At 41.9% G+C, this 288,358-nt stretch overlaps 1 protein-coding gene across 1 annotated transcript; it reads left to right on the top strand.

The window, feature by feature from the left end:
- Nucleotides 1-75,537: 75,537 nt before the first annotated feature.
- On the top strand, nucleotides 75,538-267,667 carry LOC124709004 (O-acyltransferase like protein-like). The gene is made up of 17 exons (XM_047240637.1): nucleotides 75,538-75,620; nucleotides 78,538-78,683; nucleotides 144,240-144,383; nucleotides 152,194-152,408; nucleotides 162,590-162,786; nucleotides 163,964-164,058; nucleotides 171,728-171,927; nucleotides 177,688-177,794; nucleotides 182,609-182,629; nucleotides 187,028-187,040; nucleotides 189,324-189,515; nucleotides 204,272-204,465; nucleotides 223,902-224,034; nucleotides 249,163-249,370; nucleotides 253,341-253,486; nucleotides 261,331-261,442; nucleotides 267,364-267,667. Exons 1-17 carry the CDS (start codon nucleotides 75,538-75,540, stop codon nucleotides 267,510-267,512), a joined length of 2,355 nt encoding a protein of 784 aa, XP_047096593.1. The 3' UTR covers nucleotides 267,513-267,667.
- The last annotated feature ends 20,691 nt before the right edge of the window (nucleotides 267,668-288,358 follow it).

Below are 288,358 nucleotides of genomic sequence, written 5' to 3'. Positions count from 1 at the left end.
ATTCATGTCACACAGTCTCATACGGAACCTACATTCACTTTCTTTTATATATTGTATATGATAAGATACTGTCATCCCCCTTCCCGCCTGTGTGAGAGGATGAATGAGCAAATGTATTTCTAGTTGCATGCTCGAGGGTAGCAGACAAGCCTGTCTGCTAGAGAACAGTAGGACCAACGTCGGAACAGGTAGCTACACTTTCTAAAAGCAGAGAGGTTTCTATTCTTAGTATGGTCCTGTCCGTCCCTTGTCATGTTGGTATAGGAAGCTGCCTCTCTGGTCACTTCCGTTTGTATTTGTGAGCCACCCCTCAGGAAGGGCGCACGGCAGTGTGTCCGCGGCGAGCGTCTGAAGTGGTAAGATCTCCGGCTAAGCACGTGTCTGCTAAGTCCATAGGACAATGGATTTCTTAATTTCAGCCTAACTGAAAATTTTATCACCTTTATTTCAGGTTTAGCTCTAAAATATCTAATGTTATCTTAAATTGCAACGCAGTGTAATTCGAGTGTGAAGTTCAGAATATATTCCGGTAGTTGCTTTGTCACTACTTTGTGAGTAAAGTGGAACCACGTGTTGATCAGTAACTCTAACTAGCATCATCAATCTTCAATGCAAATGTGCGTGAGATTATAACGTCTCGTCTTGACAATATTTTTCAATATAGCAACTTTTCTTTATGTTCAACCCACGTGGGGTGTACTTTGTGAGACCAGTATCACGTGCTTATACAATTGTTTGACCCATCAGGTTAATAGTAAGACGATAGTAACCAGTTCGAGGTTTTTCTTTTGTAAATTGGTTTTCGATCTAATTTATTTTAATTATCAAAATTATTGTGGAGTTACACTCTTTGTGTAAACCAAGCTGACCACGTGAAGCATGTGGTGTAATCATCAAAGTAGCCCTCAGCTATTCTTTTTGGGAAGATTTCACAGAGAGTTAGTATCAATTTAGTATACCAGTGTGTGGTAATTACATGACGGACAGGATTGCACTACGAATGTAACTTCTTTGGGTGAAAATTGAATCGGTTGGTTGTGGTTAATTTCCTCTTGCATATGTTTCAACGTTCTTCATGTGTTATTTTATGAATGCAGCGTTGTATGCAGTCTCCCAATCTTGGCTCCATATTTGATGTGTTCTGTAAGATTACAAACTCACATTTTCACAGTCCTAAATAAGGCACCAGCTTAGTTATGACTCACGTTTAATATGCTGAAATTTCGATGATCAATGTTAAAAAAAATTTCCAAATATAAACTGATTTATTTCTTTTTATTTAAATTCTCTTATATATATATATACCGGTTGTTGTATAACTATTAAAAGATTATAATTAATGTTATTCTGGTTGGGAATTTGGTAAGCTAGACTGGATACCTGGTAAAACAGTTGCTCAGTAATGCAAGGTTAACTTCCCCAGACATCTCACAGCTTTTAACCCGCTTTTATTGTCTATCAGTACCGCTTTCATAGCAAATTAAAGCAACAACGTTACACCACTTCAATGAAAAGTTGCCCCATCACTGAATACCACATGGTCAATAAAGTCATCTTCCCGCTGCAACAGTTCACTGGCAAAGTTGGAATGTAAATCGTAGACATCTAGCCTTAAAGCACGTACCAACTGTAACTTGCATGGATGCATGAGAAAATGTTATCTTAAAACCTTCCATCGTCTTTGGCAACCGAAGTTCAAGACTTGCTTTCCGGACAGGCTTCTTAGAACTACGAAGGTAAGATGTTCTGATGCAGTCGACCATCCTTTTCAGACGCTTTCGGTCATTTCCTGCTTTTTCCTTTACACATAACATCCGGTTGTTTCCAGTCGACTATACCATCGGCGGATGTTTTTGCACATGGGGGTCACAGTTACACTTTAAACCAAACGCACATTGAACTGAAATTACAGTTCCGCTCTTAGCAAGCTGCAAATTACAAAACGCTTTACGCTCATGATTCACAATTGTGCGTATGTGGCGCTAATAACGGAAAAACAACAATGCAATATTTTGCCGGCCTCTGTGGCCGAGCAGTTCTAGGCGCTTCAGTCCGGAAAGGCGCTGCTGCTACGGTCGCAGGTTCGAATCCTGCCTCAGGCGTGGATGTGTCTGATGTCCATAGGTTAGTTAGGTTTAAGTAGTTCTAAGTCTAGGGGACTGGTGACCTCAGATGTTAACTCCCATAGTGCTTAGAGCCATTTGAACCAGTTTTTTGAATGCAATAATTGCGCATGCGTTTATCTAAAACTGTTTCAATTACTGTTTTATTGCAGCATTACAACACTTACATTTGATACTATTAAAATTTATAACATGTTTACTGTATAGTACTGATTGATTGTGTGGGAGAGTTAACATGGAGTGTAGAGTTGACATGGGAAAAGGAGTTGCGACATATGTAAAAGTTGGACACAAAGTCAAAAATATCGAAACAAACAGTTTTTGTGTTGATTAGAACCTAGAAGCATGTCCTTGCGGGTTGTTATTGTGGAATATTTCTCTGATCATTGAAAAAGTTTACAGATTCTCTCTAGAAAACTTTCAGCTGTTTATGGGAAATCTAGATTTCAAAATATATTTCTTAAAGATATGGACAGGAAAAACGAACTATAATTATTATTTGGGTGTTTCAATCTAATTTCAGTAGTCAGTTTTCCAACTAATGTGCAGCAAAATAGTAGATAACTGACTGAAACAGATGCTAATGTCAAATTCAATTTATTCCATAGTAAATTTGTGTTAGCATTTGAAAGTCGCTTTCCTAAACAGTTATGCAGAAGAACCATTAAAAAGAAGTAATCAATGGATAACTAAGGAAACTGAAATCTCATGTAATAGGGAGAGGGAAACTTACGCAAAAGCTAGAGTAAGTCATGATCTGACATTACTTGCACACCACAAAAAATACTGCAGTACTTTAACGAAAATCATCAAAATGTCCAGAACTATACAGGTTCAAATGGTTCAAATGGCTCTGAGCACTATGCGACTTAACTTCTAAGGTCATCAGTCGCCTAGAACTTAGAACTAATTAAACCTAACTAACCTAAGGACATCACACACATCCATGCCCAAGGCAGGATTCGAACCTGCGACCGTAGCGGTCGGTCGGCTCCAGACTGTAGCGCCTAGAACCGCACGGCCACTTCAGCCGGCAACTATACATGTCCCGATATAAATAAATAATGCAGATAATAAAACAATATGGGACATGTCAAATGGGAGAGGAGAGCCAGTCATTGTACAAGGTTCCATAATAAACCAAATGACAATGCTCTGACTAACAATTCACAAGGTGCAATTAGTTTTAACAATCACTTTCTAAACGTAGCAGCAAATACGAGGTCTGTTCAAAAACTGTGTATCTGCCAGAACTTACATTGTCGCATGTCTATTATATATTATTCAGCACTATATTGAGTAGAACGTTGTGTCGCACAGTTTGCTAGTTTCAAGGTGACAGAGCTGACGGAAGTTAAAGGTGACCATCGTTCAGGACGCCCTTCGATGTCCAACGACGACGCTCAAGTCAGGAATGTCAATGATGTTGTGCGAGAGATTGCAGAAGAATGTAATATTTCAGTTGGATCATGTCATGAAATCCTGACTCTGCCTCTTGGAATGCATGGTGTAGCCGCCAAGACCGTCCCACAGCTCAGGTATCAAGACAAGAAAGACCTTCGCGCGCGCTTGCGTGCGTGCGTGCGTGTGTGTGTGTGTGTGTGTGTGTGTGTGTGTGTGTGTTGGGGCTTACGGGTGCTCAACGTTGAGGTCATCAGCGCTCTGACACACATTAAAATAAACGAATGTGGACAAATTTAGTAAAATGGAAGCATAAACGCAAAGAAATCGGGAAAATTTGAAAAATGCTGTATAAGAAAATAAAACGTAAGGAAAACGAGAAAGGAGCGTCAAGGATGTCACAGGAAATTTTCACTGGCTGGCCACTTACGTAAAATATGGGCTGCCTAGTCACCCTGTGAACAAATTAAAACCCTCTCCCTAAAATCTTGGTAAAAACATTGGACAAGTCAAGAACTTTAAAACTTTAACCACATTCGTTTGAGTATTTCCTAAAAGAGATGGCAGATCCGCCGGCAAGTCAGCCACGGCCAGCTGGTCAGAAAATAAAACGCAATCCAACAAAGCGTGGCGCACAGTGACCTGGACGCCACAAGTATCTCACATTGGAGGGTCCCCTCGCCGGAGCAGGAATCCATACGTCATAGGACTGTGGCCTATCTGAAGCCGAGTGGTTGGAAGGAAGTACACCACACACGCGTTGTGGGCTTGACTAAACGGAGTTATTGTCAGCCATTTCGAGCCGCTCATGCTCCCACCGACGCATGATTCGTGAGCTCAACAGCGAGGTGAGTGCGTGCAGGGGGATAGCACACCGAAATACTTGCCGATCGAGACACCCCTCCTTGGCTGCGAGATCTGCCCTTTCGTTCCCAGCAATGCGGACGTGCCCTGGAACCCAGCAGAAAGCCACCTCCTTCCCCAGTCGTTGTAGTTGGAGGAGGACATCCTGTATGGTCTGGACTATTTTATCTGCTGGATACAAATGTTGCAATGAGTGAAGGGCACTTAGTGAATCGGAACAGACAAGAAATTTAGGACGGGAAGAGCGTCTCATCTGCTCCAGTGCCCGCAAGATCGCAGACAATTCCACATCAAAGACAGTAAACGCTTGAGGCAGTCGGACCTTGAGGACACGATCCGGAAAAACAACAGAGCAACCAACGGAATCCCGCTGTTTCTACCCATCCTTAAAAACAGCTACATAGTCGTGGTGCTTAGATAAAATGGCAGAAAATGTTGCATCAAAAACGGAAGCGGGAGTGACATGTCTCTTGCACTACACCAAATCTAAAATCACTGTGGGCCTCTCCAGTAACCAGGGTGGCAGGCAGTTAAGACCCTGGATTTGGGGCCATACGGGCTCCATACTGAGAGACTCCATCACACATTTCACACGGATCCCAGACTGCATGGTGGCTCGGGGACGATGGGAAAAAAGACGATCCAGAGGCGGATGAGCGGGTGAGGTTGGAGCTGCAAGAAATTTACACACCTGGCGCACCAGGAGGAGCTGCCACCGGATGGTAAGTGGCGGTACCCTGGCCTCAGCACAGAGGCTGTGTATGGAACTGGGCCAATAAGCACCTGTGGCCAGTCGAATCCCCGCAGGGTGGACAGCGTCAAGGATCCGCAAATAAGAGGGCCTCGCTGACCCATACACCGTGCACCTGTAGTCCAGCCGCGAACGCACAAAAGCTTGATAAAACTGGAGGAGACGCGCCCTGTCCACTCCCCAAGATCTGTGGCTGAGGCACTTGAGGATGTTCAGTGCTTTCAGGGCCTTCGCCTCGCAATCTGACAAGAGCTTTTGGATCGCGCAAATGAGAAAGAGGTGTTTCTGAAAAGAATCATAACTGGTCATAAAACATGGATCTTCGATTATGAGGTTGAGACCAAGGTTCAATCTTCACAGTGAGTCGGGAAAGATTCTCCAAGACCATAAATATCTCGTCAGTTCAGGTCAAATGTCAAAGCCATACTGATAGTTTTCTTTGACGGATTAGTTCATCGTGAATTCGTGCCCCAGGGATAAACTGTTAATCGATGGTACTATCAGGAAGGGTGAGAACGCTTGCGAGAAAGTGAGAAGTAAAAGGCCTGAAATGTGGCGAGACAATTCAAGGCTCCTGCACCACGATAACGCACCCGCACATTCATCCCTGTTGGCGCGTGACCATTACACGAAAAACGAGATCACTGAGCTGTCTCATCCTCCGTACTCTCAATACCTGGCCCATGCTGACTTCTTTTATTTCCAAAGTTGAAAACTGCATTGAAAGGACGAAGATTTGCAAGGACAGGCCAGATAAAACAAAATTCGCAGACGGCGCTTCGCGGTGATCGAGCAAGAGGAGTACTAAGACTGCTTCTTGAAGTGGAAACGACATTGGAAGCGGTGTATCAGTTGAAGAGGAAAGTATTTCGAAGGAGACCACTGATAATAAGTAAAAGGTAAGTGTAGAAAAAATTTTTGGGCAAAGTTCCGAAGGTTTTTGAACAGACCTCGTATAGGATTAAATGGTTCAGTTGAAGGAGCAAGCGAATATATTAAAATTGTCATTCCACAGAACTTTAAGCAACTAGAAGCAGCACCAGCCTTCTTCGCTGCAATTAATACAATTATAAAAATTCTAAAAAACAAAGTCTCATGTGGGGTTGATGGAATTTCAGACAGAATTCTGAAAAGGTGTATCAACTTAAAGAGCAATGTCGTTAGTGATATATGCAATGCGTAACTGGGACAGGCAATTTTTCTAGACAGGTTAAAATATACAATTGTTAATCCACTTCATAAGAAAGGTGACAAGACGAACTCAAACAATTATCGTCCAGTTTCCTTACTGACATATTTTCCCGAAATATTTGGAAAAGTAATGTACTCAGGAGTAGTATCACAGCTTGGCTCAGTAGTGTTACTAGATTGAGAATACTATATACAGTCACTCATCAAACAGTACAAGCCTTACATAATAAAATATCGCCAGTTGGTATCTTTTGTGATCTTTTCGAGGCGTTTCATTGTGTTGCTCATGTTACCCTCTTAGGAAAACTCAACTTTTATGGAACTGACGGCTTTACACAAAGCTGGTTTGAAACATACTTAACAAACAATGCAGACAATGTCGGAAAGGTAGAAAATTTTAGTGACTTGGGAGAAAAGAAAATGACAAGATTCAATTTTAAGTAACTCCTATCTCATACATATGTGGATAACCTTCCACTTACCATTCAGTAAGCAAAATTGGTTCTTTTTGTAGACGATACTAGTGGTATAATATAAGGGGCCTTCAAAAAGAAAAGAGCAGGAGGCATAAATACAGAAATCAGTACCTGTATGTTAGAAGTATTGACCCTGGCTGTTTGGCCACTTGTCCCACTGTGACACAGGGCGGTGAATGGCCGTCTCATAAAATTCCCAGGGCTGCAATGTTAACCAGTTCCACAAGTATAGCTGAAAGTCGTCGTCCGTGGTGAATCGTTTGCCCCTCAGAGCCTTTTTAAGGGGGCCAAAAATAGCGTAATCACAGGGAGAGAGGTCCGGACTGTATGGAGGGTGGCCGTGAACCTCCCATTTGAATTTCTGCAGGAGTGCCATGACTGTGCTGGCCGTATGAGGTTTTGCATTGTCATGGAACAGAATGACCCCATGGGTGAGCGTGCCTGGTCATTTCGATTTGATCGCTTGGCGAAGGGTGGTAAAGGTTTGCGAGTAATGCTGGGCATTCCCTTGTTGTCCCATGCTGCAGGAAGTGAATCAGAAGGGGGCCATCTTGGTCAAAGAAGAACGTCAGCATAACCTTTCCCACACTCGTGTGGAGGGCCTTGGCTTTTTTTTTTGTTGGTGGTGACCCTGGATGCTTCCACTGGAGACTTTGTCGTTTTCAATCTGGTTCGACGTGATGTCACTATGACTCATCTCCAGCCACCACTCGTGCCAGGACGCATTCCCTTCCCGAGTATAGCACTGCAGATGAGCAAGACTGTGTGCCATTCGACATACTTCCTGGTGTGGTTGAAGACTGTGGGGCACCCGCTAGGCACCCACTTTACGCAAGTGCGGTCGTTCCTTCATGATGGTGTGAACACTTTTGATGCTCAATACGACCACGGTGGCTATGGCTTTCACTGTCACTCGGCGGTCCTGGGTAATGAGTGCATCCACCAGCTGGACGACGTCATCGGTAATGCAGTGTGGGGCTCCATACTGTGCATCATCAGCTAACAACACCCGTCCTTCCCTAAAGCACTTGTGTCACCCCTTGGCCCTTGCAAGGGACCTGCAGTGTTCGCTGTACACTTGTGACATTCGTCGATGAATGTCCGTTCCTCCTACTCCTTCCGCTATCAGAAAACGAACAACAACTCTTTGCTGTTTTGTTGTCACCTCCATGTCGCCGTTTGGAATGCGAGTGGCACCGTTGGACGATTGATGCATGCTGCTGCTAGCTCTGTGTAGTCACGTGACGTGCACGCGTGCCCTCTAGCGACGGGCTGTGAACTTCCACGCTCTGGTCCGAACCACACCTCGTTGCATACGCAACGATATTAACCTCCTGTCACCGGTTTGCTCATTCCAGACTCCGGCTCGTTTCTTTCTGAACGCCCCTTATAAATCCCATTAGAGAGAAAGTAGCAGAAGAGTTGCTAAATGATGTTTTCCAAAGATTTGTTAAGAGGTTCTCTGAAAATGGACTCACCCTAAATTCTGAAAAAACACAGTACCGGTACGTTCAGTTCTGTACAATTGCCATACAAACAATTTATGTTGCACATTAGCAGGAGTCAGTAAAAAAAGACAGAATACTCCAAATTTTTGAGTGTACAGGCTGATGAAAACTTGAACTGGAAGAAGCATATTTCTGAGCTTCTCAAACAATAAGGTTCAGCCACTTCTGCTCTTCGTATAATTCCTAAGCTTGGAAACAAATGTATCAACCTCCTGACATATTATGTATATTTCCACTCGATATTGTCTTACGAAATAATTTTTGAGGTAACTCATCACTTAGAAATAAAATATTGATTACACAAAAGCAAGCAGTAAGAATAATATGTAGTGTCCATCCACGGACGTCGTAGGTACTTCTTCAAGGAGCTAGGCATTTTATATCCGCCGTCACAATGCATATATTCGCTAATGAAATTCGTCCTATATAAAACATCACAATTTGAGAACACTGATGTCCATATCTACAACACTAGGAGGAAAGAACTGTTATTACTCATTGATAAGGTTATCAGTGGCTCAGAAAGGATTTCAATATGTAATATGCATCTTTGATCGTTGGCCCAATAACATAAAATGTCTGACATGTATCGAAGCAAGTTTTAAATCTAATTTAAAATCATTTCTCCTGGACGAATCCTTCTATTCCACTGACGAATTTCTGCTTAAAACTGGTAGCTACTAAAAAAGAAATAACAATGTAAATAAAAACTGTGTTGTTGTATGAGTAGGACTAAAAATAATAATAGGACTAAAAATATTAATGTGTTCATTAATGTGTCAAGACTACTCTTGTGTACATATTCAGCAAACTGACTCGTTCCACATCTTTTCGATAAAAGAATCGTTCAAATGATCTATGGAAGATGAAGCTGACTAATTGAAAAGGAAACTCCCGGGTTTGCCGCAAAGTATGCATATAATGGACGACGAAGAAGACTATTACTTGCTCCAGACGGTTAGCAGTATGTTTTTGACACTAAGTCAATGAACAGTTCGTCTCCATCGACTCTGAAACCCACTTGTAACGTTCTAGTTTAGTTTCTAGCCATTTTGCACGTGACTTTACCTGCCTTGCAGCAATATCTTCACTATAACGCAGCGTATTTAACGCTTCGCGTTGGGTTCGTCCAGAACCAACTGGCCTGTCATGACTCACGTAAAGCGCCGGAGCGCTACATCACTCTCTTTCGAAAAACACCATCACTGTTTGTCTCTGACGAAGGGACGGCGCACTACGCCAGGCGCGTCACGTACTTCGCGGCGCAAAATTCATGCTCCCAGGAAAAACCCGGCTTGACAGTGATATACACCACTATGGACAGATTTACCGCGTATACACTGATCAAATAGAACATTCTGAGCACTGACCTACTATCGATATAAACCCGTCCAGGCGACAGCAGCGTCACCTGGCGAGGAATGGCTGCTAGTCAGACGTAGGCACGGTGCATGTAGTATCAATGAGTGTGTTGTCCCTGTGTAGAATGGGAAAGGCACGCGATCTGCGACGGTCATTTAATAATTAAAGAGACAAATTGGTACGGAGAAAAAAGCGTTTATTTTTACTAAACAATACTTTTACTACTTTTGAACATAATCCCCCTTGAACATTTATGCACTTGTTCCAGCGGGCTACAAGCTTTTTTATTGCGGCTGCAAAGAACTCTTTATCTTGATGTTTAAAACAATTTCCCACAAACTCTTGACGCCCTCGTTGTCCTGGAACCTCTTTCCACGTAATGCCTCCTTCAGTGCACAAAACAAATGGAAATTATTAGGTGCTGAATCAGGACTGTAAGGGGATGAGGCAGTACTTCTCAGCCCATTTTGTCGATGGATCCACAGGTTAGTAGAGCAGTATGAGCACATGCGCTGCCTTGCTGGAGAATCACACCTCTCCTCTGAGGTCCAAGACGTCTCTCTCTCATGGTTGGCTTCACTTTGTTTAAAAGCAAATCCGAGTAGTGTTGGCTGTTCATTGTACACTGCTCTTCGAGATAATCACAAATAACTGGACCTTCAGCATCCCTAACACCGTCAACAGGACTTTTCCTGCTGATGCTTGCGTTTTGAATTTTTTCTTGACAGGTGAGTTGGTGTGCTTCCACTCCAAGCTAACTCTTTTTGATTCGGGCTCATAATAGTGAACCCAAGTTTCATTACAAGTTAAAATTTTGTTGAGAAAGTGCTCACCTTCTCTTTCATAACGTTCCCTTACCTCTGTGCACACTCTCAGCCTTGTTTCCCTGTGTAGCCGCGTCAACTCCTTTAGGACCCATCTTGCACATGTTTTGCGGTACTTCAGCTTGTTGCAGATAATGTTATGAACTGTACCAGTTCTAACTTGAACCTTATCAACTATCATTCCCACAGTCAGATCAATTCGACTTTCAAGTGAGAAAATTGGAACTGTAACTGGTCGGCCAGAACGGTGTTCGTCAGTAACAGAGTCGCGACCATTTCTGAACTGCTCTACCCATTTGTAAACATTTGCACGATTCATACATGCTTAAACATCAACGCTAGACATTCTACACTATATATTCACTGATTTCTCGCCTTCAGCAAGTAAATAACGAACAACAGAACGTTGTTCATCTAATGTGGACGCTTCAAGCGGACTCGCCATCTTGATATGTATTTTTGAGAACAAAACAATGATGATACATCAGCTGATCGCGGCCCATCCCAGTGATGCCAACTTAAAGCCATAAAAGTACAAAACTTGCCCTACTAACAGATTTTTCCCCAGACCAATTTGTCTCTTTAATTATTGAATGACTCTCGTATTTGAGTTTCTCAGAGGACAGGTTCGGCAAGAGCATTTCGGAAACTGCGCGACTTGCCGGCTGTTCGAGGAGTGCTGTGTGACTGCCTTAGAAGAAACAACGTCCAGACGTCGTAGGGTTGGGCGACCACCCCTCATTACAGGTGTCGGACATCGCAGGCTGGGCAGACTGATGTCAAAGTTAGCGTAAGGAGGGCTATGCGTGAAGCGTTCAGTGAATTCGAAAGTAAAATTCTATGTACCGACTTGACAGAAAATCCTAAGAAGCTCTGGTCTTACGTTAAATCAGTAAGTGGCTCGAAACAGCATATCCAGACACTCCGGGATGATGATGGCATTGAAACAGAGGATGACACGCGTAAAGCTGAAATACTAAACACCTTTTTCCAAAGCTGTTTCACAGAGGAAGACCGCACTGCAGTTCCTTCTCTAAATCCTAGCACAAACGAAAAAATGGCTGACATCGAAATAAGTGTCCAAGGAATAGAAAAGCAACTGGAATCACTCAACAGAGGAAAGTCCACTGGACCTGACGGAATACCAATTCGATTCTACACAGAGTACGCGAAAGAACTTGCCCCCCTTCTAACAGCCGTGTACCGCAAGTCTCTAGAGGAACGGAAGGTTCCAAATGATTAGAAAAGAGCACAGGTAGTCCCAGTCTTCAAGAAGGGTCGTCGAGCAGATGCGCAAAACTATAGACCTATATCTCTGACGTCGATCTGTTGTAGAATTTTAGAACATGTTTTTTGCTCGAGTATCATGTCGTTTTTGGAAACCCAGAATCTACTATGTAGGAATCAACATGGATTCCGGAAACAGCGATCGTGTGAGACCCAACTCGCTTTATTTGTTCATGAGACCCAGAAAATATTAGAAACAGGCTCCCAGGTAGATGCTATTTTTCTTGACTTCCGGAAGGCGTTCGATACAGTTCCGCACTGTCGCCTGATAAACAAAGTAAGAGCCTACGGAATATCAGACCAGCTGTGTGGCTGGATTGAAGAGTTTTTAGCAAACAGAACACAGCATGTTGTTATCAATGGAGAGACGTCTACAGACGCTAAAGTAACCTCTGGCGTGCCACAGGGGAGTGTTATGGGACCATTGCTTTTCACAATATATATAAATGACCTAGTAGATAGTGTCGGAAGTCCCATGCGGCTTTTCGCGGATGATGCTATAGTATACAGAGAAGTTGCAGCATTAGAAAATTGTAGCGAAATGCAGGAAGATCTGCAGCGGATAGGCACTTGGTGCAGGGAGTGGCAACTGACCCTTAACATAGACAAATGTAATGCATTGCGAATACATAGAAAGAAGGATCCTTTATTGTATGATTATATGATAGCGGAACAAACAATGGTAGCAGTTACTTCTGTAAAAGATCTGGGAGTATGCGTGCGGAACGATTTGAAGTGGAATGATCATATAAAGTTAATTGTTGGTAAGGCGGGTACCAGGTTGAGATTAATTGGGAGAGTCCTTAGAAAATGTAGTCCATCAACAAAGAAGGTGACTTACAAAACACTCGTTCGACCTATACTTCAGTATTGCTCATCAGTGTGGGATCCGTATCAGATCGGGTTGACGGAGGAGATAGAGAAGATCCAAAGAAGAGCGGCGCGTTTCGCCACAGGGTTATTTGGTAACCGTGATAGCGTTACGGAGATGTTTAGCAAACTCAAGTGGCAGACTCTGCAAGAGAGGCGCTCTGCATCGCGGTGTAGCTTGCTCGCCAGGTTTCGAGAGGGTGCGTTTCTGGATTAGGTATCGAATGTATTGCTTCCCCCTACTTATACCTCCCGAGGAGATCACGAATGTAAAATTAGAGAGATTCGAGCGCGCACGGAGGCTTTGAGATAGGCGTTCTTCCCGCGAACCATACGCGACTGGAACAGAAAAGGGAAGTAATGACAGTGGCACGTAAAGTGCCCTCCGCCACACACCGTTGGGTGGCTTGCGGAGTATAAATGTAGATGTAGGTAAAACATGATAGGTGGCGAACTGAGGCGGAACTAACATCAACCTTTAATGCTGGGTAGAGTACAAGTGTGTCTGAACACACAGTGTACTGTACACTCCCAACGATGGGCCTCCACAGCCGACGACCCATGCGTGTGCCAATGATAACTCCACGACATCGGCGACTATGACGGAAATGGACACCTCATCATCGGCTCTGGACGTGGGTGCAGTGGCAGAGTGATGCATGGTCTAATGAATCCCGATTCTTTCTTCATCATGCCAATGGAAGAGCGCGAATCCTTCGTCTTCCAGGGGAACGGCTCATTGACACCTGTACTGAGGGACGGAGATAAGCTGCTCTGGGCAACATTCACGTGGGCATCCACGGGACCAGTGGAGCTCGTGCAAGGCACCATGACAGTCAAGGAGAATCGTACACTGGTTGCAGACCACGTACACCCCTTCATGAAGAAAGTGTTTCCCGACGACAGTTGTATTTTTCGGCAAGATACTCATAATTTGCCTTGTCACCAGGCCAGGAGTGTGATTGCGTGGTTCGAGGAACACAGTGACGGGATCCAATTGATGCGCTGCCCCCCTCCCTGCACCCCCCCCCCCCCCCCCCCCCCCCCACACACACACACACACTCGCCAGATTTGAATCCGATCGAACACCTCTGGGATGTGATTGAACGTGGCGTCAGAGTTCATCGCCCCTCTCCTCAGATTTTACGGGAATAAGGTGACTTTTGTGTGCAGATGTGTTGCCAACTGCCTCCAGCGTCCTACCAAGGCCCCATTGCCTTCATGCCACGACGCGTCGCCGCTGTTATCCACGCCAAAGGTGGACATTCTGGCTATTAGGTAAGCGGTCATAATGTTCACTGCCATGTATAAGACAAAATAATGAAGAAAAAAGATCTGTCGGCAAAAAAAAGATGGACGGAGCAAAATACTCGAGGCAGAACAAACCAGAGAAGGTTTAATCCTCTATGTTGATAATGATAATAATAATGATGATGATGATGATGATGACGATGGGGACGTTAGCAGTACTATTACGCTCTCTTGCAGCACTCCCGATTTTTTCTCTTTTCTGACGAGCATTCGTCGTGCATTACAAGGTTCTAAGCACTACAAAAAAAAAAAAAATCTGCAAGACAGATATATACTTATGAAGGTGCAGAGGCTGCTTACGTGTATAGCACACGTAATGCTGCGGGAAACACGATGTCTTGAGGCCTCGCAGCCAAAAGTTTCCTTTTATCAAGGGAAAATTAACAGTTAGCAATTTTGAATTGGAACCTGCTGAGGACTCAATGCATATGGTTGTACAGCAGTGCAAAGAACAAGGACTGACATCAAAGTACGTAAATTTTAGACCGGTTGAAGAATATATTCGTCGTGATTCCACTTAATCAAATTACAATTCAAGTGATGGTTGAAAAAGTGACAAAACTGAAAAATTAAAATTGCATTTTACAAATTAGATATTGATATAAGATTTATATATTCTGTTCCACTATGATCTGCTTCACTATGCCACAGAACTGCGCTACGGTACCGCTGACAGAATTTGTTGGCCTTAGACTGTTAAAAGTATGGCCAAAACTCATCTACTGATATTTATAAGTGATAAAACAACTTTAAATATCCACTGTAGACTGTCAAAATTTTTATACAGATGAACTTTATTGCATCATGTATTATTTTACTGGCCAGTTTCGGCCTGTGGCCTTTTTCATGTGTCTGCAGTTCCAATATCATGAAGATAAAAAAGTAAAACACATTTTTAAACATCGTTACGCTTTGCATGTTTCAGTTCCTCTTACATTAACTAGAGTTGTGTTGCTATCAGTGAAATTCTGAAGGTGGCTGGGAAATAACATAGGGAGGGAAAGACTATTTACAACTTTTACGGGCACCAGACGGCAGTTATAAGAGTCGAGGGTCATCAAAGGGCAGCAGAGGTTGAGAAGGGAGTGAGTCAGGGCTGTAGCCTATCAAATACGTAGCCTCTATCAAATATGACCCACCTGGTCATCCGAGCGCGTTAATGTGATGCTTCAAGGACATGGGGAGGCGAATCTGATCTTCAGATTAACGACGAGGGCTTGTGAACCGACAAGCCCGCATGTGGTTTTTTAGGCTGTTTCCACATCCTGCTAGGTGAATACTGGGCTGTTACCCATGTCCCGCCTCAGATACACGCCACTCAGACGTTTGTAAAGCGTTCTCACACTTGTACATGGGTTTTAGTTTAAACGCAGACAGATGTACACCGATTCCGTCTAGTGGGACGAATATGTGACTGACACCAATAGAAGTCTAGTCTCCTAACACCAATAATCAGCAGCAGCAGCTTTCATGTCCTTCTGCTCTTGTAGCTACAGTCTGCCTTCTAGATAAGTTCTACATCTACACCTATTCTCCTAGAGCCACATTTCGGTGAGTGGCGGAAGGTATTTTTGTTGCAGTGTCACTTTCCCCCTTCCTGTTCCAAACACGTATCGTTCACGGGAAGAAAGATCGCTGGTAAGCTTCCCTGTAGTCTCGAATCTCTTTCATTTTTATTAAACTGAATTTGAATAAACCGCAAACAGCTGTTAAGTAATGGTTTATTACCGACCGGTTTCGCTGCGTTAAGGCAGCATCTTCAGGTTGTTGGTACCGTCACATAGATAAGAACGTGGAGACGCCCCACATAATCCAATCCCATGAGAAAGGAGAAGTTGTATGCGACACTTTAATTCTGTCTTCATGATCGTTTCATGAGATATATGTTAGAGGAAGCAACATATTTATTAACTTTCCTACGAGGAGATTTCAATAAGTAATAAAGCACATTTTTTTACTGAAAGATTAATTTTATTCTTTGTATGTCCATCCTTTTGGCAGGAGGTCTTTGGGAAGACGGCCGTTTACTATTGTGACAAAATAAAACACCTACAGCCGTCCTTATGATTTTATTTAATTTTGTTGCAACCAGTTTCAACGCTTCAGTGCGTCATCTTCCGGCCTGTGTGCATAAAACATTAACGATAGCATTATCAACGTAGCAATCAATTACACAGAAACAGATTAAAAACCGAATGAGAAACAATAGCAAGACTCTACAAGTGAATTTACATCGAACATTTCATAGAACGATCAGATACATCCATTGTCACGTATTTAAAATATACCATAACGAATTTCCACTCAATACATTATACAGTTATACTTTCTATTAAAAACTTCTTTAAATAACTATTAATGATTTTTAGTGGCCAGTGGGACATACGTTATCTGCACAACCTTGAGATAACCTACTGTAAGACAAAATAACTGTAGAAGGTGATAAATGGAAGGAAACAATACCTCACAACAAGTAAAGAGAAGGAACATGACCTACCTAAGTGTCGTGTCAAAGTATAAAATGCTTAGTTGTACACAGATGAGGGGCATACACTATGTCATATCTATAAAATGAATGTCCAAGACTTGTTATAAAAGCAAATGTAAGACCCACCTCAGATCATAACATATGTAGAACGAATGAAAGACGCGTACAAGAAAAATGTTCATGATGAAACCATTCATGTGCGAATGCATCTATATATCATGTATTGCCATGAAACAATCACACACAGGGATACTAAGTAGCCCGCAAGGATGCAGTGTATCATAAAGGATGACTCAACAATATATATACATGAAAAACCAGAAAAGCTTACTGAGTAGCACACCACTCAAAAAGTCCTCGTGTATTAAACGTAAGTGATCATGAAGAAATAATTGTGATCTGAAATAATATATAGTTATGAATAAATGCACCGCAACCAGTACAAACTTAAGGATTTCGATAACATTGAAACCAAAATCCATTACATGCAAATACCAGTAATACAAATCGTGTCAAAGTCAAGCCACATTATTAATTGACCAATGAGGAGGCCAAACACCATGGCCGTAATTAAAACGTAAGTAATTGTAATTTTTCCGTCAGATGTAAACTGTGAACGTGTGACAGCAATCTATAAGTTGGCAATACATACACTATTATAACAAAAATACTGGCAATGCCACAAGTTGTATGTAGGGGAACTTAATTTAAGGTAACGTAATGCAAATTCACGCAAAATTGAAGACTGGTACATAATCACTAAGTGTGTCACATACGACTAAAGTAGTTGCATGTTAAAGAACGCGGCATTTAAAGATATCTAGATACAATTCTAGGGATAACATATACAGTTCTACCAACAGAAGCCTAATTAGAGGCCAATGGCAGCAACGTTCACGTCAGCTTCCTGACCAGCAACCCACTCGAAAAGTACTCAAATGTATTAAACCCATGTAAACCCATGTAAACTCGCAAAAATACAATAAAATTTAAATTGCATATACCGGGTGATCAAAATGTCAGTATAAATTTGAAAACTAATAAACCACGGAATAATGTAGACAGAGAGGTAAAAATTGACACATATGCTTGGAATGACATGGGGTTTTATTGGAACCACCCCATATTGCTTGACGCGTGAAAGATCTCTTGCGCGCGTCGTTTGGTGATGATCGTGTACTCAGCCGCCACTTTCGTCATGCTTGGCCTGCCAGGCCCCCAGACCTCAGTCCGTGCGATTATTGGTTTTGGGGTTACCTGAAGTCGCAAGTGTATCGTGATCGACCGACATCTCTAAGGATGCTGAAAGACAACATCCGACGCCAATGCCTCACCGTAACTCAGGACATGCTTTACAGTGCTGTTCACAACAGTATTCCTCGACTGCAGCTATTGTTGAGGAATGATGATGGACATATTGAGCATTTCCTGTAAAGAACATCATCTTTGCTTTGTCTTACTTTGTTATGCTGATTATTGCTATTCTGATCAGATGAAGCGCCATCTGTCGGACATTTTTTGAACTTTTGTAATTTTTTGGTTCTAATAAAACCCCATGTCATTCCAAGCATGTGTCTACATTATTCCGTGATTTATTCAGTTTTCAAATTTATACTGACTTTTTCATCACTCGGTATGTGTGTGTGTGTGTGTGTGTGTGTGTGTGTGTGTGTGTGTGTGTGTGTGTGTGTGTTGTGTGTACGTATAATGAAAAGTAACGCTCCTATAACATTGCCTTTGGGCTCGGCTGAAGCTACTTTTACTTCCGAAAACCTCTCTCCGTTCAGAACGACGTGCCGTTTCCCTTTGCTAGAAACTCTTCGATCTAATCACACTGGTGGTTCGCACTTCGTACGCTCGTGTTGTAGACATTGTATTGTGGATACCCTTTCACTTACATCTTCACATTTTAGTCAGAATTTTTTTTATAAAATTTGAGTACAATAACCGCAGTTAATCAGTGCTACTGGGTCTGCGCGTGCTTAAAGCGGCCCCGGATGTATACTGAGTATTCAGAAGCCAAGGCAGATGCTTTGAGTGAAATGCATAACGGGTGTGAGACTGGTGAGCATCTATTATTATCAGAGTAACAGTCAGCCCTTTCGCAGCACATGCCTGTGGGAGAGGGGTGCGATTGTTTGCCTGGCCGGAGTTTCGCCATTGGCTGGCGTCCCCCGGCACGATTCGCCATTGGCCCAGAGTAGCGGCCGTCGTGGCTCGAGAAAGTGCGGCGTGAGCACTGCCGACGGCGTAGCAGACAGTGCGATGCCGCCCGCCGCCGCTGCTGCCGCTTCCTGCGCCTCGGCGCTCGCGTTGCTCCTGCTGGCCGCCGTCCCAGCCGACTGCGGGTGAGTCCTAGTGCTGGCTAAGGTGCGGCGTGCTACTCGGAAACACCACAGGCCAAGGGATGACAATGAGGCGTCTCTCAGGGGTCTGACGCGGCACCACTCCAGCGCCTAATGATGGAGCCACGCTCGTAGGGATCATCATCATCATCATCATCATCTGAACAGTTTCCAGCTCCGACTGGATCTGTTTGGAGCATAACCCTCGTCACCTAGTCCCATTTTCCCACATCTTCCTGTGTCCACTCTGGTCCTGTCCTCGGCTCTTTTTTCAACACACTGCTGCTCACATTTCAGCCGTCTAGCTACTTTTACTTCTTGACTTCTTAAGTAATAGAACCCAGTACCTTGTCCTCGATGGTGAGTGTTCATCGGAGATGAGGGTATCATCTGGAGTTCCCCAGGGAAGTGTGGTAGGTCCGCTGTTGTTTTCTCTCTACATAGGGTGGATAGCAATGTGCGGCTGTTTGCTGATGATGCTGTGGTGTACGGGAAGGTGTCGTCGTTGTGTGACTGTAGGAGGATACAAGATGACTTGGACAGGATATGTGATTGGTGTAAAGAATAGCAGCTAACTCTAAATATAGATAAATGTAAATTAATGCAGATGAATAGGAAAAGGAATCCTGTAATGTTTGAATACTCCATTAGTAGTGTAGCTCTTGACACAGTCACGTCGATTAAATATTTGGGCGTAACACTGCAGAGCGATATGAAGTGGGACAAGCATGTAATGGCAGTTGTGGGGAAGGCGGGTGGTCGTCTTCGGTTCATTGGTAGAATTTTGGGAAGATGTGGTTCATCTGTAAAGGAGATCGTTTATAAACACTAATACGACCTATTCTTGAGTATTGTTCGAACGTTTGGGATCCCTATTAGGTTGGATTGAGGGTGGACATAGAAGCAATTCAGAGGCGGGCTGCTAGATTTGTTACTGGTAGGTTTGATCATCATGCGAATGTTACGGAAATGCTTCAGCAACTCGGGTGGGAATCTCGAAAGGAAAGGAGGCGTTCTTTTCGTGAATCGCCACTGAGGAAATTTAGAGAACCAGCATTTGAGGCTGACTGCAGTATAATTTTACTGCCGCCAACTTACATTTCGCGAAAAGACCACAAAGATAAGAGATATTAGGGCTCGTACAGAGGCATATAGGCAGTCATTTTTCCCTCGTTCTGTTTGGGACTGGAACAGGAAGAGAAGATGCTAGTTGTGGTACGAGGTACCCACCGCCACGCACCGTATGGTGCATTGCGGAGTATGTATGTAGATGTAGATGTCTATCCCTCGATCTTCCTCTTGGTCGTTTACTTCGCATCTATATTTCATGAATCTTATTAGGAGGCCTCTTGTTTTTCCACTATCTTTAAGTGCCCATACGATCTTATCCTGGAGGGTTCCTCTGTCACCGTTTCCCTTACCTTTCCATTCCTCTTCCTGGCTCTCCATGTTACCCATATCCTACTTCTGCGGAACTCCAGTTAACATGCCTGTAACGGGCTTACGTCTCTTTTTCATCACCCATGTTTCAGATGTATAGGTCATGGGGCTATAAAACAAAATTTATGCCTGAATGGAGGATTTATTGGTGGAGAGGACGCATTATGTTATCTTACATAGTCACCGACAGATATGGAAGTAACTTCAGGCATACTGTCACCTTGCTGTTCATGTTTTATCATGATGGCCCGACAGACAACACTATTAGTAGCTGCATCCCGCAGGTGTTCCGCAGATTTTGCAGTCATCTACAGGGTGATTCCGTGATGATGTGACAAACCTTCAGTCAAGATGGAGAGGGCTGAATGTGGTAAGGGACCATGGTTCGCAGATGACTGAGTCGAAATCTATAAGCGAAAATCGTTCTTATATCTGTGACAGTGGACCTTTTCTCCTGCAAGCCCGTTGCTTTCAATATTTTTCGAGAAAATAGTGTGGATCAAAAGAAGAAAGAAATATTCAGTTAATATTGGCTCTAAATTGTGTACCTTAAGTGATATATGCCACTGTCAACCACATCTCTTCTTTTGAAAAAAGTGCTCACAGCTCTTAAGAAATTTTTCCTTGCTTTGGATCGTACCACCTTCTCGCAAAATATGGAACGCAGAGACCTTACAGTAGAAGAGTTCCACTATCAGAGATATCACAACGATTTTCGCTTCTAACTCGGTCGTTTTCGGTCAGGGTCCCTTACCTCACACTGATACATTTTCTAAAAGTTTGTAGTATCACCACCTCCCTGTATAATGAACTACAGTCTGAAAAAAAGCTGACAGCTGCTGAGTCATATGGTGCAAAGGTTGGCAACCAGCTTTAAATGTTCAGAAACGTAAAACTGTGCACTTAATAAAACCAAAAATTGTTGTATCCTACTACCGCAATATCAGTGACGCACAAGTGAAATCAGTCAATTCGTGTCAATGCCTGGGCGTAAAAATTTGGTAGGAATATGAAATGGGAAGATCACATAGGCTTGGTAGTAAATAAAGCAGGTGGGAGACTTCGGTTCATTGGTAGGACACTCAAAAATGCAGTCAATCTATAAAGGACATTGCTTGCAAAACACTAACGCGACCGCATCCTGGAATATTGCTGTTGCATGGGGCGCGTACAGAACAGGACTCGCAAGCATTGTTGAACGAATACAAAGAAGGGCAGCAGGAAAGGTCACAGGTTAGTTTGCCCACACCAGAGCGTCACAGAGACGCCGAGGAACCTGATCTGTCTAAAGCTTGAAGATACGAGTAGGAGCAAACTTAAAATGTTTCAAGAAGCAGTAATAAGTGAGGAATCTAGAAATATTCTACGACCCACTTCGTATCACTCCCGTACAGACCGCCAAACAAGATAGGGTAATTACAGCGTGCACAAAGGCACTTCAACAATCATTCTTCCCGCACTGCATAGTCGAATGCTACCTGAAGTAGCCCTAATAATTGGTACAACGCCAAGTATCCTCGACCATACACTTCACAATTGTTTGGAATGTTCATGCAGACTGCTCCAGGAGCATATGGATGTGCTTAAATAGGGATCATTTTGTCCCCGTTTCTAAACAGTTTCCAAGACTGTGCAGTCCGAAGCTGCCAGGAATGGGAACGCTATAGGTAATAGGACAAAGAGTATCCTTATGTTTCGATGTTTTATTGCCAATATTCCCTTCAACCTTGCATTAAAAATGCCATGTAGGCATTGATAACCTATCGAAGACTCGTTGGTTCAATCATAGGCACCCACTGATATTTAACCAATAAGATTGTGTGTGTGTGTGTAGGGGGGGGGGGGCGGGGGGGGGGGTTAGCACACGTCCTAAAATTACCATTTTGGTCTTACTAGTTCAATTAATTTAAAGACATATCATGCCTCAAGAACTAAATATGACAGAACTTACATGAGACTGACTGTGAATCAACAGAGTGATAATTATACACTAAATATTTTTCAGGGTGTATTATCTTGATACCCGAAATGTAAGTCTGCTTCATTAGTATCAGCTATGCAAACTACGTGCCACCTTCATGAGTTAATAATTTGAAACTGAATCGTCATATGATGACATACAGCTTACGCAAATTAGGAAATGACGCTAGAGAATATAAAAAGATATTTTTATTCATATACAAATAACCTTAGTTTTGACATTCAAAATTCAAAATCTATAAGAGAAAAAAATGTGAGACAATTTTCTTTGATATCATCAAATATGGCACTGATTTATGTTCTTCAGACTGAAGAAGCGAGATAACCTTCAAAACAGTTTACTTTAGTGTCATCAAACATTTTTTTTTTCGCAAACGCCACATCTGAACAAGCTTTTATTTTTTAATTCAAATGGCGCTATTTAAATTGAACAAATGTGTATTGAAAGCCAGTTTTTTGTGTTCTCTGTGTAAGATGTAGCCCAGACTAGAGGAACGTGAGAAACATTCCAAAACGTCACTAAAATTGGCCAGTAGCACTGTTCGTAACTGCCCAGGACTGAATCCAGACGGTCGTCGTTTTCTCACTTTTACACGTTATTATACAATCATGACAAATGAATTGCAGAATTTCTAACTCCACGCCTGCATGTAATGCTGCTTTGTGCCCTCTCTCTGCAGGCGACTGTGTGTCCAATTGCTACAATTACTAAAGGCAATTGGGTTATGTACCACGCCATCTTAAATTTCTCCAGAATTTGTTGTCGCAGTATTTACAGGATGTTTCTTTAGCAGCAAGGGTTGGATAAGACTCGCAACAGGATGGAATATATTAACCACCAGTAGTGCAGTGCCCCAAAGAAAACTGTCGTGGGTGTTGAACTGATCTCATTGCTGAACCACTGTACCATTCGCCTTATTGTTTGTGCGTTCATTGAAAAACGAAATCTACAGGCAAAAAGGTGGTAACTTGGGAGACTATTTGCTCGCATTTGAAGTTGTAGTGCGCTCACGTAGGGGGAAGTTAATTGCTCATCAATTTGCGTGCAGGGGCTGCGGAAAACAATCTCAGAGTCAGAGGCGGCGCATTTACAAGACCAGGACGCGCATTCGCGACAGGTGCAAGCGAAATCAGGATTCAGTTACAGGGTATGGCGGGGTGTCAAGAGTGTTACTGTTCTCCTCCCCCTGCCCCAAAAAGAACTCGCCGTCACTAATAACGTGCCACATATGTGTAGAAAATTATTATTAACGATAACAAAAATAATAAACCATCAACCTTGTCGGGATGGGGTGGGATGCGTGCCTCAACAGTACAAATAGCCGTACCATGGGTGCGACCATAACGGAAGGATATCTGTGGAGAGGAACCTGTAGATCGCGACATAGTCAGCAGCCTTTGCAGAAGTACGGATGCACCAGTATGGGTGGCTGGCTGATTTGGCTTTCTAACAGTAACCACCATGGACGTAAACTGACAACATATACGTTGTGCCTAAACCAATGTAACGTATGCCCATCCTTTATTAACTACCATTCCGAAGCGCCGTGCAGGAAATGCAAGATTGTCAAGCGTAAGCTATAAGCTTCGCACTGAGACACGCTAGGGTAACGGTCGAAAGTGGAATCCGCTTCCAGTGCCGTTTCGGCGCATATTTTCTCTTCCAGTTAGTTCTACGTTACTCACAACATACGCTATTTGAAATCTACTGAGCGCCAAATTTACAGTACACCGCTGTGCAAAAAAGGCAGAGCAAGCCCCGTGTGCACGCGCTCCCGTGTGTGTGTGTGTGTGTGTGTGTGTGTGTGTGTGTGTGATGTGTGGTGTGTGGTGTGTGCGTGGCTGGTCAGCTTTGCCGGCCTCTCTGTGCTGCTGTACTTGGAATTTCGTCTCCGCATTGCAGCACGCGAACTCTTCAAAATGTTAACTGACAAGACCTGTCCACTACTTTCACGGGCAGGTATTCACCCAAGCAATCGGAGGCTGAGGGGAAAATGATATACACAATAAGTAATCCACTTTCGTGACGTTCTTCTCGAAATAGAGTAATATTGCCATGTTCTAAAAACAATGTGACTTCCTGTTAACGGTAATCTACCGAACGATGTGGTGCCGTGCCACGTAGGATACTGACATGGCATTCGAAAGGACGGCATCCAGATTACGTAGTTTACCTAAATCGCTTACGATAGCCGCCAGCGCGCACTTCCGTTACCAACACATGCCAAAGAGACAGATTACTTTAGACGCAAGGACAATGTCATTGACGTTGGGGTGGTTGTTTAGTTATACCTATAGGACATTCAACGCCGAGGTCATCAGCGCCTTTATTAAACTAGTTTGAGACTAACGTGGGTAAAATGTTTAAAATACTGCCTCCACAGCAGCTTTGAATTCCTTAATGGAAGTCTTTTCCGTCCTTAGGCTGATTTCACATTTGAAGTAAGTACGTCATTTCATGATTTAGCTTATAGTTAATTTCGACCCCTAGGGCATTTTCAAGCTACCTCTGTTACTTGTATTACAAAAATGGTTCAGATGGCTCTGAGCACTATCGGTCTGAGGTAATCAGTCCCCTAGAACTTAGAACTACTTAAACATAACTAACCTAAGGACATCACACACATCCATGCCCGAGGCAGGATTCGAACCTGCGACCGTAGCGGTCGCGCGGTACTTGTATTACAGTAAAGAAATGTAATCACATGACATCTTATATTCCATTCATCTGTGCGGAGGAAGCAACATCTGATGACGTCTTTAATAAAGGCTTCTTAAGATCGCGCTAGTTACGGGCACAACTGTCTCAGACTTGGATTCTGTATATAAAGTGAGAAAAATGGAACATTTACGTGGTTTTCCAGTATATCAGCACATTAAAATACATTAGTCTAACATTTACAACAATGATCCAGCCACCCTGAAATCACATTAAAATCTTCTATCAAAGAACCAATGTAGGTCAAACGCTACATAGTATCTTAAAAAAAAAAAAACGAACCACATTCATTTCATCGCCTCCTAAAACAGAGGGCGGATCAGCTGGTAAGCCGGTTTCAGCCCCCGTATCGTGATACAGAAAACATTTTTTTAAAAGTGGTCTAGTGACATCAGACACCACAAGCACTGCACACAGGTGAATTCTGTCGCCAGAGAAGGAATCCATGCGTCATAGGACAGTGCCCTGTCCCGAAGCGCATTAAAAGGACTTCCTCCTGCCACAGTGGCCGGAAGGAGGAACGCCGTAGCAGCGACGTTCGTTTCATCGACCGCAGCGTGTTGTTCCTTAACCCTAGCCACTCTTCCACCCGCATATGGAGATCTTGTGTGTCAACAGCGAGCTAACAGCATGTGTAAAGAACGGAAATAAGAGGAAATCTTTCGAAGTAAGGGAAAAGATCACGTGGTCTGATGACAGATAAGATGCTGATAGCATGGTATGTGAAAGCCACATGACACGATAAATCTCGCTTGATGATCTGATAACGTTTAGGCGGGTAGTGGATGTATTCTTACGCTTGGGGGATAAGGAGATGGTTACATAGATTGAAACGGAGCCCTTGATACATCCCACTGGCGAACGAGACAGGGGCCAATTGCCGGATCATGAATTCCCGTTTATTCGAATGCTCGATCTCCTGCGGGAATCTCGAAGTAGCGAGCATGGATGGCATGGACGGGGACTGCAGATAGGTGGCGCTCGGTGGGAATGTGGGCCTGCCGACAGGCGTGCCGAGGTAGTCTGCGCTATCATCATAAACGCTATCCGGATGGTGCATTGGTTAAAGCAATTGCCTAGTAATCCGATGATCCCGGGTTCAAATCCCGGTCTGGCACACATTTTCATCCGTCGCCGCTGATTCCGCATAAAATCCTAATGCAGCTGACAATAGTTTTTTCCCTACCTTTCCTTTCGCACCTCCCCTCACCTTCAGTTTATATAACAGATTGAAATGAAAAGGCATTGTTGGCCGGGAGAGGAAGTTCGACCGCCAAGTGCAAGTATTATTTCAGTCGACTCCACATTGTGCGACTTGCGGGTGATGAGGATGAAATTATGATGAGAACAACACCAGTCCACGAGCGGCCAGGAATCGAACCCGGGCCCGCTGCCTGGAGGCAAGCACGTTACCACTTAGCTAAGCAGGCGGATTACATATACAACAGAAAATTCGTTTGTATAGCTTGCGCGGACAGTGGTCTCGGATCTTGTTACCTAATCTCAGTATGAGGTGTTTCACAAAGACTCATCCGCTTTCACAAGACTGTATTGTTTACTCGACTGACGGTAGAAAATTGGCATTAATTTTAACTTACTCAAAGGTCTACAAAGGTTTTATTTTTCGAAAGAACTATCCGGTGTTACAAAGGTATACCTTTTACGTACATGCGCATACTGCCTTGCAGTATGTTTTACAATTATGTTCAGGATCAGATTTGATTTGTCTTTCACAGATGTTAAATGTTCCCTCCACCGGACGCTAGTCAAGCGACCTACACTTTTGCGATCATGTCCTATACATTCACTACTGTTGCTGTGTGGCATCGCAGATCATACAGACTTGTAGGAAAGGCAGGCATATACATACGAGTATACCGTTAGATCGGGCGGCCTGGTCATCGGGTCTCAGCTCGAAGCGGGACTCATCACTGAAGACAATTCTACTCCAGTCAATCAGACTCCAGGCCGAAGACGTGACTGGAGATGACTCGAGCAGTGGTGGGATGCCAACCTCACTGTCGTCCTCCGTACGGCTCGACATCTAGGAGTGATGGACAGGGGAGCCTTTTCTTTTCATAGCAGTATCCCTTTGGTTGTCATCCGCTGCACTCTTACAGCACAGTGCCCTTATTGACGTCCTACGCCCCGTTTTATTGCCCTTCATGGCACGCCATCCCAGTGTTAAATTTCAGTAAGATAATGCCCACCCACAAACGACGACAATTTCGACTGCTTGTCTTTGTGCTTGCCAAACCCTACCCTGCCCAACAAGGTCACCGGATCTCTCCCCAACAGAGAACGTTTGGAGCATTATAGGCTGGACCCTCCAACTACGTCGGTATTTTAACGATCTAACGCTCCAGATGACGAGAATTTGGCACGATATCCCTCAGGAAGACATTTCTTGAATGGAAATGGAAATGAGCGTTTAGCGTCATTGGCCAGGAGACCCCGTGCGGGGCAGGTCCGGCCGCCTTGGTGCAGCTCTTATTACAGTCGACGCCACATTGGGCGACCTGCGCGCCGGATGGGGATGAAATGATGATGAAGACAACACAACACCCAGTCCCTGAGCGGAGAAAATCTCTGACCCAGCCGGGAATCGAACCCGGGCCCGTAGGACGGCAATCCGTCACGCTGACTGCTCAGCTATCGGGGCGGACATTTCTTCAATAATGCCACGATATGTTCCTTTCCATTTTCTTCTTTCTCTGAATTACAGAGTAATAGATTCATCTCTAACTCGCACCATGACGCAAACACTTACACGCAACACAGTAATATTTAAAACATTATTTACATGATCTCTACCGTGATATTATACGTCTTAGGAAACAGTTTTCTCTTTGTCAAGGTTTAGAGAGTAGCCTAGACAATCCGGTGACCCTGTTGTCGTCGTCTCGTGGTTCCACGCGCCTCCTCCCAACGCGTCTTGCAGTTCGCTGAATCAGCCAGCTTTGCCAAGGCTGCCCTCATCAGTTTACAGCGCTTAGGCACGCACGTGTGCGCTGCGACAATGGTCGCGTGTTGTCCCACGCAGTTCACTCGTATTCCAAACTGTTACTGAGCAGTTAAACCATCCGCATCATTTCAGCAGACAATTGTGGTCGTTTGACAATCCACTCATAAAACGACACCCTCCTGAAACTCGTGATAATTTCAAATGAAATCCTCTTTGAAAACCAGATTTCGCTATTAGCTGTTCTTCATTTGTAATGTTTGTCAGGAATGAGCTAAACAAGTGAAACTTGTGCACAAAAAGAAAAGCAAACGTATACGCTCAGCGGTCGCGCAGGAACTAAAAGAGGAACCGTAGTGGCTGGAAATAATTTGCAGCATAACACGAGATTGCCGGTGCATGCTGCAAATAAAATGCAATCCAGGCATGCGTTGCAAAATCATCTCCTAGCCTAAGCTCAAGAAAAGAAATTTGAGCAATTAGCTAAACGCATTGTATATCTTTTTCGTTGCTACACGTTTTCTCATAACCGAGGAGATATCTAGGAATCAATTAATTATTCAGTACTACTGTTCGCAGTTGATGAGAACAAGATCTTCTTCCTCCACTAATATACAGCATCATCCTGTAAGGTTTTGCTTGCGCGGAAAATTTTATCGCAGAGAAAGTTTAACGTGTTTAAGAACTTCATAGTTCTGTCTTAGTAAGGAATTTACGAATATTAGAGTATACTGTCCCGTCATTAGAGACGGAGTTGAAACTCTGATCGTGGCAAGATGGGGAAGAGATCGGCCGTCACCTTTTGAATGGGACCATCGAGGCATTTGACTTAAACTATTTCAACCGCCGTCATATGGAATGAGAGTCCAGTGTCTTCCTAGTGAATCACCTCCCTTGATTCTTTCTTGGTTGTGTGTTCCCAAAGGAACGTGAAAGGAGCCATATCCGAGAACTGACACATTTAAAGGAAAACAAAATATCTCCTGATACACCACATTAATTTAAAATGCGATAAAGAATTAAAACCGCAGACAAAGAAATACGTTACAGTTTAGACAGTTCTTATAGTCCTCAGTTGGCCAAGATACCGAAACAAGTTTTTCAGCTAGAGATACTTACAATTTTTATACACTGTAATAGAATGGTTTCCTACATTTAAACTGTAGCAAAACATACTGCTCTGCAAAACTTAAGGAGGAGATGGATAAAGTAACATAACACTTAAACTACTCCATTATACTGAAAATAAGACACAATTGCATTTCTTTTGTTAAAAAATAACGAGTTTCGCCGTGGTTAGACATCATCAGATTATATGAAACTGTCAAATGAAGTTCGTTGCGCCGACTACCAAATATCTCTGTCAACCAGTTTCCTCTCCAGTCACATTTGCAAAGTTATTTTTATTGAAAAATAACGCGTTTCTGCGTGGTTAAGCATCATCACATTATGTAAAGCTATCAAATGAAGTTCATTGCGCCGGCTACCAAAGCTAAATGTCAACAATAAAATTCAAATGGCTCTGAGCACTATGGGACTTAACTTCTGAGGTCATCAGTCCCCTAGGACTTAGAACTACTTAAATCTAACTAACCTAAGGACATCACACACATCCATTTCCGAGGCAGGATTCGAACCTGCGACCGTAGCGGTCGCGCGGTTCCAGACTGAAGCGCCTAGAACCGCTCGGCCACTCCGGCCGGCTGTCAACAATATTCACATAAAACCGTCTGGATGAAAATCCGGTCGTCAGAATAACTAAAGGAAACTGTGGTTGACACAGAGCTTTGGTAGTCGGCGCAATGAACTAAATTCTTTAGGATGTGAAGCCGGGTCATGATTTAAATGGAAGTATAAACGTTTCGACTAAAACTGCGGGCAGTTTTCGTAAGGGTGAGACATAAAAACACTCCACCCTTGACGAGCTATCAGTTTCCTTGCGCAAACAAAAATTTTCTGCGTTTTTACACAGACATTTTCGCCGAAATTACAGCGTTTTTATTTGCTTTCTATCAAGCAACAGGAAAAATTGCTTTTTGCTGTGTGTACATATCGTATGTCAGTTTTTCGGTAAGGTATTCACAAATTTAAAAGAGAAATTTTTTATACTTTATTATCATATACTTGTTAGCATCTGCTGTAGCTTTCTATACTTCAGAGGACTGTTATTCTGAAACTGCGAAGTACAGAAAGCGTCAACATAAATAAAGAAGGGATAAGAAATGTACTGTTTTCCGTTTCTGGTTCAAATGGCTCTGAGCACTATGGGACTCAACTTCTCAGGTCATTAGTCCCCTAGAACTTAGAACTAGTTAAACCTAACTAAGCTAAGGACATCACACACATCCATGCCCGAGGCAGGATTCGAACCTGCGACCGTAGCGGCCTCGCTGTTCCAGACTGCAGCGCCTAGAACCGCACGGCCACTTCGGCCGGCTTTCCGTTTCTGAATACTTCACTTAAAAACTGAATTTCTGTATGTGCAGGGAGTAAAAAGGAATTTTTCCTCTTATTTGATAGAAAGCCAATTTAAAAACCCACTGGAGATGCTTTAACTGCAGAGAAACATGTCTCGGTAAATAAGAAAAAAAATCTTTGCTCAATGCTGGGCGTATGCAAAAACAAATTTATTCGTAACAGTGTATAGACAACCGACAAATCCGGGAAAATGCGGGAATTTTTCCATCGTGGAGAAACTCTGAAATTTCTTAGAATTCCGGGACTGTACATTGTTTTAGTTTTCAGTTCGATTTTTGTAATTTTGACTGTCTGAATGATACTCTAACAATGAAATATAACTTAGCCCGCTACTGCAGGATAGTAATGCAGCAATAAAACGTAAACGGGAGAATAACACCAAAATAAAACTTTAGTTGCAAAAAGAGTGTCACGTACAACAACAAAACACAGTGCACACATAAGCGTCTGCCGACAGCAAAATGGGTCACAGGCTTTACACAGGCTTTACGACGAAGACAATTCAGTACTTCGTTACAACAAAATGGTTTCGATAAGCGTGACGTCACAATTGTTACCTTTAACAGATCGAGGGAAAATACTGCGAATGGTGGTTCGAGATCCGTTACTTTCAAAGTAAATTTCCTTTTAGGCAAAGTGAATTACGTTACGTGTGATGCTGTGCCATGAATTTCTTAAATCACGGAGCGTTTTGCTCTGATCCAAAATCAACACTTTGAGGACAAGCCACTTAGAAAATTTCGGACCCAGAAGACCAGCCATTTACGCCATTATTTGAAATTTTACTGGCACATTTGTGTTGGATGTACCTTAAAGGGTAACAGACACTAAAGAGACCGATATTATACACTTATGTGAAAACCTAGCTTTTCTTGTAGCTATACTGCACACATACCCACATAAAAAAAAAATTGCGTCACCCCAGTTCCCAGAACTCCTGAAGACAGACGTTGATTGTGGATATTGTATCACAGAAACAGTCCCTTTGACTGATCAGAGATGTCACTAAACCCACCTAAAGATTTAACAATGTTGCATAAACAGCGCCTATTAGACGGAGGGGGTTCGACAGCCTATAAGTTCCAGTCAATCCACCAGAAAGGAGCTACACGGCTCGTGTTGTCTGTAGTTCAACCATACCTAGAGGGTCAATACCGCGATTCGATCGCGTCCGCATTGTTACTTACTGCCAGGAAGGGCTCTCAACAAGGGAAGTGTCCAGGCGTTTCGGAGTGAACCAAAGCGATGTTGTTCGGACATGGAAGAGATACAGAGAGACACTAACTGTCGATGACATGCCTCGCTCAGGCCGCCCAAGGGCTACTACTGCAGTGGATGACCTTTACCTACGGATTATGGCTCGGAGGAACCTTGACAGCAACGCCATCATATTGAATAATGCTTTCCGTGCAGCCACAGGACGTCGTGTTACGACTCAAACTGTGCGCAATAGGCTTCATGATGCGCAATTTCACTCCTTACGTCCATAGCGAGGTCCATCTTTGCAATCACGACACCATGCAGCGCGGTACAGGTGGGCCCAACAACATGCCGAATGGACCGCTCAGGATTGGCATCACGTTCTCTTCGGCATATGCCTTCAACCAGACAATCGTCGGAGACATGTTTGGAGGCAACCCGGGCAGGCTGAACACCTTAGACACACTGTCCAGAGAGTGCAGCAAGGTGGAGGGTTCCCTGCAGTTTTAGGGTGGCATTATGTGGGGCCGACGTACGCCGCTGGTGGTCATGGAGGGCGCCGTAACGGCTGTACGATACGCCATCCTCCGACCGCTAGTGCAACCATATCGGCAGCATATTGGCAAGGCATTCGTCTTCATGGACGACAATTCTCGCTCCCATCATGCACATCTTGTGAATGACTTCTTTCAGGCTAACGACATCGATCGACTAGAGTGGCCAGCATGTTCTCCAGACATAAACCTTATCGAACGTACCTGGGATAGATTGAAAAGGGCTGTTCATGGACGATGTGACCCACCAAGCACTCTGAGGGATCTACGCTGAATCGCCGTTGACGAGTGGGAAAATCTGGACAAACAGTGCCTTGATGAACTTGTGGATAGTATGGGAAGACGAATAGAGGCATGCATCAGCGCAAGAGGACTTGCTACTGGGTATTACAGGTACGGTGTGTACAGCAATATGGACCGCCACTTCTGAAGGTCCCGCTGTATGATGGTACTACATGCAATGTGTGGTTTTCATGAGCAATAAAAAGGGCAGAAATAATGTTTATGTTGATCTGTATTCCAATTTTCTGTACAGGTTCCGGAACTCTCGAAAAGGAGGCGAAGCAAAACTTTTTTTGACGAATGTATTAATTTAAACAATTAAATTTTCCTATTTCTGTGTTCGCGTTGCCTAAGTCATGTTGCTATTGGCTGGCTACATCACATGTCCTACGCTCTGAGCCGGCCGAAGTGACCGTGCGGTTAAAGGCGCTGCAGTCTGGAACCGCAAGACCGCTACGGTCGCGGGTTCGAATCCTGCCTCGGGCATGGATGTTTGTGATGTCCTTAGGTTAGTTAGGTTTAACTAGTTCTAAGTTCTAGGGGACTAATGACCTCAGCAGTTGAGTCCCATAGTGCTCAGAGCCATTTGAACCTACGCTCTGAATATCTGCTGTCATTGGACTGCGAGATCATGTGACGCGAGTTATAATTGTTGACTGACAAATGCGTTTCAGTGCTTCGGAAACTACCGTGCTGTATATGGAGGAATTCGTATTTATACTTCCGTAATACGACAACATGCAGTGTACATGTTGCCGCGCGTGAAAAATATCTGCAAAACGGATTGTTTTTTTTTTCTGCTGAGTTTCGTTTATTAAAGTGCCGACATCATTAACGCCGGTGTATAATATATTTACCATTCAAAGGTTTCCTAAGTTTTACAGCTCCGGAGGAAAGTATATTGTCACTTAACACGGGAAAAAATGTACTTTGACTCGGGTCATAGAGTATTTTCACCAGGGGAAAAAGGGTATTTGTAATCGGAAAATCCGGAAATAATTTTTCTGTCCGTGAATACACCCTGTGTAAGCAAATAAGAAAACAAGAAACAGCTTTAAACTTGAAGATGAATATTTATGGGGATTTCGCAATTACTTGGCTTGCTCTTCTGGGTCGAGCGGAAGGCGAGGAAGTGACTGAAGTCGTGCCCGCTGGTGTCTCAGGAATTTCAAATGGTTCAAATGGTTCTGAGCACTGTGGGACCCAACATCTGAGGTCATCAGTCCCCTAGAACTTAGAACTACTTAAACCTAACTAACCTAAGGACATTACACACATCCATGCCCGAGGCAGGATTCGAACCTGCGACCGTAGCGGTAGCGCGGTTCCAGACTGTAGTGCCTAGAACCCCTTGGCCACCCCGGCTGGCCTGAGGAATTTCATTTATTGCAATTCATACACACCTCACTGATGAAAGAGATTTTAAAGATACGATGTCGTTACCTGTACTTGCCTCTATTTTACATGGTAATGTTTTGGCTTACTGACTGGAGAGGCGGCGCGGGATTAGCCGAGCGGTCTAGGGCCCTACAGTCATGGATTGTGCGGCTGGTCACGGCGCAGGTTCGAGTCCTCCCTCGGGCATGGGTGTGTGTGTGTTTGTCCTTAGGATAATTTAGGTTAAGTAGTGTGTAAGCTTAGGGAATGATGACCTTAGCAGTTACGTCACATAAGATTTCACACATATTTGAATATTTTTTGACTGGCGAGGATGACAAGACAGTGAGTGAAGTACGCGACGGCCGGCGTGTTGGTGTTGGTGTTTGCGACGGCGCGCGATGTCCGTTTGCGGCGTCGGGCGCGGCCTTCCGCAACATTCCTGCACGTGGTTGCAACAGACGCTGAGCTGTGGAAATTTGTGGCACCCAACGACGCCGCTACTTTCACGAGCTACGTAGGTGGCCCGGGCAGCATTTTACATTTTCTCTGTTTCAGTTATCCTGATGCAGACTGGTGTTAACTAGAAAGAAAGGAGACTTCAGACATCTACACTGACAGAACAAAAACGCAACACCAAAAAATATTTAATGCAGAGTCATGATATTTCGGGAATACATTTGTCTAGGTAACATGTTTAAGTTAATAACAATGCAAAACTACAGGTTAATGTAAGAGCGAGATAAGCCATTGCAAATGTGAAATGCTGGTACTTTAATAACCGACGTAACCTCCAGAATGTTGAATGCAAGCATGCAAACGTGCATGTATGGGTACAGGCACCGGATGTCAGTTTACGGGACGGAGTTCCATGCCTGTTGCACTTGGTCGGTTAACACAGTGGCAGTTAACGATGCTTGTGGGTGCCGCTGAAGTGTCGACCGACGATGTCCCACATGTGCTCGATTGGGGACAGATCTCGTGATCAGTCAGGCCAACGGACAAGTAGACACTTTCGTAGAGCATGTTGGATTACAGTATTTGGACGTGCGGTGTCGTGTTGGAAATCACCCCATATAATGCCATTCATGAATGGCAGCATAGCACGTCGGATCGAATGCCGGACATTTGCCACGCCGGACATTTGCCACACTTGCCCCTCCGCCAGGTAGCGATCCCTCAGGTAAGGGACGCCCTTCCTCGTACTTCTGTCCGCTTTCAAACCACCGTCTCCACATCTTACTCGATACAACCAGTACGTAAGGGACCTTCTTCTTCGACATCTTGGCGAAATACAGAGCTTCTTTTCCGAAATCGAAATATTTATAACTTTTGGGAAACGAAAGCAATACCGACGATTATGTCAGTATTTAATTAGTTCTGCCAAGTATAAATATAGATTCCTCAGTCTGTACAGTAGCTTCCTTTCACGCTTACTGATTGCGATAGAAACAGTCCATCGCCATGGGAGCAACAAGAAAGGAACGATGTAAAGATAATGAGAATGTACGCTAATTATTTATTTTTGATCACTGCATTTGTGCCTACTTTAATTACTACAACTGCATGCCCAAAACACAACAAGGAAAGAAGAAATGTGTATGTGAATGTTTGAAAAGAAGAACTACATACTCTATATTAATTTACTCTCTAAAATGCGATATCCCTTGTGGTGAAACATTAGTTAATGAAGTATCCTAGGTTTTGGAGCGTAAAGCCGTAATTGTAATTATCTGCACTACAACAGAAACAAGAAGCACAACTTAAGGAAAAATAATGTAATGTGTATTCTAGCTCACAAGCGACATTGAAGCAGATAGTTCCTGTGACTTAGTATGGGCAGAGGTTACATTCGACAACCGGAATAAATTAATAACTGGCTCCCTTTACTGACCCCCAGTCTCAGAAGAAACAGTTGCTGAACAGATCAAAGAAAACTTGAGCCTCATCACAAATAGGAACCCTATTCTACAATTATAGTTGGCAGTGACTTCAATCTACCTTCCGAATGTTGACAAAAATACATTATCAGACCCTATTGTAGATAGAAAACAACTTCTGTAATTGTTCTAAATACTTTTAAAAAAAATTATTTTGAACAATTAGTTCAGAAGGCCATTCAAATTGTAAATTGTTACGAAAACACACTTGACCTCTTAGCCACAAATAATCCTGAGCATCACGACGGATACAGGGATTAGTGAACACAGTCGTAACGAGGCTCAACTCCGTAACAAAGAAATTCACCAAAAATAAACGCAAAATATACCTATTTATGAAAACAGCTAAAAATTCGGTTGATTTCTTTCTAAGAGACAGTCTCCAATCCTTCCAAACTATGTAAGTGAAGACCATATGTGGCTTAAGTTCAAATAAATAGTATCAACAGCACTCGAGAGATTCACACCGAATAAATTAATAAGAGACGGAACTGATTCCTCATGGTGCATAAAACACGACAGAAAGCTGCTGCAGGAACAACGAAAAAGGCACGTATAATTTAGACGAACGCAAAATCTCCAATATTGGCGAAGTTTTACCGAGGCTCGAAATTTGATGGGCATTTCAATGTGAGCTGCATTTAATAGTTTCCACAACGAAACTCTCTCTAGAAATGTGGCGGAAAATCCAAAGAGATTCTGGTCCTATGTTAAGTAAACCAGCGGAAAGGCTCAGTAAGTACCTTTACTGCGCGACAGTGACGGTAATGTTACTTATGAAGTGGCGTTACTAAATGCAGTTTTCCGAAATTCCTTCACCGAAGAAGACGAAGTAAATATTCCAGAATTCGAAATGAGAACAGCTGCAAACATAATATAGAAGTAGATATGCCTGGTGTTGCGAAGCAAATCAAATTACACTATCAAATAACTGATGTTACAGAGGTGCCTGAACTGTCAGTGACAGAGGAAATCATCAGATATCTTTTCAAAAAGTCCCTAATATATACGAAAAGTAGGTCTCATACGTTTCTGATGTTCTTCAATAACAATTAATTTTCAGTAGTAGCTCCTTGCCTAGTTTCAGTTGCTTTTACTGGCCTGTTTAAAGATAATCAACAATTCAGCAAGGAATTTTAATTTTTAAAGGACTATATCTAAATGTACTTCAATAGATTTACATCTGCTATAAATGTTTAAAGCTAAACTTAAATAAAAATTTTTTTGAGATGCCAAAATTGTCAACCTGAGGATCAGATCAGTTTTGGGATGTCAATTTTAGGTTCAATTCAAAGGTTCAGTTCCCATTTTCTTTTACAAAACCTTATACTATCAGTTTAACAAAGCATGATATTTTAGGTGATAGTTGCTACTCTGAAGCTTAAGAAAATAATTTTATAACTCACAATTATGTAATAGTATGGCCATAATATTAGAAGGTAGAAAAAAATTATCTTAACGTGACAACAATAGGAGTTCTTACTTAAAAAGGAAATTGCTATTGAAAAAAATTAGATGTAACTGTAAATTCTGGTTACAGGAGGATCATTTGAGTGATGTTTAATGTTGGCTTCGTTAATTCACTGTTTCTTGATTACGCGCTAGTAAACCTAGCTGGGACCAGCTAGTTACATCGTTAAGTTATTTAGGGATACTTTTGTGAGGCTTGAAACACTCTTTAATTTTTACAATAAAGGCTGATTCCCATCACACTTTGCACAGGCTTTGGACTGTCAAAATGATAAATGACCATTTACCAATTTGGCGTGTTTAAAATCAGCCTAAACAGGCTGAAATAATGTACACTCTATTTACAATTACAACTTAATATTAGCGCCGGTAGTGCTGCTTCAATGTTTTAGTAATTTTAACTCAGTAATCTGCAAGGTCTCAGTGGTATTCATAGTTTTAATGCATTATTTTTAACGTATTTTAGTCCAGTTTATGAATATGGGCAATGGCTTTCAAGCAAAGCCTAATGTTGCCAGTCTCTTCATAATTCTTTACGATTCTCTCTATCCTGTCGTCCAGCTTCAAGTACTTCTTCTTCCTCTTCTTACCTTCAAGATTCATTTCCAATTTCATGTACATGCAGTTTGTGAGCTCTGCTTCCTTTTTCAAGCACCCCACCAAATAGGTCATTCTAGGGTGAGGGTTTCCAATAATACTATTTATTTTGTTGTGCCACCCTTCAACAGCATTCGTCGTTCGGTGCCTTTTGCCATAGCAGTTACACATTTCTATTGGGATATCTTCACTGTCTAGCCAGTTGTCCACAAAGTAGTCAAAAAATTGAGAGAGCCTTCCGTTATCAGGAGCTTCTGCATGAATCTCAATCCATCCATTGCTTACGTCCTCCAGTTTTACAAATGCCAGCGCTGCACACATGCTGACGTGAAGTCTTAAATCCTTGTTCTGGCGGTGCTCCTCAGTTAGACTGAGAACTTGAATTCTCCTCCATAAACTCTTCTTCATGTGGAAATAGCATCCATTTATTTCAATTGTGGGAAAAACTTGACGAATGGCCGATATCGCAGTTCCCTCAAAATCGACATTCACTTCTTTAGGACACCACTCAGGGACTGCTTGTTTTATCAGACGAAACAGACGAACGTATGTGTCTTTCTTCTTATTTGGGAGCAGTGCAAATACAATAGGAAGAATGTTTGTTTCTTCAATCGGGCCTCCTAAGTCTACGTGTATGGTGTAGATTTGTGCGAACTGCTTGCTGCAGCTCTTAAAAGTTCCATCCATAAAAAAATGGGAACATATTTTTAAACTTTCTTTTCCCTTACTTCCACTAAAAATCATTACTCTCTCCTCTAATCTATCATCTCCCAGTTTTAATAGATCTTCATGAAGATCAATTTCATAAGAGTTCGCAGGCTCTTGTTGGTTCCCCCGCGCTTGACTCCGTCGACGACGCGTGGTTCTCTTCATAGATTCTGAATTAGGCATCACTGTAACAAAGTCATAACCTTTATTATGAAGATTTCCCATTTCATCCGCGTATATCTCCGATAACTGTGTAGTTTCTTCTTGAGACCTTCTCTTCGCCCTTTCCACTTGCTTTCTCACTTCAAGAGCCACAGTGTCAGGTGCTCCACAGAGATGTTCTGATACGTTCAAAACTTCTCCATTCTTCGAAAGCAGCTTTCCCTTGCAATGATCCGCTTTTCGGCGTAAGCACATCCACTTAACAACACCTTCTTTAGATTCCCTGTGTTTAAGATACGCGTGACCATTGTAATGAGCAGAAGGCGTGCCCTTATTCGCTGTAATAACTTCCATACTGATGGTCACGTTAGGAACTTCGAAAGCAAACTGAGTGTAAGGACTTTTGTTGCGACTAGTGTGCGGGTTCGGTGACCGTCCACGGGCATTCCAGGGGTTGGGCGCCGGGTGAGGAGGAGGAGGAGGAGGAGGAGGGGAAGGCAAGGGACCCGACCCTTCGGAGCAGGTAAAATCGTGGCAAATGTCCGGTGTGGCAAATGTCCGGACACCCGTCGGATCACCGGACTGACGTACAAATTTGTAGTCATGGTGCGTGGGATAACCACGAGAGTCCTTCTTTTTTATTTAAAAGAGATGAGGCCCCTCCACGCCCGCACCAACGTGGTGACCAAACCAAAAGTCAACATGTTAGTTATCTAATAGGTGGATCACAGGATGCTGGGCTGTGATGTTATCCGTGCGTCTGGGTAAGACTACCCATTAACACGGTCCATCAGGTGATAGACAGTGAACGAAACGCGAATGAGAGTAGCAATTAGAAGAGCAGAGGGAAAAAAGTGCCAAGGCTCGTGCAGTGCGAAAGAAACCTCTGCGACAGCGGGATGGGTAGTGGCTTACAAGTTGTGATAGTTCATGAAATGTTGGGTTTGTTATTGTGGGTATCATGCATCATTACCGTGGCAGGCGATGGCGATGTATTCCGGTTTGCTGCAGCCGCTGCATTCCTGGAACAATCAGGATCGTGATATATTAGTGGGAGATCGGCCATAGATCATCTCATTGTGTGTGTGCGTGGGGAGGGGGAAGGGGGGGGGGAGTATCTTGTCTGTATGTAATGTACGATACGGCTTCCCTATGTGGTGCCAGTTATTCGACAAGTGTGTTCCAACTGGATATCTAGTAGTGGTGGCTGATTAACAGGGGCTCACCTGTACCGTTGTGTTTGCGTATACTTGGCCATAGATGTGTTAGGTCCTTGCAGATATGTCTTTTGGTCTTTTATGTTTCCATCTATGGTTGTGGTCGTAGTTCCCCAGATTCAGAATGAACGGGTTCTGCGAATGTCTGGAGTTAGTTCTCCTGCTGTCATACGACATCACAGCCCAGACCATAACCCCCTGTGTAGGTGCTGTGTGTCTAGCAGGCAGACAGGTTGGCTGCAGGCTCTCAACTGGGCATCTTCTAACCGACACATGGCCACCACTGGCAGCGAAGTAGAACCTGTTTTCATCAGAAAACACAACAGGCCGCCGCACTGTCCTCCAATGGGCTGTCGCTTTGACACGTCGTAAAAGGCGGTGGTCTGGGGTCACTGGAATGCACGCCAGTGTTTCTGTCTCGGGGCTGTCCGTGAAGTAATCGATCTGTAACAGTTCGTTGTGTCACTGTGGTGCCGACTGCTTCTCAAATTGCTGCTGCAGATGCAGTACGATGCGCCAGAACTATGCGCCAAACACAATGGTCTTCTCTCTCGGTAGTACCAAGTGGCCGTACATTCTCGTGACCACCATAGCCAGCAATCAAGTACGTTGGCTACATTCTTGCCCAGGTTTACTGCAACTTCGCAGAAGAATCATCCAGCTTCTCGTAGCAATACTACACGACCTCGTACAAACTCAGGGAGGTGTCGATAATGGCCTGTTTGTCGGCTTAACGGCATTTTTGACTAAGATCAACTCACTACATCCAATCTCAAAGGTAACTAATGCTCACGCCCACTACAGCGTGTATTTGAAGCAAACCTGACTTGCATCCTTGTAATGGCGCTACTAGCGCCACTCCTACGCGAAAAAAATTTCATCTGTGTGTGAATTCCTAAGGGGCCAAACTGCTTAGGTCGTCAGTCCCTAGACTTACACACTACTTAAACTAACTTATGCTAAGAACAACACACACGCCGATGCCCGAGGGAGGACTCGAACCTACGGCGGCAGGGGCCGCACAGTCCGTGACATGGCGCCTCAAACCACGTGGCTCTTATGCGACTGGTGCGAAATTTTAATAGAGGTCATCTTTCAGATGTAGAAACAAGCCTACCAGCTTTGGTTTATGTTGCACATCTCCTTCTTAGTTTTGCGATTTTTTTCCCGTTCACTGTATATACGGCGCAACAAGTAAAATTAAGAATAGGAGATCAAGTGACTCAACGATTTAAAACTGGGATAATGGTTAGGTAAGTCTGTTGTATTTCGCTTACTCTTTCATGTCTAATTGGATGATTTAGTCAAAAACAACTTCTCAGAAACGGCTGTTGTGTTAATACTACGGAGGATAATCAGTTGTATAAGATTAACTGGTGACACGGTATTACTAAATGAAAATGAAAAGGTAATTAACGATGTGTCAGATGAATTGCACATCAGCTGCGAATAATATGGAATGAAGACAAATGTAAGAAGGACTAAGCCAACCGTTTTTACAAGGTGATAAATTGAGACAGACGTGTATATTCATGATGAGTTTTTGGAACAAATTAACAACTTCAGGTACCTCAGAAGCAAAACAACTTCTAACATGACATAATCAAGAAGTAAAAACAGACAGATGTTGCAAATAATGTCGCACAAGGAGTATTTTCTGTCCATCAAATAAGTAACTTAGAAAAATATTAGGAAAGTTCTATCTATGAAGTCTTGCCCTGTATGATTTCGAAACATGGACTCTGTGACAGAACGAGGAGGAACGCTTAGAGGATTTTGAGATGTGGAGCTGGAGAATAATATGGTTCAAATGGCTCTGAGCACTATGGGACTTGACATCTATGGTCATCAGTCCCGTAGAACTTAGAACAACTTAAACCTAACTAACCTAAGGACATCACACAACACCCAGCCATCACGAGGCAGAGAAAATCCCTGACCCCGCCGGGAATCGAACCCGGGAACCCGGGTGGGAAGCGAGAACGCTACTGCACGACCACGAGCTGCGGGCGGAGAATAATAGAACTGCACAAATCAAATAAGGAATGAGGTTGTGTTACACGGGATGAATCAGGAAAGAAAAATACTGATAACAATTAAGAGGCGGAAAAGAAATTCTTTAGACACAGGGTGAGAATAGTTTACATAATAAAGGATGTTTTAGAAGAAATGGTAATTAGGGAGAGTCACAGGTAGGAAATGTTAACAGACAATTGGCGAGGTCAAGATAATTGTATCATTCGCAGCTAAGAAAATGATGGTGAAAAAACCGGAAGGACTGGAGGATTCTGAACTTGCAGTGATAGACCTGTGTATTGAGCAGAACAGGTCATCATTACATCAGTGGTTCCTAGCAATTGAAAGACGCCTGAGTCGCTATTACATAATATCTTTCAATAAAAGTCATTCAGATAATACCTTAAAGTACAACCATTGAGAAAAACAAAGGAACTCTACTCTTTAATGTGCTGGTTGAAGGTGGTAACCGTCGTCATCGACCCAAATTAGTGTTTCGGAAATGTTTTAAAATGTTGTAGTTGTGGTCTGCAGGTCGAAGGCTAGTATGAAGCAGCTCTCCATGCTGCTCTATCCTGTGCAAACCTCTTCATCTCCGAATAACTACTGCAGTTCACATCCTTCTCAGTCTGCTTATTGTTTTTATCTCTTAGTCTCCCTCTACGATTTTTAGCTCCCCCCCCTCCCCCGCACACACACACACAACACACGTAAACAAACACCTCCATCCGATACTAAATGGTGACCCCTTGAAGTCTCAGGACGTGTCCTATCAACCGATCCCTTCTTCTAGTCGGTTTGCTCCACATATTTCTTTTCTCCCCAGTTCCGTTCAGTACCTCGTCATTATTTACATAATCTACTCGTCTAATCTTCAGCATTTCTCTGTAGCACCACATTTCAGAAGCCTCTGTTCTCTTGCATAAACTGCTTATCGTCCATGTTTCACTTCCATACGTGGCTGCACTCCATACAAATACTTTCAGAAAAGACTTCCTAGCACTTAAGTCTACATTCATAGTTAACAAAAATTTCTCCTTCAGAAATGCCTTTTTTTTACCATTGCCGATCTACATTTTATATTCTCTCTACTTCGGCCATCGTCAGGAATTTTGCTGCCGAAATAGCAAAAATAATCTACTGTTTTTAGTGTTTCGTTTCCTAATCTAATTCCTTCAGTATTGCCTGATTTAATTCACTACATTCCATTGTCTTTCGTTTGCTCTTGTTAATGTTCATCTTATATCCTCCTTTCAAGAGGCTGCCCATTACATTCAATTGCTCTTGCAAGTCCTAGCGGTACATGCTTTTAAATCGTTACATTTGTCCTCTAGCCATCCCTGCTTAGTCATTTTGCGCTTTATGTCAGTCTCAGTTTTAAGACGTTTATATTACCTTTCGCTTGCTTCATTTGCTGCATTTTTATATCTGCCCCCTTCATCAACTTATTGCAGTATCTCCTTGCTTTAAAAATCGGTTTTAATTCCCACGAAGGTAAATGTTTACGAGAGGGAATTAAAGAACTTAATTTGAAGCGTATGTTGGAAATGTCTGCTGTGAGCAATCGTGAGACTTAAGAAGGTACAGTAGCGGCTGATTCTGAGCAGCCAGTGACGTATGTGCGAGATCAGCTGTGTTTACGCCCACCGCCCACGGGGCTGCCGTCGCATCGTTCCAGTCACCCTGTTATAGGGTAAGTCGAAGCTGGCCGCCAGGGGCGCTTCGCTCACCTCGGAATCTCCGTCACTCGCTGCTGGACCGACTGGTGGCGTTACACATGCAGATAGTGGTCGTCGTAAATTTCCACGTCCTCACGGAGCAAAGTGACTTCTACTCATCTCCTGTTCCTTGTAAGTCGCCGCGCGCAGAGATCCGGGAGAGAAGACACGACGAACCTTGGACGCCTGCCTTCGATGGATGGGCTACAAACATCAGTTACTAGATGCGACTCGTCAGTGATCCAGGAACTGTATTCATTCAGATGCAATTGCCTTTGCCAACTTGGCTACGTGTAAATACTGTAAATGCAACTATACGTCTTTGTAGTATGAAGATACACTACTGGCCATTCAAATTGCTACACCAAGAAGAAATGCAGATGATAAACGGGTATTGATTGGACAAATATATTAGACTAGAACTGACATGTGATTACAATTTCACGCAATGTGGGTGCATAGATCCTGAGAAATCAGGATAACGGCCCTGATACTCCTGGACATTGAGTCAAACAGAGCTTGGATGGCATGTACTGGTACAGTTGCCCATGCAGCTTCAACACGATACCACAGTTCATCAAGAGTAGTGATTGGCGTATTGTGACGAGCCAGTTGCTCGGACTCCATTGACCGGACGTTTTCAAATGGTGAGAGATCTGGAGAATGTGCTGGCCCGGGCAGCAGTCGAACATTTTCTGTACCCAGAAAGGCCCGTACAGGACCTGCAACATGCGGTCGTGCATTATCATGCTGAAAAGTAGTGTTTCGCAGGGATCGAATGAAGGGTAGAGTCACGTGTCGTAACACATCTGAAATGTAACGTCCACTGTTCAAAGTGCCGTCAATGCGAACAAGAGGTCACCGACACGTGTAACCAGTGGCACCCCATACCATCACGCCGGTTGCTACGCCAGTATGGCGATGACGAATACACGCTTCCAATGTGCGTTCACCGCGATGTCGCCAAACACGGATGCGACCATCATGATGCTGTAAACAGAGCCTGGATTCATCCGAAAAAATGACGTTTCGCCATTCGCGCACCCAGGTTCGTCGTTGAGTACACCATCGCAGGCGCTCCTGTCTGTGATGCAGCGTCAAGGGTAACCGCAGCCATGGTCTCCTAACTGATAGTCCATACTGCTGCAAACGTCGTCGAACTGTTCGTGCAGATGGTTATTGTCTGGCAAACGTCCCCATCTGTTGACTCAGGGATCGAGACGTGGCTGCACGATCCGTTACAGCCGTGTGGATAAGGTGCGTATCATCTCGACTGCTAGTGATACGAGGCTGTTGGGATCCAGCACGGCGTTCCGTATTACCCTCCTGAACCCACCGATTCCATATTCTACTAACAGTCATTGGATCTCGACCAACGCGAGCAGCAAGTCGCGATACGATAAACCACAATCGCGATAGGCTACAGTCTGACCTTTATCAAAGTTGGAAAGGTGATGCTACGCATTTCTCCTCCTTACACGAGGCATCACAACAACGTTTCACCAGGCAACGCCGGTCAACTGCTGTTTGTGTTTGAGAAATCGGTTGGAATCTTTCCTCCTGTCAGCACGTTGTAGGTGTCGCCGCCTTAGCCAACCTTGTTTGAATGCTCTGAAAAGCTAATCATTTGCATATCACAGCATCTTCTTCCTGTCGGTTAAATTTCGCGTCTGTGTAGCAATTTTAATGGCCAGTAGTGTATAATCAACATGCAGCTCCCACAACTGTAGGTACAGCAGTATGAATGATTTTCTTACGATAGCGGGGAAAAAAAAAGTGTCTGGCGTGACTGCTACCTCCAATTGCTATCAGAGTGTAAGTAAATTGTATTGTCGAGAAAAATACACATACATAAAGTAGCAAATATTATAGCATTCTGCACTTCCAGCTTGTTCATACCGCTCCCATCCCCTGCAGTATGTAGGCTAAATTATCACTTCCCAACCTAACATAGACCTAAAGATCAACCAAGATCTCATATTCACATAATATATCGTGTACGTATTTCCTGGGTCGCAGTTATCCGGAAGTAAGAATATTAATATCAGCAATCTCTGCTTTCTCTCTGCTTCGCATCACAGATCTCTACAAAGTTTAACTTTAGCCTTATTCCCTAGTTTCCCTACAGCATCAAGACTTCTAAAATCTGCCGACGGAAATTAACTGTCTGACTGCAGAAGAGTTTTCAGATGAAGATTAAGGTTGTTTCTCCAGAATACTTCCTTCTATACAGTCGAGGAATTCTGGAGTTTCTGCAATCTTTCGCTAAATTGACACGTTCTGCATCATTCCGTTTATGAATATGATGCGTGAAACTAACTACTAGCGTGCTAAGCTCTGATTATGGAATGTTAGTTTAATTCTGCGACTTACTTATAACAGATTAATGAGCAGTTCCCACTTAGAGTTCCGAACCGGGGACTAGTTGTCTCCGAATTTTATTGTTATCATTATTATTATTATTATTATTATTATTATTATTATTGTTGTTGTTGTTGTTTTGAGAAAGTCTTCATTACGAGATTGCTATAGATGAATATGTGACCTACTTTGTATGTCTTCAGTGTAGTAGCAGTAGTTTCCATTGCCTTATTCATCCTCACGTCGTCGATCATTGCTGATTTTTCAGTCTTTAAGATGAGTTTCCCATTCCAAAGGTAAGGGTGTTTCCGGAACTTTTTTCCGCACCTGCGAGATCTTTTGACAACGCCATTGGCCGTATCAAGGTGATTCCATACACTGTAAGTCTTCCGCCCCCAAGGCTGATGATTTTTTATTTCTAAAATACGAACAGTGGCTGAGGTACAATCCTTTGGGATAGTAGTAAAAGATGCTAGGTTATGGTGAGCCACAGTAATATACGGAAGAATCGAAAGACACGTTGAAGGCGTAGAGAACGAAGATGTTTGGTTTCACGAAGTAAAAATGTAATATTTCTGGCTGTGGCCGCCAATATTTTATCTTGCTAGAAGCTCGCCTTGATGCAGCATGTTACACGTGAAGTAGCTTATGGTACAGAAGTGGAGTGCGGTACAAGCGACAGATGGTACAGTATGTACCAGTACCGTGGGACTGATCGGTCGGCACATTCGGGTGTTAGGCGCCAAAACGTCGAAGAAGATCCCACGACCGACGACCTGTCTTCTGCGCTTGGGGAGGGGAGGGACAACTTTAAAAGACGACAGGTTGGTGGAAAGAACGGTGAGGGACTCTTATTCAATCTCTCCAGATCTCTCCAGCTTCCATATCTGACATGCATATCAAAGGACATGCATAATTTATAAAAAAAAATCCAATGAAGCAATTCTGACGTTGCTCATTGCAGGGGAAGACAGATTGAAGAAATATGAAAAATTTTCCATCATTTGTGGATCTAGAGAAGACTTCGACAATAAAAGGGGAATTTACACCTCTTAGAAGATTCGGGATGATGTAGAGAGATTAATAATACACGTAAGCTACAGAACCAGATTGGGAGTCGCAAGTGGAAGATCAAGAAAGAACGTGTTAAGTGTTTAAAGAAAGGTAGCAGGTTACCACATTACTGCTCAGTTTGTAAATCGTAGAAACAGTAAATGAAATGAAAGAATGTTTTTTTTTAAATGCAAAGGGAGCATATTCGACCGCTGAGATTCGCAGACTTGTTCCTTCTGGCCGCATATAAGACTTGGAAGACCTGTTGCAAGGGATGGACAGCATATCATCGAACAAGGCTCAAGTACAAACAAAACAAAGACCGTGTCGATGTAATCGAAATGAGAATAATGACTTGCGTAACCTCAAAACTGGGAAGGCTTTAGAAGTGGAAGAAGCAAAATTATTCTCCTACCTACGACTAAGATTACCACGGATGACACCCAACTCGCAAGACATACGAGTATAAGCGTGAAGTTGCCCGACTCTTCTTCCAAAGCATGCTCTTGGAAACTCAGCAATAACCCTCTCTATGATACACAACGCCTCTCCGACACGAATTATATACCCTCCGTTGTTAGTGCTTCCACCTGCCGTCTAAAATTGGTTTTGCACGTTGACGTTGAACTTAGGGGGTGATATTTTCTTTGTGTTTTTCAGAGAAGTAAGAAGTGTCGGTAAGATCCACGGTTATTTTCCGTAACACTTCTTTATTGTCTAGTCTTGTGGAAATGTAGGGAAACATGTGTTATCGAAGAATAGAAAGAAAACAGCAACAAGAATTTACAGACCAGTACATATTTTGTAAAGAACTTGACTCGTGGTTAGCTTATATTGAACGATATAATTTTTTAATAATCCAATAAATACATCACTTTATGATTGTCAAAGTCAATTTCGTTCCGCAAAATACAAGGCATTGTTCTACGACAGCAATTTCGGAGTAGGAAAGCCATTATTGGGCAGTACAATGCAAATAGCCTGGGAAAGTGCTTACTACGAGGCTCGTTAAAAGGAATAGACTTGTAAATCGTTTCAAGAGCCACAATAGTTCCACGCTTCTGCAAGTGCAGTAACAGCTCGAAGCCAGCATGAAGAACCGGAGTTGAATAGCCCCATTTCTCAGGATCTTCAATTTTTGCACGAAGGTTATCAAACTTTGGAGGGCACAACGAATTTCGAACGATGGCTCTTGCAAAACGTTATAGCCGCTTCCCTGGCAATCATCTCACAATATTTGCTGTTGTGTAGTTCACAGAAACCAAGGGAATTTGCGTGCAGGTAAACGGTAGCTCCCTTATTTGCTGCGAAGCTACACCGCGAAAAAGATGCACGGCAAAGTACTCTTACTTCCAGTTCTTTTCAATGTGTAGACCGAGAGGGCGAGGAAATATCAGCTGGCACTCATTTGCACTTTTTACTTGTACGGCGATCAAAGTTCTCTCCTCCGTGCATTCTAAATTTAGTACGTTCTTAAGATGCAGTGAAACGTAATTGCTGTACATTTAAATCGCAAGTGACTAATTGTTTTTACATTTGCATATGTTGTTCTTTCACATATACAGTGAGTCTGGCCTTAGTGCTTGTATCCAGCTGCAATCAGTCTACACTCCCAGATTAACAGCTACATAATCTACATGTTTCCAAAAGATATTATCAAATATCAGTTTGATGCACTTTGTAGACATTCCGCTATTTTTTTCATTACTACAGGTAATTTTTTAGGAAATGCGTAGGTCGCCTTAAGAAAAAATAGGGAGGGGTCAGCTTAAAATCCGGCCACGTCCTGTGTTAAATAAAAAATAATCAACTAGCATGTAACTTATCTCAGGAAAGTTCCTGCAATAAACCAAACCTCATGAAGTTGTGAACAGAGTACAGGGTTTCCATCTGGGACAGAATATTTCTTCTTCCAGATACACGCCGAAAGATGATGGAATATAACTCCAACTCAGCTTAGAAGTAACTGATTTAAATTAATACATGAAGTGAAAGTATACTAACAAGGGGAAGGCCTCAGACACGGCCAACCGATTCGGCTCAGATTTGGCAGCTCGCTTGTGTACAACCTAAAACGAAGGAATCTAAGATATTTTTGGTCAACACCCCCGCAATTTTGAGAAAATCTCCCTTAACGGTTATGACGAGCAATCGACTCGAAATTGGCGGGATCGATAGATAACTGTAAATAGAGCACGTTTCATCATCAGGTATGGGTCCAAAAACGCATACTTTTCCAGAAATCGAGGTAAGAAACCTTTACAACTGGCGCTTCTGTACCCACATGGTAAACGCTTTTTTGCCGACAGCATCGATAGCGCAACGGCGAAGGTAACTGACTGGGAATTCTAGAACCCGAGTTCGAATGTCGAAGAAACCTATCGTATGTTTTTCTTTTCGTTTGTGTTTTTCCATATCTCAATTGATAGGGATAGGAGGGTTAATAAGGTAAGTAAATCAATAAGGAATGATAATAATAAGGTAGACAAATAAATTTCTCAAGCCTCTTGGGATAGTAAACAACTAAAATGATACTCCAGGTCACTTTACAATGGCTCTTCCAGTCACTGTTACGTGTCCTCACTATTCTTCGAACAACTAGATGGATGGTACTTGTCATATAAACATTCGAAACAAATATACTCATGGCACCAAGAACATCTAAAGAATGCAATCTTTAGACAGCTACACCGTTCCTTCCGAAGAGTCGACGGAAAACAAACTTGCCTTAGAATAACATCCGCTAAGTTTCTACGAGATTCGAACCCGGGTTTTCCGATTCACAACCAGTTACCTTGGCCGTTGCGCTATCGCCGCTGTCGGCGAAAAGCGTTTACCATGTGGTTACAAAAGCGGCAGTTGTAAAAGTTTCTTTCCTCGATTTCTGGAAAAGTTTGTGTTTGCGGACCCCATACCTGATGAAGAAAAATGCTCTATTTACAATTATCCATCGATCCCTCCAATTTCGAGTCGACTGCTCGTCATAACCTTTAGGGGTGATTTTCTCAAAATTGCGGGGGTGTTGACCCAAAATATCTTAGAGTCCTTCGTTTTAGGTTGTACACAAGCGACCATCAAAATTTGAACCGAATCGGTTGGCCGTGTCTGAGGCCTTCCCCTTGTAAGTGCATTGATAATTTCGATCACAGATATGCTGTGTCTACTCCTGGTCTCAACCATTCAGCTAAACAGCTTCTAACATTTTCTCCTGAGAAACACACTGCTGTAATTAGCACAGTCAGAATGTTGCCAATTTGGACATCAATAAATCGTATTTCTCGACAGATAGAAGCTTCTGGTCGCTTGAAGAAACATCGATAGTTCGACAAAATCATATGTGTACACTCGAGGTATCGAAGTGTTAGTCATGCCATAATACACTGAGGTGACATGTCATGGGATAGCGATAAGCACATATACCGATGGCGGTAGTATCGCGTACATACGATATGAAAAGGGCAGTGCTTTGGCGGAGCTACAGATGTACTCAGGTGATTCATGTGAAAAGGTTTCCAGCATGATTCTGGACGGACGACTAGAATTAAGACTTTGAACGCGGAATGGCAGTTTGAGGTACACACGTGGGACATTCCATTTTGGAAACCGTTAGGGAATTCAATATTACAAGATCCACAGCGTCAAGAGTGTGGTGAGAATACCAACTTCAGGGATTATCTCTCACCACAGACAACACATTTGCCGACAGCCTTTATTTAACAACCGAGAGCATTGGCTATTGAGCAGAGTTTTCGATGCTAACAGGCAACCAACGCTGTGTGAAATAACGGCAGAGATCAGTGTGGGACGAAGACGAACTTATCTGTTAGGAGAGTGCGGCGCATTTTGGCGTTAATGGGCTATGGCAGCAGATGTGAATGCCCTTGTTAACAGCACGACATCGCCTGCAGTGCCTCTCATGGGCCTGTGACCATATCGGTTGAATCTTAGACACTGGAAAACTGTGGCCTGGTCAGATGAGTCCCGATTTCAGTTGCTAAGTGCCGATGTTAGGGTTCGATACTGGCGCAGATTCCACGAAGCCATGGACCCAAGTTGTTAACGAAGTACTGAGCGAGATGGTGGTGGCTCTTAATGGTGTGCGCTGTGTTTATGGAATGAAATGGCTTGCCTGGTCCAATTGTAACGATCTCTGGCTGGAAATGGTTATGTCCGGTTACTTGGCGACCATTTTGCAGCCATTTATGGACTTCATGTTTCCAAACAATGATGGAATTTTTATGGATGGCAAAGCGCCATGTCGCCGGGTCACAGTTGTTCGCGATTAGTTTGAAGAACATTCTGGACAGCTCGAGAGAATGGTTTGGCCACCCAGATCGCCCAATTGGACGTAATCGACAGGTCAATGTGTGCACAAAATCCTGCAAACACTTTAGCAATTATGGACCGTTGTAGAGGCAGCAGGACTAAATATTTCTGCATCCTCTTGATGCCATCCAATGTGTGAGCCGAGTTCCCGCGACCACAAAGTTTCAACTATTCCCAAGCATGTTCAATATGTTTTACGTCGGAAAATACCGTAGGCCATTTCTGCTTCCTAAAGGAAGGTATTTACTTGGTGATGCGAAGCGGGCTCGTGTGTCATCCTCATTAAAGACGAACTCATCGGAGAAATCTTTGTTGTACGGCTGGACAATAGATTGGAGGATTCTGTCCCGATATTGCACAACAGGTTTGCTTTTACCCCTCTTTTCACAGGTTGTTGCAAGCAGCGATTTCCTATGGTCAAAAGAGTATTGCGGAAGAGATTTCCGATGAGCAAATAAAAAAAAAAAAAAAACTGAAATTGATCAAGTCATGAGGCTGTTAAGAAACGTTTATTGAGCAGTTTATATTTCGCCACTTCCTCTCACTCTTCAGAACTGAGTAGATCTGGGGCCATCCTGGACGAATTCGTGCGAAGAAAAATCACCGTCGTATACGGAATTAAATCCAGGACCTACAGAGCCGGAATCTAGTGATCTACCCACTAGAGCGCCATGCTCATACGCGTCATATAAAATAATACTAGAGAAAGACGCCATTAGCAAATAAAAAGTCACTGAGTTTGTAATAATATAGGAATACCTTATAATCTCTGTCTACTCCTTTTAGACGAGAATACACGAAGAGGGCATGTCAAGCGTCTCGTGACTTCTGGACGTTATCGTGACCTCCTTGTACAGCACGTGATTCCTGGTTTGGAAGAGCGCAACTGTGTGGAAAGCACTATTTTCATGCAAGATGGGGCAATACCTCATGTCGCTCGCCCAGTGAAAGATCTGCTTAATGCAGCCTTCCACGAATGTGTTATATTCAGAAGTTTTCGAGTTGCATGGCCTGCAAGATCACCAATCTGAATCCATGTGGCTTTCGGCTCTGGCGATATCTAAAAGAACTTTTTTACAAGGGACACGTTCGGCCTCTACCTGATGTGGAGGCTAGTATACAGGAAAATGTTGCTCTGCGAGCAACTGTTGATCACGTCGTTTTACGGATGCAGCATCTCGCCGACGTCTCAGGTGCTCATAATGAACAAATTGAGTAAGCAGCGATTAATAATAAAATCAACATTATGATTTTCGCACTTGTTTGGCTTTTTCTGCCACGTCCCGCTCGCTACCCATTACATATGGAAATATTCCTGTACGTCTTTCTTGAATTCACAGTGCCAGATTAGCAGCTGGTGGTCAAAATTGGAACGAATTCCTTGCATCGTAAGTTCCGCATTAACGCATTAGATTAAGTATCAAGTTTCGCTGCCGTACGATAATTGCAGACCACACTGGACCTCTGTGAGCAGCTGCACTTTAAGTATAACCAACCGGAACATCGCGACTCAGGTGTCAAATATAAACAATTTTACAGCAACAGGAGTAAGTTTTTGAACTGGTTCATCGCTTAGTAGTTACAGAGTAACCACTCTGTCATGTGAATAATAAAATATTAATAAAATATATCTCGTGCAACGTAGCGAACGTTTGCAGTATCTGAGATACTGGAATAAACGATAGGTCCCCTCAGAGCCAAATCTGTTGACGTCAAGACACATGATGTCTGGGTGAGTCGGCGGATTATTCAAGCAAAGTATTTTTATCAACGACCTCCGATATCAAGAAACAAGATACTGCAGAAGAAGATTACTTGCGCCATCGTCTTGCTGATAACGAATCTGAAACAAGTTAGGTTTCGTTCACTCAAATTGTGTAATCGAAAACAACGCTCGGCATTCGCTTTCAGAAATTCTCAACTATTTTTTCTTTTGCAAACTTACATTCGGCATCACATAAAAAAGTAAGTTTTGACGAATTGCTGCAACCCCCTACGTATTACACCCGTAGGGGTCGTGAGGGCAGGATTAGATTAATTACAACGAGGACGGAGGTATTGAAAGTCATGCTTCCAGCTTTCTATACCTGAATGGAATGGAGGAAAATCCTGCTGATTGATTCAGCGAGGCGTACTCTCTGCCATGCACTTCCTAGTGGTTACAGAGTACAGATATAGATGGAAAATAGTATGTATATGAGTTGACTATTGAAGTTGCATTTACTGACAGTAATGCATGGTAACCTCAACCCAGATCGAAAGCATGAAACATCTATTTGATCAAGGACGTTATAGTAAACTTAAATACTTTCTCCCTTTTAATCAATCAACAGTAAACGTCATGTCAGAGACTACTGAAAAACGGCACGTAACATGGTCGCACAACGCTAGATGTTGCAGAAGACGAGTATTTATTATTCTTACCTACAAGGTAAAAATAATTCAATTGAAACTCTACAAAAACTGCCGAAGATATCAACAATATGAAAGTTCTATAGTTTCTGTCGCAAAATATTTTGTAAGAGATGTCGAAGGTTCTGAAATGAAAAGTCTCACGGTGCCGCTTATGCATTAACGACCTAAGGGGATATCATTCAGCCTGTGGATAATCTATCAAACTGAGTCTCATGAAGTAAACGTACCATAAACAATTGATTACGAATGGCGCTAGTAGCACCACTATGATGATGCAAATCAGGTTTGCTTTAAATACAAGCTGTAACGGTCGTGAGCGTTAGTTATCTTCGAGATTGGACGTTCTGTGTTGATGTTAACCAAGAATTTCTTGGACGCAACAAAGAGGCCTTTATCAGCACTTCAATGAGTGAACGGGCTCGAGAAACTGAGCGGGCCTTCTGCGATAGTGTAGAAAGACTTGGCAGGAATGTAGCCACTGTACATGACTGCTGGCAGCGGTGCTTACAGGAATGTACTGCGGCGAGAAGACCGGGCTGCCGACGGCCACGTGGCTCTGCACAGAGGAAAGACCACCGTGTTCGGCGTATGGCTGTGCGCATCGTACTGTATCTGCAGCAGCAATGTTAGCAGCAGTTAGCACCACAGTAACACAACGAACTGTTACATATCAGTAACTTCAAGTACAGTTCCGACCCAGGCATTGCACTAACCCCAAACCACTGCCATTTTCGACTTCAGCGATGTCTGTTGCGTTTTCTGACGAAAGCTGGTTCTGCCCCCGGTGCCAGTAATGGCCGTGTGTTTGTTAGAAAGAGGCCGGTTGAGGCCCTACAACCAACCATTCTGTGTGCTAGACACACTAGACCTGGTCTGAGGCGCGATTTCCTATTATAGCAGGAGCACTCTCGTGTTTATTCCACGTACCCTGACTGCAAAATTGTTCGCCAGTCTGGTGGTTCGGCCTGTTGTGCTGCCATTCATGAACGGCATTCAAATGGTTCAAATGGCTCTGAGTACTATGGGACTTAACATGTGAGGTCATCAGTCCCCTATAACTTAGAACTATTTAAACCTAACTAACCTAAGGACAGCCGGCCGGTGTGGCCGTGCGGTTCTAGGCGCTTCAGTTTGGAACCGCGTGACCGCTACGGTCGCAGGTTCGAATCCTGCCTCGGGCATGGATGTGTGTGATGTCCTTAGGTTAGTTAGGTTTAATTAGCTCTAAGTTCTAGGCGACTGATGACCTCAGAAGTTAAGTCGCATAGTGCTCAGAGCCATTTGAACCACTTGAATCTAAGGACATCATACACATCCATGCCGGAGGCAGGTTACGAAGCTGCGACCGTAACGGTCGCGCGGTTCCAGATTGAAGCCTGAACGGTATTCCAGGGGGTCTTTTCCAACAGGATAACGCTTGCCCACATACCGTTGATGTTACCCGACATGCTGTACGGCATGTCGATATGTCACTTGGCTTGCTTGATCACCAGATCCGTCTCCAATCGAGCGCATATGGGACATCATCGGACGATAACGCCAGCGTCATCCACAAACAGCATTAATCGTCCCTGTAATGACTGGCCAAGTGCAACAGGCATGGAACTCCGTTCCACAAACTAACATCCGGCACCTGTAAATAACAATGCTTGCACGTTTGCATGGGCCGGCCGGAGTGGTCGAGCGGGTCTAGGCGCTACAGTCTGGAACCGAGCGACCTCTACGGTCGCAGGTTCGAATCCTGCCTCGGACATGGATGTGTGTGATGTCCTTAGGTTAGTTAGGTTTAAGTAGTTCTAAGTTCTAGGGGACTGATGACCTCAGAAATTAAGTCCCATAGTGCTGAGAGCCATTTGAACGATTGCATGCTTGCATTCAACATTCTGGCGGTTATTAAAGTAGCAGCATTTCACAGTATCAATGGGTATCTCGCGCTTGCATTAACCTGTGTCTTGCAATGTTAATCACGTACATACAGGGTAACACAGAAAAACGGGAAGATCTCCACAATTCAATAAAACTAGAAGTGATGAAGGAAAAAAATTGCATTCGTAGCACAACTTTTCCATTTACGAGACATTGATGGCATTTATCATTTTTTTAAAATTACGTCTTTTGATGGGGTCCTCCTGTACGAATACATTCGTGAAATCTGCTGCTGAGATTCCCCGTTGACCGCTGTAACATCTCAGTTGGGATACTGTCAATTGCATCCAGAATTCTCTGTTTTAACTCATCCAGGGTTCTTCGTCGAGTCGTGTGGACTTTGCTGTTGAGGTAGCCCCGCAGGAAAAAATCACAAACGGATAAATCTGGCGATCTAGGGGGCCAGGTAATGTCACCGAATCCTGAGATCACACGGTTGCCAAACAATTTTCGCACATATGTCACTGATTGCAGTGCAGTGTGTGATGTCGCTCCATCCTGTTGAAACCAGGCGTCTGGAACGTTTGGAAAGTTGTTCAATGCAGGTGTTCGTAGCATCTCCACGTAAAGATCGGCATTGACAGTTATTGTGTGTTCCCTGTTCATCTGCGAGAAAATGCGGTCCGAAAATTCCATGTGATGAAATACCACACCATATTGTCACTTTACTAGAGTGTAAAGGGCGCTCGTGAATGTCAGGATTTGTGTTTGCCCAGTAACGGTTGTTCTGTTTATTCACATAACCTGTGAGATGAAAATATGCCTCATCTGACATACACAACTCGTTTGGAAATTCATCGTCACTGTTTATTTTTGTTATCATTTGTTGACAGAATCCTAATCGTAACCTGTAACCGTTGTCCTTCAATTGTTGCACCATCTGTAGTTTGTACGCATGAAATTTTAAATCAAGATGAAGAATTCTGCGAACACTCTCCCGGGACATTCCAACCACTGCTGCTTGCTTACGAACTGAACGCCGTGGACTCCGTAAGACAGACTCGCGTACAACATCAATGTCCGCTGTAGAACGCACACTTCTTGGTCGTCCTGTTGATTTCTTCTTGAAGGCAGATCCGGTCTCTTCAATGTTATTAATGCAACGTTTTATAGCGTGTTTCGACGAAACGGCATCATGACGTCCTAAATTATAAAAACGTCGAAACTCCCTCTGCGCCGCTACCAAACAATATTTTGATGAATGTTTCTGGGGTCTCCAGCCGGGTGGTAGCGTTGATATCTCGCGACGTTTCTGGAAGTGCCATACTACCCATCTTCTGCCACTTCGCCAGAAGATGGGTAGTATGACACTTCCCGAAACGTCGCGAGATGTCAAAGCTACCACCCGGCTAGAGACCCGAGAAACCTTCATCAATAGTTTACGCTGGGAAAGCCTACAGTCCCATATTAATGTTTTTATGAAACATTTTTACGGCTAACGCACGCTGTAGTCCGTTCCATGATTACTGAACTGGCGGACTGTTTACTCGCTAACTGCCACGAACCCGCAGAGCTGCCACCTGCCCGTGGCTGCTACTACTCATTTCAAACCTTCCCGTTATTCTGTGTCACCCTGTATTTTACCTAGACAAAGGTATTCCCGGAATTTCATTACTCTACATTAATTATTTGTAGATACTGCAATTTTTTCTGTCAGTGTAGTTCATCATCGTAGTAGTATATAATAATAAATTCAGATGAAATGAAACATACATGCTACAGTAAATGGTGCCCAAATAGCCCCATCAACACACAGTGTAACCCCTCCTATCTTGGGCAGTAGCGCAGGTGTGTACTCCCACATGCAAACCATCATAAAGATGCCGAATGGCATCCTGCGATAGATTGTCGCAAGTACGTTGCATCCTTTGTTGCAATTCAGCAATGGTTCTTACAGGCTCTGGAGAACGAGTAAGTTCCTGCTTCGCCATGTCTCATACGTATTGGCAACTGATCTGTTGCTCTTGCTGGTCAGGGCACTTGTACACCACGAAGAGCATGTTGCGTAACAGCCGTATGTGGCCTGCAATGTCCTGCTCAAAAAGCACATCGCTCTCCTGCCGAAGAAATGGCACTATCACGGGAGTAGCAACCTATGCAGTATAGCGGGGACTGGCTACTTTTCCCAGCAGAGACAACAAATGTGCCCGCGAGTTGTAACTGATGCCGCCCCCCCCCCCCCCCCCCCACCCCGGACGATGAAGTCTGGCGACGGACCTGTTTGTCGTGGGCGAATCCACTCCGGAACAGGCCGCTGACCAGGTCTACGCTGTACACTGTTACGTCCGTCACTGGCGTGCATACAGAACCTGGTCTCATCACTGAAGGCGACAGAGAACAATTCCACTCTCCATTAGACTCTCACATAACCAAAGAAGTCGTGGTGTTGGTGGCTGCCTACCCAGAGGCGCATGTGATCTTACTACTGCCGCAAGCAGACGGTTCCCAACGGTCCTCGCTGACACAGCAAGTGCACGACGTGCCCAAATTTCATCCCTGGATGATGATCCGTCGGCCACGGCTGATGGAACAGTGCTCGATCTTGACGTGTGTCAGAACTATGGGTACGTCCAAAATCTGGTCTACAGGTGCGGCATTGTTCCGCAGAACACTGGTGAAAGCAGCGACACACCACCGATACAGTGTCCTCAATATGTCGATGTGTCCTTTCCCCTTCCTGGACGCCTGCCATGCGACCTCGTTTAAATTGCTACAGTTGTTCAGCAGGAGTACGTAATTGTCGGTGGGGATTTGTTGTACACTAGAATCACTGCAAACCTTTAAACTCAACGCAGTTACTGACTGCAGAGAAAAAACAATAGGGTGCGCAGACAAGCCTCATGAGTGCTGTGTGACGCCGGTAACCGTGACAAATGACCTCCACCACACCCCCTCAGCATCTACATATTGTACCCTGGCGTCACTGAGGGTGTTGTATTTCTTTTTGCGGCAGCGTATGTTATTATGCACAAGATAACTTGGACCGTAGCTGCGCAGTCTGCTTGACAGAGTAGGAGGCTCTGTTGTATCGACCACCGAGTGGTGAGGGAGGTGTAGGTCGACAACTGAAGCCTGTGCACAAAAGTATACCTCGCATAGTTAGAAAGCTACAGCTAGCGAGTCAGCAAACGGTCGTATTAACAAGGTATGTCAGTACGAGCAATTATTCGACAAGTATAGACGTTCAGATCAGATTCAGTAGTCTATTACAAGAGCACTGTAAAAGAAATATTTTTTAAAGGACATCATATTCGCCGTTGACTGCAGAAATTACTTATTTGACAATCGCATCTTCGGCATTTCGTGTGGTACTGCAAAAGATTTTGCCACAGCATATGTCAGACTTTAAAATCCTCCGGCATCTATAGATGTCATCGTCATAAATAACAGTGTCAACATCCTTCGTATAAATCGCTACAAATCAATGTCCGAAATGTTCACATGTGAACAGTATGTTAGGACATCGATTTGTAGCGATTTATGTGAACGATGTTAACATTGTGACATCCATACATGTCGGAGGATTTTAAAGTCTGACATGCGCTGAAGCAAAATCTTTTGCAGTACCATTTAAAAATGGTTCAAAGGCCGAAAAGGCAACTGTGAAACAAATAATTTCTACAGTCAACGGCGAATGTGATGTTCTTTAAAAAATTCTAGATGACTGTGAATCCCGAGCATGAGAAATTAACAAGAAAACGAAATAGTCGCCCAAACAAAGGATCAATCTTAGCAAAACAAGATCGATGATGTGCTGGCAAAGGAACTCTCATAAAAAGGGGTAAAAGTAGTGTGTAACTGACAACGTCGCTTACTGACAGTGTAAAATAACATGTCACTTGGAAATTATATGTCAGTTTCCTGATAAGCTGTTTTACAATATTACCAAAAAATAAATTTTCTTCTCCTTCTTCTGCGTCTTTTTGAGACAGTGAAGCCTTAGGAAGTACTTGTATGGCTATGTTTTCCTCTTCTTCCTTTAGTCTCGTTATTGAAGGAGTGGAATAGCTAACAGTTCCTGCAACCCTCACAAGCACAATTCTTAATGAGGTTCTTACTTCCTCATTTGCCTGATCCAACAAAAATGTAATGGCAGTGGACATATTCACAAGCGCCCGATTATGAAGACTTTTCTCTGCACCTGTTGTGCGCAAGACTGCGCTGTCATGCCATGTAATACCGAGATATTAACGAGAGTGCTTGAAATGTGCAGATGTCAGTAACTGAGACCAATGCCCCAACGGGAAACGTTCTCCCAGGGCTCACAACCGTTTCCGCGACGATACCACGTCATTTTACACATGCTGTGCACTGAAAAGTTCCCTCTTGTGACCACCTGAGTAATCTGCAGAGTACCCGTGTAAATGCATGAATGTAAATTGTAAATAACCTCCCCCTCCTCTCCCCTCCCCTCCCCGACTCGAGTGGCGAGTTTTTGGAACGTAGAACGACTCATTTCTGCATCTAGTTCTACGTCTAAACTCTGCGAACCACTCTGAAGTACATAGCGGAGGGTACGTCCCAATGTAACAAATAAAAGGGTATGGGTCGCCAAGAGTGATAGCTCAAATGCCTCTGTGCATGCTGTAATTTAGTCTTATCTTGCCTTTGCGATCTCCGTGGGAGCGATACGTCGCGGGATGTAATAATTCCTAGATTCATGACATATTTGGATACTTTCTAAGTATGTTTTGACGAGATAGCTTGCGTTGTCTACATGCGTCTGCCAGTTCAGTGCTTTCATCTTCGTGACACTCCCCCACGGGTCGAACAAACCTGTGACCGATCGAGCTGCCATTCTTCGTATCCGTTCAATAGCCCTTATTACAGTTGAGTAGTGTCCCTTAAACTAAACTACTTAAAAAACTCGACTAGAAGAGATTAGTACTGTACTATCTGCTCCGTTCATCTTATATACGCAGTGGTTAGCACACTGGACTCGCATTCGGGAGGACGACGGTTCAATCCCGTCTCCGGCCATCCTGATTTAGGTTTTCCGTGATTTCCCTAAATCGTTTCAGGCAAATGCCGGGATGATTCCTTTGAAAGGGCACGGCCGATTTCCTTCCCAATCCTTCCCTAACCCGAGCTTGCGCTCCGTCTCTAATGACCTCGTTGTCGACGGGACGTTAAACACTAACCACCACCACCATCCTATATAGCCGGCTGCTGTGACCGAGCGGTTCTAGCTGCTTTAGTCCGGAACCGCGCTGCTGCTACGGTCGCAGGATCGAATCCTGTATCGGGCATGGATATGTGTGATGTCCTTAGATTAATTAGGTTTAAGCAGTTCTAAGTCTAGGGGACTGATTGACCTCAGATGTTAAGTCCTATAGTGCTTAGAGCCATTTTGAACCATCCTATCCAAAAAATATGTACTGCAAACAGCATTTACTCGGTTACAAGTTGGTGATTCCCGTGGAAAAAGTTTGAGAACCGGATTTCAACAAAGATCTGTTCGCAGGAGGTATAAAAATATTGTTAACATAACGCTGTTCGATCATCAACAAAACAGGAACTTTGGAAGTTTTGAACCGGTAATATAAGCTCCGCTTTTCCCACAAACTTACCTCTACGCCATACATGTGCATTCTCTCACGCTATTGTGAAGCTTCCACGCTATGATACACTGGGAAGCTTTTCCTAGAAATGCTTTGTAGTGAGATGCAATCGGCTTTAGTAATCTCAGAAGGATCGCTCACAGACGGTTTGTTTCAGTTTTAGGGAGAGAAAACAAATCATATGAGACTAATTTTACGGTGTAAAATGGATATGGGAGTAGAGTCCGGATTTAGAATTCTTGAGGGAGTGCATGAACTTTGGCCCTTGAAATGATGTATGGCCCTAACGGAACTAGACCCTTCACTGATCCGCAAAACACTGCTTCTCTCGTGTTATTCTAAAAGTATAAAGAGAACATGAATTAAAAGACTTTCATCTAGTACTTTTTACGCGAATGTCGAGTTTACAGGGGAGTGTCAAATCTTCTCGCGGCCATTAGCCCCAACATCACTCGCAGTATAAATTTTCATGTCGTCATAGGTATTTGAGGTTACGAGTGGTAGGGCACCGAAAACATTTCCATTGGAGAAGGACGATGCGTGCCTTGGGGCAAGGTCGGTTGTCTTGTTTTGGTAGAGAGCTAACTCAGAGAGCCATTGTCGTATTGCCATTAAGGGTAGTGTGCTCGTGACGGCGACCTCTCAATACGAAGCAGGGGCCAAAGGATCCAGTGCTAGCAGCGAGGGCAGAAAACATGCTATGGGACTAACAGTACTAGTGACAATAGAGAACTGCATCCTTGCTGTCTACTCGAAAACTTATTAACGCCTGCCAAAATACTTATAAGTCTTCTTTCCTTCATCTCTGCTTTGTTAAAATATCCCGCTATTGTAGTAATGGTTCAAATGACTCTAAGCACTATGGGACTTAACATCTGAGGGCATCAGTCCACTAGACTTAGAACTGCTTAAACCTAACTTAACCTAAGGACATCACACACATCCATGCCCGAGGGCCGGCCGGAGTGACCGAGCGGTTCTAGGCGCTACAGTCTGGAACCGCGCGACAGCTACGGTCGCAGGTTCGAATCCTGCCTCGGGCGTGAATGTGTGTGATGTCCTTAGGTTAGCTAGATTTAAGTAGTTCAAAGTTTTAGGGGACTGATGACCTCAGAAGTTAAGTCCCATAGTGCTCAGAGCCATTTGAACGATTTGAACCATGCCCGAGGCAGGATTCGAACCTGCGACCGTAGCAACAGAGCGGTTCCGGACTGAAGCGCCGAGAACGGCTCAGCCACAGTGACCGGCTTATTGTAGTTAATATAAGATATAAATCCAAAATAAGCATTTGAACTGTTGGACATGAGGAACAACAGCCGAAAGACAGGACTCAGTTTTATCCCTGTGAATACGTCTGTATGAGTGGCTGTTTTTGCAGCTGAGAGAATTACGAGAAGATGATAATAAGAAATCGACGTAACAGAATTATTCCTGTCTGTAACTCAGCTGTATTAAAAATGGTTCCAATGGCTCTGAGCACTATGGGATTTAACATCTTAGGTCATCAGTCCCCTAGAACTTAGAACTACTTAAACCTAACTAACCTAAGGACATCACACACATTCACGCCCGAGGCATGATTCGAACCTGCGACCGTAGCATTCGCGCGGTTCCTGACTGAAGCGCATAGAACCACTCGACCACAGCGGCCGGCTGTATTAAAACAATGAGCCCTGGTGCCAAAAACGTCTTATTGCGGGGAAACACCTTACGCTAGTTAATTGTTTAATGGAAGCAGGAATAAATCTTCAGGCGAGCCTGTTAATTAGCGTTATACAGGGCCACTTTCAAATGGACTCTAACAAAAATAATAAAAAATACCACAAATTAAGACAGACTATTCACGTTAGATTTTGTAACATGATTAATACATATTTTATTTGTTGAAATTGCAGAGCAATGTAAAATTGTGAATTAAACAGGCATAAAAGGAACGTTACACTAGAGAATTCATGAAATGCAACTGCTTGCTTTCATACAAATACTCTACAATAACAACACACGAGAAAAGTGATTTTCTTTTTCATTTAAGCAAGAAATAATCAAATGTTAGTAAGATCTGTACACAAATATCTCCCTAGTGTGTTAAATCTGTAAGACGAATATTATGTGTGCACTGCTCAGAAACTTTCCAAAATTGATTTTCGGCGAGAATAGTGAAACTATCTATTCCTTCGCTGTGGCTACAGGAACAAGTTCACTTGTGAGCCAAAACATCATGATCTCTGCCCCATCGCGAACTGAAAGCTGCCTGGTGTCTTTGCGTTCACGCGGCGTACGGTGAACGTTTATACTAGATCAGATACGAAGGGAGAATCATTCTGGCGACTGCAGAGCCGCAGGTGGGGAAATGGAGTGACATAAGCGACTTTAGGAAGGGCAGACTTACGGCCCGGCACCCGGGAACGAGTATATCGGAAACAGCGAAGCTGAACGATTGTTCGCTTGCTATTATACACTGATACGACAAAAGTCATGGGACTGCGACATGCACATCTACAGATGGCGTAGTATCGCTTACACGTGGTATAAAAAGGCAGTGCATTGCCGGAACTGTCATTTTTATTCAGGAGATTCATGTGAAAAGTTTTCCGACGTGAATATGGCCGCACGACAGGAATTAACAGACTTTGAACGCGGAATGGTTGTCGGAGCCAGACTCATGGGACATCCATTTCGGAAATCGTTAGAGAATTCAACATTTCGAGATCCACAGTGTCAAGAGTGTGCTGAAAACACCAAATTTCTGGCATTATCTCTCACCGCGGAGAACGCCGTGGCGGACTGCCTTCACTTAACGACCGAGAACAGCGGCGTTTGCGTAGAGCTGCCAGTGCTAACAAGCAAACAGCACTGCATGAAATAACCTCCCAGAAATCTGTGTGAGACGTACGTCGAATGTATCAGTTAGGGAGTGCGTTACTGGGCTATGGCAGCCGACGACCAAAGTGAGGGCCTTTGCTAACAGCACGACATCGCCTGCAGCGCCTCTCTTGGGCTGTTGACCATATCGATTAGACCCTAGACGACTGGAAAACCGTGGCTCGGTCAGATGAGTCCCGATTTCAGTTTGTAAGAGCTGACGGTAGCGTTCGAGGGCGGTGCAGGCCCCATGAAGCCATGGACCCAACAAGGCACTGTGCAAGCTGTTGGTGGTTGCATAATGGTGTGTGCTGTGTTTACATGTAATGGATTTGGACCTCTGGTCCAACTGAACAGGTCATTGACTGGAAATAGTTACGTTCAGCCTCTTGGAGACCATTTGCAGCCATATATGAGTGGCATGTTCCCAGACAACGGTATAATGTTACTGGGCCACAGTCGTTCATGACTGGTTTGAAGAACGTTCTGGGACAACGTTCGATCAAATGATTTGGCTACCCAGATCTCTACACGAATCCCCCGAACATTTATGGGACATAAACGACAGGCCAGTTCAAGCACAAAATCCCATACCGGTGTCACTTTCGCAGTTATGGACGGCTACAGAGACAGCATGGGTCAATACTTCTGCAGGGGAGTTCCAACGACTTGTTAAGTCACGCCACGTCGATTTGCTGCACTACGTCGAGCAAAGGAATGTCCGACAAGGTTGTAGTAGGTACCACTTGACTTTTGTAACCTCAGTGAAGTAAACATCTATGGAAATTGGTTGAAGAACTGTAAAATCGCCAGTGGGCGTTCACGCCTCATCGTACAACGTGGAAGCCAGAAGCTTGCCCTCTATGTAAAACAGGAAAGGTGGCTATTTGCTACAGGCGTAAGTGTTTCGAAGCACGCCGCTCAGCCCACACTGAAGAACACGGAGCTCCACATCACACGAACACAGCAGCGACATCATCAGTTGCGATTGCCAGTGGGTGCAGTCTTATGCTACGGGTGACATTCACTTGGGCTTCCATGGGACCTGTGGTCATAATCGACGGCCTACGTGGGCATTATTGGTGGACTGCCTGCATCTCTTCATGGTTGATGCCACCGATGGCATCTTCCAGCAGTGCTGCAACGCCAGACTCGTGCTGCAGTGGTCTGAGGAGCATGATAGTGCACTCCTCGATGTCTCGGGTACGAAGTTCTGAATTCGAGGGAACGCGTCTAGGACACTATCGGGCGCCGTCTACGAGCCCACAAACTACCGGCCCATAATTTACGGAAATTGAGTGCCCTATAACTAAATGTCTGGTGCCACATACCTCTGGAAACCTATCAAGGACTTGTCGGGATCATGCTTCGCAGAATCACTGCCGTATTGTTTTCCGAAAGTGGACCAACTCCCTGTTAATTAAGAGTAATGGTCATATTGCTTTGGCTCAGCTGTGTATTTACTTTTTGAAACAATCTTTTCGTTCCTGTTTTATCTCGTAATACTGTGTTATATATTATTTCACGTGTTGTGATAATATTTTCTCTTGTAAATAATTAATGTACCTTCTGTACTGTGCAGTGTTACATGGAATGACGTAGTGGCGAACAGCTGTTTCGCTTTTGGTATCGCTCTGCTCGTCTGTGTCGGCCCTCCAGTGTAAACCTTTCACAATTGAGCATATCTGGGCGATTTGTCACTGAAGAGATAGAGCATCCGCTGTCTGTTTTCCGACAAACAATGAGCAGGTGTGTCTCAAGGCTTCCGCTGTGGCACATCACATGTTCTGTAATTGCTAGCATTGAGAGGGACTGATATTGAATCCTCAATTGACCATCCAAATTAAAAGTTTTCTTTGGTTTGTGTAAATATATTGAGGGGAAAATCCACATTGAAACTTTAATTTCTTTCAAAAAAAATTTATGGCTGTTTCACATCTTTCGAGTGACTACTCTCAGGTTAGAAAACGATTTGGCTATTTCCAATTACAAGTACGTTTAAGAAATATTTGAAATATGGGCTATGAAATATTTGAAATATGGGCTACGGAAAGGGCAGTGACACACTGACAGCTGCCAAAATTGTCAAGATAGTACCCGTCTGTCAGAGACTTGCACCAGATGCCTACTAGCAAGATGCGCTGACGGCAAAAATGCAAATGAAAGTTTGCGTAGTATTATTTGGTCCCAGCGTCCCAAAGAAAAAAAATGTTACATTTTGGTCATGTACACTGAGATGACGAAAGTCATACGGTAACTTCTACTATCGCGTTGGTCCTCCTAAGCCCGGCGTACACTGAGGAGCAAGTGACTGTTGTTAACAATCGATTGGACAGTCGATTGTTTCTATTCAGTCGAATGAAACTAGTCTCAGCGGCCATGTGAGGCATATGAATGTTTTCACCACCGCGTTTGAGGGATTTCTCTCAATGCGAGACAACCGACTGAAACATGTCTCCGTCGGTTTCTGCCGTTATATGATGTTTTCACTCACTCATCGGGTTTGAGTTATTTTATCTGCATACTTATTCAGCCTTTTCGGTTGTACATGAAACATGACTAGGGTTGCCAACAGTTTTAGAGACAAATAAAATGTCTTATTTTAAGGAAAGGTGAATAAAAAGTATATCTAAAAATACATTCTAGATGTATGTATTTACTTACTGAAATACGATTTTTCGTACCTGTGGCATTAAAAATAAATTTATGGTTTTTTTAAAAGTTTAATATTGGTGTTGCACCGTAAATTTGTCTATATATAAATGAACAATCACTTTTTAACACGTTTTTATTAGATCGGTTTCCTGTGTGTGTGTTTTTCGTTACAAATTTTGCGACTGATTTTTAACTGGTTTCCCAATACGCTAGACTTTCAACATAGCTCAGGACTGGATGATACTGTAATCTTACCTCGCTTTCGAGTCTGGTCTGTGGCGAAGGGTACTTTGTTTTTCGGTTTGTCTGTCTCAGTTCGGCATAAATATTGCAATTGATTTTTAACTTAACTTCCCGATAAGCTAAAGGCTTGAAACTTTCACTTTAACTCAGAACTGGGTGGCAATGTAATATTAACTATCTCTATTTTCTGTTGTGCGGCGGAGAGTAGGTACTTTGTGTAAGAAGTAGATGACACTGCAATATTAATCGGCTTTCAAGTCTGGTGTGTGTCGGAGGGTACTTTATTGTTCGGTCGGTCTGTCTGTTCGGTACAAATTTTGCAACTGATTTTAAACTAACTTCGCGATAAGCTATTGACTTCGAGCATTCAACTTAGCTCAGAACTGGATGGCCATGCAATATTAACTCGCCTTTTTTCTGATGTGTGATAGAGAGTAGGTACTTGATGTGCCACTGTTATTTCCCTGTTTTCTTGTTCCAATCGCGAATGTTTCGCGCTTAAGAACGATTGCTGCTAAGCTTCCTTGTCAGCTCGATTCCCTCTAGTTTTTACATTCGCGGTCTTCTCGCAACATACGCCTATGACGAAGCAATATATTGGCAGACTCACTTAAAGAGAAACTGAAATAAACCTGAAGTTTACCACATGGCTCATCACAATGTTTGAAATCACTAAAATTTCACACACACAAGACTAAAAAGCAGAAAATAGCCGTTTAAATAGAAGAACTTTGTAGCGTAACACGCTTTTAAAACTGACAAATAAATACTAAATAATCTCTCCTAGCTCTATGCAGATTCCTAAAGCCATACAGATAGTCCTGAAAATTTATGCTTGTGAATTTTTAGTAGCTATGACACTACCTGTAAAACTGAAAATGTGGGGCATACGTATGTAGTTGGTGACGTAGTTTTCTGTACAAAATATTTACCTTCCACATAAATAAATGGCATTTGTGGACGTCATCACAGATTGCCAATGAAACGGAATTCAAACTGTCGCTAAAACGAGGCAAGATTCCTTTCTTCTTCATATATCCTTAAGGCACGCATTCCACTCACCTTTGTACCTCCAACTAGGGCTGCAATACATCTGCATTTCCCTGGATTGGCCCTAGATTTGATGGCGTACAGAGGGAATTTTATACAATTATCTGGGATAAACATGGACCTTCTTTCGTTCCTGAAGAAATTCGAGTGATTGGAAATAGATTAAACCATAGTTAAAATTCATTAAAGGAGGACCTAACTATAGATAGTTTCTTCGTTTTAGTCTATTAAAAACGCAGCGGCAAGCACGCTAAGCCATATTCTATGCGCGTGCAGTAGGTTCCAAAATTGTCTTTACAGTGTTGATCCCGTATATTTTAGAAATGAGGATAGTTAGGAAGATCCGGTTCGGGACCACTTAAAGCTGGTTTTTTTCTTATTTTCCCATATTAGTTGTTGACTGACCACCCTCCAGCAGTTGGCACAGTGTGTGATATGGTTTGTACAGACCAGATCTAACACCCAGATCCTACGGAGCCCCATTACATTTCATTCTTCGGGCAGGACTTGCACGAACTGTGAGCTGGCATCAGAGCCGCAATAGACACTTTAACGAGGACATCCTAGGCCGGATATGTAACTGGAATATCGCTTAGATAACCTCTATGCTACAGACGATACACGTATTTAAGATGACCATCCGTTACACCGTCCCCACTTTTTTCGTAACAGTCACGGTTTTTCTAGCTCTGTCCTGAATTTTTTCAAAAGTAGTTCGTGACATCTTATTGTGCCGGATTTAAGAATTATGAAACAATTTATCCCGAATTGTATGTTTATTTCACTTGTATCGGTATGCCGTTACTGAAAGGGTATTTTCCCAAATGAGTAACGTTTGGAGCAGTGACAGAACATAGTTTATTGCAGAAAGTACAAAAACAATGTTAGTGGAAAATTTTGGAAATTTGTCGGAAAGTCTCATGGGGCCAAAGTGCTGAGGTCATCGGTCCCTAAGCTTAAGCACTGCTTAATCTAACTTAAACTAATTTACACTAAGGACAACACACACACACCCATGCCCGAGGGAGGACTCGAACCTCCGACGAGGGAAGCCGCGCAGACCGTGACAAGGCGCCCAAGACCACTCGGCTAACCCGCGCGGCAATGTTAGTGGCTGGGGCGATTGTTATGAAACATGAGTTGAATGTTTCGATGAAGCTAGTGAAGAATACAGACATGCTGAAGAGAATCTACAGCGCTGTTAAATAGCGCGTGCCTGCTCGCACTCCTTCATCTTCGAAGGTACGAAATGCATGTAACAAATTAAAGTTTATTACGTTCAATTCAGACTTTTTTGTAATATCAAATTTTTTAATGAGTCCCGAATTTTTCTCTAGAAAATATGGTCACCTTAACACACTGAACATTGTTGACTGGCTACTAGAACCTTTAAGTGTATATGAACATGATGCCGCAAACCGCGCTTTTCTACCTCTCTCTGTTTCTGTTATATATGCGATCGAAGTTGTACAGACAATTTTGGAACACTCTGTATTTTCCATACTTCTTTATTGAGACAATGAGAAGCCGCCGACAACGGACGATCGCATACACCGAACGCTGCCCCGTCCACTAGACAACTGAATATCTTAAATGTTATTTGCCTTCTAGTCAATGAGCTGTATAAAACGGATTTCATTTACGTTCACCGAGCGAGGTGGCGCAGTGGTTAACACACTGGACTCGCATTCGGGAGGGCGACGGTTCAAACCCGTCTCCAGCCATCTTGATTTAGGTTTTCCGTGGTTTCCCTAAATCGTTTCAGGCAAATGCCGGGATGGTTCCTTTGAAAGGGCACGGCCGGTTTCCTTCCCTAATCTGAGCTTGCGCTCCGTCTCTAATGACCTCGTTGTCGACGGGACGTTAAACACTAATCTTTTCCTCCTCCTCCTCCTCATTTACGTTCGTATTACTTACTGCAAGTTAATACTAAGTCTGAACATGAACGTCTCTATAATGCGCTTTCACGAATACTAGTTACTCTCATGTGTAATTTGTATCTGCTGATCAGTAGGAGGCGTGCGCTCGTTGCCATTGTTAGCACTGAAACGCAAGCGAGGAAACATTCCATTCCCCCTCCCATGTCCCCGCTCTCCGCGGAACACCGTGGCCATCGGATAGCTTATCGTCTACAGGCTTTTGTGACAGGGAAAATAATCCGATTTGACCCACTTGTCTGGGGTTTTCGAACTTTTTCTTTGGGGTTGGCAACTTAAGTGATGGCTGGCCTACCCCAGTGATACGTCAGGTTAATTAGTTACGCTTTAATGCTACCTGCGACAGTTAAATCCGCGACAGTATATGAACTAGTACTAAATGATGAAAAGAAAAATTATTCCATTCAGTTCATAATTTAATGAACATGTATACTGCTTATTTTAACTTTGGCAAACCCCTGGGATACGTCTTAACTTACGACCAGCCTCTGTCCGTATATGGTAATGTAGCACTGTTTCAGTTCAGCTAATGAAAGTATTGCAGGCTGGTTTCACTCAGAAGAATGAATGGATAGCTAAAACGCTACAGAGCGGCTTCAGTCGAAAGGACTGAGTATATGGTTCAACCGACAGAAAAACTACTGATTGTTTTCTCTTGAAAAGAAACAATGAATAATTCAGTCAATATGTAAAGGTACAATGGTATCGGATCTTTTTATTAGATTGCGTCCACTGACTGCTTTCTCTCGAAAAAAATAAATGATTAATAATCCAACCGACAGGTAAAACTACAACCGACTGAATGCATATTCCGACCAACTGAACGATGGTTTTCATTCGGTTGCTCCCACCGACTAGTTTCCCTCAAGAATGAATGAATAATTCAACCGAAACGTATAACTACGAGGTGCATTCAAGTTCTAAGGCCTCCGATTTTTTTTCTAATTAACTACTCACCCGAAATCGATGAAACTGGCGTTACTTCTCGACGTAATCGCCCTGCAGACGTACACATTTTTCACAACGCTGACGCCATGATTCCATGGCAGCGGCGAAGGCTTCTTTAGGAGTCTGTTTTGACCGCTGGAAAATCGCTGAGGCAATAGCAGCACGGCTGGTGAATGTGCGGCCACGGAGAGTGTCTTTCATTGTTGGAAAAAGCCAAAAGTCACTAGGAGCCAGGTCACGTGAGTAGGGAGCATGAGGAATCACTTCAAAGTTGTTTCCACGAAGAAACTGTTGCGTAACGTTAGCTCGATGGGCGGGTGCGTTGTCTTGGTGAAACAGTACACGCGCAGCCCTTCCCGCACGTTTTTGTTGCAGTGCAGGAAGGAATTTGTTCTTCAAAACATGTTCGTAGGATGCACCTGTTACCGTAGTGCCCTTTGGAACGCAATGGGTAAGGATTACGCCCTCGCTGTCCCAGAACATGGACACCATCATTTTTTCAGTACTGGCGGTTACCCGAAATTTTTTGGGCGGCGGTGAATCTGTGTGCTTCCATTGAGCTGACTGGCGCTTTGTTTCTGGATTGAAAAATGGCATCCACGTCTCATCCATTGTCACAACTGACGAAAAGAAAGTCCCATTCCTGCTGTCTATGCGCGTCAACATTGCTTGGCAACATGCCACACGGGCAGCCATGTGGTGGTCCGTCAGCATTTGTGGCACCCACCTGGATGACACTTTTCGCATTTTCAGGTCGTCATGCAGGATTGTGTGCACAGAACCCACAGAAATGCCAACTCTGGAGGCGATCTGTTCAACAGTCATTCGGCGATCCCCCAAAACAATTCTCTCCACTTTCTCGATCATGTCGTCAGACCGGCTTGTGCGAGCCCGAGGTTGTTTCGGTTTGTTGTCACATGATGTTCTGCCTTCATTAAACTGTCGCACCCACGAACGCACTTTCGACACATCCATAACTCCATCACCACATGTCTCCTTCAACTGTCGATGAATTTCAATTGGTTTCACACCACGCAAATTCAGAAAACGAATGATTGCACGCTGTTCAAGTAAGGAAAACGTCGCCATTTTAAGTATTTAAAACAATTCTCATCCTCGCCGCTGGAGGTAAAATTCCATCTGCCGTACGGTGCTGCCATCTCTGGGACGTATTGACAATGAACGCGGCCTCATTTTAAAACAATGCGCATGTTTCTGTCTCTTTCCAGTCTGGAGAAAAAAAATCGGAGGCCTTAGAACTTGAATGCACCTCGTACAAGTGAATGTATCGATTGTTTTCATTCGGTTGTTCGCATCACTGTCGGTGTAGAGTAGCAACTGACATGGGATGGACTCTACAAGTTGTTGGGAGTCCCCCTGCAGAAATATTGTGCCATGTTGGCTCTATAGCCGTCCATAATCGAGAGAGTGCTGCCGATGCAGGAATTTGTGCATAAAATAGCTCGCTCGAATTGAGCAGATTCTTCAAACCAATGGCGAACAGTTGTGACCCAGTGACATTGCGCTTTGTCATCCATAAAAATTCCATCGTCGTTCGGTACAATGGCCAGCCGCTGTGGCAGAGCAGTTCTGGGCGCTTCAGTCCAGCTATTACGGTCGCAGGTTCGAGTTCTGCCTCGGGCAAGGATGTGTATGATGTCCTTAGGTTAGTTAGGTGTAAGTAGTTCTAAGTCTAGGGGACTGATGACCTCAGATGTTATGTCCCATAGTGCTTGGAGCCATTGGTACAATGAAGTCCATGAATGGCTGCAAATGGTCACCAAGTACGCGAACTTAACTATTTTCAGTCAGTGATCGGTTCAGTAGGACCAGAGGTCCCAGCTCACACAGCCTGTACCATTATGGAGCCACCACCAGCTTGCACAGTGCCTTGTTGATACCTTGAGTCCATGGTTTCGTGAGGTCTGCACCCCACTCGAACCCCACCGTCGTCAGCTCTTGCTAACCGAAATCGGCACTCATCCGATCAGGACACGGTTTCCAGTCATCTAGGGTCCAACTGATAAAGTCATGGGCCCAGGAGAGGCGCCGCAAGCTCTGTCGTACTGTCAGTAAAGGCACTCGCGTCGGCTGCTGCCATAGCCCAGTAACGCCAAATTTCGCCACACTGTCCTGACGGATACGTACGTCGTAGGTCCTACACTGATTTCTGCGCAGTGTTGCTTCTTATTAGCGCTGACAACTATATGCAAACGCCGCAGCTGTCGGTCGTGGCGCTGTGGGTATCACACTGGACACTCATTCGGGAGAACGACGGTTAAAACCCGCGTCCGGCCATACAGATTTAGGTTTTCCGTGATTTCCCTAAAACCGCCCAGGCAAATTCCGAGATGATTCATTTGAAAGAGCACGGCCGATTTCCTTCCTCAGCCTTGACACAGTGCGAGCTTGTGCTCCGTCTCTAACGACATCAATGTGGACGAGACATCAAATCCAATCTTCCTTCCTTCCAAGGTTGACGTCCGCAGCTCGTGGTCGTGCGGTAGCGTTCTCGCTTCCCGCGCCCGGGTTCGATTCCCGGCGGGGTCAGGGATTTTCTCTGCCTCGTGATGACTGGGTGTTGTGTGATGTCCTTAGGTTAGTTAGGTTTAAGTAGTTCTACGTTCTAGGGGACTGATGACCATAGCTGTTAAGTCCCATAGTGCTCAGAGCCATTTGAACCATTTGAACCAAGGTTGACGAAGCGTGGCAAATGTTTTCGTACACCCGTTCTGTCTCTCGCACGCACACGGCTCTCTCAGTAGTTGTTCTATTGGAGATCGTCCGTTCAACTGGTGACAGTGATAGCAAATAGAGATAGAAGTACTCGATTGTCGAGATGAAAGTGGTCGGTATGTTTCCGTGTCTCTAGTAGCTCGCTCGACAAGTCCGCAGCTCGTGGTCTAATGGCTAGCGTTGCTGCCTCTGGTTCACGGGGTCCTGGGTTCGATTCCCGGTAGGCTTGGGGATTTTCTCTGCCCGGGGACTGGGGGTTTGTGTTTTCATCATAATTTCATCATCATCATTCGTGACTGTAGCTAGATTTGATTGTGCAAAAAATTAGATTGTGTAAAAATTGGGGCTTTGTACGTGCGCTGATGACAGAGCAGTTGAGCGCCCCAAAACCAAACATCAATGGCAAACATCATCGCTCGACAAGCTAGACGACGGCTACATTGAGCCAGAGGCGAAGTTGTGCGTCTTTTTTGAAACGACGCATTAAGTTCAGTGTAAAGCAAATCGCTTCAGTTCACTACATATGGATGCACATCTCCCATGTGAAGAGGCCCTAAAGTCTAGTTTACACGACGACATTGGGTCGCGCCACTCGTTGCGAGGCATGAGTTGCTAGCAAGTGGTTTCGTATATGATTGTAGACAAGGAGACACCAGTATACACTTCAGTTTCAACGTTTTGTGAGTCCCTGAGTCGTGTCTGAAATGAAAATTTTTGCAGCTGCACGTCGCACGAGTTGTGATGGAGTTAAAGCTTGTTGCGTGGAATCGCTGCATAAGAAAAAAATAAGAAACGTGTTTCGATTCGTGACTGGATGAAGAAAAGACGTCAGCTCGGTTGCTCAGCATCCTTGCTGAAATCATTTATAACGGAAGATCCAAGAAGTTCTTTTAATTATCTTAGAATGTAACCAGAACTGTTAAAGTTTCTTCTAAATAGAGTTAATTATGCGATATGGAATAAAGGTACTGTAATGCATGAAGCACTATCGCCAGAACTGACATTACGTATCTTATTACATGCATTACAGTCGAGAACACTAGGCATGCTATAAGATTCGGTTTTAGATGGTGATGACACTATTTCATTAACACCAATTGTTATTAACATTAACAGTAATAATTATTAACATTAATAGCAATAATTATTCGAAGCAGGCCGCATTAAGAAGAGAATGGTCTGCATACTACTCTCTTGAAGATAGATCTGTACAGCGGCAATATTTCAAAATTCTAGTTAGACGTTTTAAATAGATAATACTGAATAAAGAATGCAGCTTCTTGAATTTGTATAGCCTTCCCTCCTGTCAACAATATTCCTTAACAAAGAGTTTGCCAACTTGGCAGTCTTGTAGACGAGGGCATTGCCACAGTTAGAATTACACATGGTTGTATTTTTCTTAGTTCAGTTGTATATGTGCTGCTAACTCAATAAATTTTGCCCTGCAGCTCAGATATTGTCAAAGCATCTTAGGTTATGATCGCATATGACGGTCTCAGTGGCAGCAATATGTTGCTTATTTTTGTAATCGGCATCACTGAAATCCCACAAACACCTATGCAAAGCATTGACATCCAAAAAGCGAACATTATTCTCAGTTCCCCACTTCATATTTCAGTTTGGCTACACTCTACACACACACATAACCTCAAAACTCATACAACTAGTGTCACCAAAGTTGGAGCACCCCGAAAGTTCAGTTTCACCAACGAGTTGCGCAAATACATGGCGCGCATGCGCAGTGGCCGGTTACGCAGTTGCCTGAAACCTAGTGTCGTCGTGTAAACTAGGTTTAAACACATGCAGTGACTCCTCCAACCCCCTCTCCGTTTCCTCATAGCGATGGCGCCGTTTATATGTCAACAACGCCCAGCACCTTCGTCGGACAGTGGTAATGTAAATTTCTGTACTTGTATGACATGCAAGTAACACGGTATTGTGCGTGTGGGTCGGTATCAGTTACATAGCAGGCATGGTATTCGCCTCTTTTAGTACTAACGTGTCACTGTTGACTGCCTTCGTTTATCCTTGCTTTTATCTATCAGCCAGCGTTCTCCACCGCCAGGTGGTATTTAAGCGACGAAAAGCTTACCCTTAAAAATGGACGGACTCTCCAATTGTGGGAGCGAAATTATGCACCGACTGCAAAGCTTGTACCTGAATTTAGCGTCCACCGGGAATCAACTCTCTTCGTTAATATCCGCACAGTGATTACCAAGTCGAAATGGAGAACGCACGTGGCTGTAGATCTTGATTGGTCAGATATGCCCACTAGCGCAGGTTCCCTCGGGTTCAGCAAGCTTAACCCACATATAACCAAGTTGTTCAAAATTCTTTGGCATTGCTCCCATGTATCGGCACACATGCGACAACATGCGCTTCCTAATACGTTCCAAAACGCGTCGCGTAACAATGGTTTTTTCTTCCGGTGTTCATACTTCGGCTGTTATTGGCAATGGAAAGGTAGCATCAAGTGTTTTGGACAGCCCTTGGGCTAGGGACCATTTGTATACCCAATAGAACGATCGTCTTGCTGTAATTATCCTACAGCACAAGGTCCAAGTCTGAATATTACACACTTCCTCCAGCTTAGGTAAATGGAGCAAATCGGTTGGTTCTTTCGCATTACATGTGACACCCCACTTTGTAGTGCTGAAGCACATGCAAACTTTTTGTGCGCGTAAAATCGGATCTGATGTATATATTAGTTATGCTTTATTTCAATTTCTTATAAGTAAACTATCAAAATTTTACTGACCCATAGGGTTCTTTTCATATGAGTCACATGGTCTGCAGAAGCAGGAAAAAAGGGAACGAGCGGAGAAATACTTCTATCGAAGCACAAAGACTCTGACTGAAAAGTGGGGTAGCAGCGGTCTCACTCTACTTTCCTCAGCACACATAAAAATTTTCCCAAAATTTTTGGCATGCGAACATATTCGCTGTTTTTATGCTACGGGAAATGGCGACAGTTGCATTGGGAAAGGACCGAAAAATAATAAATACTGGAAGGTAGTAGACACTGGTTGTAGTATAGAAAGAGCGTAGGAGACAATGGCAGGGTCAGAGAAACAGAGGGACACAATGACAATGACAAAAAATGGTTCAAATGGCTCTATGGGCCTTAACTTCTGAGGTCACCAGTCTCCTAGAACTCAGAACTACTTAAACCTAACTAACCTAAGGACATCACACACATCCATGCCCGAGGCAGGATTCGAACCTGCGACCGTAGCGGTCGCGCGGTTCCAGACTGTAGCGCCTAGAACCGCTCGGCCATTCCGGCCGACTTGGCAACGACATAACAGTGCTAGGAGAAGAGTGAAGGAGACAGTGCCAGTGGAAGAGGAATAAAGAGAAGGAAAGATGAAATTGGATGACTTTTCTTTTAAAAAAAAGAGGTGGAGCCTCCACGCCCACACCAGCATGATGGCCAACTCAAAACGTTGACTGCCATCTCTGCATAAGGGTTAGTTTTCACTTAAGTGAGGTGTCGCAGGATGTGGGTACTGCGATGTTTGCGTACGTCTGGTTAAGGTTAACCATTAATACGCGCTCATCTGGAGATAGATTGGGTCGAAAGTCTAAAGAAGGGTAGCGGTTTGATGGGAAGAGGGGAGGGGGGGGGGGGTGGGAGCGTCAAGGCAAGAGTCAAGGGAAAAAAACCTCTGCGATAGTTAAGTCGGGTGGTAAGAGCAGTAGCGGATGTCTTGCTGCCTGCGATAGGTGATGTAAGGGTAGGCTTTGTTAGTAGCGGGTATCATGCACGTCGATACCTTTGACGTTGTACGGTGCTGTTGCCCGGCAGCTGCCGCTGGGTGACGGTATTGATCTCTCGGTCAACGTTAGCAACCTGCAACAATTAGGTTTATCATCGTTTTGTGTGCGATAGGTCATATATGAGATGCACAGTGTAGGGTGATGTGGGCGATTTGTTTGTGCATCAGTGGGCGAGCTCGTCTGTTTCCCTGCAATAGTCTGTTGGTCGGCTTTAATAGCAGCTGATATTTCCAGTCAACGTTGCTAATATGCAGGGGCTTGCCGACGTTTGTCGTTTGCTGGTGTATGTTAGCTTACCGTAGGTGGTTAAACCCTAGCTAGTAGTGTCTTTGGCCGCTTATGCTTCCACCTATGGTTGTGATCGTAGTTTCCCAGAGTAAGGATGAAAGGATTGTTCGAGTGTCTCGAGTTCCATTATAGTCGTGTGCGTGTTTTTTTGAATACTTCCTTGTGTGAGATCCAGTGATAGTGGAAGATGGAATCAGTGAAACGAGGAAGAGAGGGCTAATGACAGGGAGAAGAGAGAACAGTATTGGGAAGGAATGAATGAGATAGTAGGAGTACGTGAGAGAGCAAGTGGGAGACAGTGGCAGTGAGAGGAGACAGTAGTAGTAGGACAGGACGAAGAGGACTGTGGCTGTGAGACAGGAGACAATGCCAGACACAAAGAGGTAATGAGTTGGGCTGAATGACTGAAAGGGAATGGGCAAGTAGAAGTGGATGGGTATGAGCGACTTACAGCGATGGACTAGTGGGTGTGAGCGAGTTAGTGGGAGTGAGGTGTGAGTTGCACGTTAAAAAGAGCGCGAATATGTTCGCATGCCAAAAATTTTGGGAAAATTTTTAAAGGTGCTGAGGAAGGTAAAATGAGGCAGCTGGTACACCACTTCTCAGACAGTCTTTTAAAACGGGAGCATATTATTCTTTTCTTGCTCCGACAGGAAAATTATGTTTTACCACTAATGCAAATCTCTTACTGTTTGACAACGGCCGTTGCCTTAGGACGCTAAAATAGCGGTAGGATATATGCCTGCCCTAATCAGAAACAAATAAATGTTGCAGACGCACTGGTCTGTCTGCCCTGGTGAGCCTCGAGGTGTCACGCGCAGTCGATGCCGCTGTCGAGGCCCTGCCAGAGGGATCCTGCCGCTGGGACGCCACCAACCTCCTGGAAGCTCTGCGCAATGGCTCGGAAGACGCTCTGCGCGGTGAGTACACGCCATTTATACCAATTCTACTGTCACCTGTAAAAGGACGTCTGAGTCCAAGCACAAACCTTAGTTTCGATTGTTTTGTCCGATACGAATGACCATGAACTTATAGTGAATCAACGTAACTTACTCGATTATCTTGCATTCTGTTTTATGCGGCCACCACTTCCCCTGTTTTGATGTCTGTTTCACATTTCTGTGATTTTTTGTGATTCTAACTTGAATAACACGAAGTTACTCACTAAACAAGTGTACTAACGCAAAAAAGTCGCAACACCAATAAATAATTAATGGAGAGTAATGAAATTTCGGGAATACATTTGGCTAGGTAGCATATTTAGGTGATCAATATTGCAAGATCGTAGGTTAATGAAAGCGCGAGATAAAACACTGGATATGTGAAATGCTGCCACATTAATAACCGGTGTAACCGCCAGAATGAAGCAGCCATGCAAACGTGTCTCCACTGTGTTGCACAGGTGCTGCATGTCATTTTGTGGAATGGAGTCCATACTTGGCCAGTCAGTACAGTTAATGCTGACCTGGATGAAGCTGGAGTTGTCGTCCGATGATGACCCATAAGTGCTCAGTTGGAGACATTTGGTGATCAAGCAGGCCATGGCAACATGTCGACACTCTGTAGAGCATCTTGGTTACAACACCCCCTGGAATACTGTTCATGAATAGCAGCACAACAGGTCTAATCGCCAGATTGACCTACAAATTTGCAATCAAGGTTCGTGAGATAACCACGAGAGCGCTCCTGCCATCATGCAAAACTGCACCCGAGACCTTAACTCTAGGTGTAGATCCAGTGTGTCTGGCACACGGACAGTTTGGTTGCCGGCCCCGAACTGGATTCCTCCTAACCAACACACGGCTATCACTCGCACCGAGGCAGAACAGGCTATCATCAGAAAAGACAACAGAGCTCCACCCTCGTCTCCAGCGAGCTCTCGCTTGACACCACTGAAATCGCAAATGGCAATGGTTCGGGGTCAGTGGAACACAAGCTACACGGCGTCTGGCTCGGAGCTGTCCTTGACGTAACCGACGTATAATATTTCGTTGTGTCAGTGTGGTGCCAACTATACCTCAGATTGCTGCTCCAAATGCAGTACGAAGCGCCACAGCCATAAGCAGAATACGATGGTTTTCGTTCTCGGTAGTGGTCTCCGGAGTTCGGTCTTCTTGCGACCTTTCATTCTCGTGACCATCGCTGCCAGCGATCGTGTACGGTGGCTACACATTCCTGCAAAGTCTTTCTGCAATACTGCAAAAGGAACATCCAGTTTCTCGTAGCCCTATTACACGACCTCGTTGAAACTCACTGAGGAGTAAATTAAGGCATTCTTGACTAACATGAACTCATCACGTCCAGTCTCCAAGGTATCAAACGCTCACGATCGTTACAGTACGTATTTAAAGCAAATCTGAATTGCATCCTCATATTGGCGTTACTAGCGCCACTTTTTCCTGACTGGCGCAAAATCTGAATAGACATCCTCCTTCAGATGTAGAGACATGCTTACCAACTTTCGTTTACGTCACAGAACTAATTCTTGATGTTGCGATTTTTTTTTCCATCAGTGCGTTGTAGCAATGACTCACATTTTTCGTTTCTTTATTTGGCATTTGATATTTAGAACAACATGCTGCCATCCTTGCTACACAATACATCGTTAAACTCTCTGTCTCTGTCTCTCTCTCTCTCTCTCTCTCTCTCTCTCTCTCTCTCTCTCTTTCTTTCTTTCTCTCTCTCTCTCTCTCAACCATCCCCCCCAGCCTCCCACACACACACACACACACACACACACACACACACACACATACACCAAAACAAAACAAAAAACAAAAAACAGAAAAGGGGAGAGGAGCCACACAAAACAGACTGCAAGACAGCTGATCAAGTTACATTGATTCAATGTAAATTAATTGACTGTCATACACTCTGGACGGTACACAGTACAATAATTAATACCGAAAACTGACAAGAGGTAAAACATGCGACAGTAGAAGCAAAAATGTTCCAGTAAATAAGCATGGGTTAGCAGACTACAAACGACGTTCATACCTCGAAAACTGCTATCAGTATCTGTTAAATCCCAAGAGTTTCTAGAACCCAGGAGACTCGCAAATATTTTCAACATTTCTCATTCTCCCACAATTAGTGGTATTATGATACCTACCATCCATAAAGCAGCCTTAAAATCGTCGTCCACCAGCTCTCTTCTCTCAAGACCTTCCCACTCTAATGACTTTAAGCTGCATTCCTTTTCCTCTTGCAGCTACTTAAAGTGTGGACTGCCGGCAGGACACCAGATGCTTTGTACACCCATAGTTCAGCCGAGATGACATGATAAACATTGAGATGCGTGAAAAATTACCTTTTGCTTAAAACTGAGTCAAATTACTCAGACTATACTCCCATTGTTCGATAATTAGAACACTTAGCGGCTTCCAACAAACTTTAAACATAATTTCAAACGTTTTCTATACTTTTTCTAGTGTAAAATATTCAACACATTAACTAATTTGTAAAGTAATCGAAGTCTGAAGCTGTTTTATACGTGAGAGCTCGATTCATTAATAGCTCGAGGGAAAAGTGTAATGTAGTTTCCACAACTACAATTTCGACTAAGTCTTTTTCATGTGGTTATTTGCTGAAAACACAGCAACTGTGCATGGTATTGAAATGATTAGAAAATGATACGAGTTCATGTCAGCATTCGTCACATATACCATCGTTATGTGAGAGATAAAAGTAAACCTCGTGAAACCAGATTTATGGTTTTCACACATCTCAGTAACACACACACTGTAGTGATGAAAAAGAAACAGGCAGAAAGGAGGCTGAACGTGTTTACACTGTTCCTTTGGAAATACGTCCGAATTTCTATGTTATTTCTGGTCTCAAAATCTTCCTGTGCTGCTCGTCTATTACACATTTGCAGAGCGGCAAGTTACCAGTTTGTCTTTTCCTATGTTTCCCTGGCAGTATATTTCTTACATTTCATGTGTGTTTTTCTGTTGGGGTTCAATCTCGCGTTTTTGTAAGGATAAATTCGTTCAGTTTGTAGCGCAATAGTTGCACTGAAGAACCAGCTACATAGCTCATTAACACACCAGCGTCCATTGGTGACTCATCAGGAGGGTAGTAAGTTGCATATCTAGGAGCCGTCTGTTTTTATAGTTTACTTCTTCGGTTAGTCTTGCTAGGATGGTTAGGACGTGTGCATGCTGTGTGCGAATACACGAGGAGGTGGTCGCAGTTCGCGAACAGCTGAATCCACTTTTTACTTCGGTCAGTCACCTTCAGGCTGCTGCCTCGGGGTGTAGCGGTGGCAGGGAGTCCGGCGTGTTACGTGGGAAATGTCAGGTGTCGCTTGCTTTGCCCATGGACTCTGCTTTGGGAGCACTTCCTAGTTCACCCGACGCAGTGGATCCACCTCAGAGCAGGATGAGTGGCGCGTGGTAACGCGTTCGCGTCGCTCGAGGCGGAGGGCCACTTTGGAGACTGGCCGTCTGGCCCGTCCATTCACCCTGTGAGAGGACAGGTGGCCGCTCCTTCAGCAAGGTCCGAGCAGGCACACGGGGGTGGGGTTCCTAGTTATCGGGAGCTACAACGTTAGGCGTGTTTGGAGCCCATTAGGCAAATAGCGTTCAGGGCTGGAAAGAAAGCCAATGTGCACTCGGCATGTCTGCTGGGGGGCCTCATCCGAGACGTGGAGGCGGTCCTGCTGCGGCTATCGAGCATGGAGGATGTAGTGAGTCGCGCGGCTCACGTTGGCAACAAGACTTCTTAAGTACACTACCTGGCCATTAAAATTGCTACACCAAGAAGAAATGCAGATGACAAACGGGTATTCATTGGAGAAGTATATTATACTAGAACTGACATGTGATTACATTTTCACGCAATTTGGATGCATAGATCCTGAGAAATCAGTACCCAGAACAACCACCTCTGCCCGTAATAACGGCCTTGATACGCCTGGGCATTGAGTCAAACAGAGCTTGGATGGCGTGTACAGGTACAGCTGTCCATGCAGCTTCAACACGATACCACAGTTCATCAAGAGTACTGACTGGCGTATTGTGACGATCCAGTTGCTCGGCCACCATTGAGCAGACGTTTCCAATTGGTGAGAGATCTGGATAACGTGCTGGCCAGGGCAGCAGTCGAACATTTTCTGTATACAGAAAGGCCCGTACAGGACCTGCAACATGCGGTCGTGCATTATCCTGCTGAAATGGAGGGTTTCGCAGGGATCGAATGAATGGTAGAGCCACGGGTCGTAACACATCTGAAATGTAACGTCCACTGTTCAAAGTGCCGTCAATGCGAAAAAGAGGTGTCCGGGACGTGTAACCAATGGCACCCCATACCATCACGCCGGGTGATACGCCAGTATGGCGATGACGAATACACGCTTCCAATGTGCGTTAACCGCGATGTCGCCAAACACGGATGCGACCATCATGATGCTGTAAACAGAACCTGGATTCATCCGAAAAAATGACGTTTTGCCATTCGTGCACCCACGTTCGTCATTGAGTACACCATCGCGGGCGCTCCTGTCTGTGATGCAGCGTCAAGGGTAACCACAGCCATGGTCTCCGAACTGGTAGTCCATGCTGCAGCAAATGTCGTCGAACTGTTCGTGCAGATGGTTGTTATATTGCAAACGTGCCCATCTGTTGACTCAGGGATCGAGACGTGGCTGCACGATCCGTTACAACCATGCAGATAAGATGCCTGTCTTCTCGACTGCTAGTGAAACGAGGCCGTTGGGATCCGTATTACCCTCCTGAACCCACCGATTCCATATTCTGCTAACAGTCATTGGATCTCGACCAACGCGAGCAGTAATGTCGCTATACGATAAACCGCAATCGCGATAGGTACAATCCGACTTTCATCAAAGTCGGAAACGTGATGGTACGTATTTCTCCTCCTTACTCGAGGCATCACAACAAAGTTTCACCAGGTAACGCCGATCAACTACTGTTTGTGTATGTGAAATCGGTGGGAAACTTTCCTCATGACAGCACGTTGTAGGTGTCGCCATCGGCGCCAACCTTGTGTGAATGCTGTGGAAAGCTAATCATTTGCATATCACAGCATCTTCTTCCTGTCCGTTAAATTTCGCGTCTGTAGCACGTCATCTTCGTGGTGCAGCAATTTTAATGGCCACATAGAACCAAGTATGTTGACCTCGACGGTGAGTGATGATCAAAGAGTGCCCCAGGGAAGTGTGATAGAGTTTGTTGTTCTCCGTAAACATAAATGACTTGGCGGACATGGTGGGCAGCAATCTGCAGTTGTTTGCCGATTATGCTGTGGTGTACGGTAAGGTGTCGAAGACGAGTGACCGTAGGAAGATACAAGATGACTTACACCAAATTTCTAATTGGTCTGATGAATCGCTGCTAGCACTGAATATGGAAAAATGTAACTTAATGCAGATGAGTAAGAATAAGAAACCTGTAATGTTCGGATACAGCATTAGTAGTGTCCTGCTTGACACAGGCAAGTCGTTTAAATGTCTGGGTTTAACGTTGTAACATATGAGAACTGTGGTAGAGAAGTCGATGGGTCGACTTCGGTTTACTGGGAGAATTTTAGGTAAGTCTGGTTCACCTGTAAAACAGACCGCACGTAGGGCGCTCTGTCGACCTATTGAGTACTACTCGCGTGTTTGGGATCGTACCAGGTCTGACTGAAGGAAGACATCGACGCAATTCAGAAGCGGGCTTTTAGGTATGTTACCGATAGGCTCGAACAACAGGCAAGTGTTATGGAGGTGCTTCGGGAACTCAAATGGTAATCCCTGGAGGGAAGACGTCGTGCTTTCGAAAAACACTACTGAGAAAATTTAGAGAACCGGTATTTGAAGCTGACTACCGAATTAGTGTACTGCCGCCAACATACATTGCACGTAAGGACCACGAAGATAAAGTACGAGAAATTACGGCTCATACGGAGGCATATAGAATGTCGTTTTCCCCTCGCTCTATTTACCAGTGAAACAGGAAAGGAAATGATTAGCAGTGGTATAGGGTTCCCACCGCCACGCACCGTAAGGTGGTTTGCGGAGTATCTACGCAGATGTAGACGTAGAATCACCCTAAGTGTATTGATTAAATTCCACCACCTCTACAGAGTGTTACATCAAAAATACATAATTTGTCAAGCAGTGGTGAACTAGCAAAGTAAGCTCTGCAATAATTACCGTGCTGTTCCGCTAAAATAAACTACGAAGCAGCTTTTCGATCGTTTTTATAGCGGTTCTCTTCAGAGTAATTAATTACGACCATGGCTGCAAATATAGTTGAAACATCAGCGTCATAGTTATTTTTGTGTTTCCTAATGACGCGGCCTAACTCACAAACTGATTTTGTTCTAATTGACACTGCCTGTGGAAATAATTCTGCTAGTTTCTTTTGTATGACGTTTTCTCCAGCTGTAATCGTTTTCACTGAAACGCCATCATCTCGTGGGCGCTGTCAAGTATTTATTGCTCTGTTGGGGACACAACATGTCGCAAAATTGCTGACAGTGCCAATAATTCTACGATGCGGTGTACATAGAGCACTACCAATTCTAAAATGGCTGAACTACTTTAGATGATACATTAAACAGGTAGCCGGCTGGTGTGGCCGAGCGGTTCTAGGCGCTTCAGTCTGGAACCGCACGACCTCTACGGTCACAGGTTCGAATCCTGCCTCGGCCATGGATGTGTGTGATGTCCCTATATTAGTTAGGTTTAAGTAGTTCTAAGTTCTAGGGGACTGATGACCTCAGATGTTAAGTCCCATAGTGCTCAGAGCCATAAAACTGGTGTCAAGTGTCATTACGAAACACACTTCTCGTGCAGTTTTCGAGCTTGTTATAATAGCTACACCATGGACTCAAAAATCAGTTACGTCAGACGCGCGAAGTAGAGTCCGTCCACGCCACAGAGTACGGGCAGCCATCAAGTAATTTCAGCTCCGTGTTTCGCAGCAGTTGTTGATGACAGTGGTCGTACTGCTTTACTTTGTCTCGCCGCAGGTGTCTCTTTCAGTCTGCCAACGTAATAACGATGAACTTGCGGAAATGAGGCCAAGAAAGCGAGTAACTGTTCTCACAAAGTGTGAAGATTGCCTCACAACTCAGAACCGGAAGAATAAGTGAAAGGTCGGCAGACGAAATGAAATGCGAAAATCAGAGTACGTCCAAAGGTATGCCGTGTAGATGAAAAACATACTTGGATAAATGATCAGTAAAATACCTTCGTAGAAACTTAGCTAGTTTAAAACTACTTTAATCACATATATATTTCGGATATCTCTTATGGTGTCTGGGGGAGGGTACTTCGAGTGCCACTGACGTTCCCTCCGCCTCCCTCCTCACCCACTTCCCTTCCCGGCCTCTTTGATGTTCTGTCCACGAGTGGTTCGTGGGAAGAAAGACTCTCACAGAATCTCTGTAAAAGGTCGAATACCTCTGATGTTACAGTTAACGTCAGTTTACGAAATGTGTTTGGGAGGAGGTAATATCTGCCTGAATCTTCCTGGAAAAAGCATTCCCGGGATGTAAATACGAGGGGCGTTTGAAAAGTCCGTGCAAAGTCCAAGAGATTGCACCACCGGCACGTATCGAGGTCATGTTTAGTTAGTAGCATTTTTAGAAATAACGCAAACCAAGTTACAGCCATATTGCTCTATTTCTTTGTGTTTGGCATTCGTGTGAATCAAGGAAGTCGAGTGGTTGTCAAAAAATGGACGGAAAAGAATTTCGTGTGGCGATTAAACATTACTTTACGAAAGGCAAAACGCCCCAGGAAAGTAAAGAGAAGCTTGATAAACACTACGGTGACTCTGTATCTTCGATTAGAACAGTTTATAAGGGGTTTCAAAATTTTCTGAATGGCTCAAGTGATACTGAACGTTCTGGACGCTCTGTGGAGGTTACGACTCCAGAAATCATTGATAAAATCCATGATATGGTGATGGATGACAGAAGAGTTAAAGTGCATGAGATTGCTAGTGCTATGGGTATCTAGAATGAACGGGTACATAATATTTTGCATAAACAGTTGGACATGAGAAAGCTATCCGCAAGATGGGTTCCGCGATTGCTCACGCTTGACCAAAAACGGAATCGTGTGAAGCGTTGCAAGGATGGTTTGCAGCTGTTCAGGAAGAATCCACAGGACTTTAAGCGTCGTTTCGTCACTGTGAACGAAACATGGATACATTACTATACTCCTGAGACCAAACAACAATCTAAACAATGGGTTACCAAGGGAGAATCTGTACCAAAAAAGGCGAAGACCAGTCCTTCGGTCGGAAAGGTTATGGCGACTGTCTTTTGGGATTCGCAAGGGATAATCCTCATTGACTATCTGGAAAAGGGTAAAACTGTTACAGGTGCATATTATTCATCGTTACTGGACCGTTTGAAAACCGAGTTGCAAGAAAAACGCCGGCGATTGGACCGCAAAAAAGCCCATTTCCATCGCCACAATGTACCAGCACACACCTCAGCAGTCGTGGACGCAAAATTAATGGAAATAGGATTCCAACTCGTTCCACATCCCCCCTATTCTCCAGACTTGGCTCCCTCGGACTACTATTTGTTCCCCAATTTAAAGAAATGGCTGGCGGCACAAAGATTTTATTCAAACGAGGAGGTGATTGCAGCAACTAATAGCTATTTTGAAGACTTGGACAATTCCTATTATTCAGAAGGGATCAACAAATTAGAACAGCGTTGGACGAAGTGTATCAGTCTAAAAGGAGACTATGTCGAAAAATAAAAAAGGTTTACCCGAAACACGTAAGTAGTTTTTTATTTTTGCACGGACTTTTTAAACGCCCCTCGTAGTAGGCTAGTGGTCTCTGTGATGCACAATACGTTCCGTAGCGATTGGTACTGGAGTTGGATGAACATCTTGGTAACCTTCTCGTGCTTACTAGATGAACGCGTGATGCAGTGTGCTGCTCTTCTTTGGAACCTGAGTATCTCCACTATTACCCTTACCTGGCAAGGGCGCTAGACTGGAGAGCAATATCCAAGAAGAAGATCTCGGTCGAACAAGGTTTTCTCCCACACCGAACCACTGTTACTTTTGACAAGGATGTGGCAACCATTAAAAAACTTCAAGCTCGTATGTGTGGCGTTCGACAACATCGGCAGAAATACGATGTTTTGCTGTGGCATGACAACATGAGGCCACATGTCAGTGTGAAAATCCTCACTGAGCTCACAAAGTTTGGAGGACAATATTGAAACATCCAGCCTAGAGGCCTGATCTGTCACCATATGATTACCACCTCTTCGGTAAAATGAACGAACCCCTTCGCAGAATGAGATGACTCCCTTGCTAATCAGTGGCTTAAATGTGCAGTTATACATACCATAGCTCCGCGGTAGCGTAGCGCAGTTAAAAGAAGTGACGATCATGTGAAAAATGACATTGTATTTCTCAATCATGTATCAACATTCTGTAAAAGTATCAAAATATGGGAAACAAACTGGATATTTAAAAAAAATTGTGCATTATTTTTGGAGTGCTCCTCGTATAGGTTCGGGATCGGCTCTGGCGCCCTAAATACAATTACCCTTCTTGATCGAGGTATGCTAGCATGAAATAATTTGGTTTTGTTCGTCATATAACAACATTTGCAGCCGACTGTAGCGATTACTTTATTTATTGCACGCACGACGCGTTTCAGGTAATAATCCCCAATGTGAAATGCGTTTTTTGTACACTACGCATCTCCAACGCGATATTTGCGTTGTGCGAGCTGCTGAATCATTCTGGTGATATAACTACAACCTAAACACGCCCATTTTTGTATTTACCGATGTGACTTACCCTATACGTGTAGATAATGGCGAATTTCTTTATAACTTTCGCTTACTATTGTTCCAGCTCTGACTTAATGACATTTGGCGTGTCTCACGCTAAAATGTTCTGTCTTATTTATCAGAGAAATAAAGTTATTTAGGTCGCTGGCGTTTGTAGAGACTGCAAACGATGGTTGATGCAAACAAACGTTTTGAAGTGTGATTCGAAAGCTTATTCATCGTTGATTTTGAGGAGACTTCTAGATATGTGTTTTTGTGTTTGTTTCAGCACTTGAAATGTAAGATAGAATTGTCATGTTACATGTCATACTGCTTAGGATTTTTGTTTCTCGGGAAAGAGCAATTACCACAACCCCGAAAATGAGAAGAGCACATTCGATCTTGCATTGGTAATCGTCGTTGTTTAGCTCCTTTTTCAAAGTAATTCTGCATAAAAAATAAAGACTAGCTTAATTTGAGTTTATATACATATCCATAGCGCCTATCGTAATTATTGCCTAACACCTAATTCGAAGCTTCGAGTCCTCCCTCGGTCATGGGTGTGTGTGTTGTCCTTAACATAAGTTAGTTTAAATTAGATTAAGTAGTGGGTAAGCTTAGGGACCGATGACCTCAGCAATTTGGCCCCATAAGACCTTACCACAAATTTCCAAAACAATTTCCAAGCAAATTTATTGTCGATTTACTTAAATACGTTAAATACAGTAGAGAGGTGTGCTTCCAATAATGTCGCTTGCCAGACGTTACAGATGATCATGAGGACCCAGAAAATGCGATGTAGAAATTTGGCAAATACGACAGTTAGTACAAGAAATATTAGAAGTGAAAACATACTAAAGTACGACATTCCAACTGTTTCATTACTATCATTAATACTGCTGTACACTGAACGTACGCTGGACATTATATATAACAAACAAAAATATTTTTAAACTATATTTCGAAAACATCAAGCATCACTTGCATCTGCGCAACTTAAATGTTTGGCGTACCTGACGTTTCAAAATATGGCGGCCAGTGTTCTGTGTTGAGGCCACCCAGAGCGCTGTAACGCAGAGATAGTTTCTCTATGTTGCGCGTATATCATAAATGCAGAAGTGTATGAGAGTGTGTTTGTTACTCCTTCACGCCGAAGCGACTGGCCGAATTTGAAAGAAATATATTATGGAATTACCTTACATCCTGAATTAACTCATAGACTACTTTTAGGAGTGTATACTACAAGATGCTTACTGATTTGAAGAATATGACTCGAAATCTGGAACGTTAATTACTCTTAGAAAAAGCTGTTTACTCTCCGGCTTTTGAACTGTATCATATTTGAGGGAACGCTTTTATTGTCTAAAAATTATGTCATACATACGTAATACGATTCAACGCATTGAATGTAATGCTTATACAATCCTCAAAATTTCAGATCGATTCCGTATTTCTAGATTTCCAGAAGGCTTTTGACACTGTACCACACGAGCGGCTCGTAGTGAAATTGCGTGCTTATGGAATATCGTCTCAGTTATGTGACTGGATCTGTGATTTCCTGTCAGAGAGGTCGCAGTTCGTTGTAATTGACGGAAAGTCATCGAGTAAAACAGAAGTGATTTCTGGCGTTCCCCAAGGTAGTGTTATAGGCCCTTTGCTGTTCCTTGTCTATAAAAACGATTTGGGAGACAATCTGATCCACCATCTTCGGTTGTTTGCAGATGACGTTGTCGTTTATCGACTAATAAAGTCATCAGAAGATCAAAACAAACTGCAAAACGATTTATAAGAAATATCGGAATGGTGCGAAAAGTGGCAGTTGACCTTAAATAACGAAAAGTGTGAGGTCATCCAGATGAGTGCTAAAAGGAACTCGTTAAACTTCGGTTACACGATAAATCAGTCTAATCTAAAAGCCGTAAATTCAACTAAATACCTAGATATTACAATTACGAACAATTTAAATTGGAAGGAACACACAGAAAATGTTGTGGGGAAGGCTAACCAAAGACTGCGTTTTATTGGCAGGACACTTAGAAAATGTAACAGACCTGCTAAGGAGACTGCCTACACTACGCTTGTCCGTACTCTATTAGAATACTGTTGCGCGATGTGGGATCCTTACCAGATAGGGCTGACTGAGTACATCGAAAAAGTTCAAAGAAAGACAGCACGTTCTGTATTGTCGCGAAATATGAGAGAGAGTGTCACAGAACTGATACAGGATTTGGGATGGACATCATTAAAAGAAAGGCGTTTTTCGTTGCGACAGAATCTTCTCACGAAATTCCAATCACCAACTTTCTCCTCTGAATGCGAAAATATTTTGTTGACACCGACTTACATATGGAGGAACGATCACCAAGATAAAATAAGTGAAATCAGAGCTCGTACGGGAAGATATAGGTGTTCATTCTCCCCGCGCGCTATACGAGATTGGAATATTAGAGAATTGTGAAGGTGGTTCGATGAACCCCCTGCCAGGCACTTAAATGTGATTTGCAGAGTATCCATGTACAAAGTGTTTCATCCATACTTCGGCAATAGCCCGTTGAATTTTAGTCGCTGAGCTTCAGAAGTGTCTTACGGCATCTGCGGTGCTTGAAGATTCACAACGATGGTGTCATTTAAATTCTGTACGACGGTTATGTCGAGCCTTTACGTGCAGAACGTGGTACGCTTTTAGTGCGGCTGGATTTGATTGTGATATGCGAACGTATCCGCTGGTAACAGGCACACTCGTGAGTGGAGATGACGTTGCACGTTCAGGTACAGTGATGTCCAAAATTAAAAGCAACGAACCGCTATTTCCCCGACCTGTGTCTAATTCACTGTATAATCACCAGACTGTCAACAGATGCCCGTACAATCGTATTCTGCACGAAAATTGCATTCCGGTCAAGGGACAACCACATGGATGATGATGTCAGGGCACCTATCAAACTGGGTAGTGTTTGCCCGGCAGTGCCACATCCATAATTGCTGTCTATACAGTCACCGACGGTGCTGTATGGCACAAAGAAGACGCCTACCAGACACTCTGTAAATGGAAATGCCGTGTGGCTATGACCTCCCGTCGGGCAGACCGTTCGCCTGGTGCAAGTCTTTCGAGTTGACGCTACTTCGGCGACCTGCGTGTCGATGGGGATGAAATGATGATGATTAGGACAACACAGCACCCAGTCCCTGAGCGGAGAAAATCTCCGACTCAGCCGGAAATCGAACCCGGGCGGACATTCCGTCGCGTTGACCACTCAGCTACCAGGGGCGGACAGACACTCTGTGGTGGAGGGCTAAAAGAAGAATGGAAGCAGGTCAGTAGCAAACTGATGAGGCACGGCGGCTTAATGTGAATCGTTCTGTTGTTTCTCGGATGCGGCAACAATTTATAGAGACAGAAATAGTACCCCAAAGACCAGGGCAGGACCGACCACGTGTGCTGTCAGAAAGAGAGGACCGTTGCTACTGCACAGCACCTGGCATCAGACCTCGCAGCAGCCACTGGACGTGTTGTATCGAGATAAACGGTGTACAGAAGGCTTCGGGAGAGTGGCCTTCATTGTTGGAGACTTTCTGTATATGTACGTCTGATGCGTCTTCACAGAAGGGAACGTCTAGAGTGGAGTCGCCAACATGCCACCTGGGCGGTCGAGCAGGAGGCCAGTTCTCTTTTCACAGATGAGTCCCAGTTTGGTTTGAATAGTGATTCTCGACGCATTCGCATCTGGAGGAAACGTGGAACACGATTTCGGAACCCAAACATTATGGAAAGAGACCGATACTGTAGAGGATCCCTAATATTGTGGGCAAGAGTTATGTTGACCACATAAACACCTCCTCATAAAACTATGCGGGTGAATCGGCAAGGTTTAACTGCTATCAGGAACCTTGATGAGACCTTGGGACCTCATGTGCGGTTGCTGCGAGGTGGTGCGTGCCCAGACTTCGTACTGAGGGACAATAATAATCGACCTCACAGAGCAAGAGCGGTTGATGTTTTCTTGGAAACGGAAGATATTGCACGCATGGCGTGGTCTGCTCGCTCTCCCGATTTGAATTCTATACAGCATGTCTGGGCTGCACTGGGGAGAGAGGTTAGGGAGAGAGGTTATCATGTCAGCATCCACAAACCACTCTCCAAGACTTGCGAGCAGCTGGCCAGGAAGAATGGGCGTTATTGCCTCAACATGAGACTGCTGCCATCATTCCACAGCGTGCCCCGTCGTTGACAGGTCTGTATTGCTGCCAGAGGTGGTCACACCCCACACTGAGCATGTTAACCAATTGTAGAAATGTGTGTCCAAATCCGTTAAGCTGGAAAAATCGACACTTTTGTCGGCCGTTATGCATATTGCAGTTTACGTTCTGTATTCTTTACAATGTTTCTACTTTACTATCATCTGTTTATATTGTTTTGTGGCAAAATAAACAGAACCTTGTAAAATTTCCGTTTGTTGCTTTAATTTTGGACACCAGTGTATTATAAAATTTGCGCTGCAGCGAAATAGAAATTGCTTATTTTGATTTTTCGTCGAGTTAGTACGTTTTTACTCCTTCATGCTGAAGCGCCTGTACAGATGTGGATTATCTTTGGAATGGAGATCACATTAACACATAAAAAATAAACACCGTCCGAAAAGGCATTGAAGGCCCAACGGTACCGACCGGCCGCCGTGTCATCCTTAGCCTTTAGGCGTCACCGGGTATGGATACAGAGGAGCATGTGGTCAGCACACAGCTCTACCGGCCGTTGTCAGTTTCCGTGACCAGTACCGGTACGTCCCAGTCAAGTAGCTCCTCAATTTGCCTCACAAGGGCGAGTGCGCCCTGCTTGTCGACATCACTCGGCATAAATGGTTCAAATGGCTCTGAGCACTATGGGACTTAAAAACTGAGGCCTTCAGTCCCCTAGGACTTAGAACTACTTAAACCTAACTAACCTAAGGACCACACACACATCCACGCCCGAGGCAGGATTCGAACTTGTGACCGTAGCGGTCGCGCGGTTCCGGACTGAAGCGCCTAGAACCGATCGGCCACCGCGGCCGGCGCGTCAATAATATGCTGTTCAGATTTGACCTACAGCGTTTGTAAACTGGCACATTAATTATGGATACCATGTACCGGGTGATCAAAAAGTCAGTATAAATTTGAAAACTGAATAAATCACGGAATAATGTAGATAGAGAGGTACAAATTGACACACATGCTTGGAATGACATGGTGTTTTACTAGAACAAAAAAAAAAGTTCACAAAATGTCCTACAGATGTCGCTGGACAGCAAAACGTCAGTGACTGCGCATGACAATCGTGTATAAAAGGAGCTGTAATGAGAGAGAGAATCAGATGCGCCAGCAGTCGCAGCATGTTGACGTTACTTGAAAAGGCGCTTTTAGTGAAGTTGTATTATCAGAATGGGGAATGTGCTAGTTCAGCGTTACGATCCTATCGCCATAGGAAGGGGATTCGAACGGGTAAAGGTCCGTTGACAAATGCAGCTGTGGCGAGAATAATTTCGAAGTTCGAAGCCACGGGTTGTTTAGACGATAGACCCCGTAGTGGCCTACCGAGCACAAGGCATAATGCTGCTGAGACAGGTCAGGAAGGAATGGAGACTGTAGCGGGTTCGTCTGTGAACGGGGAAGTCAGCGCTAGTGCAGTCGCACGTCGTAACGGCATTCCATACACTATTGTTTGGTTGGCACTGAGGCGTACTCTCCGATGCTATCCGTACAAAATCCATCGACATCATGAACTGTTACCTGGCGATTGAGTGAATCGGAGGACATTTGCGGTGTGGGCGTTTCAAAAGATGGCGGAAGATGACGATTGGTTGAGTAACGTGTTGTGGACCGACTAAGCTCATTTCACGCTCCGAGGGTCTGTCAACGGCCACAACTGCAGACGTTGGGCTACCGAAAATCCTAGAACTGTCTTGGAAACTCCAAAAATGGTTCAAATGGTTCTGAGCACTATGGGACTTAACATCTGATGTCATCAGTCCCCTAGACCTCAGAACTACTTAAACCTAACTAACCTAAGCACATCACACACATCCATGCCCGAGGCAGGATTCGAACCTGCGACCGTAGCAGTCACGCGGTTCCGGACTGAAGCGCCTAAACAACACGGCCACCGCGGCCGGCTCTTGGAAACTTCATTGCACGACGAGAAAGTCACGGTATGGGTTGGATTTACCACATCTACCGTTATCGGGCCTTTTTTCTTCGAGGAAATGCGTGATTCTGGTTTTGTAACTGCTACCGTGACGGGTGAGAGGTACGCTGATATGTTACAGAACCGCATCATCCCCAGCCTGGCTGATAAACACCTGCCGGAACGTACAATGTTTATGCAGGATGGCGCTCCACCCCATATTGCTAGACGCGTGTAAGATCTCTTGCGCGCGTCGTTTGGTGATGATCGTGTGCTCAGCCGCCACTTTCGTCATGCTTGGCCTCCCAGGTCCCCAGACCTCAGTCCGCACGATTATTGGCTTTGGGGCTACCTGAAGTCGCAAGTGTGTCGTGATCGACCGACATCTCTAGGGATGCTGAAAGACAACATCCGACGCCAATGCCTCACCATAACTCCCGACATGTTTTACAGTGCTGTTCACAACATTATTCTTCGACTACAGCTACTGTTGAGGAATGATGGTGGACATATTGAGCATTTCCTGTAAAGAACATCATCTTTGCTTTGTCTTACTTTGTTATGCTAATTATTGCTATTCTGATAAGATGAAGCGCCATCTGTCGGACATTTTTTGAACTTTCGTGGTTTTTTTTTTTTTTTTTTTTTTTTTTTTGGTTCTAATAAAACCCCATGTCATTCCAAGCATGTGTGTCAATTTACACCTCTCTATCTACATTATTCCGTGATTTATTCAGTTTTCAAATTTATACCGCCTTTTTGATCACCCGGTACTTCCGTGCGGTCCCCATGACTGTGCTTACGCCCTAATGCCGATAGTCAAGAAACGTGTCCCCCTCGGCAGTGTGGCCTTCCACATAATGCAGTCAGTCGGTCAGTGGCGGTCACGCTGGGAGCTCCTCGCCGTGCACGTGGGCGCTTCGGCCGTCTCGTAAGCACGCGACGCAGCGAAAGTGGTCTGCAAGGCAAGGCCGGAAAAGGCGCTGCGGCCGCCCGGGGACAACTTGTTAGCACAGTATCCTGCCGCGCGAGACACGTGCAGCCTGTTACGAAACTGAAGCCGCTCTCTCCGCCTCCTCCCTCCTACCCCCCACCACCTACACACGCGTAACACTTTACACATCTGCTCCCGCATACTAGGCAATGATGAAATAGTTGTTAAGTCCTGGACCGATTCTCTGAAGAGGACAACGTCTACTTTCTCTCTGAAGGTGGTGGTCTGGTCTAGAATTTCGTGCGACGTTGCACTATAAGACGAATAGAGGTCCACGCGGATAAGACATCGGCACCCGCAAGCTTTTAGTCAGCATCCATGGTTGTTAAAATACAGGGTGCCCATGAAGTGCCGCTATCATTTCAAACCATCGTAACTTGGAGGTAAAGAATTTTTGTACAATATTCAGCAACTCTCAGAGCGTTTTTCCCTAGCCCTTTGTTGATTTAACTTGGAGTGTATCAGAATGTCGACAGACCAAGAGAAGACGCAAAGCGTAATCTGGTAAGCAGAATCCAAATCTGTGACAAACGTTACTGTGAAACTATCGATGCCAGTACCGGAAAGCGCCACCGGTAAAAACAAGCACAATGACTTGGTTCAGAAATTTTAAAAGGAAAGACGGTTTCAGAGACTTTCCTCGAATGGACGTTCCACTGAGTCTCAGCCTTTGTTTGACAGAGTGCAAGCTGGATTTCGACGCGAATTATAGGAAGCAAGAACAACTGTCTATAAAGGGTGACACATGCGAATACGTCCAACCACTGCAGCCAAACGATCGTCCATAGCGATATGCATTCGCGTTTTCCATGCTGGCCTCCATAGATGCAAAATGGTTCAAATGGTTCTGAGCACTATGAGACTTCACTTCTTAGGTCATCAGTCCCCTAGAACTTAGAACTACTTAAACCTAACTAACCTAAGGACATCACACACATCCAAGCCCGAGGCAGGATTCGAACCTGCGACCGTAGCGGTAGCGCGATTCCAGACTGTAGCGCCTAGAGCCGGCCGGAGTGGCCGTGCGGTTCTAGGCGCTACATTCTGGTTCAAATGGCTCTGAGCACTATGGGACTCAATTGCTGAGGTCATTAGTCCCCTAGAACTTAGAACTAATTAAACCTAACTAACCTAAGGACATCACAAACATCCATGCCCGAGGCAGGATTTGAACCTGCGACCGTAGCGGTCTTGCGGTTCCAGACTGCAGCGCCTTTAACCGCACGGCCACTTCGGCCGGCGCTACATTCTGGAACCGAGCGACCGCTACGGTCGCAGTTTCGAATCCTGCCTCGTGCTTGGATGTGTGTGATGTCCTTAGGTTAGTTAGGTTTAAGTAGTTCTGATTTCTAGGCGACTGATGACCTCAGAAGTTAAGCCGCATAGTGCTCAGAACCATTTGAACCTTTTTTTGTAGCGCCTAGAACCACTCGGCCACCCCGGCCGGCCCCCTAGATACAGACACGGGGTAGCTGTTTTCGGATGAAGCAACGTTCCACATTTCTGGACATTTGAATCGCCACAACATTAGGATTTGCGGCTCCGAAAACCACAAAGCACACCTGACGACATCCGTGACAGCTCGTAGCTTCAATTTGGTGTTGTCTAAGGCGCGATCGGGTGACAGACCTAATGTTTTGCTAGACTTTATGACATTTCGCGCGGCTTGGCTGAATTATTTTATACACTGTCGTCGCAAGTTTCAAGAGCCGGCGTATTGCTGTTTGCGGTTGGGCCAGGGAATTGGTGCGTGTTGTGGCGAAGGTGGGGCTGCTACGAGGTGGCAAACGACCGGCGCCTTAGCGGCCACGGGATTTCCCTAGGTACCGACTTGGCCCGAAGAGCCCGCGTGAGCTAGGAAAAGAAGCCGTTATGCATTAACGACCGAAAAATTAGGCTGAAAATACTATATACTCACATAAACTGTTGAAGTTACTTCCAGATGTGCTATAGAGAACCCAAAGGCAGTTTCAAAATGGGCTGAAATTTTAGACTGCAACAAAATTTCTCCAAAGTCATACGACTTATTGCTTAAGAACTATTATTGTTTAAATATTTATTATTTATTACTGGATTCCTATAGTTTACAGGCGGTTTAAGGACATGTATTGCACCCCAATGAAAAAGTACTGACGTCATTACTTGGTGAGACAGTTTGGTGATGCAGTTATTGCACATATAAATTATTAAATAAATTATTATATATGAAGACAGTAACTGTTCTCGAAAGAACAGGTACCACTGATGACCGTGCAGCTTCTCTAGAATAAATGATAATTAATTGAAACCGGGTTCGAGTCCCGGTCGGGGCACACATTTTCAGCTGTCCCCATCGAGGTATGTCAACAACACCTGTCGGCAGCTGAGGGTTTCAATTAATTATCAAATAAATTATTATTTATTGTTGTTCAAGCATTGGCTGAAACAAGAGTTCTCCTTAGGCACACAAATTATTAACAGTAACTTGTTCAATTTGCAATTAATACCGTGCAGTAATTATAAGTGCAAACAGATTTTATTGTAGTTACTAATGATAAAGTGTACAACAGCCACGTTTCTCAACATGTCGACTTTCGACAAAATAGCGTTAAGCTTACCTAGCCAGGTAATGAGAATGTTACATGCGTTCAAAAAATGTAAATGTGAATCTGGGCCATGTTTTGTAAACGTTATTCGTGTGTGCTGCGTGTGTAAATAAGATGATGAGGTTGAAAGTGACGTCCATTGACTGGAATAGCACTCACATAGTGCATATTGAAAAGTGTATTAAGCTTGCGTTCGAAAACATAAACACACGAATATTTCGTCAGGCAGAACTACACAGCTCTGCAGCAAGCAAATAACACAAACAAAACTAGGCCCAACTAAGAATGCTTGTAATCTGCCATCTGAAGATGGATTTGTAAAGAAAAATCCGAAACCGGTTATGGTCTGAAGATAATAAACCTTTTTAAGCCATACATGTGGCTGTTTTTTTTTTTTTTGTATAAATTATAAACCATAAAGTGTTTTGTTTGACCGTGCCAACTGCCTTGCCAGAGCTGCTGGATGGATGATCGTCCAGGTCTGCCGAGCGCTGTTGGCAGCAGGGTGCGCTCTGCCCTAGTGGATGGAGAAGTAGCACCTCCGGTCACAGCCGGGAGAGAGGTGTGCAGCCCACATTCCTCTCTGTATCCTCATCCAGTGACGCCTAACGGCTGGAAATAACACGGCGGTCGATCGGTACCGTTTAGCCTTCCGAGGACTGTTCGGACGGATTGATTTGACCAATGCGTTTCTACGACAGTGCGCAGAAGGCAGGCGTGCATTTGACTTGAGATGGGTCATCAGCTCAGTACAAATGTAATTTATAGAATTTTTGTCGAAAATTTACAACCACTCTGAGCGCCAAAGAAGCTGGTATACGCATGCGTATTCAAATACAGAGACATGTAAACAGGCAGAACACGGCGCTGCGGTCGGCAACGCCCATATAAGACAAAAAGTGTCTGACGCAGTTGTTAGATCGCTTACTGCTGCTACAATAGCATGTTATCAAGATTTAAGCGAGTTCGAACGTAGTGTTATGGTCGGCGCACGAGCGATGTGAAACGGCACTTTCGAGGTAGCGAGGAAGTGGGGATTTTCCCGTACAACCATTTTGCGAGTGTACCGTGAATATCAAGAGTCCGGTAAAACATCAAATCTCTGACATCGCTGCGGCCGGAAAAAGATGCTGCAAGACCGGGACCAACGACGATTGAAGAGAATTGTTCAGCGTGACAGAAGCGCAACCCTTCCGCAAATTGCTGCATATTTCAATGCTGGGCCATTAACGTGAGGGCGCGAATCATTCAACGAAACATCATCGATGTGGGCTTTCGGAACCAAAAGCCCACTTGTGTACCCTTGATAACTGCACGACACAAAGCTTTACGCCTCGCCTGGGCCCGTCAACACCGACATTGGACTGTTGATGACTGGAAACATGTAACCTGGTCGGATGAGACTCGTTTCAAGTTGTATCGACCGGATGGACTTGCACAAGTATGGAGGCAAACTTATGAATCCATCAAACCTGTATGTCAGCAGGGGACTGTCCAAGCTGGTAGAGGGAGGCTCTGTAATGGTGTGGGGCGTGTGCAGTTGGACTGATATTGGACCCCTAATACGTCTGGTGTGGGGCGTGTGCAGTTGGACTGATATTGGACCCCTAATACGTCTAGATACGACTCTGACAGGTGACATGTACGTAAGTATCCTGTCTGATCACCTGCATTAATTCGTGTCCATTTTGCATTCCGACAGACTTGGGCAATTTCGGCAGGATAATGCGAAACCTCACACTTCCAGAATTACTACAAAGTGGCTCCAGGAACAATCTTCGGAGTTTAAACACTTCCGCGGGCCACCAAATTCCCCAGAAATGGCCGAGCGGTTGTAGGTGCTACAGTCTGGAACCGCGCGACCGCTACGGTCGCAGGTTCGAATCCTGCCTCAGGCATGGATGTGTGTGATGTCCTTAGTTTAGTTAGGTGTAAGTAGTTCTAAGTTCTAGGGGACTGATGACCTCAGATGTTAAGTTCCATAGTGCTCAGAGCCATTTCAAATAAAATCACTTAATCTTATCTTTGGTTCCACGACAACATTGGTGCGCTGAACCGATTTCGATTAAATTTAGTAAGGAGATAGCTTGAACCCCGAGGAAGAACATATGCTACGTTAGAAAGTGTGTAGTACAAGATTCTTATTGATTTGAAGAATATTACGGGAATTAGGAGAAAATATTTTCTCTTTGAGAAAGCTATTTACTGCTTCGCTTCCGATCTTTACCATATCTGTGAAAATGCTTTTAATGGTTATGTGACATGTGATTCGATTCAAAGCAATGAATACAATGCTCACACCATCTTTAATGTTTTTAATCCATACTTCCTCACTATTTATTGCATAATGTACATCTTCAGCTGCATGATTACTATGTAATTCACAATTAGTAGAGATTTGAAAGTGTGTGAGAAGATCTATGCGCGAAGCACACAACAGTTGTCACTTCATACCTTGGCTGATCTGTCGGAGAACCCGAAAATATTCTAGTCCAACGTAAAATCTCTAAGCGGGTCTATGGCTTCCATCGAGTAACTCGTTGACCAGTCTGGTTTGGCAGTAGAACGTAGCAAAAGGGAAGCCGAAGTTTTAAATTCCACTTTTGAGAAATAGTACAGGCAGGTGAGTCGTACCAACGTACCGTCGTTTGACCAACGCACGGAGTCCCGTATGAATGATACAGAAATAAGCATCTCTGGCGTAGAGAAGCAGCTGAAAGAGCTGAAAACAAATAAGTCGCCAGGTCCGGGTTGAATACCAATTCGGTTTTACAAAGACTGCTCTACGTCATTGGCCTCTTGCTTAGTTTGCATTTATCGTGAATCTCTCGACCAGTGCAAAGTGCCACGCGACTGGAAGAAAGCGCAGGTGACTCCTATGTACACTCCTGGAAATTGAAATAAGAACACCGTGAATTCATTGTCCCAGGAAGGGGAAACTTTATTGACACATTCCTGGGGCCAGATACATCACATGATCACACTGACAGAACCACAGGCACATGGACACAGGCAACAGAGCATGCACAATGTCGGCACTAGTACAGTGTATATCCACCTTTCGCAGCAATGCAGGCTGCTATTCTCCCATGGAGACGATCGTAGAGATGCTGGATGTAGTCCTGTGGAACGGCTTGCCATGCCATTTCCACCTGGCGCCTCAGTTGGACCAGCGTTCGTGCTGGACGTGCAGACCGCGTGAGACGACGCTTCATCCAGTCCCAAACATGCTCAATGGGGGACAGATCCGGAGATCTTGCTGGCCAGGGTAGTTGACATACACCATCTAGAGCACGTTGGGTGGCACGGGATACATGCGGACGTGCATTGTCCTGTTGGAACAGCAAGTTCCCTTGCCGGTCTAGGAATGGTAGAACGATGGGTTCGATGACGGTTTGGATGTACCGTGCACTATTCAGTGTCCCCTCGACGATCACCAGTGGTGTACGGCCAGTGTACGAGATCGCTCCCCACACCATGATGCCGGGTGTTGGCCCTGTGTGCCTCGGTCGTTTGCAGTCCTGATTGTGGCGCTCACCTGCACGGCGCCAAACACGCATACGACCATCATTGGCACCAAGGCAGAAGCGACTCTCATCGCTGAAGACGACACGTCTCCATTCGTCCCTCCATTCACGCCTGTCGCGACACCACTGGAGGCGGGCTGCACGATGTTGGGGCGTGAGCGGAAGACGGTCTAACGGTGTGCGGGACCGTAGCCCAGCTTCAAGGAGACGGTTGCGAATGGTCCTCGCCGATACCCCAGGAGCAACAGTGTCCCTAATTTGCTGGGAAGTGGCGGTGCGGTCCCCTACGGCACTGCGTAGGATCCTACGGTCTTGGCGTGCATCCGTGCGTCGCTGCGGTCAGGTCCCAGGTCGACGGGCACGTGCACCTTCCGCCGACCACTGGCGACAACATCGATGTACTGTGGAGACCTCACGCCCCACGTGTTGAGCAATTCGGCGGTACGTCCACCCGGCCTCCCGTATGCCCACTATACGCCCTCGCTCAAAGTCCGTCAACTGCACATACGGTTCACGTCCACGCTGTTGCGGCATGCTACCAGTGTTAAAGACTGCGATGGAGCTCCGTATGCCACGGCAAACTGGTTGACACTGACGGCGGCGGTGCACAAATGCTGCGCAGCTAGCGCCATTCGACGGCCAACACCGCGGTTCCTGGTGTGTCCGCTGTGCCGTGCGTGTGATCATTGCTTGTACAGCCCTCTCGCAGTGTCCGGAGCAAGTATGGTGGGTCTGACACACCGGTGTCAATTTCCAGGAGTGTATAAGGAACAGACCCGCAAAATTACGGACCAATATCCCTAACATCCGCTTGCTACAGAATTCTAGAGTATATTCTGAGTTCGAGTAAAATTAATTTCCTAGAGACCGTGAAGCTCATGTCCACGAATGAGGATGGCTTTAGAAACTATCGCTCGTGCAAAACCCAGCCTCTTTTCTCACATGATATACTGCGAACTAAGGATGAAGGGCAACAGGCAGATTCCATATTTCTACATTTCCGAAAAGCATTCGATACACTGCTACTGTTAACTAAAACGTCCCCTTTTTAAAAATTATACAGGACTGTGCTTATCCTGACACACAATACTTTTAGCGCAACGCAATCTGACTTTCAAAAACCCTACAAATGAATGGCCCTGACTAACATTAAACTATACGTTTCACAAATCACTTACCTCACAAAAATCTTCGTTACTCAAGCTACTGCAATACAGCGAGCGCCACTGCTGCCATCTAAATAAAAGATTCAAACTACTGAAGGCACTAACTACTGATCGGCATAGTTAGCAAATGAAAGATTTTAATAGAGAACAAACAATGTATTTACCTTAATAGTCATAATATATATATCAGTTCATGACAAATTTCTAAACTCCGCCATCTCTCTCCCCACATCCACCACTGCTGGCGGCTCACCTCCAACTGCGCAACGCTACGCGCTGTTCACATCCAGCTGCCGCTGCCCAACACTACAATGGCAGACAACAATAAAAACTAGCCACAGACTGCACACAGCACAGCCAGAGCGCTACGTGGCGTTACCAATAAGAAAACGTAAACAGCCTACTTACACATTCGATACACTGCATACTGTTAACGGAGGTACGTGCATACAAGGAATAGGCACCCAGATATGTGACTGGCTCGAAGACTTCTTAAATAATAGAACTCAGTATGTTGTCCTCGACGGCGAGTGTTCATCGGAGACAGCGGTAACGTCAGGAGTGCTCAAGGGAAGTGTGGTAGAAGCGTTGCTATTTTCTGTATGCATAAATGATATGGCAGACAGTGTGGGCAGCAAGTGGTCACTTTGTGGCAACATTTGATGATTACGAAAATGACTTATGTTAATGTAGGCCTAAATGAAACCTGGATGGGTCAGTTGTAGCTACTGGTACGACAGAATTGGGATGGACGTGTAGTTGTGAGCCGGCCGCTGTGGCCGAGAGGTTCTAGGCGCTTCAGTATGGAAGCGCGTGACCGCTACGGTCGCAGGTTCGAATCCTGCCTCGGGCAGTGTTCAGAGCCATTTGAACCATTTTTTGTAATTTTGAGGAAAGTTATGAAGGTCACCGTGTAGTCATTTTAAGCCGTTGCTAACGTCAGCAGCGCATCTACCTTCTCCAGGATACAGCGCTCCATTCAAAATAGTCACTAATAGTGATTTTAAACAACAGGAATATTTATTATACATATCTAATTGAAGTGGACAAAAATCTTAATATTGACATTCCGCATCCGCACAGACTTTTAAACATGGGACTCGGCACTCAATATTCTTAACTTGAAGTATCTTCTGCCGATTTTCTGTGACAGCCCTGCAAGCAGTTCTTTCAGACGTTCGAATGGCAGTTGCTAGGTTTTTGAAAGACTAAACTGCCATTTGACTGTGTATTACTATATTTAGCTTCCGTAGTATCTAAATTTCGGCTTTCATGTCATTATGAAGTACAGTGCTAAAAGTTGTAAACAAGGTCTTGTTTACTTGCTTTGAACTGCCATAACAAATGGTTCAAATGGCTCTGAGCACTATGGGACTTAACATCTGAGGTCATCAGTTCCCTAGAACTTAGAACTACTTAAACCTAGCTAACCTAAGGGCAGCACACACATCCATGCCCGAGGCAGGATTCGAACCTGCGACCGTAGCGGTTGCGCGGTTCCAGACTGAGGCGCCGAGAACCGCTCGGAGCTGCCGTAACAGATATGATATAATAGTGCTCTAACAACTTTTAGCGTTGTACTTGATAATGGCATAAAAGCCGAAATCTAGGTAGTACAGAAGATAAATATAGTAATACACAGTCAAATTGCAGATTACTGTTTTTAAAACTGTTGTATGACTGTGGCTCGATACCATCGAAAACTTTTCTTGTTGAAGATAAATACGGTAATACACAGTCAAATGGCAGTTTACTGTTATTAAAAGTATTGGATGACTGTGGCTCGACAACATTGAAAGCTTTTTTGTTGCTAGTTTCTTTTCTTCTTTGGCTGTCCTTCCTGGTGATAATCTGAAAAACACTAAGAAGAAAGTATATTAATATGTTAGAAGAACATGTTTCTTTCCTCCAGCAAGTGTGGCCAGCTAGTGAGGCTGTGCCGCTGCAGTCTGTGCCCAGGTTGTGAATGCATCGGTTTTGTGGCGTTCCGCATTTCCTGTAGAAGTCACCGTGCGATTGCCTAAACCTCTCTCTGAGATTACGGTAGGTGCAATGCGAGTCTGAGAGCTCGCTTTTGCATTCTCTATGCGCGGTTGACGTGTATTTCGGCCACATTTCCCCAGCTGACAGATGCCTACCTCGAAACCGGGCACAGTAGCGTAGCTTCCCCGGAGCTTTTCTCTTCGTTTCTTCGGCGTGACTCATGTTAGACGCTTGTCGAGAGTGACACACAGGTGCTTCCCCGCTGCACAGCTTCACGCAGGATTTACCTGCCTCAAGGGCACGGGGTCTGTGCTTCCCGCTGCGACGTATGCTTGGCCCTTCGTTGCACTAACGGCCAGCCCCCACTTCACCGCCCACGACACCAGGCCGAAGTCTGCAGTGCATAAGCCCGACGCTCATGCTGCTAGTAAATAGCGCCACGTCGTCGGCGTACAGCACAAGCCGAACGCGTAGACACGATAGGCACTGGACTCGTATTCCGGATCGAGAGAGTTCGCGCTGTATCCAAGACAATAGAATCGTATTATGTGGAAAACACTGACAAGAAGAAGGGACACGATGATAGGACATCTGTTAAGGCATCAGGGAATGGATTCCTTGGTAGTGAAGGGAGCTCTAGACAATAATTGAGGACGTAGGTTGCAAGTGCTACTGTGAGATGGAGAAGTTGGCACACGAGAGGAATTTGAGACGGGCCGCATCAAACCAGTCAGACAACTGATAACTCGAAAAGAGACTCGTATTTGGGAGAATGGCGATTCAAGATCGCACCTGGCAATGCAGATACTGATTTTGCGTGGCTTCTTTATTCTGCTCAAAGAAAATGGTGGGAGGGTGCCTTTGTAAAAGCCAGCCGAATTCGTTCCTGTTCCTTGCATAATTCGTGCTTGTCCTTTGTCCCTAACGATCTCATCGTCGACGGAATATTGAACCCTAATCTTCCTTTCTTCATATTTGTGATATGGAGCGGACAGATTGTCTGACTCCCCCTACCCATCGCGCTCCCTCTCCCAGCCTTGGTTATTCTCTCGATCGAAACTCCACGAGGGTAGAACTAATCTTCAAAAATAAACTGCGCTATTTAGAGAAAATAAAACGAAAATGAAAATAAAGCTAAACATTACGCTATAATTTGAAGTGACCACGAGTGAAGCTTTATCTGATTTTTTCATATGTAATTTCTCTGTAATACTGATATAATAATAATACGTTCAGAATTTCTGTAATTCCATCGCCCAGAATAATGCAGTGGTTATCACACTGTACTCACTTTCGGGAGGACGACGGTTCAGACCCGCGTCCGGCCATCCTAAATCGCTAAAGGCAAATGCCAGGATTGTTTCTTCAAAAGGACACCGTCGCTTTCCTTCTCCATCTCTGATACTAATCTCCAGCTAAACTGAAATAAAATGAGCGTATGGCATTGTTGGCAGGGAGGTTCCATTCGGGGAAGTTCGGTCGCCGAGTGCAAGTCTTATTTCAGTCGACGCCACAGTGGGCGACTTGCGTGCCGATTATGAGGATGAAATGATGATGAGGGCAACACAACGCTCAGTCCACGGGCGGAGAAAATCCCCAACCCGGCCGGGAATCGAACCCGGGCCTCTGCATGGGAGGCAAACACGTGACCACCCAGCTAAGCAGGCGGACTCCAGCTAGCTAAACTAATTTCTGTACTTCCATTAATTTAACTGCTTTGCTCTTCGTAGTACCCAGTGTAAACGATGGGCAGTAGCTCACAGCAAGGCAGCACTTGTACTTGTGCCTGTCATGGTCACTTCAGACTGAAGCGTAATGATCAGTACTTTTTTCAAAAAATATTTGATGTCCTCTCGGTAGCGTAATTCACTCTCGACGAAAGATCTGTCACAGTCCTGTAGCACTTACGACATACTCGTATTTTTTCAAACCTTCTTGCATATAAATACAATACATAGTAGTTCCCTGCCTAAGTTGTCGCTGTACCTTCTGTCCCACATTCGATTAGGGTACTGGTAAAATAAGACTCGCGTACGGAACGTCGCTGGCTCAGATCCCCTTCTGGCTATCCCGTTTTAGGTTTTCCGCGGTTTCCCTAACTAGGTTAATCTTTTAGTGGTTAAAATTTATTTTACATATATTTGAAAAATAAAAGATAGAAAATAACAGAGGGTGCACATACGTGACCCACGAACCGTGCACATACGTGACCCACGAACCTAACAAGGTCCATGTTCTCAAGTGAATCTAGGATTTTTAAAAGTTAAAAAGTTGTTTTTGAGCGATTTTATTTTGACGGAAAATATGGAAAAGGTGAAATAAATCACTACCAAAACACATTTATTCTCGTGAGAGTGAAAAACATGAAATACACAGATTTTCAACATCTATGTTTTATGAAACACAAATTACGTACAAACCAGCAGAATAGAGAAAGACTAATAACGTTTCAGAAGAATATCTGGGATGTATGAAGAAAAACTATTTGTTTCCAGTAGATTAGACATTCGTGGAACGGAGGAGACGGTGATTTGGTCTGTTTTTGGATGAAAGAGACACACTTTGCCATCTATAAACATACACCACCGTATTTGATTGCTCACTGTCTTCTACACAGGGTGTTTCACAATTACAGTTTTTATATGCGTTGTAGAGAAAACTCAATAAGTTTGAAGATCGGATCACTTTCAAAGCTCATGCTTACGGTACGCACACAGCGAACGGCGAACACAATGGTCACTGACCTGTGTGCTCTGCAGGAGCCCCTGGCATGGACAATGTTTTGAGTACTCGGTGTCGGTTTCTCTTCTGTCTGACGAAGGACGTTCATTTCGTAGTCGCGAGTGCGGCGCGTCCTTGGAACACCACACCCAACCCCCATAGTTGCGAACGTACCAGTTCCTCGCAGCCTTTGTTGTAGTCGGTTGAAAATGGTATGTGATTTCACGACGGCGCCATTTTCTCAACATGTGTCCGTACCGAGAAGACAGAGATTTGGAAGTGATACTGTTTTCATATTTATTTTATATCCCAACGGTTCATCTTCGGACATGGTTGTCTTACCAAAAGTTTATCTACTACGTCCCAAGCCCCCTCTACAAGGGCTAGAAACCTGTAACAGTAATTGTGGTACACCCTGTATATCCATCCCTTTCTCAGTACTATTTCTCTCCCAGTTCCGAAAGCTTCTCACTTGGTGTTAGCACCAGACAGCACTACCCCAGTGTTCAAATCTGCATATTATTTTAATGGTCCCATCAACCACGAAAAGGTTAAGTACAAATGCCATGATGGTTTCTTTGAAAAGTACAGTTAATTTTCTTCCTCGTCCTTCCCTAATAAGAGCTTGTGATCCGTCTCTAGTGACCTAGTTATCGACGGGATATTAAACCTTAAACAAGCTTCCTATCTTCCAATGGGGCAGCCATTGTCCGTAACGACTTCCGAACGTATGGAAGCTCTCAGTCCCTGTAAAGACTCTGGTGAACTAACAGACATAAATAATATCAAAAGTAATGAGGTCAGGGGAGAGAAATGAAATACCGTGCTTCAAATTTTAAGGAATGTTGCTTTACGAATTTAAATTTGTTGTATAAAAGCGAAATGAAATGAAAGAAATAGTAGGGGAATTATTAGCCGGGAGACCGTATCTGGAGTATTTCGGCTGTCTAGTGCAAGTCTAACTGCTTGACACCACTTTACTTGCACGTCTTTGCGATGAAGGTGAGATGAAATCGCTTGAACAAGATAAACACTCAGCCTCAGAGCCGGCCGGGAATCGAACACGGGACGCTCCGACCTATAGGCAGTGATACTGACTACTAGATCATGAACTACAGGCAAAATGAAATAAGTATGTACAAATGTCGTGCTGACGAGTGATGTTGTTCAAGAATTACTCAAAACCGTCGACAGTACTGGGACTAATTTAACTTAATTTAACTAAATTAACTTGCCAAATCTCATTCGACTTCTTGGGATGAAGGTGAATAACAGGTGCTTCGTAGAAATGCAGCAATATGGAGACATGATACGCTCAGCAATATCGAATAAACGTGTAGATCAGAGTCCACATAATTCGCAGCAGGTGGAGTACAAGGCATTCCACCCCTTGGATTAAAATAACGACGCTCTGACGTCATGAAGATGGGGCAAGTCGACGCTACACTTGTGAAGCGCTATCTCTGAACATCAAGACGGGCCATAAAAAGGGAAATTCAGAACTTCCTTATTGCTACACATAGGGTCGCTTGAGATCAATAGCCAAATTCGGTCGTTGATCTAACTTGTGTAGGAAGAAAAAATCAGGATAGTTTCTTATTCTTTGTACTGTTATAATCTTCTTTCAAGCTGTATTTTCTCCTTTCTTTCCGTTTTCTTGTTCAGTACAATGCAGAGGTTGTGAATGGGGCTAACTTCTTCCAAGTTGGATGTTTCTGTATTCAGATGAACATTACCTCAATACTCTTCTGTGAGTGTTTGGAGTCACACGGGAATCTTGCAGCGCTGTTCAGAGTCATATCCCTGCGGACATAGTTTGTCATTGTCATGGCCCGATGTACTACAAAACGTCAGTTCTATCTCCAGATTGCCGGCCGATGTGGCCGAGCAGTTCTAGGCGCTTCAGTCCGGAACCGCGCTGCTGCTACGGCCGCAGGTTCGAATCCTGCCTCGGGCAAGGATGTGTGTGATGTCCTTAGGTTAGTTAGGTTTAAGTAGTTCTAAGTTCTAGGTGACTGATGACCTCAGATGTTGAGTCCCATAGTGCTCAGAGCCATCTGAACCATTTGTCTCCAGATCGCGTGAATGTATGTGTAACGAGTGTTGGCGTAGTGTAGTGTTGTCTGTCTGTCTTGTTACGTACGAGTATGGAATAATAAGAGTGGCGTCTAAGAATGTTGCTGCCTATTCCTCTGCATTAGTACGCTACCAAGGAGTTCACCGAGCATAACGTTCCCATCAACATCAACAGCGTGTTATGGAGACACTCCGCAATATACTGGGAGACGTTTGGGACTTAATTTCCTTGCGGCCACATACTGGCGATGAAAATTCGTTACACTGGCAGGATTCTACGCACGTTAGAGTTGAGCATCACCGTGCAAGCGTGTATTAGCTATCTCGCATTCTGACGTGGGTTTCTTAGGTTGGAAACGCCAGTGTCTGTCGTGTGGGAAGAACCATTCGTAAGAAGGAACGATCCCTTCTGGAAGTATTACTACGGCTTTAGGGTAACAGGGCTTTTTTTTTCTTCCCATGCAATAGTTTGCTGCGACAGTTAACATTTTCCTCAAATGACCGACAACTAAAATTCGGTCTATGACTCATCGATGGCTGCATTTGCCATTCATTACTTTTTGTTTCTTCGACTTTATCTGTTTGCATGATCCAATGTTTCATTCATCTGTAGTAGCAAGGCAGTGCACTAATACCGTGGCGTTCTTTTTAAATCTAAACAGGACTGCCTAAGAAACAGTGAATTAATCACACTTCATAGTGACATATTCGTACCGATTGACTGAAATCTTTTTCATGTGTGAAGTTTCAAATGCAAAAAGTACACATTCTTAGGATATCTCCAAGGTCTCCACCAGTCTCTAGTTTATAGTTAATTTTTATGCCGACACCTTCCATGCGCGCAGTAAAAAGACAGTTTGCAAGTCCTTGGGATTACGCTTAACTCAACGCAAAACGACTCGTCAACCCATCAGTCTATCACATTAAAGATATAACAGTTTGAATGATACCAGTCTCTCCTCTAAATTAATGTATGATGTGCTGACCAACTATGTCCTCTTTGTAGATGATAATGCTGGAATATACTACAGGTCGTGTTTAGGAAACATCATCTTTATTTATGTTTCTGGTGATTTCCCAAAATCGCTTCACACGGATATACAGGGTGATTCAAAAATGCATGTAAATATTTTAAGGGTGTATTTGTGAGGTAAATATAAGACAAAAATGTTCTATAAATGTTTTTCCATAAACGTTTAATTCCAGAGTTATCGTTAAATACGAAAGTCATGTCCGTATCAAAACGACGGCAGTGCAAGCAGCAGGATGCCATATTCTGGTACGTAATTCACATACGTATCTCCCAACAGTTGATTCGAAACTGCATGAATAGTGTTTGTTTTTGTTTGCACGTGATGTTTACTCCTACTGTACGGAAGATGGCGCTGATGTTGTTGGTAACGGAAAAGTACGTCCTGTCGTTCATTCATCGTCGGAAGGCTAAAGGTTTCGTGCACATGATGTACTCAAACAGTGAGTATGCTGATATGCACCTTGTGTATGGTGCAGCAGATGGAAATGCACTTGCAGCAAGACGAAGGTACAGTGAGCTGTTTCCAGGAAGACGGTTACCAAGTCATCAGACGTTTGTATCTGTGGACAGACGTATGCGGGAGTATGGCATTCGTCCTGGGCCACATTCAGGTCGATCACTTGAGCATGCAGTGAACGTCGAGGAACATGTTTTGGACCTGGTAGACCAAGATCCATCTATCAGTACGAGACAAATTAGTGCAGCTGTACGACTTCCACAATCTACTGCATGGCGGCTGCTTCGGAGACAACAGTTGCATCCATTTCACCTGCAAAAAGTGCACGAATTGACACCTGAAGACTATCCTCGCCGTCAGCAATTCTGCCAGTGGTTACAAGAGCGTCATTTGAATGATCCAATGTTCATTCGGCGGATATTATTCACAGATGAGGCCATGTTTACTCGTGCGGGTGTAATCAATTCGCATAATATGCACCAGTGGGCTGTCGAGAATCCTGGCGCGAGAATTGTGCGTGGATATCAACATCAATTCTCCATAAACATTTGGTGTGGTATTGTGGGGAATTACTTACTCGGACCTCATGTTCTGCCTCCAAGGCTGAATGGGCACGCGTACTGCGAATTTTTGGAGGGAGAATTGCCTGGATTGTTACAGGATGTCCCTCTTGCAACACGAGCCACCATGTGGTTTATGCACGATGGTGCTCCCGCCCATTACAGCCGCAACGTAAGGGCGTACCTCAATTCTGCGTATCCACATCGATGGATAGGTCGCGGAGGACCAATTGCTTGGCCAGCCAGATCACCTGACCTGAACCCTTTAGACTTTTATTTATGGGGCCGACTAAAGACATTGGTGTATTCTTCTGCAGTACCGAACAGAGAAGTGCTACAACAAAGAATTGAAGGTGGTTGTGAAATTATTCGTGGAGAGTTGAACGGACTGTGTAATGTGCAGAGATCATTGATGCGACGAGCACGGGTCTGTCTGCAAGTTCAGGGACAGCATTTTGAACATGCATTGCATTAAGATTTGTGCAAATACAGTACAGTACAGTACAGTCTGTAAAATGCTTCAATTTTCCTTAGTTATTGTGCATTGCTGTAGTTCAATCAACAGGACCTAAATTAATACAGTGTTCGCGAGGAATTGTTTCAGTTTGTTACGTCACGTTTATTTATCAGTTTGCGTTGTTAGTCCAAATGCACTGTAATTAAACTGTGAACTCTGGGAATTAAATACCTTACGTTGTATTGAATGTATTATCCTGTTTTGTTCATAATTCTGTAATAAGCCAAGTATGGAAAAAATTGTATAGAACATTTTTGTCTTATATTTACCTCACAAATACACCCTTGAAATATTTACATGCATTTTTGAATCACCCTGTATAGATGACTGTTACAAAAAGCCAGATCTTATGTGATTCCTGCTGTGAGCTAGTTATTTCATCTTCAGTTATCGTAGAGGTGGATTTTTTTAAAGAGGAGACGGTAACGTGTTTGCTTTTAACGGATGTTTTCAAAATTCCTCTGAAAAAAATTGAGAAAAGAGGTGGTATTATGTGAAGAGGTATCATTATGCGATTCGGCCGTACCAGCAAAGCGGTCGAGGTTGAGGACCAAGCATAGAAAGAATCTGCACTGTTAATTCAAGAGGCGTTTGAGCAGTAGAAGGACTGAGAGAGAATGGAATGAGGTAATGTATCATAATTATCTTCTCATATGAAGTCCAAAGTCTGGTGTCTCTGGTGATGAACAGCCGAGGAAACGGTGACTCCAGATGTACTGGTACCACACTGGAGAAGAACAAACTGCATAAAGCACTAAGCGAGAACTACCCGGAGACAGGCAACGGTACTATGGAGGACTGCACTGGAGGATGTCCCTTGGATTGTCTTCAAACATTCAGATGCAGCTGATAAGCAGGCAGTTCACTGGATCGAGTGCTATAACATGTACTTCTAATAACGAAACCTGCATATGGCATAGTAAATTAGAATCATTGTTAAATGATATTGCACCTGTGGTGAAGTGGCAACGACGACGACGATGATAAACGATACATTTCCCAGCTGTTAATCTCCAGAGCGGAATCGGCTTCGTAAAAGTGGCTTTCCGAGAAGTCTGCCGGCGCCAGTGATAATAATTTCTTCTGCCAATGGAGGATTTACATCGAGTGGTATTAACGAGTTTTGAAGCAGAATTCCCTACTTTCTTCTTCCTTCTCGTACACTTGTACCACATGTAGTCAGCTTTCTTAATAGTAAGGCACCGTCTGCTTTGTTGATACGTATTAGTTCTATCATTCCCATCTTCATGTCATCTTGAGCAGTTTTTAGATAGGTGGCGAGAGGCCCGTCTCTTCATCTCTTATCCATAGCGATGGGAAGACGAGTTGTAGATAGATGAAATAGAAAACAAATAGAAAAGATCCAAAAAAGAACAACGGTCTTCGTCACGGGTTTCTTTAGTAAGCGGGGAAGCGTCACGGAGATGTTCATCCAACTCAAGTGGCAGACGCTCAAGAGAGGCCTTGCACATCAGGGTGTGGTTTACTGTAAATATTCCGAGATGGTACTTCTTCCTAGATATATCTCGCGAAAAGACCATGAAGGTAAAATAAGTGAGATCTAGCTCGTACGAATGCTTATCGACAATTGTCCTTCCCGCACACTATCAGCGACTGAATTAGAACAAGGGGGAGGGTGGAGGGAGTGACAGCGCTATATGAAATACCAACCGCCGTACACGGTAAGGTGGCTTCCGTAGTACACATGCAAATGTAGCTTGTCCTCTTGTCTCGATGGTACGTGGCCATATGTTCTGTCGGGGTTGCGTATTCTCACCTGAAATTGCTGCTAGTTTCTAACTACTCTTTACACTCTACCTGTAAACACGCCCGGGGGTACAATTGGCGGGGGTACCTTTAACTAGTTCTCGCTTCGCGTTTCTTGACCGTGCGCCCTGTCCACACCAAGTACCCGATAATCCCGAGGCAGTCGTACTGTTATGCTCCACACTGCTGCAAGCTTGCCTGAAATTATGTATTTAAACATGCAAGCGGGTTTAGGGGAGCCACTGTCCTACGTCTGGTAAGAACATCTACACTCCTGGGAACTGAAATAAGAACACCGTGAATTCATTGTCCCAGGAAGGGGAAACTTTATTGACACATTCCTGGGGTCAGATACATCACATGATCACACTGACAGAACCACAGGCACATAGACACAGGCAACAGAGCATGCACAATGTCGGCACTAGTACAGTGTATATCCACCTTTCGCAGCAATGCAGGCTGCTATTCTCCCATGGAGACGATCGTAGAGATGCTGGATGTAGTCCTGTGGAACGGCTTGCCATGCCATTTCCACCTGGCGCCTCAGTTGGACCAGCGTTCGTGCTGGACGTGCAGACCGCGTGAGACGACGCTTCATCCAGTCCCAAACATGCTCAATGGGGGACAGATCCGGAGATCTTGCTGGCCAGGGTAGTTGACTTACACCTTCTAGAGCACGTTGGGTGGCACGGGATACATGCGGACGTGCATTGTCCTGTTGGAACAGCAAGTTCCCTTGCCGGTCTAGGAATGGTAGAACGATGGGTTCGATGACGGTTTGGATGTACCGTGCACTATTCAGTGTCCCCTCGACGATCACCAGTGGTGTACGGCCAGTGTAGGAGATCGCTCCCCACACCATGATGCCGGGTGTTGGCCCTGTGTGCCTCGGTCGTATGCAGTCCTGATTGTGGCGCTCACCTGCACGGCGCCAAACACGCATACGACCATCATTGGCACCAAGGCAGAAGCGACTCTCATCGCTGAAGACGACACGTCTCCATTCGTCCCTCCATTCACGCCTGTCGCGACACCACTGGAGGCGGGCTGCACGATGTTGGGGCGTGAGCGGAAGACGGCCTAACGGTGTGCGGGACCGTAGCCCAGCTTCATGGAGACGGTTGCGAATGGTCCTCGCCGATACCCCAGGAGCAACAGTGTCCCTAATTTGCTGGGAAGTGGCGGTGCGGTCCCCTACGGCACTGCGTAGGATCCTACGGTCTTGGCGTGAATCCGTGCGTCGCTGCGGTCCGGTCCCAGGTCGACGGGCACGTGCACCTTCCGCCGACCACTGGCGACAACATCGATGTACTGTGGAGACCTCACGCCCCACGTGTTGAGCAATTCGGCGGTACGTCCACCCGGCCTCCCGCATGCCCACTATACGCCCTCGCTCAAAGTCCGTCAACTGCACATACGGTTCACGTCCACGCTGTCGCGGCATGCTACCAGTGTTAAAGACTGCGATGGAGCTCCGTATGCCACGGCAAACTGGCTGACACTGACGGCGGCGGTGCACAAATGCTGCGCAGCTAGCGCCATTCGACGGCCAACACCGCGGTTCCTGGTGTGTCCCCTGTGCCGTGCGTGTGATCATTGCTTGTACAGCCCTCTCGCAGTGTCCGGAGCAAGTATGGTGGGTCTGACACACCGGTGTCAATGTGTTCTTTTTTCCATTTCCAGGAGTGTATATTCTGGGACGATATGAAAATCACAGGTTGCACTGTTTACACTCTATAAGTCATAAGTGACTATGCCAATTTACTTATTGATGATTATCTGTCCACAATATCAGTTGGACGAGCGTACGCGTAACCGACACGACGCGGGTGATTGTTGATGATGCGGAAGCCGAATGATCGCACTAAAGATCTTACGCTCAACACGCACAGGCAGAAATCTCGCACCAGTCCCCCTTGACGCTAATTATAATATAACACTATTCATAAAGTTAATTTTTTAGTTCTCAGTTCTCACTTGTACGAGTGTGCGCGTAACCGTCGCGGCGCGGCTGATTGTTGATGATGCGGAAACGCGATGACCGAACGCACGTTCTCACGCTCACAAGACAGTGGCACTTGAATGCACTCTTTTGTGGTAAACTACATAGCCGATCGACATTAGTTCATTCTGAGAGGCCGAACACGGCGCGGATGATTGATGTACGGTGCGACACGCAACGAGAGGATACACAAATACGCTATCAGGCGGCACTGCTCATTTTTAATTACATCATTACGCACTTCCCTCTGAATCACTCCCATATGTCATCACTTTACTATAATAGCACTTGTAGGAACACTTGAACTTCCATAATAACAATGCCTCTCACATGCAGAACTACCCACAACACAACCGTGCTCGACTCTGTAAACGCGCTCCCCGCAAAGATACTCCGTAACCGATCCAGCGATATGACAGTACGCTTACATACCTGATAAAAAAAAAAAAAACCTAGCACCCAGAAGGGTAGGAGGAAACGAAACTCCACGGCTTGAGAGGGTATGTGGTGTTATTTCGGTGGTTACAAAATCGATTCAAATTTGCAAACCATTCGGCAGTATGATCCCACTTATCAGTATGTCGTTGCATGCGCTCTGGTCTGGTTGCGTGCAATGGTTCGGTTGGGAGCGGCTTCATAAAGAAGTTGTCCTCTCCTGAGGCATCTGTCCCACAACTGTTGTAACTTGTCCTTGATATGCCGGACGCTGTCAAACGAGAGGCAACACTTGAGAACTCAGGACGTCCGTCACGTACCATTGTGCCGTCAGAGTTCCCTCAATCAAATGTTCAAATATGTGTGAATTCCTAAGGGACCAAACTGCGTAGGTCATCGGTCTCTAGACTTACACACAACTTAAACCAACAACAACAAACACACCCATGCCCGAGGGAGGACTCGAACCTCCGGCGGGAGTGCCCGCGCAGTCCGTGACATGACACCTCAAACTGCTGGCCACTCCGCGCAGCTTCCCTCAATCGCCAACAATCGTGACTCCCTGCACCATGACGGCGGGAGTAACACCACCGTGGCCGGCCGTAGTGGCCGGGCGGTTCTAGGCGCTACAGTCTGGAGCCGCGTGACCGCTACGGTCGCAGGTTCGAATCCTGCCTCGGGCATTGCTGTGTGTGATGTCCTTAGGTTAGTTAGGTTTAAGTAATTCTAAGTTCTAGGGGACTGATGACCACAGCAGTTAAGTCCCATAGTGCTCAGAGCCATAACACCATCGTGCCTCTCGGAAACATTGTAAGAATGGTATCTTTAATCCCAGGTCACTGCCATACGCACCGACTATTCCTATCCAGGACAGTGCAGAATCGCGGTTCATCACTGAACACATTGGGACATCAGCAGGTCATGTTTCCCAGTAACGCAACATTCAAACGCAACCGTTCCTGTTGTCAAAGGCAGCCTTCGCTTCAGACGATAATTCCCTAGTCCAGCTACAGCTAGCCTCCCACTAATGGTGTGGGATGAGGGAAAGCTGCAATGCGTCGCTCACTTGTTCTCGGATGGTTGGCGTAGAATGGGTCTGAGCACTATGGGACTCAACTGCTGAGGTCATAAGTCCCCTAGAACTTAGAACTACTTAAACCTAACTAACCTAAGGACAACACACACATCCATGCCCGAGGCAGGATTCGAACCTGTGACCGCAGCGGTCGCGCGGTTCCAGACTGTAGCACCAGAACCGCTCGGCCACCAGCGGTTGGCGTAGATTTGAAGAGTTTACGATGTGCCTGGTACTCAATACGACGATCCTGCATTGTGATGGACAAACATGGTCGACCGTAAACTTGACATCGAATATGCCTGCACTAACGTTTCGTACAGCGCAACATCACGCTCCACAGATCTCGGTATTTCACGATTCGACTAGCCGGACGGAAGGATATTCGCAATGAGGTCCCTTTCGAACTCTACAATGCGCTGATAACGTTGTCTCACACGAGTACACGGCATTGCGGAGTCCTTCATTGTGATCACTCAACATCTGACGCTGTTCGCGCCCCTTACATACTTACAGGTTTTATACCAACACTAAAAAAGCACGCCGGCCAGTGTGCCCGGCCGGTTCTAGGCGCTACAGTCTGGAACCGCGCGACCGCTACGGTCGCAGGTTAGAATCCTGCCTCGGGCATGGATGTATGTGATGTCCTTAGGTTAGTTAGGTTTAAGTAGTTCTAAGTTCTAGGGGACTGATGACCTCAGATGTCAAGTCCCATAGTGCTCAGAGCCATTTGATCCATTTTTTTAAAAACAGCACACTAATGAACTCCTTTGGCCATTCTACCTGTCACTCAGAATTTCAGCTCTAATCGTTTACATAGGCGTCGATGTTCTGTGCGTGTGCGAAGCTACATTAGCATTTCTTCTGTGTGCTTCACTTGCGCACTGTATGTTCGTCACGGAACTTGCCCTCAAAGGTTCTCTGAGGAATGCAATTTTTGCTATGTCTTCTTCGCTGTCCATACTTTACTGCCACAGATGATTGTTGATCTGAGAACAGTTTTGTCTACTTTGCCTTTGGTTGCCTGATACAAAGTCCACCAGCAAGCGTGTATCATTTATTACGTATACGATTAGTTCAAATGGCTCTGAGCACTATGGGACTTAACATCTATGGTCATCAGTCCCCTAGAACTTAGAACTACTTAAACCCAACTAACCTAAGGACATCACACAACACCCAGTCATCACGAGGCAGAGAAAATCCCTGACCCCGCCGGGAATCGAACCCGGGACCCCTTGCTCGGGAAGCGTGAACGCTACCGCGAGACCACGGGCTGCGGACTATTACGTATACGCCACTGTGCTGTATAATGCTCTGTAAATGGCCAGCATGGAGACATACACTCATAAAACTCATGTGTACATAAACTATGAAGCGTTGCGTTCCGTTTCTTTTTGATGTATCTATGCAATTTGTAAATAACTAACTTAATAATTCCAAGATATAAGGAGTGCAGATTAGGGTTTAACAGCCCAGCCCATCGACGAAAATGTCATTAAAGACGAAACAAATTTTCGAATTTGGGGTGGATGGCGAAGCAAATAAGTCGATTCCTTTTCAAAGCAATCGTCCTCGAATCAGCATTAAACGATTAAGGGAAACCACGTGAAACCTAAATTATGATGACCGGACAGGATTTGAACAGCCGTCCTCTCGAATGCGAGACCACCATTTCATCCTTGGCCCATCCCGCTCGGTAATCACAAATTTGGATGTTCTATGGATAACATCTGCTTCTGTATCTCCGTCGTCTGATACTGCTAGTCGCAATTCCGCTTGGCGATTTCGTGCGTCCCGTCGAGTAGGACAACGTCATTTGACTGGAAGGCGTAGCGGTGTCGGGATTGCGCAGTAACTGCCTGCGGGAGCGATAACGGCGCGCGGGCCCGCTCGGCCACCGTGACGGCCGCCAGATACTTTTTGTCTGCGGCGCCGCTGCTTTCTCCGAGTCATCCAGAAAGGGTGAAAGTAAGAGTGCCGCAAGACAAAGCGCCCCGGGGAAGCCCGCGGCTCCGTCGAGTCTCAAAGCTTCCGCCATCGTGACTGTTGTCTCCGGTGGCCCTGATTACACTTTCAGTAGGATTTGTAGATCTAGAAAGAGAGTTCCCTAATGTGAAGTTGTGCAGCGTGTTTGAAAGCCTCAGGAAAAAGTAAGTGGACGCGGTAGAGAAAGAGGGGTAACATTATCAGGGAGGCGATTCTTCTGGAAAACCTGGACTTCTCAGGGAATTTCATTTTACCTGGAAAAATCAGGGATTTCTCAGGGACTTTCAAAAATTTCGTTAAATCTCAGGGAATTCTGTGTTTTAACGTAGCACTGGAAATTGGTTTTATTGAACTTTATAAATCACAATTAAAAATATATATATACGTAGTACTTCAAACTGTGTTAATTATTTGAATATTATTCCGTATAAATTACCGATTTTTAAAAACTGCGGTTAAACTGCAGCGGAGAGGAAAGAAAAGTCGTTATTGTGAGATACTCAACCCCCACCCCCCTCCTCCCTCTCACCACTTATTTCTCAGGAACTCATCTTCCTCCCCACGCTTTGAATTCTCGGGGAGTTTTTGTTTCAAGTTTGAGTAGCCACCCTGTTTATATATACTGGGTAGTTAGCAGGTTCGAATGGATGTAGAGTGCAGTAGGTATTTATACACTGAGCTTTCACAGGTTCAAATGGTTCAAATGGCTCTGAGCACTATGGGACTTAACATCTGAGGTCATCAGTCCCCTAGAACTTAGAACTACTTAAACCTAACTAACCTAAGGACATCACACACATCCATGCCCGAGGCAGGATTCGAACCTGCGACCGTAGCGGTAGCGCGGTTCCAGACTGAAGCGCCTAGAACCGCTCAGCCACAACGGCCGGCAGCTTTCACAGGTTAGAGTAATCTGGAAAGCTCCATCGAACCAGTCTTCGGACTATAACAAATTCAATTGTGTAGTGTATTTAAATAGGATGTGAGAAATATGTATATCCTTGGACTCAACATGTTAAGTCGATGGAATTATTACGTTTTTTTTTTTGTACAAAGGGTACTAGGAAAGTTTTGCAATACAGCTTCATTTATTTAATTTTTTCGAAGTAATTTCCGCCACATTAAATACATCCGTCCATCCTCCGAAACCAATCCCTAAACCAGCCCTGTCACGTTTCTGTAGGGAGTAAGGCACACTCGTTGTCCCAGGCTCTCAGGAGGTCCTCATCACTTGAAAACTGCATCCTTTCAGCATCATTTTCACTCGCGGGAACAGTGCAAAGTTACAAGGAGCAAGGTCTGGACTGTAAGGATGATGCTCAAGAAGTTTCAGTCCTGTGCCCCGCAATATTCGGTGCATGTTTCGGCGTGGTGAGCTGGAGCATTGTCGTGGTGGAGGAACCAAGTGACCATTCTTGACTTCGGTCGCAGGTTCTCCAATGATTGGATGGCTTTGGGAAGGCATTGCTCAGTGTACCACTTAGCTGTAATTGTCTTCTGTGTGTCCAAAACAACACGCTGCCACTTTCTTCTTTACTGATCGGGATTTTTTGACAGCTACGGGTGTGTCGTCATCTTCAAAGATTCGAACTTTGTTTTGAATCTTAGTCGGCATGTCATAATAGTACAGCCAAGTCTCGTGACCTGTCACAATGTTATTCACATACTGAGATTGTTCCTTAGGAAACTTCTTTAACATCTCCAGGCACCAAGTCACACGTCGTGTTATCTGCTCTTCCGTAGTCTCTGCGGCACCGAGAGACAACAAAGTTTCTCTACTTGCAAATTATCATGTAGAATCGAACGAATTGCTGATGTATTTAGCCCTAAGGTATCCTCTATCTGCTTATAGGTCACTCGCCTGTCTTCATCTAGCATTTTCCTCACGGCATCAATGTTTTCCTCCTTAACTGATCATCGTGACCTTCCCACCCTCTCAGCGTCCTCCAGAGTAAAATTTCCCGTTTGGAATTCTCTGTACCACCTGAATATAGTTGTGCGATGTGGACACGCACCACCGAGTGCAAAAGTCATTTCTTCCAAGCACTAGTCTAAGTTAAAACCACGCGTGAAATACCGCAAAACTGCCAGAATCTCACTTCGTGACTACGATGCCAAGGCAACAAGCACTTCAAACTAACCGTGCCAGTGAACGATTGCGCGCACACACTTGGCACAGCGGCTGCAATGCAAGTGTCAACTATTCTCAGAACACAGCAACAATCAGCCTCCTGCGACTTGTTGTTGCGTCGTATTGCAAAACTTTCCTAGTACCTTTGTAAAAAGCAAATGAGGCTCTCTTAAAAGTTCTTTTTGCTATCGATTTCTTTTGTCTCTGTAAAGCTAAAGCCGGCCGCTGTGGCCGAGCGGTTCTAGGCGCTTCAGTCCGGAACCGCGCTGCTGCTGCTACGGTCGCCGGTTCGAATCCTACCTCGGGTATGGATGTGTGTAACGTCCTTAGGTTTAAGTAGTTCTACGTCTAGGCGACTGATGACCTCAGATGTTAAGTCCCACAGTGCTCAGAGCCATTAGAACCTTTTTTTTTTTTTTTTTTTTTTTTTAACGTAAGGTCGCAATTTTTGTACCTCTACGTTAATTGTGCATAATAATGTTAATATTAGGTTAAAATGAGTCATTATACTGTTGAAAAGTACTTTAACCATCTCTAATTATTTGTTTAGTTGTATGTTTTAGCAGCTTAATTGCCCTTGGGGAAGCGAAAGTTCGGCGATGCGGCAATTACGCGCCGTCAGCGTGCTATCACAGACATATTTGCATCATTTCTAATAGAAGTTGCAGTCTAAATTATTTTATGTACGAAGTCTGATTGTTGCTGTACGCTGAGAAATATTTTGTCGCATTTGACACGGTCCACCATCACTCAGCTTATCGCCCTCCTGCAGCGGTATCTACCCTTCGTTTCATCACAACAGGAAATTTAACAGGTAATAAAACGTAAATTCTGATACAGTATGGAGTTTTGTTTGAATCCAGTCCTAATTGCAAACATGGTCATTATCACTCCCGCTTTTCGCTTTGTGATTTATCCCATCTCCGAACAATTAGCGTTCTGAGACAAAATGCTATCTAGCATTCCATCTTTATTCTGATCTCTTTATGGGATGAAATCACAGGACTGAAGACCACAACAACATCAAGAATAAAAAGAATGGGAGAAGAAAGAGAAGTGCTCCATATAACCGCGGGAGAAGGGCAGAGATGCAGTCTCCACTACTGTTCAATCTACTATCGGAGAAACTTTACTCCTACTATCTGGCCTCCCAAGCCGCATTCGGTTTTGGCCTCAGATAGCCCCCTTCGCAGCGTGTTATCTTTCGCGTCTTCTTCCCTTGCTCTAAAGACGCTTGGCCGCCTGGTTTCTATATCTTATTTTTGATCAGCCTAATGGCCTTCATCTTTCGGGTTTCTTTTCTGACACTTCTCTCAATCATGATCTCGCCTGCCCTCTACAGAGGACGAGGAGATTAGTGTTTAACGTCCCGTCGACAACTAGGTCATTAGAGACGGACGACAAGCTCTGATTAGGGAAGGATGGGGGAAGGAAACCGACTGTGCCCTTTCACAGGAACCATTCCGGCATTTGCCTGAAGCGATTTGGGGAAATCACAGAAAACCTAAATCAGGATGGCCGGACCCGCGGTTGAACCGTCGTCCTCCAGTGTGCTAACCATTGCGCCACATAGCACGGTCCTGTCCTCTATAGATGTTGCCGGTCTATCTCAGTCTCCTTGTCTTGGCTTCCACAGCAGTGTCTGATTCATTATATATCTCCCTGAGCTCCCTGTTCTTTCTTCTGCTCCTTTCTCCTCCCTCACCAATTGATTCGATTATCTTTCGCAGCATCTTATTTTCTTTTTTTAAATTATCTTCCTCTCTGCATACTTCTATGCTCCACATTTCTGCCCGTACAGTAACACTGGTATAATTTGAATAACAGTAATTTTTAAGTGAGTATGACTCTCTAGATTCCGTTTTTATCCTGGCTTCTCATTTCTTCTTTTATTTGAGTTCTACGCCCTAGTCAGTAAAAACGGAACCCTTGTTGTCTGTCTATTAATAATTCTTTTCTCGAGAACGGGAAGACGTATCAAGTTGAAATTTGTGTCACATACTGAGGTCTATGGTGCCTTGGCGGTGTAATAAACGTAAGCTTCTAAGACAATGCAGTCAAAAGATAGGGCCATTTATGTCACATATTTTTGTACTCCCAAGCTCACGCATCAAAACCAATAGAGTACTTTCCGTTGGGTTGTAATCATGAAATTTGGCAAAAAAGGAAGGTTTCACTGTAAAACCAGAGGAAAAAACCGAAAATTGTAAATTTGTAATTATTTCACAAGAAAAATTTTTTTTTGACATTTCCTAACTGATTCTCTGTATGTTCGTCCGTCTATTTAGCACCTTTTTTTTAGGAATTGGTAGACATATCGAGTTGAAATTTATGCCACTCACTAAGGGCTACGGCCCCTTGCCGCGTGAAAAATGGAAGCTTCTGAGTCAGTGCAGTCTAGAGATACAGCTATTTATGTCACATATTTTGATACTCATAAAGTCTCTCATAAAAACCTATAGGATACTTTCGTTGGACTAAAATCATGAAATTTGTCAAGAAACAAGGTTTCACAGTGCAAGTAGAGGAAACAAACCAAAAACTGTTAAATTTTAATTATATCACAAGAAAAAATATTTCTTTTGTTGTTTATTACCCACCATCAAACTTGAAAACAATCAGTAGTTCTGCATTGAAGCTGACTGGGTCGCAATAGTAAGAGTCTAATATCAGGCAAGGAATTACTTCACCATATATGATGCGTTTCGGAATCTTTCCGTCATAACATATGTAGGAGAAAAATCTGCGAATGTTTGTTTCACATACAACTTGAAACGCCATATCTACGTGCAGTAATCGCTCCTGGATATCTAATGATGGATAATTTCCGAAACGCGTCATATGAGCAATGAAGTCGTTCCTTGCCTGATGTTTGAATACTGAAAATCTTGGGATCCCTAAGACCAATGTCGATAACAGGCAATAATGGTCGAGATTCTCGATTCCCGGATTGGGTGACCTGTCTATACACATAACTAAGTAAGGAACCCCCAGCAAACGAGACCTACTCTCACCTGGCCCATTTTTTATTACAACTCCGATGTATTAAAACTCATCTGCTGCTTCAAACACGTGGTTTTCAATCTGCGTGGTTTCCCATATCTTTTAATTTATTTATAGCCTCATGAATTTTGTTTTCTAGTCATTTACCTCTAATTCACCTTCCTTTGCTTTTTGAAATGGCTTTCCTGCCAGTATTCCAACGTCATCTAGATTTTCAGTTATTATTGCGGGCGCCAGCTGCTCAGCTGTAGTTGACGCAGCTCCCTGGTTGATCCTGCCAGTAGTCATATACTTATCTCAAAGATTAAGCCATGTATTTCCCAGTACAAGCCGCATTAAGGTGAAACCACGAATGGTTCATTAAGGGGCTCCGGAACGCCCTATACTTGCAATGTTAAAATAACGCTTATAAATTACGTCTTTCCTCACAAAGTATTTGAGGTAGGAAGTTGAACTTTTTACAGATTATTTATTGGAATATGGGCTACAACTTAACACAGGGATTTTACAAAATTTTAGTTCAGTTATTAAAGACGATTTTTTTTCAATTGTAATGAAAATTCACAACATTTCTTTGCAATTTTTTATTTATATTTTCAAAAATATACAGTTTTTTAGAAAAAGGCTGTGTTAAATTATGCAGAAGTTTGAAACAAATATGTTTGGAAGATCCTTAGAAAACATATAATTAGTATGAGAAAATAAAATTTTTGGGAATCGAGCGACAAAGATTGGATTAACTTTTTAGTGCATTCCAGGTCCATAGGATGGATTATCTTCATCCTCTGCAAACTCCTCCTCCAGCTTCCTCTTGTTCCTCCTCCTGTTTACTCTTGCTTGTATTTCTAGACTCTTTACAGCCCTGTCTGCAGCCCGAAGGCGTTCCTTGTCTAAAGCAAGCATCGCTCGTTGTTGTGTTCGTAGATTTTGCTACCATTTTCTTCAGTTGCAGTTACTGCAACACTGTTCCAAAAGGTTGTCATGTATGAACACTTATCACATTTCAGTTGTATTTCACTAGCAAGTCCTACGTGCTTTATTATGGAGAGTTCCAGACCAACTTCACTACAATGAATACATCTTACACAGTTTGAAGAAATTCCTTTGAGAACCGACATATCAAATATTTCATTCACATCCGATTCGCCCATAAAACATTCATAGTTTTCACTAATTGAACCAAGCTTCTTCTGTGAAGTATTTTCTTTCCCACTTTGACTGCTATGGGCAGGTGTACTTGAGAGGTTAGGTTCACTCACTTGGTTATCGTCTTTATTGTTTACAGTAATAACACATACCTTTGGCTTTCCAACATTTCTCCTTTTCTTAAAAGCCTTCAGAGGATTTCTAATAACTTTACTTTTACTCATTATTATACTTCAACAAAACAGAGACTCAAGAAACAGAATTAATTACGAATATTTTCGAGATAACGATAGAGTAAATAAACATGAAACAATCGACAATCACACCAGCGACATATATTGAAGCATCACAGGTTAGCCACAACACATACTTTATCTCACATCACTAAAATGTACCTGATGAACACGGACGTTAATAATAACACCATTTGACAGCAGTTTAACAGCGCCACAGTGGTTCACGCCCATGTAGAACACATTTCAAAAAAAATTTAAAAATAGTTGTAGTCTTCGGAATTGAATAAATTATATATCTATTAAAAGGTAATAGTCTGCAGATGCAGAAAACGCAAAAAAGTAAAAATTGAACTTTTCATGATTTTGAGCCTTTCCGGAGCCCCTTAAAGAAGTTATTATTCATTAGGTCGCAGCCATGTTAGTTGGATTGTTGTTGTTGTTGTGGTCTTCAGTCCTGAGACTGTTTGATGCAGCTCTCCATGCTACTCTATCCTGTGCAAGCTTTTTCATCTCCCAGTACCTACTGCAACCTACATCCTTCTGAATCTGCTTAGTGTATTCATCTCTTGGTCTCCCTCTACGATTTTTACCCTCCACGCTGCCCTCCAATACTAAATTGGTGATCCCTTGATGCCTCAGAACATGTCCTACCAACCGATCCCTTCTTCTGGTCAAGTTGTGCCACAAACTTCTCTTCTCCCCAATCCTATTCAATACTTCCTCATTAGTTATGTGAGCTACCCATCTAATCTTCAGCATTCTTCTGTAGCACCACATTTCGAAAGCTTCTATTCTCTTCTTGTCCAAACTATTTATCGTCCATGTTTCACTTCCATACATGGCTACACTCCATACGAATACTTTCAGAAATGACTTCCTGACACTTAAATCTATACTCGATGTTAACAAATTTCTCTTCTTCAGAAACGCTTTCCTTGCCATTGCCAGCCTACATTTTATATCCTCTCTACTTCGACCATCATCAGTTATTTTGCTCCCCAAATAGCAAAACTCCTTTGCTACTTTAAGTGCCTCATTTCCTAATCTAATTCCCTCAGCATCACCCGACTTAATTAGACTACATTCCATTATCCTCGTTTTGCTTTTGTTGATGTTCATCTTATATCCTCCTTTCAAGACACTGTCCATTCCATTCATCTGCTCTTCCAAGTCCTTTGCTGTCTCTGACAGAATTACAATGTCATCGGCGAACCTCAAAGTTTTTATTTCTTCTCCATGAATTTTAATACCTACTCCTAATTTTTCTTTTGTTTCCTTTACTGCTTGCTCAATATACAGATTGAACAACATCGGGGAGAGGCTACAACCCTGTCTTACTCCCTTCCCAACCACTGCTTCCCTTTCATGTCCCTCAACTCTTATAACTGCCATCTGGTTTCTGTACAAATTGTAAATAGCCTTTCGCTCCCTGTATTTTACCCCTGCCACCTTTAGAATTTGAAAGAGAGTATTCCAGTCAACATTGTCAAACGCTTTCTCTAAGTCTACAAATGCTAGAAACGTAGGTTTGCCTTTCCTTAATCTTTCTTCTAAGATAAGTCGTAAAGTCAGTATTGCCTCACGTGTTCCAGTGTTTCTACGGAATCCAAACTGATCTTCCCCGAGGTTGGCTTCTACTAGTTTTTCCATTCGTCTGTAAAGAATTCGTGTTAGTATTTTGCAGCTGTGACTTATTAAGCTGATAGTTCGGTAATTTTCACATCTGTCAACACCTGCTTTCTTTGGGATTGGAATTATTATATTCTTCTTGAAGTCTGAGGGTATTTCGCCTGTTTCATACATCTTGCTCACCAGATGGTAGAGTTTTGTCAGGACTGGCTCTCCCACGGCCGTCAGTAGTTCCAATGGAATGTTGTCTACTCCGGGGGCCTTGTTTCGACTCAGGTCTTTCAGTGCTCTGTCAAACTCTTCACGCAGTATCATATCTCCCATTTCATCTTCATCTACATCCTCTTCCATTTCCATAATATTGTCCTCAAGTACATCGCCCTTGTATAGACCCTCTATATACTCCTTCCACCTTTCTGCTTTCCCTTCTTTGCTTAGAACTGGGTTTCCATCTGAGCTCTTGATATTCATACAAGTCGTTCTCTTATCTCCAAAGGTCTCTTTAATTTTCCTGTAGGCGGTATCTATCTTACCCCTAGTGAGATAGGCCTCTACATCCTTACATTTGTCCTCTAGCCATCCCTGCTTAGCCATTTTGCACTTCCTGTCGATCTCATTTTTGAGACGTTTGTATTCCTTTTTGCCTGTTTCACTTACTGCATTTTTATATTTTCTCCTTTCATCAATTAAATTCAGTATTTCTTCTGTTACCCAAGGATTTCTACTAGCCCTCGTCTTTTTACCTACTTGATCCTCTGCTGCCTTCACTACTTCATCCCTCAAAGCTACCCATTCTTCTTCTACTGTATTTATTTCCCCCATTCCTGTCAATTGCTCCCTTATGCTCTCCCTGAATCTCTGTACAACCTCTGGTTCTTTTAGTTTATCCAGGTCCCATCTCCTTAAATTCCCACCTTTTTGCAGTTTCTTCAGGTCATAACCAATAGATTGTGGTCAGAGTCCACATCTGCCCTGGAAATGTCTTACAATTTAAAACCTGGTTCCTAAATCTCTGTCTTACCATTATATAATCTATCCGATACCTTTTAGTATCTCCAGGGTTCTTCCATGTATACAACCTTCTTTCATGATTCTTAAACCAAGTGTTAGTTATGATTATGTTGTGCTCTGTGCAAAATTCTACAAGGCGGCTTCCTCTTTCATTTCTGTCCCCCAATCCATATTCACCTACTATGTTTCCTTCTCTCCCTTTTCCTACACTCGAATTCCAGTCACCCATGACTATTAAATTTTCGTCTCCCTTCACAATCTGAATAATTTCTTTTATTTCATCATACATTTCTTCAATTTCTTCGTCATCTGCAGAGCTAGTTGGCATATAAACTTGTACTACTGTAGTAGGTGTGGGCTTCGTATCTATCTTGGCCACAATAATGCGTTCACTATGCTGTTTGTAGTAGCTTACCCGCATTCCTATTTTCCTATTCATTATTAAACCTACTCCTGCATTACCCCTATTTGATTTTGTGTTTATAGCCCTGTAGTCACCTGACCAGAAGTCTTGTTCCTCCTGCCACCGAACTTCACTAATTCCCACTATATCTAACTTCAACCTATCCATTTCCCTTTTTAAATTTTCTAACCTACCTGCCCGATTAAGGGATCTGTTAGATAAAAACCAGTCGGTCGGCTCGTCTGGTCCGTTTGCCTAGCTGACCCGGAAAACCTTGGGCTGATCGCACGGCCTCCATGCCGGTGACGCACCTTTCAAATGCCTCCCTTATCAGATGTCGATGGTAGGTTCTGCGCCTAACACGGCTGTAACGGGTAACGGGGATTGAGGATTCGATTCCGGAGAGGGAGCCTGAGAAACGGCTACCACATCGAAGGAGGGCAGCTGGGGCGAAAATTACCCGCTCCACACGCGGAGGTGGTGACGAAAAATAACGAGCCAGGACTCATCCGAGGCCCGTAACCGAATGTGTAAACTTTAAACCACCGGTCGTCAAACTTTTTTGCTCCAGAGGCAACACTGACATTCTCAGGGACAGCACATAAGACCGCATACGTTCCAACCTTATAATTAACTAGCTAATGCCCAGCATGCGTCGCAATGCCACTTTCAATTGTTTTGTAATGTATTCAGAGTAGATATACGTAAACGAAGCAGACACTTGCATGTGAAGAAAACAAATAAAAAATAATTTCTTCGTAATTGCATTGTCTGAATAAGTTTCTTGAAGTGCTTTGGGATATGCAGTATTTTCGGTCTTTCTGTCTTCAGCAAAAACAATTTTTTCTGCTTCCCCACTCGTGAACATGCAGTTTATAATATCGAGAAGCTCGTAAACGATCAGATAAATTTCTTCATGTGAGGTGGTCTTCCTATTCTGATGCGCATGACTGAGCAACCTGTAAGCGATGTGATTTTTTGCTTGCTTGGCATTCGTCTCTTCCTTGAGAAGCATGTAATCGCTTTCTCTTTCTTGCCTGGCTGCTAGAACTGTGAACTTACATGTGTTTCTGGGGAGTAATTATTTTGACGGCGAAAGCAACAACTGTACGAAGTTTCACCTTAATCGGATGTACTACTTGCTTTGCTTACTTTTGAAAATTATTGTATAGGCTACTCGCGTTTGTTGAACTGTCACACAGGACTGCCAACATATGAGAGCTTACAGGAATCGCACCTTATAGAAGATGAAATGTCGAGAATTGCAGCATTGTGGTTCTCGCGGTCGGTTATCGGAAAACTAGACATTGTTGCTGGAAAATCTGTGTAGCTGCATGTGTTCGTCAGACAATGCTGATGATCATTTTGCAAAACCGTGAGTAAATTGGGTCGTTACTTTTTGAGATCGTTTTTATCTAGAGAAGTATTGGTACCCTGTATAAATTAGTATGTCAAGAGTCTCCATTAGATTGGTTATAATAAGAGTGCTGTAAGTCGGTCGCCGGATCACAAGTACATTCGGAATACTCCGTGTAGACCTCTCTCTGTTTTAGATTGCTACCATCCTCAGCAGTGCCAAATTTCTGACGCTGTAATTGCCTGACGAAGTATTGCAGTGTTGTCTGTTTGAGCGGATGATTAATTGAATAATAACAGTAACTGTACTTACATTTATTATGTTTTATGTTCATCAACGAAAGTTTAAAACGAACAGTTAAAATTAGAACATTTTAAAATATTTATCTGTCTAAGTATTTCTGTTTGTTAAGAAGCTCTTAACGTTATTTGGCGTTTTTGGATTTGGCCGTTAGTTGCTAGAGGCATATTATTATAAAATACGGCCGAGGGTCGCACGAATACTTGGTTCGGGCCGCAGTTTTAACGAGTGTCTATTGGATGGCATGTGCGGTGCCAGCAGCTGCGGTAATCCCAGCTCCAGTAGTGTATATTAAAGTTGTTGTGACCAAAAAGCTTGTAGTTACATTTGTGTCCCACGCTGGACGTTCACCGCACGTCGGCGTTTCACTGGCGTGTATTGTCGGGTACCGTGCTGCTCTTCATCGAGAGTCGTAATGGGACAGCGCGTTCACTTTGAGCAAATCAGCTACGTCATCTGCAAAGGCGTTGAAATAAATAAAGCAAATAAGAGGTGTGTTCTGAAAGTAACCGGAATTCTTTAATCTCGCGGGCTTTATACATTCTATTTTCAAAACATTTTTTATCTTGCTGGTACACGTGTTCTTGTTGTAAGTTTGAATTTTCACTTACTTTGATTATTTAGTTTGTTGGTGACAGTCGAAAATGTTATACGTGTTTTCGGGTGCTCGGCGAATTTGTACTTTCGAAAAGCATGGATCAAAGAATTTGCATTATATTTTGCTTGAAAAAGGTATATAGTGCAGCATCGCATTCGAAATTTTGACTGTGGCTTTTGGCGAAACTACTATGGCTAAGACAAAGAGGGTCGAGAAGATGAAAACGACGACTGGCCTGAACGCCCTAGCATATCGTTCACTGACGACACTGTGGAAGACGTAATGAAAATGGTTATGAAAATCGCCGAATCACCGTTAGAGAGGTTGCTGACGATGTCGGCATATCTTTTGGCTCAGGCAAAGCAATTTTTTCTGATGTTTTCGGCATAAAACGTGAAGTAGCAAAGTTTGTTGCGAAATTTTTATGTTCCAACCAAAACGACGTCTAGTAGACAGCGCTCAGAAATTGCTGAACGCAGTCGATAACGATCGAGAACGTCTAAAGGTAATAACTGGCGACGAAACCTGGGTGTAAGGGTATGACGTCTAAACCAAGACTCAATCGTCCCAAGTAAACTGCCTGAAGAGCTCCGACAAGTTAGACCATAGGTGAAGATTCCTGACACTGTTTTCTGCCATTATAAAGTTCCTTTCTTATGATCATACGGACACTAAAGAATACAGCGTGGATGTTATGTGCCGTTTGCGTGAAGCAGCCCGAGGTAGACGAGCAGAATTCTAGCAAAACTAGTCGTGGAAATTGTCGCGATAATGATACTTATACTTTAATACTTGTTCGTAATTTTTTGGCAAAAAACAAAACCATATGTTGCCTCAGCCACCGTATTCGCTGGACATGAACCCCTGCGACTGCTATTCTCGATGCTGAAGAGAACCATGAAAAGACGTCGTTTTGCCACCAATGATGAGATGAAAACAGGATCGCTGAACGAGCTGAACACCATAACGAAAAGTGAGTCCCAGAAGTGCTTCCAAGATTGGAAAAAACGCTGGCACAAGTGTATTATATCTGAGGGGATTACCATGAAGGGGACAAAGTTGATGTTAATGGAATAAATTCCTTACGAAAAACAAAAATTCCCGTTTCTTTATCACACCTAGTATTCAGAAGTGGCATTAAAATTCAAGTAAAAATAGATCAATGGTAAGATTCGCTGATGATACTGCTGTCCTCTGCGATAGCGAGGAGGAATTACAGGAATTATTTAATAGAACGAATATCATGCTGAGCACAAAGTGTAGATTGGGAACGTACCAGAACAAGCAGTAGCAGACTTGAGAATAGCGACAACTTAAAATCGAAGTTGGGGACTATGTAGTAGATGAACTGAAGGAATCTTGTTAGCTTCAAAGCAAGATAGCGCATGGCAGAGGAAAGAACAGATCAGAACTCGACCAGTATCAAACATTAATTTGAGAAAGAAGTTTCTGAGAGATTAAGTCTGGAGCACAGTATTAAATGGAAGTGAACAGTGGGCGGTGGAAAAATTTCAAGAAGAGAATCGAAGCGTTTGAGAGGTGGCGGTGCGGAAGGACACTTGGAATTAATTGTACTGGTCGGGGAGGAAGGGAGAGCATTGAAAACGGTAAATGGAAGAAGGGATAGGATAATAAGACATGCGTAAGACATCAAAGAATGACTTCCTTGGGGTTATAGGAAGCCGTAGAGAACAAAAGAATTGAGAAAGACAAAAACTGGAATAGATCAAACACCTCACCGAGGACGTCGTTGCAAGCGTTACTCTGAAATGAAGAAACTGGAACAGGATAGGGAAACGTGACAGGTCGCATCAAACAGACACAAGAAAGATCACGAAGCACACTGGATAGGAAGTCCGTATAAGTCGCCAGGTCAAAATGATGGAATCTGAGGTCGGTTTTGCAAAGACTACCCTACGACATTTGCCCCTTACTTGGTTTGTATTTATTGCGAATCTCTGGCCCAAAGCAAAGTCCCAAGTGATTGCAAAAATGCGCAGAAGACTCCTACTTATTACAGGAATCGCACCTTATAGAAGATGAAATGTCGAGAATTGCAGCATTGTGTTTCTCGCGGTCGGTTATCGGAAAACTAGACATTGTAGACTACAGATAAGAAGAGTAAATCAACGGTCCCACAAAATTACAGACCAATATCCCTAACTTCGGTTTGCTGCAGAATTCTTGAGGATATTCTCGGATCGAATGTAATAAACGTTCTCGAGAATGAGGAGCTTATGTCCACGAATCAGCATGGTTTTAAGAAGCATTGCTCGCGCGAAACTCAGCTTGCCCTTTTCTCATATGATATAATGCAAACTATAGATGAAGTGCAACAGACAAATTCCATATGTTTAGATTTCCGAAAAGCATTCCACCCGGTGCCCCACAGCAGACTGGCAACGAAGGTACGAGCATACGGAATAGGTTCCCAGACACGTGAGCAGCTTCTGAAGTAACGGAACCCAGCACGTTGTCCCCGACGGCGAGCATTCATCAGAGACAAGGAAATCGTCAGGAGTGCCCCACGGAAGTGTGATGGTACTGATATTATTTTTTTATGCGTACACAAATGATCTGGTGGATAGGGTGAGCAGCAATCTGCGGCTGTTTGCTGTGGATGCTGTGGTGTGTGGGAAGGCGTCGTTGTTGAGTGGCTGTAGGAGGATATAAAATGACACAGACAAAATTTATAGTTGTGTGATGAATAGGAACTAGCTCTAAATGTAGAAAACTTAAGTAAAACAGGAAAAACAAATCCGTAATATTCAATACAGTGTTAATAGTGTACTACTTGACACAGTCACGTCGTTTAAATATCTGGGCCTAAAGTTGCAGAGTGATATGAAATGGAATGGGCATGTAAGGACAGCAGTAGAGAAGGCGAATGGTCGACTTCATTTCGTTGGGACAGTTCGTGGAAAGTGTGGTTCATCTGTAAAGGACACTAGTGCCACCCATTTTTGAGTACTGCTCGAATGCTTGGGATTCGTACCAGGTCGGACTAAAGGAAGACATCGAAGCAATTCAGAGGTGAGCTGCTAGATTTGTTATTGGCGGATTTGCACAACAAGCTAGTATTATGGAGATGCTTCGGAAACTCAAATAGAAATTCCTGGAGAGAAGGCGGTGTTCTTTTCGAGAAACGATAGTGAGAAAATTTAGAGAGCTGGCTGCAGAACGATTCTACTGGGACCAACGTCCATTTCGTGTAAAGTACCACAACGATAAGACAAATTATGGCCCATACGGAACAATCGTTTTTCTCTCGCTTTGTTTGTGAGTGGAACAGAAATGGAAATGATTAGTAGTACAGGCTACCGTCCGCCACGCACCATAGGCGGTTTGCGGATTATGTATGTGGATGTAGATATTTAACATGAAAAAACGTAACTCCACGGAAAAGAAAACTATCGACTAAGACGGTGCTCTCCAATCTCGTTTAAGCGATTAACCTTATCAGCAGTGTTTACAATATGTCTGGCTTATCTACAACGCATAATTAACCGTACAGGATTAGCACTGAGTACTTGCTGTTGATGCTGTTGGTTCTAGGAAAGTTTCGCTGCTAGATATCAGTCAGTAAATCAGGATGAATAGTGCAGTGCAGTATTGTCACTTGTTTAGTGAATAGCAGTTCCTATTCAAAGAGGATACTTGCAAAAAAAATTCAGTAGGCATCGAAGGATTTCACAGGTGCTATGCTAGGATTTTAACTATTTACCCTATACAGAAGTGTAGCAGGTATACTCGAGGAACTTAAACGGTTCATCTGGAACATAGGCGAAATTGTACTCACAAGACATCTCTGAAGAAATTTAGAGAACTAGTATTGGAAAAAGAAAAGGGAGCTTAGGATTTAATGTCCCGTCAACGACAATGTCATTGGGGAGGATAAAGTTCTTTGTAAATTTGATTCGAGCTTGTGATAACCGAAATAATACCGTGCCCTCTCAACCCGTGAAGTTTCATCTCGTTCCCTCCTCCCCTTCTCAGTGCTTCGCTTTTTTTTTTTTTTTTTTTGTCAGGCGGGACAAAACCACACGCTAATCATATGGAAACTTACTTTAAACGATCGTGGCTATATGTTAATAGGGGTAATTTCTTATTTAAATTAATGCAGCAACCACATAGTACTATACGGTGCCTTTATTACTTGCTACACTGCTGGAAAAAATATTAGTGCACCTGGAAAGACGACGTTGATTTTGATCCGATGACTGGGGTATAGTAGATATACTGATAGTGGTTTCAACTTTTCCCGCCAATAGATAGCGCAGTACATGGCTATCAGAGCGCCATCTGTGTCTACCATGTAAAGTTGATGTGTTGTTCCAACAGGGTAATTCTCACCCACATCCTGCCCGTGAGTCTCAGCAAGCTCTGTAAGACGTGCAGCAACTTCCCTGGCCAGCACAATCTCCGGACTTGTCTCCAATCGAGCACGTGTGGGATGTGATGGGACGAGAAGTGACCCGTGAGACTCGCCAACCAATTCTTACAGAACTACGTGAACAGATAGAGCAGGCATGGCGTAACTTATCTCAGGACATTATTCGCCATCTGCACGATCGACTGTGTGCCAGAGTCAGTGCCTCCATTGCCGCCCACTGACTAATATGTTTCAAGCATGGGCCGATACCTGGCACCTCAGAACCGCTCGTGCTATTGATCTGTAAATGTAATCATTTCATGTGCTCAATATGCAGTGTTGTAACAATAAATCCTGAGTAAATTGGAAACCTCTAAAAGGGTGTACTAATTTTTTGCTGGCAGTGTGCATCGACGTATATACCCTGCAACCTTTGGACAGTGCGTGGCAAGGGGTACATGCTGCAATAATAAAATAACGATTTTCTTTCCTATTCTATTCGAGTACTGTGAGAAGAACAGACGACTGTCTATGTCTGTACGCACTTCAATCTCTCTTATCGTATTCCTATGAAAACTAATCGCGGCGGGAGTAACTAACGTCGGAATATCTACAGGCTTTTCGCGTATGATGCTGTTGTATGCAGAGCCGTTGTAACGACAGAAAATTGTTGCGAAATTCAGGACTACCTTTAGAGGACTGATGCTTGGTGCAGTGATTGGCAGTCGACCCTCAACATAAACAAATGTAATGTATTTCACGTAAATTAGCAGGAAGATCTATTACTTTATGAATACACGATTGTAGAGCAATTACTGGAAGCAGTCACATCCGTAACGTATCTGGGAATATGCATACGGAGCGATTTAAAGTGTAACGACAACAAAAAATTAATCACTTGTGAGGAAGTTGCCAGACTAACTTTAATTAGAAGTATCCTCGGGAAGTGTAGTCCACTCACAATGGGGGTACGGTAGCTTTCAAAACCCTCGTGCGACCGATACTAGAATACTGCTCGTCAATCTGATATCCGTATCACATAGGATTGGTAGAGGAAGTAGAGAAGATCCAAAGAAGAGCAGCGTGTTTCGTTACAGGCTCGGTTAGTAGGCGCAAAAGCGTCACAGAGATGCTCAGCAGACTCCACTGGCAGACGCTATTGTGCATGACAATGCGTTTACTATTAAAATTCTGAGAGCCGTATATCTCATGAAAAGACACTGAATGTAAAATTAGGGTGATTCAAGCTCACACGGAGGCTTACCAGCAATCGTTCTTCCCGCAGACCATTCAGGATGGGAACAGGAAAAGGGTGAAGTGACAATAGTACACAAAGTACCCTCCGCCACATATCGTACGATAGCTTTCGGAGTGCAGATGTAAGATGCAGAGGCAATAGAATCGTCAACGATGTTTCAAGGACGCCCTTTCTCTCCGTGTATCTAGTTAGGTTTTACGAAAGCGATGTCGCCTTTCTTCCATAGATCACCATTTAAATCCTCCAAGCATCTGTGTTGTGCGTTATTTACGCTATACAAGCAGTGCGTCTCCTAATTTGTTTGATGTTCGTGAATTGAACACTGTTTTTTCTGTGAAACAGGACATTGCCTGCTGCTAGGCCGTGCTGAAAAGTAATGCCTCAGAATTTATCATTCTGTTCTCAGTATCGGTAGAGGTATTACATGGCATCCATACATGCTACGCGGTCGACTTTCCCGCTTTGCATACGAAAGGTTCACCTCTGCTGGTAGAGGGCCCCGAATCGTAGCGTGTAACATACCGGTGTTAACGTTAACTATGTCGGTGCTCGAGGAACAGCGTGCTGTAATCAAGTTCAGTTCCAAGAGCTTATCCATAAAAGCAGCACCCTCTCCTTCAGCATGACGATGTCAGACCACAAGCGAGCGCTACGACATTTACAACAATCTGTCTCACTGGGTTCATTGTCATCGATCACTTCACTTTGACAGCCATGAAGCGGTGCAAGCAGAGGTAGGTTGTGGCTCCGTCAACACACTCAAACTCTCTTCTTAAAGACTCTCTACATATTTATCAGCATCAACTTTGTCCCCATCAAAGAAATCCCCCTCAGATATAATACACTTGTGTCAGCGCTTTTTTCAATTGGGGAAGCACTTCTGGAACTCACTTTTCGTTATGGTATTCAGCTCCTGCAGCGATTTTATTACTGGTGGCAAAGCGACGTCCTTTCATCGTTCTCTTCAACCTTGGGAATAGAATGGACTCTAACAACCCATGTTCGGCGAATACGGTAGTTGAAGCAACATGACGGTTTTGTTTTTTGCTAACAATTACGAACAAACATTGACGTATGAGTGTCATTATCGCGACACAATTTCCACTGTTGGTTTTGCCACAGTTCTCCTCGTTTTCTTCGGACTGCTTGACGCAAATGGAGCATAACTTCCAGGTTGTATTCCTTATTGTCCGTATGACCATTAAGGAAGGAACTCTGTTGCGCTATCCCATTATAATCGAAGAAAACAGTAAGAAGAACATTCACAACTCGTCGAAGTTTTCGTGGCTCTTCAGGTAACATTCATTGGGACGACTGAACCTTGGTTTCGATGTCATACCCTTATACACATGTATACCTGTTATAATCTCCTTTAGAATTTCTGGATCGTTGGCTACATTCAGCAGTTCCTGAGCAAAATCTAGCGCAACATCGTTTTTGGTCGAAATCGAAACATTTCGGAACAAACTTTGCTGCTACACGTTCCATGCCAAATACTGAAAAATTCCTTGGCGTGAGCTAAAGGATATGCCGACATCATCAGTAACCTCTCTGATGGTGATTCGGCGATTTTCAGAACCATTTTCATTACCTTGCCGGCCGGTGTGGCTGAGTGGTTCTAGGCGCTTCAGTCTGGAATCGCGCGACCGCTACGGTCGCAGGTTCGAATCCTGCCTCGGGCATGAATGTGCGTGATGTCCTTAGGTTAGTTAGGTTTAAGTGGTTCTAAGTTCTAGGAGACTAATGACCTCAGATGTTTCGTCCCACAGTGCTCAGAGCCACATGAACCATTTTTTTTTCATTACTTCTCCCACTTTGTCGTCAGCAATTGATGCGCTAGGGCGTTCAGTAAGATGTCGTCTTCAGTATCTTCTCAACCCTCTATAAAAGGTTTATACCACTCGTAGGCTCTTGTCTTACTGGTTACTGTTCCGCCAAAAGCCACAGTCAAAATTTCGTATAGTGTGATGCACTTTATCGCTTCTTCAAGCAAAATTTAATGCAGATTAATTGATCCATGTTTTTCGAAAGTAAAAATTCGCCGAGCACTCGAAAACACGCATAATCTTTTCGACTTCCAACAATAAACTACATATTCAAAACAGTTGACAATGAAAACACACATCAGGAATCTGTGTATCAACAAGATAAAAAAAAATTGGAAACTGGATGTATAAAGCCCGAAAAATTAAAAAAATATCCATCACTTTTTGATCACAACTCCTATATGGATATCACGAATAAAGACATAGAATGTTAATAAAGATTGTTTTATTTAAAAACCTTTAAAGTTTTTGTCATAAAAATTCGGAGGCATTATTTGTTAGCTCGCCTTCGTATATTACGAGGAGACTTCAAAAAGTAAGTTCCACATAATTATGGCAGGCGAAGTTACTTTTATTGAATTCTACTCTACAATTCAAACTGACAAAGATACACGACACTTCTTTTCGACACAGCCACCAAGCAACTACAAGCAACGGTCGGAGCATTCTATCCAATCGTTTAATTCCTCGACGATAGACACCAGCTCCTTTGTCCAACGGTGCGACCTTCGTCAAATCGTTGGCACCATTTCACCAAGGCTGGACGTGACGTTGCTTTTGTGCCATACACGGCCAGAATTTCACGGTGAAACTCTGTGCAATTTAGACGTTTTGCCAACAAGAATCGTACGTCCCGCATAGTTCAACTTTGTTGTACGTTTCAAGATGCCGCGCCATTTCAATCGCACACTGTGACGCACCTACTATCCTCAACGCGGCAGAACTGTGTCCGCATGAAACCAGGTATATGTACTCTCTTCAGACAGTGCTCACGTTTGCACAATGGTCTTAGCGTAGGTCGGGATGTGTAACTTAGTTTCTGAACTCACTATGTACACTGAGATCACGAAAGTCATGGGATAGCGATATGCCCGTGTACAGATGGCGGTGGTATTGCATACACAAGATGTAAAAGGGTAGTGCATTGGCGGAGCTGTCGTTTATACTCAGGCGATTCACGTGAAAATGTTTCCGACTTGATTATGGCCGCACGACAGAAATTAACAGGCTTTGAACGCGCAATGGTAGGTGGAGCTAGGCGCATGTGACATTCCATCTCGGAAATCGTTAGCGAATTCAATACTCAGAGACCCACAGTGTCAAGGATGTGTCGAGGATACCAAATTTCAGGCATTACCTCTCCCTACGGATAATGCAGTAGCCGACGACCTTCACTTAATGAGAGATAACAGTAGCGTTTGCGTAGAGTTGTCAGTGCTAACAGACAAGCAACACTTCTTGAAATAGCTGCGTAAATCAATGTGGGATGTACGACGTACATATTCGTTAGGACAGTGCACGAAATTTGGCATTAATGGTCTTTGGCAGCAGATGACAGCACGACGTTGCCTCAACCTCCTCTCCTGGCCTCGTGACCATACTGGTTGGACCCTAGGTGACTGGTTAGATGAGTCCAGATTTCAGTTGGTAGGAGCTGACGTTAGGGTTCGAGTGTGACTCAGAGCCCACGAAGCCATGGACCCAAGTTATCAACAACGCACTGTGCAAGCTGGTGGTGGCACCATAATGGTGTGCTCTGTGTTTACACGGAATTGACTGGATCTTCTCGCTGGGAGTGGCTACTTTCGGCTACATGGAGACCATTTGCATCCAATCACAGGCTTCAAGTACCTAATCAACGATGGATTTCTTATGGATGACAGTGCGGCATGTGACCGAGCCACAATTATTCGTTATTGATTTGAAGAACATTCTGGACAGTTCGAGCGAATGATTTGGCCTCCCAGATCGCCCGACATTAACCCCATCGAACATTTATGGGACATAATCGAGAGATCAATTCGTGCACAAAATCCTGCACCGGCAACACTTTCGTGACTATGGGGCTATAGAGGCAGGATGGCTCAATAATTTGTGGAAGGGGCTTCCAACGACTTGTTGAGTCCATGCTGGGTTGAGGTGCTGCAAAAGGAGGAGCGACACGACATTAGGACGTATTCCATGGCTTTTGTCATCTCAGTGTATAACACAAATACTTATCGTAGACAAAACTCTGATCGCGCAGATATCTGTGTTCAGCATGGCAAAATGTCATACAAGAAAAGCTCAAGTTTTCTTTTCGGCGTGATAGGTGACTTCTACCCCTTTCATGATCACTGCACCGATTGCCGATTGCTTAGCTTAACACCCATGCGTGTTCATTGTGAGGTAGAGCCCTCAGGGTATGGCAAGGGATACCATAAGGCCCTAACTCACGTTGAACGCATTTAGTAACAAAAATTTTGTAAGATCAGAAAATGACAGTTATCTGTCGAAATCGGAAGGAAAAAAATAAAAAAGAGAGACGACGAATTTATTCGATCTTGGCTTCTGAAACTTTTTTACCAACTTAAACAGATCGCTCCTTCTAACTTCTCAACATGAGAAAATTTAGTCAGATCGCTACCTTTTCCTCCTGCATCTTCATTAGAACTCTTCGATCCTTGTTCGAAGTCTGCCTCTGTTGCTGGCAACAACAGCAATAAAAAAACCGAAATTCGATTATTACAGAAAAAGGCTGTTTTGAGCGGTTTTAACAGTCAGGTTAAGCTGGAGACGAAAAAAGTGGTGTAACCAAAAACCAGTTGTTGTTTCAGCTATAACTGCTATTCCTAATGTAACATAGCGTAAAAACGGCGATCATAAAGGAGTTTCTATCACACAGGGACTGAAGACCAGTGTTAATCCTCTTCAACGATTGTTGGTTTGAAACCTGTTTCTGTCAGTGAATGCAGGTGCATTTCAACTAGTTTCCGTGCTGCCATTGCGAAGGGAAGTGCATGAAATGTACACATGCATTCGGGTACCCCGCAAAGAGCCATTGCTCACAATTACACATAGGCTAGACTATATGTGCATATCTTTAATGGGTCAAACAGCACGTCAACTGGACAGTATCTGATTGTGGCGTGTAGTGCACTATGAAGAGTAGCGATTATGTCTTTGCAATTGATACAAAGCGTCGAACGTACCGTTGGTTCAATTAATTGTTTGAACAGCAATGTGCAGATAGTGTAGTTCAGGCTGGGAGTAGTTCTGTGATGATTGGGGGCGTTTTTCGCACTACGACTTGGGACCACTGGTTTAGGTTGCCGTGAAACATAATCAGAATGTATATCTCAACATTTCTGGTGACCAGCCCTTGCCCTTTCTTCTGCGTCTTCATGGTGAGTATGCTGTGAACACACCTGTATTGCAAGGTGACAACAGCCATATTCACTGTGGTGCACGGCCCGCTGAATCATGCAGTGTAATTCCTGTAGAATATATTTGGAAGAATGAGTGAAACACGGCATTTAACAAACCCACAGTTCGGTAGCTCTATGGCGTCAGATGATGAATCAGTGGCTTCAGCTGGATATGGAATACCTGCTGGTTCTTGTGGACTCCCTTACTAGCCGAATTGGAGCCATTATACAAGAAGAATGAAGGAAGATTAGTGTTTAACGTCCTGTCGACATCGAGGTCATTAGAGACGGAGTACAAGCTCTGGTTGTTTCAGGCATGATGAAGGAAATCGGCAGTCCCCTTTCAGAGGAATCATCCCGACATTTGCCTTGAGCGATTTAGAGACAGCACGGAAAACCCTTGAGGCAATTATAAAGTCTAGAGGCAGCGTTATATGTGTTTCCGCGTGACGTCATCTGGGGAGGAGTGGATGACTAATGTTTTGTCAGTTGTGCTTTTTCTCCAGTGAACATATTTGGCACCTCTTTTATCGGCTACTTGACGTCCAGTCATCGTGTACTGAACCAACCGCCGAAGTACAGGAAACACCAAAAACACATTATCACGTTCACAACAGCCTCCAGTCGTCTCGGAATGGATAAATAGAGGCCCTGCATGGTTTACAAGGGAATTCTTCCCGAAAAATAGTGACAAGTTCAGCTAAGGGTGTTGGAGGTGCGTAGCTATCACGAACCCTTGTCTCCTAAGTAGACCACAAAGGCTCAGTAATATTGATATCTGACAGCTGGTGGCCAGGGAAGGAGAGACAATTCATTTTCGTGCTCTCAGTACCAGTCCTGGACGAAACGAGCGTGTGAACTGGGACCTTGCCGTCTTAGAGCACATCATCACCATTGGGGGCCAGACATTGACCTATGGGATGGACATGATCAGCCAGAATGGTCACATAATCCTTTGCAGTAATGCAACATTGCGGAGTAACCATGGAGCCCATGGAATACTACGATACGGCTGCTCAAATCATCACCGAACCCCCGCTATGTTTGGGATGTAAACTAGGCCAGAAGTTGGAAACAGTGAGACACGAGACTCACCGACCAAATGACTTTCTTCTATTGCTCCATAGTCCAGGTTTTATGGCTTCGGCACCACGTTTTCCTGTTAAGCGGTTTTGGAATTGCTGATCGCCCTGCAAGTCCCTGGTTCTGGAACTCCCTCCGTGTTGTTTTGATACTGACACGGTTCTGCGACAATCAATTCTGCAGTGACTTCTGCAGTTGTTGTCTTCTTGGCTTTCGTCTCAGTCCTCTTCAAAAAAATGTGGGTGTATTCCTAAGGGACCAAACTGCTGAGGTCACCGGTCCCTAGACTTACACACTACTTTAACTAACTTGTGCTAAGAACAACACACACACCCATGCCAGAGGGAGGACTCGAACCTCCGGCGGGAGGGGACCCGCAATCCGTGACAAGGCGCCTCAAACCACGCGATCACTCCGCGCGGCAGTCCTCTTCAATGATCGTCCGCCGCGATCACTCAACACACACTTTCGTCCACGTTGTTACCGGATGATGATTTTCGCTTTCCTTTTATACGATATAAATCTTCGATACGTTGCCTCCTGAAACACCAAACACTTCGGCTACCTTGGTTACGGAAGCACGCAACGTACGAGTACCAACAATGCGCCCATGTTCGAATAAATTGAGCGCAGACGTAGTGAACGCACTCAAAACCACACATAACGCGCTGATCCGACCACGATTGACACTTGCAACATATTGAGAACATTGCACCGATGCCTTTCGTGATCAAATACAACAGTGCAACCTGCAGGCTTTGGTAGAATCTGCATTTATGTTGAAGTATGTATTTTTCGCTGCATTCCTATATTTTTATCGATCCTCTGTATTTCCGTCCCCGGTCTCTCTTTCCGATACCAAACAACAAGAGTTCAATGTTAAACTCTAAAAGATTCCCTTTCAGTGAATGGCACCGCAGTTGGAATCATATTACAAACAGAGAGTGAGAATTTCAAGCGCATCCGCAGCTCCTCCGGCGAGGAGACGACAGGCCGCTCGGTTCGTGGACTGCTGGGTCAGCGCTGGCCGCCATTATGCAAGCGCGTGAGTGCGTGTGACGTGCTCCTCGCCTGCTTACCGCGTGCCACCTCTGCGCCACGGAGAAAGTATGGTCGCTTCGCAAGCTTCGTCCGCGTCCGCACACTAACTGCTTCATTATCTCCGTGCTGTCAACACTGCACACAAATCGCCATTTGACTGTTACAGCTTTCGCGTATTTCCGCGGTATTGCGATAAGGAGAAAGCGATTTCAGTTAATAAAATTTTCTGTTCCAACATTGACCTACAATTACGAAACTGTGCATTTGTAGCGGAATATAAGATGTAACCCTGAAAGGTGACAGAACAGATAAGTATTTATCTAGAAGCACTGGAAATTACGTGATGCAGAAAGATTTAAAATAAAAGAGATAAAAAGTATGAAAAATACAAGGTTTGCAAAGGCAAGCAAAAAGAAACGCCAAAAAGCGAAAAGTTGTTGAGACGCTTTCCAAAGGCTTTTTAAGGTTTGCTAATTTGTGTGGCGATGAAACGAGACGCTAAACACACAATACAGTCACACGTTGAGGGTGGAGAGACTTCTCGATCGCGAAATTCGGATTCTCAGTCCCCCAAATGCGCCAGTTTTGCTTATTGTGGAATCCTTCCACATGAAATTGGTTTTCGTCGATAAGCCTAACCATATAGTGCATACTAATTCCCATCATGCCTTCCGGCAATACTTACAGTTTGAATGTCCTAACGCAAACCGTTCGGAAGCTATGATGATTTTGTTTCATATAGTTCAATAATCGTCACCCTGTATTTGTAAAGGACTTACATTTTGCTTAATTTTATCCGTTACGGTCAGTGTTGCTTCCGTGACTGTATTACTTTCATAAATTAGTAAACAAATCACCTTCTGTCAAAAATCACGATTTGTTCGCTATTTTACTTAAATTGGAGTATTTGTTTAACATAGTGATACCTTGTTAACACCAATGGTGAACTTACGTGTACTGAACAGCTCTGATTCTGCTGCATGTGAGCAAGTGAATTGGGCGACTTCCATTACAAACTACGGATATGGTGTTTCTCGAAATTTTGCGACACACCAAATACTCTTCATGAGGAGCCAGCAGAATGACAATCGTCACGACGTCGCGACGCGTCACATTTGGTACTTGGATGGATCCCAACAACCAGCCGTCAAGGAATTTATCTGTGTGAATGAAGGAGAATGGAAGGAAGGAAGATTAGGTTTCAATGTCCCGTCGACGACGAGACCATTTGAGATGGGTCTGAGGCTCGGTTTGATGGAGGATGGAGAAGGAAATCGCTCGTGCCGTTTTCGGTGGAACCATTCCGACTTCTGAAGGAAGTAATTTAGAGAAGCCATGGATGGGTGTTTGAAGCATTCTCCCCCAGATTGAAATCCAGTGCTTTACGATGTATATTTACTTGCATGACGACTGACAGCCATCCAAAATTAACTCGAAATAAATTCTTTGAATGCGAATACCTTGGCGTCAGTAGTGTCAGGTATGGATTTACAACCTAAGGGAATGAATTTACCGGGCGGTAGTGTAGGGATGTAGACAGTCTGAGATATGGAAGTTTGGGTCAGCCCGTGAGGCGTGCACAGGTAGCCTAAGTGGTTAAGGAGACCACGCCTCGGCACAAATAGGTAGTACATCTGTACCTTACACAGCCGATGCCAAGATATTCGAATTCAGCGAATTTTACAAGAGAGCCACCTCGGACATTGGTGTGTGTTTTATATAGCATAGCTCCGAAACTCCTGGAGTAGTTAAAGCTACACTTGGTACACGTGTGCAGAATTACAGTGGGGGCACGAACAGTACTGGCTCTTACTTGTGGACTGGGAATGGGAAAGTGGTAACTCTGGAAAGCCTGGTACATGTGTGACTTACTATCTGGAAAATATGTGATGCTGAGGAAAGGCATCCTTACAACCATTAGGTATGAGGCGTGGCTATGAAGAAGTGATGTGTAAAAATTATAGAAAACTAATTATATTAGTGTCGAATCCACCGTTTTCGGGGTTTCTTGTCTGATTTCTTAATATAAAAATGCGTCAATTTTAGGGCCTCTCCGCCCACCCACCATTCCCTCCTTCAGTTAAATTTCTGCTGACACCCATGGATATGTATACCCAAAGACAGCAATGCATCGAAAAGTGCAGAGGAAGGCTTTAGAGAGAAGCAGAGGTCAAGTGGGACTGATGATGGTGATGTTCTTCTTCTTCACTTAATGTATTAGGCAAATTGGCTGTTACGGTACTCTCCTCCTACATTTCTTCTTCGAGTGCAGATGATAATGAAGCTAAATATTACAAATAACCACTTCTGGCGTGAACCCGTAAAAGACTTTGTAAATAACTGCTTGAGAAGTTCCTGCAAATAGGTAAGGATAGCTATCTGCAAAAAAAAAAAACTGTTCAGCAAAAAAATCACCGGCCAACTGTATCGTCGCACACCGCTGGAAGAGCGACAGAAAAATCACACAGTCCATTGCTAAAGTGGAGGTACGCTACGCAGTTCTGTTTTAGCTCGTCAGGCGGTGTACTACGATAATGTGGAAAGGGACTTTAGTGTGTACCAAGGCTGCAAACATGTACCTGTATACAAGCAAAAAATTCATTACGTTAACTTTACTTTTTTGGGGGGTAATTAAAATTAGTTTCAACTAGAAAGAGAGATAGACCAACTAGCAGAATAAGGATTGGAGGTAAAAAGTTATGAAGGCGGAAAGTGTCAAGTACTTCAGAAGTGTATTAGAGCAAAATGTAAGAAATGAGAAAGAGATCCGTGAACGTGGCAGACAGCCAGAAGCATTCCTGCAAAGTGTTAGGAGCCTTTTGTGGAACAAAGATGCCCCATAGAAAAGCAAAGAGGTAGTAGAAATTGCTACATCCTAATTCTGACCTATGCATCTGAAGCATGGGTAAAGAGGAAAGGAGATGTAAGCACATCACAGACAAGTAGAATGAATTTCCTCAGACGTAGGAAAGGAGTAACAACGAAAGAATGAATGAGGAATGGAAGGGTAAAGGAAATCGTGAAAGATTGCAGAGAAGGATAGAAGCATCTAGGCTAAGATGGTATGGTCCCTTCAAGAGATTGCAAAACAAGAGGCTTCCCAACAAGATCACTAAATGGAGATGCGAAGGGAACGACCAAGAAGAAGATCAAGGGATGGATGGCCGAAAGTTGTGGAGAAGCGTGTTGAAAGAAAGGCAAGGACTAGACCAGAGTGAACACAGAAAGGTGGTGGGAAAACAGGACTAGATGGCGAGGTTTATATTCCAAACAGCACCAGTCTGGGGCTGAAAACTGTTCAGCATGATGCTGCTGCTGATGATGATGATGAATTAAAACTTCGACTACATCTCGCCACGCATATTTTTTCGCTGTACCTAATTGTAACAGTTAGGGACAGCGGCCCTGTTTCAGCAGGGTCATATCAAGGCGTTGCGATATGTGTCCCCATCAGGGCGTCGCGTACAGAAAGGGCAAAAAAAAAGAATGGCGATTTAAGAATACGAGAGAGGTACGTTGCTCTCCTACCCCTTGCGTTCCTCGCTTCAGTTTGCGAGAAGCAGCCTTTCTCTCGGTTCGTGGTTGTAAGCGCACCCTATTGTTACAGTGTCATTTCTGCTGTGTCCTTATGGCGAAGTAGCATCATAAAGAAACGACTATTACTGAACAGAGGCCTATCGCTAAAGCGACCCCAAGACAGTCAATAATATTGCGCAGTATTTACGGATGCGCAATAGTATTGAAGGTTTGGGGTGTGATACCACAGTCTCTGAATAACTTTATATTCGATGTTCGTTGTTGTCGTTCTATTGAAAATGAGTTCATCGAAATGTATAAATCATTGCCGGCATTGTGAGATTTTAGGGCAGGTGAGTACAAAACCGAAAATGTTAAGAATTAATCGTACGGTTTATTGCTCAAAAAATGCAGGGAACAATACCCTGTAGCCACGAAGGAACATGCTGCAAGGAAATATAATTAATGCAAAACTATGAATAGAAATATAAAGAGATATTTATGTATGTGCATACATTACGTACTCGAATGCAGTCCTCTAGTGCACGTATCATAGCATGACGCGTTTCCTTAACTATGCCTCAAACACTTAGGAGATGAAAGTGCACTTTTGCATTTTAAGTTTTCGAAAGAATTACCAGTAACAAGGTATCGTAGCATAATAGATGAGCGTCGACTTCTTGGAATTCTCTCATATGAATTCTGTCATATGTTTGATATATATGAGGACAAGAGTGTCCGCAAGAAATTTTTCCGGGGGAGGATGGTCAACCACAAGACTCTTAAACTGCCGTTTTTTTATATAATTAGTCAAACAGTTTCGGGACTATCTTGCCACAAGAACTAAATTTTATCGATGACACAAAAAACTTTTTAAATCCTGGAGAATTTATGGTTATCCACTCAGTTTTTGTCATAGGTAATTACTTCTATCTACATCTACATCTGCGTGATTGCTTCGCAATTCACAATTAAGTGCCTATCCGACTGTTCATCGAGCCACCTTCAAACTATGTCTTTATCGTTTCACTCTCGAACAGAGCGCGGGAAAAGCGGGCACTTAAATTTTCCCGCTCGAGCTCCGATTTCTCTTATTTTATTATGATGATCATTCCTCCCTAAGTAGATGGACGCCAATAAAATATTTTTGCACTTTGAGGAGCAAGTTGGTGATTGAAATTTCGTGAGAAGAAAATCGCCTTTGTTTTAACGATTGTCATCTCAATTCACATATCATATCCATGGAACTCCCACCCCTATTACGCGATAATATAAAACGAGCTGCCCTATTTTGAACTTTTTCAATGTCCTCCGTCAAACCTATGTAATGTACAGCACAACAATACCCCAGAAGAGGGCTGGGACAAGCGTAGTGTAAGCAGTCTCTTTAGTAACACTATCTTGAGGAACGCCATACAGGTATATTACTCGTTTTACTCGATGACTTTCCGCCAATTATTACGAACTGTGACCTTTGTTACAGGAAATCACGAATCCAGTCACACGACTAAAACAACCCCGGAGGTACACCATTTCATTAGAAGTCGCTTGTGAGGAACGGTGTCAAAAGCCTTCTGGAAATCTGAAAATATGGAATCAATTTGACGTCTCTTGTAGGTAGAACTCATTACTTCGTGAGAATAAAGAGATAGTTGTGTTTTACAAGAATGGTATCTTCTGACTCCGTGTTGGCTATTTGTCAATAAATCATTTAATTCGAGGTAAAACTGTGAATGTCGTGTGACTAGGGCCTCCGGGGGCGGACAATTCGAGGTGATTCATAGTGTCAAGTACAGCACACGTTCCAAAATCATATTGTAAATACTTTGGTGCTTTCCCTAATTTAAGTTCTTCGTAGTTGTAATCCGTAAGTATTTATTCTTCTAATAATTTCCGGGAGAGATTCGGCATAAATACCGCGACTGCACCTGGGCTCTTCAGTAGTTGTGTACTCACATGATGATGGCCGGACGTCTCTGGGCCGAAATATCATGGCAGAATGTCGACGGGATCCGGCTGCATACCCGGAAATTATTAGAAGAAGAAATACGCCGGGAAAATTTCAGAAGTCACGTAAGTATTTAGTTGAATTTACAGCATTTAGATTTGTATGTTTTATCCTGTAACCGAAATTTAGCTGATTCCATTTAGAAATCATGCGGATGGCTTCACACTTTAAATTATTTAGATCCAGTTGCCGCTTTTCGCGCTATAGAGATATCTTTCCTAAATTGTTTTGCAGTTTGCTTTGATCATATTATGACTTTACAAGACGGTAAATGACAGCATCATCAGCAAACAGTATGAGATGGCTGATTAGATTGTCTCCTAAATCGTTTAAGTTGATCAGAGACAGCAGAGAGCCTATAAAATTTTCTTAGGAAACACCAGATATCACTTTTGTTTTACTCGATTTTCCGCGGGTTACTACGTACTGTGACCTTTCTGAAAGGAAATCACGAATCCAGTAGCACGGCTGAGACGGTACTCCATAGGCGCTCGCAATTTGACTAGAAGGCGCTTGTGAAGAACGGTTTCAAACGCCCTCTGGAAATCTTAAAAGTACGGGATCAATTTGACATCCCCTGACGATAGCACCTCGTTAGAATAAAGAGCTAGTTGTGTTTCACAAGAACGATATTTTCTGAGTCCTCGTTGGCTGTTTGTCAATAAATCTTTTTTTTTCGAGGTAACTCATGATGTTCGGACACAGTATATGTTCCAAAATCCTACTACAAATCGACGTCAGCAATATTGGCCTGCAATTCAGCGCATTACTCCTATTTCCTTTCTTGGCTATTGGTGTCAATCTCCAGTCTTTAGATACGGATATTTCTAAGAGCGAGCGGTTGTATATGATTCCTAAGTGTGAAACTCTTACATCAGTACTCCGAAAGAAATCTGACTGACATACATTCTGGACCGGTGGCCTTGCCATCATTAAGTGATTTAAGCTGCTTAATATTTAAGACCAGCAAACGTCACATGGTGCTGCATTTGGCTAAACCATAGGTACAACGGAGTCATGTGAAATGACGTCTAGAAGCCTATGAGGATATTGTAATGAATAAAAACTGCATTTTACTATAGATTCAGGAGGGTGGTGGGGGGTTGGGCGGCTGCAGCAGCATGTTTCTCTATATGTTTCCAGGAATGTATGAAATTTTGACCCATCAACACATTGTGTTATAATCTTCCTTCTTTTTTCGTTCAAACTCACTTCTCTCAATAAGAGTTGTTGAGTGGTATTTGACGTACCTTGAACTAGTTTTTCATCCACTTTTTTCTGCTTGCAACAAAGTAGAACAATTGTCACCGCATCAGCGTCTTTGTCGTCCAACATTCCGAAACAGTGTTATTGAGCAGTATAGGGACAACTTGATAATGTCGCACGATATTATTGGCTACCTAGTGGGCGCTTAACATGCTTTATGTGGCAACAGTATGCATGGTTCACACAGATGCTGCCTGCGTAGCTCGCTACCGTTCAACAATGGAGTGGTGATGTAGGATTTCAAAGTCGGCGAACGAGAGCAGAAGCAAATACGCTACTTCGCCGGAGGCTTCAGATTTTTGCTGACTGACGACTCGAGCGAGATTCAGGTTAAGTGCTTCAAAGTATATGACAGAATAGTAATTGACATGGGAAATTTTACGTATATCACACCATTTCATCTGACTTTAATTTCCCGTCAGTAAATGAAATATCTGTGTCTTATCTAGGAAATTTGCATATGATTTCGGTACGCTACTAATATAGTAAAGGGTGGTACAGAGAAAGAGGAACATTTGATTCTTCATTTGTGTGCATACAAATAAGTGCAGTGAACACTGATGTACGAAACTGTGCTGTGTTAAACGTCAAAATTGCTTACTTCTGCAAAGCAGCGTATATTAGACCACAATTATCAGTGGCTGACGAAGAAAGGAACCAAAAACGAACTAGCAGACGGCACTTCCTGATGCAGACAAAAAACCAAGCAGAAATTACCGTAAATAAAAACCAACAATTTGTTAACGATCTGTTTTCCGAACTAGAAAACATCAGATTGCAACTAACTTTAATTGCAGACCACTGACGATGCTTTACTTCGGTAAAGCGCAACCCATCTCGTGTTAAAAACAAGCATTTTCGTCTAGCTGTAACGAGGGAACTAAAACACTCTCAAAAAATGGAACATTTGAAATAAAAAAATGAAACAAACTTATAAAACTATATTTAATATTCAAATGTTTGTTCCAGAAGAGTGGAAATTTCGTTAGGCATCACATTAAAAACCTCGGTACGTCTGTGTGTTGCAGTGCTGGACGCGACAGGGAAGCCCGGATCGTCCATCCTGCGCGGCAACTTGCGGCTGCTGGGAGACTTCGACGAGTGTGTGGCGATGCCCGCGTCGCGCTACTGCCTGGCGGACGTGCGGCTGCCCGCGCCCGCAGACATCGACAACGCGACGGCCCGCCTCCTCAGCATAGCCACAGCGGGGCGCTGGCTCTTTGAGGACATCCCTCGCAGATCTGTGAGTGCATCCAATTTATGCTTTTCATTGTTCCTCACTGCACGTGCCCGTAAGGCGGTGATTCGGAGTCGCCATATTGCATGCGAACCGAGCCTCAGCAGTTGTGCAATGTAGGTTGATCCACTTCAGCTCCACAACTCAGTTTTTTTAAACATATCACAATTCTGGCAGTTACAAGAGTCGAGGGACATAAAAGAGAAGCAGTGGTTGGGAAGGGAGTGAGACAGGGTTGTAACCTCTCCCTGATGTTATTCAATCTGTATATTGTGCAAGCAGTAAAGGAAACAAAAGAAAAATTCGGAGTAGGTATTAAAATCCATGGAGAAAAAATAAAAACTTTGAGATTTGCCGATGATATTGTAATTCTGTGAGAGACAGCAAAGGACTTGGAAGAGCAGTTCAACGGAAAGGACAGTGTCTTGAAAGGAGGATATAAGATGAACATCAACAAAAGCAAAACGAGGATAATGAAATGTAGTCGAATTAAGTCGGGTGATGATGTGTCGACAGAAGTGCCGACACAGTGTGGTTTGAGGAGACCGAAATGCACGCTATAAGCTCACGCAGGATGGCGTGAGGTCTGAAACAGGATACGTAATAAATGCTATAAAGAAAAGTACGTAGCTTCTGGAATACTTAACTTTAATCCATCATTTGTATACATCGTTCTTGATGAGACATGCTTCATACGATAACTATCAATTGCTATGACGCCTTGCTAGGTCGTAGCCATTAACTTAGCTGAAGGCTATTCTAACTATCTTCTCTGCAAATAAGCGAGGCTTCGTCAGTGTTGCATCGCTAGCTAAGTCGTCCGTACAACTGGGGCGAGTGCTAGTAAGTCTCTCGAGACCTGCCGTGTGGTGGCGCTCGGTCTGCGATCACTGACAGTGGCGACACGCGGGTCCGACATGTACTAATGGACCGCGGCCGATTTAAAGCTACCACCTAGCAAGTGTGGTGTCTGGCGGTGACACCACATTCCTCCCCCGCAAATCGGCGAACGGTCGTGTTATAAGGCTTCCGCCCGCCGTGGGGAGGACCCCATGGTGGCGTATGCGACGAGGTGGGGAGCCTAACAACAGGCGAGGCTGTGCCACCCGCACCCGGCCATTCGGTCCGAGGGGAGCTAGGAAACGCCTGAAAACCTAGTCCAGGGTGCACGCCAACATGCGGTGTATGCGCCCGTAAAGAGACAGGAGGGGCCGAAGGGTCGACCTCCATCGCGTCGGGGTACCCGACGCGCGAAGACGCCATGTGGTCCGGAGCGGGCAAGAGTTCCATGGCGGAGGACTGCTGGTCACGGGAAGCTATCGGCGGCGCGTGACCCAGGGAGGCGCTTGGCAGCTGCAGCGACGCGTCCACTGCGGGCGGCGTCGGCGGGAGAACAGGCGGCGGCGGCGCGTCGCCTTGGGGCAAAATGGAAGGCAGCGTCGGTAACACCTGGGTATGAGGCGAGCCAGTAGATGGGTCCCCAGGGCGCTGACCGGACGGCACCATCGCTGAAAGCAGACGGGGAGCGGCAGAACCCAGGCGACGACAGAGGCGCAGCTGATTGAGATGCCGACGCACCTCACCAGAGGCCCCCAAAACCAAATACATCGCGCGGCCGAGGCAGCGAAGAATGCGCCCTGCGAGCCAACGCCGTGAACCGCGATAGTTGCGATAGAAAACAACGTCGCCTGGAGCAAATGCAGGAGTCTGCCGCTGCACAGGAACCTGATGCGGCGGATGCAGCAAAGACATCAAGATTCGTTGAGGACGACCGTGGAGCAACTCAGCCGGCGAGCGACCATCGCGGGGCTGAGAGCGATACGAGGACAAAAAGAGCAATAACGCGTCCTCCCGAGAATGCGACTCTTTTTAACTTCAACATCTGTGACTTGAAACTCCGGACCAATCGTTCAGCGGCAACGTTTGACTGAGGCGAAAACGGCGCGGATGTCAGATGTTGAATACCATTAGCCTTGCAGAATGACTGAAATTCTGCGGATATAAATTGTGGGCCATTGTCGGAAACAATAGTCTGTGGAAGACCTTCAATGCAAAAGATAGCGGATAACGCTTGGATGGTGGCAGATGACGTCGTGGAAGACATCCGGACAACAAAAGGAAAATTACTGAAAGAATCGACCACAACCAACCATCGAGCATTCCAGAATGGACCAGCAAAATCTATGTGCAAGCGTTGCCAAGGGGAAGTGGATTTCGGCCATCATGCAAAGAATTTCCGCGGTGGTGCGGATTGTTGTTCGGCACACGCCATGCAAGAAGAGCACATATTCGTAATCGCAGCATCGATTCCGAACCAAGTACAATGCTGACGAGCAAGTTGTTTCGTTCGCACTATACCCCAATGTCCTTGGTGGAGAAGCTTTAAGACAGATGACTGTAATTGAACGTGTGCAGGCTTCTCTCTGGGCCTCGCCCTTAGTGATTTTGCCAAAACCTTCCGGAAAATTGAGACTTTGCGTGGACTTCAAGGCAACAGTGAATCCACAACTAGTGATTGCCACTTATCCTTTACCCCGCTCGGAAGATCTTTTTGACAAACTGTGCCCGGGTAAATATTTTTCTAAGTTGGACCTAGCAGATGCGTACTTGCAAATACCGGTGGACGAAGAATCCCATCCTCGTCGCCAATATGATGTGTCGACAGAAGTGCCGACACAGTGTGGTTTGAGGAGACCGAAATGCACGTTATAAGCTCACGCAGGATGGCGTGAAGTCTGAAACAGGATACGTAATGAATGCTATAAAGAAAAGTACGTAGCTTCTGGAATACTTAACTTTAATGCATCATTTGTATACATCGTTCTTGATGAGACATGCTTCATACGATAACTATCAATTGCTATGGCGCCTTGCTAGGTCGTAGCCATTAACTTAGCTGAAGGCTGTTCTAACTATCTTCTCTGCAAATAAGCGAGGCTTCGTCAGTGTTGCATCGCTAGCTAAGTCGTCCGTACAACTGGGGCGAGTGCCAGTAAGTCTCTCGAGACCTGCCGTGTGGTGGCGCTCGGTCTGCGATCACTGACAGTGGCGACACGCGGGTCCGACATGTACTAATGGAACGCGGCCGATTTAAAGCTACCACCTAGCAAGTGTCCGGCGGTGACACGACAGGTGATGCTAAGGGAATTAGATTTGGAAATGAGACACTTAAAGTAGTAAAGAAGTTTTGCTGTTTGGGGAGAAAATAACTGATGATGGTCGAAGTAGAGAGGATATAAAATGTAGACTGGCGATGGCAAGGAAAGCGTTTCTGAAGAAGAGAAATTTGTTAACATCGAGTATAGACTTCAGTGTAAGGAAGTCGTTTCTTAAAGTATTTGTATGGAGTGTAGCCATATATGGAAGTGAAACATGGACGATAAATAGTTTGGACAAGAAGAGAATAGAAGCTTTCGACATGTGGCTCTACAGAAGAATGCTGAAGATTGGATGGGTAGATCACATAACTAATGAGCAGGTATTGAATAGAATTGGGGAGAAGAGGAGTTTGTGGCACAACTTGACTAGAAGAAGGGATCGGCCGGTAGGACATGTTCTGAGGCATCAAGGGATCACCAATTTAGTATTGGAGGGCAGCGCGGAGGGTAAAAATCGTAGAGGGAGACCAAGAGATGAATACACTAAGCAGATTCAGAAGGATGTAGGTTGCAGTAGGTACAGGGAGGTGAAGAAGCTTGCACAGGATAGAGTAGCACGGAGAGCTGCATCAAACCAGCCTTAGGACTGAAGACCACAACAACAAAACAATTGTGTTTTCTCCCACGTGAATTATGTAAAAGGCCCCATTAAGCGACGTACAATGTCTTTTCATACCTATATTAAATACAGGTATATTAATATCAATTTCGCCATTTCAAATGGAACTGTTGTAATTTCTGCGACTAGTATTGTAATCTTAAAAGGGACGCAGTCAGATGTGTTCCTCTTTTTAAAATACGATTACTAGTTTCGGAAGAAATACGGTATTTACAACTTCGAATTTATGAGGGCTATCAAATGAAAACCTAACACCCGCCACAACGGGGCCATGGAATGGTAATCACCAACATTAAGGTATTTATGGTGCTGGGAGACAAGACGATTAATTCCTGGTTCATAGAACGCGGTCGGCATTGACGGATCTACAACCGCAACCATTCTTGCACTTCTTCGTCCGACTGAATCCGATGTCCATGTGTCTTTCTCCAGTTTTGCCAAAGATGTGAAAGTTAACCAGTGACCAGTATGGAGGATGTTGCAGAGTTTCCCAGCGAAATCGTTAAAGTGTAGCCTTCATCTGATTGGCAGAGGGCATTGTGAGGGTGGGCGTTAATGTCCAACAGGATGATTCTGTCTGACAGCATTCCTGAGCTTTTTGACATTATGGCGCATTGCAATTTCTGCAGAGAGTCTTTGCAGTGCTGCGCATTGATTGTGGTTTCACGCTTGAAGAACTCGATGAGCAGAGGAAACATCCCGTTGCACGGTAATGCCTGCCTGCTCCCTACACTGCCAATCAGATGTTTGCTACGCTCCAGCGATCTGGTTGGGAAACACTGTAACATTGCCCGTACTGGCAACTGGGTGATTTTTACGTCTCTAACGACTGAAGAAAAGCACTCATGGACGTCGGTTTCACTCAGATGAGGAAGTGGTAGACAGGATGCATTTTTGGATCTGTCAGTGGCTGATTGCGTTCTACTGAACAAGAATAGATCGTTTCATCTCCCATTGGGACAAATGCCTTAACGTGTGTGGTGATTACTTTTGAATGGAACCTTTCCATGGTCCCATTGTGGCAGGTGTTTGGTTTTCGTTTGACTGTTTCTTATATGTTTTGACCTTGAGACCGAGTGCAGTCATATGCGCAAGCTCATGATTTTGTACTCAAACAAGGAAATGCGTTTCGTTAGGTAAGGAGTAAACAGTATTGCACTGCTGTGGCACCAGTATAAAAGGGGCGCAGAGGAAAAGTAGCTTTCATTCAACAATGACAACAACAACATCATCACACCACCACAGCAGTGGCCAGCAACCACAGCCACCACTTGCTGTACATGTATTAGGTCGGATCTGCTAGCCTGTGATGTCTGAGTTGCACTCCCTATGATTGAAGCAGAACTACAGATCACCCAGGAGCAACCACCAACACACCAACCCCACATCATGCTCTGCTATCAACTATGGCAGGGCATTCCGAAGTTACTAAACTGGTATATGTACTTCAGTCCACGGCTTGTGGTCTTGTGGTAGCATTCTCGCTTCCCGCTCATGGGGTCCCGGGTTCGATTCCCGGCGGGGTCAGGGATTTTCTCTGCCTCGAGATGACTGGGTGTTGTGTGTCTTTCATCATCATTTCATCCCCATCGACACGCAGGTCGCCGAAGTGGCGTCAACTTGAAAGACCTGCACCAGGCAAACGGTCTACCCGATGGGAGGCCCTAGCCACACGACATTTCATTTTTTTTTCATCAAACTGTTACTGAAACCCCACTAGCAATCATGGTTGTGGCTTTACAAGAAGCCATCAGAAGCACATCGATGATCACCAGCAGAACTACTGACATCAGACATGCCCAGAAATGCTTCTGAAGGCTCCACTTTTGCAATTTGGAATGCGAACAGCATATACAACCACCTGCTGGAATTCATGCAGTTCCTACGGAATGAGAACATTGACATCTGTGTAGTCTCATAGACTGTTTTAAAACTGGCACTATGAGCCAGCACTGCAAGTTATGCGTGCTATCGTACAGACTGCCCTACTGCTGTGGGCAGAACTGCTGTTTAGATCAAGAACTCTTTCCGCTGCTACACTGCACTCAAACATACACCACATTACACAGAAGCTTCTTCAGTCGCAGTGGAGATCAGACAAAGAATTGTTACGATGCAACCAGCCTCCTCCAAACTAGAGGGATGCACATCATTGCTGGGGTGCATAATGCTAAGCCCAAAGTGTGGCACTCCTGGACAATCAGTTACAGTGGCAACACCTTACATAGAGCTGTAGAACACTTCCATACACAAGTGTGTGGACCTGAAGAACCCACCCCCAGCCAAATCTGCCAGATGTACTCGATGTTCGTGTCATCAAGGGAATCCCTGGATTCATTACTACAGAGGCTGTACACTTAAGTGGTATCTTCAGCAGTGGGACAATTTATCTCTGCCTTTAGTAGTCTTAACTGTTCAAAGACTAACTGGGATGACTACCGCTGATAGCTGCAATGCAAAATTGATGATCATGTCCTTGAAGCTGACAGCAGTGTTAACAATGCGGTTACTAATATCACTACAGCCATTACTGAAACAGCTGCCTCTTGCACTCCAGGATCACACAACACAGATGCAGGTTGCAGACCAGAAGGTATTCTGCAGAAAATCCTTTGAATTGCTCAGGAAAACAACAGGCTGAACAGGGAGTGGTGTCTTATTGTATTGTATTTTATTGATCCAGGCAATCATAGTATTGTAGAGTTGTGCATATGATATTGGACAAGTCAAGAGAGCATATTTACAAGTAATTTTTACAAATTGATTTTTACATTATTTTATAGCAAGGAAATTATCTATCTTAAACAAAACAGTCAATACAAATCGTAGAATTGTACGGTTGTACATATGATATTGGACAGGTCAAGAGAACATATTTGTAATTAATTTATAATAAATTGATTTTACATTATTTATTAATGAGGAAATTATCTATCTTTAACAAAACAGTAAATACAAATATTGTATAGTAAAATACAAACAGCCAATACAAACGTAATAGAAAATAATCCAGTATATTTCATAGACATGCACAGCATATAATAATCCAGTATATTTCATAGACGTGCACAGTATATAATTTTCAGACCTAATTGAACATTTATTATAAAATTGTTTACAATTTTAACCCCTTTCAAAAAAATGATCAACTGCATAAAAGCATTGGTCCAAGAGATATTTTTTTAACTTATGTGTGAAGGCTCTTGCATTGTTTGTTGCTTTGATTTCATTTGGTAAATTATTATACATTTGTATCCCAACATTTAAAACACTTTTTTGGTAGCAGCGTGCAGCTGAGGCCAGACTAAATAACACAGTGTGTCCCATTCAAACTGGTCGCATGATCTGAAAATGTTGACTCCACGGCAGTGTGTGCAAGCAGTAGTGTGCTTTGCAGAAACAAAATCGCCGATTACTGTGCAAAAAAATTATTGTCATGCGTATGAATGTGATCCACCTGATGTGAAAACAATTAAGGAATTTTATAGGAAATTTCCGGCAACAGGAAGTGTTCTGAAATGTTTGGCGGTTCACATTACAGAGTTTCAGAAGAGACAGTGGAGGACATCAGACAAACATTTCTCAGAAGCCCATGTAAGTAAATTCGTCAAGCTTCTAGGCAACCTGATGTACCTTGATCAACATTGCATCGTGTAGTTCACCTGTATCTTCGTACGTATGCTTACAAAGTGCAAATCCTGCAACATCTGACGCCGAATGACAAAACACACCAACAACAATTTGCTGCGGATATGCTGTACCGTATTGATATGGATGCCAGCTTCCTGGAAAGATGTTTATTTTCAGATGAGGCAACCTTTCATCTATCAGGAAGGGTTAATAGGCCTAATGTATGGATTTGGTGTTCACAAAATCCGCATGTCGTCACTGAACTTGTTCATGATAGCCCCAAATGAAACGTCTGGTGCAGGCTAATGGACGATGGGAATGTTGGACAATTTTTCTTTGCGGAACAAACGGTGAATGGGTCAGTGTATCTGGACATGTTGGAACACTTTGTGTACCCTCAGATATAGGACTTGGAACCCAACATAATTTTTCAACAAGATAGAGCTCCATCACATTGGTCAACGGCTGTTCACAAGTTCCTGGAAAGGAAATTTCCCAATCATTGGATCAGGTGTGGAGGCCTATTGCCTGGTCACCATGTTCACCTGACATTACGCCACTTGATTTCTTCGTGTGGGGATTCATGTATGCGACCAAAGTGGACAATATTGCTATGTTGCTACATTGTATTACTAATGCAATTGCAACAATAACAGAGAAAATGTTACAAAGATCTTGGCAAGAAATTGAATATAGCCTGGATATTCTTCATGTTACAAATGGTTCACATGTAGAGGTGTATTGATGAAAAATAAAGAAATTCTTTGAGATGCTCTGCAATGTGGCGCATTTTTCATTGTCACATCTAATGTGTTTTATTTTTTCCCTGGGTCTTTGAGATCAGATAGGTTTGAATGGGACACCCTGTATATACATAAATGGTTCACCTTTCACTAAACTTTATTGAAACAGAAGAGAAATTCTAAACTGAAAGAGGAGCCAGACAGAGATTTTGTACTGTCTCAAAAACAAATAAAGGAAATTTTTAAGTAGATATGAAAGACTATCATAATGTATAAACAATACATAGAGAAAAACTGATCCAAATGAAAAAATGAAGTCATTGAATCAGCTGACATGTTTGTGTATTTAGTGCAGTTGAAGACAATAACTGAATTGACAGCAAAAGAAATAAACAGCATAGTTAATGTGCCTCTGAGTGTGTTAGGTGAGCTAAATAGATTTTAATATGAAGATTCCAATCTGTTCGGCAGTGCTTATTGACAGTTTTGACTTGTATTGTTGACATATGAACATACAAAAACTGAAGGCTGCAATGGAGGGATTCATGTTAGGCACTACTCTCCAAAACATCGGAAGAAAGGGACCTCTCCCCAGGTGGCCACCATTCTCAGTGATGATGGTCATCTGGGTTAGTGCAGAACCATGATTCATTGCAGACTACAATGTGATGCCATTCATCAGCTGTGTGTGCTTCTCGATCACAGTACCACTCAAAAAGCAGCAGTTTGTGTTCCATTGCTGATGGTAGTCTATGCACTGAATAGTGATTCCCTAATCTGGCTGCTGCTAGTCTCTAACCAATGTTGCAGAGAATCCATTACTTGTTAACAGATGGTTGTCACAGGTGCGAAGGAGCTCCAACGTGGGTGGCAGATAGTATGGTGGACCTACCTTGTCGTGGTCAGGTATGGTTGTTTGAAAACTTGGCAACAAGTATGCCTGACTTCACATTCCTGTGCTGTACCAGTATTAGGCAACTGTTACATCACAGCGCCCCACACACCTGGATATCACTTGATTCAATTGCCTGACCAAATGGAGACCGACAGTGAGGTCTGTTTGGAACTCTGTCAGGCGCTGATCACATTGTTTTGCATGAGTAAGCAGCATCTCCATGTCCTTCACTGTAATCACTCAACATCTGATGCTGTTTATGCCTCTTGTATTCTCTACGAGGTCTGGTAATAACCTAATGTGCTCTAGTGGCTGTTCAACCTGCCACAAGATTTGTGACTCTAAAGATTTATATACCTTTTGATGGTGTATACAGACAATCTTGTTGGAAGAACATTCGCAACTGAACTTGTTACTAGAGGTTGAAAATCTGCTTCAGTTGTAAATTTCTTTTACTATCACAACTGCTTTCGGGCTCTCATAAGCCCATCCCCAGGTGTCACAGAAACTGCCGGTAGGGCTAGGTGCTGTGAAACCTATGTCAATGTGAAAGTGACACCAGAGTCATCCGTAGTACTGTCTGGTGTCACTTTCACATTGACATAGGTTTCACAGCACCTAGCCCTATTGGCAGTTTCTGTGACACATGAGGATGGGCTTATGAGAGCCCGAAACTGGTTCTGATACTAAAAGAAATTTACAACTGAAGCGGATTTTCAACCACTAGGTGTATACAAAGTTACATCCACATTCAACCATGTCTTCCATTAAGAATATTTGTTTATGCAATGAAAAATTTTTGGTTTGAGTTTTTCAAACAGATAATATAAATAACCTTAAGAAGGCTCATACATATGATTACGAACTTTCTTGGCATATTCCAGTGGTAAAATCTTCTTGCATGATCATCTGAGGGGTGACGTTGTCTTGTCACAGTGTTTCAATGAGTTTTGTATCCATCATCTTTGCCAGAAGATGATGGCTACAAAACTCATTGTACCATTGTGACATGGTGACACCACCACTCAGCCAGCCAATAACTCAAGAAGATCTTAAGAAGGTTCATTTTCAGCAGAGATGAAATTGTTTAAGCTTTTCATTATGATGGTATTGCTGCTAATATTTTTTTCCCTTTTGAACAGGGTCCAATGGTCCTTCCAGTTTTCTCTTTGACTCAATGGGGAATATGTGTTCCTATATCTTGTGATCCTGATGAAGTCTCGGCATTTGTCACAAGTTTTTTAGAGAACTTATGTGGCTTAAAGCTGACAATAGATGTTCCACATGGATCATGCACGTCCAAATTGCCATCACTGAGCACAGCAGACATTGTAATTCTGTAAGTTCACATTAACTCTTTTATATGCGTAATACGCTATACTCTTAACTCTTTTAGTAGCTCCTTTAACAGTACTTAGACAGGACAAAATGCCTCCACCCCTCACCTCCTTTCCTTGCCAGTGGCAGTACACAGTGGGCTTACAACAGCTATGAACTGTTGAAAGTCATTGTTTGGCTTTTGGAGATACAAGTTCTTTCTCTGTATGTTTACCATCATGCTTATTTTCTGTTGTCACTGTTTCAGGCATTGATATAGTAAGAGAGGGATGATACTAAAAATCTCTCTAGTATTATTGAATAAGCCAAAGGGAATTAATTTCTTGATAGATAATGCCAAGCAATATTGTTGTTACATCAGCAATAATAATAAGTGCTGTTGTATAATACACTTGGCCAGCAGTGGCAATGGCAGCAAGCAAAGCAGGCACTCTTGTTTCGGTCTCTCACCAGCAGCACTAAATGTGAATCTAGGGTTGTGGTGATAATGGAGTAAGTAGACATGCAACCACATTGTAGGCTGGAATATGTTTTTGTGCTCCCAAGCCAGCAGTCTCAGGTAGCTGCACACAGGAATAAATTCCCTTTGGTAACATCAATTTTAATGCTTATGGGTAATCTGTTTTCTACACAATTCATATTTTTTCAGCATATTGCATTCTTTTAAATTTGTTTGCTGTTATTATAGCTCCTTCTTACTATGATTTACTTTTAAAATTTATTCACTCTGCTTAGTTTTGGGCGTGAGGCTTGTAGAAAACAGTAACTTTTTTATTTTGTATACAACAGAAGTAAAAAATAAAAATCACTACTCACGGAGCAGTGGACAGGTGGCACTACTCACGGAGCGGTGGACAGCTGGTTCTTTTTCACACACACACACACACACACACACACACACACACACACACACACACACACACACACACTGGAAACAAGTGCTCTGTGTGTGTGTGTGTGTGTGTGTGTGTGTGTGTGTGTGTGTGTGTGTGTGTGTGTGTGTGTGTTTTAACTAACTCTGAGGGAGGACTGTGAGAGTAAGGAAGCACTGTGTCTATCTTCCTATGTGCCTGTCTGCTACTCAATGCCCCTTTCAGTTGATATGTAGCAATTATCATGTGATTTCTATATTCCTAACATCATTTTCTATAGAAGTTAAAATGTGTTTTATTTTCTAGGTCAACTATACTGGTGGTGATCATTTTTATAGTTTTGTGTACATTCTGGGACCTTGTAGTGAGAGCATGCCAAAAGCGTAATGAAGAGGAAAAAGGTAAATCATTTTCTCACCATTATGTATGCGAAGTATGTATTTCATGTTTTAATATATGAATCATAAGTGAGCATACCTATCCCTAGATAAAACCCAGTCCCATTTACTGTTCCATAAACACTGCTTAACGTATGGAATCCCCCCCCTCCCCCCCTCCCTCCAAAAAAAGTAATATTCCCACCCTAACTATAAAAAGTTTCTTTTCTGGATATTACCAATCTTTTTGCAGTGTCCTCCAGACTGCCAGTTCCTATCCCCCTAAGAAAAGAAAATTTCTAATACTGGTTTCCCATCATTTGCTGACACCAGCCAATAGGAATTAACGAGAATCAGTAAAGGTTTTCAGTTCCCTGTTTCCTTACACCTTCTGTCCAATTAGATATAGTGTTACAGACATCATTGGTGACAAATTACAAATTGACCTTAGTAGCAGGGAAATTACATTAGTGAAGTGTAGCTACTGGTCCAGTAGTAAACATGCCATGATAAAGGTCACTTGCAACAGTGGCCGAAATGTTGGCTCATATAACAGCATGACGAAACAGCCACATACACAGAGAAGTTTCACAGAAGATGAAAGTGAGAAGCTTACAATTGGACAGTTTTAAAGATGTTTAGGCTATATACAGACTGAGTTATAGTAATAGGTAAATAGGAAGTACTCTATAGAAGACAGAATGTGGCAGCAGAAACCACTAGCTGTAAAGACAGACAATAATATATCTGGACCAGTTGTTCAAGCTTATCTTAATGTTAACAAATAAGCTCTATACTCCATTACTTTAGATAAGGTCTCTGCCAATATGGTAATTACAATACCTTTTGAGGTTATCTACTATGTTGTAGCTTTTATGGTTCCATTTGCTTAATGCATTTCTCATATGTTTCACTGTGTTACCATTGTATCATATAAATGATGCATTTTGCACATTTCCCAATTTTTATAAATGTCAACCACACATCACCACTACAAGAAAATCGGTTAGCCATTCAATGCCCTTTGGTGGTGATCTAGAACAGAGATTCCTGATGCAAAATTTACATCTGTCACACAGTAGTGAGCTACATTCAACATTGCTTTACAGTCCAATAATGGAAAGTCCACTGGCCTGAGCAGCCATAAGCAATAGCTCTCTCTCTCTCTCTCTCTGTGTGTGTGTGTGTGTGTGTGTGTGTGTGTGTGTGTGTGTGTGTGTGTGTGTGTGCGCGCGCGCGCGCGCGCGCACGCGTGTGGTTTTTTTCTGCTTCTGAAGAACTTTCTGCTTGTAAGCTAGAAGTTTAGCAGTCTCTTCATTGCATCTGCGACTCAATGCCTTCTCGTTGTGGTAAGTAGCAATCTACGCTTTTCAATTGTTGCTTTATAGTCCTCCACATTCATGTCTAAAGAAACTGTCTGGTATGTTCTGATCAGCTCATACAGGTGCTATCACTTCTAATTAAAATTATTTAAAGGCTTTGAATACACTGTACATCTAATCTTTTCTAATTATATTGCCATTTCATACTATAAAGGAAAAGACAAATCTGCAGAGTAAGTCACATTTTATTTGGTATTAATCCATTGTGAAAGAGCAGTACACCTACAAAATTGTTGAGGCTTTCTTGTTCACTTATCAACATATTTCTCATTGGCTTCTGTTTTAGGATCTTTGGTCGATAAGGGAGACCCACCTGTAATGTGATGTGAAAGTGAAGTAACTGTTTCCTAAAGCTAGGTAGTGTGACACTTTTACCTTTATGTGTGTCTGTCAGCAGTACTACAAATTTACCCTCTTGAAAGTTGGTAGTGGCCCACAATCCTCTCTCATAATTTATCCAAGAATTTTTAACATTGTGCAGCCCTGTCAGCAACTGCAATAACTGAACATGTAACACATCAGCCTCAGTTGCAAATAGAAACCAAACTTTACTCAGGTTTCAACCAAAATAATTTGGCCTTCTTCAGAAGCGAATGACACTAAACTACTGCATGCCAAAGTTTGGCCATGTCAAGTAAAAAACTGTAGCAACATAGTAACTTGTCATAATCTACATTACTTAGGCTGAAGAGAAACAGCAGGCCCCACTGCGCGGACGAGATCGGTGGGCTGCGAGAGCTGCACCGGACCTAAACGCTTGTAGCTCTCGCGGCCTACCGACCTCGTCCACGCAGTGGGGCCTGCTGTTTCTCTTCGGCCCAAGTTATGTAGATTATGACAAGTTACTACGGTGCTACAGTTTTTTACTTGACATGGCCAAACTTTGGCATACAGTAGTTTAGTGTCACTTACTTCTGAAGAAGGTCAAATTATTTGGCTGAAACCTGGGGAAAGTTTGGTTTCTATTTGCAAATGAGGCTAATGTGTTACATGTTCATAATTTATCATTTTTCTCAATTAAGTTTTCCTTTGATGCAGTTAATTGTTTTTTATTTTGTAATTTTCAATTTTTTTTCTTAATTATTGGAGGTTTTTTTTCCACACAGTGCATTTGTTTTCCTTTCTTAAATAGCATACTGGAGGATCTGACAATACTTGCGATAATGAAGGATTAACTTTTGATTGCAACTTGTCCTCTGAATTAAGCAAAGTTCTCATTTCCTACCAGAAGTTACTGTAATATCTGGGGTTATGAATTTCTCATACTTGCCTCTGTTCACTTTCATTTTTAGTTGAGTCCAAAAACAGATTGGCAATGCCTTTTGCCATAAGTCTTTGGTTCTTGTAGGAAATTTTAGTGCAGCAAACAACTGAAAGCTAGACCGCAACAATTTTAGGTGTCTTGAATTAGTACTGTGACAGGAAATCAACATTAAAGTCCCCAGGAACAGTGCTGGTCTGTATAGTATCTGTCACAAGTTGCTGTTTGAAATTAAAGACATTTCATGATGTTGGCATGTAAACTGTCATTACTACTAGTTTATGTGTTTCCTAATTCACTGTTTTGATGCAGTGTCCCAAGAGCTGTTCAAGACATTATCCCTTAATCTGAAGGGCTGCAGATGTACTCCCAGCATTATTTTTTTCATATTTAGCCTCTCTCACTATCCTCTCATTGGTTCTACAGTAATAAAATATTAGCTATACCCATCAAGATCCATCTGTTTCATTTGAGTGGTTTCCATGTATTGTTTTGGTAAGTACAACACATCTGCTGATATTCCACATATCCCTTCATTTTCCTCTATGTGAGAAGTTCATCCTTCCTATTAATGATACTTTTAGTGTTCTAATAGAAGATATTAAGTGATTATTCTATAATATTGATGGCTTCATCCAAGCTACAGTATTTTGTATGGTCAGTAGGATTTAATTGTAACTATAATACTTAGCCCTGTCTATTGGAGTACTTTAAGCCTGGGATACACATTGAAATTCACTGGGATAGGGGAAACACTACTTTGATCACAAAGAATACTTCTAATGAAACTTCCTGGCAGATTAAAACTGTGTGCCCGACCGAGACTCGAACTCGGGACCTTTGCCTTTCGCGGGCAAGTGCTCTACCAACTGAGCTACCGAAGCACGACTCACGCCCGGTACTCACAGCTTTACTTCTGCCAGTACCTCGTCTCCTACCTTCCAAACTTTACAGAAGCTCTCCTGCGAACCTTGCAGAACTAGCACTCCTGAAAGAAAGGATATTGCGGAGACATGGCTTAGCCACAGCCTGGGGGATGTTTCCAGAATGAGATTTTCACTCTGCAGCGGAGTGTGCGCTGATATGAAACTTCCTGGCAGATTAAAACTGTGTGCCCGACCGAGACTCGAACTCGGGACCTTTGCCTTTCGCGGGCAAGTGCTCTACCAACTGAGCTACCGAAGCACGACTCACGCCCGGTACTCACAGCTTTACTTCTGCCAGTACCTCGTCTCCTACCTTCCAAACTTTACAGAAGCTCTCCTGCGAACCTTGCAGAACTAGCACTCCTGAAAGAAAGGATATTGCGGAGACATGGCTTAGCCACAGCCTGGGGGATGTTTCCAGAATGAGATTTTCACTCTGCAGCGGAGTGTGCGCTGATATGAAACTTCCTGGCAGATTAAAACTGTGTGCCCGACCGAGACTCGAACTCGGGACCTTTGCCTTTCGCGGGCAAGTGCTCTACCAACTGAGCTACCGAAGCACGACTCACGCCCGGTACTCACAGCTTTACTTCTGCCAGTACCTCGTCTCCTACCTTCCAAACTTTACAGAAGCTCTCCTGCGAACCTTGCAGAACTAGCACTCCTGAAAGAAAGGATATTGCGGAGACATGGCTTAGCCACAGCCTGGGGGATGTTTCCAGAATGAGATTTTCACTCTGCAGCGGAGTGTGCGCTGATATGAAACTTCCTGGCAGATTAAAACTGTGTGCCCAACCGAGACTCGAACTCGGGACCTTTGCCTTTCGCGGGCAAGTGCTCTACCAACTGAGCTACCGAAGCACGACTCACGCCCGGTACTCACAGCTTTACTTCTGCCAGTACCTCGTCTCCTACCTTCCAAACTTTACAGAAGCTCTCCTGCGAACCTTGCAGAACTAGCACTCCTGAAAGAAAGGATATTGCGGAGACATGGCTTAGCCACAGCCAGGAAGTTTCATATCAGCGCACACTCCGCTGCAGAGTGAAAATCTCATTCTGGAAACATCCCCCAGGCTGTGGCTAAGCCATGTCTCCGCAATATCCTTTCTTTCAGGAGTGCTAGTTCTGCAAGTTTCGCAGGAGAGCTTCTGTAAAGTTTGGAAGGTAGGAGACGAGGTACTGGCAGAAGTAAAGCTGTGAGTACCGGGCGTGAGTCGTGCTTCGGTAGCTCAGTTGGTAGAGCACTTGCCCGCGAAAGGCAAAGGTCCCGAGTTCGAGTCTCGGTTGGGCACACAGTTTTAATCTGCCAGGAAGTTTCATATCAGCGCACACTCCGCTGCAGAGTGAAAATCTCATTCTGGAAACATCCCCCAGGCTGTGGCTAAGCCATGTCTCCGCAATATCCTTTCTTTCAGGAGTGCTAGTTCTGCAAGGTTCGCAGGAGAGCTTCTGTAAAGTTTGGAAGGTAGGAGACGAGGTACTGGCAGAAGTAAAGCTGTGAGTACCGGGCGTGAGTCGTGCTTCGGTAGCTCAGTTGGTAGAGCACTTGCCCGCGAAAGGCAAAGGTCCCGAGTTCGAGTCTCGGTCGGGCACACAGTTTTAATCTGCCAGGAAGTTTCATATCAGCGCACACTCCGCTGCAGAGTGAAAATCTCATTCTGGAAACATCCCCCAGGCTGTGGCTAAGCCATGTCTCCGCAATATCCTTTCTTTCAGGAGTGCTAGTTCTGCAAGGTTCGCAGGAGAGCTTCTGTAAAGTTTGGAAGGTAGGAGACGAGGTACTGGCAGAAGTAAAGCTGTGAGTACCGGGCGTGAGTCGTGCTTCGGTAGCTCAGTTGGTAGAGCACTTGCCCGCGAAAGGCAAAGGTCCCGAGTTCGAGTCTCGGTCGGGCACACAGTTTTAATCTGCCAGGAAGTTTCATATCAGCGCACACTCCGCTGCAGAGTGAAAATCTCATTCTGAATACTTCTAATAATTACACATTCAAGACACATCTTACTAGAAGTATTCAGCTGCTAATCATGACATATGTGATGCAACCAAATGAGGAATGATGCATAAGTCACACCCACGTGTCCCTCTCTTCAAGTGATTTTCAAACTTATGAATTAACATGTTCTACAGAACACTTCGCACAAGAGTCTTTACATGCTTGAAGAGTGACACAATATTCTATTAGTGTGAGGAACATTCTCTTTATTTTGGAAAATATGATATTACATTTAAGGGATGGTGATTGACTTATTACAAAGTTCTGCTTATTTTTGACACAGTCACTTTTTTATGACACAATCAGAATTGATTGTGTCAAAAATAAACAAGACTTTATACTCTGATTATTGTTGCTGATATCATCTTCATTTGTATGATTAGGACTGCAGTGTGAACTATTGCCTGAACCTTGTACTACTATTATACAATCTTCTGTTCCAAGATCATTCTCAAGAGACCATAAATCACAAGTAATACTGCTGATCTCTGCACTTGGCTTAAAATACTAGTTTCATGGCTATGATTTCCCTAAGAATTCTACTCCCGTTCTGCCATTCTCCACCTGAGCTTACTATCCACAGAAAGGGTACTGTCAGACTACTTCTAGGTGGATTGATTTATTTGTACACTTTTCCCTGTAAACATAGGGTGAATCAATATCATGTTTCTGAAAGGTGCAGATTTTGTAGAAACTGAGTCAAAAGCTTTCTCAAAATAACTGAATCCCACAAAACTTCTTACACACTAAAAAACTCTTGAACAATCTGCCCACAGAGACAGATGTCAAATAGACACCAGTTACATTTCCAAATACATGTCAGGTTTGTTTTCTGTGAAGAACTCTTTCTGTTCTGCACAACATTTATTTGGTAGAAATAAGTGGTCAATGACAAACCTGTAAGTGGTCAGCATGTAACCATACAAATATATTTTAGGCAGTTTGTGCAAGCTTTTGTCAGTTGGTATGATGCAATTCACAATGTTTGTCACTAATATGTTCAGTGGGACATGTAAGTAATTAAATTACGACTATGTAATATGTGAATTGTTTGGAATCCAGAATGTAACACTGACAATAAGCTACTGTTTGTTGACAGATCATATCATCTCTCATATTCTAATGTGTTAAATAATTAAATTAAATAAAAAAGAATTGATTTTTTAGAAACACAGAACAGCTTAGTTACATTACTAGCTTTCACTCTACGATTCTTTTTCTTGTTGAAGCTCACTCTCACACATACATAGTAGTCTCTCTCTCTCTCTCTCTCTCTCTCTCTCTCTCTCTCTCTCTCTCTCTCTCTCTCTCTTTTACACACACACACACACACACACACACACACACACACAAAAAAACCACACATATGTCCTAACACAGCTACTTGTGGCCATTGGTTGTGTATCTGGTTTAACAAGAAGAAGAGAGATAGATGGTGAATGGCAGCAGGAAGGGCATCCAGCCACCCCTTAAAAATTAACCACACCAAATCCACATTAACCATGCCGACCCTGTGCCGAATGCAGGACAAAGGCACTATCAAAAGAAAGAAGAAAGATAGTTTCAAAAGTAGTAATTTCTCTATGCTCTCTTATTTGTCTCTGCTTCATGTATCACCCAAGTGAGAGGCTGCTTAAGACAGTAGACTCATATCCGTAAGAATCAATTTTTGGATCTCCCTTTACCCATTTGATTAAGATTTTTAGTTTCCCTCATGCCACATTGTTCCCTTCAAATGGGATTCATTTGATTTTCTTTTCCACCTTCTCCAGTGAGCTTCTGTTCTGGCTCTAATGGCAACACTACTAACAAAACCCAAATATTAATCCTCTCAGCTTCTTTTTCCATTCCTTTAATCAAAACCTGACTTCATCACACATAGTAAAACTTCCAATCCCTCTTACTTGTATGTCAACTATATTTCAATTTATACCCTATCTGCATTCCATGAAATGTACATCATGTGTCAATTAATTCACATCCCTTAGCATCATTGAAAAGATTGTGTTTTGCACTGTTATTTTTTAAAATTAATCCAGATTTGGTATGTCTCCTTTATACATTTCTCTGTAGTATTCTCTCTTTGTAGAATACAATATCTTAGTGAAACTTAATGATCTGATTTTATTGCAGCATCTAACTCACTTGCTAACTTAGCAAAAGGAATGTCATTGTGTAGCAGCTGGAAGAATCTCTGGAACAATCATCGCACAAATAGTTCCATTGCGTGCATTGATGGTATCCGTGCTTTCAGTGCTCTGTGGGTCATTATGACCCATAAAATTCTCCAGATGTCACAGGAACCATGGGTCAATAAAGTTATTCTTCTTGAGGTATGAAACTTGTAATTATGACTATTGTGAATGTGAGCTACATTTGGTAGTATAATTATAATATATCTGATCTTAAGACAACTAACATAAAAGTAATAAGTGAGAGAAAGTCTTCAACACATGATGGATGCTAAAATATATGTCCTCATAAAGCATTAAGAAGAGTCAACACTGAATCTTAATTTATTGGAACATAGGCATCCATTTATGATTACTTAAGGGGGTAGTATGTGTGTTTTGCTTTTCATTTCTACAAACTGGAGGGTTTCACAATATTTGTGACCATGTGGTTCTACTCTTGTCTACAGCTGTTAACCAGAATTAGGTAGAGCTTTCTCTTCAGGCAGTGTGTTTGCAACTTCTACATCTACATATACAAAAATACTCTGCAAACCACTGTGAGCAGCATGGCATAGGGAATGTCCCATTATACTAGATGTTAGGGTTTCTTCTGTGCCATTCATGTATGGAGCACAGGAAGAATGTTCGAATGCCTCTGTGCACACAGTAAATATTCTAATATTATCTTCATGATCGCTGTGTAAGCAATACATAGGGGGTTGTAGTATACCCTTAGAGTAATCATTTAAATCCGGTTCTTGAAACTTTGTTAATAGACTTTCTTGGAATAGTTTAAGTCTGTCTTCAAGAGTCTCAGTTCCTTCAATATCTATGTGACACTCTCCCACAGATTAAACAAACCTATGACCATTCATGCTGCCCTTCTCTGTATATGTTCAATATCCCCTGTTTGTCCTATCTGATATGGGTCCCTCACGCTTGACCAATGTTTTTTGATGTGTCACATGAGTAATTTGTAAGCAATCTCTTTTGTGGATTGATAGCACTTCCCCAGTATTCTACCAATAACCCAAACTCTATTACCTGCTTTATCCATGACTGAACCTGTATGATCATTCCATTCTGTATCCTACAAAGTGTTACACCCAGGTATCTGTGTGAGTTGGCTGATTTGAACAGTGGCTCACTGATATTATAGTCATAGACTACTACATTGTTTTTACTTTTTGAAGTGCAAAATTTTACGTTTCTGAAAAGTTTGAGCAAGATGACAGTCTCTGTACCATGTTGAAATCTTATCAGAATCTGACAGAATAGTTATGTAACTGCTCTCAGATAGTACTTCATTATAGATTACTGCATCATGTGCAAAATTCCGGATTCTACTATTAATATTGTCCGCAAGGTCATTAATATACAACATGAACAGGAATAAGCCCAACACACTTACCTCTGGTGCACCCGAAGTTACTTCTACATCTGGTGATGACTCTTCATCGAAGATAACATACTGTGTTCTCCCTAACAAAAAGTCCTCAGTCCAGTCAAAAATTTCACTTGATATCCCATATGATTGCACTTTTGATAATAAGTGTAGATCCAGTACTGAGTCAAATGCTTTTAGGAAATCAAGAAACACTGCATCTACTTGGTTGCCTTGATCCAAAGCTTTCAGTATGTCATGTGAGAAAAGTGTGAGTTGGGTTTCACATGATCGATGTTCTCAGAAACCATGCAGGTTGGCATTTGAGGCGGTAATTCTGTTCAAAATAGTTCATTATGTTTGAGCTCAGATTATGTTCTAAGATTATACAGTAAATCAGTGTCAAGGGTACTGGATGGTAGTTTTGTGGATCACTTCTACTACCCTTCTTGTAGATGTGTGTGACCTGTATCTTTTTCCAACAACTGGGCACAGTTTTTTGATTGAGGGATCTACAATAAATTATAGTGAGAAGAGGGGATAACCAGCCACAAATTCAGTATAGAATCTGACAGGGACTCCATCAGGATCTGGATCTTTGTTCAGTTTTAACAATTTCAGCTGTTTCTAAAAACCCCTGACACTAATACTTATTTCATTCATCTTTTCAGTGATACAAGGATTAAATTGGGGTAATTCTCCTGGGTTTTGCTATGTAAAGGAACACTAGGAAATGGAGTTAAGCATTTCAGCTTTTGCTTTGCTACTCTGAATTTCAGTTCTTGTCTCACTCACTAGGCACTGGTCACTAACTTTGGTGCCACAAACAGCCTTTACATATGACCAGAATTGATTTGAATTTTGTGAAATGTCATTTGACAATATTCTGCTATGGCAGTCATTGAAGGCATCACATGTTGCTTTCTTGACAGCCAAACACATTTCATTCAGCATATCTGTATCTACATGACTGCACTTTGTTTTAACCTACTAAGCAGTATTCTCTGTTTCTTTAGAAGTTTCTTTAGAGTGACTGTATACCATGGAAGGTTTCTTCCATTATGAACTTTCTATGAGATACATATCTACCCAGTGCGTGGTCAACTATTCTTTTAAACTTGACCCGTAGTTCCTCTCCATGCTCCTGGCCTGTGCTGAAAGTTTCAAGTTTCTCAAAGAGATATGACATATATATATATATATATATATATATATACTGCTTGGTTTAGTTGTCCTCTGTACTTTGGTAATCATTGTTCTCACAACAGCATCATGGTCACTGATGCCAGTTTCAATGTGGACATCCTCAAAGAGGTCAGGCCCGTTTGTTGCCATTAAATTCAAGATATTTCCAACATGAGTGGTGTTCCTAACTATCTGTTCTAGATAGTTTTCAGAGACAGTATTTAGTGAATTTTCACAGGATGTCTTATCATGTCCACCACTAACAAAATTATATTTTTCCCAGTTTATAGTTGGATGATTGAAGTCTCCACTGATTTCAATGCTTAAGGGAGTAACATGTGGTGTTTGGTGGAATGTGAATTTATGCTTTCGCAATATGAAAATTTTCAGTGTACATGTTGCTGCACATCAAATAACTTTCCAAAATGTGTTTTTTTCCTATGAGTTTTGTTTTCTAAAGTGCTGGGAAATCCTAAGCCACTGTGTAAAACCATAACCATTCAAATGATTCATAAGTTTAACAGTTCTGAGGAAAAGTGTACTGTCACTTAATACAGAAAAAGTGTATTTTCACCCAGGAGAAAGTGTATTTTTAACCGGGAGATCCAGGAAAAATCCAGGAATTTTTTTTCCTTGTCCACTTATACACCCTGAGACAGACAGCTTGGTGCTTGTCATGCCTATGCAGAACACAGCACAGGGTTTGCAGTTAAGCTTGTAGGACACATGAGTGGTTTCACAGGTAGCCCTGCATTTGTTGGGATAGGTGATGCTTGTGACTGGACTGAAGTAGTTGGGGGTGGTGGGAAGACGTATGGCACAGACTTTGCATCTAGATCTATTACAGGAATATGAGCCATGAGGCAAGGTGTTGGGAGCAGGCCTTGAATGTGGATGGAGAAGAATATTACGTAAGTTCAGTACAAACTCGAATATCTTTGTGGGAGGGGTGGGAAGGATAATGGGTCATATACTCCTCATTTTAGGACATGACGAGAGGTAGTCTAAAACCTAGCAGAGAATGTATTTCAGTTGCTCCAGTCCTGTGTGGTACTAAGACATGAGGGAAATGTTCCTCTTTGACTGGACAGTGAGACTTTGGGAGGTAGTGGATGACTGGAGAGTAAGGCATGGGAAATCTGTTTCTGGACAGGGTTGGGAGGTTAATTATGGTCTGTGAAGGCCTCAGTGAGATTCTTAGTGTATTTTGAGAGGAGCTGCTCATCACTACAGATGTGATGGTCATGGGTGGCTACACTGTGTGGAAGGGACCTCTTGGTGTGGAAAGCATGGCAGCTCTTGAAGTGGAGCTATTGCTAGTGTTTGGGAGGTTCAATATGGATGGAGGTACTGGTGTAGCTATCTTTGAGGTTGAGGTCAACATTGAGGTAGGTGGCTTTTTGGGATGAGGATGACAAGGTGAAGTGAATGGGGAGATGATGTTGAGTTCTGGAGCAATGTGGGTAGGGTGCCATCACCCTCAATCCAGATCACAAAGATGTCATCAGTGAATCAGAACCAGGTGAGGGGTTTGGGATTATATATGTTATGAAGGGTTTCTCTGATGGCCCATAAATAGGTTGGCAAAGGACAAAGCCATATGGGTGTCTATTGCTATATCTTAGATTTGTTTGTAGGTGATACCATCAAAGGAGCCGTAATTGTGGGTGACGATATAGTTGGTCATGGTGACCAGGAATGAGATTGTAGGTTTGCAATCCATCAAGGGATCTTAGGAGAGGTAGTGTTCAATAGCAGCAAGGCCATGGGCATTAGGGATGTTAGTGCAAATGGAGATGGCATCAATAGTGATGAGCAGGACAACATGTGGGAAAGAAACAGGAACTGTGGAGAACTTGTGGAGGCAATGGCTTCTGTCTTTTATATAGAATGGTAGGTTGTGGGTAATAGGCTGAAGGTGTTTTTCTACAAGAACAGAGATTCTCTCAGTGGAGGCACAATAACTGGCCACAAAGGGGCATGCTGAGTAATTGGGAGAGAGAGAGAGAGAGAGAGAGAGAGAGAGAATCTGGGAAGAGGTTCTGGAATGGGCCTAAGGATTTGAGAAAAGACTGGAAATCCTGCTGGATTTGTGGAATGGGGTCACTGTGGCAGGATGAATCTGACAGCTGGTGAAATCCTTCTACCAGGTAATCCTTGTGGTTCAAAACAACAGTGATGGAGCTTTTGTCAGCAGGTAGGATTATAAGGTTGGGATAAGCTTTTAGGTGGTCAATTGCAGTTCTTTTTAGGGATGTAAGGTTAACTCGTATCCCTGTAACAGACCTAGATGCAAGACTTGTCCCATACATCCATCCACCACCACCACCTTCTCCAAACCAGTGATGTCACAAGCATAATCTATCCCATCAAAGGCAGGGCTACTTGTGAAACAACTGATGTGATCTACAAGCTAAGCTGCAACCATCATGATGTGTTCTACATGGGCTCGACAATCAACAAGCTGTTTGTCCACATGAATGAATACTAACAAACTGTGGCCAAGAAACAGCTGGACCACCCGGTTGCTAAGCACAGTGCCCAACACAATGTTCTTCATTTCAGTGACTGCTTCATAGCCTATGCCCTCTGGATCCTTCCTACCAACAACAGCTTTTTTGAACAGTGCAGTTGGGAACTCTCCTGCAATATATCCTACATTCCCATAACTCTCCTGGCTTCAACCTTCATTAGTCAATGTTCATCACCCACCTATACCCTTCCCTGCTCCCACTCCAGCACACAGTCTTCTATTCCACCAATGCACCCACAGTCCTTTTCATTTCTCTCCTTTTTTGCTTCCCTCCCCTGCCCCACTGCTATTCCATCTAAACTCCCAACTGCTCCTAGCTGCCCTACCCTTTTTCCACATCATCCCCATATCCCTGTATGCTCCCACAAGCAACACTTTACCGTCCTATACTCCTATCCTGAAATTTCTCCACCTCCGTGCTTCAGCCTCCTCATTAACCCCCACCACCCAAATTGCTTCTCCTATCATGCGCTGTCGCTTGCAGTATGATCTCAGCAGGTGGAGACAGTGGCCATGTATATATGAGTTGTGTTTGCATGAACATGTGTGTATACGTTGTCTTATTCAGAAGAAGGTTTTTTGGCTGAAAGTTTAATTGTTTAGCAGTCTTCTTCTTGTGTCTCTCTGTGTCTCAGCATTTCAACTATAGGGTGAGTAGCCATCTATCCTTTTCATAATATTGTCAGTTGCTAACCAAGGACTCATTAGGAGGGTGACACAGAAAGAGTAATAAACCAATTGTTCAATTTCCAAGAAAAGTAAAAAGACAAATATTTGTAGTTCCAGGAAGTGTTTTACTGTATTTTTTCTTTTTCAGTCAACACGTGACATACCAAAGATGCCACTTCTGAACAGTATGATTAATGTAGATTCATTCTTTCTGATAAGTGGGATGCTTCGTGCGATGAATTTCATGAGAGATGTGCAACAACGTGGTGGATTTTGGATTGCCACAGGAATTCTGCAGAGGCTCCTCAGGTATGTTAGTTTAATACTATCTAGCTGACACCTCTAGAAACAAGAGAACACAACTGATTTGGATTATTTATTTACCATTGATCAGTTGAAGTGAAATAGGCATTTTACATCAATAGCACTTTATGTTTTCTTTCAATAATACCTTAAAACTAAATGAGCATTATATATTCTAAATGGAACCTAGAAATGATAGGTAAACAATAAAATAATAAATAAATACAGTCAATGATGTAACATAATGAAAACCTTAAAAATTAATTTCACTTGATTTTATATTCGTAAATTCAATTATATCATAAGGATTAATAAATAAGAAGTTTAATAGCTTGCTACTATAGCTAGTTATGTGAGCTGACCAAGCAGACAATGGAAGTTTATTAAATATTTTTAAGCCATTGCTTAGATGGGAATTCCCTGTTCTTGCCATCCTGTGCTAAGGTATATCTAATTTTATTTTGCATCTGATGTTATGGTGGTGTATGTTTTCCCTTATTTTGAAATCAAAAACTACATATTGGATCAAAAAAAAGCTGTAATTCGAATTTGTTTGCCTTAGAGGGGGACATCCAGTGATACCACACATGACTCCCCACACCACTCTGTGTGTGGATGGTGGGGGGCAACTTAGAAATCTTCAGTGGGAACCCTCAGTTTTTAATGTCTGAGGCATTTTCTTTGTTTCGACATAGATGATGCTGTAATTGAAGGAATAGAAATGGGTATACAATCATAATGTACAACATGCTATCAGTGGCCCTTGAATATCCAGTGCCATGTGGGACCCCACCTCCATGCTGTGAGGCTCACTCACAATGTTTTATTCCTCTGACTGGATTCCGTGGAAATATTGGAACACGTGAGGCAATACTGAACCTATGACATATCTTAGAAGCTAGATTAAGGAAAGGCAAACCTACATTTCTAGCATTTGGAGACTTAGAGAAAGCTTTTGACAATGTTGACTGGAATAATCTCTTTCAAATTCTGAAGGTGGCAGGGGTAAAATACAGGGAGCGAAAGGCTATTTACAATTTGTACAGAAAGCAGATGGCAGTTATAAAGAGTTGAGGGACATGAAAGGGAAGCAGTGGTTGGGAAGGGAGGAAGACAGGGTTGTAGCCTCTCATTTGCATTTGTTGACATGCCCATTTACAAAGTACTACCTGGTTATAGAAATTGGCTACATGAATTCTTGATGCAGTGACACATGGTATGAATGATACTTATGACAATACTACCTACTGACAATATGTGACAATACTACCTAAGGACATACCAGAACTGCATTGTAATTTCTGGGAGCTTATATATGTATTGTGGTGCACTGCCACGAGTACAGATATTTCATTAGCTTCTCCTGTAACATGTTTGCTTCATTTCCTTTTGCCAGTCTGTACGCTGCCATCAGGCATAAAGGCTTCCACTACCATGTAAAAGAGAGAGTGAGAGTGAGTGTTCTGTGGAAAATGCTCATCATACAAGGCAACGACAGCCTCACATTTCTCCTACATTCTCCATAAATCAGGATCATTTCAATTTTTTCTTCTGTGGTTGCAACATTCATCATCCACTTGCATGTCTGTTCTCCTAATGATAGGTAGGTTTGAAAGCAATAATCACTGAACAAGTGTTGTAATGTTTAGAGTTCCTGTCTGTTCTATGTCTGTGTAATACATGAGCTCTGGTGGCAGTGTACTGCCAGTTGTGATACATCATTGTTTGCTACATGGACATGGTGGCATGTTGAGTAGTTCCCTGTTTCATATGTTGGAAGAATACAACATTGCGAATGAGGTTTCCAATTAGAAGTTACGAAATACTGACTTATCCCACTCTTGCAGCATGGCGGTGGGGTTCCATGTGCCATTGGATATTCAAGGGCTGCTCAGAAGCATGTTGTAAATTACGATTGTGTAACCATTTCTGTTCCTCCGATTACAATGCCATCTGCGGAAAAACAAAGAAAATGCTTCAGACAAAACAGGTGTAGATTTTGCTGTAAAAGAAAAAAAGTAGACTTTGAGCTGCATGAATAGTGGCCAGCAGTGCCCTAATCTACCAGCATTGGTCATTACCAGTACCACATTCTTCTGAATTATTAGAATTCCACTGATGTGAGGATAATGCCCCCATATCAGCAGGCCATACCCTACATGTGACTGAAGAGTCCAAAATAAATTACTCTTAAATGTTCTTTTGTTATTAAGCCTCTCAGTTTCTGCATTATATAGTTGGCTTAAGATAATGTTGTACCGATATGGTTGATGTGTGTTTCCCAAATTAACTTAGAGTTTGTATGAATTCCTAGAATTTTAACTGCTTTCAACTGTAGCTCTTTTGAAAATCCTAGTATAATCTACTGGTTATCGGGGTTGTGAAGCAGTATATTTGGTAAGAACCAATTTAGTGCTGTTTCCCTGCCATCTTGCATCATATCTTGCAGAACTAATGTTTTCTCATGCTGAGCTAGTAAAGTCGTTTCATCAGCATAACAAATAACAAAGTTAGGTTCACAGTGGGGTAAATTACGGACAGGAATTATAATAAAGAAGGGTCCAAGGACAGACCCTTCTGGGACTCCTGTTTTATCTTGCAACTGTGAGTGCTGTTTCTGACAGAGACAAACTGTTTCCTATTGTTTAGGTATGATACAATTAGTGCCAATGCAATATTGAGTTCAGTACACATATGCCCCCACTGAAGTTGTCACAGCACAACTGCATCTTATAAATATCAGTAAGTACAAGTTTTCAGCGAGTAAAAAGAGAAGCATATTTCATCTATGGTTAGAAATGTTTAGTCAGTGACAACCAAGAGACAAAAAGACCTGAAAAAGGCAAAAACTTATGTTTGATTAAAAGTTAGAAATTAAGTTACCATACCTCTTACAAAGGAGTGGATGTAAACATTGGCATAAATGTGTAATTTTACTGTATATTATGGATTTTAACAATTGATAGGCATCAAAAGAATGCTACATATGTAGACATTCCAAGTTCCACAAGGTGCATTTTAGCTGTATATATTTTACTCATATATATATATTTTACCTGTTTGTAATTTTATTTTTGACAAGCCTGTGTGGAATGTGCAATATTCTCTCCACTAAAATTTAAAAATGACATGAGTAATGAATGCTCAGTGGAATGTGATGTGCAACTAAAATTTTTTTAAAGATCTGAAGATGACATTCTTACCTGTCAAAACTGTCCAATAAAAAACAAGTTTTGACTGTGATCTTGACCATGTAAAAATTTATTTAGAGAGATTTCTTTGCCCTAACAAACCCGCATCTGCATGCCACCAGTGCTCAACTACCCTCGCAATAGCTTCCTGTGTGTAGTGCATGCCTGGCCTGTGTAGAGAGGGGATGGGGGTTACGATTCTCCGTATGATAATAGCAGTTGGAAATCAGCATACAAGATTCACAGAATCACTGAGTCCCTGGTTCAAGCCTTCTATGTGGTTCAAACCAGAGTGAGATGATATTTTGTGGGAACAATGCTGCAAAATGGTAGCACAGATTCCAGCCCATGTATGATGTTAGCTACCTGTCTTCACCAATGCAGCCAGCCATGTGTAGGAACTAAGGGTGGACTTTGAACACAGGTGGCAAGTGTCATTAGTGTTGACTTGAGTCACAATTTGCAAGCACGTATACCAAGTGTGCTACATAACCACCAGTAGAGTCTCCACTAAATATTGGATGAGATCGCTGGCAAGCATACAGAGTGGAAACTGGCCTTCCCTCTTGACATCCCTGTTATTTCCCTAAGGGTCTCCGTCAGCCTTCTAATTTTGGATCTTGCAGACACCAGCAAACCCTTCCTGTCTACTTCTCTGGGTCTTTAAAGATGGCTGACCGCTATTCCAACAGAGGTGGTGTCCCATGCTGTCTCAAACATCCTTTCTGCATTGCGCAAGACCTTAAACCTGCTGTCCAGCCAGTATCCCCTTTCACCTTCTCCCTTGAGATTCTCAGCCTCACCACTGTTCTCTAATCACACTCAGATGAATGTGGATCTGCCAGATCAGAAGGCACTACAACATCTCAGGTGATGCTATAGCCCCGGGAGCCTCAACATCACGATAGACCAGGTCAACACTGTAAAGCCTGTTGACTGTGGCCAATGCAGCTTCCAACTGTTTGTGGACAGTGACCTTTTGTTCCTGCAACCATAAATTACATGTGCTGTCCCTACCCAAGTTTAACCTATGTTTGTCTCTACAACAAGGAATAAATACTAACCCACAGTAGCTAGATAGAATGTAAATAATGTAAACAGTGTTTCTATGTTACTTCTGTTTATCATTATGTTACACAGTCAGCACATATGATACTAATGCTCAAAAATTATGCAACAATTTAGAAAAAAAAGATAATAAACACTACTTACTCTTAAAAATACACATGCTACTCACCTTCTCACAGAAGCACATAATAGAAAGACTAAACGCTGTGTACAGGGTTATTACAAATGATTGAAGCGATTTCACAGCTCTACAATAACTTTATTATTTGAGATATTTTCACAATGCTTTGCACACACATACAAAAACTCAAAAAGTTTTTTCACAAATGTTTGATATGTGCCCCTTTAGTGATTCGGCAGACATCAAGCTGATAATCAAGTTCCTCCCACTCGGCGCAGCATGTCCCCATCAATGAGTTCGAAAGCATCGTTGATGCGAGCTCGCAGTTCTGGCACGTTTCTTGGTAGAGGAGGTTTAAACACTGAATCTTTCACATAACCCCACAGAAAAAAATCGCATGGGGTTAAGTCGGGAGAGCGTGGAGGCCATGACATGAATTGCTGATCATGATCTCCACCACGACCGATCCATCGGTTTTCCAATCTCCTGTTTAAGAAATGCCAAACATCATGATGGAAGTGCGGTGGAGCACCATTCTGTTGAAAGATGAAGTCGGTGCTGTCAGTCTCCAGTTGTGGCATGAGCCAATTTTCCAGCATGTCCAGATACACGTGTGCTGTAACGTTTTTTTCACAGAGGAAAAAGAGGCCGTAAACTTTAAACCATGAGATTGCACAAAACACGTTAACTTTTGGTGAATTGCAAATTTGCTGCACAAATGTGTGAGGATTCTCTGCCGCCCAGATTTGCACATTGTGTCTGTTCACTTCACCATTAAGAAAAAATGTTGCTTCATCACTGAAAACAAGTTTCGCACTGAACGCATCCTCTTCCATGAGCTGTTGCAACCGTGCCGAAAATTCAAAGCGTTTGACTTTGTCATCGGGTGTTAGGGCTTGTAGCAATTGTAAACGGTAAGGCTTCTGCTTTAGCCTTTTCTGTAAGATTTTCCAAACCGTCGGCTGTGGTACATTTAGCTCCCTGCTTGCTTTATTCGTTGACTTCCTCAGGCTACGCGTGAAACTTGCCCGCACCCGTTCAACCGTTTCTTCGCTCACTGCAGGTCGACCCATGGATTTCCCCTTACAGAGGCATCCAGAAGCTTTAAACTGCGCATACCATCGCCAAATGGAGTTAGCAGTTGGTGGATCTTTGTTGAACTTCGTCCTGAAGTGTCATTGCACTGTTATGACTGACTGATGTGAGTGCATTTCAAGCACGACATACTCTTTCTCGGCTCCTGTCGCCATTTTGTCTCATTGCGCTCTTGAGCGCTCTGGCAGCAGAAACCTGAAGTGCGGCTTCAGCCGAACAAAACTTTATGAGTTTTTCTACATATCTGTAGTGTGTCGCGACCATATGTCAATGAATGGAGCTACAGTGAATTTATGAAATCGCTTCAATCATTTGTAATAGCCCTGTACATACATGTGCTGCTGCTTCTGGTGGCTGTTCTTGACTCTGCAGCTGTAAGTCTACTGACTTTCACAAAGCATCAGCCAGTTATGGTATTCCTGTCATTTTTCCCTTTATTTCATATGGTATGAGGTGCATCCAGAAAGTAACTTCAGGTGATTGATAAAGAAAACAAAAATATCAGTAAGTAAAAGAAATATTTATAAAATATTTACATAGATTCACTGGCTGTGCTGTCTCAATATAATCATCACAGGTGTTGAAGCATTTGCTGTAACGGTGCACCATCAGTTGTATGCCTATGTCATAGGAGTCTGCTGTCAATGTCCAGAGGGATGAAGGCACTTCCATCTGCACCTTTGAATTATTATGGAAACATTTTCCTGCCAGAAAGTGATTCATGAGATGGAAGGGATGAAAGTTACTTGGGGCGAGTTTGAGGCTGTAGGGTGGATGGTGAAAATTTCCCATCCAAATTGATTCAACACACTGTGTGTATCATTAGCTGTATAGGGTCTTGCATTGCCCTGCACAGGCATAATGCCTCTTGTCAACATACTATGTCTCTTGGTCTGGATCGCCATCCTCAGACTTTTTAGTGTCTGTCAATACTATAGGCATGGTCTCCCCTCACCATGAAAACTCATACAGGAGGACACCTCATTGATCCCAGCAGACAGTGCACAGGAGTTTTTTGACAAAGACTGTCTGCTTGAATTTGGTCTTCACAGATGAACCACTATGCCACCAATGCATGGATTAATGTTTTGTTTCTGGTGTGGAATGTGACACCAATGGTTCATCCCCAGTGACAACATTGTTGAGAAACTTGTCACCTTTCCATGTATTGCTGTAGCAATGTCAGTGCTGTGGCCAGAAATTTGCTTTCATGTTTATCTGTCAATTGCCTTGACACCCATCTTGCATACACTTCATGAAAAACAAGCCATTGGCAAACAGTTTTGTGCAACAGTGAGTGAGACATTGGGGGGGGGGGGGGGGGGGGGGGGGGGGAGCTGACTAGAGAGTTCTGGAATTTGAAGGGCAGGTTCTGCAAAATTGCTTGCTGCTCTCTTTCCATCAGTTCTGGTATCACCATGAATGATCAGCTGTTATGGTGTTTGTCATGAATATTGGTTCCTCCTTCAGCAAATTGCCTGTACCATTATCAGACCATACTGTCACTGATAGTGTTGTGTTCATATATGTGACACAATTGGTGGTGGATCTCTGCTGGAGACTACTTCTGAGCATGCAAAAATTGGGTAAGTGCATGAACTTTGCAGTTGGCAAGAGATAGTATCAGAGCAGCCATATTATTGTAGTACTGTGTGAGAACTATTGCTATCAGAAGACTGAACTGCACTGCATTATTCCCACATAACTCCTCTCTACTCCTGCGCATGCATATTTCTATCTGCTCATGCTGTCTCTATTGGAACTTACTTTCTGGTTGTACCTCATAAATTTACTATGTTCATTCAGCTTGATAGGTATTTGACAATACAAGTTTTGTAAAAAATGTTTCTCACACACAAATAACACATTAATTTTTAATATCGGATGATGTTCTAAGGCTCTATATGAGTGACAACTTTAAGTGATACAGGAATGTAGTTGCAGGCATTATTGCTGTCCATTTTATTTTCATTCACTGACATAATGTGTTCCATAGTTTTAATTTTTAAGGAAAGCCTTGAGGAACATGGAACGAGTCAAGGTATACATTTACGGAAGCAACCATTTCATGGTATTTCTATAAAGTATAAAAAAGCTGAAACCTCCTAGCAAATTAAAATTGTGTAACAGACCAAGATTTGAATCTGAAACTTGCCTTTGTGCTAAGAACTAATTATGCTTAGTGCTCAGCTGCTCACAATGAGAATCATAGGACTAATGCCTAGATTAAAGATTGAACAAGACTCAGAACTTGCCAGCTTCCAGATGAATCTTTTTTCTTCTTGAGCTATGGAGTGCATGGGCCCCACCCCACACACATTATGTATGGCTACATTGTCCCAGCTGAATACAATGAGCCAGCTCTGCAGTTCGACCTCGATGAGGAGTTGTAGGTGAGGGAAGACAGAAGGCAGGGAGCAGGAGGATAGTTTAGGGAAGGATGGCTTATGACCATGAAGGAGAGGCTGCAGAAACACAGGATGGGAAATGTGGTACTGGTGAACTTGTTTTTACCACAGGCATGCAGAGCTGTGCGCTGTGCCTGATAATATGCAGGAGTAGTTCAGGAGAAGGAGATGGTTCAAGGGAAAGGCAAGTGTGGGGTAGAGGCTTTGGGTGCAGGGTAAGTGAGTTAGGGTCTCTGTGACAGGGTGGGGTGGGGGGTTGTGAGTGTAGATAGAGGCTAGCAGAGAGGCCTTAGCACACCCCTTTCAAATAAGACAATAGTCTTCATTGTCCACCTTCTCTCTGGGACAAATATTGTCCCAAAATCCCAGAAACTGGAGCCTAGCCCTAAAGCTAACAAGAATAGAACACAGTGAGATAAATGTAAACACATAAACAATGTCTACTGCAAAAACTTGCTCCTACAAAATCTCCTTGTACTCTACTTTTCCATCTTTCATCTTTTTTAAATCAGTTCCCAGTGCTACCAATAATATTACATTTTTTCAGCACTGCATCTTAACATAAACTTTTTTCAAATATTCTTCTTTGAAGAAAAAGAATAACAAAACTTCTGTATATAATAAAAGAACCATGACTGTGCAGTGTCTTCAAGCTCATCTTAGTATCATAAACTCATGTGGCTATGCCACTCACCCATTCTTCATGAAAATGAAGTGAAAAGATGTTACAGAATCAATTCTTATGAAAATACATTACCTTCATAACATACTATAATTCAAAACATATTACAGTCTGACATTACCTGTGACTGTGCATGTAGTAGAAGTAAGAATGCCAGTTCCCACATTACAGCTTTTCCAGAATAAATACTTTTCTGATGTGTGCTACACTCTCCCAGTAGATAATGCCACAGAACTTATTGTGTGATAATGTGCTAAGTGTGGTGTCACCGCCAGACACCACACTTGCTAGGTGGTAGCTTTAAATCGGCCGCGGTCCATTAGTACATGTCGGACCCGCGTGTGGTCACTTTCAGTGATAGCAGACCGAGCGCCACCACACGGCAGGTCTAGAGAGACGTACAAGCACTCGCCCCAGTTGTACGGACGACGTAGCTAGCGATGCACACTGACGAAGCCTCGCTCATTTGCAGAGCAGATAGTTAGAATAGCCTTCAGCTAAGTCAATGCCTATGACCTAGCAAGGCGCCGTTAGTAACATTGCATGTATCTACAGAGTCTCACTTGTATCATCAAGAACGATGTACCACAATGATGGATTAAAGTTAAGTATTCCAGAAGCTACGTACTTTTCTTTATAGCATTCATTACGTATCCTGTTTCAGATCTATCTCTAGCCTGCGTGAGTTGACGCGTGCCTTTTGGCTTCCTCTCATTGTGTCTAGGCTGTCTTGTCTAGACACAACACTAAGTATGCCAGAAACCTTAGCTGCAGGTGAAGATAATGAGAGAGATTTTGAAATTCAAAGCAACTGAAATTGAGCTGTTCAAATAATTTATCGACATACATTGTTACATTGTTATTCATCTTGATGAAGAGAAACTTTGCACATAGACTTCCATTTAATGTGTACCCACTGATATTCACTTCTGGGACCTGTAAGTAATTTTTATTAGTCTCATAAGCCATAACATAAGTTTTTCAGGAGTTAAACTGCTGCCTATGAAGAAGTTTTAAGCCCGTTACACTATTCTAGTGGCTCTGTCTGGTATGGGTGCATTTGGGTTCTTTATCAGTATAATTGTGCTATCAGCAAACATCACATCTTATGAAGAGCCCTCCAATAGCTTTGATAAATCGTTTATGCAGGGCCACGAATAGGAGTGTACCAAGTGATGAGCATTGTAGGATACCATATTTATTTCAATGATTCCCCATTCTGAATTAAGTTTTATTATTATGGTAACATTTATTAATGTGATCATATGTTTTATGTTGTTAAGATATGACTCCATCTATGCATTTTATTAATAAAATTTTCTGACCTACACAAACAAGGTCACATAAAATTCCAAATGGCAATTTTTCATCTTGACTTAAACCAGAACTGAGTTTGTGGGATCATATGTTGCTCTATCTATAGAAAAGCCATTACAGAAGCCATACTGATCATGTATTGTGAGAGAAGAAATGGTTTGGTATATTTGTAAGCTACATCTCAAACATTTATGAGAACATGGGAAAGGTAGATGGGTTCATTATTAAAGGTGATTTGCTTATCTCCATCTTTATAAATTGGAACTACTTTAATCTTTTAGAAACTGCACCTTGCATCATTGATGCAAAGATTGTCCTATCACATAAGCACACAATTTAGTATTTTTGTTGAAATGGCATCATAGCCAGATGAGTTACTGCTTTTCAATTATCTATTATTTTTTTAAATCTCTTTAATTATTTTTTCAACAAAACTGGTATATAGCTACAGAGGCTAGATTTTTGCTCCTTTCTCATCACTGGTGTCATTTGTTTGGTCAAGGGATAAGCAATAATTTTTGATTGAGAGGAGCTAATTCAACTGTGGATTCTGTTTCTGCACTACCCCTTTTTTAATTGTTCCTGGAACTTTGTAGAGTTGTAGCAATTTCAGTTGGATTCAGCACCTGCTGTGGATATCATGAATCACTTAGCTTCAATGTGCTATAAAACTGTAATTGAATTAGTATTTCTTGATGTTACTTTAGTTTGAAAAATGATTGATATAATGGAATAACGTTCATGTGTGTGCATATCTGCACTGATATATATTTTTCTAAGAACTACTTTAAACTATCAATGTTAACACAGGGACCCTGTCTTTATCCAGAGAGAATCTCTGTCAGAAAAGTGTTGAAATAGTTCCAGGAATTTATAAACAATCTACTGATGAAAGACATTACTAAAAATGTACACTTTCATGAATGTATGTCTAAGTTTGGGGCAATTCAAGCGAAGATAAGGTCTATTTCACCTTGAGGTCAAGCCCATATGCTTGACCTTTGGTGTCACATGATTTCTTACTATAAGAAAGCATATTTGTAAGAAATAACAAAATAATTTAAATAGATTTAGTTAATGATTCTAATTATGTCCCTATTTATTTTCCTTTATTACAGACTTTTATACCTTCTGACTTTCGTTGCTGTCTTTTCTTTTGCATAGTTGCCCCTTCTATACTACTTGCTTCACTTGAAGTTTTGCTTTGTGACCTTCCATCTTTGTCATCTGTGCTTCTTGTTTCTGTCTCATCTATTTCCTTTTTGCACTTCTAAACTCTTGAATTTTTAACCTATCCTTATCTGTTTATTGAGAGTTGACTGTTGAAAGTAAAGGGTTTTCTGTAAGTTGCCAATGGAAGTCATTTGGAAAGATAGCCATTAGCCTTTTTTTTAAATAATATACCCCACCCATCATTATTACCATTTAAAGATTTGATTTTTAGAAAGATAGCCATTAGCCTCTCTTTAAATAATATGCCTCACTCATCATCATGGCCATGAAAGATTTGATCTAAATTTTATGTGATCTTATACCTTACACTGAAACTTTTTAAATTCAGGAAATGTAAAGTTTTTTGCATTGTTAGTAAACTTATAGAATGTTGTAATATTCATCACCAGGTTAACACCAGCATATGCAGTGGTGCTTGCAGTATATGCATGTCTGTTACCATATTTTGGTTCTGGGCCTGAGTGGAATACTCAAGTCGGTTACAACTCAAAAATGTGTAAACAACACTGGATGTTCAATATAATGTATGTTAATAACTACATAAACTATGAAAATATGGTAAGTAGACATTAAATTTAAAAATGCCTTTATTAGAAACTATGCATAATATTGGTTCTGTTTAAAAGTAAATTAAAAAAAAAAATTCTTCTGACTAAAAGAAACATTACCTATCTACAGTGTTTTAAAACTGACTAGTCTAATAATGATTTGCTGACTGCAGATGTCAAATTACTGGAGGAAAGGATTATTAACCAAACTTAGCTTAGGATTTTTTCACTTCACACAGTATACATTGGCAAATATTCTCTCTACTATATGTTCACACACTCAGTCAAAAATGAATTTTCATCTGTACTGTCAATAAGAAGCAGTAATGATGAAGAATATATACGAGGGCGGTTCAATAAGTAATGCAACACATTTTTTTTCTCGGCCAATTTTGGTTGAAAAAACCGGAAATTTCTTGTGAAATATTTTCAAACATTCCTGCTTCGTCTCGTATAGTTTCATTGACTTCCGACAGGTGGCAGTGCTGTACGGAGCTGTTAAAATGGCGTCTGTAACGGATGTGTGTTGCAAACAACGGGCAGTAATCGAGTTTCTTTTGGCGGAAAACCAGGGCATCTCAGATATTCATAGGCGCTTGCAGAATGTCTACAGTGATCTGGCAGTGGACAAAAGCACGGTGAGTCGTTGGGCAAAGCATGTGTCATCATCGCCGCAAGGTCAAGCAAGACTGTCTGATCTCCCGCATGCGGGCCGGCCGTGCACAGCTGTGACTCCTGCAATGGCGGAGCGTGCGAACACACTCGTTCGAGATGATCGACAGATTACCATCAAACAACTCAGTGCTCAACTTGACGTCTCTGTTGGTAGTGTTGTCACAATTGTTCACCAGTTGGGATATTCAAAGGTTTGTTCCTGCTGGGTCCCTCGTTGTCTAACCGAACACCATAAAGAGCAAAGGAGAACCATCTGTGCGGAATTGCTTGCTCGTCATGTGGCTGAGGGTGACAATTTCTTGTCAAAGATTGTTACAGGCGATGAAACATGGGTTCATCACTTTGAACCTGAAACAAAATGGCAATCAATAGAGTGGCGCCACACCCACTCCCCTACCAAGAAAAAGTTTAAAGCCATACCCTCAGCCGGTAAAGTCATGGTTACAGTCTTCTGGGACGCTGAAGGGGTTATTCTGTTCGATGTCCTTCCCCATGGTCAAACGATCAACTCTGAAGTGTATTGTGCTACTCTTCAGAAATTGAAGAAACGACTTCAGTGTGTTCGTAGGCACAAAAATCTGAACCAACTTCTCCTTCTTCATGACAACGCAAGACCTCACACAAGTCTTCGCACCCGAGAGGAGCTCACAAAACTTCAGTGGACTGTTCTTCCTCATGCACCCTACAGCCTCGATCTCGCACTTTTGGATTTCCATATGTTTGGAACAATGAAGGACACAATCCGTGGGAGGCACTACGCGGATGATGAAGAAGTTATTGATGCAGTACGACGTTGGCTCTGACATCGACCAGTGGAATGGTACCGTGCAGGCATACAGGCCCTCATTTCAAGGTGGCGTAAGGCCGTAGCATCGAATGGAGGTTACGTTGAAAAATAGTGTTGTGTAGCTAAAAGATTGGGGAATAACCTGGTGTATTTCAATGCTGAATAAAACAACCCCTGTTTCAGAAAAAAAATGTGTTGCATTACTTATTGAACTGCCCTCGTAAAATTTAGGTTAGCCAAGGGTACTCAGAGAAGAACAGAAACAGCAGAAATGTGTATATCATCATGATCAATAATGAAGCAAGCCTTGCATAGACTTTAAGTGATTCCAGTGTTTGAATCAAATGTAGATCCACTTCATTGGAGTGAAATGATAAAATGCAGTATACGAGTCTCACCTGACAACTTTAAGGCACCTGATCTGTATGAGTCTGCATTTTATTTCAGTCAGTGTCATCCTCTGGAAAGTATCCATTTATATTAGCTATTTTCCTTAAATTGCCCTTACCAGTTACAGGTTCAAATGGTGATGAGAGAAATTCCTGCAAGATAATTCTAACACTGAAAACTGCTGTGAGGGCTGTGCTCGATCTATACCCTGCACACCGTTATTGTTATTAATGTTACCAATACCAGTCACCACCTTTCCAAGGCCTCAACTAATGTACACTCCTGGAAATGGAAAAAAGAACATATTGACACCGGTGTGTCAGACCCACCATACTTGCTCCGGACACTGCGAGAGGGCTGTACAAGCAATGATCACACGCACGGCACAGCGGACACACCAGGAACCGCGGTGTTGGCCGTCGAATGGCGCTAGCTGCGCAGCATTTGTGCACCGCCGCCGTCAGTGTCAGCCAGTTTGCCGTGGCATACGGAGGTCCATCGCAGTCTTTAACACTGGTAGCATGCCGCGACAGCGTGGACGTGAACCGTATGTGCAGTTGACGGACTTTGAGCGAGGGCGTATAGTGGGCATGCGGGAGGCCGGGTGGACGTACCGCCGAATTGCTCAACACGTGGGGCGTGAGGTCTCCACAGTACATCGATGTTGTCGCCAGTGGTCGGCGGAAGGTGCACGTGCCCGTCGACCTGGGACCGGACCGCAGCGACGCACGGATGCACGCCAAGACCGTAGGATCCTACGCAGTGCCGTAGGGGACCGCACCGCCACTTCCCAGCAAATTAGGGACACTGTTGCTCCTGGGGTATCGGTGAGGACCATTCGCAACCGTCTCCATGAAGCTGGGCTACGGTCCCGCACAGCGTTAGGCCGTCTTCCGCTCACGCCCCAACATCGTGCAGCCCGCCTCCAGTGGTGTCGCGACAGGCGTGAATGGAGGGACGAATGGAGACGTGTCGTCTTCAGCGATGAGAGTTGCTTCTGCCTTGGTGCCAATGATGGTCGTATGCATGTTTGGCGCCGTGCAGGTGAGCGCCACAATCAGGACTGCATATGACCGAGGCACACAGGGCCAACACCCGGCATCATGGTGTGGGGAGCGATCTCCTACACTGGCCGTAAACCACTGGTGATCGTCGAGGGGACACTGAATAGTGCACGGTACATCCAAACCGTCATCGAACCCATCGTTCTACCATTCCTAGACCGGCAAGGGAACTTGCTGTTCCAACAGGACAATGCACGTCCGCATGTATCCCGTGCCACCCAACGTGTTCTAGAAGGTGTAAGTCAACTACCCTGGCCAGCAAGGTCTCCGGATCTGTCCCCCATTGAGCATGTTTGGGACTGGATGAAGCGTCGTCTCACGCGGTCTGCACGTCCAGCACGAACGCTGGTCCAACTGAGGCGCCAGGTGGAAATGGCATGGCAAGCTGTTCCACAGGACTACATCCAGCACCTCTACGATCGTCTCCATGGGAGAATAGCAGCCTGCATTGCTGCGAAAGGTGGATATACACTGTACTAGTGCCGACATTGTGCATGCTCTGTTGCCTGTGTCTATGTGCCTGTGGTTCTGTCAGTGTGATCATTCGATGTATCTGACCCCAGGAATGTGTCAATAAAGTTTCCCCTTCCTGGGACAATGAATTCACGGTGTTCTTATTTCAATTTCCAGGAGTGTATATCTTACCCTTTCAGCCTACCTAGGGAAACCAGCTTGAATTAATTTTGCTCTAACAGCGAGACAGAGAGGAATTTTCAGTAGGGCATAACTAAAAAGAGTAGATATATTTATGTCTTCACTTAGACAGCCAGGTAACCTGGGAACATCACACAAGGTGGATTCAGGTACTATTGCGTTAACAGTACTTACCACGTGATGGGATAATGTAGCATGTAGTAACAACACAGTTACCTTTAATGTGCACTTTATTCCATAACTAATACAGGCTGAATGTGTCGACTTAGTTCACAGCAGGCATGAAGCACACTGATAGTTCCTCAGAGGTTCCACATAGGCCACTGTCACTAATCAGAGTGCTTTTTCTCTGCAGCAGCCATTTTCACAGATAGTGTCCCCATATCCCCATACTTCCTTGCATTGTTGACCAGAATGTTTTTTTTCATAAATTGTTTAATGTGAGTGCAGAGCATGTGGGGGGGGGGGGGGGGGGAGGTGGGAAGCAACACTGATCTTCATACCTGTGCGCATAACCAACCACGCCATGGCTGGCTGCAGAGAGGGCACAGTTGGACCATTTCTTGCTGAACACAGGGGAAGGGCATGCTGATGATGATCCAGATCCATGGCTTATAGATGGTATTCATTGAGGTGATATGGAGATCAGCAATGTTAGCCATAATGAGGTTGATCGATGATGATCATCAATGGTGCGGGCCTAGAAAATGGGCCTGGCAATGTGGCAGGGGTGTTGAAGTCAGAATCTGCAGGATTGGTCACAGGCCACTGTGAAGTCCTGGGGGCCATGATGAGGAAGTCCTCAGGTGATATTCATAGTGTGATTGCAGCTGTGTCCACATTGCTCAGGGTTTCACAACTCTGAGAGAAATCTTTGATGATGACGTAGACTTAAACAATAAATTAAATTTGCACTAGTGCCATGATTTGAACCCATGTGTCCTGCTTACTAGGCAGATGTGATATCCATTGCACCACATTGGCAATCTGACACCACAATTGACAGTGTGGTGCAACGGATATTGCATCTGCCTAATAAGCAGCAGCCTTGGGTTAGAATCCCGGCACTGGTACAAATTTTAATTCACTGCTTCAGCCTACATCTTTATCGTAAATAAAGGTGAGGCTCAATATGTCTTAGGAACATAAACTGTGTATAATTAATATGAGAGAAATGCTGCATGATAAATCTGTTCTCAATTTAATGTCCCTCATGCCATCCCTCAACCACAAGGAAACTGGTTAGGTTGACCTGAATGTTGTCTGGCAGTAAGTGCTGCTCATCTAGTTCGAACTTGAAGGTGTTGTCACTGTTTGAGCTGGGTGACATGTCATTGAGCTGTAAAGGGTCCTGAGGAACCGCATTGGTCAGAGTGGTTTGTACATTGTAAGTATGGGTAACATAAAGCTGGTTTTAATCAATTGACCATCACAGTGGTACACTTACCCTGAGGCAATACGTTGAAAGTGTCACTATCTTGTCTGATGACCATAGGGCTAGTTTATAGCAGTCATAGTGCCGGGCAGATAGTGTCAGCATGGAGCATGGCATTGTCTCATTCTGCTAGTGCCTAATGGACAAAAATTTTCTGAGAACTGTGCAGCTGTGGAGACATTATTCTGAGCTGTGTGGTGTGTTGTTTGACTTATGTGATGAGGGCAGAGAATCCTGAGGTCTCTATTGGTGGTGCTTGTAGCAGGAGGTGCATACATCTAATAGCACCCAAGGTAATGCTTTCATCCAACAACAGCTATGACACATATGGATAGCCTTAAGTACACTATACCATCATTTCATGAGGCTGTTGCTTTGTGAATGGCAGATGCTGTGCAATAATACTGTACACGACAGAGATTACATAGTTCGTTAAATATGTCTGATTAAACTATCATCCTTGGTCAGTGATTATAAAGATCGGGTAGTTAAAACATGATATCCATGTATTGACAGATGCTGTTGCTGTCATCTCTGCCGTGTCTCTGAGGAAAATGGCTTCCACCCAATTCATCACACTGTCAAAGACAGAGAGTATGTGTCGATAGCCTTCAGACTTGGGAAGAGGTCCTACCAGGTCAAGGTGGACATATTGAAATCGATCTTTTGAAATCTTGAAATGACTGAGGAGTGGCTGTGCATGATCACACACTTTGCAGCATTGCAAGCCATGCACATACATGTCCAGTCCTGGCATCCTTTTCAGCAGTAGACCATGTGGACCAGTCTGTGATGAGTCATCTCAATGGGCATATGTGATCTTCCCCATTGATGTGGGCATGAGAGGTCAAATTTCATTTTGTGAAACATCACATGATACTTGCTTGCTGGATTCTTTACATAAGTTGGTTGTAGGATCTTGAAGGAGGTCCATAATCCTTGCCAGTCTTGGAACTGCATCTCTGCCAATATGTCATAAACTCATAGTCAACCTTTGTGGAGAGAGCATTCACTCCCAATATATAGTTTGTGACAATGTTGTCCACTCCATAGAAACGTCTGACATCATTTGTGAACTGAACTATACAGGGTGGTCCATTTATAGTGACTGGGCCAAATATCTCACAAAATATACACGAAAAAATCACAAAGAACGAAAGTCAACTAGCTTCAAGGGGGAAACCAGATGGCGCTATGGTTGGCCCGTTAGATGGCACTGCCATAGGTCAAACAGATATCAACAGCATTTTTTAAATAGGAACCTCCATTTTTTATTACATATTCGTGTAGTATGTAAAGAAATATGAATGTTTTAGTTGGACCACTTTCTTCGCTTTGTGATTGATGGTGCTGTAATAGTCACAAATAGTCACAAACGTATAAGTACGTGGTATCACGTAACATTCCGCCAGTGCAGACGGTATTTGCCTCGTAATACATTACCCGTGTTAAAATGGACTGTTTACCAATTGCAGAAAAGGTCGATATCATGTTGATGTATGGCTATTGTGATAAAAATGCCCAACGGGCGTGTGCCACATATGCTGCTCAGTATACTGGATGATGACACCCAAGTGTCTGGACCACTCAATGGATAGTTAAGTTATTTAAGAAACAGGAAATATTCAATATAATAGAAGGAAACATTCCACGTGGGGAAAATTTTCCCCACAGGAAATATTCAGACACATGTGAAATGTCAACCACGACCTGCAACAAATGATGATGCCCAAGTAGGTATTTTAGCTGCTGTCACGGCTAATCCTCACATCAGTAACAGACAAACTGCGTGAGAATCGGGAATCTCAAAAACTTCAGTGCTGAGAATGGTACATCAACATTGATTGCACCCGTACCATATTTCTATGCACCGGGAATTGCATGGCGATGACTTTGAATGTCGTGTACAGTTCTGCCACTGGGCACAAGAGAAATTACGGGACAATGACAGATTTTTTGCATGTGTTCTATTTAGCGACGAAGCGTCATTCACTAACAGCGGTAACGTAAACCAGCATAATATGCACTATTGGGCAACAGAAAATCCACGATGGCTGCGACAAGTGGAACATTAGCGACCTTGGTGGGTTAACGTATGGTGTGACATTAGGGGAGGAAAGATAATTGGCCCCCATTTTATCGATGGCAATATAAATGGTGCAATGTATGCTGATTTCCTACGTAATGTTCTACCAATGTTACTACAAGATGTTTCACTGCATGACAGAATGGCAATGTACTTCCAAAATGTTGGATGTCTGGCACATAGCTCGCATGCAGTTGAAGCGGTATTGAATAGCATATTTCATGACAGGTGGATTGGTCGTCGAAGCATCATACCATGGCCCGCACTTTCACCAGATCTGACATCCCCAGATTTCTTTCTGTGGGGAAAGTTGAAGGATATTTGCTATCATGATCCACTGACAACACCTGACAACATGCATCAGCGCATTGTCAATGCATGTGCGAACATTACGGAAGGCGAACTACTCGCTATTGAGAGGAATGTTGTTACACCTATTGCCAAATGCATTGAGGTTGACGGACATCATTTTGAGCATTTATTGCATTAATGAGGTATTTACAGGTAATCGCATTGTTGACATCATGCGTTCTCAGAAATGATAAGTTCACAAAGGTACATGTAACACATTGGAACAACCGAAATAAAATGTTCAAACGTACCTACGTTCTGTATTTTAATTTAAGAAAACCTACCTGTTACCAGCTGTTCATCTAAAATTGTGAGCTATATGTTTGTGACTATTACAGTGTCATCTATGACAAAGAGAAAAAAGTGGTCCAACTAAAACATTCATATTTCTATACATACTACATGAATATGCAATTAAAATGGGGGTTCCTATTTTAAAAAATGCAGTTGATATCCATTTTACCTATGGGAGCGCCATCTAGCAGGCCAACCATAGCGCCATCTGGTTTCCTCCTTCAAGCTAGACAAGTTTTGTTCTTTGTAGTTTTTACGTTTGATGCTTATTTCATGAGATATTTGACCCAGTCACGATCAATGGGCCACCCTCTATAGCCTTGGTGATGGAAGTGTTAAGAGCAGGAGTCTTTTGAAGGGTTGCATATTGAGTCTGCCGTAGGTTAGTGGTTTGTGTAAATGATGACGGATTTTCCCTATACATCATCTTTAAGTCATTTTTAAACCAGTGGACTACCTCATATGCCACCAATAATTGATGTCCCATTTGTCTGTTTCTCGTTCTTCATTTGGCAATGAAAATATGGACAAGAATTTTCCTCTAATCACAAATTAATTTTCTTAATTACTCTGGTTACTTTGAAGGAAATTCACTTTGGAATTCAGAGCAGATGAGGAATTTTGTAGCCTATTGTGATGTAAGCACCACAAAGTGGAACTTTCTTGCTTTGCTGTGTCACTGTATGCAGCACAATGATAGGCCTATGCTATTAAGGTAAGATGTATTTCATGTTTGCCCTACTTTATATGTCATAGATACAGTCAGCTCTTTGTCTCCACTCAGCAACTGTGAGGCTGGTTGGCAGCAGCTCCTACTTCTTCTTGCTTGTCTATCTTCCATTTCAGCTCACTGTGTGAGGAACAATTTATATCCTCCATTATTTGTTTAATATTATCAAGTCTGGGTCTTTGTCTGTAATTTCTACCTTCTACTGCCCCCTCAATTTTTCTGTTCAGTAGACCATCACATCAAACTACACGGCTTATCAGCTGAGCCCTTCTAGTTTTTAGATGTTTCATGAAGCATCTTACCTCCCTTGCTCAAATGAAAACTTCCTCCTTTATGATCATTTCTCTCCAGCTGATTTTCATCATTTTTCTGTAGCACAGTGTTTCAAACTCAATGAACCTCTTCTCCTCTCTCACTTGTATTGTCAAAGCTTTAATGCTGTATGTTGCAATGCTCTTCAAAAAGATTTTCAACATTTGTTTCCTCATGTCAAGGCTTATATTCTTTGTAGTGAATATGTTTTTCTTCTTATTACAAGCATTCTTAGCCTGGGCAATTCTGTATACTACCTCCTTGTAGCTTCTTCCATCACTTGTGATCTTACTTCCCAGGTAATTAATCCCATTCACTCCTCGGTCATTTCATTTTTCAACATTACCAGTGTCTTGCTTTCATTGTTTCTGTGGCAGCCTAGAGCTTTTGTTTTATGTGTGCTTATTGTCATATGGAATTCCTCCTCCATTATTCTATCCAGTATGTTCAGGATTCTTTTGCAGGGCTACTTCACTTTCTGTAATTAGTGCTACATCATTGGCAGATCTCAGCATGCCTACTTTATCTTCATGAATTGTTACTCCTATGTTCGCTTCCTCTCTCACCCTCTTGATTGCCTTCTGTGTGAACAGATTAAATTAGTGTAGGGATAGGGAGTAACCACACCATACCCTCTTTTGAATGCTAGCTTATCTTCTTTATTAGCACGGTGAACTGCTCTGATTTCACATATGTAGGTGTTATATATAAGTCTTCTGTCTCTAAAGCTGATTCCTGATTGTTGGAAAGTACTAAATAATACAGTGTAGTTGACATTGTCAAATGCTTTCTCCAGATCTACAAATGCTATGAATGTACTGTTGTTCTCCTTCAACTGTTTCTCTTTCACTTTCATCAGTACCAATATTACCACACACACACACACACACACACACACACACACACATACACACACCCACACACACACCCACACCCACACACACACACACCCACACACACACACACACACACACACACAAGAACACACACACACACACAAGATTGGATTTTAACATGTGTGTGATGTGTGTAATGGATCAGTCTGATGCAGCTGTCTGAGTTTCTGTTCCTATGTGTGTTTGTTTCAAACATAATAGAGGGTGTATCAAAAAGAATCATTGGCATGTCTATATTTCTGAAACTAATAAACACATACAATGAATTATGTTTTTTGATGAACAGGAAAATCAAAAAGCTTTTTCTATACGTTTTCATGGGTGTTCAATATTCCCCCATTGAGACGCATGGCACATTTCAGTGTGGTATTCAAATTGTTCCCACACTGCAGCGAGCATGTCTTGAGTTACAGCTTCCACAGCCGCTGTTATGCGATGTCTCAGTTCATTCATTGTTGTTGGTAATGGAGGCACATAAACAGTCTTTTATAAACCCCAGCAAGAAATAATCACATACAGTCAGGTCCAGTGACCTTGGAGGCCAGTAATGTAAGGCTGATCCATTGTTCAGTAACCCTTTGATTTAAAAGTTCCCACACTTCCAGATGCTAGTGTGGCAGTGCCCCCATCCTATTGATAAATGCAGTTGTTTGAATAAGTCTCCAACTGTGGGAAAAGAAAGTTCTCAAGCATATTGAAATTTGTGCTTCCTGTAACAATGTTCTTGGCAAAGAAAAATGGACCATACACATTTTTCTGTGAAACTGCACAAAACACATGTTGTACAACTTCATGTGGTTGTTCCGTACCCCATATTCTCACATTATGGCAGTTCACCTTTCCATTTAAATGGAATGTTGCCTTGTCACTAAACACAAAGCGTGGAAGAAAACTGTCATCTTCCATCTTGCCGAGGATGAAATTACATAAATCCACACATTGTTGTTTGTCACCTTCATGAAGAGCTTGCAATAGCTGAATTTTGTTTGATTTCATGTGTAAATGTCGATGCAATACATGCCAGATGGACATTGGCTGAGCTGTAGAGCTGCAGGGCAGATTTCTGTGGACTCCTTGTGGAACAATGGCAATGCATTCAACGACTGTGTCAGACACTTGGGGACAGCCTGGCGATTTGCCTTTACACAAACAACCTGTTTCTCAGAGTTGTTCATGCCATTGTCTAATGCTCTTTGCTGTAGAAGTATCCACACCATACTTAGTATGAAAGTCATGTTGAAAAGTTATTACTGACTGCACTGCACAAAATGTAAGACACAAAACACATTCATTTGTCCCAACACAACTTTTACTAGAACTGAAGAGGGTGCACACTGCTGCTACCTAGCAGGAACCATGTAAAACTCGAGGGTTCGCTCTTTCCAAGAGTATATTGTTCATGCACATATCTCAAATAACATAATATTTACGATTTTTAAAAATCAAATGATTCTTTTTGATACACCCTTTGTATTGTGTAGCTAAAAAGTACATTATGCTAATAAGTAAATTAGGTGAATAAATAACTGAACCGAAATATGTTGTTGTTGTTGTGGTCTTCAGTCCTGAGACTGGTTTGATGCAGCTCTCCATGCTACTCTATCCTGTGCAAGCTTTTTCATCTCCCAGTACCTACTGCAACCTACATCCTTCTGAATCTGCTTAGTGTATTCATCTCTTGGTCTCCCTCTACGATTTTTACCCTCCACGCTGCCCTCCAATACTAAATTGGTGATCCCTTGATGCCTCAGAACATGTCCTACCAACCGATCCCTTCTTCTGGTCAAGTTGTGCCACAAACTTCTCTTCTCCCCAACCCTATTCAATACTTCCTCATTAGTTATGTGATCTACCCATCTAATCTTCTGCATTCTTCTGTAGCACCACATTTCGAAAGCTTCTATTCTCTTCTTGTCCAAACTATTTATCGTCCATGTTTCACTTCCATACATGGCTACACTCCATACGAATACTTTCAGAAATGACTTCCTGACACTAAAATCAATACTGGATGTTAACAAATTTCTCTTCTTCAGAAACGCTTTCCTTGCCATTGCCAGCCTACATTTTATATCCTCTCTACTTCGACCATCATCAGTTATTTTGCTCCCCAAATAGCAAAACTCCTTTACTACTTTAAGTACCTCATTTCCTAATCTAATTCCCTCAGCATCACCCGACTTAATTATACTACATTCCATTATCCTTGTTTTGCTTTTGTTGATGTTCATCTTATATCCTCCTTTCAAGACACTGTCCATTCCATTCAACTGCTCTTCCAAGTCCTTTGCTGTCTCTGACAGAATTACAATGTCATCGGCGAACCTCAAAGTTTTTATTTCTTCTCCATGAATTTTAATACCTACTCTGAATTTTTCTTTTGTTTCCTTTACTGCTTGCTCAATATACAGATTGAACAACATCGGGGAGAGGCTACAACCCTGTCTTACTCCCTTCCCAACCACTGCTTCCCTTTCATGTCCCTCGACTCTTATAACTGCTATCTGGTTTCTGTACAAATTGTAAATAGCCTTTTGCTCCCTGTATTTTACCCCTGCTACCTTTAGAATTTGAAAGAGAGTATTCTAGTCAACATTGTCAAAAGCTTTCTCTAAGTCTACAAATGCTAGAAACATAGGTTTGCCTTTCCTTAATCTTTCTTCTAAGATAAGTCGTAAGGTCAGTATTGCCTCACGTGTTCCAGTGTTTCTACGGAATCCAAACTGATCTTCCCCAAGGTTGGCTTCTACTAGTTTTTCCATTTGTCTGTAAAGAATTCGTGTTAGTATTTTGCAGCTGTGACTTATTAAGCTGATAGTTCGGTAATTTTCACCTCTGTCAACACCTGCTTTCTTTGGGATTGGAATTATTATATTCTTCTTGAAGTCTGAGGGTATTTCCCCTGTTTCATACATCTTGCTCACCAGATGGTAGAGTTTTGTCAGGACTGGCTCTCCCACGGCCGTCAGTAGTTCCAATGGAATATTGTCTACTCCGGGGGCCTTGTTTCAACTCAGGTCTTTCAGTGCTCTGTCAAACTCTTCACGCAGTATCGTATCTCCCATTTCATCTTCATCTACATCCTCTTCCATTTCCATAATATTGTCCTCAAGGACATCGCCCTTGTATAGACCCTCTATATACTCCTTCCACCTTTCTGCTTTCCCTTCTTTGCTTAGAACTGGGTTTCCATCTGAGCTCTTGATATTCATACAAGTCGTTCTCTTATCTCCAAAGGTCTCTTTAATTTTCCTGTAGGCGGTATCTATCTTACCCCTAGTGAGATAGGCCTCTACATCCTTACATTTGTCCTCTAGCCATCCCTGCTTAGCCATTTTGCACTTCCTGTCGATCTCATTTTTGAGACGTTTGTATTCCTTTTTGCCTGTTTCACTTACTGCATTTTTATATTTTCTCCTTTCATCAATTAAATTCAATATTTCTTCTGTTACCCAAGGATTTCTACTAGCCCTCGTCTTTTTACCTACTTGATCCTCTGCTGCCTTCACTACTTCATCCCTCAAAGCTACCCATTCTTCTTCTACTGTATTTATTTCCCCCATTCCTGTCAATTGCCCCCTTATGCTCTCCCTGAATCTCTGTACAACCTCTGGTTCTTTTAGTTTATCCAGGTCCCATCTCCTTAAATTCCCACCTTTTTGCAGTTTCTTCAGTTTTAATCTACGGGTCATAACCAATAGATTGTGGTCAGAGTCCACATCTGCCCCTGGAAATGTCTTACAATTTAAAACCTGGTTCCTAAATCTCTGTCTTACCATTATATAATCTACCTGATACCTTTTAGTATCTCCAGGGTTCTTCCATGTATACAATCTTCTTTCATGATTCTTAAACCAAGTGTTAGTTATGATTATGTTGTGCTCTGTGCAAAATTCTACCAGGCGGCTTCCTCTTTCATTTCTGTCCCCCAATCCATATTCACCTACTATGTTCCCTTCTCTCCCTTTTCCTACACTCGAATTCCAGTCACCCATGACTTTTAAATTTTCGTCTCCCTTCACAATCTGAATAATTTCTTTTATTTCATCATACATTTCTTCAATTTCTTCGTCATCTGCAGAGCTAGTTGGCATATAAACTTGTACTACTGTAGTAGGTGTGGGCTTCATATCTATCTTGGCCACAATAATGAGTTCACTATGCTGTTTGTAGTAGCTTACCTGCATTCCTATTTTCCTATTCATTATTAAACCTACTCCTGCATTACCCCTATTTGATTTTGTGTTTATAACCCTGTAGTCACCTGACCAGAAGTCTTGTTCCTCCTGCCACCGAACTTCACTAATTACCACTATATCTAACTTCAACCTATCCATTTCCCTTTTTAAATTTTCTAACCTACCTGCCCGATTAAGGGATCTGACATTCCACGCTCCGATCTGTAGAACGCCAGTTTTCTTTCTCCTGATAACGACATCCTCTTGAGTAGTCCCCGCCCGGAGATCCGAATGGGGGACTATTTTACCTCCATAATATTTTACCCAAGAGGACGCCATCATCATGTAATCATACAGTAAAGCTGCATGCCCTCGGGAAAAATTACGGCTGTAGTTTCCCCTTGCTTTCAGCCGTTCGCAGTACCAGCACAGCAAGGCCGTTTTGGTTATTGTTACAAGGCCAGATCAGTCAATCATCCAGACTGTTGCCCTTGCAACTACTGAAAAGGCTGCTGCCCCTCTTCAGGAACCACATGTTTGTCTGGCCTCTCAACAGATACCCCTCCGTTGTGGTGGCACCTACGGTACGGCTATCTGTATCGCTGAGGCACGCAAGCCTCCCCACCAACGGCAAGGTCCATGGTTCATGGGGGGGGGGAAACGAAATATATAAGCAATACATAATCCTTATTTTAGAAACCATGACAACAGTAGGAAGACTTATCATAGAATGTCTAAAAAAAAACAGAAACAAACATTGAAAATTCTAATTGTGAAGTTGTAATGCTGCTGTTTCACTGTATATGTACAGTTATTACAAAATGCAATAGTTAATAAACATTAAGTTTAATATAACAGTTTAATGTTACTGGCTCTTACTGTGTCTGAAAAATGGTTTTGTCTATTTTTTTCAGTGTATGTTACAATCATGGTATTTGTCTGCTGACATGCAACTATTTGTTTGTGCACTCATTATACTGATACCACTGTACTACTGGCACAAAATTGGTGAACTGCTGCTGGGACTGGTTATTTTTGTGTCAGTAGCACTGCCATTTGCTACTGTTCTCATCCGACGGCTTCCTGGTCTCTACCAGCCCACCCAGCCGTGAGTAGCATGTGAGGGTCCTTTCAAACTTCATCATTAGATCTCCGTTGGTTTACAAAATTATTTTCACTGCAAATATTTTCTTAATTTAAATTTGTCTGTATTTAAATTTAATGTATTGTACTGCTGACTCTTGAAATTGCAGTACCAGAAACTAAACTTTATTTGAAAACAAAAACAAATGTGAAATGACAAATTTTCAATTTCTTTAAAAAGAAATTCTCATTATCATCAGTGTTAGGAGGCTTAATCTCTTCTTCATGTTACGATTTTCTTTTTTATTCAACTCTATCATCAGCTTCTTCCTCCAGTTGTCAATATTTTCTGTTGATCTTAGTCATCAATCAGCTGGCGTCTTCTTCCATCCACTCCCTATTGCCTTCAATCCATCTTACCTTCTGTAAGAGAAGGAAAGTTGCTATTCACCATATAGCGGAGATGCTGAGTCATGATATGCACACAAAAAGATTCACACAATTATAGCTTTCGGCCATTAAGGCCTTTGTCAGCAGTAGACACACATACACATACGCACACACACAATCACGCAAATGCAACTTACACACACGTATGCAGTCTCAGAGAACTGAAACCACACTGTGAACAGCAGCACGAGTGCATGATGGGAATGGTAACTGGGTGGGGGTAAGGAGGAGGCTGGGGCAGGGAGGGGGAGGGATAGTATGGTGGGAGTGGCAGACAGTGAAGTGTTGCAGTTCAGACAGAGGGTAGGAGAGAAGGTGCAGAGGGGGGAGGGGGGGGGGGGGTAAGTAGCAGAAAGCAGAGAAATAAAAAGAAATGAAAAGACTGAAAATACTGGGTGTGGCGGTGAAATGACGGCTGTGTAGTGCTGGAATGGGAACAGGGAGGGGGCTGGATGGTTGAGAACAGTGACTGATGAAGATTGAGGCCAGGAGGGTTACGGGAACATAGGATGTATTGCAGGGAAAGCTCCCACCTGCACAATTCAGAAAAGCTGGTGTTGGTGGGAAGGATCCATATGGCACAGGCTGTGAAGCAGTTATTGAGATGAGGGATATCGTGTTTGGCATGTTCAGCAACAGGGTGGTCCACTTGTTTTTTGGCCACAGTTCGTTGTTGGCCGTTCATGCGGACAGTCAACTTGTTGGCTGTCATGCCTACATAGAATGCAGCACAGTGGTTGCAGCTTAGCTTGTAAATCACATGACTGGTTTCACAGGTAGCCCTGCCTTTGATGATAGCTGATGTTGGTGACCGGACTGGAGTAGGTGGTGGTAGGAGGATGTATGGGACAGGTCTTGAATCTAGGTCTATTACAGGGGTATGAGCCGTGGGCTAAGGGACTGGGAGCAGGGGTTGTGTAAGGGTGGATGAGTATATTGTGTAGGTTCGGTGGAGGGCAGAATACCATGGTAGGAGGGGTGGGAAGGATAGCGGGCGGGACATTTCTCATTTCAGGGCATGACGAGAGGTAATAAAATTACACTCTCAGTCAAATTTACATTCCTAGCTTTTGGAACTTTGTTCCTTAATCAGGGAGGAGAGAGGGGAAAAAAGTGAGGAAGGGAAAGTGGATTCAGTTGCTCACAACCCAGGTTAAGAAGCAACAGGGAAAGGTAGACAGGGATGGTAGCAAGGATGGAGGCATGGTTGTCAGAGGGAAGCCAAAGATATTCTACTGTTAAGTACTGTGCCAGCTTCAAACCAAAGAGGATGCATACAGAAGTAAAGAGGTATATAGTGTAAAGATAAATACAACTATGTAGGATGAAAAGATGTGTGAATGGTTAAAGAAGAGAGGGAAAAAGGAGAAGACTGAAGAGTAAATGGGAGTGAGGTTGGTTAACGTAGGTTCAGTCCAGGGGGATGGCAGGATGAAAGGATGTGTTGGAGTGCAAGTTCCCATCTCTGCAGTTTGGAGGGACTGTTGTTGGGTGGGAGAAGCCAAATGGCATGTACGTTGTAGCAGGTTCCTAGGTCCCTAGAATTATGCTGGATGGCATGCTCTGCTACTGAGTATTGGATATCTCCTATGCGGACAGTTCGTCTTTGCCCGTTCATGCGCTCAGCCAGTTTAGTTGTCGTCATACCAATGTAAAAGGCTGTGCAGTGCAGGCATGTCAGCTGATAAATGACATGTGTTGTTTCACATGTGGCCCTGCCTTGAATTGTGCATGTTTTACCAGTAGCGGGGCTGGAGTAGTTGGTTGTGGGGGGATGAATGGGGCAGGTTTTGCAGCAGGGTCGGTTACAGGGGTAGGAACCGCTGGGTAGAGAAGGTGGTCTTGGAATATTGTAGGGTTTGACAAGGGTGTTACGGAGGTTAGGGGGGTGACGAAAGGCAACTCTGGGTGGTGTGGGGAGAATATTGTCAAGGGATGATCTCATTTCAGGGCTTGACTTGAGAAAGCCATATCCCTGGCAGAGTAATTTGTTGATGTATTTGAGGCCAGGATAATATTGGGTGACAAGGGGGATGCTTCTGTGTGGTCTGGGGGTAGGAAAATTGTTGTTGGACAGGGAGGAATGTATTGCTCGGGAGATCTGTTTGTGGACAAGGTCTGCAGGATAGTTGCGGGAGAGGAAAGCACTGGTCAGATTATTGGTGTAATTGTTGAGGGATTCGTACTGGAGCAGATACGTTTGCCATGAATACCTAGGCTGTAGGGAAGGGAGCGTTTGATGTGGAATGGATGGCAGCTATCAAAGTGAAGGTACTGTTGTTTGTTTGTGGGTTTGATGTGGACAGAGGTGTGGATGTGAGCTTCAACAAGATGAAGGTCAACATCAAGGAAGGTGGCTTGGGTTTTGGAAAAGGACCAGGTGAAATTCAGGTTCGAAAAGGAGTTGAGGTTATGGAGGAAATTAAGGAGTGTTTCTTCACCATGAGTCCAGACCACAAAGATGTCATCTGTAAACCTATACCAGGCCAGGGGAAGCAGCTGTTGGGTCTTCAGGAAAGCTCCCTCCATGCGGGCCATGAAGAGGTTGGCATAGGACAGAGCCATCCTGGTTCCCATGGCCATTCCCCTGATTTGTTTGTAGGTCTGGCCTTCAAAAGTGAAGTAATTATGGGTGAGGATGAAGTTGGTAAGTGTGATAAGGAACGAGGTTTTTGGAAGATCTTCGGGTGGGCGTTGGGAGAGGTAGTGCTCAAGGGCAGAGAGACCATGGGTATGTGGGATGTTTGTGTAAAGGGATGTAGCATCTATGGTGACAAGAAAGGTTTCAGGTGGGAGAGGAGTGGGAATGGATTTGAGGCATTCTAGGAAGTGGTTTGTGTCTTTGATGTAGGATGGGAGTCTGCGGGTGATAGGTTGGAGGTGTTGGTCTACCAGAGCTGAGATACGTTCTGTTGGGGCTTTGAAGCCTGCCACAATGGGACGGCCAGGATGGTTCTCTTTGTGGATTTTGGGTAATAGGTAAAAGGTAGGGGTACGTGGCTCAGGTGGAGTGAGTAGGTCTATGGAAGCCATTGTGAGGCCTTGTGAGGGACCTTGAATTTTTAGGATTTTGTGCAGCTCAGTTTGGATGGAGGGAATGGTATTCTGGGTAACAGCTTTGCAGGTTGAGGTGTCGGAGAGTTGATGCAGTCCTTCTGCCACATACTCCACATGGTCAAGTACCACAGTTGTGGAGCCTTTATCCGCCGGGAGGATGACAATAGAGCGGTCTGTTTTCAGCTCCTTAATGGCACGGGATTCAGCTGGGGTGATCTTGGGGGTTGTCGGGATGTTCTTCAAGAAGGACTGGGAGGCAACACTGGATGTGAGGAATTCCTGAAATGTCTGCAAGGGGTGGTTTGCTAGCGCTGTGGATAGTTTTTTCAGCACCTGCAACCAACTACTCCAGCCCCACTACTGGTAAAACGTACACAATTCAAGGCAGGGCCACATGTGAAACAACACATGTCATTTATCAGCTGACATGCCTGCACTGCACAGCCTTTTACATCGGTATGATGACAACTAAACTGGCTGAGTGCATGAATGGGCACAGACGAACTGTCTGCCTAGGAGATGTCCAATACCCAGTAGCAGAGCATGCCATCCAGCATAATTCTAGGGACTTAGGAACCTGCTACAACGTACGTGCCTTTTGGCTTCTCCCACCCAACAGCAGTCCCTCCAAACTGCAGAGATGGGAACTTGCACTCCAACACATCCTTTCATCCTGCCATCCCCCTGGACTGAACCTACGTTAACCAACCTCACTCCCATTTACTCTTCAGCCTTCTCCTTTTTCCCTCTCCTCTTTAGCCATTCACACATCTTTTCATCCTACATAGTTGTGTTTATCTTTACACTATATACCTCTTTACTTCTGTATGCATCCTCTTTGGTTTGAAGCTGGCACAGTACTTAACAGTAGAATATCTTTGGCTTCCCTCTGACAACCATGCCTCCATCCTTGCTACCATCCCTGTCTACCTTTCCCTGTTGCTTCATAACCTGGGTTGTGAGCAACTGAATCCACTTTCCCTTCTTCCTTTTTTTCCCCTCTCTCCTCCCCAATGAAGGAACAAAGTTCCGAAAGCTAGGAATGTAAATTTTCTGTTTTGTTTTGTGTATCTATCGGCTGTACTGAGCTGAGGTAAGTACTGGCCAGCCCCTCTATCCCTTTGTTAGTATTTGTTTCACATCTTTATATGAGATTTTTCTTTAATCATTTAAAAACTTGTATTTGGCAGTTAAAAACAAAACAAAATGTCTTATAGTTACAAGAAATAGGGATCAGTGAGCACACACTAATAAAAACTCCATGTGTAATTCCTAGGCATGCAGATGGATAGCATATTGAGCTAGCACTACCATGTGAATAAGTTAACCACCATGGTCAGTTATATCTGCTTTACACTTAAATATTTCTCTTGTGGTGCTGACCTACAGATGCAATAGCTAGCATATTTTACATATTTTCACTCCGTGGCCTCAATGTTAATTAATTAATTAATTTACATTTTATTTGCATGAAGCCAGAACAGTGATGGCTTTTGCAAACCTCAAACACAACTGTATGACAAAAATTATATTTACAAAATATGTTACGTACCATAATAGCTGAATCTTGAATATATTTTACACATTTATTATTTTATGACTGATACACTACTCTCATATAACAAGTGGTATCTTAGAATTGATTGAATGAATACACTATAAACATTTCCCCAGAGCTTTTAATTTACTGTTAAAATCAGTCCACTGACGTGTTCTTGAATATTTTGGTCATTTTTAAAACCAAATCAAACCATTAATATAAGGGCTCTTATCTGTCATTTTTAATTTTGTTCCTCTCTAAAAATGGTTGTGTTTTGTGCCAGTGTTGTGGGACACTACAGCTGAGATGAGAAAAGTATTTATTCAATGTTCTTATATTCAGTGATTGATTCATTCATTGTATTCCACAGACCCCCATCAGAAAGAACTATCTTCAAGAATGAGTCAAAGTTTGTATTAACAAAAGAGAATCAATAACTGTACACTGAATTAAATATAAACTGTCACTACATTTGTAATACTATTTGTATTAACCAGGCCAATTTAACCAGTCAAATTAGAGGGAAAATCATTACACTAAAGAAAGCTGTTGCTTCCTCAATTACCTTCCAGTGGTGAAATTCCAAGTTCTGCCAACATACAGATAAAAAAGTAAAGAAAATTATAGTATCTGTGACAACTGATAATGCTATCCTGAAGTAGGTTGGGAAGGAATGGGCAGGTCTCTCAGATCCCAAGTAAAAAAGAATCTACTTGTTATGAGAATGGGGGGAGATGCAGGTGAAGTTGCAGATATCAGAGAAAGTAGTTCATAAGTAAAATAAAGAATTATACAGATTTCAAGGTAAGAAAGGAGTGTAGGAGTATGTATCACTTAGAAATGAAATTGATAGAAGGTGTGAATAAACTAAAGTGAACTGGCTACAGGAAAGAGATGTGAAAAAATATAAACAGAAATGGTCATCACAAGGACAAATTCAGATGTATAAAAGCCAAACTAGCTTCCATTGAATTTGAAAGCAGATGTCATTATTAGACTGCCAAAGAAATTGCACTGTTAAATGCAGAGGAAAGATCAAATAAATGAAAAGAGTGTCTCTATGAGGGGTAGGAATTCTGTTAATGTGATAGAAGATAAAAAGGATGTTGATTTGAAGGATGGGAATCAATTATTAGTCTGACCTAATGAAATTTTGCCGTAACACTAGGGAAAATTGATAAATAAAATTCTGTCAGAATTACTAATATCATTGGGGGAAGTTGCACAAAATAATTATTAGATGACGATAAGTTAGGCCATAGAGAATGTAAAGGTGCTTGAAAGACAGCCCTTAAATTATGCTTGGCAGTGGTAGCAAGACTTGAGGAAAATTAAGATTCTTTCATAGGATTTGTTGACTTGTTCATTTTTATTCATCTTACTTTCCACTGCCCATCTATATGATGGAATAGGCTTCATATCTTAAATATAATTATGTTAATACATAGTTAATGGTACACTTAATTACACATATAATTGCATACATTTAGAATAAGCCCCCAACATTATAAATTAATTTAAGAAGTTTAAAATATTGCACATTTTCTCCATGGTGTTGTCAGACCGATAATTTTGAAAATGTCAGATGCGTTAGTAATATTTAGAATTGCACTTTGTATGTATATTACACATAAAACATTTTATGCAACTTATATCTGCTTTAACAATACCAGAGAAGGAAAGTTGCTACTCACCGTATAGCGGAGATGCTGAGATGCGATAGGCACAACAAAAAGGTTCACACAATTGCACTCAGCATCTCTGCTATATGGTGAGTAGCAGCTTTCCTTCTCTGGTATTGTTACATTCCATCCTGGATTTTCTATTATATCTGCTTTACATATTTATTACATTCAGTTCATTTCATTCTATTTCAAACTGATTCATAACAGAAGCAATATCTTATAACAATAAGCTTTCCATTTACAATTATTTTGTTGAAATCATTTCCCTTGCATGTTCTTAACATGTTTGACAACTTATTAAAGCAAATAACACCATTGAGAAATGGGCTTTGATCTGTCATCCTTAATTCTGTTCATTGTCAGAAGTATAACTCATGGCACACAAGAATACTCGGCCTGTATTCGTGCAGTATTTGAGCATAAGAGTACTTAGTGATTTCCAATAAGTTTTACGTGTAATTTCAGATCTTTTCTAACCTTTTCTCACTTACATGCTTAATATACATTAACTCACCTGTAAAGTAATCAGACATTTGAAGCTGTTTTAAACATGGGAATTTGATTCTACACAGAGTTAGGGATTGATTGGTTACACACTGTATGATCAAAAGTACCCTGACAATCTGATGTAATGTAGAGTTGACCTCTAGATGTCACAAGATGTAGACATGCCAGTAAAAAATAAGATGTCATTGTCAGTAGGGAAGCAGTTATAGCAGAATGAGTTGGTCGAAGATCTCAGTGACTTTGAAGATTTAAAACACATTACATCAAGCTAATTGAAGTGACTGCATCAACATAGCAGGGGACTTTAATGCCAGAATTGCTAATGGATAATTAGGTGATCTAATAGGAACTGGTGGAGGAGCTATACTAAAAAGAAATTGTGTTATTTTGTAGCTCCTAATAGACTGAAAATTAACAATTCCTATTGCAAGCATAAACAGTTACAGGGAGTGGCATGTAAAATAAGAGGTAAGACAAACATTGTATACTATATTGTGGAAAGGAAAGTTGCCACTCAGCAAATAGAGATGCTGAGTCGCAGATAGGCACAACAAGAAGACTATCACAAATAGAGCTTTCGGCCTGTAAAAGGCATTTGTCAAAAATAGATGACACACACACACACACACACACACACACACACACACACACACACACACTCACACATGACTGCAGTCTCAGGCAACTGTAACCACACTGCGAGCAATAGCACCAGTGCATGATGGGAGTGGCAATGGGATAGGGGTAAGGAAGAAGCTGGGGCAGAGAGGGGGAGGGATAGGAGGGTAGGGGTGGTGGACAGTGCAGTGCTAGTGGGGTGCATGTAGGGACGAGGTGGAAAGAGGGTAGGGCAGATGGGAGGTTAGATGGAGGGCAGGGGAAAGGTGGGGAGTGAGGGGGGGGGGGGGGTGGGCAGTGGAAGAAGAGAGAAGTAAAAAGACTGGGTGTGATGGTGGAATGAGGGCTGTATAGTGCTGGAATGGGAACAGGGAGGCTGGATTGGTGAGAACAATGACTAATGAAGGTTGAGGCCAGGAGGATTATGGGAACGTAGAATATATTGCAGGGAAAGTTCCCACCTGCGTGATTCAGAAAAGCTGGTATTGGTGGGAAGGATCCATATGGCACAGGCTGTGAAGCAGTCATTGAAATGAAGAATGTCATATTTGGCAGCGTGTTCAGCAACCGGGTTGTCCACATGTTTCTTGGCCACAGCTTGTCGGTGGCCATGCATGTGGACAGACAGCTTGTTGGTTGTAATGCCCACATAGAATGCAGCACAGTGATCACAGCTTAACGTGTAGATCATATGACTGGTTTCACAGGTAACCCTGCCTTTGATGGGATAGATGATGTTAGTGACCGGACTGGAGGAGGTGGTGGTGGGAGGATGTATGGGACAGGTCTTGCATCTAGGTCTGTTACAGGGATATGATCCATGAGGTAAGGGGTTGGGAGCAGAGGTTGTGTGGGGATGAAAGAGTACATTGTGTAGGTTCAGTGGACCACAGAATACCACTGTGGGAGGGGTGGGAAGGATGGTGGGCAGGACATTTCTCATTTCGGGGCACAATGAGAAGTAGTAGAAACTTTGGCAGAGAATGTAATTCAGTTGCTCCAGTCCTGGGTGGTACTGAATTATGAGGGGAATGCTCCTCTGTGGCTGGATGGTGGGACTTTGGGAGTTGGTGGAAGACTGGAAAGATAAGACACAGTAGATTTGTTTTTGTACACATTGTAATCATCCTCCCAACCTTATAGGACATAAAGATGCAATAGGTAAAGAAGTGGTTTTGTTTAACTAAAGGTTATATAACTAGCAAATGTCAGAATATTGGTACTTTTTTATGGGAGAGCAATTTGATGTGCACAGGGATTCCAAAATACACAAGAATGTTTGGAGAAAGTACAGCCTTCAAATTTGAGTAATCAACAAACTAGCTTGTTATTTAGTGCAATTGGAAGAAAAAAAATCTACTCACCAAGCAGCAGCAGGGGAGCAGGAGAACACTATACATATGGATGTCAGACAAATACCACAGTGGCAGATCCCTTGTTTGTGGGGTAGATAATGATGGAGCCATCAGCTTTTGGGGGAAGAAGAGCCTGGAGTTCTGCAGAGGACAGGTTAGAGTCATGTTGTAGGTACCTGATGAATGGTTGTGAAGTAGTACGGGATGTGAGGAATTCTCAGAAAGCTTGTAAGAGATTATATTTAGGTAGCTGTGGTGGATCAAGTTGGAATTGTGGTTGAAACTATACAAGACTTGGTTCAATGTCAGGTTTCCTGTTGGAATGGTTTTGGGATTGGGTTTATAAGTGATATTTCCAGTTGGCATTACATGTGAAGAAAAGTAGGTCATTCACCAAAGCAGCATGAATAAATGCAGGTTTAGGACTGAATCTGAGACCCTTGGCTAATATAAATAATTCAGGATGAGGGAGTGCTTTAAGTGAGATGTTGAGAACAGCACTGTTGTGACTGGTTCTTGTGATCATGAATTATCATGATCTGGGAGACAATAGTGAAGGCTGGAGTGTGTTAAGGAGGTTGGGCAAGCTCAGTTTGTAAGAGGTGGATGGTGGTTAATGGTGTGGCTGTTTAAGGAGCTGCATAGGAACAGGAAGGGGAGCACTATTGCTGAAATAGTTTAGGAGGAGGTGAGGTAGCTTTTTGAGGTGAAGTTTGTATGGTTTGTATGTTGTTGCAGTTTGAAATTAGGTTGGCAGATGATACCATCAACATGAGGGGCAGATAACTGCAGTATTTTGTAGAAGGAGAGAAGTCTGGTGGAGTGTAAATTGGTAGATGAGGCATATAAGCTACAAATTATTCAAATAAATTCAAGAGATTGCTGTATTTGCAACTATAAAAGAGGCAGGTGTAGAGTAAGATTACATCCAGAAACTGGACATTCAGTGTTAGGCCTTCGGGAGTAACTCACAGGGACAAGCAGGTTTCAAGAAACAGAATGTAGGACCTTAGTTTTGATAGTGCAAAGGATGTTTTTGAAAGGAATAGATGTAATATGAGAAGGGATTCATCATGGCAAGAAAAGAGGTTTTGGAATGTTAGAGATGATGTGAGCAACAGAAAAGAAAATCAAAGGGTGGAAAAACATAGAACAAGGGAAGAAAAGCAAGGTAAAAGATCAGAAAAATCAGAAAAATTTGTATGAAAATCATGAGACTAGACAAGTCTGAGCTTTTGCCTGATGAGTAGACTTTTTACCTTGTCAATTACATTATATTTTCAAAAATAGATTATTTTTGTTATTTAAATGAATGTATACATTTCCATGAACAGAAAAATGAAGGTTACAAAACTATGGTACTGAATTTGGAAAAAATTACATTTTAAGATAAGAACATTTTGGTACAAAAAAATTTTAAATACCTGTACAGATAAATTTTGACGTTTTAAGTTTCTGAAAAGGTAAAATGTGCACCTTATAAATGCATGCCCAGATATCAGGCGTGGAATCTATGTAAGTCGCCGCACCCATCTCGCCTTGGGGGCAGAGCATCACTGATACCCTGGTTGTGGTGTGAACAATCGCGATGTGGAGATGGCATCCATGTCCATGGAGAACTGGGAGGTGAATGTGGTGAGCAACTCCCCATTGCTGGAGACCTTAGAATATGAGCAAAATTGGACAGTGTGAGGAGCACCCTGACCTCCCATTGGAACATGAGACAACAGGACCGGTGACGGAGAGTCCAAGCCTGGATCCCTGGTGATATCCTACAGTGGTGTGGAAGGTGGAGTCAGCTCTGTCACAGGCTGAGGCTGTGCAGGAGACATTGAACCAACGAGTGGCATGTCCACGATCTAGAGGGCACTGGAGCTAGTGCGGAAAGCTGCAAAGTTGTTGGTCCATCAGACAGAAGTGCCATTGCAGGTGAAAGAGAAGGCTGGAACATTAGTGAATAGATGGCTCCCAGCGACCAGGGCACTGGCAGAGATGGTTGTAAGGCCGGGATAGGGGGTGGGTGCCCACCTGGACTCTGAACTGATTTCAATGGTGCTGGACATCCCAGTCTCCAGTCGAGAGGGAGTAGATGTGGCAACCATTCTGACATACAATGACTGCCATAACCAGTGGGGATGCCTACCAAAACCATGGAACCAGACTGCTATGCCCAGTGGAAAACTTGGTACAATGAGTGAGATCCCAGACTGAGGAGGTGGAGCAGCATCCTCAGCTGCACCCATGGAGAAGCTGAGCAGGGCTACAGGAATCAATAGGAGTCATCTAGTAGGCCATCAGAAAAAACTGGTGGTGAAGTTCAGCAGATATTTTTCATTTAGGTCTCAAAGGTGTGAACCATGTGCTAGGCTTCCCCATTAGATTGGGGGTAAAAGGGAGGGGAGCAAATATGGCAAATGCCTAGCCACACGCAGAAATCACGAAACGAGTAACTGGGAAACCTTCCTCAGAAAAAAAAAAAAAAAAAAAAAAAAAGAGAGCCTGCGTAGTTAAGTCAATGGTGGCCAAGAAGCAACAGACCATGTACAGAAAATACAAAAATGCATCAATGACAAGCAGCCAAAACACATTTAGAAATGGACCCACAAAATCCTCATGGATGCTTTCCCAGGGCTGCGTTGTTGGAGGCCAGGGGGAAAACGAAGCCTTGGGAGTTGCCTGTTGGCTAGTACATGGGGGACATGCAGCAACCAAATGCTCCAGCTTCTGTTCAATGCCAGGACAGTACATATGTCTGCAAGCCAAGGCTCTGGTGCAGGAAACGCTGCAGTGACTGTCGTGTAACAACTGTAAGATCTCCTGCTGCAAACTCCTGGGAATAACCACCATGGGAGCTGTTTCACCTGTGGAGAGGGGGTGAACCCTGTCTAAGACTGAGAGACAATAACACAAGACAAAGTAGACACAAAGTGGATTGGAAGCGCTGCCTGGGTGATGAGAAAACCAATCCTGCTGGAGGAGGCAGGTTACCCTCTTGAGGGTGGGGTCAGACGCTATTGCTGTAGCAACTCGGGTACTAGTGATCAGATACCCATATACTGTTTGATAGGAAGAGATATCCAAATGAAAATAAATGAGCTCCAAAGTTGGAGTCCAGGCCAGAATAAAGGATCTGTGTGGGCATGGCACACACTGGAGTGAAAATGAATGTCATAGTTGTGTGTGAAGAGGAACAAGGCCCACTGCTGCAGTCTGTGGGCTGCCTTGCTGAGGATCTGGGTGGGCAGATTAAATAAAGAAACTAATGGCTTGTGGTCTGTAATGATTTGAAATTTGGTGCAATGTAGGAAAACATGAATTTTGTTGACCATAGACACAGTTGCCAGAGCCTCCATCTTGATCCAAGAATAGTGGAGATATGCTGGACTGAGAGGTTTGGATGTGAACATCAGTGGATGCTCCGAGCCATCTGCATTCCAGTGGGTGGAGGCTGGCCCACACTGTACTGTGAGCTGTCCATAGCCAAATCCAGTGGTTTGTCAGGATTAAAAGATGACAGATATGATGCTGACCTGAGGCATTCCATCAGTGTGGTAAAGGCCTGGATGCATGCTGGAGACTAGACAAAGGAGGATGTAGAGGGGGCATGCCACTGGAATGAATTCGTGGTAATAGGCAATTTTACCCTGGAAAGCCTACAGTACTTGTGATGATGAGGGATGCGGAAGGCCCATAATGGCCATGACGAGACTCTCCATGGGTCAAATGCCCTGCCGGGGTTTGTGTGGCCCAGATACTCAAGAGATTTTTGAAAAAAATTGGACATCTACAGATTGCAATGCAAATCCATGGTATGGAGTTTTCAAAAAAGGGTCTAGAGACTGTGCAGGTGGTTGCTTCTAGTACATCCAGGTTGTTGAAACAGTGTGGCATAGTGGACATGATCCATTTCAGTTAGCACTGGAAGAGTTCACTTGGCATGCCAAACATCAACTGTTGGTATTGACACAGACCTAAAGGCTCATTAAGAACTGTGATATACTTGGAGACCTAATCCAGGAATAACTAGTGATATGCTTCAGAAAGATCAAGTTTGAAGGAGAAGAATTGATACCCTGCTAAGTGTATGAACAGTTCATAATAGTTCATAAGGTCATGGCAGTGGGTGTGTGTTCACCACAGACTGTGAATTCATGGTGACTTTAAAATTGCCACAAAGTTGCAATTTACTAGAGGGTTCTTTCAGGATGACTAGGGGTGTGGCCCATTCAGTAGAGGAAATAGGAACTGCAACCCCAGGAGAGCCAAGCCAGTCCAGCTCTGCCTTGACTTGAGAGCCTAGAGCTATAGGTATCTACCTAGCATAAAAAATCTAGAACAAGCTGACTTCCTCAATGTTATGTGTGCTTGAAAGTGTGTGGCTAGGCCTTCTGCCAATGTATCCTGAAATTCTGAGCACAGAGATATCAATGACTGATAGAGGACTTTAGGAGATACCAACTATGTGGAGTCCATGACTGAAAACCAGAGGCCTGAAAGGCATCAACCTGAAAAGTTTTGCTAAACTGGCATCACAGACAACAATAAAGATAGTTGGCAGAGTCACTGATGTATAGGTAACTTCAGCCTTGCCCTGGCCAAGCAAAGGGATTTGCCACTTTCCATATTCATAGGGGCACCTGTTTACTGCAACAGTTGTGGAGGGCAAAGGTCTGTATATGTTTGGGCATTAAGCAGGGAAACTGCCATGCTGGTATCTATCTGCAGACACAGCTGACACAACCCAACTAAAACCTCATAAAAAGCTTGTTGGAATCCTGATCAGGAACTGGCCAAGATGATGACACTTCTTGGATATCCATATCCATGTTCTCTGATGCTGCTTTCTGTACTGTTGTGTGGCATATTACTGCCATATGGCTTTTTTTCAACATTTACAACAGACAGCCAGACATACTGATCTGTCATGTTGGGAGTAACAAGATGCACATGCTGACAACAGGGAGCAGTGGCTGGAACACTGTCTATGCACGTTACAGAATCCACAGGATTGTCTAGCTTACACTGGTGCTATGCCTTCCTTGCTGGAGGCAGTGGAAGCAGCCAGGTCACCCTATACTGCTATGATGTCACGCCATGCTTCCAGCTGCTGACCAGTGACATGGGAGACCTCATACTTGTAGGCAATTGACATAACCTCTTCAAGGAATAGTATCTCTGATTGGAGGGACCATTGACAGACTTCCTTATCAGGGACAGAGTGGATGATAATGTTGTGAACCATGACATCTGCATACCATCCTTTTGATTTGGCCATGACAAAATGGAACTTGTGACTAATGCCATGGGGGTCATGGCCCAGGCAGGATGAAACTGATGGGGCTGCTCCTTACATTGGGAGAATTTAACCTTAGCTACCACAGCATTTGTGCAGTGGCAATAACGGGAAGATAACAACAAACATAAATTGTCAAACAACAATGAGGAAGGTTACTGCGAAGGGGCCAACTGCCGCACCTATGATATGAGGTGAGAGAAATCCGTGAAAAAGGCAGTGCATGACATACCTCTGTATCCATAATGTGGAAGATGTGGAAATGTTGCTGTAGGCAGTCTTCCACTGCCTTGTCAAACTATGGGAATGATGGAGAAAACAGAGCTAGAGACAAAGATTCAGGGAGCAGCACCAGCAAAGCATTTTATATGACTCTGATGAGACCTTCCATTGTTGCACCAATGTTTGAAGCAGAGACCTCATGTCACAACAAGATGCAAAAAGCAACCACACAATGAAAAATATGAAATACTATCCTACTTGTCAAGAATGTATTCTAACCACAAGAACACAAGGACAATAACAGACATAACATGTTACTATGACTAGAAATAACTTGTACAAAAAGACACTTGTCATGGAGTGGCTACACTACTAGCCCTATAATCCTCTCATAATGTCAACACATAACTGAGGGCATGGAAGACAGGTTGCACGAACACTCAGGATTGGCAGCTTCTGGTGGTTCTAGTGTTTGCATCTTACAGTTGCGCACCAGGATCTCATGTCTGTTATCTATGCTGCTCAGTACATATATACTGTTACACTTTGCATTGCTCTCATTATGTTGTTTTATGTTTTGTAGATGCTTGAAAATGGCATAATGCCAAAACTGAAATCATTAATTAAAACACAAAAAGTTGAAAGCAAGATGACAACATAAAATCCTTTAAAATTGTTTATTGTACTGAATACTAGAAAATTAAATATACAAATATGAATTTATAGTTGTGTAAGATCATTTATCACACAATTATTCTATTAATGTTTCAGACCTGAGTATTTTATATAAAAATGGACTGTAATAGTTTATTAATGCCATCATAGTGGTCATCAAGTGTTCACTTGCTGCTTTGATAAACAGCTAGGAACATATGTAACTGATAATTAACAGTTACAGTGCTCCACATGTTTCTGATATTCATGCATTAGACACATCAAACATGTCTTGTGTCATTTTATTTATTAGTTAATTTTTTTTGCATGGAGTCATTAGAGAAATGACTGTTGCAAACATCATATGTATAGCATATATATAGTAGTGTGGTTTCAGTTGTCTGAGACTGCAGTCATGTGTGCAAATGAGTGTGTGTGTGTGTGTGTGTGTGTGTGTGTGTGTGTGCATCATCTATTGTTGATGAGGGCCAATGGCTGAAATCTTTAATTGTGAGAGTCTTTTTGTTGTGCATATCTGTGATTCAGCATCTCAGGTGGCCAAAATAAAACCGACCCCAAAGGTAGTCTTAAGTATTTTGTGACAATGTAATGCAAATGGCAAAGAAAATATATGCTATTATGCATCAGAAATTCTGACTAGCATACTCAATAGCCATTACATAGCATTAATATTGAAGTTAAGTACACAATTTTGTCGCTTATTTTATTTTGGTCATCCTGTCACTGTTAACCTGCAGGTTGTGTTAAGGAACAGAATATTTGTAGTTTTGCTAGTGTGGACATTATGTCCACAATGCAGTTTTTTAAATGAAAAATTTGGCATTGATTACACCAATGTAGAATGATGATTAATTAGCCAACAAAAAATGCATAACTTCACATGTCACACTACAGATGAGTATGTGGACACACTTGCCTGTCCAATTGTGCTATTCAAGAGCTGACCTAATGAAAGTATACAAGGCAAATCATTGATAATCTATGATTCAGTACAAATGACTGACAGATTTCCAGCATGGGTAAGAGTCATGAAGGGGAAAAGTTACCTAGTTTGTTAGTTAGGGTTAGATAGTTACATGTTCCATGGATGATTTTGCACACTAGATCACAATGATGTGGAATGTGTCATTTTACACTCACACTGCAAATTAATTTGTACATATGATTGCGTCCTGAACAGTTCTAAGTTTATTTCTTCCTTATAAATGGAAGAAAAGATATACAGATGTGAGTTAGTAATTCCTACCCACAACCTTTTACGCATTACAATATAGAGATTCTTCTATGAAATAGAAGGATTTGTCAGGGAGAAACTTTCTCAGCTCGTTATCAGACTTTACGTGCTGCCTGTCAGACATTTATATCAAGGGGTACGTGAACAAAAATTTTTGTTGCAGCATTTTGCACCCCCTTTTTTGCTAAAGACAACCTTAATCTGGAGTAATGAATGTCACTTTTCTCTCTGGTATTGTAATTATGTACCTAATTGTTCCTTTTGAACTGTAGTGGATTATTTACAACAGACTTCATGAGGGAAGTTCCAAGATGTGTTGTTTCCAATTTAGATTCTCATCAGTCTGGACCCCTAAGAATTTTGAAATTTCCACACTATTCATTATTTCCTCACCATGTGTTACACTTATCATTGGTGTAGAACCTCTAGATGTGAAAACCAAATATGTTGTGTCTTTTTAAAATTGAGGGTGGGTCCATTCACCGAAAACCTGTCAATGATACTTTTAAGAACTTCATTTACGATTTCTTCTGTTTTTTTGTTGCAGCATTTTGCACCCCCTTTTTTGCTAAAGACAACCTTAATCTGGAGTAATGAATGTCACTTTTCTCTCTGGTATTGTAATTATGTACCTAATTGTTCCTTTTGAACTGTAGTGGATTATTTACAACAGACTTCATGAGGGAAGTTCCAAGATGTGTTGTTTCCAATTTAGATTCTCATCAGTCTGGACCCCTAAGAATTTTGAAATTTCCACACTATTCATTATTTCCTCACCATGTGTTACACTTATCATTGGTGTAGAACCTCTAGATGTGAAAACCAAATATGTTGTGTCTTTTTAAAATTGAGGGTGGGTCCATTCACTGAAAACCAGTCAATGATACTTTTAAGAACTTCATTTATGATTTTTTCTGTTTCTGTGTGCACACTTGAATTGATTACAATACTAATGTCATCTGCAAAAAGAACTAATTCTGCTTGTTGTATACTAGAAAGAAGATCATTTACATGTATGAAGAACAATAGTGGACCTAAGATTGAATCTTGGGGAATGCTTTATGTGATTTCTCCCGAGTCGGAACTATGTTTCTGGACTAAATTGCTTGAATTACAGAGTACAACTTTCTGCATTCTTTTTGTTAGATATGGTATGATCCATTGCTTGGCTATACCAGTAATCTATTAAAACATCAATTTAGCTGGAAGAATACCATGATTCATACAGTCAAATGCCTTAGAGAGGTCACAGAAAATACCAACTGATGCTATTTTATTATTTAATCCTTGTAAAACCTAGTGAGCGAATATATAAATGGTATTCTCAGTAGAGCAACTTTTCTGAAACCCAATCTGTGATTTGCTAAAGATGCTGTTGTTGCTAAGGTGAGATACTATTCTAGAATACATCATCATCTCAAAAATTTTGGAGAATGATGTCAGCAATGAAACAGGTAAGTAATCATTGACATGTCTGTTAGTGGCTGACAAAAGTATGATAAGCATTCAGTTGTTGGGGTAGATTATTTTGGCAGACATAGAAAGGGTGGGAACAGTGAGCTTATTAATTTCATTTCAGAGCATGAATTATGGCCTTCAGAAACTTACATGGCAGTTGATTAATTGATTAAAACACAATACGTCATTTTATAATTATTGGATTCCATTTCTCATGCATCAGCTCATTTTGTGTTATCGTGCAATAAGGGTGAGAGTCTCACTGATATGATAATGAAATTTCAATCAGCAACCTTCTCTTCCGAATGTGTAAATATTTTGTTGACACCCACCTACATAGGGAGAAATGATCATCATAATAAAATAAAAGAAATCAGAATGGAAAGATTTAGGTGTTCCTTTTCCCCACACACCATTCGAGAGTGGAATGGTAGAGAATTAGTATGAAAATGGTTCAATGAACCCTCTGCCAGTGTGAATTGTAGAGTAACCATGTAGGTGTAGTAGATGTAGAATCAGATTAGTATCATTCAGCTTGGCTTAAGCCAAATTTACTGAATGTATTTATTTGCACACAAGATCATGTGGATACATTGGGAAAGCAAAATCACTTCATGGAGTTTTGAGATATGTAACAAGAGATATTCAGTGGAAGAGTCCACATCAGAACTGACCCACCTCTTATAAAGGCCAAGAAAATAAGTTTGTGAACAACTGATGCTGAATAGCTGATGGCTACCAGAATAATGATGAATCAGTTCATTGAAGGCAGCATTGCAAATAGTAGAGTGAAAATGACCACCAAATAAAAAAAAAACATCAACATAATGAATTGTTGCATTGGCTCAGAAAAAAGGCCATATAAATCATGCAGGGAAAGAGTTTTGTTATTTTGGAAAACTGAGAGATTGAGGTGCACCTTAACAACTCTGTTAATTGAATCAAACAATAATTTCCCCTTGGGGTCTCTAAATTAGCCATTAAGAGATATTCAGATGAAAGTATGATCATTTAAATATTGTATTGTAAACTTTTATGTAGTTTATTGAAACTGATATATTTATCTGCATCTGAATTTCCTTCACAGTTATGACTCAGTTTTGCATGTTCTGTGTAGTTAAACAGGAGAGAAAAGATTTTCTTATTATTTTACTATATTTTCATTAATTCACATTTTTGAAAACACAAGCATGTTATTTGAAATTAAAATTAGTTGGTTTCATTTTGATACTTAGTGATGACAGCAAATGTCTGTTCCATAAAAGTATTTGCAAATAGTGACAAAAAAGCAATTTCAGAAATATAAATACAAGTGTTAAGTTCAGCATAGGTAAAGGGAACTGTGCATTGTCTACATTTTGTTTCAGGGATGATCAGCTTTATGAATATATGCGTGATGTTTATATGGCAACACACAACAGGATGACACCCTATCTTGTCGGACTGGCTCTAGGCTACTTGCTCCATAGGATTAAGGGCCAGCCTGTTACTAAAAGTAAGGTATGAAAAAGTATTAAAAATATTCTATGGACTGCATTTAGAATAGTCACTAATTCATTAGATAATGGTTCATGACATTTTCTTTATGTAATTAAGAAGATGTAAATTAGTGCCTCATATACTTACAAATTTAGGAGAAAAGCCTTACTCTGGCAAAAGCTTCTTCAAGGATGCTGCTCAACTGCTTTTCAACTGTTACAGCTTATTCAATAATTTTGTAAGTTTACTGATCACTATTTTAAGGTAGCAGTTGGTAGATAAATACTGTGTTTTCCATAGGTCATACCCTGAAAGGAAGGAAGAGTATGGTTTAACATCACACAGCAATGAAAGTCATTAAATAAAGAGCACAAGCCTATGTAGAATGATGATGGGAATTAAAATCAGCTATGACCTTCTCACTGAAACCGTCTCGCCATCTGTCTTTTTACGAAATCTATGAAAAATCTGGATGGCTAGAGGGAGAATTGAAGCCTACTCCTCAGAAATTTGAGTTCAGTGACTTTCTCATTGTACCATCTCAGTTGATCATTTTTATGAGATGTCATAACTGAGTGAAATGAGTCATGTTACAGATTACTGACATAATGCATTTTTATGCTTGCATATTCATGTCATCTATTTAGAGAGAGTTTCTACAATAAAAAAAAATAAAAATCTGTTGACAACAGCAAACAAATATATTAGTCTTTCAGATTACATATGCTACAAACTTAAATAAATCATAAATGACTCTCACACAATACACTCAAAATACCAGAAGTTGGTCATAATAAACCATAATAATCCTCCATTGACATGGTTGTCTGTTCCCCTAAAACAGGCACCCTCATGACCTGAATAATGTTTAAAGTAAAAATCTTAAGAGTCTGACATGATTGCTTTCTGGTTGTGATCATTATGTTGCTTCATGATGACAGTGGAAAGTAAGGGAATAAATAAAAGCTTCAACATTGGTGTTGATTTTTATGTAAAACCTAAAATAATGGATAAAAATATATGGTCCAATAATGTTGTGATAAAGCATCTTTTAATCAGGATCTCCAGTGCACTAGTGCAATATACTCTCAAGACCAAGAACATTCCACTGGAAAGGAAATGATACCATTGAAAAAAATGCTGACTTAGTTAGAGTCAGTACGAATGTGCAATGCCTGAGGACAAAATTTGCTACATTGTCACAGTTTGTTGAGGAAGTGAGACCAGATGTATTAGGTATATTTGAATACTGACTAACCCAAGCAGAAATACAATACTACAGATGTACTGGATGTCTGGAAATGGTGAATGCAGGGTGTACATGGTGTAGAGAAACAACTAACCATGGTCGTATGTCTGTGTATGTAAGTAGTAAGCTCAGTGCCAAGAAAATTGACTTAACTAACTTTTGTGTACATTTGGACCTAAAATTGGCTGGGGCTGCCAGATGTTAACCTAATTGTTTTTTGTGTGTTCGATTCCCTAGAGGCAATTTTGAAAATTTCACAGACCAGTTGGAGAGCTGTCTACCTCACCTAGTGCATTAAAGGGCAAAAATTTCCTCACATCTAAACTTCAGCATTCATATAGGGGAAGTTAGTGATAAAGAGGGAGCTTTCATGAACTTAGTAAGCAGCTATGGACTATTTATGGCAAATTATCCACCAAAAAATGGAGCTATTTGTCTGACACAGTTATCACAAACCTAAATAGTTGGGACTACAAAGTAAATGTAGTTTACCCTGTACTTGTAGACCACAGTGCAGTAATCATGAAGTTATGGACAAACTCAGTGATTACGCAAGACTTCCCTAGCTGGAATTCTAATTATGTTTTCAGAAATAGAGTTATTACCAAGAAAAGTTTAGAAGATTTAAAAACTACATTATCTTCTATAATTCAGCACCTAATATTTATGTATTGGCACGAAATGACAAATTCAGATGCTCATTCCAGATCCTTGAAGTCAAATTTTATGGAAATTTTCCACTAAAATACAAGAGACATTCAATTGCCAAATCAAAATGCAAACTAACAAAGTAAAGATCTGATATATGCCTAGACAAAAAAATGTATTGTCCAAATACTAACTGACAGGGTCAAAGCAGACATTGATCTTAAGGACAGAATGTACTGCTACTAATTACAGGCTGGGAGTAACTACAGAAAGGAAACACAAAAAGTACAGAAGAAAAGCAGTTCCAAATACATCAAAGCTGCTCACAATCCTTGCAAGGTAGCGTAGTATCTGATTAATGCGCACAGAAAAAGGTTCACCTCTTGCACTAATTCTTGCAGTCTAAATGAATTTGATGAACATTTTATAAATTTAGTGGAAAGCACAGTAGGTGAAATTCCTGAATTTGGAAATAAATACAGCATGATAATGTGGAAGAGTGTGCATCCAGGAGCCCAGATATTTGTAGCGTGTCCTACAGCATGCTTAAAACTATAATTAGTGAAATTGTGCAGCCGCTAACAGTAAGTGCCTTCAAGCTGGGAAATTTCCACACTGTCTGAAAGCGGCATGCACAGTACCTGTCAACAAAGAAAGGTAATCCACATGAAGTGTCAAGCTACAGTTCCATAGCTGTAATACCAGTACTAACTAAGGTGATAGAATTGATAATGAAAGATCAACTGTTACGTTACCTTGAAGGAAATAACATCTTTTATGATACTAACACAGCTTGGAGAAAGGCAGCTCCATGATAACAGCAGTACTTAACTTAGTTACAAGTATGTTTATAGCAGAATCTGTTGCCCTAGTAGTCTGTGACCTTAGTAAGGCATTCAGCTGTATCCAACATAAGATGGTTCTCAGCAAGGTTAAACATATGATACTGTGAGATCTGTTCTGAAAACTTTCAAATCCTACCTGTATAACAGATGACAGACTGTATCAGTGCAAGGAGCAGACCCGGGTGAAAAGAAGTTACAACATGGTGTGTCACAAGGATCCATAATAGGACCTTTGTTGTTCCTGATTTTCATTAATAATGTAGGTTCCAGTAGGCACATCTTGCAGATTTAGATGGCATGAACTTGTTCTCAGAAAGAGAGAATATTCTTAAGGCATTACAACAAGCAGAAATTCTGCTCAATGAAGCCAATGCCTTGTTTATCATGAAGAAGATGAAAATTAATGAAGACAAAACTCAGAGGATTGTATGCAACCTCAGTGATACTGGAGCACTGGGTCATACAGCAGCTGTTAAACTTCTGGGCTCTTTCATTGGTACCAAGTTAACCTCGCAAAAGCACACCAAACACTTATGTTACTATCTTTCACACTTCCTGTACCTCTTGAAGAAACTAAACAGCATGTCAGAACAGTACCTGCTAACAGTGTACTGTGCTATGTCCCACAGTAACATCAGTTCTGGGCAGTTGTTGTGGGGCCAGTCTACAGGCTGCAAGAAAGTGCTTCTTTGCAGAAAACTGACGATTGTAAACCAATTTTTTCCAGATAAGGAGTTCTGAATGTTTTCATCCAGGATGAATTCAACCACCTCATTCACATAAAGATAAATCATGAGCCCTACAGAAAGAGAATGAAGTTCACCAGTGCTTCTATCACAATAAAGACAGTATAGACAGACCAAGATGTCAATAAAAAAGATAAATAACTAATTAAAAAAAAACACAACACACAAAACAGCTTCCCAATGCTGATCCTAAAATTACTTACTGCTGTACCTAAGGGCATTCAGTTTTTACTACTGCAGCAACTTACAACTAACATTCTGTGTAAATCAAAAGAGCAACTTTTGTACAGAACTGAAGAAATCTTCTCTAGTGATAGGACAGTGTCTACCCAAGCTGCATCTCCATTTTGCTGTTTAATTAAACTATGTTCTTGTATTGATTTCATAGTTTTGTTATTATTGTAGAGCATATCATAATCTTATTCTTAACTCCAATATATTTTATAGTATCCTTATTGTTGTGGACTGGCAAGACAGCCAATCCACTAGCAGGAAGCCGAAAGGCACGCGTTTAAGCTCACGCAGGCTGGCGTGAGGTCTGGAACAGGTAAAGTAATTATACTATCAAGAAAAGTACGTAGCTGCTGGAATACTTAACTTTAATCCATAATTGGTGAACATTGCTCGTGACGGTACATGTTTTACAGCATCAATAGTGACTGGTAATGGCGTCTTGCTTGGTCGTAGCAAATGACAAGCTGAAGGCTATGCTATCGTCTCGGCAAATGAGAGCGTAATTTGTCAGTGAACCATCGCTAGCAAAGTTGGCTGTACAACTGGGGCGAGTGCTAGGAAGTCTCTCTAGACCTGCCGTGTGGCGGCGCTCGGTCTGCAATCACTGATAGTGGCGACACGCGGGTCCGATGTATACTAACGGACCGCGGCCGATTTAAAGGCTACCACCTAGCAAGTGTGGTGTCTGGCAGTGACACCACACTTATTAGTATCAAGTGGTATTGTATTCATTTTATTCTTGTAACATTATTGTATCTTGACACTCACTGTCTTTACAGTCATGGCTGGTGAATGACTTAGAATCAGTAATAAATGGTAACTGTAAGTAGATTGTTTAGGCATATTTAACAACACTGAAACTTCTGGCAATGCTGTACTTATGCTGTTACACCTAATAACCCAGAATTGCCATACATCATATTCTTCTCTGTAGCACTGCTCTGTGTGTTCTGTGTGATGTTCAAAGTCTGTGGTGCACAGCCCTTCATTGATGGTATTCAGATCCTTTTTTGATTATAGTATATTAATTACTTATCCCTCAGACTCTGCCATAACTATAACTTTATTACAGTGAAGACAGGAAGAGAAATGTAGTGCTACAGAAAGAGTCCCGAAGATTAAATAGGTAGATCACATTACTAATGAGGAGATACTATACTGAATTGGAGGTAAAAGTAATTTATGGCACAACTTGGCTAAAAGATAGGATCAGTTGTTATGACATGTACTGAGGAATCAAGGAATAGTCTATGTGCTAATGGAGGGAAGTTGGAGGATAAAAATTACAGACGGAGACCTAGACTTGATTACAACAAGCAGGTCCAAATGGATTTAGGTTGCAGTAGTTATGCAGAGGTGAAGGGGCTTGTACAAGATAACACGAGTAACGTGTTTCTTATGGTTTTTTGGTCTGTCAACACCCTTTCAATTAAATCAGGGGAGAATCCAGAAATACAACTGTGTAATCTATTAAATTTTGGGCATGTAGCTGTGCAAATACTACTTCATCCACTGATATTTCAGCTGCATACCATCTGACCATCTACAGAGTGAGCCGCAAGACTCTGAAGATGGCCAGACTGTACTCAGCCGAAATATCAGTACAAGAGGTAGCATTTGCACAGCTGCATACCCAGAACTATTCATTACACTACAAGAACTTAAAAAGGCACATGTAGTTGTGTATACAATTATATGTCAGATCGTGCAAACAGGAGAGGCGCTTAGCAACAGGCAGAGACATTTTGTGTAGAAAACTTTGGAGAAGCTGACAATGGTGTATCTCAAGATAGAGGCCTCATAATGGAAACTTGTTTATTATATGTCTGAATTTCGTTTGTTTATTTCAGATTTTCTCTTTTATACTATTTATTTCGTTCCTACATCTTGTGGCTCTCCAAGTCCAGGTGTTGACTTCTCCCTCTCTGCACTTTCTTTTCATCTATCCTTTCACTTTTCCTATTTTTTGAAACTTTTCCATCCACATAATGAGGTAATTTTAAAAATAAAAAAATGGCAGATTCAAGTACATGCATAAAAAATTGTATCACTCATTTTTTGGCGCTTTTTGATTTCATGGCTAGTAAGTGGATTGAAAATTTTTATATTAAAAACAACAGCAATAATAATAATAATAATAATAATAATAATAATAATAATAATAATAAACCCTGTGTAAGGCCCGGGAAAAGAATAGGCCTCTGGTATGTTCTGCCAGTCATAAAAGGTGACGAAAAGAACAAACCACTAATAGGGCAACCCCCCTTTTAGTGTGATTAGTTGGTTCAGGACAGAACTAATGAAGCCTTGGACAAGCGCTGTCATGGTCGGGGATGACGTTTGAACCCTATGCCTGTCCACAATGGTAACAACACTGCTAGCCACACGGAAAATGATTTAAATCTAAATAGAGGTGTTTTGCAGGATATGCTTCCTGCAACCATCCTAGAAGGAAAACAAAGACAGAAGATGAGATGATCAGATGAAGTTAACCGACACGTCATGTTCTGTTATCACCAAGCAACAAACTTAGGAACCAACGCAACTGGATACAGATCACAAGTATACACAACATTTATTACCAGATACCCAGAATTAAAATTTTTAACAGAACAATGACTAGCTGATCAGATCTGTGTAATAATAAAAAATAACAGGATACCCCAGTCAGAATTAGAAAACATCAAACAACAACAAACTGTCAACACAATCATACACAACAAAATAAATGAAAATACAACTATGGAAGAGTTACAACTACTGGTTTATATAGGAGCACTCACTACACTAAATATACACACTAGGCAGAGATCAGAACCAACCAACACACAGAAGAAACCCAAAAAACCAGCATGGCAACACAGGCTACAGATCAGAATAGAAAAACTGAGAAAAGACATTGGACAGCTAACACAATTTATAAGAAATGAAAAATCAGACAAAAAATGAAAAAGGTTAGGTAAAATCTCACAACAAGAAGCGATAGAGCAATTAGATGAAAAGAAGCAGAAATTACAAGCATTGGTCAAACGACTTAGAAGATACAAAAAAAGTGAACATAGAAGGAAACAAAATCAAACATTCAACACAAACCAAAAGAGGTTTTACCAGACAATAGATCACACACATTAAAATAGACAATCCACCAAACATAACAGACATGGAACGCTTCTGGAGCAACATATGGTCAAACCCGGTACAACATAACAGACATGCACGGTGGATACAAGCAGAAACAGACACATACAAGATGATACCACAAATGCCTGAAGTGATAAATTTGCAACGTGAAGTCACCCGAGCAATTAATTCTACACACAACTGGAAAGCCCCTGGAAAAGATAAAATAGCAAATTTCTGGCTAAAGAAGTTCACCTCAACACTTTCACATCTAACTAAATTATTTAACATTATGGATATAATAGAGGGAAACATTCCACGTGGAAGCCCAGGCTATCCGAGATCTGAAGGCTGACCGATCTATTGTCATTCTTCCGGCGGACAAGGGTTCCACGACCGTGGTACTTGATCATCGGGAGCATGTGGCTGAGGGACTGCATCAGCTTTCAGACAACACCACATACAAAGTTTGCCAAGGTAATCCCATTCCTGATGTCCAGGCAGAGCTTCAAGGAATCCTCAGAACCTTAGGCCCCCTACAAAACCTTTTACCTGACTCCATCAACCTCCTGACCCCACCGACACCCTGAACCCCTACCTTCTTCCTAAAATTCCCAAACCCAATCATCCCGGCCACCGCATTGTAGCTGGTTACCAAGCCCCCACAGAACGTATCTCTGCCTACGTAGATCAACACCTTCAACCCATTACATGCAGTCTCCCATCCTTCATCAAAGACACCAACCACTTTCTCGAACGCCTGGAATCCTTACCCAATCTGTTACCCCCAGAAACCATCCTTGTAACCATTGATGCCACTTCCTTATACATAAATATTCCGCACGTTCAGGGCCTGCGATGGAGCACTTCCTTTCACGCCGATCACCTGCCAGCCTACCTAAAACCTCTTTCCTCATTACCTTAGCCAGCTTCATCCTGGCCCACAACTTCTTCACTTTTGAAGGCCAGACATACCAACAATTAAAGGGAACAGCCATGGGTACCAGGATGGCCCCCTCATACGCCAACCTATTCATAGGACACTTAGAGGAAGCCTTCTTGGTTACCCAGGCCTGCCAACCCAAAGTTTAGTACAGATTTATTGATGACATCTTCATGATCTGGACTCACAGTGAAGATGAACTCCAGAATTTCCTCTCCAACATCAACTCCTTTGGTTCCATCAGATTCACCTGGTCCTACCCCAAATCCCATGCCACTTTCCTTGATGTTGACCTCCACCTGTCCAATGGCCAGCTTCACACGTCCATCCAAATCAAACCCACCAACAAGCAACAGTACCTCCATTATGACAGCTGCCACCCATTTCACATCAAACGGTCCCTTCCCTACAGCCTAGGTCTTCGTGGCAAACGAATCTGCTCCAGTCCAGACTCCCTGAACCATTACACCAACAATCTGAAAACAGCTTTCGCATCCTGCAACTACCCTCCCGACCCGGTACAGAAGCAAATAACCAGAGCCACTTCCTCATCCCCTCAAGCCCAGAACCTCCCACAGAAGAACCACAAAAGTGCCCCACTTGTGACAGGATACTTTCCGGGACTGGAATGTGGCTCTCCAGCAGGGATACGACTTCCTCAAATCCTGCCCTGAAATGAGATCCATCCTTCATGAAATCCTCCCCACTCCACCAAGAGTGTGTTTCCGCCGTCCACCTAACCTTCGTAACCTCTTAGTTCATCCCTATGAAATCCCCAAACCACCTTCCCTACCCTCTGGCTCCTACCCTTGTAACCGCCCCCGGTGTAAAACCTGTCCCATGCACCCTCCCACCACCACCTACTCCAGTCCTGTAACCCAGAAGGTGTACACAATCAAAGGCAGAGCCACGTGTGAAAGCACCCACGTGATTTACCAACTGACCTGCCTACACTGTGAAGCTTTCTATGTGGGAATGACCAGCAACAAACTGTCCATTCGCATGAATGGACGCAGGCAGACAGTGTTTGTTGGTCATGAGGATCACCCTGTGGCTAAACATGCCTTGGTGCACGGCCAGCGCATCTTGGCACAGTGTTACACCGTCCGGGTTATCTGGATACTTCCCACTAACACCAATCTGTCAGAACTTCGGAGATGGGAACTTGCCCTTCAGTATATCCTCTCTTCTCGTTATCTGCCAGGCCTCAACCTCCGCTAATTTCAAGTTGCCGCCGCTCATACCTCACCTGTCTTTCAACATCATCTTTGCCTCTGTACTTCTGCCTAGACTGACATCTCTGTCAAAACTCTTTGCCTTTACAAATGTCTGCTTGTGTCTGTGTATGTGCAGATGGATATGTGTGTGTGTGTGTGTGTGTGTGTGTGTGTGTGTGTGTGTGTGTGTGTGTGTGTGTATACCTGTCCTTTTTTCCCCCTAAGGTAAGTCTTTCCGCTCCCGGGATTGGAGTGACTCCTTACCCTCTCCCTTAAAACCCACATCCTTTTGTCTTTCCCTCTCCTTCCCTCTTTCCTGATGAAGCAACCATTGGTTGCGAAAGCTTGAATTTTGTGTGTATGTTTGTGTTTGTTTGTGTGTCTATCGACCTGCCAGCGCTTTCGTTTGGTAAGTCACATCATCTTTGTTTTTAGATATAAATTATTTAACAGTTACATTGCAGACCCATACACATTCCCTGATACACTTACACATGGAATAACTTATCTGAAACCTAAAGATCAAGCAGACACAGAAAACCCAGCAAAATATTGCCCCATAACATGCCTACCAACAATATACAAAATATTAACTTCAGTCATTACACAGAAATTAATGACACATACAACACAGAACAAAATTATAGATGAAGTACAAAAAGGCTGTTGCAAAGGAGCATGAGGATGTAAAGAGCAACTGATAATAGATGCAGAGGTGACATATCAAGCTAAAACTAAACAAAGGTCGCTACACTACGCACACATTGATTACCAAAAAGCTTTTGATAGTGTACCCCACTCATGGTTACTACAAATATTGGAAATATACAAAGTAGATCCTAAATTGATACAGTTCCTAAACATAGTAACGAAAAATTGGAAAACCACACTTAATATCCAAACAAATTCAAATGGTATCACATCACAGCCAATACAGATTAAGCATGGAATATACCAAGGAGACTCATTAAGTCCTTTCTGGTTCTGCCTTGCTCTGAACCCACTATCCAACATGCTAAACAATACAAATTATGGATACAATATTACTGGAACATACCAACACAAAATCACACATTTGCTATACACGGATGATCTAAAACTACTGGCAGCAACAAATCAACAAATCAACCAATTACTAAAGATAACAGAAGTATTCAGCAATGATATAAATATGGCTTTTGGAACAGACAAATGTAAGAAAAATAGCATAGTCAAGGGAAAACACACTAAACAAGATGATTACATATTGGATAACCACAGTGACTGCATAGAAGTGATGGAAAAAACAGATGCCTGTAAATATCTAGGATACATACAAAAAATAGGAATAGATAATACAAATATTAAAGAAAAACTAAAAGAAAAATATAGACAAAGACTAACAAAAATACTGAAAACAGAATTGACAGCAAGAAACAAGACAAAAGCTATAAATAATTATGCTGTACCAATATTGACCTACTCATTTGGAGTAGTGAAATGGAGTAACACAGACCTAGAAGCACTCAATACACTTACATGATCACAATGCCACAAATATAGAATACATGACATGCATTCAGCAACAGAAAGATTCACATTAAGCAGAAAGGAAGAAGGAAGGGGATTTATCGACATAAAAAACCTACATTATGAACAGGTAGACAATTTAAGAAAATTCTTTATAGAATGAGCAGAAACTAGCAAAATACACAAAGCAATCACTCATATAAATACATCGGCTACACCATTGCAATTTTACAACCACTTCTACAACCCTTTAGATCACATAACATCAACAGATACGAAGAAAGTAAATTGGAAAAAGAAAACACTACATGGCAAGCACCCGTATCATCTAACACAGCCACACATCGATCAATACGCATCCAACACATGGCTAAGAAAAGGCAATATATACAGTGAAACGGAAGGATTCATGATTGCAATACAGGATCAAACAATAAACACTAGATATTACAGTAAGCATATTATTAAAGATCCCAATACCACAACAGATAAATGCAGACTTTGCAAACAACAAATAGAAACAGTAGACCACATCGCAAGTGGATGTACAATACTAGAAAATACAGAATACCCCAGAAGACATGACAGTGTAGCAAAAATAATACATCAACAACTTGCCATACAACATAAACTAATAAAACAACACGTTCCCACATACAAGTATGCACCACAAAATGTACTGGAGAATGATGAATACAAATTATACTGGAACAGAACCATTATAACAGATAAAACAATACCTCATAACAAACCTGACATCATACTCACCAGTAAAAAGAAGAAATTAACACAACTAATCGAAATATCCGTACCCAATACAACAAATATAGAGAAGAAAACAGGAGAAAAAATTGAAAAATACATCCAACTGGCTGAGGAAGTCGAGGACATGTGGCATCAGGATAAAGTTGACATTATACCAATTATACTATCAACTACAGGAGTCATACCACACAATATCCACCAGTACATCAACGCAATACAGCTACATCCAAACGTATATATACAACTACAGAAATCTGTAATTATTGATACATGTTCAGTTACCCAAAAGTTCCTAAATGCAATGTAACATATACCATACAGTTAAAAGGAAGTCACGCTTGATCAATATCTGCATCACTTTCCATTTTTAACCAGACATAACATCTGAGAAAGGAAAGAAATAATAATGATACCCTCTTTTGAAAATAAGTACTGGCCATCCCATTTCTCACTTTGCGTACTTTACAATTTTCTGAGTGAATGTTTTCCTTTTTGTACCATTAATAACAAAAATTGTAGCAATAACATTGAACAGCAGAAATAAATAATACTGACTACATACTGAACACATTGTTATCTTGCTGCCAGAATAGTGCCCTTCTTGAAAGGCCACATATTTCTATGCCAGAAGCTAAGAAAAATAATCAGCAGAGAATAGACAATGTGAGCCATATCCTGCTGTGGTAGGCTATTTGTTAATTGAGTTGGTATTTGAAGAATGACACTTGGCTATCTTCTGTGTTGCTATGATGATTACTAAACTGAGTGAGCAATCCACATACTATCAAAGAAGCTGTAGGGTTGTAGGTAACAAAACAACCTACAATATTACTAAAAATATTGGAATCAGCCTTTTGGAGATATGTAGCAAAGAAGAACTACTTGCTAAAAAAGTTATAGAGAAAAAATAAAAAGTAAAAGGTGCAATGCCTTAGCAGTACAAAGAGCTAAGTGGAAGATACAAAATGCTAATCATGACACAGTGCTTTTCTGTGTTGTTAAAATAAAAACTGGTCTCATCTTTTCATTTCTTTTTTTTTTAAAGACATTGTAATGAAGACAAAACATGGATTCAGTGTATCAAAAGATGACAGAATGAGGTAGACCTAAAAAAACTGGTAAAATGGCTATGTCTGATATCCAAAAAGCTTTAAAAAGGTTGTGCTGTAGGAAAGCACTAGATGCATACAAAATAAAAAATTTCTAGTTGAAATATCTGACACTAGCACATGTAACACTAATTAAATACTTCACAGAAACAGTAGAAGATCCTTTTTAGAAATATATTCACACCCAGTGGAAAGTGTTATGTATGTACTAGCTAAAACTGGGGCTACTGAGAAATACAGCAATTACCATCCAATAGCCTATCTCTCCATTGTCTACAAACTGTTCTTAACTCTTTTGTTCATAACTGTTTTAAGTGATAGGATCTACACTCTTTGTGAGAAAGGATTAGGAAGAGAAACAACGTATTAGAAGCTTTTTGCATTGAAAGCACCTTGATCTACATTTATACTTCACAAACCACCATACAGTACCTGGCAGAGGGCACTTCTGGTACTATTATTATTTCCCCCCTTCCCTGTTCCATTCACAGGAATGACTGATGGTAAGCCTATAAAGTTTTAATTTATTAGATTTTTCAACAATATTATGAAAAGGTTAGTTACTACTCACCATATAGCAGAGATTCTGAGTTGCAGATAGGCACAACAAAAGAGCTTTATTAGGTTTTTCTTGTCATAGTAATTTCATGAGTCATATGTGGGAAGATGTGATATGCTACCACACTAACCTGGGAACATATGCTCTTGGACTTTCAAAATGAACCTCTCAATGATGCACAGTGTCTATCACTGTGCTTTATTGAGGATCTCCTTCATGCTCTTGGAGCTAATAAACAATCCTGTACAAAACACATCACTCTTCACTGAATCTTTTCTATCTCTTTTTATTAATTCATTTTGGTAAGGGTCCCAGTCTTCTGAGTAATATTCAAGAAGTGGTCAAAGAAGAGTTTTGTAAGACACTTATTTCATGGATGAATTACATTTCCTTAAGATTCTTCCAATGAATCTCAGCCAGGTATCTCCTTTTACTAGCATTCCTCTCTAGGTTACTGTAGACAATTACTCTTAGGTATTTTACCATAATTACTATTTCCATCGATTTATCACAAATAGTGCAGAAAAACCGAAATATGTTTCTCTTCCTGTTTTTACACAATACATTACATTTATTTTTATTTGGGATCAACTGTCAGTCCCTGTATCAATCATGTATCTTCTGTGGGGTCCTCCTGTATTTTGCTTCTGGTGCTGAAACATTTCTAAAGATAACAGCACTGTCTGCAAACAGCTTTATGGGGTTACAAAAATTATGAGCTAGATCATTAATATATATTGTAAATGGTGCCAGTACTCCAACTCTCCCTTAGGCTACTCCAAAAATTACCTGTCACTATTTTCCTTTTGAGAATAACATGTTGAATTTTATCTGCAAGGGAATTTTGAATCCACTCACAAATCTCGTCTGGTACTTGAGAAGTTCACATTTTGTTCACTAATTGCCAGTGCAGAACTGTATCAAATGCCTTCCTGAAGTCAAGGAACATGGCACCATCCTGGGCACTGTTCCATCTCTAATGACCTCATTGTTTGTGGGACAATAAACCCTAATCTTCCTTCCTTCTGGGAACTGTCGTCTATGGCCCTCTAGATTTCATTCCTGTTTGTGAAGTTGATGTTGATTCCTATAGAAGAATTTATCATTCTCCAAAAATGTCATAATGCATGATCAAGAAACATGTTTCATAATTATGCATCAAACTGATGTCAGGAAGAGAGATCTGTATTTATCTACATGTCTGTCAATCCTATTTGAAAACATGAATAACCTGGTTTTTCCTATCACTAGGTACACCTAATTTCTGCAGCAGCCTATGATAAGCTACTGCAGGAGGAATGCAAGTTCTTTTGTGTTACCTGCGTAGAATTTGATAGTTATCTCACTCAGTCCCAGTACCTTTCCACAGTTGAGCATTTTTCATTGATTTCATATTCTGCGATCACTTTCTCAATATCTGCCATCATGACATTATGCAATTAGTGAAAGGAAGAATCATATTGTGACCTTCCACTGTAGAAATATTGAAGGAAGATTAGGGTTTAATGCCCCATAGACATCGATATCATTAGACACAGTCTACAGTGAAACAGTTTTGGAAGACTGAATTCAATACTTTGGCATACTTGCTCTCACCTTCCATTTTGGTGCCAGTATGGTGATGTGAACAGAAGATTTAGACATGCTTACTGGCTTCCACATGGCCCAATTTTTTTAGTGTTTTTGATTACCAAAATTTTTCTTCCACATTCATTAAATGCTTCTGCCATTGCTCTCCTTATGCTCATTTTCACTTCTTTGCTCATTTTCATTTCTTTGCTTAAATATACAACGAAGCTCTCTTTAACTTCATAACAACTTTCAAACAGTTCTACTGAGCCATGGTGGGTCTTTCCCATCCCTTACAATCTTGCCCAACACATACTGAACTAATGAACATTGTATAATACTTCTGAATTTTATCCATTTGTGCATTAAATCTTCGTCACATCTGAGATCATTTCAGAATCAACTGAGCCTCTGGCTTATAACTTCCACTCAGCTGCAAATCAAAGGATCATGAAAGATTCTGGATATAATGCTGCAAATAGCTTGTTCCCCATGTGTGATGTTAGCTACCTTCACCAATGCAGCAAACCAACTAAACCAACCAAGGATGGCCTCAGAACCTAGGTAGGAAGCATCATTCATGTGAAAATGAGCTGAAGTTTGCACCTGGTTACACCCAGTTCCTACAGTAACCACTAACAGAGCTCTCTCTTCATTTTGGATGAAAATCAGGTGCTCCATCATGCACCTAATGTTGGAGCTACCAGTTAGCAACATATCCATTCTCTGAGGTTGTCCAAACTTGGCAGGGCTTTTGGCTACTGGCCCACCAGCTGAAACATCCCATACTGGCTCAGATATTTTATCAGAACAGGGCAGTGTCTTGTACATGTAGCTAAGATTGCAGGGGGCAACAGTGCAATTAGTTCCCACAGTCACCTCTGTACCAGAGATTTGAAACCTCACCATTGTCTGCCACTTATCTATGAGCAAGGACAAACACTTCAGATGGTGTGCATCATAAGAAGCAGTGACAGCTGAGTTTGTGGGATATTTAAATGGCACCAGAGGTGTTGCAGCTTTTGCCATAGGGTGCTCTAATTTCACTGCAACTCAGGGCAGCAGCTTGTTGATTATAGCCAACACAGCTTCTACTCCTACTCCTCGATTCAGTGCAGGTACTGACAACCATTCATAATTTTCATAACAGGCTCACCTAATTACTTATGATCAATCATGTGAAAATCTATGCAGTCCTTTTTCAGTCTCTTAAGAAATTCGTTCATATATTATTTTCAGAATTTTAAACAAATCTCAAACACATAAATTGTCACATTTGGCACTCTAGTCAAAAGACTAACTTGACTTATTTTATAAATCACAACTACAATTCAGTGCATGTTAAAAGTTATTGAAATGTTAAGGGAAGAAACTCATGTTGATAAGGCCATTAGTGTCTCCGTGGAGAAGTTTGTAGTTATGGCACTATTTATGTAAATAAACTAAATTGTTTGTAACATTTTTTGTAATTATTTGATTAGAAAAATAATCTGTTCATTACACTGCAGGCATTGCCCCTTTTTATCTGGTGTATCATAAATGTGACTTCCATGATGGATTCAGTGGTTAAAATTTATTATAAACAACAATGGCAATAATGTCAACAACTTTTTAACTATTAAAGCTTCAGACATAGATTTATGTCCAATCAGATAGTCCCACTGTCACGGTACTGAAACTGACATCTGTTTTTCCCTAGCATGCTTATATCAAGTTTTAATGTGTTTTCATTAAAATCATATTAGTGATGACATTTCAAGTGACAGGTCCCTCCATATTAGCTCATCTGGTGACCATATTGCTAGAACACATCCCTTCTTCTGCCTGGAAAAACCTCAATGATCACTGGGCCTCGTGGCTTGCTAGCCACCTTTACTTCCACTCAGCTTGCCAGTCATGGTCCATCTGATAGCTGGCCACCCCAACAAACATTCACACAGACTCACAGCCGACCTGTCAGATTTAGTCCATCTTGCAACAGTCAAACCAGTTGCTTGTAATATCACATTGAGACATACATTAACAAAAGACAAGGAAATCATAGAAACTTAATATGTATGTGTGTTAACAATGAAGTACTATTATACTGATTCATGCTTATGCCAGCTAAATTTTATTGCATAAATTAGAAATAAAGCTGCTGCTTTGAAAAAAGCTGCAGTCCTCTGTTCTGCTAAGTAGCTGCTGTTCATACACCATTGGTAGCTTAATATTTACTTAATTACAATGGTATTTTCCAAACAAAATAGTTACCTATATCTGTAAATACTGAATCCTCTTTTACGGCAGTACATCACTACTTGTGATGCAACTTTGCTACAAACAATGCTACTTGCCTACAGCTATTAAAGCCTTTCCATCTTTCAAATAAAATTGTAATTTGTAGAAACAGTGATGAATGAGGTTTGTTTTTAAATTTCTTTCAACAGTTTGGAATTTCCAATTTTTTGCTTTGTGTTAGACTGGACCTTACTAAATATCTTCACCCCACTCTGATTCTGAGACAAGTAGGCAATGTCTGCATGAAAATTATTTTTGTCTTGCACTGTGTACACCACAGGCCAAACTGATTATAGCTGTCAGCAATAAAAACATTAAGAAGTAAATGTATTGGAAAGAGAGTAATAATTTTGATACCCTTAAAAAGACTTCTGCACGATGTACGGTTATCTACTGTACACAATATCATTAATGCTAACCACTGCTGAATAAACTGTTTATGTACTTTAAATGCACTGCTACCGAATTATCATATCATTTCATAAGGCAATGAGTAAAAATACAGGGAGTTTCAAGATGGAATAGCAATTGCTGTTCACCACATAGCAAAGCTGTTGAGTTGCAACCAGGCACAGTGAAAAAGATTGTTAGAAATATTCAGCTTTGAGACAGTCTTTCTTCAGAAGCAGAAAACTCACCCACAGTCACACATACATGGCCACTATCACTGGGCACTAAGGCTCAACTGCTATGGAGATGCAGTTGCAGTTGTGCCTTAGTGCTTCTCTGTCCTGTACCATAGCAGAACTGAGGTACCAGGGATGACTGCTGCTATGCCAGCCAAAGCTGTGGTGCAACACGTCTCTCCTCTTCAATGGATCTGATCCACTGAATCATAGACATCTGCATCTCTGGAAAATGTCTTGACAACACATCTCACAGTTTGATATATATATATGTACAGTACATTTTTACTTCTCTTATGCTAATCCAGCATGCAACACAATGTTCACTGGCAGTTTAATTACTAACAATTATTTTTAAGTTTGACCCAGTCAACTGGCACACTGGGAGTTCAGGTGAGCAGGCGATTTTCCACCTAAAATACACACTAAGATTTTTTTTTTTTTTTTTTTTAAAAAAAAAGATGCTCCACAAAGGAATATTCCAACTGGGATATAAATCAGTAGATGTGATGTAAATGTACAGGCAAACAAATGATTACAATTTCACAATAATTGGGTGATTTATTCAAGATAAAGAGCTTCACCATTTAACCAAATCAATAATGTGTTGATCCCTTATGCATGCAGTAATTTGGCTTGGTACTGATTGACAGGATTGTTGGATGTCCTCCAGAGGAATAGAGTGTCACATTCTGTCCAATTGGCATGTCAGATTGCCCAATAGCAAGATAGTTGGAGGGCCCTGCCTATAATGCTCCAAATTTTCTCAATTGGGGAGACATCTGGTGACCTTGCTGGCCAAGGTAGAGTTTGGCAAGCACAAAGACAAGCAGTAGAAACTATTTCCATGTGTGGGTAGGCATTATCTTGCTGAAATGTAAGTCCTGGACTGCTTATTATGAAGGGCAACAAAATGGACCAAGTAGGGTAGCACACTGGTTAGCACTGGACTTGCATTCGGGATGATGATGATTCACACCTACATCTGGCATCTTGACTTAGGTTTTCTATGATTTTCCTGAATTGCATAATGCAAATGACAGGATAGTTCCTTTGAAAAGGCACAGCCATTTTCCTTCTCCATCCTTCCATAATCCAAATAGTGCTCTGCCTCTGATGACCTTGTTATCAATGAGATGTTAAACACTAATTTCCTCCTCCCTCCTCCACAAAAAAACAAGGCATAGAATATTGCCAATGTACCACTGTGCTGTAAGGGTGCCACAGATGACAACCAAAAGTGTCTTTCTATGAAAAGAAATGGCACTCCAGATCATCACTCCTGGTTGTCAGGCTGTATGGCAGACAACAGTCAGGTTGGTGTCCCAATGCTGTCTAGGGCATCTCAGACACATATTCAGCCTGGAATCTCATTGATATTGTGGTGTCACCGCCAGACACCACACTTGCTAGGTGGTAGATTAAATCGGCCGCGGTCCATTTAGTACATGTCGGACCCGCGTGTCGCCACTGTGTGATCGCAGACCTAGCGCCACCACAAGGCGGGTCTCGTGATACGAACAAGCACTCGTCCCAGTTGCACGGACGACCTAGCTAGTGACTAGATGTACGAAGCCTTTCTCTCTCATTAGCCGAGAGACAGAATAGCCTTCAGCTAAGTTAATGGCTACGAACTAGCAAGGCGCCATTAGCCTTACAGTGATTGTAATTAAAGTCTCCTGTGTATAGTCAAGAGCGATGTACCACAATGATTGATTAAAGATAAGTATTAATCCAGCTACGTACTTTTCTTCATAGCATTAATTACGTAGCCTGTTCCAGTACTTCACGCCCATCTGCGTTAGTCTAGCGTGCATTTTCAGCCATCTCGATCTACAAGGTGTTGGCCCAGCTGCCGACACATCAGATATGTGTAGAATTGTCTTAGGCAGTGGTGCTATATGAACCTGATTGTCACTTGCCATACAGCCTGACAACCAGGAATGATGGTCTGGGGTGCCATTTCTTTTCATAGTAGGACACCTTCAGTTGTCATCAAAGGTACTTACAGCCCAGCAGCTTGTTGACAATATTCTATGCCCTGTTTTGTTGTCCTTCAAGGCAAGCCATCCTGGGCTTACATTTCAGTAAGCCAATGCCCACCTTCACATGGTGAGAGTTTTTACTGCTTGTCTTTGTGCTTGCCAAAACCTACCTTGGCCATCAAGGTTGCCAGATCTGTTCCCCATTGAGAATGTTTGGAGCTTTATGAGCAGGGCTCTCCAACCAGGTCAGGGTTTTGGCAATCTATTGCATCAATTGGACAGAATTTGGCACAATATTCATTAGGAGAACATGCAACAACTCTATCAATCAGTGCTGAGCTGACTGATTCCGTAAGGCCAGACATGGACCAACATGTTTTTGACTTGCTCAATTTGTGAAGCTCTTCCTTTTGAATAAATTATCTAATTTTTGTGAAATTGTAATCATTTGTTTGTCTGTACTTGTAAATCACATCTACCAATTTCTGTTCCATTTGGATAATTCCTTTGTGGTTCATCATCTTGTTTTGTCATAGAATGTAGATGCAGACTCCACAAAGCTGAGTTAGAACCACAATGGTTCCTGATGCTGGCACAATCATCATAATGATTTTGCAATGTCAATCATTAAGGTATTGCTGCATATGCTGGAGCACCTGATCCGCAGTAATGCAGCACTCTTCAGTTGCTGTCAGCTCACTAAACTTCCATTGTTTTTCACACTTATCCACTACTGAATTATAATATAACAAATACAGAGAAACAACTACAAAAATAATATTGCAGCACTCAGCTTTCTTGTTAAATTATTTTAAAAAATCGTCTTTTACCAGTAAACTGTTCCTCTCAATTGATCATTTGTGCTTGGCATTTCTTCTCATTTATCTGGTGGATTTTTAACTCACTGTGTTGGTACATATCTCAGAATGCTATCTCTGTTACAAAAGTCTGCCTTACGTAGTCTGTTCATCCTTTTTGAGTGATGAACCTTGCAGCTGCACATTATTGGCATCAGTTTCCTCCCAGTTGGAACAATGCCCCACCAAGTTCTATCATGAGCTACTGAAGATCAGTGTTTGGATGACGCTTCTTCTTACCTCCAGTAAATATTACATTGCAAGTATGAACAGTTTTATGAACCTTCTTATCCTTAGGTATCCCTTTGTCAGCCTGATCACTAGTATGACAAGCAATTTCCTTTTTCTTCTTTTATGCCCCCCGCCCTCTTGTATGTGTGCCACCATCAAAGTTGGTGATGAATCTGGTGCAATATTTGCAGCTAAATGTGTATGTACCACCTCATTATCCGCAACATTTGCAACATAATTAACGTCATCAGCTGCTTTTTCTTTGTCCTTTGCAGTATCTGCAATGGAATTACTCTCTGTGGCTATGCTTTTCTTGACACAAACAACCACTGGCACTTATAATTTTCTGTACATGTCCATCCAGGATAACAATTGACCCAAGCTCCATGGCCTGTAGGCGGCACTCATTAACTCCCAATATCACCCATATTGCTATTCACATACTATTCATCTCATTATGACACCTTTAATTTGCCTGGCACTGCAACTGTTTCAGACTCTGAATTCTTGCAAGAAGTTAGAGCTAATAATCCCACTGCATTTTTCTCAACTTCCACAAGTTCGCTATCTTCTGCAGTAACCAACTCTTAACATTAACTTTGTTCTACTGACTGTTTGCTCTTGCACAAGTTCTATGTTTATGCAATGTCTCCATTTCTTTATGTCTAACATAATTAACCCATAGATCAACAATCTGCTCCCCATGAGTAGCCCACTTTTCTCCCTTTCTTTTTTATCACTCACGAAACTCTTGACTGGATTAACTTGGCTACAGGTAACTGCACCTGTTGCAGGAGCACGTAAACTAGATTTTTACCCTCTCACAGCCTTCAATTGTTTAAGCGTGTTTGCATTATCTGCTCTCATTTGAGCCATTGCAACTGCCAAAACTCATTACGTTTCCTCAAGGGTAAACCATTGTGTTTTCAAGAATTATATTTTGGAAGCTCTGTCCCATAAATACAGCAAAACAGAAAAACAGGAGAAACAAAATCACATGATGAGGACACTTTATTGTAACATTATCACACCACTTTTTGCTCTGATGCAACTTCCCACCTGAGTGGCTGTTCAAGATTAATGTGTTAACACCTTAAAACAACCTGAAAGTTATAACTGTACCATAACCCCTGCTTACAATATACATAGCCCATGTTAACCAGGAGCAAAGTAACGTATGTGTTTGCAATCCTCAGAACACTGCATGGTTCACTTGCCACAATTCACATATGAAAACAGCATTAAAGACATAGCAGAAGACTGACTGATTCTCCACAACACTATCAGGGGGAAAAAAATACTCTGCATTCACCCTACTGTTTCTTGATGCTGCACACTGTAGCTAGGGGCATGGTTGTGGATCCAAGTGTAGACATCAGCAACCATTTATGTTGCGATCTGTAGAGGTGACACACTTCTGACACCCTGTAGAGAAGGGTAGCCCCATCAAGCCCAGTGGATTAGTGTCAAGGTCTGGTGTGCCGGCCAGTCTGTGGATGGTTTTTTTTATTGCAGTTTTCCATCTGCCTCGTGAATGCGAGCTTGTTCTCCTTATTCCACCTCAGTTACACTATGTCAGCGATACTCTGCCACACAAACATTTGGGGTTACACTTGTCTGGTGGTGTTAGATGTTCCTGGGGGGAGGGGGGGGGGGGGCAGTGGGGTGAGTGGACTGCTGTAGCCTGTTGTGTGGTTGTGAACCACTGAGGGCTATGGCAGGGATGAAGCCTCTCTGTCGTTTCTAGGTCCGCAATTCAATAAAATACAATACAATAGTGTGATTTTAATACTCTGCTAGAAACACCATGTGAGTCAGAAAAATTTACTGCTGTTGAGTGACTTAGTGCAGTTTAATTTCATCCTAAGTTTCTTTTAAACCAATGTCTGTTGGTGGTGCATCAGTTTCTGCAAAAATAAATTTAATGCCTCTGCATAAGGCTGTTTAAGTACAATGTCTGATGCTATTGTTTGGTAGTAACTATTTAAACTGTTGGCCATTGATTTCAGTGTAACATTATTTCTGTCACAGCTTCCTTTTGGGGTCTCAGTTTCATCCAAGTTGATATTTTGTTTGTTTCTTTCACTTTGTTTTTATTTTTTTTTCTTGTGTTTCATTTCTTTTGTGTAATGGATAGCTGCTGCTTTTTTAATAACTGACTAGAGAATTTAGTGAAACTGATAATAATATTTTAATTTTGATTACAGTTTGTCACCAGAATTAGTGCAAAAAACTTAATATCCAGGAGTTATCTGTCTATTGCCCCCATTTTTGTTTAAGTTTACTCTTGTCTGCTTTATGAAAAAACAAGACACAGGTTGTAAGAACGTGTTAAAGTGCTAAATTTTCTATATCGAGTCTCTGCTTTATACATCACCGAAATTCTTCTTTCTTTTACTTGTACCTTTATCCACATCAGTGCAGGGTCAGTGTGGTTATTAATAGATTTGGTATGGTTAATTTAAGGAGTGACTGGATGCCCTTACTGTTGCCATTCCATTACCTACTGTGACGAAATATGTGTATCCCAACTGTAAACATGTAATATTAGTCATGTAAAAGTTAGTGAAAATTTTTGAATGTTTGCAAATTGTGTAACTGAGGTGGGACTTGGGTGCCAGCCAGGTACTCATCTAGTGGAGTGTGGGAACCACCTAAAAACCACATCCAGACTGACCAACATGCCAATCCTCATTGTTAATCTCCCCTGCAGATTCAATCCATGGCCAGTGCACTTTCCCATCCTGGAAGTGACATTTTAACATCCACAGCTATCTAGGTGGTTTATAAATCTCTGAATGTAGATGCAGTAACTTTACCCTTAGTTATTCATATCATCAAAAGACGTCACAACCAGTTACAGGCAGTACATGCTTGTAGAAATGCATCAAACAGAACATTTCATGAAGGATTGTAATTACCTGTAACTTTCAATGATTTTTTTAAAATTTGGATTGAACTGAGGTACCAGCTGTATCTGATATTGTGCTGCACAGGTCAGTGATTCAGCCACATGGAACCATTTATTTCTTTCCACCTTTCCACTGCTGACCTACACATTCAACTAGACAATGCGTCTCTCATTACCTACAAGTTTTTTCAGTGTCCCAGTATACATTTAAAAGCCATGAACGTACTTTCCTGACCTATCAATAATTCTATGCAGCTAGGATACTGTGAAAATAGTGTGTCTGTTGGACACTACTCTTATGCAACACGACACATTGTAGATAACTACTGAGAGTCATGGATCAGTGCAGTTTCAGTGTTTCCAGTGTCTGCCAATATTAGTTGATTCCATTGACTTATGGAAGAGAATGTTATGCACTGTTTAATTTAGTTGTTTCCCAGTGTATAGGAATGTAAAGTTTACATCAAAGGATAACAAATAGCTTGCTTGAATGGTATGATTGGTAAACAATTTGCTCTCTCCTAAGAAGTGGCTTTTATTGTGTGGAGTGAAGACAATAATTGACAGTCACATACTAACAGTGGAACATAATGATGGTTAGAAACTTCCTGGCAGATTAAAACTGTGTGCTGGACTGGTACTTGAATACAGGACTTTTACTTTTCGCAGGCATATTCTCTATTGACTGAATTATCCAGGCATGACTCATGATCTACTCTCATCGATTTACTTAAATAAATAACTGTCTCCTGCTTCCCAAACTTCATTGTGTATAATTATTGGTATGACTTTAGAAACATCAACATGGATGCCTTCTGATGTTAATGGCATGCAGAGCATTTTTGTAAGATTGATGTGCCTGCTTCTTACATCATACATCTCCCTTCCACTCCCTAATTGCACTACATTCTGACTAACATAGTTGGGTTCAATTTCTCCATCTTGATATTTCTCATTGAGAAAGTATTGTTCCTAACCGTCTTATTATAATAGCTGCCTTTATGCATGTTATATTGGCTGTAATGGCATCATTCCATTCTCTGCAACTGTTAGGTCTTGATACCTGTTTATTTAGTATCAGTTTTTTAATATGTGAATTTTCATTTTTTCCTTTCCCTCTTTCTCTTCTTCCTCTCTCTTCCTTCCTCCTCATACTCTCTCCTTTCCTGCCTCTAACAATTTGTGCAATAGTGGAACACATTGTTTCATCCTGTACAGTAATGGTACAGCATGTTCTATTATGAACACTGGTGTGTACATTTCAGAAATTGCACTTCACATTTTGCTAGTGAATTTATAGATGCTTGTTTTTTACTTGAAGTCAGGCAGGTAATTTATGTTTACAAATGCACTCATAAAATTTGCACTAACAGATGTTCTTTATAGATTACAGTGAATCATAGAGGACAACAAAATACAATTAGATCATGGCATATCTGTGTGGAAGGGACCACATTAAAGTGGTGCTGCTTATACTTCATACACAAAAAAAGTAAAGGGCATACTGTAGTCATACAAAGAGCCTTTTATTTAGTCATAGAAATTGAACTCAGGTTCTGTGAGCATAATAATCACATTGCATTTACATGTATGTACGGTGATAATATAACAAAAATGAAATTATTTGCAAGTATTTCTTTTTTTAATCCTTAAAGGCAGCTTCATGATCAGCATACTATTCTGATATTGCCTTAATTTTCTGGTATGAACTTACAACACTAAATAAAAATGAAAATATTTTTATAGGTACTCATTGGTGTTGGCTGGACAGTGAGCCTGTTAGTACTGGGTGCAGTAGTGTGGGGGCCATACCACCTGCTCCAGGAATGTGCTAGCCTTACAACAACTACACTGGAGTCTGCTGCCTATGCTGCTCTACATCGATTCACGTGGGCACTTGCCCTTGGATGGATTATCATTGCATGTTACCATAATCTCCAATTTGGAGTTATAGGTAAGTTTTAATGAAACATTGGGTGATAATAGCATTTGAGCTCTTTTCATAATCTCTGAATGTTACAGTAGTGCTACTCTACTTACAAGGAACATATTCTGACTGTTTGCATCACTGTGGATGGTATACAATATTGTTATTATTTTGTGGAGAATTCCTGTGTAATTTATCAAAGAGAATAAATAAAATGACAGAAAATTTTGAAAGATAAACTGTATTTCCAATCATTAATGGAATTACTAAAAAAGGTAACTGCTGGTTGCGGGTTGAACACTATGTGTTAGTGTAACATGTTAGAAACTGCTTCACTCATATGAAGGTGGAGTTGATTTCCTACTCATAATTCAGTATTCCAGTGTTTTCCTTCAATTTCAAGAGTTTCATTAGTAATATGATTCATCATCAACATCATTAGACATTTTACATCCATAGGTAGATAGCTGGACTTTACCATGCATTGCAGACATAACAGGTGTGTGCATCTACAAGTAATCAATTAATAATAACAACAATAATAATAATAATTCACTTTAAATCCATCAGAGAAGTTTCTTGGTCCATCTACCATACATTCAACTGATTAGTCATAATTGTCTTGCACTCCACTCTGTTTCTGACTCATTTGTTTGTTTTCCTGTCTCTCTTAGTAATCCACAACTTGCATATGTCTATTAGGTATTTCCTTACCAAAACTCAGTTTTTGCATCATCAATCCATGTCTCACGACCATATATCAAGACTAATTTTCCATTTAGACTCATTGGAAACTTCATTTTGAAAACAATATTTAGTTTATTAAACACACACAAGCCTTTTTCTGTTCTTTTGTTGTTTGTTCATTTGTTTCCTTCAGCTGCACTAAACCCTAAAACTCATCAGCTGCTTGCATGATTTCATTGATATTAATAAAATTTTATTTTTGATGTTTGGATTATACATTTTTAAAAATCTTTTACAGACCAGTCCTCAAGCCTTTTTACACACTTGGACTGTCAAGCACCTCAAATTGTTGTTGAAGTTTGCACTGAAGGCAAACAGCACAGCATCACCAATGAAACAAATGTGGTTCAGATATATTCTACTACCATGTATTCTATCTTCATTTTCTCAGTTTAAGAATCTGAAAACGTTCTCTAAGGGTGCTGGGAATAATTTTCATGAGATGGAATCTCCTTCCCTGACTCATCATTTAATCCTGTGTTTTTCACTCCTGGGAGAAAATCATTGGAAACCAAAATACTGATCAACACATTCTTCAGAAACTCACATAATGCAATTCAGTGACTTTTTTTTCTGTAGCTGTTATTAGAGAATTTGTTGATGCCTTTTTTTTAAAAAAAAAATCAATGAATCCCATGCAAATTGGTAATTAATATTAATTATTTGATTCAGTGCTTTTGTTGGCATCTTGCAAATTATTCACTGTGCAGACTCTACTTAAAGCAAGCATGTTTCCTTAACTGACTGAAATCCAATGTTTTTTATATGCTGTTGGTAAAAATTAGGTGGAAAGGCTCAACAGACAAAATATCAATCAAAGAACTGTGGATGTACTGTTGGTCCATAGTGTCCAATGGGCACTATATTTTGGCAATCACACAAATCACCATCATTAGGTGCATTGACGATCTGAGCTCTGGATGGCATGCTGCTTACTAAGATTCACTCCCACCGCAAGCTGTATCCTCCACAGTCTGTGCCTGAGGGCAAATGTCGGCAGTTTCAGAGGCGTTTGTGTCAGCATCTGTGGTAGCGTCCTGGTATTTTCTCGGTCTGCCTTGATCACCAGATCATTATGTTTGCTAAGTGTCTTCTTAATTAGGACCCTGTGCTGGTTCCCAAGTCTTGCTGGGATTAGAGCTGCAGTCCCAATTGATAAGATTATCACTGCTGCACATTTAAGTGGCTTCTCTAACTACGCTGTCCCAGTATTTGGAAGTCTGCTCTAAAAGCTGGTATGTTTGTATTCCATTGCATTATTCTCTGACAGCATTCTGTGACTGCTGACTTGTTGGGTTACATTAGTTGAGTGTACCACTGGTGTTCTCAGCATTGATCTTTAATGGTATACACTGTTTGTTCAATATATGTCTTGCCACATTGGCAAGAACTCTGATATAGCCTGGCCTTCTGCAAACAGAGGTCATCTTTGACACTCCTCAGTGTTTTATTGGGCAGGCAAAAGACAGTTCTTATGTGATGTTTTTTCAATAAGTGCCTGACTTTTTCCCCATAATGCACCAATGTACAGTATGTAGGCTGTGGCTTCCTCTTCCTCCACGATTTTTTCCTTCTCTGCAGGCTGGACTGCAATTGTTAGGAGGAGAGGATGCATAATGTGCCATTCTGAGTATCTGTTTTTTCACAATACAGTTCTTAGGTTTTCCACTTCTTAGGGGAGACTCTCTACATCTGAGATTGTGCATGTTCTGTGTACTAGTGTTTTTACTGCTCCATTCCTCTATTCAGGGTGGTGGCAGCTATTTGCAAACACCATCTCAGATGCAGAGAATAGGCTCCAGCAATTAGAACACTTAATAACTATGTTAGAAAAAAACAACAACACAGATACTCAGAATGGCACATTAAGTGTGCTCTTAGCCTACCACTACTGTACAACCTCTAAAGATTGAAGAAATCATGGAGGAAGAGGAAGCCACAGCTTTTACACCATACACTGGCACACTGTCAGGAAAAGTCTGGTTAATACTGGAAAAGCACCATGTAAGTACTGTGTTTTGCCTCCCAGCTTACACATTATTGGGAAGTGTCAAAGATGACCTCGGTTTGCAGAAGGCCAGGGTATATCAGATTTATTGGACAAACGGTGTGTACCATCGAAGATTGATGCCAAGGACACCACAGGCACACTCAACTAATGTACCCCAAGTTGATGGTCACAGAGTGCTGCTTGTCAGAGAATCAAGAGCTGGAATACAAATTTACCAGGATTTTAGTGTAAACTTCCAAAAACAGGGGCAGTGTCAGAGAAGCCATTGAAATTTGCAGCAGGGATCATTTTATTAATCTAGACTGTGGCTACAATCTCAGCTGGGCTTGGGACCAGCACTGGGTATAATTAAGATGATGATCAGTAAACACAGTGATCTAGTGACCATGACAGTTGGGGCAAGTACATCAACGCTACTGCAGATGTTGAGGCAAGTATCTCTGCGACTGCTGACTCATGCCATCAGGCACAGATCGTGGAGGGAATGGCTTGCAGTGGGAAGGGATATAAGTCAGCTGCATTCCCTCAGCAGCTCAGTTCGTCAATGCACCTGATGATGGTGACATGTCTGATGATATTTGGAGTTTTTTTTCCATACAGCATCTTGGCTTCATTCATTCAGCCTAATGTGAACGTGAACTTTGCTGAGTCTTGTCCTTTATTCTGCATCTTTGTGATGAGTATGCTTCCAAGATAACAGCCATGTTCACAGGGTTGCACATATACATTCCTGGTTTGATGAACACTCAAGCACTCTATCACATCTTTACTGACTTACTAAATGGTTCAACCTTAATACTGTATGAAATGTGTGAGACTATTTGGAACAGCAGTTAAAACACAGAAATCATCATTCCTGCAATTTGGATGTAATCATCAATGAGTGGCTTCAGTTGGGTGTGGCATAACTGAAGATACTTGTGGGCTTCCTTACTCGCAGAAGAATTGGGTTCATTATCAATACTAGAGGTAGTGGTAAGTGATATTATCCTGGGTGTGATAAATTTATTGTCTGATGTGCTTACATTATACACTATGAAAAGCATGTTGATAGGTTTACAGGAAATAAATGATAAGTCTGCTTATGTGTTCTGTAACTAATAATGTAACTAGATACTAAAAAAAAACCATCGATGATTTTTGAGCCAACAGCACACTGTACCAAGTACTGTTGAAGAAAAGAAAAACTGAAATTACCCTTGAAGCAATGTACTGACTAAAATTCTTTTTAATTGGCAGGTGATGCTGTCAAGGGCATTCTGGAGAGCAGTACATGGCAACCACTGAGTAGACTTTCATATTGCATCTTTCTGACACATATTGCTGTCTTACTCATTAATAGTGGAAGAATACGAACACCAATCTTCATGGATGAGTATCTTCTGGTATGTAGTCTCACTTAGTTCTTAAACTATATCTAAAAACACAGATGATGTGACTTACCGAACGAAAGTGCTGGCAGGTCGATAGACACACAAACAAACACAAATATACTCACGAAATTCAAGCTTTCACAACAAACTGTTGCCTCATCAGGAAAGAGGGAAGGAGAGGGAAAGACGAAAGGATTTGGGTTTTAAGGGAGAGAGTAAGGAGTCATTCCAATCACAGGAGCGGAAAGACTTATCTTAGGGGGAAAAAAGGACAGGTATACACTCGCACACACACACATGTCCATCCGCACATACACAGACACAAGCAGACAAGCTTGTGTCTGTGTATGTGTGGATGGACATGTGTGTGTGTGTGTGTGTGAGTGTATACCTGTCCTTTTTTCCCCCTAAGGTAAGTCTTTCTGCTCCCGGGATTGGAATGACTCCTTACCCTCTCCCTTAAAACCCAAATCCTTTCGTCTTTCCCTCTCCTTTTCTCTTTCCTGATGAGGCAACAGTTTGTTGCGAAAGCTTGAATTTTGTGTGTATGTTTGTGTTTGTTTGTGTGTCTATCGACCTGCCAGCACTTTCGTTCGGTAAGTCACATCATCTGTGTTTTTAGATATATTTTTCCCATGTGGAATGTTTCCCTCTATTATATTCAATCAGTAGTTCTTAAACTGTTTAACTGGTCACATAAATTCTTTTCTGAAGAAGAGTTTATTGAGTACAATTTTACTACATAGAAATATCATTGAAATAGAATTAAGAACAAAAAGTCGTATTAACTCAAAGGGTCATGACTGTGTCAGAACAATGCATTCCCAAAGAAAGATCCTTTTTTTATTTTATGACTTCGAGTACCTTTATTTTTAAAGGTTATTTTCAGTTGTGCTATTGTGCAATGTCATTGGGAGCAATTACTTCACTTGTCTTTGTGAAAACTATTACAGTTAAATGTAGGGAATTATATTCTCTGGATATTTTGAATATCATGTTTTGATTGAAAAGAAGATGTCTATAAACTGTAATCTCTCATTTCTAGTTTCTCATCATATCATCATCATCTTCACTTCCAGGGATTACACTAAGTGATGTTCCATCTTCAAAGGTTATTGTTGAGTGCATCTCATTTTGGGCCACCAGAGTTTATACTTCCTCTCAGAATGTATCTCAACAGTCGTTTTGTCAGTCTTTCTTCTGACATTCTGCTCTATCCACCTGTTTCTGTATTTCTCTAATGCACTGTTTATCCCTTCAACATTCAGTTCTTCTCTGTTATGTACAAACTTAATAAAGAAAAGTCCTGAATGGAATAACAACCACATGGAAATGATAAGTTGCTACTCAGTAAGTAGAGGAGGAGTTGAGCTGCAGGCAGGCAGGCGCAATGAAAAAGACTGCTAAAATGTTAAGCTTTAGCCAAAGTCCTTCCTCTGAAATAGAAAACACATGTACACATTCACTCCAACTCCCTCTGTTTGGGCACTGGAGCGTGATTGCAGTTGCACCTGATGCAAGCAGCAATCTGCTGGGGTGGGTGGTGGGGGTAAGGAGGTGGAATGGGAGAGGGAGAGGGAGGGATAGCAGCAGGGTAGGGGGGTGGGGCAGATGCTACCTGCCTATGGGAGTGTGCAAGAACTCAGTGGGGACAGGATACTGCTGCAAGACGCAGTGTTGGGAGGCTGTGCTGTGGAAGGGGGGAGAGTGTCAGGGATGGGAGGGGGAGAGGAGAGAAGTAGAAAAGGAGTGTTGGTGGAATATAAAGCATATCTAGTGCTGGTATGGAAGCAGTGTAGCAGGAAGGGGATGGGTGGATGATGGACAGGGACTTGCATGGGTTGAGGCCATGAAGAATATGTTGTCACGAGATTTTACACATCTGCACAGTTCAGAAAAGTTTATGTTGGTAGAAAGAATCCACATGGTACAGGCTGTGAAGTAGTCATTGAAGTGAAGCTCATCTTGGGCACCATGTTCAGCAACTGGGAGGTCCAACTGTTTCTTGGACACAGCATGGCAGTAGCCATTCATGCGGACAGACAGCTTATTAATTGTCATGCCAATATAGAGAGTGACACAGTGGTTGCAGCTTAGTTTTTAGATCACATGGTTGCTCCACAGTTAGCTCTGCCTTTGATGGGATAGAAGACACCTGTGACAGGACTGGAGTAGGTGGTGGTGCGAAGATGTACGGGGCAGGTTTTGTATCTAGGTCTGCTGCAGAGATGTGAGCCATGAGGCAGGGGCTTGGGATTAGGGGTAGAATAGGGATGGACAAGGATTTTGTGTAGGTTTGGTGGGTAGCAGAATACCACAGTGGGAGGGGTGAGGAATGTTGTGGGGAGGATATTACTCTTACAGGGCACAAAGACAGGTAGCTAAAATGTGATTCAGCTCTGGGTGGTCCTGAGCCACAAGAGGAGGGCTCCTTTGAGGATGGACATGTGGGAGTCAGTTGGTGTTTGACTCCAACCTAAAGGTCCTGGTGGTGAGGGAGTCAGGAGTCCATAGAGGTTGGCTGCAGAAAGTCAATTGGAGAACATAACAGTTTTGTGATTTCATTAAATTTGAACAATTACATGTGTTTGCCCACAGCCCTGGCACAGCATGTGATGTCCACATGTCAGTGCAGCAAACATGACAGTAAGTCTTGTGGTTCATGCATGCCCCGGAAAGCTGTGTGCGTGTGCTTACATGGCACACTGGATGCTAATATACTGCCAACTGGCAATAGCACATAAGTCGAAGGTCAGCAGTGGCAGTCAGTCAACATTGAGACACTGAGGCCTAGTGTCCCAGTGATATGGCAGATGGCAGTGTTGACTATGGGCTGAACCTGGGGCTGCTGGTTGCATCACTGTCTGGTGATGATGGACACTGGCTGTATGGAGCTGGGTGGCCCTCCATTCATGCCTTGTACCATGAGGAGGAGGCAGCTTGAAGGTGGCCTGGTGGCAAGGCCATCAGGCAGTGGTTGTAGGTTTGCAGCTAGGCTGCAGCAATAGCTGCTGCATCAGTAGAGTGTTGTCAAACTTGCAGTGGAGATGGACACAGCGTGAGTGTTGATGGATAACTCTGCCATGCCGGTGATCTGCTCTGCGAGTCCGAGTGTATATATATGGCCAGAGGAGTCTTGTCAGTGCAGAAGGCAAGCATTGTCATGTCTTTCCAATGTCATCAAACCTGCTTGTTAATATGGAAGATCACAACTGTTGTATACTTCTTGAACACTGAAACTTCCAAGAGGAAGGTCAGTGCCAGAGACAGCATTGAGCTCTTGCTTTAGCCCATGATATCACAGCCTGGAATGTTCAGTCTAATGAAATTTACTGACCAAACAAACAATATGTGTATCAAAAACGCAATCATTTTTTCTTCTATGAGAAAAAATGGTGTATTGTATTCAATGAAGGAAATACAAACATGAGCAGATAGCAGTAGCTGATCATTACTCAGTAATGAATGACTTAAAAGAAAATATAGAACAGAAATTCATAAAACAAAAGCTTTACCTGAACTCATTACATAACAACTCTGTTAGTGCCAAATGATTTTCATATTTTCCAAAATAATTAAGAATTGTCTAGGGGGGAAGCAATTAAAAATTGATGAAACACTTAAAGAAGCAGGAACTTCATGAGTACAGTCACTGAGGGCACATTGGTATAATATTAGTCCCGAGGCAGGTTCATATAAACTAGTGAGGGTACAATGTTTTAAGAGTGAGTTAAATGAGGTGTTATGGGGTGAGGTATATGCAGCAAGAGATGCTAATGTCAAATTCAATTTATTCCACAGTAAATTGTTGTCAATATTTGAAAGTTTCTTGTGTAAAAAGTTATCAAGAAGGTCCCATTATAAAAAAGAAAGCTGATGATAACTAAGGGAATTAAAATCTCCTGTAAGAGGAAGAGGAAAATTTATATAAGAATAAGTCAATATGTGACATTATTGGCATAATACAAAAAATACTGCAATGTTTTAAGGAAAACTATTAAAAGTCAAGAAGAGCGCATCCTGATAGGAACTAATAATGGGGATAATACACTGAGGAGGTGACAAGTCATGGGATAGTGATAAACACATATACAGTGTGACGTTCCTTCCCTCCTTCACTCGGAGGGAGGAGACGAGACTCGTAATGATGTTCGTCCCCATCGGTATGACGTGGAACAGCAACTGTAACTCTCATAAGAACACAACTCCTCATGTGGTTTATAAATATTCTGTTATCTGTTCATGACAGTCTTCTCAGCTTGTGCAAACTCGTAAACTGCAGTCATTTATTTTTATTTTATGCCTGGTTAACTCCGTGACGAAATAAAAACATCCAGTTATTAACAACAGTCTGATATAACTCCAGAGATAACTTATGTTGGAGTAAATGCTTTTTTAATACACCATAATACTGGTTTATTAATCACTCTTCACTGTCCATTATTCATGTACTCATTTAGTTACTTAAAATATTTAAAGAGTCAATCAACTTGCATTAATACACTTTGCATTGTCCGTTTAGTGAGTTAGGCGAAACATAAGATTTATCTTTTGACTCAGATTTTATTGTTCTTTCTGTAATTAATTGTTTGTCCTTACATGCACACAAATATGTCATTCAAGATTAACTTCTGTTCAGTTCAATAATTGTGACACTGACGACAACTTTTGACTAATCGGCGTACTTGTCATCTTCGTGTCTTCGTTTTATTGTGTCCTACTGTCATTGATCCATTGCTCTGAAGGTTTGTCACTGTTCATCAGTACGAAGGCTAAGTCTGAGAAACCAATATCACTCAATTGAACTCTAACAGTCGTCTTACATTCCGTCGCATTTAGAACGGTAAAGATGAACTTTCATCAGTCAAATGACTGAACAATACTTCAGTCTCTACCTCACCAATTATCAAACCTCCAAAACTGAAACACTCTAATAGCATTTGTGTCCAGACAACTATCGCAAAAGTACTCTAGAGGGACTGAAGAGCAACTAACTAACTGAACATTTCCATATCCGAGTTGCATTGTAGTCACATTGAATTTCCTTTTCGATGCGGCTACAACTCTCTTCCATGGTAAATGTTATCTTTGACTGAATTACTTTATTGGATTTAGCCTTCATTCATATGATTTTGAATTTATTCTATAGATGTTTGATAAAGAACCTATGATAATCCGTTCGTTTATCTCCCCTTTTTGTGTGCTATTCTCAGTATTTGAATGGTGTAGGTGTTAATCAAAATATTAACAGTGTAGATTTTATTGTCAATAGTTGCCATCACTGTCAAGATGACTCACTTCCCTACTTTAAGTTTCCACAAAGTTTGTTAACTGGGGTTTTCTGCCCTTGGGGCGATACAACAGATGGCAGCAGTATCTCGTACACAAAGTATAAAAAGGCAGTGCTTTGGCAAAGCTGTTATTTGTATTCAGGTGGTCCATGTGAGAAGGTTTCCAACAGTATTATGGCCACATGACAGGAATTAACAGATTTTGAATGTGGAGTGGTAGTTGGAATTAGATGCATGGGACATTCCATTTTGGAATGTCAAGCATGTGCCGAGAATACCAAATTTCAGGCGTTACCCCTCACCATGGACTGTGCAGTGGCTGACAGCTTGCACTTAATGACCAAGAGCAGCAGTGTTTGCATTGAGTCGTCAGAGCTAACAGACAAGCAACATTGCCTGAAATAATAACAGGAATCAACAAGGGACATACAACAAACATATCCATTAAGACAGTGTGGTGAAATTTGGCAAACAACTGATGTGAGGCCTTTGCTAACAGTACATGGCCTGTAGTGCTTCTCCTGATCTCGTGGCCATATTGTCTGAACCATAGATGACTGGAAAACCGTGGCCTTGTCAGATAAGTCCCCAAGTTGAAAACAAAATACTGTGCAAACTGGTGGTGGCTCCATAATGGTGTGGGCTGTGTGTACTTGGGTTGGACTGAGTCCTCTGGTGCAACTGAACTGATCTTTGATTGGAAATGGTTACGTTAGGCTGCTTGGAGACCATATGAAACAGTTTGTAGACTTCATATCTGCAAACAACAATGGAATTTTTTATGTATGACAATGAGCCATGTCACCTGGTCTCTGTTGTTCGTGACTGGTTTGAAGAACATTCTGGACAATCTGAGTGAATAATTTGGCCACCCAGATTGCCTGACATGAATCCCATTGAACATTTAGGTATCATAATTAAGAGGCCAGTTTGTGCACAAAATCCTGCATCAACAACATTTTTACAATTATGGGCAGCTATAGAGGCAGCACGGCTTGATATTACTGCAGAGGACTTCAAACAACTTTTTGACTCCATGCCATTTTAAGTTGCTGCACTATGCTGGGCAAAAGGAGGTCTGACACAATGTTAGGAGGGATCCCATGACATTTTTCATCTCAGTGTAAAATTAGAAGTATATGGAGCTACTGTTAAATGGGAGACAGGACAGTCAGTCAGTGTACAAGATATCATAACGGTTAAACTGCATACCAATGTTGTGAATGATAATTCACAAGTTGAGAGTACTTTTAACAATTACTTTCTAAATGTAGCAGCACAAATATTATTAAATGGTTCAGTCAAAGAATCAAGAGAATATATTTCAAATGTCAGTCCACAAAACCTTAAGCAACTAGAAACTGCACAAAAAATATTGTTTTAAGTGTAATTGCAAGAGTAGGGCTAAAACATGTGTTCATTAATGATAACACCAGTCATATATACATATCCTGTAAAATGACTCATTATAAACAATTTCCATAAAAAAATCATTGAAATGATATATGGAACATTTACTAACTAACTAGCAGTAAGAAACTTATCTTTCCTTGATAACTGCCTCAATAATGATGATCACTATCATATAGGCTTATAAGCAGTTGCATTTTACTTTCTGAATGACTTTATTTGTCTCATTTGGTACTTTATTCACAGATGCTTAGGCAGTCCCAAATTTAGAGCAAAAATGTCATTTATGGACACTTGCTGAAAACACTGCAACACAGAAATAATGATGTATAGTTCATAAGTTACTGTTCCTGTGATTTTTCTGGCACACAAATGAAAATGCTTGGAGCTGACACAGCTTGAATTACAATGGTAGAAACCACTCATATGCAAGGCTGAAATCAATAAATTACTCAAATGCTATCATATTTTGCTGAAGTAGACCTTTATAGTGTAGACTGAGTGTCACTGTACTCAGATCCCAATGAGGCCCTGCTGTAACATGAAAAGTGTAATGCAGAGCTGTTGTCAATATGTTGGTCGGCCATTGAGAAGAACACATTCAGGTTCATGTGAGCTGCCAGCTGGAGATGCTGTTTGCTTACCACTCACAATGACCCACTGGTCATAGGTCTAATGAGCTGCATTGATAGTGTGGCATCATCCATTTATACATGTGGTGAGATTATAAGATGCACCACCTAAGGGAAAATATTTCCATGTGTGCCTCTGTGTGTGGCTTTCAGGCTCTGTGTGTGGATTCCAGATAGCTGAAAAGTATGAAAGAATTTACAAGATGTGTATTTTGTAACATATGCCTTTTATATGGAAGCTACATTTCCCAGTCCCCCCCGCCCCGTCCCCCCCCCCCCCTTCCACCTTCCCACCCAATACTGAAGTTTTCTTCTCTCTCAGTATATCACTGAAGCTTCACTCAAACAAGGTTGGGCATCTCATCTACCTAGTAAGTAATGCAATTTTCTTTCTTTATTTGTTTGGGGACTTATTTTGAGCATTCTTTTCTTTTATTTACATTTGCTTTCATTGTTGAAACAAAATACTTGCTGTTTATGTTTTTTGGAAGTACCACTGTTGTATAACTGACTTACATTACAGATGCACAGTTATGCTGGAGATCTGGCCATTGTATTGTTAATATCAATGGCTCTCCACCTATTTGTTGAAGCTCCTTCACTTTTTCTGGCTCGAACCATTTTCAGTCGTCAAGGTGAGTGCAGTTGCTGATAATCCAATATTTTTTTTTTTCCTCACTAATATTTTAGAATTAAACTCAGTCTGTTTAATACTTTTATATGAATACTTCATCTGTAGTATGTTCAACTAGGTTATTTATTGGACACTCTGTGACTTGCTTATATTTGTGCCTTACATATTAATTACCAATTTCAAACACATTCCTGTAAGACGCCAGTAAAGTGTAAAGACAAGCAATTTTGTTTAAATTTTAAACATATTAATTATTTCAACTTTCCAGCTGCAGTTACATAAACTTTGGGAAACGACCACCATTTGAATTGGTCATTTTGGAAACAGCCTAACTCCATAGATGCATATTTTTCTGGAAACATAAAAAACTGTTTTTAAAAGAAAGATTAATACATATTAAAATATGCTGTGTCCTTTTTAAAGATTACAGTTAAGTGAGAAATTTAACATATAACACAATCTTTTGCTGCTAGCAGACCCAGCCAAAAGAGTGATCAAACTGGTTGGAGTTAAGATTTTATTTTATTTTTTTTTAATTAATTCAAATTCATGTGAAAATTTATCACTGAAATGTGCTGTTGTAATCAACTTAATAATAATAATAACAGTAACAATAATAATAAATTTAATAATAATAATAATCATAATAATAGAACATTTAAAAACTGACTTATACAGCAAACTTACACAAATGCATGAATTAGTAATATATTGCCTTTAACATTAACATTAGTTTGGGGCATCTAACATTTTTCTTTTTTTAAATTATGCAACAAAAATAATCTTATAATGTTTTGAGTTCATAATGCAAATGCATGACTGAAACAATTTACTTCAAATTATCAATGACTCCAAAATCTCATGGTAAAATTGCTGATATTCATCAGGAATATGCAGCAAGACCTTCTTCAAGTCAGCATGCTTAGCTCCAGGGATTGACACCTATCTGTTGTATGTGCTTGTTTGGGATAAGCATACATTTTGCTTGCCAGTGCCCCTCCTGTCCTGTGAATTTACTATCTTATTGTATAGAAGAGGCCACCAATCATGCCATAGTAACTATGAACTTATCAGGGAGTCTTGAATTTACTATTATCTCACATACTTCTTTTGGAAGATAAATTTGATTGTGCCTTGACAAAAGTGTCTTCAAAACATCAAAATCATGGTTATTGGGGAGAAAAGAATATCCTCTCTGGGGAAAGAAGTGCTGGATTTGATCAAAATGCTCTGTTTCTACAAGAGCCATTAAAAATCTTAGTATGATGTGATTTCTGTTTTGACCAGCACAGCCATCACTAAAGTGGTGCAGTTTCTTCACATCCTTTGGAATGTAATTATCTTTGCAAAGCAGAAGCAAAGAAGCTACTTCATTTGACCCTTTGTTACCCTGGATTTCATCATAGATGTAAAAAATGACCTCCTTCTGACTTTGCATTATGAATTTCAGAAACATTGAGGTTTAACTGTCAAAGATAAAACAACTCCTGCACTGGAATATTAGGAACTGAAATATTCTGCATGTAGTCATCATTGAAGCTTAAAGAGTAGTGTGAAATTTTTTAGCTCTTCTTTAGTAGATCATTGATTCTGTGTCAGCAACATTCTTTGCCTTCTTGTTAAGGAATTGGAACTTTAGTTTCTGTTCCCCAAACTTCGGATGTACAGCGGGTATCTACCTGAGGCCTCCAAAACCTGAGGTGAAGATGGTGTTTAAAGTATTTAGCATAGTACTGACATGTAATGTTTACTTCAAGATGTTTTTACTTAATCTTCTAAAACATGATTTTCATGTTTAACATTGCATCAAGGTAATTTTTCATCATGGAGGAATAGTGGGTTTGTATTCTTGGAAGAGAGTCAATATTTTGATGAATGAGCAACTTAATTTTGATAGGCTTTGAATTTGCTGTGGGAGTTTTTTCCTCTCAAATCAGCTGGAACCTACCTGCTATCAGCTGAAGACTGTAAATTCAAAATGGGCTAAATGATAAAATGGATGTTTTGAGACATTTAAAGAAAAACAATTTACTCCTTGTGGAATGTCTTAGTGCAAATAATACATTATTAAGTCACACTATAGCTCACTGTGACCTGGCAAATAAAACTCAGTTACCCATAGTATCACAAAGAAAATGACAACAAAGGGCTAAGTCCCTTGATCTTGTATTGTTTCATCAATAATTGCAATAGTAAGATGATATGGAATAATAATAACAAATACCATCGTGTGACATTTTATGTGCATTTAACCACAAATGTCCTGGTAAAACTTCCTGAGCTCTTCAGGTAACTATGGTATCATACTTAATGAGTCCTTCTTCTTATTTCCTTGTAAGCTCTGCCAGTTGTCAACTTGCCTTCTTCAGGACATTGACCATTGTCCACTCTTCCAGCTCATTAAGTGTTCTTCATATTTTGACCTTTCCAGGGACAGTTATTCAAATTCACAAAGTAGTCGATATCAAGAGTTTGTTGGTGGCGATCAGGTTTGCTGCTGCTCTGTAAAAGACAAGAAAGTGTGAGTCATGTATTTCCAGACCTTTGATTGGCTTTGCATGATGTGATGAAGTCACTAACTTCATTAGGTCACCCAGAACAAAACATTTCACTGTCTTCTTTCTCTTTTCAGTGGTTGCCAAATTTCGATCACATACCAAAAAGATGTGTCCAAAAATGAGATATTTATGATTAACGCATTCTAACATACCACAAGACACTGGAAACATGTACAAGAACAGAAGAATTTTGCTTTTATTTTGTGTGCAGCAGTTGCCACTCCATGCACACAGTGTTTTCTTTATTGTGATGCTAGATATTTCATTGAGAAATGCAGTAAACAGAATGCGACTTCATTGGCTCCCCTGTCACCTTCCATCTGATTCTACAATTATGTTGTTGCTTCACCAGTGCCATGTACTCTGAAACTTTAACATGAGAGCTGCCTCATGTAGAACATATCTGAATGTTCAAGGGAAGGTACAAACATAAGCTGTTGGAGCTTTATGGGTAGTGTGCAAGTATCAGTTTGGTAACGTTGCAACAAGTGCATCAATTCTTAACTGTGATGTGGCCCTTTCAGCTTTGCAGTGTTGCAGTTCAAGTCCTTGCTTAGCTTCATCAGCATTCTGGTCGTTTACTTTACCTTCTAGAACTAATTGGTCACATGTTTGACATGTTTTTGATTGTGGCTTTGTGAAGGATATGTGCAGAAAACCTGCAAGGAAAACTTTTCTGTAAAATTTATGTGTCACAGTACTATTGGGATATTTTACTTTGAATAGAGTGATAAGCCTGTTCATATTGAGACCAGGGCTTCGGTACTCCTTTGTTGTGCATTTTCTGCCATAGTGACTCACATCTCTATGCAGCATGTAATTTAGGCCCGAACACTCTGCCAATCTTCATCAGTGTATGTTCTATTAAACGCTCAACCTCTCTTGTCCTTGAAAACATTATCACTAGTTTTCAGTATTTCTTTGAAATACTGAAAGCATCCTTAAAAATGTTCTTACATATTTGTTTATGTCCACCATCACCACCAGGAACCATGAAAATCAATGTACACTGGCAGCAACTTTCCGTTGGGTAGCATACCTTCCATTTCACTGGTGTTCTAGTGGAATAATTAAGAATGTGAGTTATGTCTGCTCATCTTGTTGGTTGAGTGTAGTAAATGAGTTCATCTTATGTTCTCCTGATAAGGAGTCACAATAATACCCATATTTGCAGGTAACCTAAAACCAAATATTAAGACACATTATAATGTTACAATATTATATTATTTGTTTTCAATCATAGGACTGTCACATAGACACTTCACATAGATACTCTTATTGGGGAGCATTAATATTTGATTTACTCATCTCACACCTGTGTTCTTGGCTGTTGCCTGGGAGGTCTTTCTCTTCCTTTTTCTGTCTTGCACAATAAACCAGACACTCTTCTTTTCTTCTCCACCACTCTCTTACTTACAGTTTCACATTGTCTCCTCATTGTGTTTGGATCATCACAGTATTCAGACTCACAACACATCATAACCTCAGCCATCTTCATTAACAAATGTCAACTGATGAACAGCAAAGAGCCAGTGGTAGAATGTAGACTTAGCACACATCGACAACCCTCATAGTTTGAATGCCATCTATGAGTGTGCATAGAAAACTAACGGGGGCATGTACGGACATAGCACCTATCATCAGGTAATGGCCTTGACGTGTAACTCCTATTGACAGCGAAATATAACTTTTCACAGAAATGGTACTTAGTTTCTTTTGAATCTCTAGTCTTCAATTCTCTTAGACAGCTGATTCTACTGTCACTCTTAAGATCATGGAAAGCTTAAATACCTTCTGGCAGACCTCCTTCCTTTCATAATTGAGTATAATGAAGTATTTAAAACAGTGACTATACTTAGTGGATGACACATTTTTAGACGGATGAGGTCTTTGTGCATTGTTACAGGTGATGAGACCTTGTAAGCATATATTCTTTTCGTCTTTGCTCTTCTGATTATTAAATCTATCTAACAAAGATATTTGATGAAATATATCAAAATTAGCAAAGCTTGCTTCCTTAAAATTGCATTTCTCACCTGTTTTTCTTGCTCAAAATTTTATTTCTTCATAGCTTATGTATTCACTTCCTTGAACACATGCTCTTTTAATTACCTTACTCTTGTATCCAGCTTCATTCCTCACACCCCTCTTTCATTTGTTTGAGTTTTACATTATTACATAACTTTAAAATAAAACTGCACCTCGTCATCAGATAAGATAACCAAGACCAAGAATGTTCTGTTCTGTCTAAGAAACAACTAAATCTTCAACAACAACAGATCTTATTACTAGAATAAATACGTCACACAACACTGCCAACAGAGTCAACAGCGCTACCACATTAAGATTTGAAACTCCAGAAATTACATTGTTTCTAAAACTAATACAGACTTGCTAGATACAATAAAATACTGAGGTCTATGGAAATTATGTCATTTCTATACTTGCTGTGGCCACCCTTAAAGAAGACCTGGACATAAATACCTCAATTGGTAAAAGAAGAATTCTTATAGGATCACTTTGTCTGTCTCTCTGACTGACTGACTGTTAAGAACCCTCTTTCTCAGGAACGGATAGATGTACTGAGTTCAAATTTATGTCACATACTGAGGTCTATGGTCCCTTGGCAGTGTAAAAAATATAAGCTTCCAAGTTAATGCAATCAAATCATAGTGCCACTTATGTCACATATCTTGCAGTATCGATAACAATAACAAGCAAAAATTCTCAAGATTCTAGACTCCCGGAATGGATGAACTGTCTATGTATATAATTAAGTTTGCATGGAACCCTTGGTGTGTGAGCCCTACTCGCACTTATCCAGATTTTTTCCTGGTTGTAACTGTACAGTTAATCAACAAATGCATGTCAGCACATACATTTGATGGCTTGACCAAGTAATTTACAATAACAGATAAGACTTAAGATGAAGCATATGAACATAGAGCTTTTTGATGAATAAAAGTTTGAATCTGTTTTCAATATATTAAAATTTGTTAATCAGCTGTTAATCTTCTGTTAAAATGATGTATAAAATGGAGAGAAGAATTAATGATAGTGCAAAGTTTTATAATGTCCTCAGAGAAAGAGAGAACACTTTACTGCAGCTAATCCAGAGCACTGAAATGTCATATCTCAGAGATTAAACACAGATGCTATGGGTGTGATATGTCAGAGACTGTGCAGCTTCATCAGACACTTAAATAATTGAAGTAAGGTCAATTCAGACATCTTTACCACAAATGCTCGCTTACATTAGTATAAAATAGAGTTTTTGTAGAAAGGAGAAGTAAGAAAACAAATTTATTGTATTAAATTTTAATCACACATGTGATGCCGGTATATAAACTAAATCTGTTGACAGGAAACCAACAGCAGTCTTCAAAAATAGTGAAAAGTCAAACTCCACATCAAAAAAATACAGTAGACCAGAAGAAAAAACAACAGAGGTGGCAGCATGTGTCTCCAACAGACATTCCAACATCAAGTGAATGCCCTGTTGGTCAGCCATAGTAATTTACTCAAGATCTTGGCAAAGTATCTCTGCATTGTAGAAACATTATCTCCTTCTACTAGTTACCTGCATAGTGATGAAGGGTAAAGTTTTGTTACATAAACAACAAGAATCTACTAGAAACTCAAGATTATTTTATCTAGTATAATAGTACTCTGTGAATAGAACTGTTGAAATTTCTAGTCTCATTTATTCACCGTAATTTCAATAGCTTTCATTTGATCACATGCTATGTATTACTGACTATGAAAATTTATAACTGAATTGAGTGGTATTGGAACACTTCAAATGAAAACAATCTCTGCATATCATAGATACATTATTACTAGCAACATTGTGTGGAAAGCAAATGAATTGCTATGCACTTGCATAAATTAATATTGTTATTGTAGGGAATTAATGTCTGCTTATTTTAATTACAACTAAAAATATAATATTTATAAATTGTGGGCCTCATAAACAACTTTCTGCAATATGTAAATTTAAGTTGTTTTCTGCTGAAAAATTTGTAATCTTTGCTACCTTGCAAGACATTAATATCTTGCCAGTTGTCTTACAAGTTAACTGCATTTGTTGTTGTTGGTAGTAAGCCACAATCATTTTGTTTTGTATTATTATGACTGATGTTTAAATCCTATGTGAGCTGCAAAATACAAGGAAAATGACAGAAAATGTTAAATGATACAAATTGCAGCAGGACAAAATCCCAAGACATGCTTAATAGTAAATATTTCTCACTAAAGTATACATGTAGGCTATATGTCAAACTTTTACTGCTTATGTTTAGAAAAGCAAACTTTTATTTTGGATTAATATTTAATTATCATAGTTTTAATACCTGCAGATATAGATACTTATAAAATTGGCTAACCTCCATTCTGTGAAGACTGATAAAATATAGCTGTACATAATATTTTATGACTCTGTAATCTAATAGTAAGTGTTGTAGTGTTTCTTAACATTGTATGATAAAGCACTATATTGAAACTGAAATCACATATACCGACAGACAATTCTGGTTCTGAAAGAAGTAACAGATTTGGTGGAGCAGGCAAGCTTCTTCAGCACAAGATTTCTTTAGATGAGAGTGGGATAGCCAGACAAGTGAAGAACAAAGGTCAGAGACAAGAGGATATTAGTGGAAAGACAGATAATATGTACTACATAGTAAACAAAAGCACATCAGACACAAAGAGGATCTTTGTGTTGGAGTACACCTTTTTCTCTCTTTTTGACATTGTATCAACAGGATACAATACCTTGGACATTGTAAACTTGTGCCATGTAGCTATGCACACAAGAGACACAGGCATTATGATATGAATGCAGTCAGTTTGCCAACATTGTGAGAGAACTATCTCATTTTTTGGTATACATGCATCATAATTCCTCTGTGATTCAGTTTTAGAAAATGTCTGTGAATGTGCTGTGATTATACTCTGTTGCTTGTTACAGACAAAAAATGTTATTGTTGTATGAATTGATAGACAGCTCAGGGTATTTGCCTGCACATGGTGAAGAAATAAGATTGCGGTGTGTGAATATAGCTACAAATATATGCATATGTCGTTAGAATTGATAATTTTTCTTGCATGTTGCATTAAATGTTTCATATATACAATTATCTTTTGTGTTTTTATAATTTTGTCCTTTTTATCAAGATATTATACTTAGTCTCTAACTATATGGTGTTTTGTGAAATGCTCATAGCTTATGCTTTTTTGCAGACAGGTATGGAACACAATAGGAGAAAGTGATATAACTTAGAAGGAAAAGTAATCAAGTCACAATATACCTTTATTTTGGTAGCAGAGAATTATTATTTATCATTGTTGTTATCTGGTCTTCAGACTAAAGACTGGTTTGGTGCAACATCTGACATACCCTCCCATCTAAGCTAAATATACAACTGGGACAGTGATATTACTTTAAAAAATTAACACATCAGGTTATGGCTGTAAGAAAATACATAATTTATTAAATAGTTTATTATCACGGGTTGATGAGAGCTTTGGATTTTAATAAAAACTGAGAAGTGAAACACCAGTTTCCAAAAAACTTTATAGGCAACTGCTTCAAAATTTCCATAAAAATTAATTAAACTGGTACACATTTTTGTCACAACTATCTTATAACTGCTACACAACAGATTCACAACTTGGCATTGCACTGGCTCTTATTTATATATAAAGAACAACAAAATACTTTACATTAATTAATGCTATTCATACATTAACTCGTTTACAATGAGTAACTAAATAGTCACAAACTTTTAAGTATATCACAAAGCTCTGTATAAACAACATTAATTTTGTTGTACAAAAAAAATTTAACTTTATGTTTTAACAATTGCTTTTGAAGTAGTAGTAGTAGTAGTAGTAGTAGTAGTAGTTTCCATCATCTGTAGATCAATTTTCAAGGATATTGGACATGTCATGGTATTATAGTTTAAGAACAATAAAAGTATCGTAGTTCATATATGCAGGCTGAAACCACTTCCATCACAATTAACCAATACCTTGTGGAACTGTGAAGTGTAAATTTACAAAATAATGTACTATGGGATTCAAATATTAAATAAAATGTTACCAGTTTGTGTATTTTATGCTTGTGGCAAAGGTAAGTGCTCCAAACTTAATTTTAAAGAAATTGAATACTCATCTTTCACTAATGACCTCTGTAGGAAATGTGCTCATTGTCTGGAGACAGCAAGGTTTGTGATTTATAAGAACATAGACAATGTATTGATCTGTACTTTAGATTTATTGATCTTCATTCCTTGTTGACTTTTAGTGCATATTTTCTCAGAGTAACACTCATCTGAAACAATGTCACAATTTTAACAAACCAGAAGATGATATTGTGAAAATTTTCACTATCAATCACCAAATGTTACTGAAAATCACTAAATGTTACAATCTGAAGAAAACTAAATTGATGAGACAAGGAATTGTGCTCCAGCATGCATTTTAGAGACAAAAAAATATTGATGTAGTGTGACTGCTATCTATGAACTGTTTACAAAGAAACAGGAAATTAGACAGTCTGTTCTGGTATGCATTTAGTAGTACTTATAACCTATGTATGCCTGCCAGAATGTTGTGGATACTTCCACTGTCACTTTAATTATTTTACTGACTTTTCTATTAGTCAAAATTTAAACAAAATTGTATGCCCTCATCTGTGAAAAAATCAAAGACCAAAAATAGTCAAAATAGATACATTAAACACTTATGTTTTGAATAATGAAGTTTGCGAAATGGCATGACTATAACAAGTTGTTTATATTTTGCAAGTAATTTAAATTAATTAAAATTGTTTCTCATGAAGCTAACTACTGTTTCATAAACCAAAAATAATCATTTGAATAATGAATATTAACTTGTAGTCTGTGAAGTGGCCTGGGGTGAAGAGCCATTTCTGTGCAGTGGTGTGTAGTGATAGTGAGTCATAGTGAGGCTGCAGGAATATCAGAAAGTTAAACATTTATTGTGATTCATGCTACTACATTTATAGCACTGCAGTACACTGGCCATGCCTCCTTTAGCGTGTGGTGTGGTTGACTCCTAGTGCACTGCAGTGGCCAGCTGTCAGTTTAGAAGGTGGCTTTGATGTCTGTGCCCAGGAATGTTGATACCTGGAAGCTTACTTAGTGATGCCCCAGTTATGCACAGCATGGCTGCTCACAGAAGATCCCAGTGGTGCAAATGTCTGCCAGAAGTCTTGTAAGAGGTGACGGCCTCTGGGAGTGGATGCAAACTAGCAAGTGAAGTCGTGATGTTCCAGGTTCACCCCATCAGTGTAGAAGGGCAGTGGCTGTACTGCCCTGGTCAAGATCTGTTTCATCCCTCCCAGGCCAGAAGTCTGTCAGCTGCTCAAGAGATTCAGAGGCAGCCCCCCCCCCTACCTGCCAGTAGAAATGTGAAAAGTCCAAGCAGGAGGGCTTGGTGGTAAAAGATCTTCCTGTGTTGATGGAGGGCCAAACTCGCGCTGCCTGCTTGCAGACCCACAGCACTCAGGCACCTGGCATAGCCCTTTCATCATAGTAGGTGTGCCAGACTGCAAATACTTCTGCTTGAATTGACAGATATTTGTACTGGTTAGAAGCTCTTCTACACCCAAACTACTATGGAACAGTTTTGTTGTTGAAGTGGTCTTAAATCAAGATTCTTTACAATAAACTCCTCAGAGAATATCATGTGTAGAACATTTATGATACTTATTGACCCTGTGGAACATATTATCTCTAAAATCAGTCATTCTGTATTTTGTTAAAATTTTTTTCATGGCCTAAGTATCACCTACCTGATTCTTTTAAAGCAAGCAATTATCTACTTTGCATTGAATTTATTTTATAAAATTATGTGATATGACAAACACCTGCAGTAATAAACATATGTAAAACATATCTAGCAGAATCATTTTGAACCAATATCCAAATGTAAGTTCAAACAAAATAGTCCAGGAGAGCACAGAGAATCATATTTATTTAGTGAAATTGCTACATCTTCTAAGTGTTCTTTCCATAAAATGCATCTTTGGTTCACCTTCCCCACAACATTAACTAAGTGATCACTTTAAGTTGTTCCTCAATGCTGTCACAATCTATTTAGATTAATTGACAGTCTTTAGGTTTGTGTGATTTATTGCATAGCCAAAATTTAACAGATTCTTTTTAGTACTCACATGGATAACCTCACAATTTCCATTATTAATAATCAATTACAACTTTTTGCACCACACAGATATCTTGTCTAAATCATTCTACAATTGCTTTTGATCGTCTGATGATTTTACTGGGTGGTAAATGACAGCATCATCTGCAGACGGTCAGAAAGGATCCCTTGGATTGTTTCCTAAATCATTTACATAGGTTGTAACAATGGACATAATTTTTGACAGTAAAATGTAATTGGATAGATAAAAAGTTCTACTCACCAAGAGGTGGCAGGAAAATGCACACATAAAAGAAGATTATACTTACGTAAGCTTTCAGAGCCAAATGTTCCTTCTTCTGGCAGAACGGTTGAAGGGAAAGGAAGAGGAATGAAGGAAAAAGACTGGAGAGGTTTAGGAAAAGGGGTGGATTTTGGAGAAGTCATCCAGAACCATGGGTCAGGGGAGATTTACCTGACAGGATGAGAAGGAAAGAGTGATTGTTGGGGACTGCACTAGATGAGATCTGAAAAACTGAGAATCATAGATTATGAACAGCAGAAGGCCTATAATGCTTCTTTGGGAAACATCATAAGATTCCTTCTTTTTTATTCAAAAGCATTCCATCAACTAGTAAGAGCTATGACCTTTCTGACAGGAAATCCTGAATCCAGTTACACAACTGAGGTGATAATCCATAGACACTCAATTTCATTAGAAGCAACTGGTGAGGAAAAGTTCAAAAGCTTTTGGAAATCCAGAAATATGGAATCAAATGAGATCCTATGTCAGTAGCACTATTACATCCTGATAATTAAAGAGATAGTTGTGTTGTGTAAGAACAGTAGTTTCTGAATCTGTGTTGTCTGTGCCAATAGATTGTTTTCTTTGAGGTAATTTATAACGTTCAGGCACAGTATACATTCCAAAATCCTACTACAAGTTAATGTCAATAATATGTGTCTGTAATTCAATGGATTACTCCCATTTCCTTTCTTGAGTAGCTGTCTGACCTGTCTAAATTTTCAGTCTTTAGGTTGGATCTTTCGTTGAGTGAGTGGCTGTATAAGATTGCTGGGTATGGAGCTATTATGTCAGTATATTCTGGAAGGAATCTAATTGATGTATGACATTGGCCAACAAAATTTTACTTTTTTCTATAGCTCTAATTTATGACAAAAATGTAAATGAAAATGCAAGATTACCTCTCAATTTGAGGTTAAGATAACTTTACACTATTGCTTATATACTCTTATATATGTATTTACCTAAGTGTTATCCCTTGGAGGAATGTTTCTGAAGACACAACCGCTTTGCTAGGAGTTTATAGTTTTCTGCTGGTGATTGCCTCATCAGTGTCCATCAGTAACTAGCTAATACTGATGCACTCCACTTACCCTGGTATCTCATTTCCACATCCAAAATTTTATGGTGGAAGCATTCTCAATGCTCACTGGTTACAGCAACACAGTTGACAGCAAAGAACTCTAAGTTGGAATCTAGGAAATGTAACTTTAAGGAAGTGTGCACCCCAGTGTATTATAGCAATGCAGAAGATTTGCAAAAAGATCCTTATAGTTTTCTATCCCCTTATTTTCTAGAAAGTTTGTTGACACTTGAACAAAGGCACCCTAAGCTAACTCCTCATCAACTATCAGGATGGGATTGAAATGCTCATCTTTGTACAGTTTGCATATCTGGGGACCGACAAAAATCATCGCTTTAATTTTTGTCTCTCTAAGACATGGGCATTTCTCATGCAAATAGAGCAATGCTTCTCCACTTTTGTCTGTGGCCTTAATAAAGATTTTCATTAGGCACAATTTCATATGAAGAGCATTCTTGAATTCAGACAGTACTTCATACATAACATTATGAGATCCTGGCACTTAGGCCAGTCTTTCATTTTATATTGAAATGCTTTGGCATTGCTATCTCAGAGACACAAAAAACAACAGAATTTGGTGTAGCAGTGTTGAAGCCCAAGTAATAAGCCTATAACTCTCAGATCTCTGGCAATCTGCCATTTAAACTTGTCATAGTTCAATCACAATAACAACTGTTTCATGTTATCATATGTTTCTTGCATGTAAAGTGCATACCCAATAGGAATTGAAGGTGACACATTGCCATTATCCAACAGCACACACTTGAGATGCACTTTGGAGGAATCAAAGAACAACCTCCATTGATTACTTTTAAAGTAAATGCCCATAGCTGTCATTAGTACCTGTACATCACTACAACACACCAAGTTCTTTTCGCTTTTGAGAAATGGAAGTAATGGCATATGGAAGTAACAAAAGGCAATCACATTTACCACCTTGTCAAGACAGTTTCACTATTTCAATCTTGGAACCAACAGTTCAGCTTTACCTTTTGGCAATTCCAGATCTCTCACTAGGTCATTAATTTCATACTGTGTTATTCTGTGAATCTCTAATCACTCATAGTTACACATGCATGCACATGCACATGCGTGTGCACCACCGCGCGCGCACACGCACGCGCGCCCACACACACACACACACACACACACACACACACACACACACACAGAGAGAGAGAGAGAGAGAGAGAGAGAGAGAGAGAGAGAGAGAGAGAGAGAGAGAGAAAGAGAGAGAGAGAGAGAGAAAGAGAGAGAGAGAGAGAGAGTTAGGATCTTTCAAAGACCTGGATTATGAAAGTAATGGTGCAACACTACTGCCCTCATCACTATCACAAGCAGGTGGGTCAGGAACACACTTAACCCATCTCCATGAGGCATTGGTCACATGGTTGATGGTATGTTAGTATATTAGTAGAAAGACTTTTTCTTCTTGGAAACACCATGCATTAATGGAGTAGTTGTACAAAAGTACAATAATTCACTTGGTTTGATGGTTCAGAACCATAGCAGATCATGGGTATAGCAGAGCCCATGGGTTTACTATTCAACCATTAATGAAGACTCAGCCAAGGTGCAGTCTGTACTCCTTCCTAATACATGGTGTTATTGGCCTCTTTTGCAATTTTAATGTAGGCTGTCTGGAAATGTAGCAAAAATTGTCAGCACTGTTTATGAATTTGTGAGGCATATTGAAACACAGGAATTACTCAGGCCACATGTACTAACTACACTTCAATAATGCGTTCTTTCACCACATGAAGAGAATACAGCTTATAACAGACTGAAACTATGCTTCCTCACCCCCTTCCAGATGTTGCCGTGAGCCTGGGCTGAAAATAACGAAAAAATACACGCATCTATTGCTGCCTGAAACTTCATAACTCTGTCTACCATCAGTGGGATTTTGAAGCGTATGTGGGGAAGGGATTGACAATGAATGTTCATAAAATATTATTATAATTAAATGAACCCCCCTTCCTCCCCCTCTTTAACTAGGAAACAAGAGCTAATTTTTCTTTGTCATTTTCATTAACAGTAAGGTTGATATAGTTAAGAAACACTTATTTCATCCCAGTTACATTTTCTCTATTGGCTAGTGGAGTCTGAACTGGAAACTTTACCTTTATTAATTGATGTGAGTTGGTTTGATATGCTACGAATAGCTACTTCTAATTGCTCATGTTGGCAGTAGTTCATCTTCTTTGGGGAATGCATTTCAGAAAACTATTTAGTAAATCCACTTTAGTGGCACAGTGATTGCTAATGTTACCATCACTATTGTGCAGTGAAACTGGTTCTCTCTCTTGCCAGTGGTGTACTTTACATACAACCAAAATGTCTTCGGATTTTCAATTGGATTTTTCATTTTTGGAACATTGGCAGAAATACACACGTATTTGCATATCTTTTGGTGTTTCAGTGTGATATCATACGCATGATATTTATGTGCCTTCAAAATCCTCAAAACAGTTGAATTCAGTATACCATTTTGTTTCTGAATCTCATGACTACTCATTTCTGGATCCAGTTGAACACAAGTGAGAATGGTAAGGGTTCGAGCATCATTTTCATTGTATTCGCGATGACAAGGTGGACGGTGCGCGTATCCATTTCAAGTTCGTTGAGTGAAATTTTGAATAATGTTTTCACTTGGATGTTGTCTGTTTGGGAAACAATCCACATACAATTGCGCAGCTGCAGCATAATTGTTATGGCCTTCACCTAAAATAACATCATATCAACAATCTCTATAGGAGGGTAGTGAGCCATGTTTCACTAAATAATAATGTACTTTCATCAGTTGATGTTTATGGTTCACAATCTGAAAGTGAAGTGGCGTCTGATCGCATTGCACTAACCGTTATACTGAGCCACAGTTCGCAGTTCGGCCATGGTAGCACCACAGTCAGGTGAGTAATGCAACTGTGAAGAGTAACCTAATGAGATTTTAATACCATTCTGCCTCCCTCCATCAAAAACTGAGGTGGGTAGGATATATTTTGTAAAAAAAATAGCTTATTTTGGCACAGTGAAAGAATTGGTGCACCTCTTTTGTATCGATTTGATGTGTCCTTCTTCGATCATTCTAAATAAATCAGAGTTCTTTCCCAATTTTGGCAATGTCCTTGCCGGAGTAGATACACCGGTTCCCATCAGATCGCCGAAGTTAAGTGCTGTCGGCCGTGGCTGGCACTTGGTTGGGTGACCATCTGGGCCGCCATGCGCTGTTGCCATTTTTTGGGGTGCACTCAGCCTCGTGATGCCAATTGAGGAGCTACTCGACCGAACAGTAGCGGCTCCAGTCAAAGGAAATCATCATAACGACCGGGAGAGCGGTGTGCTGACCACACCCCCCTCCTACCCACATCCTCAGCTGAGGATGACACAGTGGTCGGATGGTCCCAGTGGGCCACATGTGGCCTGATGACGGAGTGCTCTTCCCCAGTTTTAATTTTTACCGATTTCAGTGCCATCTCTCAGTGGTTTAAAAAAATGTTTCACACGAAACCTGATTATTTTTATTATGGAGAATCAGAATCTGCAATAAAAAATGTTTTTTTTTTATTTAATATTTAAAAGTTGCCCCCCCCCCCCCCACCCCACCCAGGGGGGTGCGGGCTGGGGGTCACATGTAGTGTCATTTGATGTTGCCCTTTGGGCTTACGAACTTGTCTTACCCACTATTTTTACCCGATGTATAGTTTTTGAGATAATCTCATCTGAAACTTCAGATGGACCACCCTGTATGTTTCTAAGAGGAGAAATAGGCTTTTGCAAACCATTTACACTTGAAGTGGGCGCCTTAACTAGCCGCTCAAAACAATTTTCGAAGAAAACATTATTACAATTTCAGGCAATGTTCTATATCTACCACCAACTTTGAACAAGTTGAAGCCACCACCAACTATACCCATGTGAGTGGGGTACATATTTGAGATGATATTCTAGTTTTCTTTGAACCTTTCAGCAGCTGTATCATCTGAGTCTTGGGGTTGGTAAAAGGAATGAATTATTTGCTTATTCCATTTGTCAAGTACAGCTTCTACCCAACTCATAAGAACTACCTATCTCAATTTTACTAAAAGATAAGCTACTGCTAACAGTGTACTCAAAAAAATGTGATTACAAATGGGTGCTTCAAAAATGGTGAAAGTTTATTCATAACATTTCTTGCATAGTATGATTACCATATAGATGTTCAAGAAACATTTGTGAAAATGGCAAAGATAGATGTTTCAGGACTACATTAGACAAAAATATGACAGAAAATTATCTTCAAATGTAATAAAAAAACGTCAGCTGTATACATGTTTTAACCATACTTGCCAGATGTTCACACATAATATTCCATAGTTTCTCTTTTTAAAGAGACTAGGTCGAAAAGTGCTTTTACTTCAACATATGATATTCAAAAGTAAGGAAAGGATCAGAATGCAGTTATGTGCGCACGAGATATGCTTGCTTGTGGGAATGAATGGTGTGTGTGTCTCTTTTGCTGATGATGGCTGTGGCTGAAAGCTTCTGTGTAAGTGTCTTATAATTGTGCTTGTCTGCAACTTAATGTGTCATCTTTATTGTAAGCTGTAATCTATCTTTCCCAGCATTGTTAATGTGCATAAATATATTTAAATGCCATTTATGAGACACTAAGTCACATATTGGATACTATTGTTTTTCCTTTCTTTTTAATCACCATCTGGTTTGCTGAATAGTCTTTTCTCAAATTTGTTCCATACATAGCATTTTTGCCTTTTTGTATTCTATTGTGTTTCTAACTTAGTACAGACCAGTGATTGTAAGAGGCCCCTGTCTACTACTCAAATACCAAAAAATAACATTCAAATATTAAATCACACAAAAATGTACATTTCTAAAAAAACTGTATGCTAAAAGTTTGGAAATTGAAACTTCCTGGCAGATTAAAACTGTGTGCCCGAACGAGACTCGAACTCGGGACCTTCGCCTTTCGCGGGCAAGTGCTCTACCATCTGAGCTACTGAAGCACGACTCACACCCGGTCTCACAGCTTTACTCCTGCCAGGATATTGCGGAGACATGGCTTAGCCACAGCCTGGGGGATGTTTCCAGAATGAGATTTTCGCTCTGCAGCGGAGTGTGCGCTGATATGAAACTTCCTGGCAGATTTGCCAGGAAGTTTCATATCAGCGCACACTCCGCTGCAGAGTGAAAATCTCATTCTAGAGTTTGGAAATTATTGTCAAAATCGTGAATTATCTCAGGTAATAATATTATGAGTGAGGTACTGCACCTAAAACGTCATTTAATTATTATTTTCCTTTAAAACTAATTAAAAACCATAGAAAAGAATTAGACAAGGTATCTCCTCTATTACACATGTCTTCTTAACATCATCTTTAATCTGTCAGTGATGTTTGTTGCCCAACTGTTTTAAGCAATCAAATATTTTTGTATTACTTTTTTACTTACTGAGTGCTTCTGGAAAAAATTAGGACTAACATTTCAACTAATTCTTGCCTATTTGAAACACAACAATAAGTTCTCACAGAGTAGCACACTTCTATTAATTATAGAACATGACAGATCTTAAAGAGCAATGAAAACTGTGATTTCTCATAGAAAATCAGCAACATATCTTACACAGGATTGGCAATCCCCCGCCCCCTCCCCCCTCCCTCCCTTCCGCATCTTGAGTACCTCCTAGTCAGTTCTCAGAACATCTGCTTTCACAAATAATCAAAATAATCATCACACAGAAAGTTCTAAACTGGACCGACATGTTTGATAATTAATACATACTGTTAATGTACATATCTGTATATCTCATGCAACTCTCTGTAACAGTTACTATAGGATATTCTCTTTATTTATTATGAGAACATAAATATATTTTTTTCCATTCAACTTCTAAAATAATGGTACAAAAACATTGAGTCAGACCATCCCAATGATATACTTTCTCAGGGGAAATATTGTTTGATTCATCTTTCAATATCCAAAAGAACTTTGCTTTAAACTAACACAGATTAAATACACATTCTGGCTTGAAATTCTGCATATCATCAAAGAAAGTCATATTCAAGAAATTTTTGTTTAATCGTAATAAATTTTCCAAAATTGGTACATATACAAGCTGGATTAAAAGTCTAAAAGAGGGGTCTCCAAACTACGGCCCGCGGGCCGAAACCAGCCCGCGAGGGCCGGCAAACCGGTCCACGTAAGCTGGCCGGACATCCCCGGTATCCAGCCCACCAAATATTTTAGGTGGTACCTATACTGCCAACAATTGAGTTTCGAGGCCTATCGTGACCAATACACAGCGACATTCTCGGAGCTCTATCTTTACAAAGCGGAAGGTCATGGTTAAACTTGTGGCTATCCACAATAAACAGACAGACCATTCTCCGTGTGATAGTGGAAAAAAAAGAATGGTTAACAGACTAGTTTGGCAAAAACATTTTAAGTAAAAAAAATCTTTGCGTTTTATTCTGCTCACGAGTCTGATGCAAGTCTTTCAAATGGACACCACTTCGGCGACTAGCCTTAGTAATCAATCATTATGGAAGAAGCTTCTTGAGCGAGGTTTCACTTTCTTTTGATTATGTTGTAAAATACATACAGAATGTGCAGTGATATACTTTTTTGTCGGTGAAATTCGCCAGAATAAAATACGCCAGAATTTCGGTCAGGTACGCCCACCAATCAAAATTATGTAATTAAATAAAAATCATAGTTCATTTCAGTGCTAGCTATTCCCACAACATTAGATTTTTGCGATTTCATCTTTCCTTTAGCCTTACATTATGGTGATCATGGAGTGCTAGGGTGCTTTAATCCCACTAGGTAGATCTTGGCCCTTATGACTTCGTGGAGGAGTCAATGTGGCCCGCGGACTAAAAAGTTTGGAGACACCTGGTCTAAAATAAATGCTTCATTCAGAGATTTGATCTGTTTTGTTGTGACTAATTACTGGTAAGTCAACAGTGTCTAAAGAAATCTTGAATGGTAGCAGTCTGAGTACTTTCATGATGTAGCAATTGACAAATTAATGTTGTAAATGTGTAGTTCAAGAAAGAAACATATTTGCGAATTTTTACAATTCACATATAAGCCAAAGGACATTTTAAATTTTCATTTGAAGCTTGATTGAGATACAATATAAGAAAATTGCAACATTATCTTAGTGTATATCCCACTGAGACGAAAGTAGAAGAAAACAGTGAACGTGTAAATGAAAACTTGGATATTTGAATGTACTGTATCACTATAGATCAGTGAACCACCTACCAACAATAACCCAAACTTTTCTGAACAGTATTAATTCTCAACTTCATATTTTGTGATAATTTAAGTATATATTATAGACATAAGAAGCTTACAGGGGATCCATACACCATATGTTCTCTCATGATGTGTAAAACATTGCAGTTTAACTTCATGTTTTGTGCAAGATAAATCATTCACTGTTTTGTTATAAATGTAATAAAAAATTTGAGGGCTTGAACACATTGTTAATGTCACTGCATACTGAAAGCAGGCCAAAGTAACAATGACGTTCCTGATGCATTTTACATCTGATACTTCATTTTCATACCTACACAAAAGTAAAAATTATTTATTTCCATACAAGTGGATATAAATTTGGAAGAACAATTAACCATCTACTGACAACTAAGTGTAAACATTAAATTTCCAATGTTCCCAGTTTGAAATTTAAGAGAAAAACTTAGTCATAGTGAATGAGACACAGTTTTTTTAACAAAAATATCTAAAGTATGTCTGTAGTAAAAATTTTATGTCTTCAATCACAGGAAATTTATGTTTTCATAGATTTGTGGTGGAAGTAATTCCTGTACTTTGCAAACAATGAAATAAGATGACATAAGAAAACATGTATTTAATATCAATAAAAAATCAAGTACATGCATTCAAGCCCATATTAAAATGTATGGTAGAAATAACTGAAAGAACAAAAAGGACCAAAATTTTTCCATTAGTGTGATACATCAAAAACAATCTAAAAATTTGGAACATAACTGCTGAATATAAAAGCTTAATAGAAAAATTAATTTTTGAAACTGACCAAACTACTTAAACATGCATCAGGAAAATGTATTACTTGTCATTATGACAAGTATTGATGAATTCTGTACCCATTTCCAAATTATAACAGGAAATTTTAAATGTGACTAGTAGTGAAAGGTTTTCCTTATTTTTCATGGTTCATGTTTAACAATTTGTGGGAAAGTTCCAAACAGAAAATGGTCCAGTTTATGTATCATTGCTTATAAGACTTTAATTCAGTGATATTACACAAGCAAAACCAAGTCCTCTGATTTAGGATATCCATTAGACTTTTTTTTCGTTTTCTGTATCTTTTTTCCCACTGCTTCGCTATTAGAGAAGAGGATACTGTATTTTTCTGTATGCATTAAGTTCATTGCTTACCATTTCTCAATCTTAACGTTAATGTATGGTCAACATGGCTTGTTACATTACTCTTTCTCTTCAGAATCCTCACACAACAAATCATTTTCAATTTTTTAAAAATCTAATTCCTTTCATTTCCTCTTTTCCCCTGAATTGTTCCTTCTGAGTTTTTAGCAGATATACCAGGCACTTCATTGCTTACATTTTCTTCTAACATAAATTCATTGTGAAACAATTTTGTCAGTTGTTACACACTTTTGCCTTAACATATTTTTTATTTTCTCCCAGGAGACTGGATATAGAGTTTCAAAAATCTGTTTGAAATCCTTTCTATGTCATTGCTCTTCCCAGTAAAATCAAAGAAACTTTAAAAATCTTTCTCTCTTTCCTTAGAACCCATACATAGTATTCATTGTGTTAATCAGCATAACTTTCATATCCCAGTTTCCCACTTTCCCACTGGACTCGCATTCCGGAGGATGACGGTTCAATCCCGCGTCCGGCAATCCTGATTTAGGTTTTCTGTGATTTCTCTAAATCACGCCAGGCAAATCCCGGGATGGTTCCTCTGAAAGGGCATGGTCGACTTCCTTCCCCATCCTTTCCTAATTCGATGAGACCGATGACCACGCTGTCTGGTGTCCTTCCCCAAACAACCAAACCAAACCAAACCAAACCCACTTTCCAGTGATTCACCAGTGGTAACAGGCAACAACTGTTTCTAAGATAAAACTTCAATAGTAAACCTGTCTTCCCAGTCCTTATCTGAAAAATCATCTTGACCATTTTTCATTACTTCTTCCTCATTTATTTCAATATAAAATTCACTTCAGAAATCTTCGGATTGTGCCAAACTTACTTGGTGGGTGAGGTGGTTCAACAGTCAGATCAGAGCTTGTTTGGCAGTCTCAGAGGGCAGACATGTTGTCTACCATGCTCACTATCAGTTGAGACTTAATTAGCAATCTCTGCTTTGTAAATGTAAGAGCTTGATCAGCAGTTGAGGAGGACAGACATGTTGTCTACTCAAGTCAGTATCAGCTTAGACTTAATTAGCAGTCTCTGGTTTGCAAGTGTAAGAGCTCAATTGACAGTTAAGGAGGACAGACATGTTGTCTGACACAGTCAGTATGGCATAAGAACTTAAATAGCAGTCTCTGGTTTTTGGATACATAATTGATAGTAATTATAATGCAAACATGCAGTTCATTATTTTGTTTGTTCTCTGCTAAAGTGTGAAAATTATTTATGATTTATAAAGTGGACTATAATTGTGTAGTTTCTCATGTTATGTTAATAAAAAGTGAGTAACATGCTGTTTAAACAAACCAATTCAAAATTTTATTATTTATTCAATACCAGGTCATCACTAGCATTTAATTACAGCCTCTGAATAATGGATTCATGACCTACATGCTGTTTTCTGCACAAGGGACAATGACTATAGAAAACTGCCGGTTTGTGAACATTATTCAGAATTTAGGTATTCCACTCGAGGCTGTGAAAACAAGTAGATACCTTGTGTGTACTGAAATTTTAGTACAAATGAGTTCAATGGCATAATCTGACATAATCTGTGGTAACACAGAGGAGCGGTGGAGTAAGGAAATTTTCAAGGGAAGGGATTTACCAAACATACATAATTCCCTCTTCCTATCTCTCTTTCATTCACTGTAACCCACCCATTCCCTCTTCCACCCTAAACAAATAAAGCTTTGAGCAACAGGATTAGATTCACGGATAGCATATTTCATCATGGAAAAATTTGAAGAACAGGCTTAGGAACTGCCAACAAAAAACTGAATACATGGTTCCATTATTTGGATGATACACTTGTGTTGTAGAGAGATGTCAGAGAGTAAAATAGATCATTTTCACGAATATCTCAATGAGATTAATCTGAAGATTCAGTTCACAATGGAGGAGGAGGTAGATGGAGATTTAATTTGTTTGGTGTGTTAATATTAAAGAAACAAGATGATAGTTTTGGTCATATGGTAAAACCACACACATGGACCATTACCTACACAGAGATGCAAAATCACCACTCATGACTAAATTGACATGTTATAAAAATTTTAGTGGATAGAGTGAAAGCACAACTGTGAACCAGAGATGTTCATCACTGTCAGTGAGGAAAGGATGTTTTTATACTTAGATAGAAAAGAGCGTTAAGATAATCACAAAGAGATCACAGTGCTGAACAGATGTTACTGACCATTCAGAAAAATCTTGATGAAATGGAATATCTCTGTAATCTACAAACCCAGCTAAAAGATACAGGAACATCTGAGGTGTGCCAAGGATGCTCTTCAACCACTGGACAATGCAGGTATTTATTTGATGCTGTGTTGCTGTAGGGACATGAACTTCGGTAGGTCTACTAATAAAAGAATGACAAAAAAGTGACTACAACAACACAAGGGCAATAGTAGAGGGGAAGGAACAGCAAAATCAACTATTGGGTCATTCCACACCAAGTGGTCTAAAACTGAAAAAAGTTCCCACCATCATGGTCTCCAATTTTCGTCAAATTTTAACTGTAGCTTTAGTCAAGTGTTGAAGTAAGTTTCCCAAGATTTCAGGCCTCTAGCTGCAATAGCTGCTGATCTAGACCCCCTTGTCTGAAGTGTACTTAGTCCGTGTGCATGCAACATAAAAAAAATGTCATATTTGGAGTCTAATAAAATCGAAACTAATTCATAAGAATGGTTAGTAAGATGCGACCCTGTACAGTTTTTTTTGCTGATTCCAACGAAATTATGTATAACATTACTCATGCAAACCCCGGTCAAATAACTCGACTCAAAGTATACTTCAAAATTTGTCGTGACACAACGCGACAAATTTTGACCAATATTAAGACTGCAATGATTTCCTTGCAGTTGAAGATATGGACTTGAACTTTTGGCCAAGCTTCATGCTTGTGCTAGACATAATGCAGCCGGATTTGCAATGATCCAGGCCATATGGTCGCCCTGCAGTATCTCTTCAAATTAGGCAGTGTCAGCACAAACGGTAAAATTTACCAAAGTTTCAAGCCAATTACTAAAAAATAGTTGGCCTGAATCTGCTTGTGAATAGTATCACCTAAAAGAGAAACTCTTGCTCTACAAGACTGACATTTGTTTTTTTTGCAACGCGACCATTAAGTACTCATTAACTCACATCAAAGTTGTTATATTTTGTATGCGCGATGCACTAATTTTTCTTCATTTCTAGGAATTTGAATCTTAATAGTCGCTTAGAATTACTGATATAATTGGATATTTCATTCGTGTTTTATTCAGTGATTGGCCAGTGAGAGATGTCAGAAGTTAATGAAGAAGAAGAATCGTTGGCCCCCTGTTCAATTGGAAAAGATGCTGCTGCATCGAAGTGCCATGTTATCTTCTATGCTAAGAAGACTGGATTCAAAGCGTTTAGTGATTTCACAGAATGTGACCAGAAATTGCTTGTTTCGCGTTCAGAAGCCAAACTTGACGAAAATTCCATCATTTGCTTCCACCATGAAGCCCTCTTCCTACATGAATATCAAGCGATGCAAAAGAAATGTTGCAATCCATTCAAGAAGAGGAATCACAATGTAAAAGCTGGACTTAGACTGCTTGATAATGAAACAGCTGCCAAACTTTGCCTGTTAAAGAAAAAAGAAGTGATTGATATAAAACCTGGTCAGAAGCTTTGCCCTCGCTGCATGTCGGCACTGAACCAAAAGCTAGAAGATTCATCATCACTATCAACCCAATCTGAACAAGATTTCACAACGGATGAAACTGAACCAGCCATCAACAAAAGTTTATCATTTATTGGTGCTTCACCATTGAAAAGAAGACAACTAAGTAAAAGAGATAAGCAAAGCTATGCAAAAAGAAAGATCTTGGATGCACAAAGTTTAATTGGGAATCAAATTGCTGCTGCTGTAGGAATCAATTACGATGAACAGCCAAGTTCAAGTAAAAGTCGCCCATGCAATAATTGTGCAGATCTTGATAATCTTATAGAAGAGTTGAAAGAAAAATGTAAAGTGTCAAATCGTAGGACAAAAGTTCAAATATTGACCTTGGTTCCAAGAAGCTGGACAATTAAAGATACGACAACAGCATTTAATGTATCAGAAAGAATGGTAAAGCAAGCGAGAAAACTGAAGAATGAGCAAGGTGTTCTAGCTTTTCCAGCAAATCGGCAAGGAAGGAAGCTTTCAGATGAAGTTGTCCAGAAAGTACATGACTTTTTTCAAGATGACGAATTCAGCAGACTTTGTCCAGGGAAGAAAGACTGTGTGCCTGTGAGAATTTCAGGAACAAAGGTGTACAAGCAAAAGCGGTTGTTGCTTTGCAATTTGAAGGAAATGTACGTGTCTTATCAGAAGCAAAATGGACCAGAAATTGGCTTCTCAAAGTTTTGCGAGCTTAGACCAAAATGGTGTGTTACAGTTGGCTCTGCTGGAATGCACTCAGTTTGTGTCTGTACAATACACCAAAATGTCAAGCTTATGCTCACTGGTGCATCAATCAATGAAGACTACAAGGAAATTCTTAGCAAAGCTGTTTGCAGCTTGGAAAACAAGGATTGTATGCTTCATCGTTGTGAAAACTGCCCTGGTCCAGAAGGTGTAGAAGCAGTTATTGCAACATATTTTGAAGATAATGACCCTGAAGAACTGATTGAGTACAAACAATGGATTCATACCGACAGGGATACTTTAGAAACAAAGCAGCTTTCAACAGAAGAGTATGTTGAAGATATTGCAGCAAAAATTTGGAACCTGTCTTGTCATCACTACATTGCCAAGCATCAAAGCCAGCACCTGAAAGCTCTCAAAACTGATTTGAAAGAAGGCGAATTCATAATACTAATGGATTTTGCTGAAAACTATTCATTTATTGTTCAAGATGCAGTGCAAGGCTTTCACTGGGAAAACAGTCAAGCAACAGTTCATCCATTTGTAGTCTACTACTGTGAAAACGAAGAGGTGCAATGTGTGAATCTTTGTGTTATTAGTGACTGCCTTCGACACGATACGATTACTGTCCATGTTTACATTGGAAAAGTAATCAATTACCTGAAGATGCAATTTTCCAAAATAAGCCACATCCACTACTTCAGTGATGGTTCAGCTGCACAATATAAGAATTTCAAGAATTTTCTCAACTTATGCTATCACAAAGAAGATTTTGAAATAACAGCAGAATGGAATTTCTTTGGAACAAGCCATGGAAAGTCGCCTTGTGATGGCATTGGAGGCACAACAAAACGGTTGGCAGCAAGAGCAAGTTTGCAACGTCCATATGAAAACCAGATTCTAACACCCAAAGATCTTTTCAACTTCTGCAATGATAATATCAATGGAATCAAATTCTTTTTCATCAGCAAAGAGGAAGTTGAAGAAGAAAAAGCTTCTCAAGAAGAAAGATTCCTACAAGGGCACACTCTAGCTGGCACAAGAGAAAACCACCATTTTTTGCCCATTGATATGACGACAATTAAGGTCAGTAGAGTTTCTAATGATGCGACATCTTTTTTGGCCAAAATTAGTGCTGCTGAAGTAGTAGTTCAAGTCATGGATCTTCAGCCTGGGCAGTATGTTGCTTGCATTTATGAAAAGAAATGGTGGATTGGAAACATCGTTGAAATCTCAGTCGAACAGAAAGATGCTTTCATAAGCTTTATGCATCCTCATGGTCCTGCAAGTTCATTTTATTGGCCCTTAAGACGTGATACTTGCTGGATTCCAGAACAACTTATCATTGGTGTTATTCCAGCTCCATCAGTGACATCATCTGGTCGGCAATACAGTTTTCCTGAAAGCATTCTCTTGCAAATCAACGATGCTTCCAGAATGATGAAGTAACTGAGGAAGACAGGCTTGGGAACCTGCATAAAGAAACCCACAATCAGGCTTGGGATCCTGTGGTAAAGACACCCTGTAATCAGGCTTGGGAACCTGCAGTAAAGATACCCACCCGTGGCTGTTACTGCATGGCTATCGGGCGTGGCCCCTATGGCGATGGGGATGCTGGTTTTATTGTGATAACCAGTAATGGCTCAGCCATCATGGACCAACGCAGGGCACTGCGCACACAAAATATAAGATACTTTGACCTGAGTAAATAAGCACTTAATGGAAGCGTTGCAAAAGAAAAATATATCCATCTTGTAGAGCAAGAGTTTCTCTTTCAGATGATACTATTCACAATTAAATCCAGGCTGACTATTTTGTAGTAATGGGCTTTGAACTTTGGTAAATAAAGCCATTTGCGCTGACACTGCCAAATTTGAAGAGATTTTGCAAGGCGACTATAAAGCCTGGGTAGTTGGAAATCCAGCTGTATTATGTCCAGCACAAAGATAAGACTTGGTAAAAAGTTCAAGTCCATATCTTTATCT

The sequence above is a fragment of the Schistocerca piceifrons genome, chromosome 7 (genome assembly GCF_021461385.2).
Source record: "Schistocerca piceifrons isolate TAMUIC-IGC-003096 chromosome 7, iqSchPice1.1, whole genome shotgun sequence".
NCBI lineage: Eukaryota > Metazoa > Arthropoda > Insecta > Orthoptera > Acrididae > Schistocerca > Schistocerca piceifrons.
The sequence above is the reverse complement of the archived record's forward strand: the minus strand, read 5'-3'. Positions and strand labels throughout refer to the sequence as shown.

What these genes read in the sequence shown, in the direction of transcription:
- LOC124709004 (XM_047240637.1), top strand. Translation starts at nt 75,538, where the DNA reads ATGGCGCCGTTTATATGTCAACAACGCCCAGCACCTTCGTCGGACAGT. An exon ending in AGGACATCCCTCGCAGATCT is followed by an intron (nt 152,409 to 162,589) that starts GTGAGTGCATCC and finishes CCTTTTGAACAG; the next exon opens with GGTCCAATGGTCCTTCCAGT. An exon ending in CTCTACCAGCCCACCCAGCC is followed by an intron (nt 204,466 to 223,901) that starts GTGAGTAGCATG and finishes ATTTTGTTTCAG; the next exon opens with GGATGATCAGCTTTATGAAT.